The sequence below is a fragment of the Notamacropus eugenii genome, chromosome 4 (assembly GCF_028372415.1).
Source record: "Notamacropus eugenii isolate mMacEug1 chromosome 4, mMacEug1.pri_v2, whole genome shotgun sequence".
NCBI lineage: Eukaryota > Metazoa > Chordata > Mammalia > Diprotodontia > Macropodidae > Notamacropus > Notamacropus eugenii.
In genome coordinates this window covers 334,777,637-335,065,994 of record NC_092875.1, presented here as the reverse complement: position 1 = coordinate 335,065,994, position 288,358 = coordinate 334,777,637, and the positions used below count along the sequence as shown (strand labels likewise).

The 288,358-nt window shown below is 35.5% G+C and overlaps 2 pseudogenes; both read left to right on the top strand.

The window, feature by feature from the left end:
• The first annotated feature begins 239,501 nt into the window (after window positions 1-239,501).
• LOC140502556 (THUMP domain-containing protein 1 pseudogene) lies at window positions 239,502-240,648 on the top strand (annotated as a pseudogene).
• A 30,996-nt stretch (window positions 240,649-271,644) lies between these two features.
• On the top strand, window positions 271,645-272,140 carry LOC140498474 (cytidine deaminase pseudogene; annotated as a pseudogene).
• The last annotated feature ends 16,218 nt before the right edge of the window (window positions 272,141-288,358 follow it).

Genomic DNA, 288,358 nt, shown 5'->3' with positions numbered 1-288,358 from the left:
AGGCCTACCTTCAATCCAGCTAGGTGATATTGGGTAATAAGACTTCTGCTGTCCTGGGGTCAAGCAGTCTTCTGCACTGTCCCCACCTCAGCAATTCCCTTCTCAGCACGGTTCATTGTGTTCTTGGCTGAGTTGATGCTTCATGCTGACCAGCTGGTTTGCTTACTAAGTTAGTATCCCTTATAGCCACTACTCAAATGAACAATCCAGCTACTTTATATGGTTTAGGGCAGCTTCTGTGTATTTCATGGGTGAGGAGTCTTGTGGTAACAACGGTCCTGGGGAGGAAGTAAATTCCCTTCCACTGGTATTACTGCATTGGGTGGAATGCCAGTTCTGGAAAAGAGTTAACAGATCACCCCTTGCTTCTGTCTACCTGCAAAATAGCTGATAGAAAATAATTGCTACTATGGTTTGTAAGAAAACTGGTTCATCTTAACAGGTATTGCAATCTACTAATGACATTTAAAGAGCTTCACAGAAAAATTAGACCAGATAATCAATCTTGAAAGCAATAAGCCTTTTCCCTTGGCAAGGTCTCATGACTGTGATGGCAATCAAAACTTTTGCTGTTTTTGTTTTAATACAATCAAGTGCCTCTGACTGAATCTTGCCTTTATCAGTCAAGAGTCTTTACAAGGAATAAAGTACAGAAACAAGAGTTTCTTTAACTAGAAACAGTGTATGTATTTGTATTGTTAATAATTTTAATATGATTAAAAATATTTCCCACCCATTGATGCACCTATCCATTGTGGGAAACTTGATTAAGGGGAATAGTTTTGTAGGAGGGTCCGAAGTACCTTTTGTTTTTTTTCTATTGAGGCTCTGAGTTAAAGGGTTGTCATTCCCTGGGACTCTAAAAAAGGTACAAATACTCTGAGTTGAGGTTTTATTTTGGGACTTAGTTTTTGGTAAGAAGGTTTGAGTGCCAGATAAGGACTCTGGGAAGCAGCTAAGGAGCACCCTCTACCCCTGTCTTTGAGAACCCAGATGTTGTGCTTCCCTCTCTGGTAATGATGGTCAAGACAGCTGTACCTGTATGTTGAATTATGGTCACGCAGAGGAAGACATGCCTGTTGATTCCTTTAGGGTTCAGGGTGTTGACTCCCCTTAACTAAGTGAATGATAATGATATATGTACTTGGTTAAAGGATTGATACATGTGCTTGATTAAAGTGATTGTTAACCCCTCGAAAGTTGTTTTCCTTTTATCAATGTAGATCTAAGAACCTGTGATAGCAGGTCCCCTGCTGTGTATGTTGGGGTGCTTACTGCTATAATGACTAAACTGGAGTTTACCAAAACAGTACAAAGTGGGAAGCAGGGGCAACAAGGAAAAGGCAAACTGGCCTTATTGCTTCCCTATGTTGAGGCAGTAACTGAATTCTCCAAAGCTGGGGCTACTATGAGATAAATCCTTCAGAATTAGTGAAGCCCACTGGTTCCACACACTGGGGCTAGGAAGGGTAAGGAAGGGACCCATTCATGGATGTTGTCAGAAACTTTCAGGCACAATGATCTTCAGTCCAGAGCCAGAAGTGGGAGTTCATAAGTGCTCCTCTCCAGACTTGAACATATATCTACTCTAAATTATGGCTGGGATCCATTTTGGTCCATGCTTCTTGACAGGTTAGACATTTCCAGGGCCAGAAAAGTTCAGATATTTTACACTGAGTGATGTGGTCTTTCTTAAAGAAATATGATTTCTTTCCTACCTCTGAGGTCACATGAAGAAAGAAATCAATTAACTGGAAAACTGAAAGGTTGCAAATTGGAGTTTCTGAGTTAGGGGAAGCATGGGATCCAAGAGAAGGGGCAGAACATATGAGAGGAGAGGTAGGTAAGGCAGGATGATGTGTGTGGCTAGGATATTTTAGATAGTTTACTGTACTGAGAAATACTAGACTGTCCTAACTAAGATAAACGTAGGGAGTTTAATAATATCTTCATCTTTTGTGATATCACCTCTGAACTCTTTGGATGTGACAGATTCTCTCTTGTTGCCCATATTGTGCAAAAGTCTCATGGATGTACCTTGAGATAAAGAGGAGAGTAGGTCAATAGACAAAATGAAATTTATTTTTAAGCTCATGTTAGGCAGTGAAACTTTCTCAGTTGTGGGGAAATGAGTTCCCAGATGAGGGAAAGAACAAGGCAAAGGAGTGAAAGGCAGGAGATTCTGGAAATCTACATTGTAAGAAATCACTTTGACAAATATGTGGAAGATAGATTGTAGTGTGATAGAGCTAAAAAGGACAAGATTTTACAGCTGAGTGGGAGAAGTCATGTTTGATACTGTTGAGAAGTTAAGAGGAAACATTTGAGTTGAGTATTGAAGTAAGTCAGCGATTCTAAGAAGTGAAGATGTGGAAAAAGAATATTATAGGTTTATAGGACATTGACCTCTTCTCTTTTCTGTCTATACTATATCACTTAGTGATCTCATTAGCTACCATAGTTGCAGATAGCATCTCTATGTAGATGACACCCCAATCTATTTACAGAACTCTATTCTTTCTCCTGAGTATCACTCATCACCAACTATCTATTGGGCATTTGGAATGAGATGTCCCATAGACTTCCATAATACAATATGTCTAAAATAGAACTCATTATTCTCCCCAAGTCTATTCCTCTTTCAAATTTACCTGCTATTACCAAGTGAATATTAAACCCTGAAAACCAAGTTCTCAACCTTGCTGTCCTTTGTAATTCCTCACTTTCCATCATTTTCCAAAATATCATTTTCAGCTTTTCCATAATTTTTGTATACATCTCCTTCTCTTGTGACATAGCCATTGCATACTAGTTCAGAGCCTTTTCTCTCACGTGAATTAATATAATAGATTATAAATTGATCGCCCTGTCTTTAGCATTTTCTCATCACAATCTGTCTTCCATGTGGTTGTCAAGGCAATTGTCCTACAGCACAAATTTCCAGAATTTACTCACGGAAATTGGGAGATTATTTGATTGTCTCTAGTCTTCTAGGACATCTTCTGTTCTCAGTAATACCTCAAAGATTGCATTTATATTGCTCCAGTCACATCTTTCATTTATTTAAATGGTGACATTTATCATTCTTTCAGTACCCTGGAAGATGATTCCTCTTGTAGGTTGTGTTTGTTCATGTAGGTTATGTGTTCACACAGGTCTGTCTAAAGGAAGCTCATACGGAAGCATGAAGATGCAAGTCTAGATGGCCCTTCACTCATTCCTCTCTAAGAGAGGCGATGATTCCTACCTGATGAGGGGCAGGAGATTGGGGCCACAAGGTTGACCAATATGCTTTTCCTAGAGAGAAAGAATACAGGTTTAGAATTCTATCTATTCCATCCCTAAATATTTTTAGTCTAGGGGAAACAATTTCTATGTTCAAATCCCCTCCTTATCACTATCCCAATAATTAGCAAGGATTGATCCTAGTTATATAGAAATACTTTTACTCCCTTCTCATCAAAGGCCAATGTGACAAAGACTAACACATAGTAAAAAACAAACTCATTTATCCAAACAAATATCAAATAGCAATCAGAAAACTTCCATAGATTAGAATGTACTAGGCAATACAAGAAGTGAATGAACTGTCCTCTTGGGAGTGAGATATCTTAGCCCAATCCAGAGAGAAGAGACAGTTTCAAGTCATAACCAAGGTGAAATTTCCTGAAGTCTAATGTGGTAAGCTGGGGATAAGGGAATGATTGAAGTACCAGTTCCACTACATGTTGCCATCCTCTCTCTGTCTCTATCTCTGTCTCTGTCTCTCTCTCTCTTTCTCTCTGTCTCTGTCTCTCTGTCTCTCTCTGTCTCTGTCTCTGTCTCTCTCTGTCTCTCTGTCTCTCTCTCTGTCTCTCTCTCTGTCTCTCTCTGTCTCTCTCTGTCTCTCTCTGTCTCTCTCTGTGTGTCTCTCTCTCTCTCTGTCTCTGTCTCTCTCTCTGTCTCTCTGTCTCTCTCTGTCTCTCTCTCTGTCTCTCTCTCTCGCTTTTTCCTTGAAGAAAACTTGAAAGCACAAAAGCACATGTGGTCTTGCTCGAATTTGAAAGTCAGAATACTAAGGACCTCTCTTCTCTTACACTCATGTTAAGCTTCCCATTACATAGGCATCACTGAATAATCTTTCGAATTCTTATCCAAATGGGCTTATATTCCAGGTTATACTCTTGTTCAGAAAAATTGAATTTAATTAGAGCATGTAAGCATTCCTCTCTTATCTCCTTGCCTATCTGGTATTTCCTAACTCCTTAACAATTTCTGTTTTACCATGTCCCATCTGAAAATAATTCTGTAAAATGACAGTAGGGATAAAAAAGGAATTAAATATACTTTATATTTTTTGCTAACACTATAAACTGTCTCATACAATATAGCTATTAATCTCTTGTCCTTTTTCTCTCATATTCCCTATAACCATAATTCTAATATGTGTCCACCTTATTATTTTGTATAAAGTGATCTGTAAGGTCTTGGACAAATAACATTTTTGGGTGTCTACCTCCATGTCTCTCTGTCTGTCTGACTCTGTCTCTATCTCTGTCTCTGCATCTGTCTCTGTCTCTCTCCTCATTCATTCATTCGTTCACTTATCTAGTTATAATTTTGTTTGCTACTATTTTATTATTTAGAAAACTGGATATGTGACTGCATTGGTATAGGAAATTATCAGTGAGGCAACACCTGATTACCAATGTAGGAAATCACCTAATCCGAAACTTATAGAGATACTTGAGGCACTTTGAGTGAATGTGAGTTGCCCAGGATCCCACAGCTAATATAAGTCAGAATCAGGACTTGAATCCTGAACTTTGTGATTCTGAGGCTATTCTTTATCCAGTACTTCAATTTCTTTATTTTTAAATGAACAATGAAAATAGGTAATAAATTCTCTAATTCAAAATCATCTCCAAATAGATATTTATTTCTTGATTTTATTACAATCTGTACTTCATACCTCTGTTAGACTAATCTTTCCTACATAAAAATCTAATCAAGCCTGTCTCTGTTAAAAGATCTTTACTAGCTCCTCTTGTCATCCAAGTAAAATCTAAATGGTTTAATATTAAAGGCTCACTATAATCCATTATTAACCTGAATTTTAAATATTATCTCAATTTATTCCTCAATATTCCATGCAGGACCTAAATAGTCCCAAGAACATGAATTGCAGTTTCCTGCCTTCTACCATTTCTTCTAGTCTTTGCTTCTTGAATTTTCTTTATTCCGTTTTTCAACTCTTGAATTTCTGCCCATCCTTTAAATCCCACATCATTTGCTATGTTCTATGCAAAAAATTTCCATATTTTCCCTTAAGAAGCTACTTTTTCTTTCTTTCTATGAATTTACAAAGTGCTAGGGCACTTCTCTAAAATGCTTGGTACATCTAATTCTCCATGTTCTATTTGGTACAAATATATATGTATATATACTTAGAAACCAAATAGGGGGATATGGACTGAGAAAGCTAGCTGAATTTAGAAGTTTGATGATGAAACAAGAATAATCATTCATAAATCAGTGTTAAAATAGAGAAAGATCTATAGTAGGGTACATTTAGAATCTGCCGTTGGCATTGTTTCCTTCTAAATGTTTAGCAATTATTTTACAAATGGAAAGATGTTATGATTATTCAATATATTGATAACACAAAACTGAGAGCTATTACTTAAAATGTTAGCTGATTGAGTTATTAAAAAATAACCAAATAAAAGGATGGGTAGAATCTAATTTAACCAACTCAACAAGGATAAATCTAAAGACCTGAACCTGGATCAATAAACAAACAGACAGATAAAATGAATAAATGAGTGAATAAATAAATACAACTCCCTAAGTAGAGGATTGAAGAAACATGACTAGAAAACAATCCATATAAAAAAATAAAAGAATTAGGGGTTTTATTGAAAAACAAGCTCAAACTAAATCAGCTCTCTGACAAAGCAGCCAGAAAAGCCATATTGTTTTAGGATTTCTCAATACAAAAAAAAAAATCTACTGAAAGAGCAAAATTGTAGTTCTGTTATATTTGGACTTGGCCTCACCACACATGTGTAATTCTGTTGTTTCCTGCAATCAGTGTGAGCTCCTAGAGAACAGGGACTATCCATTTGTCTCTGTTTGCATTCCGAAAACATAATTCAGTGTTTGTTCATTATGAACATATAATAAATACCTCAGACACTTTCCTAAATGTGCAAAGACAAAGATGAAATTATTTCTTTCCTTATTATTTATATATTGTTTCTTCCACTTTCTAATCTATATTCTTTTAAAATGTGAAGTCTTCAGAAAACCTTATGTGGTCATATTGGTTGCTGCTCTACTGAGACACAGATTATGTATATATGCTATCTAATATTTGACTGAAAAGTTGAAAATTCAACCAGCTGTCTAGTGTTCAGTCCATTTGAAATCAAGAATCTGTTTGTATAGAAAAATTCAAATGTTTGTGAATTTTTTCTATGCTTTTTTGTTTTGTTGTTTTTGCCTCTCATCCTTATGTTTTGACATCATATAGACACAGATAGACTTAAAAGATTTGTCTGAAAAGTTTACACTTATTCTTGGCAGAACAATTTAATAAATTCATGTGTCTGAGAAGGACAACTGAATTAGGGATACTTTATTCTATTTTAATAGTGAAGTTCCAGGTAGAGACTTCATCCTGAAAAGGCGGATCCATGATATTGCATTATACTGTATAATCTGCAATAAAGAGCCAGTTTCATTTGCTCCTTCCCCCTTCTACACACTAAGGCTTGTGCATTTAAAATAGGTCACTTTTTTCTGTGATACTTGAACTTTACATATGGAATAACATGAGGGAATAGAGAGTAACAGCCATTGTCTTACACATATCTCCTAGTCTTTTTGGAAGAAAAATTTGAACATGTATCAGTGAATATATTTAAGCAACTATTGAGTTCAAAGCAGTTTTTCCTATAAAAAGAAAAATCACCATTTGATAAAAACTCCAATGTATTAATGAATCATTTTTATTCTTAAACTGCAATTTTATAAAAACTATTTTAATATAATAACTCCACATTAGCTTAAAAGAGAAATATACATATGCACTATTGTGTATGTTTCTGTGTATGTGGTGTATATAATTACACTGAAAAACTATAGGTATAACCATATGTATTATATATGTATATATATATTCTCTATTTTTTTTAAATAGCAAAAGTGATTTGTTATACTCTGAATGCCCAAGTAATGCCTTAGAAGAACCTGAAAATGATAAATAAAATGCTGGCAGCATCCTTCAAAGAGAAATAATATATTGTGTTCATTGGATTTAGAGCTAGAAAGGACCTTAAAGATCATCTTTTCCAGGAGTTCTTATGTTTGTTTGTTTGTTTCTTGTGTGTGCATGTGTGTGTGCGTGTGTGCGTGTGTGTGTGTGTGTGTGTGTGTGTGTGTGTGTCCTCCTTGGAATCATGTTTTTAAATGCCTAAAATAAAATTTGTATCCTTATAAAGGAAATCAATTATATTGAAATACAGCTGTCAAAATGATAATAAAGCAAGGATCAAATTTTAAGAACCCTTGATGTAGACCAATTTCTTTTCATATCCCTCTGCCTCCCACCTTCATTCTACAGATGAAGAGTATGAGATGTAGAATGGCTGTGATTTGTTCAGTTTCTCACAAGTAATCATTTCTTTCATTGCAATATTATCCCATTTCATTCATATATCAAAATTCCCTGATAGATGGTCACCTTCTCAACTTCTAGTTCCTTGCTACTGAAAAGAAGCTGTTTAGTAAACTTTTAAAGGATCAGATTAAGTTCATCTTTGCCTTGGATTCTGCCCATCAGCAACAGATCCACTCTTTTTAGTAGGTGATTGGAACCAGGAATATTTTAGGTAACTCTCTATAACCGTTGTTTTAAAGAGGATAACTAGTCAATCAGTTTTGAGTGAAATTTATACTCAGAATGCTAATAAACACTTTAGACTATGAATACATGCCAGGGCTGACATTGGATTCAAAGAGAAGTATGATAGGAGATAAATGTATTATTCAGTCACAAATAACTCTCTTGGGTGAAAATGACCACCTTCATACAACATTACATTATTTAAAAAGAAAATCTTTTTTTGTCTACTATTCTGGACTGAAACTCAAAATATATTCTTGTAAACAAAGGAAGAACATCAGTAACTTTTAATTTCCAATAGTCCAGACATCTTATGTCTATACAGTTAGCCTGGAAATTTCAGTCTTTATCCAGCCCTAGAAGATCCCACAGATAATAACTTCTAACTTTTCTAAAAGTAACTGAAATCTAATTTCTCTTTCCTTTCTTTTATTAAAGGCACAGAGGTTATTTAAGCATGAAGATGAAAAGGAATAACAATATATTGCTTTCTAAGTAAAATTTTCCTTCAGTTCTTTAAACTTATAAAATGTTTTTCTCCTGTATCATTTTCAAATATACAGAGTCCTGAGATCTATCTACCTACCTCTCTCTCTCTCTCTCTCTCTCTCTCTCTCTCTCTCTCTCTCTCTCTCTCTCTCTCTCCCTCCCTACCTATCTATCTATCTATCTCTGTATAGAGATAGATAGATATAGTTATATATCCAATTCTAATGTTTCTACATAAATTTTTCAATTTATTTGTGACTTTGCATTTTCAAACTATTTGAAATAATTCTTAAAATCATGTAAATGCAATTGCTCAAGAGAATGATTTCTCTATCCTTCACAAATTAGACAGGTGATTTGGAAAGAAAAAAGAAAAGCAATCTTTGGTTCTACAAATTATTAGATGTTTATTGAGGCCAAGGACATAATTTCTTGCATTCCCATTTTGGTCCAATAGGGAATTATGTGTAATATATAATATAAATGTCAATATAAAATATAATTCATTTCAAGAAATATCCTTTGGAAGCTATTGATAAAATTAACAGCATTACTTAAAGAATATGAATTTTATGAAGCTTATTCACAAGTATAAATAGTCACTCCTTCTAAACATTCTTCACAGATGGAAATAATAAAGGGGAAAAAGTCTCAAAGGCCTTGAATATTATAGTATCTAGTTTGGACTTCGTTCCAGATGTAATGGGGAATCATGTTCTGTTCAACACTTTTATAAATGATTTGGATGAAAAAATAAATTACATACTTATCAAGTTGTCAAAGGACATGAAGCTAGATGGAATGTATAATTTGTTGATCGATGATCAAAATTTTTATACAAATGAAGACATTATATTTATTTCTGTTTAATTTAATCCTATATAGATAATTAAGCACATGTTCCTAACTATATTATTCAGTGTTTCAGCTATACTTCCCAGTATTATGACATCTGCAAATTTGATCAATATGCCATTTATGTCTTCTTCTAAGACATTGCTAAAAATGTTAATATGAAAGGGCCAAAGATAGGTCTTCAGTCACTTTATTAGATATCCACCAGTTGGCTAACATTTTAACAACTGCTTTTTGTCTGGTTAACCAACTAATTATTTCAATTAAATGCATAATCAGCTAGCCTTCACTTCTCCGTCTTGTCATCAAAAACAAGTCATTGAAAACTGCTTGACTGAAATCCAGATATATAACATAGCTGAAATAATCCCCTTATCTATCAATTTCCTAACCCTGTAAGAAAAAAGGCAATAAGGACGTGAACGTACAATGCTGCCTGTAAATTTCTAAATGATCATAGGCTCTTTTAAAATAATAATTTCTATACTTTTTCCAAGAAAAATTAATCTTCCTGACCTACATTTTGCAGACTAAAATCTCTTCCACCCTCTACTAGCCCCCACAAACTAAAACATTTAACCTTTTTCAGTTTTGTGGACTTTCTCCTGTTTGCCACGAGTTTTCTTACTTTGTTTTTATTTTTAAAATGTTTATGTGTTCTGTTTTTCACACCGCTGTGATTTCATAATAATCACGTCTCCAAAACTTCTCTTTTAATAAAGAAAAAAAAAGCTTCACTCATATTTTTAATGCCATTTCCACTTACTTTTGTACCACTTCTGGGACGGGAGTATTATATTCCAAGTATGGTAGCCCCGCTACCATTGATGGTCAAAAGTTTTGAGATGATTGTCAAATTAAACTTTTTTTGCAGACTACAGCAATACTTCCATATTCTGCTGTTTAATGAATGAACTAGTCTCTAAATTGGCCAAATCTGGAAAGCAAAGACTCTTGCCTTGGCTTGGAGGAACTTATTAAATGTATTTCCTCTACTTTTTAAATTATCTGTAGCACATGTTGACATATAAGTTATAATAATCTTCATGGTAGTTATTTTGTTTATGGCTTTTGTGGATACTGCATGCTAGAATGATTATGTCTCATGAAATATTTCCAGTTGCCATTAGGCATATGATGAAACCAACTCTAACAACTCTTTTGTGAATTTCTCTAAGGAAAATGTGTGTATTTTCATTTGTTTTAAGTAAAGAATATTTATCTTCATGTTCCATATATAACATGGCGATTATATATTTGTATATATGTGTGTATACATGCATATGCACGTGTACATATATATACATATCTTTACTTATGTGTATATATGTCTATGTGCATATACACATATGTACACATATATTCAATATGGGTACATTTCAGTTCCTTGAATAGGGCATTATTTAACATTTAAAGCATTATTAATTAAATAAATATTTATAGATTGTCTAAAGATAGTGAAAATTTTGGACCCACTGATGCCATGTTCATCCATTCCTCTAGTATTACTATAGAAAAAGCCTCAGCTCCTTTGAAAGTTGATCTTAAAATGTCATATTCATTACACCATGCTCTTGCTCAAGAACTTATGGTAGATTCTTATCAGTTTTAAATCAAGCCCAAGCTGCATATTGTCATTCAACGCTCTCTGTATTTAGAACCCAGTATACCTTATTTTAACTTCAGAGATTTCAAGCTAGAAGGAAACGCAGAAGGTGTCAGATTCTACAACTTTGACCGAAGAGTAAACTAAAGCACAGAGAATTTAACTTGCCCGAAGTAACATAAGGATTAAGTGGAAAAGCAGAGATTTCAACTAAAGTCCTCTGATTTCAAAGCCATTATTCTTTTCCAGATCTTCCTCTTCCAATTTTATCTTCTATTACTCCCTAACATGTAATTTTGTTCCAAGAAAATCACATTTTTTTGAGTAATGCTCCTTCCTATCTCTCAATAGTTCCTTTCGTAGTTCTCCACCTAGAAATTTCCCTGCCCTCTGTCTCTAAGCCTATCCATACTTCTCCATTGCTTAAAGGTCTTAACTTAAATCCCCTTCTTCCTGAAGCTGTGATTCACAACTGACAATTCTGATGCACACTTATCTCCCTCCTTGTTGAGAGACAATATAAACTTATAACTTATAGACATATGACAACACCTAACTATATTTTGTGCAGCTGTATTCTAATATCATGTCTTTTTTACAAGTGTTGTACCCTAACTAGACTAAAAGTTCCCAGAGAGCAGAGATCTTATCTTTTCTATTTCTTTCACAAAAGCAAAAGATTACAGAGCACATAGTAGGTACTTGATATATTTTCACTGAACTGAGTTGAACTAAATTTAGCCAACTCAGTGTGGCAGGCAACTGACACCTCGTTACAACGCACAAAGGATATGCACTTTCCTGAACTTTTATGTCTAATTTGTTCCTCCTCCAAACCCCTTGACAAAGACAAAACCTTTTAATCTGTTTGCAAAATATCCCCTCCTTTCTCTCTTCTTACCTCTGCTTTTGTGTGATATACTGTCCTTGCCTATTACCCCTTTATAGCTGTTTTGTTAAAGTTCATACTGCAAAGACCTGTAAAAGAAATTTATGGCCCTGGGGATTTCAGCAAATTCTAAATAACCATAACATGAACATGAAGCATTAATTAAAGACACTAGAGTCTAAGTTATAACAGAAATTCTGACGTTTAAAGCCCTGGTACCATGTAAATTTAGAATGGTATGACAATCAGTGAGTAATTTGATGGTCAGGAGGTTATAATGGATACCTTAATACCTTTGTCATGAAAAACTGTCTGTCCTTGCTCTAACCCCTACACAAGGGCTCAGAGGCCTCCTTTGTAAAACATAACTGTGCCTAAACATTTTTGCAATAACTCACATGTAAACTGGTCTTCTCTTTATATGCACTAGAGACCAAACAAAACCTCCAAATTTGCAAATAAAACATTTAGTATTCAATATAAAATTCAGCCTATCGTGACATATCTCATAGTGTCACCAAAGATTTCATTTCATTTCATTATTCTTTTAAAGGGAAAGGATCATGACACTTATCCATGGTAATCCAGAGACACTGTTCTGTAGACAGTTTGCTGTTTATTGTCTAGTGACTAAGTCTAAGTAAGCTTCCTCACCTATGCATATAGACCTTCTGCTGATGTGACTTTGAGTTTACCTGAAATGAACTAATGAAAAGAGACAGGTAAAGAAGGTCAAAATCCAGAACATAATAAGTGTTATATAAGGACTTATCTGGTGCATTCACTTCATTTAAGCTTACCGAATTGTCCTAGCTGCTGCAGACAAAAGTTAAATACAATATGAGTGTTGCTCTCAAATAGCTTGCAATATAATGCAAGGTCAAAGATCAGTTTGATAAGTTCAAAAGGGAGTCCCAGACAAAGTATTGGGAAAAAAGAAGATAATTGTACGTAAATACATGTATTGTCTTCATGCTCATATCCATGCTAATACACATATATGTAGAAAATTATTAGTAGAACATGCAATTAATAATAATCATGTAGCATATGTGTGTATTAGACAAATTTGTAATGTACAGTGATAAGAAAATATTCTCTTTGACCCATTCTTTACTTTTTTGCTGTCTTGTTTAAATTAAAAAGTATTGATAATTTTTTCCTGCATCCATCATTATTCTCTAAGCTATCATTCCCATCCCCTCACTCTCACCTGAAATAAATATGTATAGATTATCAAAACAAAGTAACACACTGGTCATGACTAAGAATGCATCTCTTATTCTGCACCTCAGGTTCATTATCTCAGGGTCAAAAGATGGGACTTACATTTGATTAATTGACTTCTAAAGTCTTTATTGTTCATTATTTTGTTAAAGTTCCAGGTCCTTTCAAAGTTATTTTTCTTTAAATTATTGTTGTAATTACAAAAATTGTTTTATGGTCCTGCTCATTTCAATCTTCATAACTTTTTGAGTCTTCTCATGTTTATTTTCATTATATTCATCATTTATAACGGTGCAATAGTATTCTATTATGTTAATATACCACAATAGTTAAGGCAGGTGCCAGTTGATGGGCACATATTCATTTCTAGTTCTTTGCTACTACAAAGTGGTGCTAAATATTCTTGCATATCTGCTTTTCTTCTCCGTCGGATATACTTAACATATACACCCAATAGCAGCACTTGAGCAAAGCGTATGACAGTTTAATGTCTTCAAGAGTAGATTACATAGCCAAAAACAGTATATCAATGTCTTTTCTCCTAACGTCTGCAATAATTGTTATTTTCTTCTGTGATCATCTTAGTAAATTCTGTAAGTGTAAGAAGGTATGGAAGAGAAAAGTAGGTGTAATATAATTGTGGAGAAGGAAACTCAAAGGGTGATTTTATTTGTTTAAATTTGCGTTGTTTGGCTAATGATTTAGAGCATTTTACATATTTTTAATAGTTTGTGTTTATTCATTTGAGAGTTAATTTTTAATAGTCCTGGACCATTTATCTATTGGGGAATGTCCTTGTGTATACATACACACATACAAGTGCACATACATACATATGCACTCACACACACACACCCATGCATATATATGTAATATGTTATTTACTTGTCTTAGATATTAGATGATTATTAGATAACATTTCCTAATGAGTTGTTTTCCTTTTTATGAATAGGTTATTTATTTATTTTATTTGAAAGAACTCTTTAATTCTACTCAATGAAAAGTTTTTACTTTACCTTTTAAAATAAACTCTATTCAGCATTTAGGTAGTTTTTATCTGCATTCCATAGTATGAAGAAATCTCCATCATTTCTCTTTTATTTTGTATGAGATAGCCACATATTTAATGCATCTATTTAGAGTTTATTATATTATATGGCACAAGCGCAAGATATATGTTTAAAACTAATTTCTGCTTGATTGACTTAGGTTTGTGGTTTTGGGTTTTGGTTCTTGTTTTTGCTTTTGGTCAAACAGGTATTACTTACCTCAGTTTTTGTGTTGGGGCTTATGATACAAAATATTGCCATGCTTACTGGGAGGAATTTGCTTAACTAATTTATTGCATTATTTCATCTTCTTAAAAATTTAGCCAGTATCAAATTGTTTTAGTGAAAATCACCTCACACATACATTTGAGGACTTCCAGAAATTTATGCAATCCATACTTTTAAAAAAAAATCATTCTGTTGGTATTTTTAGTAGAATCTGAAATCCTCGTGATATTTGATATCCAGCTACTTAATTGAAGTTATTGCTTAAAATTTATTTTTGTCATATATCTAGATAGTATTTTAAACTATTATTTCAGCAGTAAAAGTAGTAATTGTCTTTTCTTTCTGCCTGTGTTTATTCTCAATATTTTTCTTTCCATATTACTAAAGTTACAAAATTATAAACTAATACTGGATAATAATGGTGACAAAGAAAACCTTTATTTTACTTGTGATCATATTAGAAAGAACTTTTGTGTTTCTCATTTACACATAAAGATTGGAACCTAGATTCTAATGGGTGATGCTCAGTGGATAAGGATTAGAAGTCAACAATTGTGATGAGAAAGACTTGAGTTCAAATCCTCCCTTAGAGACTTACTTTCTATCTACCATCAATAAAACATCCTTTTTCAATCTGTTTCCTCTTGTGCAAAAGGAAGATAATAATCCTCATTTTAAAGGGTTGTTGTGTAAAGCAAATGATTTAATATATGTAATGTCTTTGTAAAACTTAAAGGATTGTTTAATTTCCATATGTATTTTTTCAACAATTTTTTCCTTGCAAAATTCCTAGAGCTAGAATTTCTAGCTCTAGAAATTTACAAATTTCTAAATTACTATGGTGACAAATGGATACCCATGTTATACTTATGAGAAAGGCCTCTATTTTCTTTTTTTAAAATATTGTATATATATATATATGTATGTACATATATGTATATGTATACACACATACATATGTGTGTGTATTACATCCTTTTTCCTAGATTGACTTTTGAAATTCTATCTCTCCTCCACCCACCTCTCTCTCTCCCTCTCTTTCTCCTCTCCAAAGGATGATTATGGCCAAAAGCTCCCCAGTTAACTTTGGATTTACTGACTAGATTTCTTTCTTTTTTCCTTTCCTTTTCTCTTTCTCTCTCCTTCTTTCCTTCTTTTCTTCTTCCTTCCTTCCTTCCTTCCTCTCTCTCTCTCCCCCTTCCTCTCTCCTTTTCTCTCTCCATTTCTTTTCCTTTCTTCCTTCCTTCCTTCCTTCCTTCCTTCCTTCCTTCCTTCCTTCCTTCCTTTCTTCTTAGAGTGAATATCAATGTAACTGTTTCACTTTGGAACAGCAACCCTGACGCTCTTCCCCTCCCAACTTGCAAGGGACCATCTCTTGTCTCACTTCCAAAATAGTCCCATTCAAGTGAATGGGCATTACCTCACTTTAAGTGAGTACCTGAACAGGCCTTAGCCTAAAAGGGCTAAAAGCGTTTCCCATCACATCCTGGCCCAATTCCAGTTATCCTGATGAATATCTGGTCACTAGATCCAGATGACTCTGGAGGACAAAGTGAGGCTGGTGACCTTTCACAACCCTCCCTAACTTAAATCAAAGTCAACTGCAAGCCATGTCATCATTTCTCTGATATCATGTTCCTCTTTGAAAACAGAGGACAAGAACAGCAAGTGAAATTATATTAATTACATATATGAAATCAAACAAAATATATTTCCATATTAACTATATTGTAAAAAAAAAGACAAAAAGATAAGCAAATGATACTTCAGGGTTAGAGTTCATCAGTCTTCTCTCTGGAGGCAGATGGACTTTTATTGTCCTGACTGAGTCCTTTGAAATTTTCTTGGATCATTTAATTCGTTAGTGTAGCAAAGTTGTTCATTGTTGGTTATCATTACAACATTGCTGTTAGTGTGTACAATAGTCTCCTTGGTCTCACTTCATTTTACTTCAGTTCATACTAGTTTTGTCTTTGTTTCCCTGAAGCTACTTCCCCACAATTATTTTCTTCATGAAAGCATACAGTGTATTTTAAATAGATCTAGTTAAATAGTGTTAAAGTAAACATAATTTACTTAAATGGAAACTCAGACTTGAATGTGGCAGCATTCTAATAAATGAGCAGTTCCTATATTTTAAAATACATTTTAATAAGAAATTTTTTATATAATTCATTGTTGATGAATAATGAGAATTACAAAAAATAAAGGTTAGAAGATTAGGATTTCAGCTCTATCTTTGATAAGAAGAACAACTGAATACCTTTTCATTGAATCAGTTTCACATGTAAACTGCACTAGATTGTTCTGTGCAACTACAATTTGTGTAGAGTACAAGGATATTATTATTTTTTATTTATTTTTATTTTTTACATTTTTCATTTTTAACCCAGTCCATATCACATAAAACAATTCCAACTTTTGCTCAGGTGATACTTCTTTTAAACCATTTACAATACAGATCACAAAAGAATTTTTTTTTAACATTAACTAACTGAGACACACATTATAATTATGTATGCTAACTTCACAAGCCCTTGACCTAATTTTCTCCACATTATCACTAAGAATTAAAGGACCCTAACTTATTGTTGTTTGTCTAAAGTCCTAAGCCTAATAGCTTAATTTTAGACTTAATCTCGGTTGTTCCCCTACCAACAATCTATAATTTAATATATCTGATATTAAGCTTACAAACCTTTTGACTATAGGAAACTGCCACTAAGAGAAGGGACATTGCAGGGAAACAATACGTCAATGTCATGTCAATTCCAGGTAGGAGTAGATTGTCAACTTGCATTCAGTCAAGCTTAAAGTCTGCCAGGTGTCAGTGGGGAAACTGAGTCAGGAGAATCCTACCTCAGCCCAGGCTGAACAGCTGCTCTCCCACCTTTCCTATGAGATCACCTTTTGTAGTTCATACCAGCATCTCACAGGCTCAGACTGCCTTTCTTGCTATCCATATCTGGAGTTACACTCCTAAGAACAGTGAGTTAATAGTCCTGTAGAATCTTAAAACAGCAAGTTCCAATAACCAGGTTCCAGATATGACTATAATTTCACATTGGCTAAGGAACATTTTTTAAAGCAAGTATTAAGTGACTTACATGCCTATCTACACATGTTCTAGTTCCTGATTAAATAACAATCATAAAATCAAATTTACCATTAAAACCTTAACTTTTCCATCAGTGCCAATTTTACCCAAAGTTACCTGCCTCTAGGAAATTTAGACTAAAATTCATTTCCCCAAACTAAAGATGTCTCTGATTTAGTCTCAGTAATTAATTCAGTCAATTGTTTTAATACTAATTGCTTTTACATTACTTTGTAGCATGTCAAATTTTTCTCCCGTCCTCTTACCCCCTAATACCCTTCCCTCAATAACTCTTCCTTCTATCACACCCCACCCTTCCCTTCTCTCTTTTCTTGTAGGGCAAGATAAATTTATATACCCCATTACCTGTGTTTCTTATTTCTGGGTTATGTGCAATAATAATTCTCCATATTCATTTCTAATACTTTGAATTCCAACTTCTCTCCCTCCCTCCCTCCTGACTCATCCCCACTGAAAAGGGAAGCAATTCAATACAGACTAAATATGTGCTGTTTTGCAAAAGACTTCCATAATAATCATGTTGTGTAATATTAACTAAAATGCCCTCTATCTAATTCTATCTCTCCTTATTTTTTTATTCCCTCATTTGACCTTTTCCCTTCCCAAAAGTGTTTATTTCTAGTTACTCCCTTCTCTCATTTTCCCTCCCTTATATCATTCCCCTCACCCCACTTGCTGCCTCCTCCCCTACTTTTCTGTAGTATAAGATAGATTTCCATACCAAATTTAGAGAGCATGTGATTCCCTCCTTAAACCATATGTGGAGAGAATAGCTTCACTTTTCCCCTCTCCCCTTATCCCTTTTCTTCTCCATTGAACAAGATTTTTCTTATCTCTTTTATGAGTTATAGCCTGCCCCATTCTATTTCTCCCTTTCTCCTCCCAGTATTTTCCTGCCTCACCCCTTAATTTTCATTTTATTTTATTTTTTTGGTGGATATCATCTCTTCTGATTCGACACAGCCTGTGCTCTGTGTATGTGTGGTGTGTGTGTGTGTGTGTGTGTGTATGTGTGTGTGCGTACAATCCCTCCACCTACCAAATACTGAGAAAAATCTCAAGAGTTATAAATATTTTCTTTCCATGTAGGAATGCAAACAGTTCAGCTTTAGAAAGTCTTTTATGATTTTATGATTTCTCTTGATTCTTGTGTTTGAAAGTCAGATTTTCTCTTCAGTTCTGGTCTTTTCATCATGAATGCTTGAAAGTCCTCTATATAGGGGGAGGAGCAAAGATGGCAGAGTAGAAAGATAAACATAAGCTAGCTCCAAACCCACAGCCCATAAAATGCCTGTAAAGAAGAACTCCCAACAAAATCTGGAGCAGCAGAGCCACAGAACAATGGAGTGGAGGAGATATCTGTTCCAGAGAGCCCTGAAAAACTGACACAAAAGGTCCATTGCACCCTGGACCCTGAGCAAAGCCCAGCCCTGCCTTGGCTGTGAGGCACCAGGGTGAGCAGATCCAAACAGGCTTCAGGGACAGAATCTCCAGCAGACGTGCAGGTCCCTCCACCCACAGGCTCCAGAGGTCACTGACAGGGGCTTTTTGGCTCACAGACAGTGGAGCGGTGGGGGGGGGGGAAGGGGAGAAGGGGTCCTCATGACTCAGGCCCGCTCTGGTGGCAGCAGCAGAGGCAGCAGTGGATGGGGGCTCCCAAAACAGGCAGGAGCTCAGATCCATTGTTGAAGGTCTCTCCATAAACCCCCTGAGGGAACCGAGCCCAGTGTGGTGGCCCTGCCCCTACCCGAGCAGCTGAACTTGATCTCACACTGAATAGCAGCCCCACCCCCATGCAAAGCCCTGAGGCTGGGAAGCAGCATTTGAATCTTGGCCCCTAAGAACTAGCTGGGTAGATTTGGAGGGAAAGGGGGTGTGGAAAGGAAACTCAGAAGTCAAACAACTGGCTGGGAAAATGCCCAGAAAAGGGAAAAAAAATAAGACCATAGAAGGTTACTTTCTTGGTGAACAAGTGTCTCCTCCCTTCTTTTCAGATGAGGAAGAACAATGCTTACCATCAGGGAAAGACATAGAAATCAAGGTTTCTGTATCCCAGACATCCAAAATAAATATTCAATGGGCTCAGGCCAAGGAAGAGCTAAAAAAAGGATTTTGAAAATCAAGTTAGAGAATTGGAGGAAAAACTGGGAAGAGAAATGAGAGAGATGCAAGAAAAGAATGAAAAGCAGATTAACACCTTCCTAAAGGAGACCCAAAAAAATGCTGAAGAAAATAATACCTTGAAAAATAGGCTAACTCAATTGGCAAAAGAGGTCCAAAAAGCCAGTGACGAGAAGAATGCTTTCAAAAGCAGAATTAGCCAAATGAAAAAGGAGGTTCAAAAGCTCACTGAAGAAAATAGTTCTTTCAAAATGAGAATGGAACAGATGGAGGTTAATGACTTTATGAGAAACCAAGAAATCAGAAAACAAAACCAAAAGAATGAAAAAATGGAAGATAATGTGAAATATTTCATTGGAAAAACAACTGACCTGGAGAATAGATTCAGGAGAGACAATTTAAAAATTATGGGCCTACCTGAAAGCCATGATCAAGAAGGAACCTGGGCATCATCTTTCATGAAATTGTCAAGGAAAACTGCCCTGATATTCTAGAGCCAGAGGGCAAAATAAGTATTCAAGGAATGCACCGATCACTGCCTGAAAGAGATCCAAAAAGAGAAACTCCTAGGAACATTGTGGCCAAATTCCAGAGTTCCCAGATCAAGGAGAAAATATTGCAAGCAGCTAGAAAGAAACATCAAGTATTGTGGAAATACAATCAGGATAACACAAGATCTAGCAGCTTCTACATTAAGAGATCAAAGGGCGTGGAATAGGATATTCCAGAAGTCAAAGGAACTAGGACTAAAACCAAGAATCACCTACCAAGAAAAACTGAGTATAATACTTCAGGGGAAGAAATGGTCTTTCAATGAAATAGAGGACTTTCAAGCATTCTTGATGAAAAGACCAGAGCTGAAAAGAAAATTTGACTTCCAAACACAAAAATGAAGAGAAGCATGGAAAGGTAAACAGCAAAGAGAAGTCATAAGGGACTTTACTAAAGTTGAACTGTTTACATTCCTATATGGAAAGACAATATTTGTAACTCTTGAAACATTTCAGTATCTGGGTACTGGGTGGGATTACACATGCACATACATGCACACACACACGCACACACACATACAGACAGAGTGCACAGAGTGAATTGAAGAGGATGGGATCATATCTTAAAAAAATGAAATCAAGCAGTGAGAGAGAAATATATTGGGAGGAGAAAGGGAGAAATGGAATGCGGCAAATTATCTCTCATAAAAGAGGTAGGCAAAAGACTTTTTAGTGGAGGGAAAAAGAGGGGAGGTGAGAGAAAAACATGAAGTTTACTCTCATCACATTCCACTAAAGGAAGGAATAAAATGCACACTCATTTTGGTATGAAAACCTATCTTACAATACAGGAAAGTAGGGGAGAAGGGGATAAGCAGGGTGGGGGGGAGATGGAAGGGAGGGCAATGGGAGGAGGGAGCAATTTGAAGTCAACACTCTTGGGGAGGGACAGGATCAAAAGAGAGAATAGAAGCAATGGGGGGCAGGATAGGTTGGAGGAAAATATTGTTAGTCTTTCACAAGACAACTATCGTGGAAGACATTTGCAAAACTACACGGATATGGCCATTGTTTGCCTTCCCAAAAGGAATAGGTGGGGAGGGAAGGATGGAGAAGTTGGAACTCAAAAATTTTAGGAACTACTGTCGAGTACTGTTCTTGCTACTAGGAAATAAGAAATACAGGTAATAGGGTATAGAAACTTATCTGGCCCTACCAGACAAAAGACAAGATGGGGTCAAGGGAAGGGAGGGATGATAGAAGAGAGGGCAGATTGGTGATAGGGGCAATTAGAATGCTCGGTGTTTTGGGGTGGGGGAGGGGAAAATGGGGAGAAAATTTGGAACCCAAAGTTTTGTGAAAATGAATGTTAAAAGTTAAATAAATAAATTTAAAAAAAAAAAACAAGAAAGTCCTCTATATAATTCAATGACCATTTATTCCTTTGAAGTATTATTATATTCAGTTTTTCTGAGTAGGTGATTTTTGGTTTTAATCCCAGTTCTTTTGACTTCTGGAATATCCTATTTCAAGCTTTTTGATCCCTTAATGTTGAAGCTGCCAGATCCTGTGTCATCCTGACTGTATTTACACAATACTAGAATTGTTTCTTTCTAGCTGCTAGCAGTGTTTTCTCCTTGACCTGGGAGCTCTGAAATTTGGCCACAGTATTCCTAGGAGTTTCTCTCTTTGGGTCTCCTTCAGGAGGTGATTGGTGGATTCTTTCAATATTTATTTTCCCCTTAGGTTCTAGAATATCAGGACAGTTTTCCTTGATACTTTCATGGAAGATAACGTTTAGACTCTTTTTTGATCATGGCTTTCAAGTAGTTTCATAAATTTTAAATTGTCTGTCTTGGATTTTTCAGGTCAGTTGTTTTTCCAGTGAGATGTTTCACATTATCTTCTATTTTTTCAAACTTTTGATTTTGTTTTTTAACTGCTTGTTCTATCTCACAGTCATGCATTTCCCTGAACTCATTCCCCTGAGTTCTCTCTTTCAAAGAATTATTTTGTTCAGTGAGCTTTTGAACCTTCCCCTCCATTTGGCTAATTCTGCTTTTTAAAGCCTCCTTCTCTTCATTGGCTTTTTGGACCTCTTTTTCAAATTGAGTTAGCCTCTTTTTAAAGGTGTTATTTTCCTCAGCATTTTTTTGATTCTCCTTTAGCAAGCTGCTAACTAGCTTTTCAAGCTCTTCCATGGCCTCAGCCCAGTTTAAGTTCCCTTTGGAGGCACTGGAGGCAAGGGCCTTGACTTTCTGTGACAGTATGCCCTGTTCTTCCTCATCAGAAAGGAAGGGGGAGGAGAAACCTGTTCACTAAAAAAGTAACCTTCTATGGTCTTATTTTTTGTCTCTTTTTTGGGCGTTTTTCCAGCCAGTTACTTGACTTCTGAATCCTTTGTCAAGAGATTCCACTCAGCTGCTCAGTTCCCAAGGAGTTTTGGGCGAGGGTGGGGTCATCACTGAGGGCTGAGGTTTAGATCAACTCCTCCCTACCACCAGAGTTTTAAGCTGAGCTGCCTGGACAATGCTTCCTGACCACCATAGCTGCCTGCAGTCTGCTGCTGCCTTTTGCCATGTCCCTCTTCAAAGGTATTTTCTTTCTGACAGTTGTCTCCCTTCTGTGAATACTCCCCACCTCTGTCATTCCAATCACCTCCTACTTTGCTATATGGTAAGATAGATTTCTGTACCCAATTATGTGTCTATGTTATTCCCTCTTTGGGACAATTCTGATACAAGTAAGGTTCATGTGTTCCCTGCCATGTCTCCCATCTTCCTCTCCACTGTAATAACTTTCTGTTCCTCTATTATGTGAGATAATTTACCCAATTCTCCCTCTCCCTTTCACTTTCTCCCAGTACATCCCTCTTTCTTACCACTTAATTTTATTTTAAAGGTATCATTTCATCATATTCAACTCATACTTGTGCCTTCTGTCCAAATATACTCCCTCAAACTGCCCTAATAATGAGAAAGTTCTTATGAGTTACAAGGATCATTTACTCATGTTGGAATGCAAATAGTTTAATCTTGTTAAGTCCCTTATGATTTCCCTTTTCTGTTTATCTTTTTGTGACTCTTGTATTTACAAGTCAAATTTCTATTCAGCTCTGAACTTTTCTTCAGAAATATTTGAAAGTCATCTCTATCATTGACTATGCATTTCCCTCTGAAGCATTATACTCAGTTTTAATAGGTAGGTGATTGTTGGTTGTAATTCTAGCTTCTTTGCTCCCCAGACTATCATATTCCATGCCCTCTGATCCTTTAATGTAGAAACTACTAAATCTTATATTATCCTGACTGTGGCTCCATCAAACTTGAAACGTTTCTTTGTCTGTTTGCAATAGCTTCTCCTTAACTTAGGAGCTCTGCAATTTGGCCATAATGTTCTGAGAGTTTTCATTTTGGGATCTCTTTTAGGAGGTAGTCAGTAGATTCTTTCAATTTCTGTTTTATCCTCTGGTTCTAGTATATCAGCACAGTTTTCCCAGATAATTTCTTGAAAGATGTCTAGGCTCCTCTTTTTTATCATGATTTTCAGGAAGTCCAATAATTTTAGAATTATCTCTCCTGCATCTCTTTTCTAGGTCAGTTTTTATTTTTTATTTTCATATTAATCATGTGATAAAAAACAAATACAACCAATGGGAGGAACCATACAAAAGAAGAAACAAAAACAAGCAAAAAAAGAGCAAATAGTATGCTTTAATTTACATTCAGACTCCATAATTCTTTCTCTGGATATAGATAGCATTTTTTATCATGAATCTTTTGAAGTTGTCTTAGAACCTTGCATTGCTGAGAAGAGTTAAGTCTATCAAAGTTAGTCATTGCATAATGTGGCTGTAACTGTGTACAATGGTCTCCTGGTTCTGTTCCTTCATTCAGCATCTGAAGTCTGCCTGCTTATCATTTTTTATACCAAAATAGTATTCCACTCTATTCATATGCCATTTGTTGTTTAGCCATTCTCCAAGTGATGGGCATCCCCTCAATTTCCAATTTTGGGGCACCACAAAAAGAGCTGCTGTAATGATGTTTGTATTTGTATGATCTCTTTGGAATACAGTCCTTAGAATTGGTATTTCTGGGTCAAAGGGCATGCATATTTTTCTAGTCCTTTGGGCATTGTTCCAAATTGCTCTCCATAATGGTTGGATCAGTTCACAACTCCACCAACAATGCATTAGTGTTCTAATTTTCCCACATCTTCTCCAGCATTTTTACTTTTCTTGTGTCATGTTAGGCAATCTGACGGGTGTGATGTAGTATCTAAGAGTTGTTTTGATTTGCATTTCTCCAATCAATAATTATGTAGAGCACTTTTTTCTATGACTAGATAGTTTGAATTTCTTCTTCTGAAAACTGCCTATTTATAACCTTTTATTATTTATCAATTGGGAGATTACTTGTATTCTTATGAACTTGACTCAGTTCTCTATATATTTTAGAAATGAGGCCTTTTCCAGAGACACCAGTTGTAAAAATTCTTTACCAGTTTTCTGCTTCCCTCCTAATCTTAATTACATTGACTTTGTACAAAAACTTTTCAAAAAAATTTAATCAAAATTATACATTTTACATTTTATGATGTCCTCTATTTCTTAGTTGGTCATAAATTTGTCTGCTGTCCATAAATCTGACAGGCAAACTATACTTGCTCTCCCAGATTACTCATGGTATCAGCCAATATATTTAAATTCTGAACCAATTTTGACTTTATTTTGCTATACGGTGTAAAATAGTGGTCTATGCCCAGTTTCTGCCACACTCTTTTCCAGTTTTCCCAGCAGTTTTTTGTCAAATAATAACTTCTTATCTCAGAAGCCAGAGTCTTTGTGTTTATCAAACAGTGCAATACTATAGTCATTGACTGCTGTGTCTTGTGTACCTTACATATTCCACTGATCTACCACTCTATTTCTTAGTCAGTTCCAAGTAGTTTTGATGATTGCTGCTTTATAATACAATTTAAGATCTGTTATGGCTAAGCCACATTACCTAGTATTTCTTTTCATTAATTCCTTTGATATTCTGAACCTTTTGTTCTTCCAAATGAATTTTGTTATTATTTCTCCTAGCTCTATAAAATATTTATTGGTAGTTTGATTGGTATGGCACTTAATAAGTAAATTAATTTAGGTAAAATTGTCATTTTTATTATATTTTCTCACCCTACTCTTGAGCAACTGATGTTTTTCCATTGATTTAGATCAGACTTTATTTGTGTGAAAAGTGTGTAAGTGTTTTGTATTTGTGTTCATGTAGTTCATGTAGAACCTAGGTTCCTAGGATTCTGGCAGTGTAATGGCAACAAAGTAGGATCTTTGGCTGTTTTTGTTTTAGTATAATCAAGTGCCTCTGATTGAATAATGTGATCAAAGAACTTCCCCACCCATTAATAGACCTGGGGAGATTTTTAAGCAAGTCCACAGCTTTTGTTAATCAGGCACTGGTTCTCAAGGGTTGTGATGCCTTCTTGCTCTAAAGAGTGTATTAAGACTGTGAGGTCTGGTTTTACTTTGGGGCTTAGTTTTTGGAAAAAACTTTGTCAAGCCAATAAACAGCCCTCTAATCTCTTCCCCTGCTCCATGCTTTGAAAACCCAGATGCTGGTCTTTCCCTCTCTGGTAACTATGTATGTATGTAATGGTCAAATACAGAATAACTCCTGCTATTCAATATGGTACTAGAAATATTAGTTTTAGCAATAATAAAAGAAAAAGATGTTGAAGGAAACAAAGATATCACTCTTTGCAGATGACATGATGATACAGTTAGAGAATCCTAGAGAATCAAATAAAAAACTACTTGAAATAATAAATAACTTTAGCAAAGCTGTAAGATATAAAATAAACTCACACAAATCCTCAGTATTCCTACATATTACTAAGAAAGTGCAACATCAAGAGATACAGAAATCCTATAAAGATCTGTCCTTAATCTATGATATATGTACTGTGTTCATCAGACAGTTGGAATCATGTCTGTTGATTTTGATTTCTCTGCATTTTCTTTGAAGGTCAGGGTGATGACTTTTCTCCCTGATCTAAGTGAATGATATATGTGCCTGATTAAAGTGATTGGTGATGCTTCAAATTTGCCTTTCCTTTTAGAAAAGCAGATCTAAAAACCTGTGATAGCAGGCCATCTTGTGTCTGTTGGGGTGCTTGCTTTTACAGGTAGGTAGACTCTCAAATATTTTATAATGTTTATAGCAATTTTAAATAGGATTTCTCTGTCTCTTGATGTTGGGCTTTCTTAGTAATATATAGGAATTCTGAGGATTTGTCTGTGTTTATTTTATATCATGCAAGTTTCCTAAAGTTATTTATTATTTCAAGTAGTCTTTTATTTGATTCTCTAGGATTCTCTAAGTATATCATCATATCATCTGCAAAGAGTGATATCTTTGTTTCTTTCAATTTCTTTTTCTTCTCATTGCTAAAGCTAACATTTCTAGTACCATATTGAATAACAGGAGTGATAATGGACATCTTTGTTTCACCCCTGATCTTATTGGAAATGCTTCTAGCTTATTCCCATTATATAAAATACTTGCTAATGGTTCTAGGTAGATGCTACTTCTAATTTTAAGGAAGATTCCATTTATTCCTATACTCTCTAGTGTTTTTAATAAGAATAAGTGCTGCATTTTGTCAAAAACTTTTTCTGCATCTATTGAGATAATCATATGGTTTCTGTTGGTTTTGTTGTTGATATGATCAATTATGCTCATTGTTTTCCTAATATTGAACCAGCCCTGCATTGCTAGTATAAATTCTACTTGATCAAAGTGTGTTATTCTCATGATAATTTGCTGTAAGCCTTTTGCTAATATTTTATATAAAATTTTTGCATCTATATTCATTATGGAAATTGTTCTATAATTTTCTTTATCTGTTTTGCCTCTTCTTTGTTTAGGTATATGTACCATATTTGTATCATAAAAAGAATTTTGTAAACCTCCATTTTGTCTATTTTCCCAAATAATCTATGTCACATTGGAATTAACTATTCTTTAAATGTTTGATAGAATTTACTTGTAAATCTGTCTGGCCCTGGAGAGTTTTTCCTAGGGAGTTCATTAATGGCTTGTTCAATTTCTGTTTCTGAGATGGAGTTGTTTAGGTATTCAACTTCCCTTCTATTAACCTGGGCAATTTTTTTTTAATAATCATCCATGTCATTTAGATTGTCAAATTTATGGGCATAAAGTTGGGCAAAGTAATTTCTAATTATTGTTTTAATTTCCTCCTCATTGGAGGTGAGTTCACACCTTTCACTTTTGATATTAGTAATTTGGTTTTCTTCTTCCTTTTTTTAATCAAATTGACCAAAAGTTTATCAATTTTATTGTTTTTTTCATAAAACCAACTCTTTGTTTTATTTATTAGTCCAATAGTTTTCTTAATTTTAATTTTGTTAACCTCTCCTTTGCTTTTCAGTATTTCTAATTTGGTATTTACTTGGGGGTTTTCAATTTTTTCTTTTGTGAGCTTTTTCAATTGCATGCCCAATTTATTGATCTCCTCTTTCTCTATTTTATTCATGTAGACGTTGAAAGATATAAAGCGTCCCCTAACAACTATTTCTGCAGTATCCCATAAGGTTTGGTAGGTTGTCTCATTATTGCCATTCTCTTGAATGAAGTCGTTGATTGTTTTTATGATTTGTTGCTTAACACACTCCTTCTCAAGATCAGATTATTTAGTTTCTAATTAATTTTTGGTCTATCTTTCCATTGGTCTTTTATTACATATAATTTTTATTGCATTATGATCTGAGAAGGATGCATTGACTATCTCTGCCTTTCTGCACTGTATTGTGAGGTTTTTATGTCCTAGTACATGATCAGTTTTTGTATATGTGCCATGTACCATTGAGAAAAATGTATATTGCTTTTTATTCCCATTCAATTTTCTCCAGAGATCTATCATAACCATTAGGGTTTGTGCTTCCTTTTCCATCTGTTCAATTTTCCTTTTTAAAGATTTGTTCTCTTCAGTGAATTTTTTTTCACACTTTTAAAATCATTGACCATTTTTTCTTCTATTTCCTTCTTCAGCTCTTCCCAGAGAGCTCTTTGTCCATGCAAACAGTTCATAGTCCCTTCTGAAGTTTTAGATGGGAGTACAGTCTCAATACGAACATTTTTGGTATTCGTGTTTTGGTCCTTGTCCCCATAGAAAGATTGTATGGTCTTTTCCTTCCTCCTTTGCTTCTTACTCATGATGGTGAGGCTTTGTGTGTTGTGGCCTCTAGTCTTTCAGCTGGAAGCTAAAGAACCTAGTGCTGAGCTGGCTGATGTGAGAAAGAAAAGGCTGAGAAATTCTGTTTATGTTTCCTTGGATTGGCCCTGGAAGTAACTTGTTAAGAGTGGGGGACTGGTGGTCTAGTCACTGGAGATCTCCTCAGCTGAGACAGAGCAAAGGCAAGCTCAGTGCTTGGCGATCCTGGGTTGCTCGAGTGTCGTCCCATTTCCTCTGCAGTGCTAAGGCACCTGGGTTCTGGTGTTTCTTGTGAGACTCCACCCCCCTGGGGCTCTAGTCCTCTGCCACAGTAAGAGGAATACTCATTAGTGATTTTCCTACCCTCAGGTGCTATGAAACTGTTTGCCCCTTCTGCTAATCCCACTGATCCAGGATTTTTCTGGGGAAATATTTTATGGTTCTTTCAAGGTCAACAAGGTGAGGGGGAGAGAGCATTTACCAATCACTCTGCCATTTTGGCTCCCAGAAGTTCAAGTAGGTGACTTACAGACATTTAATCTACAGGTTGAAAGTCTCAGGTGTAGCTGCTGCAGAGATTCCTGGGGTTTGGTCCATGGCTGTCACTTGCTCAGCTCCACTTGACTCTCACCCTGAGCTGCTATCCCTCTGTGCTGCTGTTTCCTCAGACCACCCTGGGGCTTTCCTGCTGGACGCTGCTCTGTGCGCTGTATGCTCCTCTACCCCTGTGGAACAGATCCTTACCATTGACCTTCCAGTCTTTCTTGGGCTGTGAATCTGCCATAGTTTGTCTCTTGGATTCTGCACCTCCAAAATTTGATCAGATTCTTTTTTTAGAGGTATCTGAGGGAGTTTTTCTAAGAGCTTAGGTGAGTCCTTGCTCTCATTCCAAGCCTTCCATTTTTTAAAAGTAGAAGGTGCAAGGTACTTAGTAATTTTGATTCCACTTACATGATATTTAAATTGTTTCTTTCTGGCTGCTTGCAGTATTTTCTCCTTAACCTGATAATTCTGGAATTTGACTGTCATTCCTTGGCACTTTTTATCTCCCCTTGAACTGTGATGAATGTCACTGTTTTACTTATGTGCTAGTACTTATTCTTACCCTAGGACTGCCACCAAGGTCTGAACCTGGATTTGAATATGTGCAAAACCACAGAGTGCTACCCCTAATTCCAACAAAGAGACGCCTATAGTCTTCTTACAGCTGTTTGACCCTGTTACTATGTGTGGGCTGAGAGCTATGGAAGCAGTAACTGCAGCTGTTGATTCATTCACTCCCAAGGCCTGGTTTTGGTTTGCTGGGACCTGGTATGCACTGGTATTGTCTGTCCCAGACTGTGCCCCACTCTCACCTTGGTGCATCAGATCTTCACTGCCAAACTTCTAACTTGTCTTAGGCTAAAAATATTATTTCATCCCATTCTTTTGTGGGGTTTTCAACTCCAGGATTTGTTTTAGGGCATTATTTAAAGGTCTTTGGATTGGTTTAGTGGAGAGTCTAGGTGAGACCCTGCCTTTTTCCCACCCCTCTCCATGACTTCATTTTTAAAGTTTTCCCCTTATTTCTTATAGCATAACAGTATTCCATCAAGATCATGCCTTTGATCATTCAGCTGTTCCCTAATTTCCCATCAGTTATCCCATCAATTTCCAATTCTTTGCCAACACAGAATGAACTACTACAAAATTATATGTGTACCTCCTTTTCTTTTTGATTTGATCTCTAAGGTATAGACCTAGTAGCAGTATTGCTGGTTGAAGGATATGCCTAATTTTATACACTTTGGGGAATAGTTTCATATTGTGTTATATAATGGTTCATGACTGCATAACAGTTTACTAATGCAACTATTTTCTCTCATCTCTTCCAGAATTGGTTATTTTTAATAGGTGTGAAGAGGTAATTCAAAGTTGTTGTAATTTGCATTTTTCTAATCAATAGTGATTTAGAGCAATTTTTATATGACTAAAGATAACTTTCATTTCTTCTGAAAACTCCCTGTCCATATTCTTTGGTATTTATTAGTCGGAGAGTGACTTTTTTATTCATAAATATTTCTCCGTTTCCTGTATATTTGAGAAATGAGGTCTTTATCAGAGAAATGCACTCTAGAAAATTTCCACATTACTTTATCATCTATGATACTTTTAACCAAACTATAGTTTCCTTTTTCTTTTGTAAAATTGTCTTTTATAGTTTTAATGGATCACTGTCATTTCCCCCAATTTTTCTATGCCACTGTAATCTCTTTTTGTGTTTTTATTGTTTTACTTTTTTCAAATTACATGTAAAATAATATTGACATTATTATTATTATTATTATTGTTTTAATTTTGAGTTTCAAATTCTTTATCTCTGTCCCACCACTACCTTCCTAAGACAGTGAGCAATTTTATATAGGTTATACATATGTAGTTGTTCAAAGCATATTTTTAATTTAGTCATGTAGTGGAAAGAAAAGACCAAAGAACCCCACAAAAATAAAGTGAAAAAAAAATGGTATGCTGTTCTCTGCATTCATAATCCATCATTTCTTTCTCTCGAACTAGATAACATTTTTCATCAGAGGTCCTTTGGAATTATCATGTGTCTTTGTATTTCTGAGAACAACTGTCATTCACAGTTGATCACTGTAAAATATTCCTGTTATTGTGTACAATATTCTCCCAGTTCTTCTCACTTCACTTTGCATCAGTTCATTTAAGTCTTTTTAGATTTTTCTGAAAGCATTGTACTTATCATTTCTTATAATATTCTTCTACTATTCCATCACGATCATATATCACAACTTGGTTAACTATTCCTTAACTGATTGACATTCCCTCAATTTCTAATTATTTGCTACCACAAAAAGATCTACTATAAATAGTTTTGTACAAATAGGTCCTTTTTTCACTTTAAAAAGAAATATCTTGTATATAAACCTAGTAGTGCTATTGCTGGATCAAAGGTATGCACAGTTTTATAGCCCCTGGGGCATAGTTCAGAATTCCTCTCCACAGTGGTTGTGTTAGTCCATAACTCCACCAACAGTGCATTACAGGCCCAATTTTCCCACCCCATCCCCCAACATTTATCATTTTACTTTTCCGCCACATTAACCAGTCTTTTGGGTATGAGGCGGTACCTCAGAGTTGATTTATTTTCCATTTATCTAATGAATGTTGACTTAGAACATTTTTTTCATATGACTATAGATTACTTCATCTGAAACCTCCTTATTTACTTTTTTATGAGTCTTTTCACTCTGTTCAGCTCTGATATTTTCATCAGGAATGTTAGAAAGTCCTATAAGATGCGTAGTCACTATTTTCCTTTTGTGTGCTCTTTTCTTCACTTGGGGAGGGCTCTTATTTCTCTGAAATTGCAAGGACTAGCCCTTTCCCTGCTCTCCTGTAACCACAAACTCTAGTGCTCTTTCTGGCTTGGAATTGTGACCAGAGCCCCTACCTTGTTGTGACTGACTAAAAGGACTCCTATGTGGTCTATTTCTGTGACCCAGAATTGCATTTGAGCAATAGAGTTGCCAATCAGTACCAGCTACACCCTTGACTGTGCGACCAGTTATCTGACCCCTTTAATATCTCTGATCTGAGAGTGTTTACTTTTGTTGCTGTGACCATTGCTGTTGATTCTAAGCTCTAATACTAATGCTGTTGCCATGTGCTAACCTAACCTAGACTCCTGCGTCACAGACATCTCTTACCAAACTCCTAATTTATTTAAGCTGGAAAAAAGTCTCACTCTAACCTTTTCTTGTTTTGGTTGCTTCAAAATTTGATTTGAGAAGTTATTTTAAAATTGTTTGGAGAGGAATATTAGAAGAGTTAAGTATGGATAATGGCTGAACTACTTTTGAATGCTTGGTTTGGCCCCTAATGTTTCTTGATACACACAATTGAAATATTAGCTACAATTTTATTAAGAGAATACTTATTCCTATGGTCTCTAGTGATTTTTAAAATATAAATACGTGTTATATTTTGTCTAAAACTTTTTCTGCATCTATTGCATATATGATGATATCACATAATAATATCATATATATTATTATTTTCATTGTTAATATGAATTATCTTTATAGTTTCTAAATGTTGAACTAATGTTACTTTTATAGATCTGATACAGTCATTGTGAATTATCTTTTGAATACATTGCTATAACCTCTTTCCTAATATTTTATTCAATATTTTATATCAAAGTTCATTTGAGAAATTTATATCTATTTTCTTTCTCTGTGTTGTTGTTTTTTTCTTTCCTGGTAGTAGACCACATTTGTTTCATAGAAGTGGTTATATACATGCCTTAATTTTCTATTTTTTTCATACAATTTTTTGAAGTTCATTTATTTGTTTGTTTAATTTTCTCAGAGGAGTTTTAAAAATCCTCTACTTTTTCTGTTAATTCACCTATTCTATTTGTTTTCTACTTTTTTAGCAATATTGGGCAATATAGTTTCTAAAAATTACCTCTATTTCCTTTCCATTTGTTATATCCACTTGTTTTGCATTTTTATAATTTTCTTCTCCTCTTCGCTAATATTATATTAGCTAAAGCTCTATGGATTTCATTGATATTTAACACAACTAGTTTTATTTGTGAATTCTGTTTTCTTTGAATTTTTTTGATTTCCACAATTTCTATTTTTATTTTGTTTTATTAGCTTTTTTCTAGCTATTTTAAGCCATTTGACTTAATTTATTTCTTATTTCTTTATGTTATAGATGAATGTGTTTAGATAAAATAAAAATTTCTCTTAGACTAAGTTTTTCTTCATCCCAGAAAAGTTTGGTATATTGTTCTACTACTATATTTTTCTTTAATAAAATTTGTTATTTTTATTGACTCTTACAGTCCTTAAAGATTATTATATTTAGTCTCCATCCTAGTCTGAATATTTCCTTTAAATTTTGATAATTGTAATTTTATATTGAAGTACACTCTCTAAACTCTGTTTAAGATTCATATTTTCTTGATTTTTAATGATTTTATGTTTTGTCCTTTTTGTGGTTACCATTCAGGAATCACAAGAGGCCTAGCATACTTAAGTTTTCTAAAATTCTATTTAGGTCCTCGTTTTCATTCTTATTTACTTTTTTCCTAAATGTTTCTAAATCTGAACAGGACTCACTGAATTCCCCAACAATAATTATTCTGCCTTTTTTTCTTATTATTGAATTAGTTTTTCCTTTAAGACTTCCCTTGATCATCTTATCATGGCCTTCTCTTCAATCACCTCAACTTCTCTAGAAACTTTGATTTCACCGTTATTGTTCCTATACAATAGGGAAAGATTTCTTTTTTGAGGGGCTTGCTACTGCTAATTTTGCTGAAATGTGGAATTCCTCAAAGCTTCCCATAGTCTCTTAACCACACATTCCCTGTATATACCCTTTACTCCATCACCTTTCCAGTCTTCTTTGATGTGTTGTCTTACTCCATTGTAATATAAGCTCATTGAAAGGCTGTCTTTTCTGTTTATGTTCGGAAATTTAGTGCTTAGCATAGGATCTGGCAGATATTAAGCACTTAATTATCATATTTCTCTCTGTTTTTCTGTCTTTAAGCACTTTGATGCTATGACCTTCAGTATATAGATTATGGATCTCTCTTTCTCTTTCTCTCTCTATCATCTATCCATCTATCTATCTATCTATCTATCTATCTATCTATCTATCTATCTATCTATCTATCTATCTATCTCTATCTATCTATCTATCTATCTATCTATCTATCTATCTATCTATCTATCTATCTATCTATCTATCTGTTTTTCTGTCTGTCTGTCTATCTGTCTGTCTGTCTGTCTATCTATCTAGTTTCATTATCTATGGTGCCTAGAAGCATAATGTAGTTTCCCTATTAGCATTTTTGTAACTATATGTTTTTACTGTTGCTTTATCTCAGATCATGATCACTACTCCTACTTAAAAAAAATCACTTGAGGCATAGTAAATTCTACATCATCAACTAGTTTTAACTCAATTGTTATGTTTTTTATGTTTCATATGTGCTACTTATAAACTTGTTTTTGGATTTTGCTTTCTAGTCCATTCTTTTATACATGAGTCCTTTTCATTCATAGTCACATTTATGATTTCAGGTATGTGTTTCCCTCAATCATATATCATTATAGTTCTTTTCACTCCAACCTGGGAAAGTCATGGAAGGCTTCACAGAACGTTAGCATACTTTTAAAGACTTGAAGGAAAATAGCAATATTAACAGACAGGAATGGACAGGAGGCAATTTTTTTTTTCTAGCAATGGAGGATAGTTCAGCTCATTCTTTCCCATGAAGTTTTGTTTTTTTCTGATCACTGCACTCTTCATTGATTATTTCTGCTCTGACATTCTACAATTCTATCACAACATTCTCTAGGCATTAATCAAATATGGACTTCCACTGTTACTTTACATTTTTTTATCTGTATACCTTATGTCTTCAAGTAGATAATGGAATCTTTTAAGTCATGATCTAGGCATGCTTTTTACATGCATATCCCACTTCCACCATTTACTACCTGGGTGATCCTAGACAAGATATTCAAACTTATTTAGGGCTCAGTTTCCCACCTTATAACATAGAAATAACCATATTTACAGCACTTGCTTCATCAGGCTGCTTTGAAGAAAACACTTTGCAAAACCTAATGTGCCATATAAATGCTATAATAATAATATTAATAACATTGCTGCTATTTTGGAAACTACTAATATTGAGAGCTGGGTCACTATTACATAGTTCTTGAGTCATCATTGTGTCTTGGTTGTACTAGGCATTAAATAAACATCTGAGGATAGAATGAATGATTGGACATATGTACCATTTGTGAACTGACTTTATCTTTCATTTGAATATATTAAAACACACATTTACATGCACATTAATCTTGTGTTTTTGTTGATCATTAGTTTGAACATAAATTTAGGGTAAAAGAGTGGTTGAACCTTTCCTTTTTCTCTTCATAGTGTAAGTTTTCTTTAACTCCACATACAATTCAGTGTCAGGCTCTCCTTTTTCTTTTTTTTTCCTACCGTGTGCTCTTGTTTAATATCATACCAGTTGTGTAATTTCAGTTTCCACACTGAATAAGACGTTCCCTCCAGTGGATACCTCACCTTGACAAATAGCCAAATAGTAATTATTATTCCTTTCAGAGGGTGAGCTATGGAACCATTTCTGCAATATCCTAGACTTAAGTGTCTAGAAATTTATACTATGCGTCAGAGTTGTTATCTGAGATAGTATTCAAGCCTTCTCCTCCGTGTGTGTGTACAATATGATTAAATTAATTCTTTTATGAATTCAGTGGGACATTCAGAAAGATACTTGATAAATTTTTGAAACTTGGTATCTCCATTTTCTTTTCTGTTGGCTTGGCCACACAGAAAGAGGGAATAAATTTTGTAATACTCTAATTTTTCTAAGTGTGTGAACACCATACAAATGTGAAATGGAGTCTTAATCCATCATATATGGTCACTATGAAACTGGCATTTAAAGGGTAGAATGTTTCTAGCCCAGGACAAATAGGTATCATTTGTAAAACATGCAGCACCCAGTTGTGGACTCCCCTGGCCATCAAACTACATTTTTAAGCAACAATATAAACCATTCCCCAAACTGAAAGGTCTTTTCAAATATTTACTGCCTACCTATGGAATTTTTATTCTGCTGTATGGTCTGGCTGCTTCCATCAATCATTCTGGGAGCTTCTAAACTGAGTGTGGTAGGTGACCTCCAAGGCAAATCTTAGTGCTAGAGGGTGAGTTGAAATGGGTTTAATAAATAGTACTTTTGCCTCTATAACTATCCTGGCTTTTGTATACAATTGAAAGGCCCCAACCCAGTAGGACTGATCTTGATTCACACAGAAAAAGCCAACATACTTATCTACCTAGAAATTCTTATAGTCACTTTTAGAAGGCAGAGCCTTGACTTATGGGTTAGTTTTTAGATACGTCTGTGAAAAGGGTAAATTATGTTTCTCTTGTTTTTGGTGGGACATGGGGGTTTATTCCTTATAGAAGGTACTTCTCACTTATCTTTCTCTGTGACCCTTCCACTACTTGGAGCAGAATAGACAGGTAGACTGAGGATATCTTTCTAGTACTGTTCTTGAAGGCAGAAGAATAACTCTTACCCAGACCCCCACTTCCAATATCACATTTTCTTGCACTGAGAGATGTATCAATAAATGTTGAATGATTAATTAATTAAAATGGTGTTCAAGTTCATATTATTAGTTCTATTGCTGCCCAATGTATTCAACATGCTGATTTGTATACTGACTCATAAGCAACTATGCATCCTCTCCAGGGAACATTGACACAAGACTGGACCATCTAAGAACTTCATTCAGACTAGTCTGCAAGTGGGTTAATAATGAAAGTGTTTGGCTTACATAACATCAAATATGTGTGAATGTATTTTGACTCTATTTAGTAATTGTCTTGAACTTGTGTAGTTGTCAGCTTTATGCCCACAGTTCTAATCCCTGCGTGTGTGACCACGTAACCCTACTAGGCCAAGAATCCATAGAGGAAATGCTTTTGAGATATGAAAGCATTTAAGGGCAAATCCTTTATTATGAGAACTAAAAGTGATAGGGTAGAGAAAGTTCTAGAGTACTTGTGGAGCCCATCGATTCCCCTGAATACAATTTCAATGATAAATAACATCCTATACTTCACTGATCTTTGGCAAAAACTAAGCAATCATTCAACAAGAATTTATTGAGCACTATGTATCAGGCATGTTGATAAACATAGTTGATACAAAGACAGAACTGAAATAGCACTTGCCCTTGAAGAGCTATCAGTATAATGGGGAAAATAGTGTGCACATATGCATGTGTATCTGAGATAATGTAATAGTAATTTGAATTTGAAAATCATTCCTATTCATTAATAGGCCCATTAAGTCACATGGAACCTCTGATGGGAGTAGTTTGCTGAATGGGTGAAGCTGGAAGAGGCAGAGCTGGAGCAGAGCTGAGAGGAAGTTCGTCTTGAGAGCAGTCAGAGCTAGGAAGGAAGCTGGCTTCTGGGTGGCGTGAGTGCTTTTGTGATTGTTCATGATTTTGTTCAAGAGAGCCTGCTTGTGATGAATGTAATGGAACTGGTTTGTGGGAAACCTAGCAGAAAGAAGGCTTGGGGATGGTGTTGGGCTCTGCATTGTTACTGTATATAGATTTTTGTTGCTGTGATGGATTTGTATCTGAATAAATATTTTGTTTCTACCTCCCATGTGGAGAGTCTGTGGTATTTTGCGATTCTGAATTGTGCAGTGATATTCATGGCTGCCATGGGCTCTGTGAATATTGCATTGGTGCTACTGATACACATACATACATATACATATATACACATATATAGTATGTGTACATATGTGTATTTATATGTGTATATACATATATATGCATGTATGTATGTGTGTATATGTATGTGTATTCTTTCCTTAAATGCCCTCCTCCTTCCTCCAAATTTTATTCACAGCCAAACCTCAATATCTATTCACTCACTGGTTAATTTGCATGTGTTTTTAACACATAGTTTGAGGTAGACAGAATCCCTTTCCATATAATAAGCCTTAAATGTTGGTAGAATAAGAGGAAAGGGGCGGGAGAAGAGCCAATACAGCAGAGTAGAAGCAGGAATCTACCTGGTTTCTCCACTCAGATCCCTCAAAGTATCTGTAAAAATGACTCTGAACAAATTCTAGAGCACTAGAAGCCACAAAATGACAGAATTGAACAGCTTTTCAGTCTAAGACAATCTGGAATGCTGACAGGTGGGGTCTATTGCACCTGGCTTGGAGTGGAGCACAGACCAGTGTGGGCCCTGCCAGCACAGGGGGACTGGAGAAGGCTGTAGGGCACTGAAACACGCAGTTTCCAGATTTCTCAAACCATAAACACCAAAGACAACTTCAGAGGTCAGTAGAAAAGCTCTCTTACCTGGGTGAGAGAGGAACTTGGTCTGGCTACAGCACCAGACCCAGCCCTAGGGTGGTAACAGTCACTACTGTGGTAGCAGCTGCTTCTGGACCTCTTGGCCTACAGATGGTGGAGAATCAAGTGGCTGATAGGGGTCACGTTCCTGGGTAGTGGACTTGGGGCAAGGGGGAATGAATGAATATGTGGTGGAACTGATGGTAGCTGTGGAAGGAGAATCCTACTCACAGATTCAGGGCACAAAAGAGTGCTTTTGGTTTCTTACAGACCAGAGTGCAGGTCAGGAGAGAAGTAAAGCCCTTTCCTTTGATCATACCACTTTCAAGGAGCTGAGAAATTACAGGTCCCTGAAGATCTCTCTGAAAGCAGTTGCACAAAGCCCCTGAAACTTGGGGCAGTGCACCCTCCACTTAATAAGGAGCTCAGAGGTCAAGTAATTGGCTGTGAAAATGAAAAAAAAATGGGAAAAAATAAGACTATACGAGGTTACTTTCTTGGTGAAATGTGTTTTCTTATGATGGGGAAGATCAAAGCATACAACCTGAGGTAGACAGTAAGGTCCAGGCTCCTACATCCAAAGCCTCCAGGAAAAATATGAAATGGTGTTAGGCCATGGAAAAGCTAAAACAAGATTTTGAAAATCAAAGGAGAGAAGGAGAGCAAAAATTGGGAAGAAAAATGAGAGTAATGAAAGAAAATCATGAAAAATAAGTCAACTGCTTGCTAAAGGAGACACCCAAAAATGTTGAAGAAAATAACACCTTGACAATTAGACTATACCAAATAGCAAAAGAGGTACAAAAAGTCAATGAAGAAAAGAGTACCTTAAGAAGCAGAATTGGCCAAATGGAAAAGAATGTCTACAACCTCACTGAAGAAAATAATTTCTTCAAAATTAGAGTGGAGCAAATGGAAGCTAATGACTTCATGAGAAACCAAGAAATCATAAAACAAAACCAAAAGAATGAACAAACAGAACAGAACGTGAAATATCTCATTGGAAAAAACAATTGACCTAGAAAATAGATCCAAGAAAAGCGATTAGACATCATCTTTCAAGAAATTATCAAGAAAAACTGCCCTTATATTCTAGAAACAGAGGGTAAAGTAGAAATAGAAAGAATTCACCTTCTAAAAGATATACCAAAAGGAAAACTCCTAGGAATATTGTAGTCAAATTGCAGAGTCCCCAGGTGAAGGAGAAAATATTGCAAATAACCAGAAAGAAACAATTCAAGTATTGTGGAAATACAATCAGAATAACACAGGATTTTGCAGCTTCTACACTAAGGGATCACAGTGCTTGGAGTATGATTCCACAGGTCAGTAGAGATAAGATTAAAACCAAGAATCACATACCCAGCAAAACTAAGTACAATATTTCAGGGGAAAAATAGAATTTCAATAAAATAGATAATTTCCAAGTATTCTTGTTGAAAATACCAGAACTGAATGGAAAATTTGACTTTCAAATACAAGAATCAAGAGAAACATGAAAGGATAAACAGGTAAGAGAAGCCATAAGGGACTCATTAAAGATGAACTGTTTATATTCCTACATGGAAAAATGATATTTGTAACTCATGAGACCTTTTTCAGTATGAAGGTTGAGGGAATATATCTCTATCTACATCTATATGCACACACATATATACATATATACATACATATACACATGCAGATGTGCATATACATATACCCATTTATGTATGTGTGTATATATATACATACACATATGTGTGTGTGTGTGTATATAAATAATATGTGTAGGTATATGTATAGGTTCATTTATGTGTGCATATGTATGTATGTATAGACAAAGGGAACAGGATGAACTGAATATCAAGGGATGACATATAGAAAATAAACTTAAGTGTTGAGAGTAATGTACTGGGAGAAAGAGTAAGGGAGAGTTAGAATGTAGTAAAGCATCTCACATAAAAGAGGCAAGAAAGAGCTTTTACAATGGAGGGGAATAGCAGGGAAGTGAGAAGGAATAAGTGAATGTTACTCATTGTATTTGGCTTAAGGAGGGAATAACACATCCAGCTAGGTATAGAAATGTATCTTACCCTACAGGAAGGCAGGGATTAAGGGGATAAGAGAGGGAGGTAATAGAAGTCATAGAAGATTGAAGAAAGGGATAACCAGAAGCAAATGTTGTTGTGGGGGGACAATTCAAGAGAGGGAATAGAATAAATGGAGGGCAGGACGGAATAGAGGGAAATCTGGTTAGTCTTTCACAACATGACTGTTATGGAAGTATTTTGCATGGCTACACATGTATGACCTATATCAAATCTCTCACTTTCTCAATGAGGGTGGGTAGGGAGAGAGGAAGGGAGAGAATGTGGAACTCAAAGCTTTAAAAATGAATAAGGTATACAGGAAATAACATATAGAAATCTTTACCCTACAAGAAAATAAAGGAGAGGCAGGTGGGAGATGGGGATTAGCGATAGAAGGGAGGGTAGATAGGGAAAAGGGGTGGTTGAGATTCACACTGTCCTGGAGTGAGGGGAGGAGAGAGACAGGAAGAAATTTTGGAGTTCAAAATGTGGTGCAAGTGAATGTTGACAACTGAAAATAAATAAATTATATGTAAAAAAAGAAAGAAAAAAAGTCCAAAACTTATGACAATGCCCTCTCTACCCTGGAAGCAGATCCAAATTTTAACATGAAGTTAGATATCAATAAATAGGCTAGAAAAAAGAAAAAAACAACAACAACAAAAAAAGAACTTGACCATAGAAAGTTAGTATAGTGACAGGGAAGGTCAAAACACAAACTAAGAAGAAGACAACAAAGCAAAAGAACTACATCCAAAACCTTAAAGACAAATGTGAATTGGTCTCAGGCCTGAAAAAAATTTGTAGAAGAGTTTAAAATGAATTTTCAAAATCAAATAAGAGAGATGGAACATTGGAAAAAGAAAATGAGTGTAATAAAAGAAAATCATGAAAAAAAGTTAATGGCTTGGTAATGAATAAAAAAATTACTGAGGAAAATAAAATAAAACAAAAATACCTTAAAAAACAGAATAGGCCAAGTGAAAAAGTATGTACAAAAATTCACTGAAGAAAAGAATTCATTAAAAAGCAGAACTGACCAATTGGAAAAACAGATACAAATGCTCACTGATGAAAATAATTCCTTAAAAACTAAAATTGAGCAAGGGAAAGCTGATAACTCCATGTGATATAAAAAAAGAAAAATGAAAATAAATTGAAGAAAATGTGAAATATTATTCTAAAAGCAACTGAATTGGAAATTAAAAGAAAGATAGTTTAAAAATTAGTGGACCACCTGGAAGCCATAATAAAAAAAAGACAATGCTTTAACTTTAGTGTGTGATCATCCTTCAATGCTGAAGAAGATCATGCCATCAAAGAAATAATGACACGACTTGCACTTGACTTTGAGTGAAGGAGGGCTGTGCAGGTCACCAACCTCACTTCTCTTCCAAAGCCATCAGAATCCAGTGACCTGATATTCATCAGGATGACTGGAGATGACCCAAGATGAGGCAATTGGGGTTAAGTGACTTGCCCAAGGTCACACAGCTAGTGAGTGTCACGTGCCTGAGGTGAGATTTGAACTCAGGTCCTCATGTCTCCTGCACTAGTGCTCTATTCACTGAACCACCTACCTGCCCCATGTTTTAACTTTAAACATTTTAAGCAAGAAATAATATACATGCTCAGTTAGGTATAGATATTTCTCTTACTCTTCAGGGAAATGTGGGAGAGTGAGACAATTTGGAAATCAAAATTTTTAAAAATTATTATTCAAGTTATTTTTGTATGTAATTTAGGGAAAATAAAAGAAAATGAATAAGCTGGAGAAGTAAATGGCAAAATGGTGTCTTTGCCACATAAAAGGCAAATAGAGTCACAATTAAATCAATGGAACAAGAGGAAGCAGTATTCTGGTACATGTTTAACAACTGATTCGCTGAAAAAAATACACACATAGCTCACTGTTAAGCTTGATTTGAATTTTTAAAATTTTCTTACTTTCTCACTTTCTAAAGTCTAGGTAATCAACAAAACAATAGATCATAGCTTATTTCTAAAACTTCCTCATTTCTTTCCTTTTTATAATTTATTTATTTTTCAGTTCTCAACATTCGCATCCACAAGAATTTGAATTCAAAGTTTTCTCCCCATCTTTCCCCACCCCATACCCCAGAACAGCATGCACCCCATCCACCCCTTCTTCCAGTCTGTCCTTCCTTCTGTTATCCAACTTTCTTCCATCCCCCTTCCCCTCTGTTTTCCTGTGAGGCAAAATAGATTTCTATAGTCCATTGCCTATACATCTTAATTTCCAGTTGTATGGTACAAAACATTTCAACATTCATTCTTAAAATTTTGAGTTCCATATCCTCTCCCTCCCTCCCTATCCACCATCATTGAGAAAACCAGCAATTCCATATAAGTCATACATTTTCAACAATGAAAAGTATTTCCATAACAGTTATGTTTCAAAAAATTAACATTTCCCTCTGTCCTATCCTGCTCTCCATTTATTCCATTTTCTCCTTTTACCTGTCCTCCCACAATAGTATTTGCTTCTGATTATCCCTTTCTCCAATTTTCTGTGCCTTCTATTATCTTACCCCTTCTGTCTTCGTCTCCCTTGACTTCCTGTAGGATGAAATAGATTTCCATATACAATAGAGTGTGTATTATTCCTTCCTTAAGTCAAATCCCATGAGAGTAAGGCTCAATTATTTCCTTTCATCTAACCCCTCCATTTTAAAAGCTTTTTCTTCCTTCTTTTATGTGAGATGATTTGCTACATTTTATCTCTCCCTTTGTCTTACTCCTTGTACATTCTATTCTATAGTAAATTTTATTATTTTAGGTATTCTCCCTTGATCTGGGAACTCTGGAATGTGGCTGCAATATTTTTAGTTTTCCCTTTGGCATTTCTTTCAGGACGTGATTGGTGAAGTCTTTCCATTTCTATTTTCCCCTCTGATTCTAGAATATCAGGGCAGTTTTTGAATGTGGTTTTCAGGTAGACCAATAATTTTTAAACTATCACTCCTGGATCTATTCTCCAGGTCAGTTGTTTTTCCAATGAGATATTTCACATTGTCTTCTATTTTTTCATTCTTTTGGTTTTGTTTTTATAATTTCTTTGTTTCTCATAAAGAAATTGACTTTATGAGCAAGTCAGTAGCTACCATTTGCTCCATTCTCATCTTTAAAGAACTAATTTCTTCAGTGAGCTTTGGAATCTCTTTTTCCATTTGGCAAATCCTGCTTTTTAAAGCATTTTTCTCTTCATTGGATTGCTTTTGCCTTTTGGGTTAGTCTATTTTTAAAGGTGCTATTTTCTTCAGCATTTTGTTTGGGGTCTCCTTTAGCAACCTGTTGACTTGCTTTTCATGATTTTCTTAAATCTCTCTCATTTTTATTTCCAATTTTTCCTCCACCTTTCTTACTGGATTTTCAAAATCCTTTTCGAGCTCTTCCATGCCCTGAGATGCACATTTTTTTATGAAGGTTTTGGATGTAGAAGCCTTGACTATGATGTCCTCCTCAAATAGTATGCTTTGTTCTTCCTCATCAGAAAAGATGGAAGAAGACACCTTTTCACCAAGAAAGTAACTTTCTATAGTCTTATTTTTGCCATTTTAGGGGCATTTCCTAGAAAATTACTTGATTTTTGAGTCCTTTGTCAAGTGAAGGCTTTCTTCTAGAAACCTGTAAATTCTCAGTTCCTCCCAGGTGACCCAATCACGGAGAGGAGTTTACTGCTATCCTGGCCTGCCCTCTGGGATGGGAGCAAACCCAAGCACTCTTTTATGCCCTGGAACTGTGAGTAGGGTTTCCTCTTCAAAGCCACCACCAGCTTTACCACAGTAGAGCTCCTTTTCACCCCAGGACTGCCACTCAGAACTAAGATGCAGATCAGCGGCTCAGTTCCCCCAGAGTCTTTAGGCAGAGGGCTCCAAAAGTGGAAGCTGCTGCTGTAGTGTCTGCTACTGCCCTGGGGCCAGGGGTGAGGCCTGACTGAGCTCACTTCTCACCCAGTTGAAAGAGATTTCTCACTGACATTTGAAGCGATCTTTGGAGTTTGTGGGTTGAGAAATCTGAAAACTGCAGTTACTACCTGTGATTCTGTACCCTGAGGCCTGCTCTGGTCCTGTCCCTGCTGTGCTTCAGTGGCCAAGGCTGAGTTGTACTCCTCTCAGAGTCTGGTGTGATAGACCTTTCCTGTTGGCCTTCCAGGCAGTCTTGGGCTGGAAATCTGTTTCACTCTGTCAATTTGTGGCTTCTGCTGCTCTGAAACTTGTTTAGAGTCATTTTCTACAGGTATTTTATGGTCTATGAGAGGAGAGCTAGAGCAGGTACTCCTTCTACTCCATCCTCTATTTTCTAATTTCTAAGGTAAAAATGCTCAAGTTGAAAATTTAACCATTGACTCTTATGTAAGAGTCATTTCATAAATGGTTCTAACACACCTCTTCTTATCTCCATTTTTCAACTAAAGAAATTGAGTCTGCAAATTGTTAAATGATTTACTCATAGCCACACAAGTAATGAGCATGAGCCTGTAGACTTGAACTTTAGTTTTCTGATTCAAATCCAGTACTTGTACACTGCCAATGGTAGTTGCATTCTGTGCACAAATAAGTGTGCCTGAGAAAGCCAGATGGTGACTAGAAGTCCTTTAATATAGAGCACAAAAGAAAATGATCCTTTGATTAGCTTCCATAGCTTATTCCTACACACACTACTACTGTTTCTGGCTGTCTTTTAAACTTAACATTGCTTGTTATAAACAAACTAATCTCTCATTACTTATTTGGAAGGTCTGTAGATTGCTGTAATTTCTCACTCAAACCTACTTAGTAACTAATGTTCAAGTTCAGTCTTCATCATCTATTTATGAATGTTGCTTTGCTGGGTTGATTTCAGCAACCTATACTACCTCCAATATCAAACACATAGAAAAATCATGTGGTAATTCTATTATTCCACTCAACTAGAGTTTCCTGCACTGCCCTCAACCTATTTTCTCTCTGCTAATTCCCATTCTATCTATCCTTGAAGACCTAGTACACTTCTTCTGTTTAAGCCCTTCTTAAATATCTCAACTGAAAGTGTTTTCAACCTCCCTGGAGTATGCTGACACTGTTTGAGCTATTCATTTTAGCATTAATTATATAAAACTGAAATTAGAAGGCAATGTGACATGTTTTTTTAACAGAATACACCTTAAAAGTTGCAGACAATGGCATTTATTTTACCAGTTCCAAACCATCAGAGGAAGGGTGAGAGAAGGAGCCATAGCATGTGGTTGATTGGAATTCACAGTTTTGTTCCAATTTTGACTTTGTTTGATGGTGTGTCTTGGTCACTCTGAATATAGATATCACAGTGTAACAAGGCTGAAAAATGCTGCAATGTGAATTGAAGATGTAATGATTAATTTATGACTTGGCAATTCTGCTGTAATACTAAAATCTCTATGTAACCGTATTAGACCTTAAAAATCAAGCCCTAAATGACTGAAGCTAGAGACAATAATGTGGTTACTTGTTTGTCCATTTGGGAATGTCCCTGTGTATGAGAGTTAAAATTGTTGGCCTAAATTCCATTGTTGGGAATATACCTTGAAAGTTTTGTCCCTTGAAGAAGGGAAGAATTTCTTTTTTTCCTCCCTCCCTCCCTTCCTCCCTTCCTTCCTCCCTCCCTCCCTCCCTCCCTCCCTCCCTTCCTTCCTTCCTTCCTTCCTTCCTTCCTTCCTTCCTTCCTTCCTTCCTTCCTTCCTTTATGTCTTCCTTCCTTTCATCCTCCTCCTCCTCCATTTTCTTCTTTACCTCCTCCTCCTCCTTCCTCTCCTTCTCCTCCTTCTTTCTTCTTCTTCTTCTTCTTCTTCTTCTTCTTCTTCTTCTTCTTCTTCTTCTTCTTCTTCTTCTTCTTCTTCTCCTCTCTTCTCTCTCAGACAAAATCATTCACAACAACTTCTAATGGATAACTTCAGAATTATTCAAGATTTGGAATTATTGGTCAGCAATTAGATGGGACTGACAAAAATCAATAATGTTGCTACTGCCATGAGGTTCTCAACTTTGAAGATAATTGCCAAAGACATTTTTTTTCTTTCTTTCAGGAAATATTTTGGGCAATGATAGGCAATACATGTATTATGCACACATGCACACACACATGCACACATATTTATATATATATATATATTCAGTATGCATGTATGACATATATGGATCTGTAGAGTTTTTCCAACTCAATGACAACATATACCATATCTTACTTATGCCTTATTCCTTGCAGTATATTGAAAACATAGTAAGCCAGTAGATATTTTTGCCAATAGCAAATGATCATTGGATTAAAGATTTAGAGCAAGAAGGCAATGTGATACTGTATTTCCAACTACTTCATTATACAAGTGAAAAAAAAAAAAAAAAACTTGAGGTCCAGGAATGACTTCCCAAGGTCACATAGGTAGTAAATGACAGGAAGTCTTGAACTCAGGTCCCTTGATTATAGAACCTGTGTTCTTTCCACCTCCTACATCTATTAAGTTTAATATGCTTCTATTACATTTTTGTTCTGTTAATATTTAATTACTTAATGAATTTATTACTTTACTTTATGACTTGTGGAATAGTGGATGTTGTCTGCCCAATGGGTAGAGATGTAGAGTAATTAGTAAGTGCAAAATAGGAAAGTACTTTAGCCATCAGAACTTAATATGAATTAAATAGGCCAGTCACGCTGCAAGAGTGGGTTCTATTTGCAGGAAATTTTGGAAGCAGACATTTAGACTTTTTTTATCTTTATTTAACATTGTTTTAATTTTTGAGTTCCAATATTTTCCGTCCCTCTAGCCCCTTCCTTATGCATTGAGAAGGCAAGCAATATAATATCACTATATATATATATATATATATATATATATATATATATATATATATATATATATATATGTGAAATCATGCAAAATATATTTCCATATTAGTCATGTTGCAAAAACAAGCAGAAAATAAAAGGAAAAAATAAACTTTAATTTGCACTCAATTCATCGATCCTGAGATTGGATTCTGGGAGCCAAGATGCAGGGTAAGAAGTAAATCACAGTAATTCTCTCATATTCACCTCCAAAGAATCATAAAATAGCACCCCCAACACAAATCCTAGAACAGCAGAAAAAGCAAAAAGATGGGGTGAAACAATCTTTTAGCCCAAGAAACTTGGAAGGTCAATGATAAAGATCCATCTAGCTTGGGTAAAAGGGGAGTGCATTCCAAAGCAAGAAGTGCCCCAGTAAGTCAATAGCAAGATTCACCTCAGAAAAGCTGAGCCATAGTATGATGAAGCACACAAATGCCAACACCAAGATCTTCCAACATGAAGGTGCTTCAAAATAGATTTGGGCAAACAGTCATCCTCCAGGGGTCAAACCTCTACCTACTTCAGTGAAGACATACAGCACTGGGTCTCAGCACATACCAGATACCACTACTAGGACACCAGTTGAATACCAGGTAAGCTTCCAGACCCCCACAACCTCCAACAGCAACATCTTTCCCTGCCACACCTCCTCAGCACAGCACCAAACATAAGGGCCTCCCATGGGCCTCAGGGCAACTTTAGGACAACACCAGGGAAACAGCCAGGGCCTGCAGCTATTGGCACAAGAAACCTGAGACAGTATCCTTTCCACCCCAGGTGTACAACTCAACTTTAAAAGAAAGGAAAAAGATTTAAAAGAAGATGAGCAAAAACATTAATTCGTCAGGTCTCTATCTATATGTTGATAGCATTTTTCATCATAAGCTCTTGGATAGCCATACAGATTGAAGGAAGTAAAACTTTAACATTTGATCATTGTTACAATATTATTGTTACTGTATACAATGATCTACTGATTCTGTTCAATCTACTTTGCACTAGTGCATGTCAGAATTCCCCGATTTTCCTGAAACTATTCCACTCATTATTTATCACAACAAATAGTATTTCAAAACAGTCAAATATTATAACTTGCTTAGTCATTCCCCAGCAAAGGGGCACGAATGCTTTCCCTCCACAAAAAGAGCTAATACATACATATTTATAGTTATACACACAAATATACATACATACATACATGGATACATGCATGCATATACATACACATACATATGCACATATAGACCTCTTCTTCTTTCACCTCTTTGGGGTACAGTCCTAGTAGTGGTTTTGCTGAGTCAAAGGATATGCATGGTTTTATAGCTCTTTCAGTGTAGTTCCAAATTATTCTCTAGAATGGGTTGATTAGTTCACAACTCCACTAAAAGTATGTGTCCCTATTTTTCCACATCCCCTCTAGCATTTGTCATTTTCCTTTTCTGTCATGTTATCCAACCTGATAAGTGTGAGATGGTTCTTCAGAATTGTTTTAATTTACATTAATCAATCATGATTTAGAGAATTTTTTTCTTCTGAAAGCTACGTGTTCAGATCTTTGACCATTTATCAATTGGGGAATAGCTCTTATTTTTTAAAATAAATTTAACTCAGTCCCCAATATATTTTGAAAAATGAGGCTTTTATCAGAGAAACTTGCTTTAGCACTCCCCCCCATCCCCCCCACACCTGTTTTCTGCTTTCCTTATAATTTTGGCTCCATTGGTTTTGTTACTTTCATGTCATCAGAATGATCTGATATGCTTTTTATATTCATTTGTATTTCTTGTTTGGTCATAAACTACTGCCTTATCCATAGATCTGAAAGATAAAGTTTCCAGGCACTCCTAATTTTCTTATGATATTACCTTTTATGTCTAAATCAAGTACTCATTTTGGCCTTATATTTGTATATGTATGAGTTATTGGTCTATGCCTTGCTTCTATAAAACTGCTTTCTAGTTTTCCTAGCAAATTTCTGTCAGATATTGAGTTCTTGGCCCATAAGCTTGGAACTTTTGCTTTATCAAACACTAGATTACTGTGGTCATTTACCACTGCATGTTGTGTAGCTAATCTATCCCATTGCTCCACCATTCAATTTCTTAGCCAATACCAGATTGTTTTTATGATTACTACTTTCTAATATAGTTTGAAATCTGGTACTTCCTTCACATTTTTTCCATTGATTTCCTTGATATTCTTGACCTTTTATCCTTCAAACTGAATTTTAGTATTTTTTTTCTCTATAAAATAATTCTTTAGTAGTTTGATTGGTGTTCCACTGAATAAACAAATTTATTTAGTAGAATTGTCATTTTATTATATTGCTCATGAGCAATCCAAGAACAATCAATATTTCTTCAGTTGTTTAAATCTGTTTTTATTTGTGTGGAATATTTTGCAATTGTGTTCATAGAGACACTGAGTTTGCCTTAATAGGAAGCTTTCCAAATATACTATATTATTTTCAGTCCTTTTAAATGGAATTCCTCTTTCTATCTCTTCCTTGTGTGTTTTGTTGATAATAAAGAGAAATACTGATGATTTATATTGCAATTTTGCTGAAGCTGTTTCAACTACCTTTTAAGTTGATTCTAGGATTCTCTAAATTTATCATCATATCATCTGCAAAGAGTGATAGTTTTGTTTCCTCATTTCTATTCTTATTGCTTTAATTTATTTTTATTGTCTTATTGCTATAGATAGCACTTCTAGTAAAATATTTCACACTAGTGGTCATAATACACATTATCATCTCATTGAACCCTTGATCTTACTTGGAAGTCTTCTAGTTCATTCTCACTATATATAACGCTTGCTCTTGGTTTTATAAAGATATTACTTATCATTTTAAGAAAAGCTCCATTTATTTCTGTGTTTTCTAGTGTTTTTAAAAGGAATGAATGTTACAATTTGTCAAAAACTTTTTTTGCATCTAATTACGTAATCTTATGATATTGTTCTATTTGCTATGTATATAGGAAACTGCTCTTTTGATACAGATATTCCTCTTGCACTGAAGTCTTGGACCCCTGATATTGGGCACCATTGATACCTTATCTAAGAAAAAATGAATATCAGTGAAAAGACCTCCACATCATGAATGTAGAAAACCTGTGGGTGAAGTGCAATAAATATAAAGATATCAATAATATCTGTGAGAAAAAATATTATTGTTCTCCTAGAGAACTAGTTGATCTCTTGAATGTTGGTGCTTAACATATGTTAGATCTCTGTAGCTAAACAGGGCCTTAGAGGTCTTCTGGTCTAATCCTTCACCACATGTAAGTATCCCTTTTACAATATCTCTGAAAAGTGATTATTCAGCTCTTGCTTGAAGACTTCCAGTAATATGGAACTCATTACTTTATTTTGCAGTTCATTCTGTTGGACAACTGTAAATGTTAGATAGTTCTTTCATATTTTAGGGACACAATTTTATTTCTACACATTTAGCCTAGTTTGTAGGTGAAGGTGTTAAGGTGGAAGAAACCTTAGGCAACACTTGAAATCAAGTTTCTCATTAACATATTAAGAAATTGAGGACCAGAAAAGTTAAATGAGGTACAAAGGACTTCAGAAGTCATCAAATCCACTTATCTCTTTCTTACATATTGGCACAATGGTCTTCTGATCACATTGGTACTAAAAGTATTGTTAAAATGTAGCATTTATGATTTTTACCTTTATGTTTGCTAATAGTAATACAAATATGGGACCACAGGTATTGAACTGGAATTTAAAGACTCTCTAATCCAACCACCTCATTTTAGAGATGAGAAAACTAAGGCTCAAATAGGTTAAATTAGTTGCCTAAAGTCACATAGGTACTAAGTATCTAAGGTTTACCTGACTCCAGGTCCAGTGTTCTTGGTACTTTTCCTTTTTTACCTCTTCCTAAGTGGGTACTCTTTAAAGTATGACATCTTTCCTAGAAATTATCTACCTAATATTTGGTTTGATTTCCCCTTATCCAAATTTAAACTAGGAATAAGCTTTTGTATTTCACTAATATTATATATATATATATATATATATATATATATATATATATATGTAAATGTCAATTGATTCCTGTTAGTCCAAGCTACATTTAGCATTCATACAACATTTCTCAAGGAGAAAAGATGAGACATTATAATATAGGCTACATTGGGCCTTTGTCAATATTCCCAGTATCAGATAATGCATTTCTTTCTGATTCTTCCCCCCCGCCCCGCCTTCTTTATTCCTGTCCTTCAAGGAAAATTGTCCTTTTATTTATTTTTTGCTCTACCCAAGAGTGGCAGCTGATTTTGAAGTGTCAGACCATTATTTGTTTTTTTGGATGTTACCATTTATTGCAGAGAGGATAAAATCAATGTGACATTTCCAGAACAATGATAGATGACAATAGTGAGTGGTCTTTAAAAGCCGAAGACTAATTTTTAAAAATGTCACCAGTGTACTATTTCAGACTTTGTCAAAGATAAAGCAGTAAAAGTTATAGACATGAAAACTAATAATATTTCACCATGTAACTTGCAGTTCAAGATACCCCACCATATGCTATTGCAGGCCTATCTAAATACTGAAATATGACTGGCTAGAATAGCCAGAGATAGGACATTATTAAACACCATTGATTTTGGCTATTCAGAGACAAAAACGTAAATGTCACTTTTATTGTCCAAGTGAATGTTTCTTATAGATGAGTGAAATCCAAGTGATAATAGTTTTCTCAAGTGCTAATACGTAGGACTGATTTTGTCTTTTTTTTTTAAAATAAGGTAATATATTTAAAATCTCTGTTATCAATGTCAGTAGAAATGATTAATGGTCTGGATAATGCAAAACTGAATAATCTAGAATAAGTATTTTTGTGCTTCTAATGATTTTTATGCCATACATGTTATTTTTAAATATTTACTTTTTATGTTTTATTGAACTTAAATATACATTCTGAATATGTTTTGACTTGGAATATGAAGGGGAGGTGTCCCAGGACTGTATAACAGTACATCACAAAATTCACTGCGGATTAAGCATTGTTTGGTAATTAGCCACTATTAATACTCTGATGCATGAATTTGGAATAAAAATCTGGGAGTCAGAGTGTGGGAGTGTTGTGGGAAGTTGTGATTCGACCAAATAATAGGAAATTCAACCACACATGATATATTAGGAGGATATAAAATGTGGGCTATTCTATTTGACATTGATTTAGCTATGCTTGGATAATAATATAAGTCCTATTGTCAGATCTGTTTCAAATATGGATTCTTTGGGCAGAACCCTTACAATTCACATGAAGGCTGAAAAATTGGCATCATACAAAAAAAGAAAAAAAAAACATTTATTAAACACCTACCTTGTGCTAGGCATTGTGCCTTTACATTAGGCATTTGATTGGCACAATAACCTTGGGAAATAGAAGCTATTATTATCCCAGTTTTACAGCTGAGGAAACTGAGGCTGACAGAGTTAAGAGACTTGATTAATATCATACAGCTAGCAAGTTTTAGAGGCAGGATTTGACCTCAGGTCTTCCTGACTTCAAGCCTAATACTCTATCCACTGATTCACGTAGCTGCCTTGAAAAGGTGATCAAGTTTGGAAAAAAAAAAAATATGTGTAAGTATCTTAGCAGAAATTTTCTGAATTAATTTATTATTTAATAACTTAGAAATCTTTGGAATGGCAAATACATATGGATAAAAAATGATAAGTTATGAGCCTTTGCCCATTTCATTTTTTGCTGCCCAGTTGACATTTTCCTGACATATTGTTGATAGCTGGTTAAGATGAGTTTATTTCAACAGCAGTAATGGTTTTTTCAGAATCTGAAGTATTTTTCTCTCTCCTATTTCTTTTACCTGCTATACAAAAGCTATCAAGATTTATCCAACTTAATTTTATTAAAAATTTCTGATGACCTTTTCTAAATTCCCACAATAATGTCTTATTTTGATATTGAAGTGATTGTGGATTCCCAATGGCAACACCAAAGAATTGCAGTCTCTAGCTGGCTCTTCCACACTCAGAAGGCTTTGACTGGGGAAGGCAGATGGTGTCCACTTTAAGTGAACTAACCTGACTGAGGACAAAGAGACTCCACCAGAAGACTGGTTCTTCAGAGATGAATTCTTTAGTTATGATAACCCATGAAACAAGGTAAAACACAAAAGGGTTCTCAGTCCATCACAACTCCCTTCTGCTCTGCAGTGATAAATATAAACTTGTGGGAAAATGGGATACAGAGTGCTAAGTATCACATGATTCTTAAAGTGTTTGTTGGTGTTAGTTTAGCTGCTGGTACTTTCAATGTGAGATCCTTGTCTACTAATTTATTACTAGGGAAACTGAATTGTATCAATCATGACATCCTCTATATAGAAACAAGGAGATATAAAGGAAGTCACAGCTCAGACGAAGGGGTTCTTTTTGGAGAGATAAATAATGGAACTTGCAGAATTAGTTTTGTCATATGTCCAAAGCAAAAAACAAAACAAAACAAAGAAAACATTATCATGGGTATATTTGGTCATTTCATATTGCAGTGCCCATGATGAATATTTGGAAAAAACACATCCTCTTGAGTAGAGAAGGAAGGGACAGGGACAATTTTATCAAGTCCTATAGCAGATACTCCAAAGAAAATAAACAGATACTTAAAAACTCCCAATACAAATGCTGGCATAAATGTAAAAGGACAAAATATGTTTGAAAGTATATTTTTAAAAGCAACAAATGAGATCAAAACTTATAAATGAAGGCAGTTTTACACTTATATGTAATGAACCAATTATAGAATCTAAGGCTTAAAAGGGATATAATCAACCACATAGTCTCATGAATACATGAAAGGAATCACCACTATAACAATCAAACAAGGGATTATTCAACACATTGAATATCTCAAAGGAGGGAAAAGCCACAATGTCCTGAAGAAGTCCATTCTTTTTTGTTTAATAGTTCTAGTGATAAAGATTTTTTCCCTCTGACATTATGCCTATATTTTCTTGTTTGTTTGTTTTGTAACCTTTACCCATTTCTCATGGTTTTGCCCTTTGGGAACAAACAGAATAAGTCTAATCCTTCCACATGACAGAGCTTCCATTATTCGAGGAAATTAATAATATTTCTCTGGATTATTTCTGTTTCCTTTCTAAACATGCCCAGTTCCTTTAAATGATCCTAATGTACATATGTAAAACCTTTCACTGACCTGGTTGCCCACTTCTGGACACTTCATTTTATCAGTTTGCCTCAATTTGTGTTGTCCAGGATGCAATACAATGATCTACATGAGTTTTGATGAGGGCTTGCTAAAATGGAATTTCACTTCCACATTCCTCAAAGCTATGGACTTCTAATGTAACCCAGAATGACATTATGCAGCTAGGTGGTACAGTGGATACAGCACCAGTGCAAGAGTCAGGAGGACCTGAGTTCAAATCTGACCTTGACACTCACTAGCTGTGTGACCTTGGGCAAGTCACTTAACCTCAATTGCCTCATCCTGGGTCATCTCCAGTCATCCTGATGAATATCTTGTCACTGGATTGAGATGGCTCTGGAGGAGAAGTGAGGCTGGTGACCTGCACAGCCCTCTCTCACAAAGTCAAGGGCAAGTCATGTCATTATTTCTCTGATAGCGTGGTCTTCTTCAGCCACAGAAGATGAGCACACACACAAAATAACATTAGCTCTTTTGGCTGCCACATCATAGTACTTACTTATATTGTAAATTTATAGCATATTGTAAGCCTGTAGTCCACTGAAGAAAGCTCTAGATCATATAACCATGCCCCTATATTTTACTTGAAAAGTTATCTTTTTAATATTTAAATCTAAGACTAGAATAAAATTTACATTAGAAGATCTCTCCCCAAAATTTCAGGTCCTGAATTTACACCACCAAACAAGGCAAAACTTAAAAAATAGTGCAAATTGTCAAGAGAGTTAAATAGGGAAATTGTATCTTTATTACACTTAAATTCACAAAAATATAACAAGTTAATTTATAAAGAAAAAGCTAATAAAAATAAAAACCACAAATGTTAATAAAACTATAAGAAATTCCAAAATTACTCATCAGAACTGGATAAATCTAACAGAAAGACTTCATAAAATAGTGTGAACCACAGAAAATTCTGATGGGAAAATTTTTGTGGGAATATTGAAGAATACTTATATTCATTTTGAATTACCTTCACAGAAATGAACCATGAATTAGATGCAGTGATTCAGTTAGCTAAATTAACCTCTCTCTGTTCAGCTAAATTCAACCTTTCTCTGTTCCTTGTACATACCATTCCATCTCTTGTCTCTTTCCCTTTACATTGGCTGTTTGCATTGACCACTGTTTTATTTATAATTTAAAAAAAACAAATCATATACTAGACAGAGTGATCCCTTTATACGAGGCTTCTCTCTGTTCCTCATATACAACCCTCCATCTTTTGCTTTTGTGCTTTTTCACTGTCTATCTACCATGTTTGGAGAATACTCCTTTATCAAATCTTATAAGCCTTCTTTTTCTCCAAGTCACAACTCAGACACCATCTTTTACATTAAAACCTTCCTTGACTGTCCTCAGCTGCTAGTGGTTTCTCTCCCTAATTACCTTGTCTTTACTTAGGATGGATTTCTATTAATTCTTTTTGTGGTTTGTCCTTCGTTTTTGTAGTAGATATCATGGAATGAAGTCTTGACTTGTGCATGAATTGGATTTAAGTGAGACAGAGTTGAATGAAGGCATCAGTCTCATCTCTTTTCCAGATTCATTTAAGTCAGTGGCAGAACAAAAGCCAGGATGACTGACTATGTCCCAGGGTGCAGTGGATGACCTTGGAATCTTGGATGTCTGACCAAGCTTTAAGCTTTCCATATCACTTGCTTTAGCTGCCTTTGTGGTTATTATAATAAATTGTTCTCATCTACCCATTCTACTGGGGGAAGTCTCCATGTACTTAGAATAGACGTTACCCTAACCCTAACCCATCAGTGGGTTAAATGCCTGTTGATTACCTTCAGCCTTATTTAGCCCATCTGCCAAGACAGTTTTATATCTCTTCTGAATATACTTTAATACATACTTCTTATGTGTTCCTTTAGAATATAAGCTCCCTAGGAATCATGAGCATTTATAATTGTGTTTCTATTGCCTAGTACAGTGCCTGGAACATAGCAGATATTGGATAAATCTTTATTTATTGATTGATTGTAAGGAATGAGATTTGAAACTTTGCTCTGATACTTGTGACTTTGAGACTGATCTTCACCCAATATCCCATAGAGATATGAAAATGACATTGGGTTCTCAAAGACTTTGCTAACCAACTTAGGTTTATCCAAGTCAGAAAGATCACTTGAGTTTGGACCCAGTATATGAAGAACAGCTCAATTGAATTTTGAGAGGACCATCACTAAGAGGTGGGCCCCAGATGATTGTTTATTTATGTTTTAGACCATAACAACTCTTGAGAACTATGTATTGAGATGTAAATTTTAAATTTCAAGGTATATTATAGACTGTGCAATCCAAACTCCTAATTTATCAGATGAGGAAAGCAAGTTTCAGAGGTGTTAAATGACTTTCACATGGTCACCCAACCACTAAGGATGGAAGGTGAAATTTGAACATATCTTCCTGACTTCAACTCTAGTACTTAATGTCATGATGGTTGGCATCAGTGAAGAGACAATGCTAGAAATGTGAATCTTGAAAGAAGCACAATTTCATTAGAAGAAAAATGTCACTTTGCATTTTGGGTGATATTCCACTAAGAACAAATTTTTCTTTCCAGAGCAATTAAAATCCTAAAATTAATCCTCTAGCTAACTCAGATTGTCCTGTTTAGTTAATAGAAGTGAAAATATTTTTTCGTCTGAATTACTAATGCATATGTACTGTTTATCTTTCTTTATTAGTAGGTAAGTAATTGAGAACAGATATTTCTTTTTTTCTATATACATATACACACATAAATATTTGTGTATATATTTGTGCATATCTAAATACATATGTACACACACATTTGTACACACACATATATATACACACATATATATGCTTAATAAACACTTGTTGATTAATTAAATGATTTTAAGCAGGTATTTATTACATCATTTGTCTTTATCTTTTGAGGGCAGCTACATTGTGCCATCACAATGGATAGAGTGCCAGACTTAAAGTCAGGAGGACTCATCTTTGTGATGAGTCAAATCTGGCCTCAGATACTTACTAGCTGTGTGAACTTGGGCAACTCAGTTAACCCTGTTTTCTTCAGTTATTTTATTTTTTTTTCATTTGTAAAATGAGCTAGAGAAGGAAATGGAAAACAACTTTAGTATCTTTGGCAAGAAAACCCCAAATGGGATCATGAAGACTTGAACATGACTAAAATGACTAAACCTAATCAATATGAATATAATCTTTCACTTTAGCACCATTTGTAGCTCTGTGTGAAAAAAAAAAAGAAATTTAAATATATGGAACTCTTCAGTATTTACAAAAATCACAGGTAAGCAAGAAATTCATTAAGAAACAGGTGAACAGACTTTTGGGAGCCAAGATGGTGGAGTAAGCAGCTGATCAGTGTCCCTCTATGGTTCTCATCCTTGAACACCCATAAAACAGCTCCCCAGAACAGATCCTGGAATAGCAGAACTAGCAGGAAAATGAGGTGGACCAATATTTTGATTCAGGAGACCTAGAGGATCAGGAAATAAGTTCCATATTCCTCAGGCAAAAGGGGAATACAGTCCAGAACAAGAAATATCCTAGAAAGCTGTTGGCAAGCTTCCCCTCAAAAAATCACAAGGAGATCCTGAGCCCTGGAATGGTAGAGCAGGAAATGCCAACACCAGGACAACCCCCTACCCACCATGTGCCTTAGCACAGATAGGGGAACTGGTAGATTCCAACTCAGAGAACCATTACATGTGTCAGCATTTAGGGTTAAGATTAAGGTTAATTGGTCATGAAACTAAAAAAGCTAGAAAAAGGACAAATTTAAAATTCCCAATTAAATACCAAATTAGAAATTCTGACAATCAAAGGAGAGGTTAGTAAAATTGAAATTAAGAAAAATGTTGAATTAATAAATAAAATTAAGAGCTAGTTTTATAAAGAAACAAATAAAATTGATAAAATTTTGGTTAATTTATTAAAAAAAGAAGGAAATAAAATAACCAGTATCAAAACTGAAAACAAATTCACTACCAATTAAGAGGAAATTTTAAAAAAATAATTAAAAGTTATTTTGCCCAACTGTATACCGATAAACCTCACAATCTAAGTGAAATGGATGCATATTTACAAAAATATAATATGCCCAGATTAACAGAAGAAGCAATAAAATACTTAAATTATCCCATTTCAGAAACAAAAAAGAAAGTCATCAATGAACTCCCTAAGAATAAATTTCCAGGGCTACATGGATCTGCAAGTGAATTCCACCAAACATTTATAAAACAGTTAATACCAATACTATATAAAGTATTTGGAAAAATAGGTGGAGTCCTATAACATTCTTTTTATAATACAAATATGGTGCTGATACTGAAATGAGGAAACTGCCAAAATAGAAAAAATAAATTATAGATCAATTTTCCTTATGAATACAGATGAAAAATTTTAAATAAAATTTTAGCCAAGAGATTACAGAAACTCATTTGAGGATAATACACTATGAGCAGGTAGATTTTATACAAGGAATGCAGGGCTGATTCAATTAGTAAAACTATCAGCATAATTGATCATATCAATAATAAAATTAACAGAAATCATATGATTATTTTAATAGATGCAGGAAAAGCTTTAGACAAACCACACCAGCCATGCCCATTAAAAACACTGGAAAGCATAATATTAAATTGAATTTTTATTAGTATTATGAGTAGCATCTATCTAAAACCATCAGTGAACATTATATGTAATGGGAATAAACTAGAAGCATTTCCAATAAGATTGGGGATGAAATGAGGATGTCCATTATCATCACTGTTATTCAGTATTTAACTAGAGATATTAGCTTTAGCTATGAGATGAAAAAGATATTAAAGGAATTAGAATAGGTAATGAGGAAACAAAACTATCACTCTTTGCAGATGATATGATGGTATACTTAGAGAATCAAGTAAAAAACTACTTGAAATAACTACAAACTTTACCAAAGTTACATGATGTAAAATTATTCCACGTAAGTCATTAGCATTTCTATGTATTACTAACAAAGGCAAACATCAAGAGATAGAAAGAGATGTTCCATTTCAAGTAACCATAAACAATATAAAATATATGTGAGTCTATTAGCTAAGATTAACCCAGGACACATATGAACACAATTACAAAACACTTCACACAAATAAAGTCAGATCTAAATAATCAGAAAAAAAATATCAGTTGCTCAAGTACCTATATTAATTTACTTATTTAGTGAAATGGCTATTGGATTACCAAAAATTATTTTATAGAATTGGAAAAAATAACAGGAAAATTCATGTGGAAAGAGTAAAGGTTCAGAATATCATCAGAATTAACGAAAAGAAATGCCAAGGGAAGGTGGCTTAGCCATACCAGAGCCAAAACTGTATTACAAAGCAGCAATCATCAAAACTACTTGGTATTGGCTAAGAAATAGAGTGATGGACCAGTGGAATAGATTAGGTACACAAGACACAGTAGGCAATGACTGTAGTAATGTACAGTTTGATAAAAACAAAAACTCCAGTTTCTAGGATAAGAACTTGCTATTTGACAGAAACTGTTGGGAAAGTTGGAAAATAGTATGGCAGAAACTAGGCATAGACCAATAACTTATACTGTATGCCATTTATAAGATCAAAATTTGTGCACAGTTTAGACCTAAAGAGCAAATCTATAAGCAAATGAGAACAAGGAACAGTTTACCTGTCATATCTATGGAGAATGAAAGAATTCATAACCAAACAAGAGATAGAGAACATTATGAAATGCAAAATATATAATTTTGATGGCATTAAATTAAAAAGGGTTTTTTTGTGTGGTTTTGCTTTTTTTGTTTTTTGTTTTTTTTGTTTTTCACAAAGACAATGCAGCCAAGAATAGAAAAGAAGCAGAATGCTGGGGGAAAAACTTTATAGCCAGTGTCTCTGATAAAGATATCATTTCTAAAATCTGTTGGGAACTGTATCAAATTTATAAGGATAAAAATCATTCTCCTATCAATAAATGGTCAAAGGATATGAATGAGCACTTTTTGGATGAATAAATTAAAACTCTCTGTAGTCATATGAAAGAAATATTCTAAATCACTAAAGAGAAATGCAAATTTAAACAAGTCTAAAGTACCATGTCACACTATTAGATTAGGTAATGTGACAAAACAAGAAAATGACAAATATTGGAGAAGATGTGGGAAAATTGGAACACTAATGCACTGTTGGTGGAATTGTGAACTGATCCAACCACTCTGCAGAACATTTTGGAGCTATGTCCCAAGGGCTATAAACTGTGTATACCCTTTGAACCAGCAATACCACTTCTATATCTCTATTGCAAAGAGATCAGAAGAATGGGAAAAGGAGCCACATGTACAAAAATATTTCTAACAACTTTTTTTGTGTGGTGGCCAAGAGCTGGAAATTGAGGGAATGCCTATCAATTGGGGAGTGGCTGAACAAGTTTTGGTATATAAATGCAAAGGAATGCTATTGTTACAAAGTAAATGGTGAGCAGGCAGACTTCAGAAAATCCTGGAAAGACTGGTATGAACTGATGGTGAGTGAAGTGAGCAGAATGAGGAGAACACTGTACACATTAACAGCAACATTGCTGATGACTGACTTTGTTATACTTAGCTTTTCTGGGCAATGCAATGATCTAAGACAGCTCCAAAAGACTCATGACGACAAATGTTATCTACATCCAGGGAAAGGACGACGGAGTCTGAATGCAGATTGAAACCTATTATTTTCTCTTTGTTGTTGTTGTTTTTTGTCTTTTCTTTCTCATGGTTTTCCCCATTTGTTCTGATTCTTCTTTCAGAACATGTCTAATGTATAAATATGCTTAATAGGATCATACATGTATAGACTAAAACAGATTGCATTCTGTCTTGGGAAGGGGGGAGTAGAAAGAGGGGAGAAATTTAGAACTCAATCTTATAAAAGAAAATGTTGAAAACTAAAAATAAATTTAAAAAAATAAGTACAGCAACAAGAAAAAGAAGAAGGAAAAGAAACAGGTGAACAAGCAGAACAAGAAAGCTGAGGCTTAAAGAACATAGTTTGTTACTTTCTTGAAAATTGTTTCTACATTAACCTGGAATGACCTCTGCCTTCGTCTTGATATTTGTAAGTAGTATTATTTCATGGCCCATAGCACCAGGATTTCCTTTGCATCTACTCCAGCCTTCATTGATCTTTCCTTTTACTGTTCTCTGAAAACATGATTGATGTACTTATTATTTTTACATCTGTATATTAATTTTCTTTTTATTTATGTATTCTGCTTATTTGTCTTTTTTTTGTCCATCAATTTATTGTTCACATTTTGAGTCTTCACTTTTTTATGTCACAGGATCAACATACATGTAGAAATTGAGAGTGACATGTGAGGTAATGTCATCCTAAATACTATTATATTATACATGAGGAAGCTAAGGCACAGAGAGGTTCTGTACATTGCCCAGGGTCATCTAAGTAGTAAGTAGCAGAGTTGGGACATAAATTCAGGTCCTATTACTAGTTGCTCACTATTCCAAATTCTGAGCCCTTTCCACTATACCATACTGCCTCCTAAGTTGTGCCCACTAAACTTATTTGTAAGTGATTACAGTCTTCTGTTATGTTCAGAAATATAGCAGGGTTTTATTCAAGAATTTTTATTAAATTGCACTGAACTAAAAATCAGCAGAACATGGAACCTTCATTAACCAGCTTTGTGACAGTCATTCAGCATCCACCTAGATGACTAGAGTGTGAGAGACTTCTCCAGTCCTGATCCTGAGGGCGTGTGTAACACATCAGTAGTTTCAGCCCAGTTCCCAGCAGACAAGTGTACAGATCACAAATGGCATTCACTTGCCCTTCTATTTGTCAGTCTGAGTCAAGGATCCAAGGATGGAGTAGGCCCCAAAGGCGAAACTATCTTCTAGACTTCAGTGGCAACAGGGGCCAGGGTCGAAGCAGATTAATGGAAGTGTTGTAGGGCTAGAGCAATTGTCCTCTGGAGAAAGAGAAATTCATTTCCTGTACTTGTCAATCATGTGCATGAGAACTCTATCTGTTTCTTTTAAAAGGGGAACATCGACCTGTATAATTTTCTGATACTTTGGTTTCTGAACGAGTAGTTTTTTGAGGGTTTTATTGTGTGTACTTGTCTTCCAATAAAGCAGATATCACCTTAGGAGAAAACACAGAATTTTATGTTCAAATATTTTGATGCCTTCTGAAGAAATGTCTACATATTTCTGATCAAGAAAATGCAGGGCCTGGAAGATTGGAAAAATAGTTCATATTGAACTGTTGGACTGCTACACTAATGTGGTCATTTTAGCAGGCTCCACCATGTAAATAAATTGCTTCCAGGATCTCTGAGACTCCACTTCAAGTTGCACAATGATTCCTAATTGAATTGAGTTTCTTGGAGTTTGAAGGAAACAAAACAAGTTCAACATTTAAAAAAAAAAACAACAAAGTGGTGAGGAGTTAGGGGTAGGAGGGAAGGGAAAATGTTATAGGATTGTCTGACAAGATACTAGGCTACTTCTGAGAAAACCTGTAAGATTGTGCCACCATTGAGACCAAATTATAGGAACACTTTATTCCACAGGATGCCAATAACCAGGTAATTTACTCTGTGGATGTGCTGTAATTGCCGTGTAATTAAAATAATTGCATTTCAGGGGCAGAATATGCACTTCTGCTATGTTGTGATTTCAGCGAATAGTCAACCTGTGCAATTTGGCTTTCAAATGTTGGAAACTCAAGATTAGCGAAGATTTTCCTTTCCTCTCCATTCATGGCCTCCTTTCTCACCACCTAAGCGATTTTGTTTTGAAAACTCATTTGACCTGAAAAATGAATTTGCTTTTATGGTGATGTAATCTTCGTAATAACTAATATACTAAGCTTATATATACATGTATATAATATATATATATATATATATATATACGTATATGTATCTATATTTGGAAAGGAAATGTTTTTAATAGTATTTTCTCAACTCTTTACTTTTTGAAAGATGAATAAAGAATTAATATTATCATGCCAATTTATCACATTCAAGGATAATATCAAGAACTTCAGCCAGATTATAGTGGCTAATGTTTTCTTTCTTTTTTTTTTTTTTTTATTTCAGGAAGATTTTCATTCAGCCACCTACACAGGTTCACTTCATTCTTTATTGTGTCCAACAATAGAATTTAGGAGGATGCTTGACTGAAATGGAGAAACCTGCAGTGTCATTATATGTTGTGATATACTGATCATCATGAGCCTGGGAAGCTAACTGCTCTATGTGGATGATGATGCCGAAACACAGAATCTTGCAGTTGTGAGGGATGTTTGAGATTGCCAGGTCCAACAAAGAGCTGACTGGGAATTCCACATGCAACATATCTTAACAATGGTCATGAGATAATTGGATATCCACTACTCATAAAGAAACCCATTCCATTCTTGGAAAGCTATAATTGCTAGGGAGTCTACCTCTCCATCTAAATTTGAGAGTGACTGCTGATTGCATCCATTGTTCTTGATTCTGTCTTCTGGGGCTATTCAAAGTATGGCAGTTCTTCAGATACTTGCAGATAGCTATCCTCTCCCCATCAAATAAAAAATCATCCAGGCTACTGCATTTCTGATTTCTTTAAATGATCTTCATGAGGCATAGCCTCTAATTCTCTAAAGATAACTGGTCACTCTCTTAAGTAAATTTTCCAGTTGGCCAACATCTTTCTTAATACATGCTGATGACAACTGGCCAAATCAAAATAGAACAAAGTGAAAAAACCCTTAAGACCAGGACCTAGCCATGCATTATCATATATTTTTCCTTCTTTCTTTCTTTTTCTTCCTTTCCTCCTTTCCTTCTTTCTTTCTTTCTCTCTTCCTTCCTTCTTTCCTTCCTTCCTTCCTTCCTTCCTTCCTTCCTTCCTTCCTTCCTTCCTTCCTTCCTTCCTTTCCTTCTTTCTTTCTTTCTTTCTTTCTTTCTTTCTTTCTTTTCTTTCTTTCTTTCTTTCTTTCTCTCTTTCTTCCTTCCTTCCTTCCTTCCTTCCTTCCTTCCTTCCTTCCTTCCTTCCTTCCTTCCTTCCTTCCTTCCTTCCTTCTTTCTTTCTTCTTTCTTCTTTCTTTCTTTCTTTCTTTCTTTCTTTCTTTCTTTCTTTCTTTCTTTCTTTCTTCTTTCTTTCTTCTTTCTTTCCTTCTTTCTTTCCTTCTTTCCTTCTTTCTTTCCTTCTTTCTTTCTTTCTTTCTTTCTTTCCTTCTTTCTTTCTTTCTTTCTTTCTTTCTTTCTTTCTTTCTTTCTTTCTTTCTTTCTTTCTTTCTTTCTTTCTTATGCTATTCCTGTTTTCTTTCTCATTTTTGGTAGAGCAACATTACCTGAGCATTTTTGAATGTTATTAATGGTGGCTCATATTAAACTTGCAGTCCATTCAAACCTTCAGAAATTTCCCCCTCAAATTGATTTCTAGTGATGCTTTCCCTATACCATAATAAAAGTGTGAATTATTTTTAAAATCAAATGTAAGATTTTATAATTATTCTCATTAAATGCCAGTTTTTATTAGAAGGAGGTTTGGTCTGTTATTCTGTCCTGCAAAGATCTTTTTTGTCTCCTGGTTCTGCTACATGGGCTAGAAAACACTTTGAATTTTGGGTCATCTATACATCTGATAAGCTTGTCATCTATTTCATGATCTAAGTCACTGATGAAAAATTTTAGTACCACAAGGTTTAAGGCATAATGCCTGAGAGACATCAATTCATTAATAACTATGCTTTGAGTCCTGTCATTTAATTGCTAGAATTCACATCTGTAAAAGAGTACCATCATCTAGTCTATACTTCTACATCTTGTCCACAATGATGGCATGAGAAATTTTGTCAAATTATTTTATAAAATCCAGGTATATTATAAATAAAACTTTCTCTTGGTTGACCATTATAATAAATCTATCAAAAAGAAAGTATTACTCTAGTGTTTTTCAGTGATCACTGTTTCTCTTTCTAAATATTGACAAACCACATCTATCATAATTCATTCTAGAATTTTTGTCAGGAATAGAAGTCAACCTCAATGGTTTGTACAGAACACTCATCTTTACCTTTAAAATTGTTTGCTTATTTCCTATTCTGTAGCATCAGTTCTGCTCCCTATAATTCCTCAAAGGTCACTAACAGTGATTTGTTCTTCATATCCAACATATCTCCCATTAACCTTGAATTCATTTGTTCTAGGCCTAGTGCATTGAACTTCTTAAAAGCAATTGGTTCTCTCAGATATTTTCCTTACTTATCACTGATATCAATTCCTTTTTAAAAATTTTTGTTGTTGTTCTATCTTTACTCATTGGAAGATCATTTCCTTGGCAAGGGAAAGTGAAGCAAAATGAGAGGAGTAGTTCTGCTTTTTCTCTGTCTGCCTTCTCACTAATTATTACCAATTTATCTGACTCAAGCAGTGATTCTAACCTCTTTCCAATCTTCTTGCCCTAATATCACTAAAAATGAGTCATTTTTTTATCCTTCACATTATTTGATCTATATATTAGTTTTCATTATAACTGCTTCACTTTTTTTGTATTCATCCTTGGTTATCAATCCTTGCTTCCAGCTTCTATGTAGAACCACTCCGTCAGGGACAGATTCTGTTTCTCACTCATTCAGGCTGGGAGGGATAAGCAGCACCCTTATTGAGAACTCCTTGAGACAGAGCTTTTGCTGATATTCTTAGTGCAGGAAGGGAGGAGACCTTTGCACTGAACTACAGAATATTTAGACACAAACTCAGGAAAATCTTTGAATGTGGGGAATGGAATTAAGAAGAGAAATACACAAGAGGCAGTGGAAACCATCTCCTCTCCCCTACTAGAAAGCCCAGCTGAGATGTCAGATGGGAGAATAAGGAGAACATAGTAGAGCAGTAGGAGCAGCACATGAGTTTCCTTTCCAAGCCCCACAAAGAGAAGGGCAGAAGAAATGGATGGTTATCAGAGTTAGAGATTGTTCTTCATAATAGTTTAGCTTTATGGCTGCAGTGCTGTTAAGATTGAAGATGACTCGCTGGGGAATGCAGAAGGGCTAAAATGCCTCTATCCATTTCCCCTGTCTACTTCACTTTCATGTTCATTAACATATATTATGATGGTTTTTTTGTACTGTGCTAAGTTATTATACTGGCTTTTTCTGTCTATGAAACTTTGGCTCACAAAGATGTATGTTTACATGTATTCCTTTAACTGGAGTATGAGTGCATTCAGTGTCTTTTATAGGTTTAACTCACTAGCTTTAACTAAGCTGGGTTACATATAACTCATAGGCATTTAAATGAACTATTATTAAGTTTTATGAATGATTGTTTAACACTTGCAACAAGGAGAACTCTAAACCTGATCTCAAGTGCTCACTTTTCATTTTTCCTAGAAGAATGAGGTCATTGTAACTTCAAGTGTGGCTAACAATGTGAGTATGGGTAATTGAAGGTAAAACTATACCTATTTACCTAAAATTAAGCAGGAATGGTAGTGTTCAAGAGAAAGGTTCTTCTTTTCAGTTTCGTTCTCCAAACTGACTTCTGGACCCTTGCTACATAATAGCAACATCTAGTAGTTAGGTGTTATTATTTTGTTAATTTTTAAATCTAAGTTGGTCAATAAGTTCTTTGTATGTTCATATACATTCATGCACATACACACATGTATATGTATGCATGCACACATAAATATCTACATGTGTATACACACATGCACTCATGTGTATATGTGCATATATGTATATGTGTGTATATACAGCTTTAGAATAATTTGTATTTGTGTTTTCAGACTTTAATTGTTGATACCTTCCCAGGGATTCTTGGTTTTAGGCTTCTTAACACCGCTCTAAGTGGTTGATTTATAATGAATTAATCATCTCAGTGATGAGTAGCATTCTCAACATTTGGTCCAACATCAAAGTCAGGCTAATTCCATATCATCTGATTCTTTACCTGATCACCCTTTCCTCAGATATCTAACCTATATATTATCATCATTTGGCTAAATTACTGATCATTACTCTGACCTATAACACTTCTTTTCTACACACTGCTTAGATGCTACCCTATTGAAGTTAAAGACATGTATAATGATCCTTCTTTGCTTTCCTGCTTGTATACAGAGGTATGGAATCCATATTACTCCCCAGCTACCAAACTAAACTATTCCATATGCCTCTGTATCTACCCTTCAAAGTCAAAAAAAGCATATCTAACTATTTATATCTTTGCATTCCTGGTTCATTTTGGATTACACTCATCTCCTAGGAGGCAACACTCATCATATGGGTGTTCCCAGTTCTTTTTCAGTTATTTTTCAGTCATGTCCAATTCTTCGTGAGCCTATTTAGGGTTTTCTTGGCAAACATTTCATTCTCCAGATCATTTTGCAGATGAGGAAACTGAGGCAAAGAAGCTTAAATGATTTTCACAGGATCACATAGCTACTAAGTGTCAGGCCAGATTTGAGCTCACAATGATGAGTCTTCCTGACTCCAAGCCCTGCACTCTATCAATTGTGTCATCTAAATGTCCCTGTTTTTAATATTAGTAAGTTGGGAAACATGAGGAAACATTTCTCAATTTTAGGCATTAGTAATTTGGGAAAGAATTGGTACATCCCAGATAACAGCACCGTGTTTCACCCTATAATACAGTAACAATTTCATCAATGTCTGTCTGTCTTGCTTGATGAAACTAGAAACAGAATTTCTTTAACCAAAACCCAATTCTCAGAGCTCCTCCTGCAGCTCTTTTCCCTCTGTACCTCTGTTTGATTTATACACCAAACACTCTATAATCAGTAAGTTATTTCATGTGGCCCCTCAAATGGCTTTCAGTTGTGACTTATGTGGACTGAATGTGAGCCTAGAGTTCAAAGCTTTTAAATATCACCTCTCCGTCTTACTTAGACATAACAGTATCACAAAGGTCTGAGAAATAAAGAGATCCTGACAATAGATTACATGTTTATTACCCACTGACACTGAATGTTTATTTTCCAAAGGCTTTATTGAATTGTATATGAGATGATACATCAGTTTTATGTTTTGCATGTTTTATCAGCATCAGACTGCTCATCGATGTATCAGTATTAGCTTAATTATAACATGACTCAACATAAATGAAAAGTAAACTAAAAATGAAAGTGCCAGGAGAATGATATAAAATATATATCTAATTGAAAAAAATTCTTCTCTTTACAAAAAATATTTTGTGCTGTAGGTGGGACAGTGGGAATAGATCATCAGCAGGGAATCTGTAGGGGGTCTACAAGGAAGTCAGAATATTGTTTGAGAACTCGAATAGTCTTATCAAATATTAGGAAAATTGCTTAGTCTTTAAGTTTGGCTTCTTTAGGAAATGCCTTGACACCAGACATTTATAACTCATTTCTAATGTCTTAAATTGGCTTAATGTGTCATGTCTGTTCACCACATGCTATAGCAAGTGAAAGAAAGTGTCCTATGGGAGACCTCCTAGCTTTTAGGAGACCTATTTCCTTTTCTGCACAAAATGCATGTCTTTCTATCTTGTGCTTTCATAATTATCTTTTATGCTCTCTATTTTATACTAGTCTACAAGGACTAGTCAATTTGAAACTATGCTTAGCTATTCTGGGATAAGAAAAGCAACAGTTTTCAACTCATACTCTATGGCTATGTATATATAAGGTTATCTGATCATACCATTTTCATTTTCAGTCTTTTCTGCTCTCTAGAACTGAGTATCTTATTAGATTGACAGTGTCAAATTGCAGGGATGGGATTTAGGGGACAGGATGCCCATTATTGATCTGGAATTTTGTATTTAAAAAAGAAAATAATAACTGGCTGACTTAATCAATTCATACAAATGGTTAAACAATGAACAAAAAAGAAAGGTAAACTCCTATTTTTACCGTGGGAAGGTGTATAATTCCATTCTACTACAGTTGATTTATTATTAAAGAGTCTAAATGAGCATGAGTATAAAAGTACAACAAATAAGCATATCATCATACACTATGCATATTATACCTTCGCATCTAAATATGTAGGTATGTGTAGACATGCATATATGAGCACATATACATGTATAGATGCACACATATTTATGAGTTTGGTAGTTTTCAGGAAGAAATCTGTCCATTTGTTGGTTGATACACACTAGTTTATGGGATTGCTACAGTACAGAGACTTATTAGAGCCATCTAAAATCTATAGAAGAATCAAAGCACTTTAAAAAGAAAATACATATTGACACAAATGGCAATGGAGGTCTTTATTGAGCTAAGAAAAATAGCAATAGGGATGGAATGCTCTTGGTATTCTAGATAGCTCCCAGATGAGGAACTCCTCTATCAATGAAGGTCAACACTTTCTCTGTAGTTTATTGTCTTATAGAGTTACCAAGGGAACTTCAAGTGACAAGCCTAGGGTTTGACAGCCAGTATATGTCAGAGGCAGAAGAAAAACAAAGAAAACAGCAAATTCACCAGGTAGACTTGTGAGATGCAAGTTTTAGAAATTTTAATAAGTTTGAAAGAGGAGCAGCTGTGGCTGAGTAGATAGAGCTCCAATCTTGGGGTCAGGAAGATTATGTCTGAGTCTTCCTGCTGACACAGTCAAAACCAGATGAACTTGGACATGTCATTTAATTCTTCAATTCCATAATGGAAGTTCACTGAAATGGCACGTTGAAAGAAAAAAGTCAGACAAACAAATAAGAAAACAAAAACACTGAACGGCCAAGAAAGACAGTAGAACTAAATCCAAGAAAATAGAAACAATCAGTTCTGGTTATTTTAAAAGAGCTAAGAGCACTAATGATTTGGAAGAAACCTAATTATTTCCAACACTCAAGCAAGACCTTTTGGACATTTAGAGAAAAGTACAACCATGTGGACATATGGGCAGCTAGGTGGTACAATGGGTAGAGATCTGTGCCTAAAGTCAGGAAGACTCATCTTTTTGAGTTCAAATCTGGTCTCTAACACATTTACTAGTTATGTCGTCCTGGGCAAGTCACTTAATCCTGTTTGCCTCAGTTTTTTTATTTGTAAAATAAGTTGGAGAAGCAAATTGCAAACCACTCCAGTAACTTTGTCAAGAAAATCCCAAATGAGGTCACAAACAGTCAGATGCAAGTGAAATGACTGAGTAATAACAAACATCAGATACAAATATACAATTTACTCGAAATTCATAAAATGCATCTGCAAGTGATGCAGAAGAAAATTGATAGTGTTTAAATAATCTGGACCACCAGAATTCACTTTGATTTGACATATTCATATAATTAATAGGAGGAAGGCAACAGTGAGAAAAATGATTATTAATAAACAGTGATTTGAGGAGATCCAGAGTTTTCCCCTTTTTCCTTGAAGGCCTAATTTCAAGAAAGCCTCTGATGGACAGAATTGGTGAAAGTAAATATGATTAATATTCTCTTCAGTCTAGGTATTCCTACCCCACACAACCTTTGAAAGAATTTAATCTAAGGAGAAACTCTAGTCAAGTGTTCTCTACTTAGGCTTAGTTGGTGGATATAAATCCTTTGTTTAAATTGCTCAAGGCTGGGGACAATTTGGAAATAAATAACATACTCAAAGTCACATCCCCTAGCTCCTCATTAGAATAGGTTCCCCTCTCAGTATAATGTTCGTTTTCTCTCATTACTTGTTAACCAATCAAAATTGATTGCCACACTGAATGGGTTCCATGAGGGGTCTTTGGTATTCCAGAGTGTCACTGACCCTTTTATTAATAATATGTTAACATTATTAATAAAATGATATATTGCCCAGAAACCAGGTCTCTTGAACTTTTAAAATGTCACAGTAGTTACTTTTATCATAATTTTTCAAGCTAAGTGGATAATTTCCTTAATTCTCCATTTCAGTTATATGTGCAATCACTTAAAGCACTTTAAAGATATTTTTTGTAAATGACCACTTCATGATCATACTTGAATCACTGAAACTTACATTAGTTTAAACATGACAACATAGTAGACAAAGAATGCACATTGTCCAGAGTGTGATATGCAGTTGACGCACTGAGTTAGTGCATCAGTAAGCAGATCTTGGACAAGATCTAAACCCAGGATGACACAGGAGCAGTTCTTGTGTTTGTCCTTCATTCTCAAACAGGATCATAATATCAGAGAATGATTACATGACTTGCAGTTGACTTGGATTTGAGTGAGGTAGGGCTGTGTAAGGTCACCACCCTCGTATTCTCCTCCACAGCCGTCTGGGTCCAGTGGCCTGATATTCATCAGGACGACTGGAGATGGCCACAGATGCAATGGAAGAACAAAAAACATTGGAGAAATTGTAAAGCAATTTCATTGATCCCAAAGTTTCTTTGCTTGCAAAGCCCCTTTCTTTGATACCAATAGCCTCCTGGTGAAATCTGACTGGATGTTGTAGAAGGCTGTATTGTGAAACTATTCTCAATTGGAGATGACTCAAAGGGAAATGAAAAAGTGCATGTTAAATTAAAGTAGGGTGCATCATGCTATCACTTATTACTTCTATACATTAAGTGACATTAGAGAAAGTGTGGCAGGTCAGTCATAAAGCAAACAAGAGATAATACAGACAGGTATATTGTTGTACTTGGGTAAAGGATACACTAAAAGAACCAGGGAAGGCCTCAAGTATGTTATGCAGATCTTTTGGAGGGCATATTTAAAAGACAGAAACAGGAATTCTAGAGAAAGAAAAGGAATAGAAGAATTTGGATAAAAAGTGAAAAGTGCAATCCTAACATAGAGATATCTTTCATTCTAAATATCCAATGTCTGTTATAAATATTTTTTCACATATATTCAAATTCAAATGTTTGACTATATTCTTTTTTCTATTTTCAACTAGATGCTTTTTTTGCTGTTCAGTAGGTATAAATGTATTATATTAAGTTTTGAAATATCACAAACCTATTTCTGTTTAAAGAACAGTAAAAATATTAAGAAATTAGGCAAAAGTGTTTTTTTCAGTTGCTGATTACATCTGCATATAAACATGTTTTATCTGAATTTTCCTTGAAAAAACAGTTTAATAGAATGTCAGAAATAAAACTTTAGGCAATATGGTAGAGTGGTAAGATCTTTCCACTGGCAATCAGAAACTTATGTTCTAATCTTAACTTTGCTATGAACTTGAGATGAGTCCTTGATCAAGTCACTTAACTTAGGTGTGTATAATGTTATCTTTAAAATGATTGCATTAGATGATTTCTATGGCCCCCTAGCTAGAAATTCTGAATTAATGCAATAAAAATTGGAGGACAAGTCTGATTAAATTTTTGCATCTTGGAATCGTGTATCTTACTCTTATGTCTAATCAGAACATAGAGGTGATCTTAGACTTTGCGTGCTAGCAGGGCACAAAATCCAATAAATGTTCTCCATCTAGAAAAACTCAAAGTTCAGGTCCAGTAATGGACTCTATGTCTATCATCGAGGAGAAAAACTCTAAGTTTGAGGAGTGTCTTCAGTAGAAGTTTGGTTCTCTCAGGTGAAAAAAAAAATCAGCTACAGAAGAGTACTAAAATAATCTACTGAGGTCTGAGGGGATTATAATTTTCATCGATAAGAAAATCCACATACCTTAAAGTCACAGATCTTTGAAGATGGCACTGTGTTTTAAAAACTGCAACCACTGTTTTTAAGACTCCTCTCCCCCCCACCAAAAAAATACAACAGCTTTAGTCAATCTTGAATTTCTAATTTAAAAAAAAGAGCTACTTACATCTTCAAGAGATCTTGTGCACATTATCTCATTTGATTATCACATTAGCCCTCTGAGGTAAGTGTTTCAGATATGTAGATATAGGTAGACATCTCTCTGTCTATCTCTCTATCTCTCTTTCTATCTGTTTATTACCCTGCTTTTCTAGATAAGAAAAATGAGGCTCAGAGAGGTTAAATAAATTTCCCATCACACAACTAATAAGGCAGAATTTGAACCTGTGTTAATAATTCCAGTTCTAATATCCATTCACAATATCACACTGTGTCTTCTGGTGGTCACATATTAAAAATAAGTCAGCAAATCATTATGTTGCTCATAAAAATCATCTCAGTACATGTTAATATTAATCATGTGACCAGAGATATGACTGTTATTTTTAGAATCATAGCAAGTTTGGAGAAAGATGGTTGCTGTGAACTTGGGGTTTTGCTATTAAGGCAAACACTGCTTCTTGTGATGAGACTTACTATCAGTGCCATCTGAGATGCAGGGCCAGATGCTAGCTTTTCCCCACTGACTCTTTTCTTTCCACTTTCCTTCATGTCTATGCCACTAAGTTCCACACATTCCTGCTGAACTAAGAAGCACAGTTACCCAACAGTCGTTTTAATGATTGATCTGGGCTACCATATGGTTGATTTGACTCTGTTGCAGCCAGATGAATTTAATGGGCTGCCCATGGCAAACTGGCTGCCATGGTCTGCTTATCTTGGCATATCTAGAAGGCCCTAGGTAGCATTTAGAACTTCCTGTTATGGCTGCTCTTAGTTTTCTGTTACTGGACAGACCCAGACACGTATTAGAAGTAAATAAATGCATAAATACTTACAAATACTCCCCACTGAGTTCTAGCCGCCTTTTGATGCTACTTATCTGTTCATATCTAACTCCAACCAGATGCAGGATGATTAAGACCACCAAAAATAAATTATCTATCAAGCAAATGTCTCCTCCTATCCTTTATAGCAGGGTATTGGCTGCAACTTAAGTATTCAATCATCTCTAGTGTTCTAGGGTGACATTTGAAGGGAAACTAGAAACTATGAAAGCCCCCAAAGTTTAGCAGGATGGAGAAAAATTGTTGAAAGACCTTCATAAACAGCAACAGCTGATGGATTAGGGAGCTCTTATCCAGGAAAAAAGGTCAAATGAAAAGAAAAGTCTTTGATACCACAGGGTCTATCAGGGTCTATCTACTACAAGCTTACCTGTGAATTCCCTTGGGCCCTTTTTGCACATACTAGAATATTGCAGGATCTTATGTTATTTTTACTCCTTTTTTGGTTATTATTTCAAATAAGAGAGTATGTAATCTCTCTGACCAACCTAAGTGCATGGCAGCCTGAAGCCAAAATGTTTTATTCATGAATGATGTCTTTTTTTTATAAACACATAAAAATGTAAAACAATAAAAGTGATATATACCTAATAATGAGTGAACCAATAAACCCACCAGGCAACTTCGCTCTGCAAGTGGAAAAATTGACTTTATATAACAAATTGCAGAATTATTAATCCTATTTGAAACCCTTTTTATATCAGACCATTTACTTTAATTCTTACTACTTTGAAAATTATCATACATTATGCATTTTTCTTTGTACTTTTTGTTGGGATGGGGGTAGGAAGAGGGATCAGAGTGCACTCTTGAACTTTGGAGGCCTCCAAGCAGTTTGAGTGGAAAGCTCCAACCAGCTGGCAAAGGGAGCAAAGGGGGAGGCCCACAGCTGTGTTAGGAACTCCTGACATTTTGATTGACAGACACTGCCAGTTCTCCTCTGGAAAGATGCTCTTTCTCCAGGCAGGACAGAAGAGAAGTCTCATATTAGAAGCTAACAGGTGCTTGGCTCCAGGGGCCTTTAGTAAGTTTATCATCACACCTGCTGAAGGATATTCATCAAGAATTAAATAAATAAAAAGGGATTCTCTAAAATATCAAAGACTAGAATGTTTCAGAAGAGAACTATGATTTAGATGTCATGATTCACATCAGTTAATTTTTTGGGAAGCAATGAGGGGGACACTGCTGCCTCCAAATGAGTGGATAGACCAGTTGTCCAAATGCCAGAAAACAACAAAAAAAGAAAAACAAACCAAAATATTAAAAGCCATACTAGTGATCTCATAAAACCAAAGGACATGTCCACACACATTGGAGATCTATTGGCAATGTAGATGTGGATTTTTCTGCACATTTAGTAAGTATAATTCTTTAAAAAAAAAATGTAACACATTAGAAGTTCCTTGTGAGAAATACTGGCTTAGGAAAGAAAACTTTGACTCCTCAGAACTGAAGAAGTAGAATCATAAAATCTTCCTTGAAAGGGTCTTGGAGATTCATAATGTTTCATTGGATCTGGAAATTGGATGGGACATTAGAGATTATTTCATTTTGCAGATAAGGAGAGAGGTCCAGAGAGTTTTAAATTACTTTCTCAAGGTTACACAGGTAGCAGAAAGAGAATTCAATCATCCAGTCCAACCCCCTCAATACAGGGTTACAATTTAGGGAGGGGAGTCAGCCTGGAGAAAAGAAGACTTATGGGAAACATGACAGTTGTCTTCTATCACTTGGAAAAGAGAAATAGATTTATTCTCGTTGCCCCTGGAGGGCACAAAAAGGGACAATGGATGGGACTAAAAGAGTAGCAGATTTTGGAATTACATAAGGAAAAATTTCTAATATTAGAGCTACCCAGAAGTGGAATGGAATTCCTTTGCTGGTACTGGGTTCCCCAAAATTAGATATCTCCAAATAAAATTTGGATTATCATTCCTTGGATAGTTGTAGATAGATTCCACTGAACTTTGAGTTACTATAAACTCCAAAATTAATCTTTGCATATAAATGAGTGACTAAATATCCCTTTTTTCTCCTTGTGATGGCATCATATAGGTATATACTATTGATGGAGATCCACCAATTTTAAATCACCCTTCCTTGTTAGATACACTATACTCTATCTGTTTTCAAAATCACTAATCTCTTCTGGTTCTTCTGACTGATCCTTCTTAGTCTCATTTTTTTTGGATCTTCAAGTCACATCCACTAAACAGGGATGTGCCACAAAACTCTGTAACTTCCTATGATTTCAATTATCCATGAAGAATACTCTATGAAGACAAGATGGGAGAATAATGACAGGGACTTGCTTGAGCTCTCCCACAAATCCCACCAAATACCTGTAAAAATGACTTGAAACAAATTCTAGAGTAGCAAAACCCACAAAAGGAACACACAAAAACAACAACAAAACAAATAATTTTTCCAGCCCAAGATAACCTGAAAGGTTGATGGGAAAAGTGTGTTGTACCAGGCTGAGAGAGGAGGGCAGTCCAGTTTTAGTTGTGCCAATATAAATGAGGGCCAAGCAAAACCAAAGCAGGCCTCAGGAGACTGAATCACTGGAATCTGTGGTGGTTTCTACAAACACCAAAGACAACTTAGAAGGTTAGTAGGAAAGGTCTTAAGTACCTGGGTGATAGAAGAACTCAGTCCAGCCTTGGCCCTAGCTAAACCCTGGGGCAGTAGTGGTGGCAGTGAGAGCAGCTGCTTCCAGAGCTCTCAGCCCACAGATGGTAAGGGGATTGATTAACAGATCAGAAGGAGATTACAGAGCTCTCTTTGCTGGCACTGAGACAAGATTAAGTTGCTTTGCCCCATACTTGGATCTGTATCTCAATCTTGGGTGGTAGTCTTGGGGTGAGGAGGAACACTGGCAGAGTGGAGCTTAGGGCAGCAGGGGAGAGGGAACTCTCCTCATAGTTTCAGAGAAGAAAAGAGTGCTTGTAGTCACAGACTAACACAAGGACCAGGAGAGGAGTAAATACCTCTCCTTAGATCATGCCACTTTGGAAGAACTGAAAATTTACAGGTGCCTAGGAGTGTCTCTGAAAGCAGCTGCACAAAACCCCTGAAGCTTGAGTCAGTATACCCTCCATACTGTTAGCAGAGCCCTACCTTAACAAAGAATTCAAAAAGGCAAATAATTGGCCAGAAAAAATGAACAAACAGTGGGGAGAGGAAAACATAGATTATAGAAACTTACTTTAGCAATAAGAAAGATCAAAACACATAACTCAGAAGATAACAAAGTCAAAGCTTATATATCTAAAATCTTCAGGAAAAATATGAATTGGTCTCAGGTCATGGAAGACTTAAAAAAAGATTTTGAAAGTCAAATAAGAGAAGCAGAGGAGAAATTGGGAAGAGAAATGAGAGTGATACAAGAAATTCATGAAAAACAAATTAACAGTTTGCTAAGGGAGACCCCAAAAATACTGAAAAAAATAACATCTTAAAAAACAGACTAGACCAAATGGCAAAAGAGGTCCAAAAAGCCAATAAGAAGAAAAATGCTTTAAAAAATAGAATTGACCAAATGGAAAAGGAGGTACAAAAACTCACTGAAGAAAATAAGTCCTTCACAATTAGAATGGAACAAATGTATTTCTCTGTGAGAAATCAAGACATCATTAGACAAACCCAAAGGAATGGAAAAAAAAATAGAAGACAATGTGAAATATCTCATTGGAAAAACAAATGACCTGAAACATAGATCCAGAAGGGGTAATTTCCAACTTTTGGACTACCTGAAAGCCATGATAAAACAAAGAGAGCCTAGACATCATCTGTCAAGAAATTATTAAGGAAAACTGCCCTAATAGTCTAGAACCAGAAGGGAAAATAGAAATTGAAGGAATCCACTGATCACCACATGAAAAAGAATGCAAAAGCAAAACTATCAGGAACATTATAGCCAAGTCACAGAGTTCCTAGGTCAAGGAGAAAATACTGTAAGCAGGAGAAAGAAAGAATTCAAATATTGTGGAAACATAAACAGGATAAGACAAGATTTAGCATCTTGTACATTCTAAGTCCTTGTATCAGAGGGCTTGGAATATGATATTCCAGATGTCAAAGGAGCTAGGATTAAAACCAAGAATAAAAGAGGCAGAGCCAAGATGGTGGAGTGAGAGCAATGACTCACCTAAGCTCTTGGACAAACTCCTTTGGATACCTCTGAAAGGAGAATCTGAACAAATTTTGGAGGTGCGGAATCCAATGGGAGACAGACTGTGACCGATTCGGAGCCCAGGTTAGACTGAAAGGTCCACAGAAAGGATCTGTTCCATGGGGGTGAGCCCCCAGCGCACAGCGCAGCTTGTTCAGCCCAGCAGAGCAGAAGGGGCCTGGGAAACCCAAGCAGGCAGAACAGGCAGAGCAGTACCCAAGGGCTGGAGACAAGCTTAGCTGAGCCAGTGAGAGCCATTGAGCCAGATATCAGCACAGCAGCTCCTGAACCTTTCAGCCCACAGATTAAATATTGGTAAGTCACTTACTTGAACTTCTGGGAGCCAGGATGGCAGAGTAATCAGTAAATGCTCTCTCCTGTCCCCTTGATGACTGTGAAAGAACCATAAAATATTTCCCCAGGAAAATCCTGGATCAGCAGGAACAGCAGAAGGGGCCAATAGTCTCATAACACCTGAGGGTAGGAAAATAGCTAAGGGGGATTCCTCCTACTGTGGTGGAGGCAAACAGGAAGGACAGAGGACCCAGGGCAGAGAAAACTTGCATTAGGACCCAGGCAAGCCTCAGCACCAGGAGAGGACCCCCAGGGGGGATGGGAACATGCATTAGCATCTAGGCATGGCACAGCACTACAGGGGAAAGGGGAAGACAATAGGGCATCTGGGATCACCATCCCCTGAGCTTGCCTTCACCTCAGTTCAGCTGAGGAGATCTCCTGTGACCAAACCACTCCTCCCACACACTTAACAAGCTAACCCCAGGGTTGAACAAGGAAACAAAAACCAAAAACCTACTTTTAGCTTTCTCACACATCAACTCAACAAAAAGTTCTGTAGCGTCTGACTGAAAGAACCAGAAGCCACAACACTCAGTCAACATCATGAACAAGAAAAAGCAGGTGAAGGGTGAAAAAACCATAGAATCTTTCTATGGGGATAAGGACCAAAACAAAAACACCAAAGAGGTCAAAGCTGAAATTGTACTTCCATCTGAAACTTCAGAAGGGACTATGAATTGCTCCCAAGCACAAGCAGCTCTCCTGGAACAGCTGAAGAAGGAAATAGAAGAAAAACTGGCCAATGATTTTAAAATTATAAAAAAAGAATTCACTGATAAGAACATCTCTTTGAAAAAGAAAATTGAACAAATGGAAAAGAAAGTCCAAAAATTAACTGGAGAAAATAGCTCCTTAAAAGGAAAAATTGGACAGATGAAAAAGGAGATGCAAAAGTTAACTGAAGAAAACAATTTGATAAAGATTAGAATTGGGCCAGTAGAAATTAATGACTCTATGAGACAGCAAGAATCAGTCAAACAAAATATAAAGAATGAAAAGATAAAAGAAAAGGTAAAATATCTAGTTGGAAGAAAAATTGACCTGGAAAATAGATCCAGGAGAGAAAATTTAAGAATTATTGGCCTGCTAGAAACCCATGAGGGAGAAAAGAGCCTGGACAATATCTTCCAGGAAATCATCAAGGAAAACTGCCCAGAAGTGCTAGATTCAGAGGGCAAAATAGTCATCGAAAGAATCCACCGTTCTCCTTCCGAAAGGGATCCCAAACTCAAAACGCCAAGAAATATCGTTGCCAAATTCCAGAGTTATCAAGAGAAGGAGAAAATATTACAAAAGCAGCCAGAAAGAAATAATTCAAATATCAAGGAGATACAGTTGAGATCGCACTGGACCTTGCAGCTTCTACATTAGAAGATCGAAAGAATTGGAACCCAATATTCCATAAGGCAAAGGAGTTGGGACTACAACCAAGGATCAACTACCCAGCAAAGTTCAGCATAATATTTCAGGCAAGGAGAAAGTCATTCAATGAAGTAAGGGATTTCCAGAGCTTCCTGAACAAAACGCCAGAACTCAATACATGATTTGATTTCCAAATGCACGTCTCAAGAGAATCATAAAAAGGTAAACAAGGGGGAAAAAAAAAACAGAAACAAAAACTTGTTACTCAGTTAGGGCAAACTGTCTGCCTCCCTATAAGGGAAGATGATATCTGTTAATCTTGAGAACTATGCAACTATTATGAAATATAAAAGGGATATACATAGGGGGAATGGGTATAAAGTAAATGATGTCATGTCAAAAATATGATTTAAGTATGAGAAGGGATTGTAATAGAAAGTGCAAAAAGGAGGAAGCAGAAAATGGCAAATTACATCACAGGAAGAAGTACAAAATTATAGTAGAGGGAAAGAGGGGAGGGAGATGAGCATTGTTTGAGAGGGACTCTCATCTGATTTGTTTAAAGTAGGGAACAATAAACTTAAGTAAATAATCCTAACTAGCTCTATGGGAAGTAGTAGGGAAAGGGGGAAGAAAGGGGAGGGAGGCTAAAAGGGAGGGAAGAAGCAATAAGAGTAAAGGGGAGTAAAAGAGAGCGGGGCTAAAAGAAGGAGGGGAAGGCTGCAGGAGGAGTTGGTGAAAAGTGAATACTATTGAGGAGGGGAAGGGAGATGGGAGAGTTAAAAGCACAAATGGTGGGAAAGAGGTTGGAGGGAAATACACAGATTGTAATCATAACTGTGAATGTGAATGAAATGAATTCTCCCATAAAACGGAAACGGATAGCAGAATGGATTAAAAGTCATAATCCAAAAATATGCTGCTTACAAGAAATACATTTGAAATGGGGGGATACACATAGGATAAACGGCAAAGGTTGGAGCAGAATATATTGTGCTTCAGCTGATGTAAGAAAGGCAGGAGTACCAATCCTAATCTCAGACAAAGCAAAAGCAGAAATAGATCTAATCAAAAGAGATAAGGATGGAAACTATATCCTGCTAAAAGGCACCACAGACAATGAAGCAATATCATTACTAAACATGTATGATCCAAGTGGTATAACATCCAGAATCTTAGAGGAGAGGTTGGGTGAGTTGAAGGAAGAAACTGACAGCAAAATTATATTAGTGGGGGACCTCAACCTCCCCCTCTCTGAACTCGGTAAACCTAACCTCAAAATAAACAAGAAAGAGGTTAAGGAGGTAAATAAAATTCTAGATAAGGTAGATATGATAGATCTTTGGAGAAAATTGAATGGGAATAGAAAGGAATATACCTTTTTCTCAGTGGTACATGTAACATTTACAAAAATTGGCCATGTACTAGGACATAAAAATCTCACAGTCCAGTGCAGAAAGGCAGAGATAATCAATGCATCCTTCTTAGATCATAATGCAATAAAAATTACATGTAATAAAAGGCCATGGAAAGATAAATCAAAAATCAACTGGGAACTAAAAAATCTCATACTAAAGAAGGAATAAGTTAAAGAAGAAATCATAGGAACAATCAACAACTTCATTCAAGAGAATGACAATAATGAGACAGCATACCAAATCTTATGGAATACTGCAAAAGCAGTTCTTAGGGGAACTTTTGTATCTTTGAATGCCTATATAAAGAAAATAGAGAAAGAGGAGATCAATGACTTGGACATGCAGCTGAAAAAGCTAGAAAAAGAACAAATTGAAAATCCCCAAATAAATACTAAATAAGAAATACTGAAAACCAAAGGAGAGATTAATAAAATTGAAATTAAGAAAACCATTGAATTAATAAATAAAACCAATAGTTAGTTTTATGAAAAAAATAATAAAATTGATAAACCTTTGGTCAATTTGATTAAAAAAAGGAAAGAAGAAAATAAAATTACTAATACTAAAAATGAAAGGGGTGAACTCACCTCCAATAAGGAGAGAATTAAAACAATAATTAGAAATTACTTTGCCCAACTTCATGCCCACAAATTCGATAATCTAAACGAGATGGATGAATATTTTAAAAAATACAAATTGTCCAGATTAACAGCAGAGGAAGTTGAATACTTAAACAACCCCACCTCAGAAAAAGAAATTGAACAAGCCATCAATGAACTCCCTAGGAAAAAATCTCAAGGGCTAGATGGATTCACAAGTGAATTCTATCAAACATTTAAAGAACAGTTAATTCCAATACTATATAGACTATTTTTGAAAATTGGGGAAGGAGGAGTCCTCCCAAATTCTTTCTATGATACAAATATGGTTTTGATACCAAACCAGGAAGAGACCTGCAAACCAAAACAGAGAAAGAAAATTATAGACCAATTTCTCTAATGAATATAGATGCAAAAATTTTAAATAAGATTTTAGCAAAATGAGTACACCATCTTATCACGAAATTAATACATTATGATCAGGTAGGATTCATACCAGGAATGCAGGGCTGGTTCAATATTAGGAAAACTATTAGCATTATCGATCACATCAACAACAAAGCTAACAAAAAACACATGATTATCTCAATAGATGCAGAAAAAGCTTTTGACAAAATACAACACCCATTCCTACTAAAAACACTGGAGAACATAGGAATAAAGAGAACTTTCCATTAAATAATAAGCAGTATCTACCTAAAACCTTCAGCAAGCATTATGTGCAATGGGGATAAGCTAGATGCATTTCCAATAAGATCAGGAGTGAAATAAGGATGTTCATTATCACCACTATTATTCAATATGGTACTAGAAATGTTAGCTGTAGCAATTAGACAAGATAAAGAAATTGAAGGAATAAGAATAGGCAAAGAAAAACTAAGTTATCACTCTTTGCAGATGATATGATGATATACTTAAAGAATCCCAGAGATTCAAGTAAAAAACTACTTGAAATAATAAACAACTTTGACAAAGTTACAGGTTACAAAATAAACCCACACAAATCTTCTGCATTCCTATATATTAGCAACAAAGTCCAACAGCAAGAGATAGAAAGAGAAATCCCATTTAAAGCTAGGGTAGACACTGTAAAGTACTTAGGAGTTTACCTGCCAAAGCAAACCCAGGGATTATATGAACACAATTACAACACACTTTTTGCACAAATAAAGTCAGATTTAAGTAAGTGGAAAAACATCAGTTGTTCATGGGTAGGCCGAGCTAATATAATAAAAATGACAATTCTACCTAAATTAATTTACTTATTTAGTGCCATACCAATTAAACTATCAGATAATTATTTTCTAGAGCTAGATAAAATAATATCAAAATTCATTTGGAAGAACAAAAGGTCCAGAATATCAAAGGGACTAATGAAAAGAAATGCTTGGGAAGGTGGCCTAGCGCTACCAGACCTCAAATTGTACCATAAAGCATCAATTATCAAAATCACTTGCCACTGGCTAAGAAACAGAGGGGTAGACAAATGGAATAGACTTGGCACTCAAGACACAGTAGGCAAGGAATATAGCAACCTCCTGTTTGATAAACCTAAGTCTCAGCTTCTGGAATAAGAACTCACTGTTCAACAAAAATTACTGGGAAAACTGGATAACAGTGTGGCGGAAATTAGGCATAGACCCATGCCTGATACCGTACACAAGAATAAAGTCCAAATGGGTACATGATTTAGGTATAAAGATTGATACCATGAATAAACTGGAGAAGCAAGGAATAGTGTATTTATCTGATTTATGGAGAAGGGAAGAACTTTTTACTAAAGAAGAGAAAGAAAGCATTATGAAATGCAAGATGGATAATTTTGATTACATTAAACTGTTATGTTTTTGCACAACCAAACCCAATGAAACCAAAATTTGGAGGGCTGTAGTAAACTGGGAAAGAATTTTTACAGCTAAGCTTGGGGATAAAGGCCTCATTTCTAAAATATATATAGAGAACTGACTCAAATGTATAACTATACAAGTCATTCCCCAATTGATAAATGGTCAAAGGATATGAGCAGGCAATTTTCAGAGGAAGAAATTAGAAGTATCTATAACCATATGAAAAAATGCTCTAAATCACTATTGATTAGAGAAATGCAAATCAAAACAACTCTGAGGTACCACATCACACCTATAAGATTGGTAAATATAGCAGAACAAGAAAATGATAAATGCTGGAGAGGATGTGGGGGAGTTGGAACACTAATTCATTGTTGGTGGAGTTGTGAGCTCATCCAATCATTCTGGAGAGCGGTTTGGAACTATGCCCAAAGGGCGACAAAAATATCCATACCCTTTAACCCAGCAATATCACTACTAGGACTGTATCCCCAAGAGATCATAAAAATGGGAAAGGGTCCCACATGTACAAAAATATTTATAGCAGCACTCTTTATAGTTGCCAAAAACTGGAAGTCAAGGGGATGCCCATCAATTGGGGAATGGCTGAATAAATTATGGTACATGAATATAATGGAGTACTATTGTACCATAAGAAATGATGAACAAGAAGACTTCAGAGAGTCTTGGAAGGACTTATATGATCTGATGCTGAGCAAAAGGAGCAGAACCAGGAGAACTTTGTGCACAGCAACAACCACAGTGTGGAAGAGTTTTTTCTGGTAGACTTGGAAGTTTGTAATAATGCAAGAACTTATTAAAACAAACAAACAAACAAACAATGGTCATTTTCTAAGGCAAAATGCCTTCCACACTCAGCGAAAGAAATATGGAAGTCATTCGCAGAATGTAGCAGATCTTGTTTGTGTGTGTGGGTGTTCTTGTGAATTATGTTTTGATTTGTTATATGACTTGTTCCATTTATTTTTGTTTGACTACATAGCACAACTACAGTGAAAACATACTCAGTTGGAAAGTATATGTAGAACCTATACAGAATTGTATGCTCTCATGGGGAGGAAGGGGGGTAATGAGGGGTGGGCGTGGGGGGGATAAAATCATAATTTTGTGGTAGTGATTGTAGAACATTAAAAAAAAGTAATAAAATTAAATTAAAGTAAAACAAAACAAAACAAACAACAAAAAAACAACAATAGCCTGCCCAGCAAATACAGGAAACAAAATAGAATGTGAAAAATCTTGTAAGAAAAACAAAACTAATCTGGAGAACATATCAAGAAGAGAAAACATAAGAATAACTGGACTAACTGAAATCTATAACAAAATAAAAAAAAAATCTTGATACCATAATACAGGAGCAATTAAAGAAAATTGTCCAGCATTAGAACAAATGGGGAAAGTAGACATAGAAAAAAATCCACTGATTACCACCTGAAAGAGATCCTATGAAGAAAACTCTCAGGAATATCATAGTCAAATTCCAAAATGCTCTGCTCAAGGATAAAATATTTAAGCAACAAGAAAAAAAGAAACAACACTTTAAATATGATGGTGCCACAATTAGAATCACACAAGACCTGGCAGTGGTGATACTAAAAGATCATACATCTTAGAACACTATATATCAAAGTACTGGGGTCCTGGCCAAAAATATCATACACAGCAAAGCTAAGCATAATCCTGAATGAAAAACAATAGTGGATATTTAATGAATTGTTAGACTTTCAAGATTTTGTTTAAAAAAAAAAACTGTGCTTATAAGATTTGATATACAAGAGCCAAGAGAAATATAAGATACACACCAAAGACTAATTACAAGGGACTCAGTAATGATAGATTGTTTATCTTTTATGTATGTAAAATGTAAAACCTACGTCAAAACCTATGTCTAAGATTGTTATTAGCAATTAGAAATTTTGTAAAAAAGATTGGACAAGACCTGAGCATGATATGATTTTAAAAAGTAATACCACTTAGGAAGAACTAAAAAGAATACTTATACAAATGAGGTGTGAAAAGAAGAACTGACATGGAAGAATTAGATGGAGGATGAGTGTTGGTAGTTCTGGAAACCTATTTTCATCAGAAAAAGGTTCAACAGGGAACAATGCATATATATCTAATAGAGTATAAATGTCTTCTAAATTTTGAAAGAAATAAAATGGTAAGGGGATGGGGACGGAGGACAGGATAATGGAGGAATCTCTGGAGGGGATGATGAGAAAATAGCTTAAAAGTAACTTTGGAAAGGTATTCAGATTAATGAGAATGTGAGGATGAGGGATGGATTCTTGGTGGGAGTAGATTAAGTAATAGGAAGGTGAAGTAGTGGACTGAAGTACAGTAGAGGAGTCTGAAGGGATAGGAAGTAAGAGACATGCACAAACTTATAATAAATATCAGGACTAGAATTTGTTAGGGGAAAAGAAGCAATAAAAAAAGCAATCATTATCTTGGACAAAATTAAGGCTAAAATAGATAATCAAAATAAAAAATAGGGCAACTGCACTATGTGTCAGCCATATTTATCAACACTGTTTTGAACTTTTTAAAATGACTAGACAACATAATGTGGGAATATGGCTATCATGTAGAAATGATGAATTGATAGACCTGGAAAGATATGGAACAATTTGGACTTATGAAGTAAAGTTTTATCCATTCTCAGAGAAACAGTAGATAAGTAAATATAGTATGATCTTACATAAGATCTCTTACATCTTGCATATGAATATGTATGTCTATCTATGACTATGATTATCAATATTTAAGTATATGTATGTGTAAGTGTATGTATATATGTATGTATATTTTATATCTTTTTGTGTATATGTCTATGTATCTATGTATATGTATATATGCATATGGGTGTATGTATTGTATATATTTATCTATATCTATCAATCAATCTATCTATCCCCCAAAGTAATCAACAGACATGGCTTTCTCTGCCTGAGTTTAATTTAACGGACAGTAACAGCTGTCTGAACATAATTACCAGAGAAGGAAGCACAACATCTGAGGCTCCTTAGCAGCTTCCAGGAGTCCTCATCTGGCACTCATACCTTCTTGGAAAAACTAAACCCTAAAGTAAAACATCAATTCAGAGTATTTATACCTTTTTCAGAGCTAGAAAGCATCACAACCCTTTGACATAGTGCCTCAACAGAAAACAGCAAAAGGTACTTGAGACCCTCCTACAAAACAACACCCCTAATCACAATGGGCAGGCGCATCAATGGGTGGGAAAGATCTTCAATCACGTTAACATAATTAACAATACAAATGCATACAATATTTCTACTTAAAACAACTCTTTTATCTGTACTTTACTACTTGTAAAGACTTTTGATTGATAAAGGCAAGATTCAATGAGGCACTTGATTATACTAAAACAAAAACAGCAAAAGATAGTAATTTTACTTGCCTTTACACCTCCTCCCATTCATCTGTTGATTTCACTTTTGAAACATCTCTTGAGTAAGCCCTTTCTGTACTATAACATGGATACCACTATGGTGCAGACATATCACCGCATACATAGAATTTTGCAATAGTTCATTGGTAGGTATAGTTGTGTCAAGCCTCTTCCCACTCCAATACATTCTTCATTCAGCCACCAAAGTAATTTTCCTAAACTACAGGCCATGTCACCTCCACCTACTCAATAAACTACAAAGATTCCCTAATGCCTGTATGATCAAATATAAAATAAGGTTTGGCTTTCAATGTCCTTCATAGCATAGACCATTTTTGCATTTCCTTTCTTTTTACACCTTACTTCCTTCCCCGTAAAGCTCAATTCAGTGACACTGACCTTCCTGCTGTTCCAAAAATTAGGCACTCCATCTCTAATCTCAGAACTTTTCTCTAGCTGCTCACCGAAACCCATACCTGCAATATTCTCCCTCCTGTCTCTTAGATTTTCAGTTACCAGTGACATCTGAGGGTGACTGGGGTGAGAGTTACCAATGGGACTCTGTGTGTGTGTGTGTGTGTGTGTGTGTGTGTGTGTGTGTGTGTGTGTGTGTGTGTGTGTGTAGGTATGGTGGGGAAAATTTTCCAACTTCCATTAAAAAACAAACAAGTGAAAAAAGTATTTTGCCATGGAATATTATTTATGTTGAAATGTGGGCTTGGTAGTTCAGAATACGGTTTGTATGAAAGATGCTATGCCAAATAAAGCCCCATTGTATATACCATTTGGGAAGGGACAGATTTACTAGCTGTGCTTTAAAACATCCGTTTCCAAATAGCCAGGGGAAACACACAAAAACACTCCTTTTAATGATCACTTTGAAAGGATTTTTATTTAAACTTTTCTAGACAGACAGTCATTCTTGGGGAAGACTCATTTTCATGAACTGTTGAAGGTTTCAGGGTCTGAACTGTGCTCCGAGTATCTTTTCCTTCCTGACATCTAACACTCTGATTTAATCCCAGGCTAGCCATAAGCAGGAGTTGTCTAGTCTGTCTTTGAAAACTATAACCTTGTCACACACGCAGACACACAGACAAACACACACACACACACACACACACACACACACACACACACACACACACACACACACACACACACACACACACACACACACACACTGGTCCAAAGCCTTGTGTCAAGAGCCAAAGTGATTAACGTAGATTTTCTTCTGAAAAGAGTGGACAGCTGATGAATCCTTCTGTCTATTAATCTTGCACCCCATACTCATCTTCTCTTGGGCAACAACTATTTTTCAGTCTTTGGGGCATTAAGCAAAGTAATGAATAATTCCATTATATTCTTGCGGAAAGGATGCCTTGCTTTGAGTGACACATTCAGTTTCTAGAGGGGCTAGGGTGGAGAGAAGTAGGTAATGAGCTTTTCAGCCTGAAGGAGAAGGAGAAAGTACTTCTTCATGGCTAAAAAAACAACATGCTTTATGGTCCCCAAAGTTCCTAAGGGGATTGTTATTAAACCTTAGGAATTATTTCCAATCTACATTGTATGTGTGTTGGGGAGGGTGCAAAGTGGGAGGGAGGGCATTTAATGTTGCCTGTTGGAAAAGTTCATAGCATTTCCAAGCTTTAGAAGTCTCAGTCACTAAACTAAATCAGAGTAGTCGTAAAAGTTTGAATTCTCCCCCACAAACCTTTACATTGCATGCTTTAAAGGGTACTGCAGTATTGTAACATGGAGAATTTAAGACACTTTATATGGTTCAACAATGAGCTTAGATGCAGCCCTTTATATGGGGTAGGGGACATGAATTAATAACTATAATTTAATCTACTCAAAACAGAATGTGGAAAGAGAAAGCATAGCTAATGCTGCAGGAGAATTCATGGCTTTTACTCTGTTTGTTTTGTTAGATTTGTTTGTTTCTTTAAAGCTATACTTCACTTTTCCCTGAGGGTTCATCTCTAATGGAAAGGAAATACTCATAGAAACCCCATGAAAGGAGAGCTGAAGAGCAGAGATTTGTCATTTTGTTGGGCTCATTTTAGAATAAAATTCCTTACAACTAATCATTCTTTTTACTATTTGGAAAAGTCAATTCAATCTTTGAAAATATATTTTGCTATCCAAAGTCTCTTCCCATGTGAGAAGCCTGAGATGGATTAGACTTGATTTTCTAGTGGGATAGGTTTGTCATTTTCATCAGTACTTCTTCACTCTAAAACCCAGACATAATCACTGCCAAAAGTTTCTCTTCTTTCATTGCCTTACTTCTTCCCTACTAGTGCCAAACTCATGCCTGTCTTTGCACGTTTCTTCAAACTGTTCCCTCTGATTGAGACTCTTAACTCTCATTGCTATCTTATTATCCACATCCTCATAAATCTTTTTTCCTTTTCAGAAACTTATCTGACTACTCCAGCCCACACAGAGGCCTTTCTCTCATCTCTGACAGTACTTAGAATCTTAAAAATCTGATTTAGCACCTAATTCCTTTTGTTTTTTCACAATTTAATATGTTTTCATACCTTATTTTAATTTTTTTTTAAAACATTTATTGCAATGCTTAGCCCAGTGTAAGGTGCAAAAGAAAATATGCTCCATAAATACTTGCTAATTAACAAGCTTACTGAAGTGCTGGGAATTAGAACCAGACTGAACCGCTGAAGGCTTATAGTCTAAATATTTCTGTATTCTGTCCAGAGTAGTTTTTACCAGCTGCCTCTGTCAATATGGTCCATAAAAATAGTCCATGAAAAGGATTTCTCTGTTTTATAATTAGGCATGTGGTCCAAACCAGATTTAATTCCAGGAGAGCCAAACCTGTAAGCAGAGAAGGGCTCCTTTTTATCTCCTTTTTTTGACTCATTTATTGCCCGGAGGAAAAATCATTTGAAGCTTAGTTATAAACTCAAGTCTAGATTTTTTTTTTAAATGGGATTTAAAAATTGACTCATTGTACCATATAAAATAGGAATGTAACAGGTGTTTTTATTTTTTCAAAATTACATGCAAAATTTTAATACTTTTTTAAAAAAATATTTTGTTCCAAATTCTTTCCTTCTCTTCCTCCTTCTCCTACCCCATGTGAGAAAGCATGCAATTTGTTATAGATTATACATAGGCAATCATGCAAAATATTTCCATATTAGCTATGTTGAAAAAGAAAAACAGACCAAAAAAATCCAAGAATAATACAGTAAAAAAATATATTTTAAATTATATTCAGATGCTATCAGTTCTTTATCTGGAGGTTCACAGCATTTTTTTCATGGCAAGTCCCTCAGAATTGTATTGAATCATTTTATTGCTGAGAATAGCTATTCACAATTGATTATCAGACAATATTACTCTCACTCTTTTACTTACAATGTTCTCTTGGTTCTTTCATTTCACTTTCTATCAATTCATGTAAGTCTTTCTGAAGACATCTTACTTGCCATTTCTAATAACAATAGTATTCCTTCAATATCACATACCACAACTTGTTTAGTCATTCAATAATTGATAGGTCTTTCTTCAACTTCTAATTCTTTGTCACCACAAGAAAAGTTACTATAAATATTTTTGCACATATAGATCTTTTTCCTTTTCCTTTGATGTCTTTGGGTTACTGAAGTAGTGGTATTCTTGGGTCAAACATCATTTTATAACACTTTGGGCGTAGGTCCAAATTGGTGTTCAGAATGGTTGAATCAATTCACAATGTCACCAAAAGTATGTGTCCCTATTTTTACACATCCTCTCAATCATTTATCATTTTACTTTTCTGTCATTTTAGCCAACCTGATAGGTGTTCAGTGGTACCTCAGTTGTTTTAATTTGCATGTATTTAATAGATAATGACAGAGCATTTTTTTCATATAACAATAGATAGCTTTGATTTCTTCTTCATATCTCTCACTATTTATCAATTGGGGAGCTACTCATATTCTTGTAGATTAGATTCACTTATCTATATATCTGAGAAATGAGGCCTTTATTAGGGAAAATTGCTATAAATTTTTTTTCACTGAAGTTTCTTGCTTTTCTTCAAATCTTGGCAGCAATAGTATTATTTATGCACAAACTTTTAATGTAATCAAAACTATCCATTTTATATCCCTTATCCTTTCTATTTTGAGTTTAGTAATAAATTCTTCCCTTACACATAATTCTGACAGGTAAAATTTCACATTCTTCTCTAAATTGCTTATATTACCTTTCATATTTACAGTATATACCCATTTTGATGCTAACATGATTTAAGCTATGAGATGTTGACCTATACCCTGTTCTTTTCCAACTGCCTTTCAGTTTTCACAGCAATTTTTGTCAAATGATGATTTCTGTCCCAAAATCTTAGATCCATGTATTTGTCAAACATGACATTACTATAGTAATTTTCTCTTGTTTATTGTCTACCTAATCTAGTCCACTGACCCACTACTTTATTTTTTTTAGCAAGTTTCAGATTGCTTTGATGATTACCTTGTAATATTATTTTGTAATATATTTTGAGAAATGGTACAGCTAGGCTACTTTTATTTTTTTCCCCATTGATTCTCTTGATATTTTGGTCTTCCAGGTTAATTTTTCTTTTGTTTTTGTCCTATACAACACTTTTTTGGGGGGATTTTATTATCATAAAGCCAGATATGTACAATAATTAGTGAAAATTGTCATATTTTTCTATGTTGCTTTGGCCTACCTGTGAGCAATTAATATTTTTCCAATTGTATAGAACTGATCTTATTTGTGTGGAAAGAGTTTTTTAATCATGTTCATCTAGTTTCTGGATTTGTCTTGGCAGGAAGACTCCCAAGTATTTTATATTGTCTGTACTTTTTAAATCAAATATCTGTTTCTGTTTCTTCCCGTTAAACTCTGGTGGTCATATACAAAAATGTTGATGGGTTTATTTTATATTTTCTTACTTTGTTGAAGGGCAGTTTGGTGTGACAGTGGATAGAGCACCAGGCTTGGAATCAGGAAGATTCTTCTTCTTGAGTTCAAATATGGACTCAAATAGTTACTACCTATGTGTTCCCAGACTGGTCACTTAATACTTTACCTCAGCTTTTTCATGTATAAATGATCTGGAAAAATAAAGGGCAAAGCACTCCACCTTCTATTTTCCCATGGTCTTCTATTGAATGTAATTTTTTATTACTTTATGGTCTAAAAAGGATGCATTTAATGTCTACTTTTTTTTTTTTTGCAAGGTTGCAAGGTTGGTATGCCCAAATACATAGTGAATTTTTGTATAGGTCCCATATACTATTGGGAAAAATGTATATTCCCTCCATTTCTATTAAGTTTTCTCCAGAGATTTATCATATCTAAATTTTCTAAATTTATATTAATCTCCTTTGTTTCTGACTTTTTTGTTTCATGGTTTGATTTATTTACTTCTGAGGGGAGAAAATTGAGATCACTTACTAGTATAGTTTTATTCATTATTTCCTCCTGTGATTCATCTAACTTTTCATTTAAAAATTTGTGTGCTGTACCATTTAGTGCATATATGTTTAGTATTGATATTACTTCATTTTCTATGGTGCTTTTTAGAAAAATATAATTTCTCTGTTTATCCCTTTTAATTAGGTCTATTTTTGCTTTTGTGTTAACTGAGATCATAATTGGTAACCCTATTTATTTTCTACATCAGCTGAAAAAAGATGGATTCTGCTCCAGCCCCTTATGTTTACTTTGTGTGTATTTATCCATTTCAAGTGTGTTTCTTGTAAACAATAAATTGTTGAATTTTAGATATTAATCCATCCTGCTATCTACTTCTCTTTTATGGGTGAGTTCATCCCATTCACATCCAGAGTTATGATCATAACTGAATATTTCCCTCCATCCTAGTTTCCCTATTTAATCTCTCTCTATCTCTCTGTCTGTCTCTTTCTCTCTCTCTGTTCCTCCCCTCCTCCCCTTCTCTCTTCCTCTCCCTCTTTCTCTCTATCTCTCCTCTCTCTTTTTACTTTCTCCATCCTCAAAAGTCTGGTGTTCTTTGCACTGCCACTTTTCTTAATCTAGCCTTTCTTCTATTACCATCCCCTTCTCTAATCCCCTTCCCTTCCTGTTTCTTTGTTGGGTAAGATGGATTTCCACACTCACATGAGTGTGGATGTTATTTCTTCTTTGAGCCCAATTTTTATGAAAGTAGGGCTCAAATATTGTTCACCCTCACATTTCCGCCTCTGGCTAAAAGCTCTTCCTTTCACCCCTCTTTCATGTAAGATTCTTTCTCGCCCTTTTGTATTCTCCCAGTGCATCTCTTCTTCACACCCACTAATTTTATTTTTAAGATATCATCCCATTATAGTTAACTCACATCCCTCCCTTCTGTCTATTTATGCTTCTTCAAACTACCCTAATAATGATGAAATTCTTAGAAGAATTATTTTCCCATTTAGACATGTAAACAGTTCAACTTTACTGAATTCCTTTTTATTTCTATTTCAAGTTTACCTTTTTATGCTTCTGATTAATCCTGTATTTGAAAATTAAATTGTATATTTGGCTCTGGTCTTCTCATCAGGAATACTTGAGAGTCTTTTATTTCATTAAATTCCAATTTTGCCCCAAAAGAGTCATACCCAGTTTTTGCTGGAAAGGTTATTATTGATTGTAATCCTAGTTCCCTTGACCTCCAGCATACAATATTCCAAGTGCTCTGCTCCTTTAATGTAGAAGCTGCTAATTCTTATGTGAGCATTTCTTTGGCTTCGTGATATTTGAATCATTTCTTTCTGGTTCCTTGCAAAATTTTCTTTTTGACCTGGAAGCTTTAGAATTTGGTTATAATATTCCTGGGAGTTTTCATTTGGGGAACTCTTTCAGGAACTGAAAGGCTGATTCTTTAAATTTCTATTGTATCTTTTTTTGTTCTAGGACATCAGAGCAATTGCCCTTGGCAATTTCTTGAAATATAAGGCATAGGTTTTATTTTGTTGATCATAGCTTTCAGGTAGTCCAACAATTATTTAATTATCTCTCCTCAATCTATTTTCCCATTATGTTTTTCCCCACTGATATATTTCACATTTCTACTTATGTTTTCATTCTTTTGACTTTTTTTTAAATGTTTCTTGATGTCTCATTGAATCAGTAGCTTCTGCTTGCCCAATTCTAATTATTAAGAATATTTTTTACTAAATTTTATCATCTTTTCTAACACTTTGAAAAATTTTACTTTTTAAAGAGCTTTTTTCTGCAGTGAATTTTTAAACTTCTTTTTCTATTTAGAAAATCCTGCTTTTGGGGGGAGGAGCCAAGATGGCAGAATAGAAAGACACACATATGCTAGCTCCAAACCCACAGCCCATAAAATATCTGTAAAGAAGAACTCCAAACAAATTCTGGAGCAGCAGAAGCCACAGAACAACAGAGCAGACAAGATTTCTGTTCCAGAGACCTGAAAACCTCACACAGAAGGTCTGTCGTGCACCAGACACAGAGCAGAGCCCAGCCCAGCCTTGGCCATGCAGCACCAACAGAAGCAGATCCAAGCATGCTTCAGGGACAGAATTTCTAGCAGCCATGCAGGTCCCTCCACTCACAGGTGACAAGGGTGGGTGAAAGGGTCTCTTTGGCTGGTTGAGAGGGCAGTGGGGTGTCCCCGTAACTCAGACCCCCTCAGAAGGCAGAAGCGGGGGCAGTGATGGACAGGGGCTCCCCAAGTAGGCAGGAGCTTGGATCCATTGTTGAAGGTCTCTGCATAAACCCCCTGAGGGAACTGAGCCCCTTGAGGTGGCCCTACCCCCACCCAAGCACCTGAACTTAACTCACACTGAATAGCAGTCCTGCTCCAGCCCAAAGCCTTGAGGCTGGGAAGCAGCATTTGAATCTCAGACCCCAAGTTCTGGCTGGGCGGATCTGGAGGTGAGGTGGGGGTGGACAGGACACTCAGAAGTCAAATCACTGGCTGGGAAAATGCCCAGAAAAGGGAAAAAAATAAGACTATAGAAAGTTACTTTCTGGGTGAATAGATAATTCCTCCCTTTCAGATGAGGAAGATCAATGCTTACCATCAGGGAAAGACACAGAAGTCAAGGATTCTGTATCCTACACATCCAAAATAAATATACCATGAGCTCAGGAAATGAAAGAGCTCAAAAAGGATTTTGAAAATCAAGTTAGAGAGGTGGAAGAAAAACTGGGAAGAGAAATGAGAGAGATGCAAAAAAAGCATGAAAAGCAGGTCAACACCTTGCTAAAGGAGACCCAAAAAAATGCTGAAGAAAATAACACCTTGAAAAATAGGCTAACTCAATTGGCAAAAGAGGTTCAAAAAGACAATGAGGAGAAGAATGCTTTAAAAAGCAGAATTAACCAAATGGAAAAGGAGATTCAAAAGCTCACTGAAGAAAATAGTTCTTTCAAAATTAGAATGGAACAGATGGAGGCTAATGACTTCATGAGAAACCAAGAAATCACAAAACAAAACCAAAAGAAGGAAAAAATGGAAGAGAATGTGAAATATCTCATTGGAAAAACAACTCACCTGGAAAATAGATCCAGGAGAGACAATTTAAAAATTGTGGGACTACTTGAAAGCCATGATCAAAAAAAGGGCCTAGACATCATCTTTCATGACATTATCAAGGAAAACTGCCCTGAGATTTTAGAACCAGAGGGCAAAATAAGTATTCGAGGAATCCACCAATCACCGCCTGAAAGAGATCCAAAAAGAGAAACTCCTAGGAACATTGTGGCCAAATTCCAGAGTTCCCTGGTCAAGGAGAAAATATTTCAAGCAGCTAGAAAGAAACAATTCAAGTATTGTGGAAATACAATCAGGATAACACAAGATCTAGCAGCTTCTACATTAAAGGATCGAAGGAAGTGGAATAGGATATTCCAGAAGTCAAAGGAACTAGGACTAAAACCAAGAATCACCTACCCAGCAAAACTGAGTATAATACTTCAGGGGAAAAAATGGTCTTTCAATGAAATCAAGGACTTTCAAGCATTCTTGATGAAAAGACCAGAGCTAAAAAGAAAATTTGACTTTCAAACACAAGAATGAAGAGAAGCATGAAAAGGTAAACAGCAAAGAAAAGTCATAAGGGACTTACTAAAGGTGAACTGTTTACATTCCTACATGGAAAGACAATATTTGTAACTCTTGAAACTTTTCAGTATCTGGGTAGTGAGTGGGATTACACACACACACACACACACACACACACACACACACACAAACACAAACACACACACACAGAGCACAGAATGAATTGAACAGCATGGGATCGTATCTTAAAAAAAATGAAATTAAGCAGTGAGAGAGAAATCTATCGGGAAGAGAAAGGGAGAAATGGAATGGGGAAAATTGTCTCTCATAAAAGAGGCAAGCAAAAGACTTTTTAGTGGAGGGAAAAAGAAGGGAGATGAGAGAAAAACATGAAGTTTACTCTCATCACATTCCACTAAAGGAAGGAATAAAATGCACACTCATTTTGGTATGAAAACCTATCTTACAATACAGGAAAGTGGTGGAGAAGGGGATAAGCAGGGTGGGGGGGAAGATGGAAGGGAGGGCATGGGGAGGAGGGAGCAATTTGAAGTCAACACTCTTGGGGAGGTTCAGGATCAAAAGAGAGAATAGAAGCAATGGTGGGCAGGATAGGATGGAGGGAAATATAGTTAGTCTTATACAACACGACTATTATGGAAGTCATTTGCAAAACTACACAGATATGGCCTATATTGAATTGCTTGCCTTCCAAAGGGAATGGGTGAGGAGGGAGGGATGAAGAGAAGTTGGAACTCAAAGTTTTAGGAACAACTGTTGAGTACTGTTCTTGCTACTAGGAAATAAGAAATACAGGTGAAGGGGTATAGAAAGTTATCTGTCTCTACAGGACAAAACAGAAGATGGGGACAAGGGAAGGGAGGGATGATAGAAGAGAGGGCAGATTGGTGATAGGGGCAATTAGAATGCTCTGTGTTTTGGGATGGTGGGAGGGGACAAATGGGGAGAAAATTTGGAACCCAAAATTTTGTGAAAATGAATGTTAAAAGTTAAATAAATTAATTTTAAAAAAGAGAGAAAATCCTGCTTTTTAAGGAGTTCTCTTCAGTGGATTTTTGTAATTCTTTTCCCATTTGGTCAGCTTTGTTTTTAAAGATATTGTTTACAAAATTATTGTGGAGTCTCTTTTATGAAGCATTTGACTTTCTTTTTATAATTTTATTGCATTATTCAAATTTATTTTCCCATTTTTTCCTCTGTCTCTTTTATTTGATTTTTAAGACTTTTTGATATTTTGCTGGAATTCTTTTTGGGACATTTTTTTCCTCTGAATCTTTGCATGTAGTTGTATTGACATCATTGTCTCCGTCTGAGTTTGTATTATCCTCCCCCTTATCACCATAGCAACATTCTATTGTAAGGTTCTTTTTGTTGTTGTTTTCTTATTTTTCCTGTCTATTTCTTAACTTTAAGCTTTATGTTAAAAGTTGGTAATGGTCCTCGGGTGGAGCACATGCTGTCCCAAATTGGGATATTTCTGCTGCTGTTTTCAAATCTAATTCTTAGGTCTGTACATTTTTGAAGCTTTCAAGGTAATATGTTCAATGAAGAGGTGTGGTCACAGCTCTTCTGTCCTGTGGTCTTGTCTGTACTCAGGAAAGAACCTTGCTCTTCTGTAGCCACAAATGATAGTGGACCTCTTTACTCTGAAGATATGACCTGGAACATCACATCAGCAATACAGCAGAGTCTTGAAATCCAATTCCAGCCAAAGGTTCCCTGTATTCCTTTCCTTATCAGTTGTTCAACCCTCTTACTATTTGTTGAAAATTTGAGAGCTCTCAACCCTACTACTACTATGACTACTACTCTGGCAGTCATTTCTATGGCCTGCTGCTCATGGTGTCATGGCATGGTGGGCATTGCACTCCATTCTGATCACTATCCTAGTGTGTCAGACTTTCCTGCCTACCTCAGAAATTATCTTGAGCTGGAAAATTGTTTCACCTTAACTTTTTGTTGACTCTGCCACTCCTGAATTTGATTTGAGGCATTAATTTAAAATTTGGAGGAGAATGTTATGAGAGTTCAGATGAGTTCCTGCCTATCACACACCATCTTGGCTCCGCACTAGTGGTCTTTCTATTGAATCACTCTCGGAAAAGTCCAAATCCCTCAATTTGTAGGACACACAAAAATCTATAAACTCTGGTGACCACCTGCCTTTCTACTCTTAGCACCAAATTTTGTCACATTATCCAGAACCGAGCACTCTCATTTTGTCTTTTATTAAATACATTCTTTGATTTGAATTGATAGGCAAAATAGTTGTAATTAACATAATTGTATATACAAAACTAAGACCTAAAATATTAAGCAACTTTCCCAGTGCTATACAGTTTCTTTTTTTCTTTATAAAATATATTAAGTTCTCTACTTTTTCATCTAATTTTTATTCTTAGTTATAGATTCTCTCCCTCACCACCCATTGAGAAGGCAAGCAATGTGATCTTTATGAAGTTATATAACACATTTCTTCACATTACCCATGTTCTGGGAAAAAAAAATAAAAGAAAAATAAAGAGAAAAAATGATTTAATCTATATTCATGAAGTTTCTTGAGAAATTAATCTATGCATCCTAAATCTAAAGGTTGTCCTCTTTTTATTGAGTGAGGTTGCCTTCCATCCATTTAGACAGTACAAAGCAGAGATCCCCCTTGCTTTAAGGGAAAGACATGACTAATGGAATGATAACTACAAAGGACAACTGCCAATTTTCACCATTACTTTTAATCTTTTAAAAACATTTCAGGTTGATCCAAGTCAATCTCTTTACTTTTCCTAAAACAGGCCCTGTGAATTCCTTTTTTGTTTTTTAAATTTGGGCTTCCTGCCACCAAGTGTATATAGTAGGGATATTGTCCCTACTCCCCCATCAGTTGATCAGGTGATAAAAATTCATTAAAACACTAGCTCAAGGAAAACAATTCTACTGCAGCAAAATAATGATACATCAATTCACTTTGAAGACACGTGTAAATAGTATCCTTTCTTCCCCACCTTTAGAAAATCTATGCTGTTGGAGCATAGATTTAGAGCTAGAAGGGACCCCAGAAATATTTTAATCCAACAACTTTCTTTAACAAATGAGGAAACTGAGGCTCAGAGAAAGGTAATGACTTTCCTGATATCAAATAGGTCATTATTAGTAAAGCTGGACATTGAGCACGGGCCTTCTGATTCTATATTTTTTCCATCAAAACTGACAACCTGATTAGATACTCTGGTAGAAATATAACAACTTCAATCTTGAAGATCAGGGTTCAAGTTCTGCTTTAGACCCAAGACTAGTCACTTTACCATTAAATAGCTCCAGGCAATTGCAAAACTTTAAGTTGCTATGAAAAATTATAGGAATCAGACACAAAGACAATCCAAGTGTTAAATCTTAATTGCAGTGGAAGCAGTTTGTCAGGATATACACAACCTTTTTACATCAGTACATATATGAAGTCTCTGCTTTAATCCTTCAACACTGAGACAGCACATTTCATTTTTCTTTGTTGCAATGCCACAGATTCATTATCTATGTTGTATTATACTTTCATTCATTTTGTCAAACATTTCCCAGTTATATTTTAATCTGCATTTGAGAATTTTTCAGGCTTTGAGACTCTTTTGCCCTATACCAATAAAATAACAGATCTAAAGTAAAAAGAAACCAAAAATAAATAAATAAATAAATAAATAGAACAAAAACAGCCAGATTTTTCAAAAGTAATGTGTTCACATAAAGTAATGCCCTTAGCATTTAAAAAAGAATTACTGAAATTGGGAGCCGGCATCCTTTATAACAGTAATGCATCCAGTTCTTTAGGGAAAAGGTGGCAAAGGGAGCTGAATAATATTAACAATGTGTATTGACCATGGCTAAGGAGAAAGTGTTCTTAGGATTTCATTTCTCTGGGGTGTTTAGAATTGATATAGTATCATTCATTGGAAGAAATTTCTGGGGATTGTATTTCCCAGAAGGTTATGAAGAGGTATGATGGGGGCCAGCTCAAATAACCCTAACTGCTAAATTTTCTGTATTAGCATTTATATTTCAAAAATTGTCTCTACAAATATGATGAGTGCTCCATGCCAAAGAACCTTGGGATAGGGGTTACACTCACAAGATCTAACTCTCCAGAGAGGCCCAAGTAATTGCCCTGGACACCATGTGGTAGAATAACACTAAACTCTAAGTTTTTAAATGACGCAGCCAAGAGTTCCAAATATTTTTGCCTCTCACTTCTATGAAGTGCATCAGTGGAGATCAGATTAGAATCCCTCCAGAGCCTTATAAAGAGTTGTATCACTTTGGTTTGGGAACAGAGAATATCTATTACTTTCATTTCTCTTGATATTTATAGTCTTCTAAATTTTTTGTGTTTTTTTAATATTACATTGTTGATTCTAGTAAAATGGAAAAAATTATTGTAGGGGAATCAAGGTATGATTTGTATAAAAAAATTTCCCAACAGCCCCATTGACTTTGAGGAAAGTAGGAAAAGGGTTCAGTTTGAAGTTTCAAGGGCCTAATTGTTATAATAATTTAAATTTATATCACTCTTTAAAATGTACAATTATTCCTCATAACAATTTTTTTTTATGTAGGAAATGAGAATGTAATTATTTCCCATTTTATAGGTAAGGCAACTGAGGCTTAAATGAATTAGTCTATCCTTGATCACAGAGCAAATACATATAAGTGCTAAAAGATAAACTTTGATGTTTGAGTTTCAGATTCAGTTCTTCTATTTTGCCATGCTAAAAAAGAAAAAGAAAGAAAGAAAAAGAAAAAAAAAACCTCCAGGGCAATTGGCTAATTCTCTCCTTGGAAAGGGCAGTCTGAGCAAATTAACTGCCGATTGTTACCAGAAGCACAGGTAAGAAATAGTGCTTTCCTGTGTCTACTGACTTTATGGATCAAAGACAGGGATAAAAAAAGAATGCTAGCTCAGAATGTAGCCTAAAACTCTCTTACACTTCACTGGAATAAGTAACAAATAATGAATATCATAAGGTCGTGAACTCTTTTCCTGGTTTTCTTTTAATGTTTTTGTCCTCTCACTACCATGCTAAGCATGTAGGGAAATGATGGCATCTCTCTGTTTCTGAGCATTGAAGAAATTCTCTCCCACCCAGAGCAGAGGTGAGCATCAGAGGCAAACATAAAGAATATCCATGTTATGCAAATGCTTAATTATAATCATAATGTAGTCAAAAGCAATAAGCCCTAAAAGGAAAGGGGGAAAAAGCACCCACTCCCTTTCAAACTCAGAGAGACATTTATGTGTTCTTGATTTAATTGGCTAGGGCCTCATTGCTTCAAAAGTTTTGTTGCAGTTTTTTAAAGGAAAGCAAAGCAAAGAAAAAAGGCAAAAGCAGCAGCTCAAGGAAGATTTAGCATAACTTCACACATCAAGCAGGTGTTTTTAAGATCAATTTACAGCAGGGACCAAGGTACCCACCCTATCTGGATGACTTCCAATCCGTTTCCAATTAAAACTTACCTGATCATAAATAAGAGATAAAAGCTTGCTAACCGGCCCAGTAAATAATAGATCTTAAAATAATGTGCTCTGAGGCTGTGTTTAGAGACGGCAAATGAATTCCCTTTAGGTCAGGAAAAGTTAGAAGAAGGTTTGAGGTCACGATCCCCAGGAAACAAATAAAGCATTGTCTTTTTCATTGCTGGCTCTTTGATATTTTACAACTGCAACTACCCAATCACCAAGAAGCTCACTTACTGCTTACAAGGTGGGATGCTCCAGACATAGCCCTAAGGGGGCTATTTTTTCAGTTCCTGTGAAAGGTGCAATAAACACAGACATAGAAGAGGGAGAGAGAGAGAGAGAGAGAGAGAGAGAGAGAGAGAGAGAGAGAGAGAGAGAGAGAGAGAGAGAGGTTTAAAGAAGGCAAGGTGGCAAAGCATGGCCTCATTGGGTAGTGATACTTGTGCTGTGACTAGATGCGAAAGTGGATAGAGCACTGGAATTGGAATTAGGATGACTCATCTTCATGAGTTCAAATCTGATCATAGATATTTACAACCTGTATGACCCTGAATACATCACTTAACCCTGTTTGCCTCAGTTTCCTCATCTGTAAAATTAGCTGGAGAATAACACACTACTCCAGTACCTTTGCCAATAAAACTCCAAATATTATCATAAAAAGTTGGACATGACTGAAACAACCCAACAGCAAGTACCTGTACAGTAGGGGTCATCTCTGTTCTTCACCTGGATATTTATGATATCTCTGTGATGGAAATGGTTAGGAGAGGGGCAAATACAGGGATGTAAACAGGGGAAATGTCAAAGTGAATCTGGCTAGCTCTTCAGTGGTGGTCAGTACCATTTTCACAGGCATGTGGGATAGAATGCAGGAAGCCTATTATCATACCTCTTCCTTCTGGCCCACGAATTTATGGAAAAGTACTAAATCATGGTACATTACACTCATCCCTGGAATCCATAGATATTTAAGATTACCATTTCAAATTACTGCAAAGCTCAACAAGACAGAGCATAACAATAATAGCTATTATTCATATATTTCTCTTCACAACAAGTTTAGTACAGGGCTCAGGAAATATTTGGTGATTAACTGAATGACTTGTACCTGTACTTTTCATGTGACATTTATTTGATTTTCTTAATTTTATCATTTGATACTACATATATGCATGCATACTAACATATGTATGTTTAAAAATGCATGTATGCATGTGTATATATTACATTACATTATATTGTATTATATATTGTATAGTGTTAACTATCTTTTCAATGGGGGCTGTTTTTCTCTCATATGACTTTACATTTCCCTGATCTCCTAGCAGTAACTTAAACAGTGTTAAGCTCATACTGGAGATTCAGTAAGCATTCCTTTCTGGTTTGTTTGATGAATCAAAAGGGATTTCATATAATGAGTCGGTGAGCTTTCCATATAAATCCATGGGGTATTTGAAAGAGCTTCTATTAAGAAGCATCTAGTCACTATTCTCACATTAACTGTCTGTGAGACCTTGATTAAACAATTTTTCATTTCTTGACTTCAGTTTCTTCTTCTGCAAAATGAGGTGTTTTGGACTAGATGATCCTCTGCAACTATGTCATTTTGAGATTTTTATGAAGGAATGTAAATGATCCATCATCACTTGTTTCTTCATGAGTTCATGACCTTTGGTAATGTGTCTTTCTATGGGTTGTAGTATGCCTGATGATGCCACATTAACCATCTGATTTAGTTAGGTCAGTTAAATCATCCTGCAAACTAGTTTTGCCAAGGGAATCTTATCATTTGGTTGCCAATTAATCTCTCTCTCTCTCTATCTACACACATATATGTATGTATGCACACATTCACGTACATACATATAATATGTGCATATGCATGCATATGTATGTGTATCTTTTTGTATATATTTTCACACAGTGCAAATACAATACACACATTTCCCTCTAGATGTTATAGCAGCATGCAGATGCAGTAAAAGGAACAAAATCCTTTTCCTGAATGATCCCATCATCTGAAGGACAATTCTTGTCAATATGTCCTAATTAAGAAGGCTTGAGACCATCTGATTCAACTCTATTTGATTACTTAATTAATTGATAAATGCCTGGAGGAACTGGGGATATTTAGCGTGGAGAAGAGAAGATTTAGGAGAACTTCTAATTTCAAATATTTGGCAGGTTCTCATATAGTGGGAGCTGGTTGTTGTCCTTTGCTCTAGAAGAGGAACAAAATTGCATCACTATGCTAGATTAAAGTTACAGTGTGTCCAGCTGTGGCTGATCAGACCAATAAAACTTAGGATGCTCTAGCACAGGTCAGAGAGAAATAGTCCATGTGAACATTTGGTGTGGATTCTCTAAATTTGCACATCTTGTGTTTATTTTAGGCTACTTCAATTTGGCTTTATTCATAGAACACAATGTCTTCTGTGATAAGGGCATGCCGTGTTGAGTGGTCTTGTGCCAATGTCTCCCATGTCACCCAATCAATTCAACTATTAAGAGAGAGCTTGAGGGTGTTCTTTTATCACTTTTTTCTGGTCACCATATGAGTGGCTGCCCTGTGTGAGTTCTTCATAAAATGGTCTTTTAGGCATACATACATACATTTGGCATTCAACAATGTACCTAATCCATCAGAGTTGCACTCTCTGTAATAGAGTTTGAGAAAGGGCCACAGTGTTTGGTATTTTATCCTGCCAGGGGATTTTCAGAATCTTCCTAAGACAATTCAAATGGAAGTTAATCAGTTTCCTGGCATGGCAATGGTATAAAGTCCAGGTTTTACAGACATACAACAATGAGGTCAGCACAATGGCTCTGTTGACCTTCAGTTTAGTAGTCAGTCTAATATCACTTCTCTCCCACACTTTCCTTCAGAGCCTCCCAAATACTGAGCTAGCTCTGACAATGCATTTGTCAATATCATTATCAACGTGAACATCCCTGGGAAGTATACCAGCAATGTGTACTCACAGCATACAAAACTTCACCATTTGCTGTAACCAAGGGTTCCATTTATGGGTGATGCGGAGCTGGCTGATGAAGCACCTGTGTTTTCCTGGTGTTAACTACTAGGCCAAAATTAGCAAAAAACAGCATAGAATTGATTCATACTTTGTTGACTCTCAGCTTGAGAGGCTGTATGGAGTGCACAATAATCTACAAACAGACATCATTCATCACCAACACTCCCTCCTTAGCTTGTAAACATTTCAAGTTGAAGACCTTTGATAACATGGTTGAAAACATCATGATCTGTTGTTGTCACTGTGGACATCATCTTTATTGTAACTGTAATCATCATCATGGCTAACATTTGCTTAGTAATTAAAATGTGAAATGCCCCACCTCCTTCATCTCATATAAGGTTCATAATAGCCCTGTGAAGTGGGTGCTATTATCATCCCCATTTTAAAATTGAGGAATCTGGTACTGAGAGAAGATAAGTGACTTGTACAGAGTTACACAGCTACTGAGTATCTGATGAAGGATTAGAACTCAGATCTTCCTGAATCCTGGAGATCTAGCCAACATGCCTCCTTGCTTGATCCTGCTAAAAATAAAATACAAAATATAAACAAAATTAAATAAAATATAATTTCTGATGAGGATGGGCACTGGTTTCTGGAAGTATCAGTATACTTAGCTGCTAGTGTTTAGTGGCATCTGCTTCTTATACAAAGGAAAGAACATCATGCAAAGGTCTTGATATCATCTGTCCTTATTTCTTTAATCTTCTAGTTCCTCTCCAGTCTTTGTATTTCTAGTCTGCAGAACCCTGGGTGAAAAAGAATCTTCATAAGTGAAAGTGCTATTGGCCTATAGGACTCTTTTGGCCCCCTGCTTTAAAGTGTGTGTGTGTGTGTGTGTGTGTGTGTGTGTGTGTGTGTGTGTGCGCGTGTGTGTGTATTTGTATGTGGGAATATAAATCAGAGAAAAGCACAAGGTCATCAGATGACAGTGAAAACAATACAGTATCTGGGGGAAGGGAGAAATTAAAGAGAAAACTGGTCTGCACACCTCAGATAAACAGACTTCCTCAGGTTTCTTCATTCCCCATTGCCTTGACTGACAGGTATCACATCAGTTCATATAAGAAGAAAGATAAGCAACCATCGAACAAAGTAAAGCAGCTGTTTTTGGAGGGTTTAGCACTGGGTTGTGCGCTTTCTAACTTGTCCAAATGCATTACAGATCCATACCCGTAACTTGCCTCACTATGTGAACTATGCAAGGCCAAGAAAGGGAATAAGGAAAGAAAGAGAGAAATTGTAATCTTTTCAGGAAACCAAAACTCTCCATTTGGAAACAGAGGCAGAAACTTACGTTTCTTTTCTTTTTTTTTTTTTTTTGCAAGTAAAAAGACATGAAGAATGTGGCAATTCAAATAAATCATAGATTTAGAGTGGAAAGGAGTCTTAAAGACCATTGAGTCCAGTCTTTTTATTTTACAGGTGGATTTACTGACTGCCAGAAAGGTCAAGTAACATGTTCAGGGTCACACAGCTTTTAAGTTTCTACAATAGCATTCAAATTCAGGTATTCCTGACTCAATTTCAATGTAATATCCATTGTGTCTCCTAGTCACCTGGAAGTGAGAAATCTATGTGCAATGACTGTGATTCAGAGGATAATGCAGCCACAAAATGGAGTACTAACAACTATGCAATCACAATGAGCCACACAGTGAACCAGTGGGTTGATAGGATACAAATTTCTTCTGGAAATCATCGAGTTCAAGGTTGTGTCTCATGGTGGGATTCAAACTTTTATCACTGAGGATACTCAATATGTTTTTCTGATGCTCAGCTTTTGTATCTGAGGCTTCAAAATACTTTTTATCAAAATACATCGTAGGCACACAATGTTTACAATTCTCAAAGTCTGTATTTTTAAATAGCTATGTCTCAGCAATACTATCTGCCTTCACAATTTCATAAAGAACCAGACGCTACCGTGTGACTCCGTCAGACTCTGCCGCTTTATATGTGGGCTAGAAAGCCAAACTGATTTGCCCAAGCCAGGTAGTAGAAGAGTTGAAATTAGAACTCATCAGCAAACAAAAAAAAATTTTCATAAATCCAGCTGAGGTGGAAAATTAAGATTATCTGATAAGTTCAAAACAAAAAAAAATTAATCCGATAATGAGATATTCTAGCAGAAAGTTTTAAGTTTGTTCAGTTAGATCTCTTATCTTGAAGTCACTGAATTTCAAATATACGTTGGCTTTGTCCAGAATACTTTTCAAGTTCTTTATAGAATTTCTCTATTTTTTTTGACCCTTTACAGAAGACATTGGTACATAGTTTACATTTATCTTCATTGTAATCTTCATTCTTATACTTCTCATAAGCACTCCAAATCAAGATGATCACGTTCCATAAAATGTCCTCACTGGGTGGAGACTGACGTGAAGGGACCACAAGTGACTTACAATGAGGCTACATAAATGATTTGTAGATAACAGAATTAACTCAATACCGAGTCTCCTGATTTCAAGTTCAGGGCTCATTCACAATATCCTTGATGTCTAAGCAGAACTAGGAAGTATGGAAAATATATCTTCAGTTGATGCTTCCCTCCCTTATTTCCTAGTTATTTTACCCGGCTGTAGAGCTCCATTTCCCTCCTCCCTCCTCATTTCTTGGCTCTTTTACACAGTTGTAACGTTTTCCAATGACTCCCTCCTCTTTCTGTTCTTGTTAAGCAGTTTGTCGGCACACTGCATGGAATTAAAATCAGGAAGATCTGAGTTTAAATCTCTTTATTTAGCTGTTTCGTCCTCAGCAAGGCATTTAACTGTTGTCTACCTTTGTTTCCTCACCTATAAAATGTAAACAGTAGTAGGACATACCTCCCAGGGTTGTTATGAGGTTAAAATGACATTTTATATAAAGCACCTTGAAAACAGTAAAGTATTTTATTATTGTTGTTACTACTACTGTACTACTCTACAACAACAACTACTACGATTACTACTTTTACTACTACTACTATTCGCAGCTACTCAGGTCTACTCATTTTCTCTTTTCTTTTCTATACTGTACACTGAAACCTGTAATTAGAAATAGATGTGTCATCAGAAATATGCAAGTCACTGTGGTAAAAGTTAATAGAAGTTGTAATATCAGTCTTTTCTCATCAGTTATCTAGGCCCAGAAGGCAAATTTCTAATTCACTATAAAAGAAAACGTTTGATCCCATTGAAAAAAACATTCAGCCATTTGCTATGAGGGTAGCAATTATTAGTGTTGAGAGGAAATAGGGGAAAGGATCGTTTCCTAAGCTCCTTAAATCATAACAAGGCATTTATTCTACTTACCCTTGCCTAGATAACTTGACAGTATAGATATAAGGAATATCTCCTTACCTCTATTGCAGTATGGTTGGACTATTACTTTTTATAAGCCCTGACAACTTGGGCCCTGATATTTTCTCATTTACAAATAGAAAGGACACATTCAATTGGTTCATTTTTTTGTTTTATTTTCCTTGCTTGTTTGAAATGGAAAAAGAATTGCTACTGTAGGACAAAAGGAGAAGAAAAATAGATGGAAAAAAGTCAAGAGAAGGATACACATGTGCAGACACATGTAACAACCTACTGTTTGTATGCTAAGAGATGATCCTTCCCTGAATGAGAGTGGGATCTGCATATATTTAATACCATTGAAATCATAGGCAATTGACATATATACATATATATATATATTCATACATACATATATACACATTTGTTTGTGTATATATGTAAGCATATAGGCAAAATTATTTAATATCATCAGACTATGAGGAATTTTCTCATGTCAGTTTCCTGGCATTTTTGTACTGGTACCATGATGACTTTATACTTTGAGGAAATAAGGAAAGCTACAATAAGCAGAAAAAGGGACAACAGATTTCACTCATAGAATTACAGTTTATCAGATCACAGATTGAGCAAAAAGTAATCTCTTTTGCCATCTAGTACAACTCTCCTTATTTTGCAAATGAGGAAATTGAGGCCCAAAGATATGAAAGGCTTCTCTCAACATGAACTACAGTACCTGGGTATTAATGGTATAATTCATAAATAAGAACTACATATTCTAAATGGCAAAGAACATTGTTTAGGATTAAGGTATGGTAGGCTTCTCCATTGTGATTTAACAGTGGAAAAAATATTTGATTTGGAATAAGATGTTCTGGGTTTGAATTCTAGTTTTGCTACTTACTATCTATACCATCACTTTGTCTTTTAGAATCTACTTAAATCTTCTCATCTGTAAGATAAACCTTTGTATGAGAAGATCTCTAAGGTCCTCTCTAACTCTAAATCTGATGATCAAAAAGCAAGATAATAGTGCCTCATAGTGAAGTTTATCCAGACTTTTGCTAAATAGAACAGGAAGTTCATTATAGGAATAAAATTTTTGGCTAAGCATTAATGCTCCATTAGAAGACTCAAGATAACATTACCAGGTATACTCCATGTTTTTGTAGATTTTTCTTTTATCTCTTTTCCTTGTTAAGCTTTTGTTGTTGTTGAATCAGAAAGCATCCAGTTGAGGAGAAGCATGCGTTGTACACATCCAGAGAAGGAAAGGAAACAACAATGCAGAGGTTAAGTTGCTGAAAAGGAAGAGAGGCAATGGAAATAGTCTGAATTTTGAGTCAAAAGATTTAATATTACTGAACTTCAGTTTCCTCATCAAAATGAAACAGTTGGACCAGAAAACATTTATGTTTTTTCAACTCTAAATCTATGATCCTATGGAAAAAGACCAAAGCTTATATGGTAAATAGGGAAATATAAAGCAATGTGATAAACTTCCTAGCTCAGAAACACTTTCCTTTATGTTGTCTCTTCATTATTTGACACCATTAAATTCAATTATTTTTTTTCTCCACAATATAGCCAATAAGGTATAATTCCTAAAAGAAACTGCTTTTACCACTGCTTTTCAGACTTGAGTTGATCATTTTTCCTACTGGCTAGGTTTGGAATTTTGGGGAAGGCCCAATGGTTTGCTATTCATAAATCTCAAATTATCTTTGTCAGTGAACTGAGTTAATATGTCTCTTCAACATTCAAGGTTCCCAGTAAAAAATTCAGAGTTCCATCAACCAAAAGGATGTTCACACAGAATGACAAGAAATAGATGATTCCTAAATTTCTCTCCAAATGTCTATCATTCTATAGACCAAGTTTCAGTGTTGTCTTCAGAGGGCAAATTCTATCTAGGTTCGTTCTTAGGAATCAAGAAGATAGCTAAGGGTCATTTCAGGGAAAATAAAATCTGTTTTGCCTTCTTGAACAAACTTCCTTTCTTTTGTTGGTATTGCCAAAGTTATATTCTCTCACTTCAAAGTCATGTAATATCATTTGCTATATTGGGGGTATCAGTGGTAGATCAAGCAGTCTGAGGTAGGAGGGCACTTGGGAATGGCATAAAAAGAATGATGAGTGTAACGGTTGAATTGTTATTGTGTTAACTATTTGGGCATGACATTTATCATCAAGAACATCTGAAATGTTCCTATCTCACCCTGCCAGATCTGCTGTAGAATGAAGCTCTCCTCTTTGTTCTATGCCAGCACTGTGATTGATGCCCAGTGCCAATCACTGCAGGAGACTGCTTGATGCTTGCTGTTGTCAACTTGGACTCCAGAGAGTGTTTAACAGAATAGCAGAAGGCAGCAGGCCACCAGGGAGTGAAACTGCAGGGAATATGATCTACTGGTGATTTTCCTTGAAGAAACAGCACAGACCTCCTTTAGACATCAAGCAATCAATCCCAGATCAAAACAAAAATAAACTCCACAGCCTTAGTGACAGAAACACCTTCAAACAAGGAGACCATGACCTTTTCCAAGTCAGAAAGAATAGAGAAGACTTTTAGAGAGCAGAGGGTCCTGAATATAAGACTCAGAGAAAGGGTAGACCACATATCTGACACTTGGTAAATCTGTGCCTTTAATTTAGTTTACAAAAGTTCCTTTTGTGGCATGGCAATATGATGGGGATGCAGGACTTATTTTGAGGTTGCTACTTATAGTACCTTTATACCATCCTTTATACCAAAACCATCCTTATGAGTTCAGATGAAAATTAAAATGAGAGTGGCAATATAGCACAAAGTGAAGATCTCTGAATTTGGAATTGGAGGGCCAGGGTTCAAGTCCTGACTTTGTGACTTACTATTATATGACTTTTGTCAAAAAAAAATTTCCCCTCTCTGGGGCTCAGCTTTATCAGATAGAAAATGAAAATTAGATTAAATTGAGTTTAAAGTCTGGAAGACCATGAACACTTAAATTATATATATATATATATATATATATATATATATATACACACACACACACACACATATATGTATGTATATATACATATATACACACACATATGTGTATGTGTATTTGTATGTATGTATTGTGTTTGTATGTGTGTATGTATATGTGTATGCATACATACATGTATATCTCTCCTGTTTAAGAAGGCTATGAATTAATAAGTATAAAGTCTTTTTATTCCACCATTAATGAGTAGGATGCAAAATGAAGAAAATGTTAACATTAACTTTAATTGACATTAAATTCTAAGTAATACCAGATCCTCAAGCTGAGGTAGAGAGAATATGCCATCTGAAAAGTTTACAGAAAGAAGAACAGGAAGAATAGAATATTCAGGAAGTGGGGGGAAAGAAGACATATTTTATTGATATTCTTTTTTTCTACCTATAGCTTAGATTGCATATTTCTACCTTTTTCCAACTCCAATGACTTGGGGTAATTAATATTCATATAAATGTATCCTACTTTAATTCTCTCTACTTGTCACATTTCATTTCCAGCTCATTGTCCTGACTCTCACAATTCTGCAATAAATGAAGGACTAAAGAGCTTTACCAAATTAGGGATTGACATTAAATAGGGTATTGAGATCTTTTTCATCTTGGAGACACTTCTTACTCGTTGTTCAGAAGGCTTTACTTAAAACTTGAACTAGAATCTAGGACAACTTGGAACCAGACACTGGCAAATTAGGTAGCATTTGAGGTGGGTCCTAAGAGTTGCAACAGTACAAGAGCAATATTTTTAAATATTGTTAAGAGGGACAATTATTGAGTGCTAGAATTATGAAGCAGATTCAAAACCTTCAGGAGGAACTCAAAATGTTCAGTCTGTCCTAAGTTTTGGGTTACAGGAAGTGGGTGTAGAAAGGTCACAGGGCATTCAACTGGAAAACCTTTCCTTGCACTCACAAATGCCTTGTCCTGATTCTGGACCAATTCTGCATGGATGAGATTGACAATTTTTTCCCTCAGTGCCTGAGTTTTGCAAGAGCACAGAGTCTATATATTCTGCCTTGGAAGTTTAGAGAATTTTTTTGGGAAATAAACACTAAAGAAAACAGAATGCATCACTCTTAATCAGCTGATGGTACAAAAATTGCTGATGGCAAGCATAGCTAATAGAGACACATTAAATGGAGGCAATGAGTCTGGCAGCTAAGGAAATAATTTCTCTTGGTGGGCCAGCTTGATTTTGTTAGTTGGTGGGAGAATATGGAAAATTATCCTATCCTCATCATATGTATGAGCTGTCAATATTTATGTTATCAGAAAAAAACTATATGAAATCTCTGTCTATCCATGCTCTTTCTCTCTCTCTCTCTCTCTCTCTCTCTCTCTCTCTCTCTCTCTCTCTCTCTCTCTCTCTCTCTTCCTCTCTCTCTCTCTCTCTCTCTCTCTCTCTCTCTCTCTTCCTCTCTCTCTCTCTCTCTCTCTCTCCTTCTCTGTCTCTCTGCCTCTCTCTCTCCCTCCCCCTCTCTCCATATCTTCGTCTCTCTGTCTAACTTCATTTACCTGCCAGTATCTTTGCGACTGCATTATGTCTGTCTTTGTTCCTGTCTCTGCCTGTCTGTCTGTCTGTCTTATAGAATTATTTGTTTGATATAGATTGCCACCCATATCCTGAGCCAGAAATCGCTTCCCATCCTACACTATCAAGTTTCATAATACAAGTCTTCAATGGCAGCCAATCTGGAGAGTTGCATATATCTGCCCCTAGACATTAGCATTATGGAGCTAAAGGAACTGCATCTAAATTCATGAGCCGATAAAAAGTAATCTGGCTAAAGTCTTTTTTTATACCAGAATATACAATGATAATCACACCCCCTTGAATTACAAATGTTCCATAACCGTTCAAACTGGTACTGAGTTACTGACATTATTTGAAGTAATGACATAATAAAACACATTTTAAAAGACAAACCCATAATTTACTTACTTCTCGCTTAAAAATGCTTCAGAAATCTTTTGAGATCATAATTGATGTAATGCCATGATTTCATACACCATCAAAGACTTGAATAGGTTTTAATAAACCAGGAAAATTAAAGTCACTTTACCTTACTAGTTGGCACTAGACTTTCTCCTCTACCTTCCTCCAATCCTTTCTTTTTATTCTAAACTTAGGGCTAAAATTAATTAAAACTTATGGTGACTTGCAGCTTTTTTAATTAAGCAATTTTTTCTAGAGGAAATAAAATGGAGGATAAATAAATTTTCAAAACTTTTGAAAATTTTAAGGGAAATTTAAATACACCTTCACATATCCAGTTGATCCCAAATGGTTGACTAAGGATATGAAGTCAAGAATTAGATGAGCCAAGGATCCTAACTCTCTTTCTTTCTCTCTCTCTCTCTCTCTCTCTCTCTCTCTCTCTCTCTCTCTCTCTCTTTCTCTCTCTCTCTCTCTCTCTCTCCCTCACACACATACACACACATGTATGTGTATATATGTATATATACATATATAGATGTATGTATATTTGTGTGTATGTGTATACACACAAACATCTCTAAATGTTTGTATGTGTGAATGGTGGAGATTGTTATTGTTATTCAAAATCAAGATCCCCAAGGACTCTTTAGAACATTTCTAACTACTTTATTCTTAGAATGAATAAACACAAAAAGCCATAGCTATATGGGTGGGGGGAGGGGGAGTTTGATATAAACAATAACTCTTATTTTTGTAGTTAATGTTAAACTGTATTGGATCTAAGCAGTCATGCAGCAGTTAACTGTAAGAAATTTGATTGAAAATTTCATTTGAAATTTTCAAACTGAGTGCTATGGGGTAAGACTTAGGGCTTTCAGGTAAAGTTTACCTCCCTCCTCCCCATCTCACCCTAAAAATATGATCAAGTAGGTTTAGTGTGAATACCTAATCAACTCTCACTCTAATGCAGCTAAGAATCCCAGAGATCAATATCAGTATCCACCAACAGTAGAGATTACAAGCATATACCACCATAACTAGAATTTTCCATGTTTTCAAATGAACGTGATACACCAGGGAAGACAGACTAAACTTCATTAAGAATCTGAACTGATGCATTGATCCAGAGCAAAAGGCGTAACAACCTGGAAACCATAAAATGGAATCTGAATTAAAGAATATTAGAATGAAGACTCTAAATTTTTCTTCAAATATAATATCAGAGTAATCTGTGAAAATTGATACATGGAGACATTAGAACAAATGTTAGGAGAAGACAAGCTTATAGTTCAGCCATGGCTTCTTTACACAGAAGTGCCCATTGAAATTTAAGAATTAAGCGAAAGGTGATAAAATTGCAATAGTTGGTGTTGTAGATGCTGAGCAAAGACATGGATTCTCATATTCTTGTTGGATCTGCCAATTGCTCTGATGATTCTGGAAAACAGCTTGATAATTATGTGGAAGGAGTGAATAAAATGTCCAGATTCTTTGCCCCAGAGACCTAACACACTGTGGGAAGTTTTAAACATCAAGAAGGTCAAGAATAGAAAGAAAGATCCAATATGCATCAAAATATTCATAGAAATACTTTTTGTGATAACAAAGAACTCAAAACAAAGTTGCTCTGTGTTGTTTGGGGAGATATGCAAGCAAATAAGGGCATGTGAATGTAATGGAATATTGTTTGTTTTAAAATGAAAAATATGAAGATGTATGTAAATGTAATATATGTTGTTGTTCAGTCGTAATCAACTCTTTATGACACTATTTGGATTTTTGTTGACCGAGATACTGGAGGGATTTCCTTCTCCGGGTCATTTTACAAATCAGTTAAATGACTTATTCAAGGTCACACAGCTAGTAAGCAACTGAAACCATATTTTAACTCAGGAGAATGAGTTTCTGACTCCAGACTCAGCATTCTATCTACAGTGACACCTAGCCACCCTATATGTAATATATGTGATTATATGTAAGTATGTGTATATGTATGTGTGTATACACTATGTGTATATGCATATATGACAATACTTATTAAGGCAACATATGTGTATTTAGACATGAGAATATATATGTTTATGTGTATATATACACACAATACATATATACACATGACGCATACATATGCACATGCATGTGCATACACACAATATACAGACCTCATTTGTGTTTGCCCCACTACTTTCTCCTTACTCTGGACTCAGATGAAGTAATAACTCTTCTCCTTTGTGAAGTCAGTCCTTTATACACTCTTTATGCCACCTTCTCATCTGTACATTACCCTCACAGTCACTACCACTCTCTTTTTTCCTGATCTATTGCCTCCTTCACTGCTGCCTGGAAATAATACCAATGCCTCTCTCCTCCTAAAAACAACAGCAAACCCACGAATATATTCCCTTGAGCCTACCATCCCTACAAGCTATCACTATATTTCTCATCCTTTTAGTGACTAAATTCCTTGAGAAAGCCATCAACATTTATACTCTAGACTTTCTCTCCTTGTGCTCTTTTCTAAGCACCCTGACATGGTTTCTGATCTTATTGAATTGAAACCACTCTCCTCAAGTTTCTAGTGATTTCCAATTTCCCAAATCTGGTAGCCTTTTTCTCAGACCTAATAACTTTTCAAACTCTCTGCAGCATTTGTAACTGTTTGCTCTTAAAACTCAGAAACAATTGTTTTTGGTCATCAGATAAACACGATCCCAACAATAAAGGCTCATTATATTTTTACACAACAGCACAAAATGCTGATTCAAGAGTGACCTCATAACACTCCAGAGACAAGGTTTTTGAAGTTGAATGAGGCATCCCTATGAAATAGAAAATACCAGGAATTTATGCTGAGGTGTTCAGGTAAGCAGTGAAAAGTGGAAAGGAGAAAGGAAACCATTTTGAAGACCTTAGGATCTTTAGTTCATAAGATTTCTAGGTAGAAGGGACCTCAGAGATTATTTCTCTCAATTTCTCCTTATTTCATCCATAAAGATTAAGTGACTTGCCCAAAGACATATAGGTAGTGCATGACAGAAAAATGATTTGACCCCAGATCACCTGACTCTAAAGTCAGTGTTCTTTCTACTGTATTAATCTGCCTCCTACTGCCCTATGAACCAATGGATTTGAGACTCACCACAAGATCTACTCTAAAGAAGCTACTTACTATAAAGGTAGCAGGGACAGTACTTATACACGTAGCTTCAACAAACACCTTCTGATCTATTTGGGAGGAGGAGAACAGAATCTATACCATATGTTGAAATACCCTTCCAGCATGAGCAGATGATATATAGGATAGAACATTCATTCAGTCCTCACAGCTAAGTTGCCAAATACATCTCTGTCTCTGAATCAGCCTCTTAATACTATAAGCAACCTCAATCAGGCATTTCAAAAGTTTTCCCCAGACCAAGAATATAAACTGAACTTCCAACCTCCAAAACTGTCTGACCCATTGACAATACATTCAAATTGCAAGCAAACACTTAATGAATGTAGGCTTTCAGCTCCACATTGTAGCCTTCCAGAGACTCAGCATTTGCCGAAATGAAAGGATTCTTCTCTTAATTTCAATCATCATAAGACTTTGAACAGAACATGGCACCTTAGACATCAGAGCTTTTTAAATGCGACATTGGCAGGCACACAATGCTCAGCTCTGTAGTACTTGAATAATTGAGGCTTTGAAACATCAAAATGATGACACCTTCAAACACTCAAGTAGCCTTATTTGAAAGATTCTTCACACAAAAGAAGACCAACTCTGCCATTTAAGATCAATGCCTTTCTTGGAATCAATGGTTCCCCAGTTTAAATTGAAATACACTTGTTGTTTGCTGTCTATTGAGTAGCAGTATCCCAGGTGCAGGAAGAATTTGATTAAATACATTTCTTTGTGATAAAATGATACCCAACAAACCAAGGGATGGTACTGGAAAAAAATTATCATGTAGAAACATAAAATTTTCCAAAGATACAACTGCGTTTGGAATCTTCACTTAATTGAAAGAGCAGGACCAGGATAGAAGGAGAATCAGTCAAGTTGATTTTTATCTGCGGGATTTTACTTCTAAACACATTCATATATGCAATAATATGCATATACACATTTGTAAAGGCAAGTGGCATTATCTGCAGGGTATCCTAAAAGTCAATGCAATTTTAAGCTATTAATGCATTAATCTACATTGAAGCATTATTAATATTTAATCATTAATACCTTAAAAGTGTGCTGACTTTAGTTTAGTTGTGGTATTTTTTTGGTTTTTCTTGTCATTTTTTTTTAGTCATGTCTGACTCTTTGTGATCTCTTCTGGAGTTTTCTTGCGGGAGATACTAGAGTGTTTTGCCATTTCCTTCTTCAATTCAGTTTACAGATGAGGAAATTGAGGCAACCAGGGTTAAGTGACTTGTCAGAAAATGTCCGAGGCTAGTGAAAACATTTCTGACTCTATCCACTCTCTATCCACTCTATTCACTGCACCACCATCCTATGTACATACATACACACACATATAGGTATACACACACATACACACAGAGAGAGAGAGAGAGAGAGAGATCAACTTGAAATGTTTTCACCTTATTTAAGATTATCCTTGCATTAAACTGAAAAATGTGCTTCTGGGAGATCATAAGCCTCTTTCCTTATATAATTACTGTACATGACTCCTTAATTTTTAGCTCCCATATGTACTTCAAATTTCAGACCAAGAACATTCTTCTTCAGTGAAACCTAGCAACACTTTAGCCCATACTGATAGCTTGCCACATATAGGCTCAAGGATATTTTTATTTCACCTTAGTCACTGACTCACTGTGTGACTTTATCAAAGTCACTTATCCTTTATGAATTCAAAAATCTCCTTCTATAGAATGAAGGGGAGGGAATCAATGTTTCTGATCATTAATAATGTTAAAATGCTATGAGCTCATGCCATATTATTCTTGAATAATTTTATATATTTAAATTTTACTATTCCAACTAAATTATCAGTCTTAGAGGGCTAGAACTATTGTGTTTTTGTTTTGTATTGTTTTATTTTTCAGGTATAACATGATGGTCAAATACAATGCTGAATACACAGTATGTAGTGCATACTGAAACAAACCAATAAAACCAAACAGCTGATTAGTAATGCAGAGGTCTATAAAATGTCATGTTAGTATTGCCATTATGTTAGCACAATGCAGTATAATCCATCCAACCATTTACCCAACCATCTACTCAATCTCAGAGTCAGCATATTCACTAAAGACAAAAATCAAATCTATTTTTAAAAATATATTTTTTGTATCTTAAATATTCATCTTTATTTTGATATACATTTTTCCCCTGCTCTCCCTCTCTAAGATGTCAACCAATCTAATATAGACTATACATGTATGAACTTATTAAACTTATTTCCACATCAGTCATGTCATAAAAGAATGAGAACAAAAGGTAAAACCACAAGAAAGAAATAAAGCTAAAAAAAGGCAAAATATTATGATTTGATTGGCAGTCAGACTCCATAGTTCTTTTTCAGGATGTGGACAGCACGTTCCATCATGAGTCTTTTGGAATTTTCTTAGATCATTGCATTGTTGCAAAGAACCAAGTCTATCAAAGTTGATCACAATGTTGTTGCTGTGTAAAATGTTTTCTATTTCTGTTCCCTTCCCTTAGCAAGAGTTCCTGTAAGTCTTTCTAGGTTTTCCTGAAATCAACCTCCTCATTTTTTATAGCGCAAGATTATTCCATTATATTCATATACCATAACATCTTCAACCATCCCCCAATTGATGCACATCCCTTCATTTTCCAATTCTTTGCATTGTACAAAGAGTTACTATAAATATTTTTGTGCATATGAGAACTTTTCCCATTTTCATAATTTCTCTGGGATACAGACCTAGTAGTGGTGTTGCTATATCAAAGGATATGCACACATTTATAGCCCTTTGGGCATAGCTCCAAATTGTTCTCCAGAATGGTTGGATCAGTTCATATCAGTGATGCATTAATGTTCCAACTTGAGCATATCTTCTCCAACATTTATCATTTCCCTTTTCTGTCACATTAACCATCTGATAGGTGTGAAATGGTACTTCAGAATTGTTTGGATTTTCATTTTTGTAATAAATAGTGATGTAGAGCATTTTTTCATATGACTATACATAGCTTTAATTTCTTCCTCTGAAAACTGCCCATTCATATCCATTAATAACTTATCAATTGGGGGATAATTTGTATTTGTATAGATTTGACTCACTTCTCTATGTTTTAGAAATGAGACCTTTATCAGAAACATTGTCTGTAAAAATTCTTTCCCAGCTTTCTTCTTCCCTTTCTATCTTTTTCCATTGGTTTTGTCTGTGCAAATTTTTTTTTTAATTTAGTGTAATCAAAATTATCCATTTTGCATTTCATAAAGTTTTCTATCTCTTATTTGATCATATATTCCTTCTCCACAGATCTGACAGGTAAACTATTACTTTTTTAATTTAATTTACTTATGGTATCATATTTATGTATAAATCATGTACCCATTTTTGCCTTACCTGGAACATGGTGAAAGATGTTCATCTGTGCCTAGTTACTACCATACAATTTTTATAGCAGGTTTTGTCAGTTCTTATACTGGAAGCAAGAGCCTTTCAATTTATCAAAGAATAGATTGCTATAGTCATTGACTACTGTTACTTGTGTGCCTAACCTATTCTACTGATCTACCCATCTATTTCTTATCAGTACCAAATAATTTTGATGATTTCCACTTTTTAACATAGTTTTAGATCTGGCATGGTTATGTGTCAGTAAGCACTGCAATATACACAGGGGGACCTGCTATTACATGTTCTTAGATCTGCATTCATAAAAGGAAAGGTATCTTTTGAAGGGTTAACAATCACTTTAATTAAGCACATGTATCAATCCTTTAGTCAAGCACATATATCATTCACCTATTTCAGGAGAGTCAACACTCTGAATCCTAAAGTAATCAACAGACATGACTTCCTCTGTCTGCCCATAATTCAACAGACACTTTCTGGCCATAATTATCATAGAGGGAAGCATGACATCTGGGTTCTCAAAGCTGGGGCTCCTTTGTGGCTTCCCAAAATCCTTCTCTGGCATTCAAATCTTCTTACCAAAACTATGCTCTAAAGTAAAACCTTGCCCTTAGAGCCTTTATGCACTTTTTAGAGCCAGAGGGCATCGCATCCCTGGAGAAACATTGCCTCATTAACAAAAGCTTCTTACAAATCTTCTCAATCATATTCAAAGACATTATACTTCTTTTTATACTAAAACAAAAACAGCAAAAGATCCTACTTTACTTGCCATAGCAGGCTAGAACATCTTCTTGCATTTTTTTCATTAATTTCCTTTATGTTCTTGACCATTTGTTCTTCCATGTGAATTTTGCTTTTATTTTTTCTAGCCCTATGAAATAATTTTTTGGTAGTTTGATTAGTATGAAACTGAATAAGTAAATTAATTTGGGTAGAATTGTCACCATTATTGCATTAACTCAACATTCCCATGAGCAATTGGTATTTTTCCAACTATTTGGATTTGATTTTATTTGTGTAAAAGTGTTTTGTAATGGTGTTCATATAGTTCCTGGGTTTGTCTTGGCTGGTGGACTCCCAAATTTTTCATTTTGTCTACACTAGTATCAAATGGAATTTCACTTTGTATCTCTTGCAGTTGGGCTTTGTTATTAATGCAGAGAAATTCTAATGATTTGCATTGGTTTATTTTATGTACTAGAACTTTGCTAAACTTGTTAATTTCAAGTATTTATTTGATTCTCTAGGATTCTCTAAGCCATGATAAAGAGTCATAGTTTTGTTTCCTCATTGTGTATGCTAATCCTTTGATTACTTTTCTTCTCTTACTGCTAAAGTAACTTTTCCAGAACAATATTAAATGATAGAGGTAGTAATGGAAATTCTTGTTTCATCCCTGAGCTTATTGGAAAAGTTTCTAGCTTATTCCCATTATATATAATACTTGCTGAAGATATTAGGAAATGTGAGGTATTATTAAATAAAAATGTGACTCATCATTGTAATAAAAACTCCATTTGTTCCATGCTTTCCCATATTTTCAATAGGAAAGGCTGCTGTATTTTGTCAAAAACTTTTTCTGCATCTATTGAGATAATCATATGATTTCTATTAGTTTTGTTATTGATATGGTCAATTATATTGATATTTTTCCTAATATTAAACAATCACTAGATTTCTGGTATAAATGTGACCCGGTCATAGGGTATTATCCTGGAGACAAATTGCTGTAATCTCTTCATTATATTTTATTTAAATTTTTTGCATCAATATAAAGTAAGGAAATTGGTCTATAATTCTCTTTCTCTGTTTTAACTCTTCCTGATTTAGGTAACAGTACTATATTTGTGTCATAAAACAAGAATTTTATAGGATTCTTTCCACACTTATTTTTCCAAATAGCTTAGAAATACTGGAGTTAATTGTTCTTTAAAAGTTTGGTTGAATTCACTTATAATTCTATCTGGCCATAGAGATTTTATTTTTCCTTAGGAAGGTCACTGATGGCTTGTTCAATTGCTTTTTAAGGAAAGGGTTTAAGTATTTCATTTCCTCTTCTGTTATTTTGGGCAATTATATATTTTTAAAAAATTTATCCATTTCCCTTAGATTGTCAGATTCATTGGCAAACAGTTGGTCAAAATAACTCCTAATTATTTTATTAATTTCCTCTTCATTTCATGGTGAATTTACCCTTTTCATTTTTGATACTAGCAATTTGGTTTTCTTATTTCTGTTTTGTATAAATCAAGTTAGCCTGTTTTGTTTTTTAGAAAACCACTACTGAGTTTTACTTGTTGGTTTAAAAGTTTTCTTTTTTTTAAAATTTATTTAACTTTAAACATTCATTTTCACAAAATTTGGGGTTCCAAATTTTCTCCCCTTTTGTCCCCTCCCCCACCCCAAAACTCCAAGCGTTCTAATTGCCCCTGTGTGCCAATCTGCCCTCTCTTCTATCATCCCTCTCTGCCCTTGTCTCCATCCTATACCCCTTTACCTTTATTTCTTATTTCCTAGTGGCAAGAACAGTACTCTACAGTTGTTCCTAAAATTTTGAGTTCCAACTTCTCTTCCTCCCTCCCTGCCCACCCCTTCCCTTTGGATGGCAAGCAATTCAATATAGGCCAAATCTGTGTAGTTTTGCAAATGACTTCCATAATAGTAGTGTTGTGTAAGAACTAATTATATTTCCCTCCATCCTATCCTGTCCCCCATTACTTCTGTTCTCTCTTTTGATCCTGTCCCTCCCCGTGAGTGTTGACCTCAAATTGCCCCCTCCTCCCCATGCTCTCCCTTCCATCTTCCCCCCCACCCTGCTTATCCCCTTCTCCACCACTTTCCTGTATTGTAAGATAGGTTTTCATACCAAAATAAGTGTGCATTTTATTCCTTCCTTTAGTGGAATGTGATGAGAGTAAACTTCATGTTTTTCTCTCACCTCCCCTCTTTATCCCTCCACTAATGAGTCTTTTGCTTGCCTCTTCTATGAGAGATAATTTGCCCCATTCCATTTCTCCCTTTCTTCTCCCAATATATTTCTCTCTCACTGCTTGATTTCATTTTTTTAAGATATGATCCCATCCTCTTCAATTCACTCTGTGCACTCTGTCTCTATGTGTGTGTGCGTGTGTGTGTGCATGTGTGTGCATGTGTAATCCCACCCAGTACCCAGATACTGAATAGTTTCAAGAGTTACAAATATTGTCTTTCCATGTAGGAATGTAAACAGTTCAACTTTAGTAAAGTCCCTTATGACTTCTCTTTGCTATTTACTTTTTCATACTTCTCTTCATTCTTGTGTTTGAAAGTCAAATTTTCTTTTCAGCTCTGGTCTTTTCATCAAGAATGCTTGAAAGTCCTCTATTCCATTGAAAGACCAATTTTTCCCCTGAAGAATTATACTCAGTTTTGCTGGGTAGGTGATTCTTGGTTTTAATCCTAGTTCCTTTGACTTCTGGAATATCCTATTCCACACCCTTCTATCCCTTAATGTAGAAGCTGCTAGATCTTGTGTTATCCTGGTTGTATTTCCACAATACTTGAATTGTTTCTTTCTAGCTGCTTGCAATATTTTCTCCTTGACCTGGGAACTCTGGAATGTGGCCACAATGTTCCTAGGAGTTTCTCTTTTTGGATCTCTTTCAGGCGGTGATCGGTGCATTCCTTGAATACTTATTTTGCCCTCTGGTTCTAGAATCTCAGGGCAGTTTCCCTTGATCATTTCATGAAAGATGATGTGTAGGCTCTTTTTTTGATCCTGGCTTTCAGGTAGGCCCATAATTTTTAAATTGTCTCTCCTGGATCTATTCTCCAGGTCCAGTTGTTTTTCCAATGAGATATTTCACATTCTCTTCCATTTTTTCATTCTTTTGGTTTTGTTTTGTGATTTCTTGGTTTCTCATAAAGTCATTAGCCTCCATCTGTTCCATTCTAATTTTGAAAGAACTATTTTCTTCAGTGAGCTTTTGAATCTCCTTTTCCATTTGGCTAATTCTGCTTTCAAAAGCATTCTTCTCCTCATTGGCTTTTTGAACCTCTTTTGCCAATTGAGTTAGCCTATTTTTCAAGGTGTTATTTTCTTCAGCATTTTTTGGGTCTCCTTTAGCAGGGTGTTTACTTGTTTTTTATGCTTTGCTTGCATGTCACTCATTTCTCTTCCCAGTTTTTCCTTCACCTCTCTAACTTGATTTTCAAAATCCTTTTTGAGATCTTCCGTGGCCTGAGCCCATTGAGTGGGCTGGGATACAGAAGCCTTGATTTCTGTGTCTTTCCCTGATGGTAAGCATTGTTCTTCCTCATCAGAAAGGAAGGGAGGAAATGCCTATTCACCAAGAAAGTAACCTTCTATAGTCTTATTTTTTTCCCCTTTTCTAGGCATTTTCCCAGCCAGTGACTTGACTTCTGAGTATCCTCTCCACCCCCACCTCGCCTCCAGATCTGCCCAGCCAGCACTTGGGGTCTGAGATTCGAATGCTGATTGCCAGCCTCAGGGCTTTGGGCAGGGGCAGGTCTGCTGTTCAGTGTGAGATTAAGTTCAGGTGCTCAAGTCAAGGCAGGGCCACCTCACGGGCTCAGTTCCCTCAGGGAGTTTATGCAGATACCTTCAACAATGGATCCAGGCTCCTGCCTGCTTGGGGAGCCCTGGTCTTCTCCCACCTCCACTGCTGCCTCCCGAGGGGGCCTGAGTTATGGGGGCACCCCACTCCCCTCTTGACCTGCCAAAGAGACCCTCTCACCGACCCTTGTCACTTGTGGGTGGAGGACCCCGCGTGGCTGCTGGAGATTCCATCCCTGAAGCCTGGTCAGATCTGCTCCTTTCAGCGCTGCGCCACCAAGGCAGGGTTGGGCTCTGCTCTGGTCCGGGGCATGAGGGACCTTTTGCGAGAAGTTTTCAGGCTCTCTGGAGCAGAAATCTCATCTGCTCCGTTCTGTGGCTTCTGCTGCTCAAGAATTCGCCCATGGTTCTTTTTGTTACAGGTATTTTATGGGCAGTGGGTTCAGAGGTAGCATATGTGCGTCTTTCTACTCCGCCATCTTGGCTCTGCCCTAAAAGTTTTCTTAATTTGAATTTTATTAATCTCTAATTTGCTTTTCAAACTTTTGGTTTAACATTTAATTAGGTATTTTTAAATTCTTTTTCTAGCCTTTTTAGTTGCATGCCCAACTCATTGATCTGTTTATTTTATTCATGTAACCATTTAGAGATATAAAACTTCTCCTACAAACTGCTTTGACTGCATCCCATAAGTTTTGGTAGGTTGTTTCATAATTATCATTCTTTTTGTTGAAATTATTGATTGTTTCTATGATTTGTTGTGTAACCCACTCCTTCTTCAGATTACTGATTTTGTAACCTTGTGCTGAAAATTTCCAGTTGTGAGAGGAGAGATTTAATGAACATAATTCTGAAGGAATAAGCATCATAATCCAATATCATTCCTTTTTGTTATCCTAGGCAAGACTTTCTGCTTTTTTCATAATTTGTATTAATATTTTATTTAAAAGATTTCTATCACTATTCAACAGGGAAATTAGCCTATAATTTTCTGTTCTGTTTTTCCCTTATTTACATTTGAATATCAACATATTAGTGTAATAGAAGTCATTTATTACGTTCTTTTTTCTTATTTTTACAAGCATTTAGTTATAGCTTGTTCACTTACTGTTTCAGAAATTAGTTTACTTGTATATTTTTATTTATTTTTAATTAATTCAGTAATTGTAATTTTTTTTAACATTTTCTTTCATAAGATTTTAAGTTCTACATTTTCTACCCCTCTCTCCCCTCTGCCCTCACCAAGACAGCATACAGTCTAATATGTGCTACACATATATATTCATATTAAACACATTTTCACATTACTCATGTGGTAAAGAGGAATTTGAACAAATAGGAGACACCATTAGAGAGAGAGAGACAGTGAGAGACAGAGAGAGAGAGAGAGACAGAGACAGAGACAGAGACAGAGAGGGAGAGAGACAGAGAGACAGAGACAGAGAGAGAGATAGACAGAGAAAATTGAATGCTGTGATATGAAAGTCTCCAGAATTCTTTCTCTGATGTGATACAGATAATAGTTTTCATCTGAGTCTTTTGGAGTTGTCTTAAATACTTACATTGGTAAGAAGAGCTAAATGTATAACATTAGTCCTCACAGAATTTCATTTAGCATCAGTTCACGTAAATCTTTCCAGGTTTTTCTGAAGTTCACCTCATCATTTATTATGGAACAATGGTATTCCATTACATTCATATACCACAACTTATTCAGCCATTCCCCATTGAAGAGCATTCCCTCAATTTCCAATTCTTGCTCATGACAAAAATCGCTGCCAAAAATATTTGGTTATGTGTGGGTCCTTTTCCCAATTTTAGCATCTCTTTTGGATACAGACCTATAAATGGCACTGCTGGGTCAAAGGGTATGCACAATTTTCTAGCCTTTAGGGCATAGTTCCAAATTGCTCTCCAGAATGGTTATATCAGTTCACATCTCCACAAACCATACATTATTGTTCCACCTTTTCTACATCTTCACCAACATTTATCATTTTCCTTTTTTTTCCTTCATGTTAACTAATCTGTTAGATGTGATGTGTTACTTCAAAGTTGTTTGGATTTGCATTTCTCTAATTGATAGCCACTTAGACAATTTTTTTTTATGACTAGATAGCTTTAATTTCTTCATCTGAAAACTGCTTGTTCATATCCTTTGACTATTTATCAATTGGAGAATAACTTGTACTCTTATAAAATTGACTTGGTTCTCTATATATTTTAGAAATGAGGCCTTTTAACAACACCGGTTGTTAAAAAAAAAAAAAAAAAAAAGAAAATGTTTCCCAGCTTTCTGCTTCCCTTCTAATCTTGGTTGCATTGGATTTGCTCATGCAAAAGATTTTGGAAGTAATCAAAATTATCCAGTATAAATTTTATAACATTCTCTATCATTTATTTGGCAAAAAAAATTTTCTATTCTCCATAAATTTAACAAATAAAATATTCCTTGCTTTCTTAATTTGCTTATAGTGTCAGCTCTTATATCAAAATTGTGCACTCATTTTGACTTTATCTTGATATAGGTGTAGGATGTTCATCTTTGCTTATTTTTCCATTTTCCAATTTTTTGCAGCAGTTTTTGTTAAATAGTGGATTCTTATTCCAGGAGTTGAAGTCTTTAGATTTATCAAAGAGTAGATTACTTTAGTCATTGACTATTGTGTCTTATGTACCCAACCCATTCTAATTATCTACCCCACTATTTCTTGGCCAATACCAAATAGTTTTGATGATTACTGCTTTATAATAACAGTTTAACATCTGGTACAACTAGGCCATCTTCCCTTGCATTTCTTTTCATTAATTCCCTTGATGTTATGGATCTTTTTTTCTTCCAGATGAATTTTGTTATTGCTTTTTTTCTAGCTTTATAAAATAATTTATTGGTAGTTTGATTGGTATGGCATTGATAAGTAAATTAATTTAAATAGAATTGTCATTTTTATTAATTAGCTCAACCTATCCATGTGCAACTGATATTTTTTCCAATTATTTAGATCTGATTTTATTGGTGTGAAAAGTGTTTTGTAATTGTGTTCAGATAGTTCCTGAGTTTGTGTTGGAAGGTAGACTCCCAAATAGTTTATAATGCCTACAGTAACTTTATATGCAATTTCTCCTTTTATCTCTTGTCATTGGGCTTTAGTATTAACGTATAGAAATGCTGATGATTTACGAAAGTTTATTTTATACAAACAACATATCTAAAGTTTTAATATAATGCTTGTTTATGATTTTAGATAAATATGAATGGTTATTTTAAGGAAGACTCCATTTATTCCTATGTTCTCCAGTGTTTTAATATGATTTTTATTAGTTTTGTTATTGATTTGGCAAATTACGTGGATGGTTTTTCTAATATTGACCAAGTTCTGATTTCCTGGTACAAATCCTACCTGTCCATAGCATATTATCCTGGAGAGACATTGCTGTAATCTCTTTGCTAATATTTTATTTACATTTTTTCCATCCATATTCATTAGGGTAATTGGTTTATAATTTTTTGTCTGTGTTTCGGTTCTTCATGGTTTTGGTATCAGCACTATATTTTTATCATAAAAATAATTTGATAGGAACCCCAGTGTCTATTTTCCCAAATTATTTATAAAGTATTGGAATTAATTATTATTTTAGTGTTTAATAGAACTCACTTGTAAATCAATCTGGCCCTGGAGATTTTTTTTTTTCTTAGGACATTCATTGATGGCTTGTTCAATTTCTTTTTTTCTGAAATGGGGTTAAGTATTTCATATTCTCTTCTGGTTATCTGGGCAATGTATATTTTTGTTAATATCCATTCATTTTCACTTAGATTTATGGGCATATGTAAAAGGAAGGACCCTCCCCTCCCCCTCCCCCCACATACATAGGAGGGCCTGCTATACAGGTTCTTAGATTTGCATTTCTAAAAGGAAAGCAACTTTTGAGTGGTGGACAATCATGTTAATCAAGCATATACAAATCATTCATTTAACTTCACAGAAATTACGGAGAAATAAAGATCAACAGACAGTGTTTCCAGCTGCCTGACCATAAGCAACATATACATCACAATATGTAGCATTAGCAATACATAGATCAACAGACAGATCCAACTCTCTGACCATACATACATAGTAACCAGAGAGAGAAGCATCAATATCTGGGTTTTCAAAGCCTTGGGGCTGCTTAGTGCCTTCCAGAGTCTCATCTAGCACACAAACCTTCTTCCAAAAACTAAGTCTCAAAGTAAAACCCTACCTCAAAGTATTTATACATTTTTTTAGAGCCAGAGGGCATCACAACCCTTGAGAACCAGTACATTAGAAATTAGCAAAGGTGTGAGCCTCCCCTAATCAAGTTTTCCTTAATGGGCTGGCCCCATTAATGGCTGGGGTAGATCTTTAACTCTCTGATTACCATTACAGAATATAGTTGGGCAAAATAGTTCTTAATTATTATTTTCATCTCTTCTTCATTGATGGTGAATTCACACTTTTCATTTTTGGTTATGGTAATTTGATTTTCTTCTTTCTTTTTTGTTGATCAAATTAAAGAAACAGTTATGTATTCTATTTTTTTCCATGTAACCACCTCTTAGTTTTATTTAATTGTTTAACAGTTTTCTTAATTTCAACGTTATTCTCTCTTTCAGTTTTCAGAACTTCTAATTTGATATTTAATTGGGTACTTTTAATTTGTTGATTTTCAACTTTTTTAGTTGCATGCTGAGTTCATTGATCTCCTCTTTCTATATTTTATTCAGGTAAGCATTTAGAGATATAAAATTTCCCCTCAGAATTACTTTGTCTGCATCCCATAAGTTTTGGTATATTGTTTCATTGTTGTCATTCTCTTAGATGGAATTGTTGGTTGTTTCTATCATTTGTTGTTTGGACCACTCATTCTTTTGATGAAATTATTCAGTTTCCACTTAATTTTTAGTCTATCTTTCCATGTCTTTTATTACATCTAATTTTTATTTCATCATCTTCTTTAAAGGAAAGAGACTCCAAAATGAAAACACCAAGGAGCATTGGGAGGTGATTGATGGATTCTTTCAATGTGTGTTATATGCTCTCGTTCTAGAACCTCTGAGCAGTTCTCCTTGATGAGCTCTTGAAGGATGCTGTTCAGGTTCTGTTTTTTGTCATGGCTTTGAGATAGACCAATAATCCTTAAATTATCTCACCTGGATCTGTGTTCCAAGTAAGTTTTTTTTTTTCAATGAGGTATTTCACATTTTCTGTTTTTTCATTTTTTTGATTTTGTTTGACTGTTTCTTGATGTCTCATAGAGTCATTAGCTTCTAATTGCCCAATTCTAATTTATACCAAATTATTTCCTTCAGTTAATTTTTTTACATCCTTTTCCATTTGTCTAATTCTGCTTTTTAGGAGTTGTTCTTCTCTTCAGTCAGTTTCTTTTTTTGGCCTCTCTTTCCATTCATCCAATCTTACTTTTTAAGTAGGTGTTTTCTTCAGTGGAATTTTTTTTCCCATTAGACCAATTGTATACTCTAAGGAATTATTTTCTACAATCAATTTTTGTGCTGCCTTTTCCAGGCTGTTGATTCTCACTTGCATACCTCTCATTTCTTTTACCAATTTTTTTTCTCTCTTATTTGACTTTTAAAATCCTTCTTGACCTCTTCCAAGAAGGCTTTTAGGACTTGAGACCAGTTCATATTTCCCTTTGAAGTTTTGGATGTGAGTATATTGACAATGTTGTCCTTTTCTGAATTTGTGTTTTAATTTTCCATGTCCCCATGTAAAACATCTATGGTCATTGTCCATTTCTGCTTTTTGTTCATGATACTTGTCTATGTTTTCACTTTTAAAGTTGATCTTTCCTCTAGAGTGAAGGGGGCACTGTCACAAGCTTCTTGTGCTGGTAATCAGGGGCCTGTTCACCGCCTTTGTGTTCTGGAGTCTCAAATACTGGCAGCTAAAGGCTGTTTGGTTCTGGTAGCTTATCTGGTGATGAGCTGTGTTCCTAGTGGTGGTGACTGGTGTGTGCTAAGGCCATTTTTTTTTCTTCATTTCCCCATAGCTACACTGAAGCTTGTGCGGTTGGGGAGGGGGGTCAAATTACTGGAGGTCATCTACTCAACTGGGGCTTCACTGAAGTATGTGGAGATCTATCTGCTGGAGGACACTTATTCAGGAGCTGTGCTGAGGCATGTGGGGGTCTGGCAGCTAAAAGATTACTGCCCTTCTAGAGCTAAAGTGATGTCAAGTTGCAGCTGGAGGATGTGTGCCCAGTGGCACACATGACAATTCTCTGATCTGGGGTCAGCCAATTCTCTTGGCTTTGCTAAGGTATGCATGGGGGTGGGGGTCCTGGTGTTGGTGCCTACCTGCTGTACTAACCAGTGTCTCAGGATCTCTTGCTTGTTTGCTGAAGTGGGGCTTGCTGCTGGTTTGCTGGCATGCCTCCAGTCCTGGACTGTGCTCTCCTTCCATCAGAGTGAGAGGAACTTTTTCTGCTGATCCCCCAAGCCTCCAGGACTAATAGAATGCTCCACACTGTTGTCTGCTATCTGTACTATTCCAAGTTTATTCCTGGACTGATATTTTCTGGATTTCTAGAAGTCAATAAGGGAGAATGAGAGCAACTTACTGCTTACTCTGCCATCTTGGCTGCCAGAACTACTGTTTTTTTTTTTTTTTTCCTAAAAGAACTATAGAAAGAAAAAGGCTGTAAATTTTAGGCTAAAAGAGCATGGTAACACCTAATCTCCTAAGGATGTGGGGAGGGAATGTTAGTCAAATATTTTAGCTGATTCCAACATTGACAGCAGGAAACAGCATCCTATTAAATATCCTATTAGTATCCTATTAAAGGGTATCTAGAAGTGATGACTACACATCAGCTAAGCATTGTTCAGCAAATCAAAGCAATGTCTCACAGATACCTTGCACCTAGAAGAGAAAATCTGAAGAATATTTCACATTCCTGGTTCAGAGCAGACATCCAGAAACAAAACAACTAGCTAGACTACATCAAGCTGAGATCCTGTGGGGCTGAGCACTGGAGACTAGCATATACATTAAGTACGATGTAGTCTAGGCAAAAATTGGCATGGTTAAAATGCATACATACACACACACACACACACACACATATATATATATATATATATATATATATATATATATATATATGTGTGTGTGTGTGTGTGTGTGTATACACACACACTTCCATTTCTGTGCCCTAGACAATATGTGTTCTTCGCATGTGTGCCACTACAGATATGTTTCCTATGTGTATTTTGTTTTTTGATTGCTGTTATGTACTTTTGTGAGAGATTGTGCCAGAGGATTCTAAGTGAAATGTTTTATGACTCCTATTCTTAATGTGCTATTTCACTAAATGTCTTTTCTTTTTCTCAAATATGACTTCTGACTGACTATCAAAGATGAAGTGACAGAAACTAATGTGCTAAGAGTATAGGTGATGAATACCCACAGAATACCCTGTACAAATATACTGGGGAGAAATAATCTAATAATCATTTTATTCCCTGAAAAATGTTGTTGGAAAAGAAACGTGAAAGAAAAATAAACCAGTCTGAGTCTATTAGGACAAGAGGTCAAAGCTAACATGAGAAGATTCAGTCTTTAAAAAGGAATACTAAAACATCCAGAAATGACAAACAAAATACAGAGGTTCAAAGTCAAACAAAAAAAAAATTCCAAGTAGTCATAAATAATTCAAGTACCAAATAAGCACAGATTGGATTGCACAAGACTATGTTGCAACTAATAAAAAGGAGAGAAAATATTGTAATACTAAATGCTAAGCATCCAAGGAAAAATGTGTGCAACTGGGTGCCATGTGGCCAAACTGAATGTAGTCCTATAGGAGTAAAATAAAACTTAAAGTAGAAGAAAACACTTCCCTAATAAATAGATAGGCATTTCACACAGTATTGGAAATGAAAACAGAAAACAAGAGAAATCTAGAAATATGGAAGTGAGGAAGGAGAGTTTTCCAAGCATGGGATAATTGACCAAAAGAATATATGTAAAGACATATATCCATAGAGACAGAGGAAGAGAGAAAGAGAGAGAGAGAGAGAGAGAGAGAGAGAGAGAGAGAGAGAGAGAGAGAGACAGAGACAGAGACAGAGACAGACAGAGACAGAGAGAAAGACAGAGAGAAAGAGACAGAGAGACAGAGAGAGACAGAGAGACAGAGAGAGACAGAGAGACAGAGAGAGACAGAGAGCAATTTGTATTATTATTATTGCACTTACTAAAGTTTGGCTGTGATATTTCTTGACATATTAGGTAAAGCATGAAAGTGGGGGTCAGAAGCATCTTTGTTTAAAATTGAACTCTTGCACTACCAGTTTTAAAACTTTTAGCAAGACATTTAACCAGACTAATCCTAAAGCAATACTCTAAGATTAAACCATTAATTATTAAATGTGTTCAGTTCTGTAGTGGTGGAAAAAGTTCTTACACTGATTAAATAAAAGCTTGTTAACTACTGATTTAATAATAATTATGGTTGAAAAGTACCTTTTAACTATATAAAACATTGAAGCAACACAGAAATGAAAGTTATTGTTGTTGTTGCTGTTATATTGATTTTAAAGCTCAATAACCTAGCTAATGAGGAGAAGTCAATTTTCAGGAAATTTCCTAATGGAACAAATTCTCTCTTTACATGTTAACATAGCAGTTGGTAGTTTAATCCTCTACATGATCTTTTCCTTAGGTGTATCACCTTTTGCCTGAAATATCTCCTTCAAATACTTGCCTGGTTGCCATCTTCCTCACTGGTAATTTTCTGTATTAACTCATTCAATAGCAATAAATATGTATTAAGCCTTTACCTGGATGACAGAATTTAGATTTGGAATAGCTGGTCTAATCCCCTCAGGAAACTGAGGCCCAGAAAGCTAAAAGAATTGACTTATGCAAAGTTATTCTCCAGTTACAACCTTTTTAGTCCTGCCATGGGCCATTCTGACCTTGTCACAGTGCATTCTCTAGATTAACCTGAATCCTGGAGCTCCACTCTCCTTCTTATTTATTGTCTCTCCCCATTGCTGTTTTAGAACAGTCTCAGTCACCATAATTCATCTCTTTCCTCTAGCCATCTTCTTCATGGCCATTCAAAACATCTTCCCATTGCTCTTCTCCAACACACACTAAAAATGCAAAAATAAATACACACATACATCCTACCACTCCTTTTCAGTTCTGGGACCAAACTCATCAGAAACAACTCAGATAGATTTTATTAGTTTTGACCTGAGAAGATGATTGTATTACTTATTCCTCACAATGGTGCTCTGTGTGTGTCAGTGCTCAAAAGTAACATACATGACCTAGACTGAAACCAATATACTTCCCCCCTGCACCAAAATGAATATATAGAAGTCAACAATGGAGGAATACAAGCTGTATACGTACTCATAGACCCTTAGTCTCTTCCCTAGTACTCATATCTCCTCCATCCCTCATCAATCACTCTATAAAATAAATTATGGAGAATTTGGAATAGATTCTGATAGAGAGACAATTAAGGACCAGGGATCCATGTTAGAATGGATAATTTGAAATTTTAGTTGACCAACTTGGCATCATGATGTCATCTTCTTGGATGATAGAGGAATGTGAATTAAGTAATTAGAAGATGGAGTTGATGAAGGACTGAAAATAAGCAGGAGGTAAACATAGGAAGACACCCTGAGAGGCCTCTTGCAAAAAAGCAGACTTTGGTCTGGGAAGTACTGGGGAATCCAAGAGGTGAAAATGTGACAGGTGAGCATACTAGTGATGGTGGACTGGCAATCAAAGAAGATGGGGAATGGAGTGCTCTGGACAAATAGGCAGCTGGCAACAGCCAGAACAGCACATGTTTCATTAGTCCAAGAGAAATGCAGAAACAATCCTACTAATCTCAGCAAACAATAGGCACCATCACTAGGATCCCAGCTCAGCAACTGGCATGCGGTCAGACCCTTAGGGCTTCCAGTAGCACCAGTGGCCCCACCCCACCCCATTCCTTCAGTGCAGCACCAGATATGAGAGTCCCCTTGGTGCCTCAGGGCACTAGGTAAACAGCTAGCACCTGCAGCCTGCAGCATGAGAAGTCTGAGACAGTGACCCTTATACCCCAGGTCAAAGCTCAAATTTGAAGAAAAGGGAAAAGGCCAAAAAAGATGAGCAAAAGGTCAAACAAACAAAAAAACAATCTGACCATAAATAGTTATCATGTTGACAGGGAATATTAAGAAACAAATTCAGAAGAGGACAATAATGACAAAACACTTATGGGCAAAACCCCAAAGTAAAAAGGAAAGTGGTCTCTAGCAGAAAAAAAAACTGCTATTTCTTGCATGATTCTAATTGTGACTCTACGATATTTAATTATTTTTCTTGTTTCTCATAACATTTTATCCTAAAGTAGGCAGTTTCTGAATTTGAGGATGATATTACTATAAGTTTTCTTCACATGGTCTGTTTTAGGTGGCATGAAGTGGATTTTTTTTCTATTTCCACTTTCCCCTCTTGTTCTAATGCTTAAGGAAAATTTTCTTTAATTATTTTTATATTTATTGTATTAATATTCATTTTTATGGTAGCTTCCAGGTAGTCCACTTATTATTATGTTTCCTTTTCTTGATTTGTTCTCCGTATCAGTTTTTCTTATGAAATGTGTCACATTGTCCTTTATTTGTTCGTTCTTTATATTTGTTTGATTATTTCTTGATTGCTTTTAACTTCCCTGGCTTTCCCTTGCCCAATTCTAATTTTAAATAAGTCATTTTCATCCTAAAGATTCTGGATCTCCTTTTCTACTTGATTGACATTTTTTCGTAATCTTGTTTTTTCTTGAATTGTTCTTTTTAAATTTTTTTCCCTCAATCTCTCATTTGATTTTTGAAGTCTTTTTAAAGTTCTATTAATTATTTTGGGGCAGATGCCAATTTGATGTCATTGTTTGGGGTAGGAGAGGCTTTCCTGACTTCAGCATCCTCCTCTGAAGATGTACCCTGCTCTCTATTTTGATGGAAATTCTGCCGTTTTCCTTTGTATTGGACTTTTTGGTGGATTCTTTTTCTTTTCCCTGCTCACTCAATTTTTAAAATGAATTTATTTATTGGTTTTCAATTTTCTACAATCACTTCCATATATCTTATATTTTTCTCCCTCCCACCTCCCTTTCCCCCCTCCTTATCCCCTACCTCCCTGAGACAGCAAGCAACCTTATATAGGTTCTACACATACATTCTTATTAAATATATTTTCATCTTAGCTACGTTACATAGAAGAATTAAAATGAATGGGAGGGACTATGAAAACAAAACATAACACAAGAGAAAATAGTCTGCTTCATTCTATGATCCAGTTCCACAGTTCTATGTCTGGATGTGAAAAGCAATTTGCCTCAAGAGTCTATTGGGAATGTACTAGGTCTCTGCATTGTTATGAAGGACTAAGTATATCAGAAAAATTCCTCTCACACTGTGGTTATTGATGTGTACAAAGTTCTTCTGGTTCTGCTCCTTTCACTCAGCATCTGTTCATATAAGTGCTTCCAGCCTCTCTAAAGTCTTCGTCTTTCTTATTTCTTATAGCAGAATAGTATTCCATTACATTCATATATCACAACTTGTTCAGCCATTCCCCAATTGATGGGCATCCTCTCAATTTCCAGTTCTTAACCACCACAAAGAAAGTTGCTATAAATATTTTTGTATAAATGGGAACCTTTCCCATTTTTATGATCTCTTTGGGACATAGTCTTAGAAGCTATATTGCTGGGTCAAAGGATATGTACATTTTTGTAGCCCTTTGGACATAGTTCCAAATTGTTCTCCAGAATGGTTGGATCAGCTCGCAGGTCCACCAGCAATGAATAAATGCTCCAACTCTCCCACATCTCCTCGAACATTTATCATCTTCCTGTTTTGTCGTGTTAGCTAATCTGACAGTTGTTATGTGATACCTCGGAGTTGTTTTGATTTGCATGTCTAGTCAATGGTGATTTAGAAAATTTTTTCATAAGACTAGAGATAGCTTTAATTTCTTCCTCTGAAAACTGCTTTTTCATACCCTTTGGCCATTTTCCAATTGAAGAATGACTTGTATTCTTGTACATTAGGCTCAGTTCTCTATGTATTTAAGAAAGAAGGCCTTTATCAGAGACACTAGTTGCAAAAATTCTTTTCCAGTTTTCTGCTTCCATCCTTATCTTGGATGCATTTGATTTGTTTGTGCAAAAACTTTTCAACTTAATGTAATTATTCATTTTGCACGTCATAATGTTCTCTCTCTCTTGTTTAGTCAAAAATTTCTCCATTCTCTATAAATATGACAAATACACTATTACTTGCTCCCCTAATTTGTTTATAGTATCAGTCTTTATACCCTCGATCATGTATGCATTTGGACTTCATTCTTGTGTACAGTGTCAGGCATTGGTCCATACCCAGTTTCATCCACACTCTAATTTAGTTTTCCTAGCAATTTTTGTCAGACAGTGAGTTCTTATCCCAGAAGCTGGAGTCCTTGGGTTTATCAAACAGAAGATTGCTATATTCATTGACTACTGTGTCTTGAGTACCTACCATATTCCATTGATCTACCAGTCTATTTCTTAGCTAGTACCAAGCAGTTTTAATGAATGCTGTTTTATAATAAAATTGCAGGTCTGCTAGGGCCAGGCCACCTTCCCTACCATACCTTTTCATTAGTTTCCTTGATATTCTGGACCTTTTGCTCTTTCAGATAAATTTTGATATTATTTTTTCTAGCTCTAGAAAATAATTGTCTGTTAGTTTGATTGGTATGGCACTTAATAAGTAAATTAATTTAGATGGAATTGTCACTTTTATTATATTAGCTCAGCCTACCCATAAGCAACTGATATTTTCCCAATTACTTAGATCTAACTTCATTTATGTGAAAAATGTTTTGTAGTTGTTTTCATATAATCTCTGGGTTGGTTTTGGCAGGTAAACTCCCAGATATTTTATAGTGTCTACTATAGCTTTAAATGAGGTTTTTCTTTCTATCTTTTGCAGTTGGGCATTGCTTGTAATTTATAGAAATACAAATGATTTATCTGGGTTTATTTTTAACCTGCAACTTTGCCAAAGTTGTTTGCTATATCAAGTAGTTTTTTTTACTTGATTCTCTGGAATTTTCTAAATATGTCATCCTATCAGCTGCAAAGAGTGACAATTTAGTTTCTTCTTTGCCTATTCTAATTCCTTCAATTGCTTTTTCTCTCTTATTGCTAAAGCTGACATTTCTAGTACCACATTGAATGATAGTGGTGATAATGGACATCATTGTTTCACTCCTGATATTATTGGAAATGAATCTACCTTAGCTCTATTGCATATAATGCTTGCTGATGGTTTCAGGTAGATAGTATTTATTATTTTATGGAAAGTTCCATTTATTCCTATGCCCCCCAGTGTTTCCTAGAGGAATGGGTGTTTTATTTTATCAAAAGCTTTTTCTGTCACTATTAAGATTATTGTGTGGTTTCTGTTGCTTTTATTCTTTATATCTTCAATAAGGCTAATAGTTTTCCTAATATTGAACCAGCCCTGCATTCGTGGTATAAATCCTACCTGATCATAATACATTATTCTTGTGATAAGTTGCTGTATTCTTTTTGCTAATATCTTGTTTAATTTTTTGCATTGCAAGAAAACTGGGAAAGTATTTTTGCAACTAGTTTCTGTAATAATGGTCTCATTTCTAAAAAATATAGGGAACTGAATCACATTTACAAGAATACAAGTGAGTACCCAATTGATAAATGGTCAAATGATATGAACAGGCAGAGGAAGAAATTAAAACTATCTATAGTCCTATGAAAAAATGCTCTAAATCACCATTGATTAGACAGATGCAAATAAAAACAACTCAGAGTTATCACATCACAGTTATCTGATTGGCTAATGTGACAAAACAGGAAGATGATAAATGTTCGAGAAGATGTGGGAGAGTTGGAACACTAATTCATTGTTGGTGGAGCTGTGAGCTGATCCAGCCATTCTGGAGAGCTATTTGGAAATATGTCCAAAGTGCTACAAAAGTGTGCCTACCCTTTGACCCAGCAATATCGCTTCTCGAACTATATTTCAAAGAGATCATAAAAATGGGAAAGTGTCCCACAGATATAAAAATATTCATAGCAACTCTCTTTTTGGTGGGCAAAAACTGGAAATCAAGGGGATGCCCATGAGGATGTAATGGAATACTGTTATGTATAAGAAGCGATTAACAGGAAGACTTCAGAGAGACCTGGAAGCACTTATATGAACAGATGCTGAATGAAAGGAGCAGAACCAGGAGAACTTTTTACACAGCAACAACCACAATATGCAGGGAATTTTTCTGGTATACTTAGTCCTTCACAGCAATGCAGGGACCTAAAATATTCCCAAAGGACTCTTATCACAAAAAATTCCTGATGGATGCCTGTTACATCCAGAGAAAGTATAAAATTGGATCACAGAATGAAGCAGACCATTTTCTCTTGTGCTATGTTTTCTTTTGTGTGGTTTTGTTTCATGTTTTCTCCCACTCATTTTAATATACACTATGATCAGGTAGGATTTATATCAGGAATGCAGAGTTGGTTCAAAATCAGGGAAGCTATCAACACAATTGATTATGCCAATAACAATACCAGTAAAAATCATATAATTCTCTCAATAGATGCTGAAAAAGTTTTTGGCAAAATGCAGCGCCAATTCCTATCAAAAATATTAAAGAGAATAGTAATAAAGGGATAATTCTTTAAAGTGACAAGCAGTATCTATTTAAATCTATCAGCAAGCATTAGCTGCAATAGGGATAACCTAGAAATCTTGCCAGTAAGATCAAGGGTGAAGTAAGGATGCCTGTTATCACCATTATTCAATATAGTACTAAAAATATATGATAGCAACAAAAGAAACAAAAGAAATAAAAGAAAACAGAATAGACAGTGAGGAAACAAAACTATTATTCTTTGCAGATTATATGATAATATACTTAGAAAATTCTAGAGAATCAACCAAAAAACCACTTGAAATAACTCTAGCAAAGTTGCAGGATACAAAAAAAGTCCACACAGCATTTCTATACATTAGTGATAAAGTCCATCAGCAAGAGATAGAAAGAAAAATCCCATTTAAAGTAACTGAGGCAATATAAAATATTTGGGAACTACATGAACACAACTATAAAACACTTTTCACATGAATAAAGTCATATCTAAATAACTGCTCATGGATAGGTCAAACCAATATAAACAAATACTCTTCTGCATAAACTAATTTACTTATTTAATGCTATAACAATCAAACTAAGAAAGATTATTTGACAGAGCTAGAAGAAGCAAATTCATTTGGCAGGAGAAATGGTCAAGAAAAATGAAGGAATTAATGAAAAAAATTACAAAGGAAGGTGACTTACCAATATCAGATCTCAAGTTATATTATAACACAGCAGTCATCAAAACTATTTGGCACTGGCTAAGAAATAGAATGTTGGATCAGCGGAATAGATTAGGTACATAAGACACAGTAGTCAAAGACCATAATAACCTAGTTTTTGATAAAATCAAAACTGAAGTTTTGGGGACAAGAACTCAGTATATGAGTAAACCTGCTAGGAAAACTAGAAAACAATAGGGCAGAAACTAGTCATAGATCAACATCTCACATCATATGCCAAGATATGGTCAAAATGAGTACATAATTTAGATGTAAAAGGTGACACCATATACAAATTAGAATAGAAAATCTGTCAGATCTATGGACATGGGAAGAATTCATGATCAGACAAGAAAGAGAGGATTATAAAATGTACAATGAATAATACGGTTCTTCTCAGCAACACAATGATTCAAGACAAGTACAAAAGACTCAGGAAGAAAAATGCTATCCACATTCAGATGAAGAACTGATGTACTCTGAATGCAGATTTAAGCATATTTTTTAAAAATACTTTATTCTTTTTGCGTGTTTTTTTTCCTTTTGATCAGTTTCTTTTTTCACAGCTGTGACTAACATGGAAATATGTTTTATGTGATGGCACATGCAAGCTTATATAAAATTGCCTACTATTTTTGGAAGAGGGGAGTGGAAGGAGAAAAAATTGGAAATCAAAATTTTGTAAAAATGATTGCTGAAAATGTCCATCTCTGTAACTGGAAAAATAGGGGGCAATGCCAAGATGGTACAGTAAAAGCAAGAACTTCCTTGAGCTCTACCCCAAATACCTGTAAAAACTGACTAAAGATTTCTTAAACAGCAGAATGCACAAAATGACCAAGTGAATCAAATTTCCTTCCAAAGTCCACTCAGAAGGCAGACATGAAAGATCTGTTGCACAAGTCTGAGAGAAGAGCGCAGTCCAATGTGGGCTGTGCCAGCACAGACAGGGCTGGGGCAGGCTTTGGGACTGAATCAGAGGCAGCAGTAGAGGGTTCCAGACTTCTCAACCCACAAACGCCAAAGACATCTTTGAAGGTTACCTGATCTTAGTCCCAGGGCAGCAGCATCATAGGTGGCAGCAGTGGAAGCTGCTTCTGGAGCTCTTGGCCCATGCATAGTGGGGGGATTGAGCATTTTTTTTCTTTAATTTCCTTGATAATTTTTACCTTTACTTCCTGCAGATGAATTTATTGCTTTTATTCCTGCAAATAAATTTTGTTGTAATTGCCAACCTTTTTTTTTTTCTATTATCTAAAATTGTTGAAAAGAAAACCATCTCCTCAAATTTGCTTTTCTTTGTAGGAACGTTTCAAATTCTTCTTTTTTTTGAGTAGTAGTTTGTTTTGTTTTTTTTTTTAATGGTTAGGCCACAGTGTTTCACTTTGTGTTCCATCTTGAACTGAAGAAATTATTTTTCCTACTACACTTTCTGATATAATGGATTTGTACTATTTGAATTGTCTTTCCTAATACCTGAAAGATTTTCAGTCATTTGTGGAATTATTGTTATTATTTTTGTCCTTGTATTCATCAAATTTTATATATATATATATATACACACATATCTTAGAGATTACAGCATAGCTCTTCACTCTACCTAGAGGTGATTTTATAAAGTCTCTTTATTGACCTTCTTTACTTTGTTTTCTCTGTTCAGAATTTCTAGCTGTTTCTCTTATAATGACATTATTTTATTTAATATGGCATACAGATTTTTTTTAATTTTTGCTTTCTGAATAACAGTTGTCAATATGCTTCCAGTGTTACAGATTAATATATTTTAGTGGTAGGGAGATCATTTTAATTTTTTTTTTTTTGTTTTATACAGTTACTAAAATTTGAATATATAACAAGAAAAGAAAAAAAAACTTTATAAACTTAAATCTAAAATAAGAAAAGAAAAAATATGTCATATGCACAGCAGAACATAGGAGAGAATTCAAAATATATAGCAATAAATTAATATTTCAAGAAAGCCTATATATTAAATACTGTGTGTTAAGTTGAAAGCTGTCCATCTTTTCTTTGCTTCCTTGTAGATTTTCTTTTGTTACCTCTTGTACACTTTTTACTTTGTTCTTTTCCCCCTTTCCTTCCAATTACCCATCACCCCAATGCTACAATTGAGCATGGATATATTTGTATAGAGGTAGTAATATATACGTACTCATATACATATACATACATGCCTGTATACATACATATATAAACATATATTTTCCCAAAGATATCCTACTCCTAATCTTGTTTTTATGTCTGTGCATATCTCTTTTTTCCTATCTCTCCTTCTTTTCTGCTTTACTACTACATGCTACCTTGATCTCCTATTATTATGTGACCTACCTCCACTCCATCATTCCCTCCCTTATCCTCCCACTTCCTTATATCTAAACACCCTTCTATACACCCCTTTTAACCTATTCCCTCAGTCTCCCCTCTAAAAATTCCTCCTTTATCTTCTCCCCTTCCCTAAACTCTTAGAGTTTTATTTCTGTTTTTTGATTTAGAAGACATTTATTCTCTTCTAGATAAATGTGTATTTTCCCCTCTTAAACTCATTCTAAATGAAAGCAGTTTTTCAGTTTCCCCATCTAATTCCTCTGTATTTGCTTTTCCTCTTGTACCTCATTTGTATAGGATGATTACTCTTTAAGCCATTCTTGAATAGTTTTACTTTTTAGACTCATATCATACTCAGGTCTACCTCAATCTTCCTTATAAGCAAGGTAATTACCAGTAACTATATTAAACATAGGTTTTACATTTCCAGACATAAAAGGCAAACATTCTATTCTTATTTAGTCCCTTGTAATTGATCATTGTTATGTACCTCATATTTCTCTTGGCTCCTATGTCAAATCTTCTATTGAGTCCAGGATTTTTTTTTTTAACAGAGTCCTGAAAGTCTGACAGTTAATCGAATGCCCATTCTTTTTCCATTCAAAATTATACTTAGCTTTTCTGGATATGATGTTTTTGGCCACAGATTCAGTTCATCTGCTCTTTGATATGAGGTGTTCCAAAACCTGGGATCTTTTAGTGTTACCAACACTAGGTCTTATGTGATCGAATTGTGGTACCATCACATGTAAATATTTTTTCCTGTTTGCTCATAATATTTTGTCTTTGATTTGGGGGTTTCAGAATTTAACTATAATACTCCTGTGAGTTTTTACATTACTGTGGGATCTCTTTCAGGGGGTTATTGCTGCATATTTTTCTATTTGTGCTTTCCTCTCCTGTTCTAATGCTTCAGGACAATTTCTTTAATTATTTCTTGTATTATTGTATCAAGGTTCTTTTTTATCAGAACTTTGAAGTAATCCAATTATTCGTATGTTTTCTCTTCTTGTTCTGTTCTCTAGAGTCATTGTTTTTCTTGTGAGATGTTTCACATTCTCTTCCATTTATTCATTCTTTAGATTTTGATCTTTTAAAAATTTCTTCATCTCATAACTCCACTGATTTCTTGCCCAATTTTGATTTTCAAGGAATCATTTTCTTCCTCGAGATACTGGGTCTTCTTTTCTAATTGGTTGACTCTTTTTGTCATTACCTTTTTTTTCTTACATTATTCTTATTTTTCTTTTTAACTTTTCCTCCATCTCTCTCATTTGATCTTTAAAGTCTTTTTTTAAAGTTCTTCAATGAATTCTTTGTGGGCAGGTGACCATTCCTGTTGATATTCCTGATGACTATCTGGCCACTGGACCCAAATGGCTCTGGAGGAGAAAGTGAGACTAGTCACCTTGCACAGTCTTCCATCACTCAAATCAAAGTCAATTGCAAGTCATTTCATTATTTCTCTGATGTTATGGTCCTCTTCAAAAAATGAAGGACAAACATAACCTTACTTTTGTTAATAATTTAGTTTTCAGAGGACTTCTAGTCTTGGAGTATGGGGGGTGGTGCCTCTGGACTCTGATCCTCTTCTGCTTCCCCTCTGACCTTACATTCAAATCAGGTATCCTATCCCACTGCTTCTGCACTCACCCAGAATTTGCTGGTTCCTTCTCACCCCTGTCACTCTCTGCAGTACAGCTGAGTCGGGTGTTCCTTGTCAGCAGAGGTTCTGTAGATCTTCCCTAGGTCAGCAGAAGAACTCCTCTCACTGGCCCTGGTGTAAAAATTCCTGTGGTTGAGGGCCTCCCAACCCAGCTAACCCCAGGGCTTGTTGCTTGTTGTTACAGTTAACCCTAGGCTAGAGGTGTTTACTTTTCACAGGGAAGAAATGTAGCCCTGGGATTTTTCTTTTCATGGCTTTATGTTTGCCCAGAGGCACTATTTTATCTCTCTAGTGGAGGAAAATCTTGAGAGGTAGGAATTTTCTGACCTCCTCCACCATCTTCTCAGTATCCTCTCTCCATGGAGATCATCTTTTTTAACATTGTCACTTTTTTGCTTCTCTGATTCCAAATTGTCCTTTACTTTTATGTATTTGTATCTGCATTCCCATTCAGTTTTTCTCTTTTTTTGTCTGTCAGGACAATAGTAGCTTTTAATAAATAGTCCATGAACAAGACATTCCATTTCTCTACTGCAGTCATTTTCTCTGGCTGTCCTCCATGCCTGGAATGTTCTCCTTCATCTTCTCTGACCTCTGACCTTCCTGGTTTCTTTTAAATCCAACTCAAATCTCATTCTCTACAGGAAACTTTCACTAATCCCTCTTAATTGCAGTGCTTTCTTCTTTTGATTATTTCCTATTTTCTTTGCATATAGCTTGCTTTTTATATGTTTGTTTACACGTTGTCTCCCCTATTGGATTATAAGCTTCTCAAGAGCAGGGGCTGTCTTTTTCTTCTTTTTGTATTTTTAGCATTTACCATAGTAACTGGCACAAGGCACTTGAAATATTGAATGAATAAATGAATAATACCACCAGTATTTTGGTCAATTAGTCTCAAAACCATGAATTACTATTTGATTCTTTCCTTCCCTCCATTGTCTTTCCCCCATGCAAAAATCTGTAATGACTTGCCTATTATTTCTTTGAAATGCTGTAGTCAGTCAATTCATATTGTTCATTCATAGTTCAGGCTCCTATTCCTTCAACAACACCAGGAATACTATAGTAGGTACTTATTTTTTCTTCTAGTTTTCAAATTCTTACTCATCTTCACTTCTAACCTGTGATCTAACTAAATTTTTCTTCTGTCATTGCAGATACGTGCTTGTTCTGCATTTTGTAGACCTAAAAAATCTCTTGGAACACTGAGAGGGTATGTGATTTGCCAGAGGTACACATATAAAGTGTGGTTCAGAGGTAGCCCTTAAAATCACATTTCCTGATTCTGAGAGTAGCTGTGTATGAACTCATTGAAAGTAGTTTTCTATAACTCTTGTTGCTTCTCTGGTGCCAGATCAGTCTTACTAAAATCTTGCTATGACTATAAACTCCTGTTATAAAACAAAAAAAAAAGGAAAAAAAAAGGAAAACTTCAGTAGTCCCCATTTACTATTGAATTGAGCCTGAAATTTAAGGTATTTTGCAATCTGTCTGCAAATTACCTTTGAAGACTTATCTCCAGCTATAAAACACACTTAACCCTCTTTTATCATCAATTTGTATTGTCCACCATCAACTAAATGCATATTCTGTTTTCTTCCCTTGAGTCTTTGCCATCTACTTAGAATTTTCTCACTACTCACCTATCAAAATCATGTTCATCCATGTGGAAGGTTTCTAAAGTCATGTCATGTGACACATCATTTCCATATTACTTTGGTGTGTGTGTGTGTGTGTGTGTGTGTATGTGTGTGTGTCTCTGTGTGTGATCTTTTTATTGAAACATCCTCAAGGGCAGAGCCAGTTCTTTTTTTTTTTTTTTTTCCTTTTTATATCATCAATGCTTAGCCTAGTATCTTACATGTCTCATTCCTTACTATGTGTTTTAAACTATGTGAATTAAACTAAGCCTTCATTTTTTTCACTGAATTTAATTAAACATTGTTTACCTCTTCTACTATATTATGCACTGTTTAAATGTAAAGTCTTGCATAACTTTTTATTATCAAGGATAACACAGGGCATCATAACTTACATGAGAATAAAAAACAAATGATGGAATGAATATCATAGAATCATAAATTGAAAAGTGGAACCTTAGAGACCATTGAGTCTAACTCCCTTGTATGTTAGAGAGAAGTTCATACTATCTTTTTCAAACAAAAATGAGAGATTTACATTACTTCATGAGTTCTCAACATCTCTTCAATGGGCATGGATTTTTATAATTCACAGTTGGATGTTTCTCCAAATGAAGTTTCAGCTACCCCCCACTGTCAGACATTCATTTCATTATCTTAAGATTCTCATCACTGATAGAATGAAAATTCTCTTGTCTGGATAACACTTTAAATTGTTATGAGACATTTGTATAATAATGGGAATAAAAGATAAAAAGGGAGTTTTTAATGGAGGATAGCCAGGAAGTCAATGACTGTACTGAAACAGGGATGGGGTTACTAAGAGTGAAAAGATTCAGATTGGGGATACTAGAAAATGGGAGAGTATATTATATCTCAACTTGGAAATATACATAGGAAGTTAATAGGATACGTATGAGGGCTAAGTAAGGTAGGACAATATCCTCTTCTTAAGAGTCAGGGTTTAAATTAGTATCTAAGTAGGGAGAAATAAGACAAACAAAAAAGACTAAACTAGGTTGGTACCACATTTTGTATGCCAAAATTCAAGCAGCTGAGTTGGGAAATGCATTTCAAACTTCAGAAATTCAAATCAATAGAAGAACAAGGTGCTCAAGGAAGGTCAGGGATATGACTTAGTGTTTAACTCAAGTTGTGGCTCTGAAGATGAGTCCTTTCCTGAAAGTTGAAGTATATGTGTGTTCTCAGGCTGAGTCATCTTGGCTCTCACAACCCAGTAGATTATGGGAGCAACGGCAGAATTGAGAAAAACTTATTTCTAAATTTTGTTTAGAAACAGTCCTGGTGGCCTACTATTATATAGTGTATTTGTGCTTTTAATCATGGGGACAAAGTCACTTTGATTATGCCGACTATAATTAAATTGTGTTTGAAACAGTAAGTTACATCCTTTAGAATACACACTTTTACCTTGGGTACATAAACCCCTAGGTCTTTGGATACATTTCAGTGACTTTTTGGATTTATAAAAGAAAAACACATTTTATTTTTATTAATTTCTAACTAAAATTTAGTATTTCTCTAAATTATTTAAAATATTTTTCCAAGAATGGTTTAGAAGCTTTACCAGACTACCAAATAGATCCATGACACATAAAAATTTAAAGATCACTTCATCCAAATTTAACTTTGGGAATCAATTTACAAATTTCTTTGTATTAGTTTTTCCCCTTATTTTCCACACCCAACTACATTTACTCCAACCCAACTAGCTCTTTTGGTATTCCTCTTATATAAATTCCAACTTCAGCTCACAAGTCTTTGCACAAGCTGTGTTTCCCATTCTTTGATTATCTCTTCCTATCATTGTTCTTGGGACTACTACCTAGTCCTTTCAAGTCTTTGGATATGAAGCACTTCCTTAAATAGGTATTTCCTGGTTTCCTTTGTGATTTTGCCCTTCTGCCTATCTCATCAAAATCCCTGTGTATTTACTTTGTATATATGTTATATGCAAGGATCTCTGAATATGTTGTAACACCATAGAATAATGTGAGCTTTGTACACTTCTTTGGTGATGAAGACTAATGCCTTGACCTTTCCTTTTGTATTTGTGATTCTCTGCAGGATTTTCTTTTAGATTTCTCAAAAAATTCAGGCTTCTTTGAAAAGGTGTCTTTTGGTAATATTGACCTGACATAATAATACACTTGCCAATAATCTCCTTTTATGTACCTACTTACTCTCTCCATAGATGCATATGTATATGTGTATATATATATATATATGAATGTACTTATATGTATATATGGGTACATGTATATATGTATATGTGGGTGTATATATATATATATATATATATATATATAGTCCTATGTATGCATGTACATACACACATACATATGTATGTTTATATGCATGTATTTCTATATCTATCTGTCAATCTAGTGATTTCTCCTGAAACACAGGAATGTTTGGGGCAAAGTTTCTGGCAGTTTTTTCAGGAAGGAAGAGCTAATCCAACAATGCTTCCCCATTGCTCTTTACTCTGGCCCCACTCTTTTCGGAACTGAACTTGGACAACATTCTTGTTGATTCCTCAGTGATCATCAAGGATCTCTTTTCTTTGCTTAAATGTCCTACCTCAAGGATATTGTTGTGAAACAGATGGGATACCCAGTGGAGTTGCTGTGAGTGACATAAGTTGTAATTGCAGTGCTATGGTACTATTGCATACCTGCTACCATGACTAAATGTGTCTTTCTTGGGGGCTGGGAATCAGGACTTGACTGATGGGACTATTCCCAAATATGCATCTGATTATTTTTTATAAGCCAAATAATGACACTAATCAATTGCTAATTTATTTATTTTCCATGAAATTTATTCACTGAGTAGCTGGTTTGGGAATGATCAGGGTCATGGAACAGTCTCCCTCACAAATTCGCCAAATGTCTGGTAGGTGACTGTTACCCATTATTGTTCCTCATATGCATTAGTTTGAATTGGGAGTAATAATAGCTTGATGTAATAGTGTTTTTTAAAATTCAGAAAGGTCTATGGACAAAAGACATGAACATCATGGGAGATAGGGTTCCAAAAATGGTATCACTGCATGACTCTCTTTAATGAACGTTCTTTTACCTGACATTCACATGATAACTTTCAAATATTTCCTTTAATCTGTTGGTTTTTTATTTATTTATGGGCAAGCATTAGGGAAAGTTGTTCTTGGAAAGCCTCCAATTTATAAGTGATAGACTTATTTTTTCAGTGTAATATTTCATGGCTGAGATGATTAAACATAGATGTTGCTTTGTCGTGTACCTCAAATATTGCCTTCCCCTTTTTTTTTCTTTAATAGATATCAATGGTTTATTTTAGTCACCTGAGTAATGTCAAGGTTAGTCCAAAAATACTGGTATGTTAGGCAAATTGTTCAAAACAGTTCTAATACCTGGGATTGCAGCATTAAAACATTCCTAAGGATACTATGCCACTGAAATAATATATGTATAAGTTGATAACATAATTTTAAAACAATATGGCAAAGAAATAAACAGAATAGAACAGAAAGAGGGGAAAAGAGAAGGAAAAGAAAGAAGGAAAAGGGTAGGGGAAAGTGGAAAAAAAAAGTGTGCTATGTTTTTTGACTTATTATCCATAGTCTCATTTTCCCATTTGGTCCATAATATAATATTTATTGTCATCATGGCCACCATTGTCACCATCATAATTTTTTTTTTTTTGGAACTATGGAGGCAGAATTTTTTTTATTTAATCGATTTCTTCATTTATTTATTTATTTTTTGTTTTCAACATTCACTTTTATAAGATTTTGAGTTCTAAATCTCCCCCCTATCTTTATCCCCCCTACCCAAGATGGCATGTAGTCTGTTATAGGTTATACATGTGTAATCATATTAAACTTATTTCCCCATCAGTCAGGTTGTGAAAAAAGAATCAGAAAAATGAAAAAAAAAAGAACATGAGAAAGAAAACATGAAAAGACAACAAGAAAAAAGAGAAAATAGTATGTTTCAATCTGCATTCAGATTCCATAGCTTTTTCTCTGTATGTAGATAGCATTTTCCATCATGAGTCTTTTGGTATTGTCTTAGATCACTGCATTGCTCAGAAGAACTAAGTCTAACAAAGTCAGTCATCACACAATGTTGTTGTTGTGTACAATGCTCTGCAGGTTCTGCACATTTCACTTAGCATCAGTTCATGAAAGTTTTTATAGGTTTTTCTGAAGTCCATTGCTAACCATTTCTTATGGAACAATTGTATTCCTTTATATTCATATTCTACAACTTGTTCAGTCATTCCTCAATTGATGGACATATCCTCAATTTCAAGTTCTTGGCCACCACAAAATAGGAGCTATAAATATTTTTATACTTCTGGGTTCTGATCTTCCCTTCTTTATGATCTCTTTGGGATATAGACCTAGTAGTGTTATTGCTATATCATAGGATATGCACAGTTTTATAGTCCTTTGGATATAGTTCCAAGTTATTCTCCAGAATGGGTGGATCAGTTCACAACTCCATCCACAATGTATTAGTGTTCCAATTTTCCCACATCACCTCTAACATTTATCATTTTCTTGTTCTGTCATGTTAGCCAATCTGATAGGTGTGATGTGGTACCTCAGAGTTGCTTTGATTTGCATTTCTCCAATCAATAGTTCAGAGTATTTTTTCATAGGACTACAGATAATTTTAATTTTTTTAACCACAAACTGACTATTCATATCTTTTGACCAATTATCAATTAGAGAATGACTTGAATTCTTATAAATTTGATTCAGTTCTCTATTATATTTTAGAAATGAGGTCTTTATTGGAGACATCACTATTAAAAATGTTTTCCAGCTTTCTGCTTCCCTTCTAATCTTAGTTGCATTGGGTTTGTTTGTACAAAATCTTTTCAATTTAATGCAATCAAAATTATCCACTTTGCATTTTTTCATATTCTCTCTCTCTCATTTATTCATTAATTCTTCCCTTCTCTGTAAATCTGACTATTCTTTGTTATCCTAATTTTGCTATGGTATCATTTTGCATGTAAATCACATACTCATTTTGACATCATGTTGGTATAGAGTATAAGATGTTGATCTATGACTAGATTCTGCCATACTGTTTTCCTGTTTTCCCATCAATTTTGGTTAAATAGTGAGTTGTTATCACTGAAGCTGAAGTTTTGGGGTTAATCAGATAGATTGCTATAGTCATTGACTATATGTCTTATTGACTATATATGTCTTGACTCTATTTCTGTGCCACTACCAAGTAGTTTTAAAAATTGCTGCCTTACAGTTTTCAAATGAAATCAAAGCTATCTATAGTCATATGAAAAAATGCTCTAAATCACTATTGATAAGAGAGATGCAAATCAAAACAACTCTGAGATATCACATCACACCTATCAGATTGGCTAATGTGACAAAACAGGATAATGATAAATGCTGGAGAAGATGTGGGAGAGTTGGAACATTAATTCGTTGTTGGTAAAGTTGTGAGCTAATCCAACCATTCTGAAGAGCAATTTGGAACTATGCCCAAAGGGCTACAAAAATGTACATACCATTTGATCTAACAATACAGTTTCTAGGACTGTATCCCGAAAAGATCATAAAAATGGGAAAGGGTCCCACATGTATAAAAATATTTATGGTAGCACTCTTTGTGGTGGCTAGAAACTGAAAATCAAGGGAATGTCCATCAATTGGGGAATGACTGAATAAGTTGTGGTATATGAAAGTAATGGAGTACTATTATGCTGTAAAAAATGATGAACATGAAGACTTCAGAGAGGCCTGGAAAGACTTACGTGAACTGAAACTGAGAAAAAGGAGCAGAGCCAAGAAAACTTTATACACAGCAACAACAACAGTGAGTGAGGATTTTTTTCTGGTAAACTTAGAACTTCATTTGCAATGCAACGACTTAAAAAATTCCCAAAGATCTCTTAAAGCTAAATACTTTCCAAATCCAGAGAAAGAACTTTGGAATTTGATTGCAGAATATAGCAGATAATTTTCTTTTGTACTACATTTTGGTTTGTTTTATGATTTCTCCCATTCATTTTAATTCTTCTATGCAACATGACTAAGGAGAAAATGTATTTAATGGAAGTGTATATATGTAAAACCTATATAAAGTTTTATGAGGTCTCAGGGAGGGAGGGGGGGAAAGAGGGAAAGGAGGATGAGGGAGGGGAAAAAATTCTAAGTTATATGGAAGTCGTTGTTGAACGCTGGAAACAAATAAAATAATAACAATTAAAAAAAGAATTGCTGCCTTATAATATAGTCTTAGATATGATATGACTTGGCTACCTAATCTTGCATTTGTTTTCATAAATTACTTGGATATTCTGGACTTTTGTTCTGTAAAATGAATTTTGTTATTATTTTTTCTAGTTTGTTGAAATAATGTCTGGTAGTTTTATTGGTAAGTTAATGAATAAGTAAATTAATTTAGGTAGAATTGTCATTTTTATTATATTAGCTTGGCCTACTCATGAGCAGCTGATATTTTTTTTCAATTATTTAGATCTGACTTTATTTGTGTGAAAAGTGTTCTGTAACTGTGTTCATATAGCTCTTTGGTTTGTGTTGGAAGGTAAACTCAAATATTTTATGTTATATATAGTTACTTTAAATGGAATTTGTCTTTCAATCTCTTTCTGCAAGCCTTTGTTAGTGACTTCAAGAAATGTTATGTGGATATGTTTTATGTCTTGCAACTTTGCTAAATTTTTAAATTATTTCATGGAGTTTTTTAGTTGATTCTCTAAGTATAGCATCAAAACATCTGCAAAAATGATAGTTTTCTTTCCTCACTGCTTATTCTAATTCCTTCAATTTCTTTTTCTTCTCTTATAGCTAAGACTAACATTCCCATTACATTATTGAATGACAGTGGCGATAATTGACATCCTTATTTCATCCCTGATCTTATTGGAAATGCTTCTAGCTTATCTCCATTACATACAATGCTTGCTCATTGTTTCAGATAGATGCTACTTATTTTAAGGAACGCTCCATTTATTCGTATGTTTTCCATATTTTAAAAATAGAAATTGGTATTGTATTATGTTAAAAACCTTTTTTCTGCATCTATTAAGGAATCATTTGATTTCTCCTTATTTTGTATTTGATATGGTCAATTTTGCTGAAAGTTTTCTTAAGACTGAACCAAATCTACATTCCTGACATAAATACCACCTGGTTATAATATATTATACTCATGATAATTTGCTATAATTTCTTTGCTAACATTTTATTTAAAATGTTTTCATGTATATAAATAATGGAAATTGATCTGTAATTTTCTTTTGTGTTTTGGCTTTTCCACAGTTTAGGTATCAGTATCATATTTAGAGCATAAAAAGAATTTGGTAGGACTCCTTCTTTGACTATTTTCTCAAATAGTTTACATAGTGTGGAATTAATTGTTCTTTAAGTGTTTGATATAACCCATTTATAGATCCATCAAGTCCTGGAGATATTTTCTTAGGGAGTTCATTTATAACTTGTTCAATATCTTTTCCTGAAATGTGCTATTTAAACATTTTATTTCCTGTTCTGCTAATATGAGCAATATTTATATATATATATATATATAATATATATATGTATGTGTGTATATATATATGTATATGTATGTGTGTATATATATATATATATATATATATATATATATATATATATATATATATATATATATATATTTGTGTTGTATCATCCATTTCCCTTAGATTGTCAAATTTGTTGGCATACAGTTGAGCCAAATATTTCCTAATTATTATTTTAATTTCCTCTTCTTTAGTGGTGAATTCACCCTTTTCAGTTTTGATATTGGTAATTTGATTTTATTTTTTTAAATCAAATCAAACAAAGGTTTATCTATTTTACTTTTTTATGGAACCACCTTTTAGATTTATTTAATAGTTCAATAGTTTTCTTGATTTTATTCATCTCTTTTGATTTTTCAGAATTTTTAACTTTGTATTTCATTGGAAATGTTTAATTTGTTCTTTTTCTAGCTTTTTTGGTTATGTGCTCAATTCATTCATCTCTCATTCTCTATTTGTTTTAGAGATATGAAACTTTATCTAAGAACAGCTTTTGCTGCGTCCCATAAGTTTGGTATCTTGTCTCATTATTGCCATTCCCGTGGATGAAGTTGTTGATTGTTTCCATGATTTGATGTTTGACCCACTCATTTTTTAGGATTAGATTATTTAGTTTCCAATTATTTTTAGTCCATTTAGTCTATATTTCCATGGTTCTTTATTACATATAAATTTGATTTCTTCATGACCTGAAAAGGATACATTTAATATTTCTTTCCACATTGAGCTGTGATGTTTTGTGACCTAAAAATGGCCACTTTTTGTAGGTGTCATATATAGCTGAGAAAAAACGATGTATTTCTTTCTATTCATGATGAAGCATGAGGAGGTCCACTGCTTGAGGACACATGTCTATCAGGGGCTCTGCTGAAGTATGGTGAGGTCCACTGCTCAAGGACACCTGTCCAGGGTATTCCAATGCACATGGTGGTTTTCCCAGTTGGAGTTTGCCAGTTCCCCTTTCTGGTCACTCTGCTATTCTAAGATATATTATAGGGGCACAGTTTTATGGGTGTTCATGGATGAGAATTGGAAAGGGACAGCAATCTGCTTCTTACTCTGCCATCTTGGCTATCAGGAGGCAGACATTTTAGCTTCCTTCCTCTTATTCACAAATCTGCAAAAGAGGGGAGGAAACAATAACCTCTACTTCTCAGTTATTCTACATATTAAGCTATTTAACCTATGGGTAAACTTTATTCTTTAAAAAATTCATTTAAAAATATTAAACTGTGAACTTCATCTGTAAAATAAGAGGTAGAAAATAAAGGATATTGCAGAGCAAGAAAAGGACAAATGTTGTTCTAATTTCCCCAAAAGGGCAACAGAATGAACTATGCAAAATGCCATGCATTGCAAAAGTCTTAGTGCCATATTAAACTGTTAAGCTTAAATGAAAGGTTGAATGTGCCAAAGAACTTGAATATCATTCCTGAAAAATAATCTGGTATGTGTTATTAAAAAGGTTAGTGAAAGGAAGCAGTGATCAAAAAGAGTCATAATGGATTTATCAAGATAAGGTTATACCTCACTTATTTTGCTTCTGTTTTTGAAAACATTGATTACTAATTTGGTAAATTAGAAGAATAACATAGACATGGATTTTTAATACAGTTTAATTAAAATTTTAGCAAGGCATTTGATAAAGTCTCTGATGCTATTTGTTAGTAAAAACAGTTTAGAAATGTGTTCAAAAGTAAATGAGTGGTCAGACTAAAAATGGCTCCTCCTACCAAGTTGACGTTGATTCCTCATTGTCAAAGTGGCAGGAAGTGTTTCATGGCTCCCCGTTATTCAACTTCTTTATCAGTGATTTGTATTAAAGTATAGATGGCATGACTCTACATTTGCAGATGAGTCAGACATTACATGAATGGCCAATATATTGGATGACAGAATCAAGATCCAAAACATTCATTGAAGTAAAGCTATTGGTTTAATCTAACAAACTGACATTTAATAGCAGTAAATATTAAGATTTACCCTAGGATTAAAAGAAAATATACTGTGCAAGTAGTTGATGCATGATAGATGCTTACATAGTAGTATGTTTGAAAAATGTCTGGGTTGGCAAACATGGTGGTGGCACTGGATGGACCTGGGTGACAAGAGCGGCTTGACCTCTACAGCTTGCTCCTGGGACCTCCAGACAAGGAATCTTTTGTGTGATATAGAGGGGACATCCCTGGTCTTTCTGCCTCAGGGAAGAACCCTGAAGAAGAGGACAACTATGGGGAAGACAGTAAATGAAGATTTAAAGAATATTAAGAAGGAAAAGCAAAGAAAAATTCACTCAAAATTCCTTTGCAGTTTGTTTGATTGAGCAAGAAGTGCAGAGTGCACATAGCCTAGCCCAAGAAATGCAGAGCGTAGCCCAACATGGCAACAACAGGACCCTGAACAGACTTCAGGGAGTCAGCAAAAGCAGCAATTCCCAGATTGCCCAACCCACAAACAGCTTCAAAGGTCAGTGGGAGGGCTCCTTTACCCAGGAGAGGGGAATTTGTTCTGGAGTGGCAGCCCTGGGAGACCTTCACCTAAAGTCCCTGGGAAAAATGAGCAGCTGACCTGAATCTCAGCCTAGAGTTCAGCCCTGACAAAGAATTCAGAAGTCAAGTAACTGGTTAGGAAAATGCCCCCAAAAGGAAAAAGAATGAGATAATAGAAAGTTACTTTCTTAGTGAGCCGATATTTCCTTCCATCCTTTCTGATTGGGAGGAACAATTCAAGTCTTCAGAGGAAGGCTTCAAGGCTTCTGTATGAAAAACATCCAAAATAAATGTGCAATGGTCTCAGGCCATGGAAGAGCACAAAAAGGATTTTGAAAATCAAGTAAGAGCAGTGAAGGAAAAACTGGGAAGACAAATGAGAGTGATGCAAGAAAACCATGACAAGCAAGTCAACAGCTTGCTAAAGGAGACCCACAAAAGAGCTGAAGAATTAACACTTTCAAAAATAGACTAACTCAAATGGCAAAAGAGACCCAAAAAGCCAATGAGAAGAAGAATGTTTTAAAGAACAGAATTAGCCAAATGGAAAAGCAGGTTCAAAAGCTCATTAAAAAAATTCTTTATAAGTTAGAGCAAAGCAGATGGAAGCTAATGACTTTATGAGAAACCAAGAAATTGCAAAACAAAGAATCACCTACCCAGCAAAACTGAATATAATATTGCAGGGGAAGAAAATGATTATTCAATGAAATAGAGGATTTTCAAGCATTCTTAATGAAAAAGTAGACCTGAAAAGAAAATTTGACTTTGAAACACAAGAAAGAAGAGAAGCATGAAAAGGTCAACAGGAAAGAGATATCATAAAGGACTTTCTAAAGTTGAACTGTTTGCATTCCTACATGGAAAGACAATATTTGTAACTCTTGAGATTTTTCTCAATATTTGAGTAGTTGGATGGATTATACACACATATGGATATATATATATATATATATATATATATATATATATATATATATATGTATGTATATATATATGGAGAGAGAGAGAGAGCACAAGGTGAGTTGATTAAGAAAGGATATATCTAAAAAAATTAAAACTTAATGGGTAAGAGGGGAATATGTTGGGAGGAGAAAGGGAGAAATGGAGTGGGGCAAATTATCTCTCATAAAAGAGGCAAGAATTAGCTTATTCAATGGAGAAGAAAAGGGAGGAGGTGAGAGGGAAAAAGTGAAGGTTACTCTCTTCACATTTTGCTTGAGGAGGGAATAACATGCTCACTCAATTTGGTATAAAAATCTATATTACACTACAGGAAAGTAGGGGAGAAGGGCACAAGTGGGGTGTGGGGGATGATAGAAGGGAGGGCAAATAGGAGGAGGGAGTAACTAGAAGTAAACACCTTTGGGGGGACAAGGTCAAAGGAGAGAATAGAATAAATGGGGGGCAGGATAGGATGGAGGGAAATATAGTTAGTCTTACACAACATGACTATTATGGAAATCTTTTTCAAAACTGCACATATATAGCCTATATTGAATTGCTTGCCTTCTCAGTGGGGATGGGTGGGGAGGGAGGAAGGAAGAGAAGTTGAAGTTCAAAGTATTAGGAGCAAATCTTAAGAAATGTTTTTGCATACAACTGGGAAATTAGAAATACAGGTAATGGGAGTATAGAAATCTATCTTGCCCTACAAGAAAAGAGAGAAGACTGGGATAAGGGAAAGGAGGGGTGTAATAGAAGGAAAGGCATATGGAAGAAAAAGGATAATCAGAAAGCAAGAAGTTATGGAGAGGTGGAGGGGAGAGATGAGGAGAAAATCTGGAACTCAAAATTTTGTGGAAATGAATGTGGAAAAATTAATAAATAAACATTTAAAATTTAAAAAACAGAAAAATGTCTCGGTTTTTTAGTATGCAGCAAGCATAGAAGTGTGATATGAAAACCAAAATGACAAATATGAACTTGGACTGTATTAAGACCTGAATATTTTTGAGGACTAAGAAACTCCACTATATTCTGCCCTTGTCAGACCTTAATTGTAGGATAATGTTCTGGTCTGGACTAACTATTTAATAAGGACATCCAGAAAAGAGACAACAGAGAAGTGAAAGTCCTCAAACCCATGTAATATATGCCTCATTTGAAAGAATTGAAAATATTTGGTCTGGAGAAGAAAATATTCAGGGAGTCTATTACAACTGTTTCTATGGACTTAAAAGACTTTTGTGTGGGATAGGGATTGGTTGTGTTTGGTTACAGAGATCAGAAGTAGAAACAGTGGATTGAAGGTAAAGAAAGAGAAACTTAAGGCTCATGTAGAGAGAGAGAGAGAGAGAGAGAGAGAGAGAGAGAGAGAGAGAGAGAGAGAGAGAGAGAGAGAAATGTAGCAAGTAAAGATATATCAAAGGAGAAAGGGGTGCCTGAGGGCATAGCACAATTCTTGGATGTGTTGTAGTAAAGACTCTTTTCCTATAATGATGTATTGAAATCAATGGTCATGGAACTCATGTCCAACTTTGAAATTCTGTTACTTTGTGATTAGATGACCTCTAAGATCCTTTCCAACTCTGAAATTCCATGAATCCATGTGATATTTCACTTATATGTATAAGCCAAGAACTCCATAGGAGAGATGCATAGAGTACTGCATTTGGAATCAAAAAGTTCTGGGTTCAAATACCGACTCAGACATTAACTGTCCACATAACCCTTGGCAAGTCACTTAACCTGTTTCTCAGTGTCATCACCTGTAAAATTTGGGAGTTGGACTCAATTGCCTCTGAACTACTTTGCAGCTTTATATTTATGATCCTATGCTTCTTAGATTTCAGAAGGGTAGAGAAAAATTATAGGTAAACTTTATTTTGCCTATTTCCTGTCCCCTTCTGTCTTTGCCACTTTAATACCCTGTTCACTATCCTCTTTTACTTCAAATAATCTATTTCCTTGGTTTCCTTCTTATCTTGTAGGACAGCAAGTTCAGAAATGTGTTTGCTAAGGTATATGAATTTAACGTCTCCAGAAATTTTAAAAGAGGAGAAACAATGACGATCACGACAGTCTGTTTCTAATAATGGGTATCAGGTACTGTGGAACCTCAGTGGGGGACATTTTGGAGAGCTCCTCCACAGGATGTACTAAATCTCTGACAGAATCAGTTGAGAATAATAAGTAGTTGCCATTCTGGGGGTAATAAATCTTCATATAGTTCTAGGTCATTTGGGGCATCTTTTAGCTGTAATCTAATTTGAGAAGACATGATAATACTATGTCCTGAATTCTAAAATTGTTGGAAAAAGAAGGAACAACAAAATAATTCTAAGCATAGGTTAGTACTGTTAAGTACACTGACCTTTTAGGGAGAGCTCTCTTTCCATAAAGTATGATAGCCACTAGCCAATTCAACCAAATTGGTCCATTAACTTGGAAATTTAGCAGGGAAAATATAATAACTGAAACAAGCCGATGAATCAAGTCATTCAAACACTGTATGACCACAATCCATAATTTCCAAGGTTGCCCAGATGAGATCAGAGTATCTCATGAATGTGACAATTGAGGCAATGGGAGAAGCTTTAAAACCCAGAGGTGGAAAAAAATCAAATAGAGGACCTAGAGCTTCAAGGAACTAAGGCCCTCTGCATGCTGATTTTAATTTCAAAATGACACACAACAACTTCCACTGGATTTTCATGTTTCCAGAATTAAACGAGATTTATGAAAAAGGAACTAGAGGTGCTCATTTTCAGCACATTTGATATTATTGATTAGCTGATAGTCAGTCCCAAGGCATTATTTCATTGTGCAAAATAAGCATAAAAATACTATAAGCAATTAATTGCATGCTTTTCGTATCATGCTTTGAGATGGCCTATCAGCCTTTTATTAATATTAATGAGGAGAATTAGCACCAAAGATCAGGAAGCCACGATAGTGCCGAGAACCTGCAAGGACCCTACGGCTCTCATGCTTTATTATTTTTTAATCAAAGTGGCTGACTTGAAGGCACAAAATTAAAGAACTGAATCCTTTATGATTCCACAATGATTCAAATTAAAATGATCTATACTTGTATAATTCCCATGAACCATTTTGTGCTTGTTAAAAACAGTTAAAAATTGCATAAATTCATGATTTAAAGGCTGCAGTTTTCTCTTCTTAATGAACAGGCCACATTATGTATTTCTCCCAACTCACAAATATGAACGTAATAAAGGGGGAGAGAGAGAGAGAGATTATAACAAAGAGAAAATGTTCATTGTTCATGTTTCTGGATAATAAATTGATATTGATATTAGTATACATCAACTATACCAGTGTCTTATGACACATACATTTACAGTCATCTTTCAGAAAGTCTCCATGTTATTTTGATAAGATGGATATATTGGTTCATTCAAACAAATGCTATACTTATATGAGATAGGGAATGCAACTGTAGGATATTTGTCCTTTATGATTTATGGATCTAAATAATGGAATTTATAATCATGCAAAGATTTCAGTAATCAGACTAGAAAGAGCACTAATTCAGAAACCATCCCACCTGGCTTAAAACCTGCCTCAGATGCTTTGAAACTATTCAGTCTAAATGGTACCTAGATCACCTTACTTGCACTTGGGCGAAACACAAAACAAAACAAAAGCTTGAATCACAATTTCAAATTCTAGAAAATATTTGGAATAGGACACTTCTATATTTTTCTTGGCACTAGGCTTGCATACTCATGTGCATATGCATGCATATCTATATGTTTATGCATGTATATATAAGCACACATGTGTGCCTATATGCACATACATATATGTATATATTTTAAACTTTACTGTTTAAAACAATTATGGTGAAGATTTCTCGAAGTCAGTGAAAATTCTACATTATAGAGCAATTATAAAGACATGAAATCTGATTTTCAGTTCACATGACACTACAAATGACTTATTAGTGGCTGTCAAGTAGCCAGTTTTAGCTGATTTCAGAAATTTTTAAGGAATTCTATAGTTTTATGTAATGGATGGAGGCAATCTTTAAAAAATGAGAGTTGATAGTATTGAGAAATGAAAAGTATTAAGGGTGGTGTTGAAAAACCCTATGGGTTCAAAATTTCTGTTGCCTCTGTAGATACAAGCCCTAGAAATTGAAATTGATTCTCCTGCTTGGATACCCAAATAACGCAGTACATTTCTTCACATGCGGGTGACTACAAAGAAGTAGGTTTCTACAGTGCTCGTTACTGTAAACTGAAATAGTGGTGTGGATTCTATTCCACAATCAGGTGGCGTAGAAATTCTAAATGTCCTTCACTGACAATTTCTGGTTAGTTAAGCTTCTGGCCAAGCACCAAAAACTCCCTGTACTCTTGTAGAATACTTCTGGGACAATTTTTAATTGGTTATCCTTTCATGACTTTTCCCTCTTGATCATTCTATATTTCTTTATACGTTGCAAGACTTATTTTGCTTCTTGTTTTTCTTTTATTCCTTCCCCTAAAACAAAAACAAAAGACAACAACAAAACAATGTGAATACAGAATTATCATTTACAAGTAATTATATATAGCACCTTGCAAGTCACAAAGCACTTTAACTCATAGATATCTCATTTTGGCTGTTGAGGAAAGAACAGATTTTTCTTTTATAAATGATGAAACTGAGACTCTGAAAGGATCTTCTTTCACTTTAAAGTCAATCAAGATATTAAACCTAGTTTCATTAATGTAAGCATAGATTTTTGTCATTACACCATGGTTATATAGATAAATATAAAAATATATCTACGTAGATATCATTATTTATCTATCATCTATCTATCTCTACTAGACAAAAACTGAGATGAGGTAGAGGAAAAAGAATTTATGGGGCATCTACTATGTGCCAGGTACTTTGCTAAGTGCTTTTTACAAATATTATCTCAAAGGGCGTCTAGGTGGTGCACTTGCTATGGAGTCAGGAGGATCTGAGTTGAAATCCAGCCTCAGATGGTTAATACTTACTAGCTGCGTGACCCTAGGCAAATCAATTAACCTTAATTACCTTGCCAAATACAAGCATATGTACAGACACGCACAGATTTCATATATATATATATATAAAACTGGATCTTCAGAATTACTATGTGAGGTATGTGCTACCAATATTCCCATTTTATAGGCTAATGAAACTGAGAAAGAGGTCAAATGACTTACCTAGGCTCACGCAGCTAATGAGTAGTTGATGCTGGATCTGAGCTCAGGTCTTCCTGACTTCAAGTCCAGCACTCTATACACTATACTAACTACTGCCATTAATCTTTAGACCTCTAAGACTTCTTTTAAATACCTTCTCCTTCTCAAAGGCTAAATAATTCTGTTAATTTTCATCCAAAGTACAAAATCATCCAACTTCCTTTTATGCAAGTTATCTTTATAAGACAGCATGGCATTCATTCCACATTTAATCCATGCTGAGCCAAATAATTAGATAGACAGGGTTATACTTCAATATGGGTGAAGTATGCTATGGAATGGATGGTTAAAAATGAATGGAGTCAGAGGACTTGTGTTATGTTTCCAGTTTTATGACAAGTTACATGAAAAAGTTATTTTAGAAACGTTTTCTATTTGATTTTTCTCCTCCATACAGACAACAATAAACGTAACAGCATTTGTTCCTCTTGTCTTTTATAAGCACACATAATTTTACAAAGTTGGTCACAACATTATGCTTGCATACTTAGGCCTAGTCTGGGAATTTCAGTACCTCAATCCTCCAAATTTAGCTACAAGTCGTGCTAATGGAAGTGCTGACGTTAATCTAAGCAAATCTGATGTGCAATATTATAATAAGATGTTACTCCTAAGGTTTGAAATCAACCAAATATTGTTCAAAAGCAAAAAAATTACTACATAGATATCCATAAGTCTTCACTTGCACTGAGTGAGTCTGACTGCTCAAGTCCATTTTCCAAGTTGCTATGGCAGTCCATAAATACAGCAGGTCCCTCTCAGACTAGCCATCTACCAAATGCATTTGAGGGATGACAATACAAATAAACTTCAGGAAAAACACTTAGGTCTCAGCTTAATTTTTCAAACTGTATTTTGCATTTTGATGAGGTAGGGGAAAAAAGAAGCACATTTTGAATGGAGGGCAAAGCAGGGAGAGCAATGGTATTGTGAATGCCACATTTTTCATCTTAAGCAGCATGATTTACTTTCATCATTTCTGCAGTAACAAATACTGTAACTGAAATTCATGCTTGGAATGCCTTAAAGGAATGCAGTCAAGTTGGAACTAGTAATAATAATAATAATAATAATAATAATAATAATAATAATAATAATAATAATAATGATGATGATGATGGCCATGTAAGCTAATTTGGTCTAGCAGAGGGGTAGAAGCGAGTGGCAGTATGTAAGCTACTTGTAGAATAAACACATCTCTTTCTGGATTTCTAGACCTCATATTAAATTCCATGTAAAAGACCACAGCAAGTCTTGCTGAAAATGGTTTGAGGAATTTGGCTAAATGAATGATGGTGATGTGTTCTTGCAACCAATAGATATCTTGCTTTCCTGTCTCTCTTTCTGAGAAAGCTCTTGAATTGTCCTTGGTGAGAAAAAAAAAAAGTTGAAAAAAATGCCTTAAATGAAAGTTGACAAATAAATATTTAGGAGGAAGAAATAGACAGAGGTTGAGTGGGAGGATAGGAGGAGAAGAAGAGACTTTAAGAGCCCAAAGAAGAGAGGCAAGGTAAAAACTATAATGGTAAAATGTTAAAAAAGCCAAGAGAACAGTGTTGTTCTTTGTTAACATCAAGAAATTACTAAATCTGTACCTTACAGTTCTCTTTTTGCTGGAAAATCATACTGGGTCAACCTCACTCTAAAAATCATGACAGAATTCAGCTTCAGGCATTCAGAAGGTGGGAAACACCCACAAAAAATCAGAAGTAGAAAAAATTATTCCACAGCAATGCTATCCTCATAAAAAACAAGGGGAAGGCTTCTACCAGAGTTAACTGCTATGGAGTGGCTAATTCAGACATTCTTTACCATTTTTTTCCTGTCATGGATCCTTTCAGTAGTCTACTGAAGCCTACGGAGCTATTCTCAGATCAATCTTTTCAAACATATAAATTTAAATCCATTTAATTACAAAACAAACTGGTTTAACTGAAATGCAGTTATCAAAATATTTTTAAGTTCACATTCTCCACTGTAAGAACCAAATTGATTAGATAGCCTTTCAATGTCTTGTTCAAATTTTAATCCCATGACAATATTCATTTCTTCATTCTTTGTTGATGCAGTGTCCCTTTTCAGTTCTTATTCTTTTCAATATTACTGTACTAACTTATATCTCACAAAACTGAAAAAATGGAAATTCAAAAAATTAAGTGCTAGACTAAGGTTATACAGATTATATAAGATAATGTACTTTATGAAATTTGAGGGACCAGAAAAGTGTGACATTATTATTATCATTAATGTTATTATTATGCGGTAAATTGGTGACAGAGATGGAACAGAGAACACGTCTGCTGACTGATAGGTTGGTTTCTATAGAGTGTTATCAATGGAGATCAGAGTGCACAGGATTAAGAAAGGAATTTTTAGATAAAAGTGAGGATAATGATTCAAAGTTGTATGTTTCTGCAATTAGGCAAAACAAAGAGTAGTCATTAGAAAAAGTACAAGAACTAAATGTGGTGACAGGGCTAAACAAAGGTAGCCCCTTTATGTGGATTTAAAGATGGGCACATTTGAAGGAGGAAAGAAAAAAGTCTGTGAAGAGAGAAAATGAAGCTATTAAAGAGTAAGGAGAAAAAGGACCAATTAATGTCCCAAAGAAGATCAGAGGAGATGTGAAACATACTACTAGGTGAGAGTGGAGGGATAGCTTAGATAAGTGGAACTTACAGCAATCTAACCATCAAGTCTCAAGGAGAGATAATTAGTCGTTGGGAAAGGGACCTATTCAGTGCAAAGTCAACCTATTTTAGTGACAACAAGTTACGTAGGGATCAAAAGTACCCGTGGTCTAAATCCCTAATGTTGTAATTCAATACATATTTCCATTCAGCAAACATTAATTGTACTATATGTAGAACAGTATACTAAATGGAATCGAAGCAAGTGATCTCCTGCAATGAAATTGGAGGGTACTATGGAATTATCCTCTGAATTGTCCTGACCTGAGAGCCAGGAGACTTTATTTATATGCTGTGTTCATTAAATCAGTCAGTTATATCTGATTATGTGATGCCATGTGACATTCATCCAGGGTGTTTTCTTGGCAAAGATACTGAAATGGTTCTCCAGCATTTTTACAGGTGAGGAACTGAGGCACATAGGGGTTAAGGAACTGGCCCGGAATCACACAGACAATAAGTTTCTGAGGTCAGATTTGAACTCAGATCTTCCTGTCTCCAAGCTCGGGTTCTATCCACTGTACCACTGAGCTGGCTTTTATATATAATCTTGGGCAAATCACATAACTTCTCACTCCTAGTTTTCCATTGACAAAATCAGTCTCTAATTTACATATATATGTATATATATATATATGTATATATATATATACATACATACATATATATGTACGTATGTATGTATGTACAAAAATTCCTTGCCAATACTTAGTATCATATGATTGGAACATCTTTCAACTTTAAAATACTATTGATTTTATTAGATTTCTTCCAACTTCAAATCTTTGTGATACTTTAATATAATCCTTCAGCATTTTTCATGTCCTGATGGACTTTTTCTTTTTCAAATTTTTTTAACCTTCCTTACGGAGTGCTGTGAATTGTCTTTTCCATCATCTTCACTGTTTTTCTTTGAAATTTTTATTTCTTCATATCTTTGCCCTGTGGAGCAATAGAGGCTTCTTAGCTGAAATATATTTGTATTTCTTTTTGTTGTATAGTTATTTTGATCTCCATCATTGTGGGGAAAAGGTTGATGAGCTCACATAATCATGGAATTTTTTGAAGGCTTTGAAATTCGTTATTTTCCCCTAAATATTGACAACTTATTAACATAGATTTATTTTGAGGGCAGTACCATTTTTCTAATTACATAGATTCACAAATAAGAAGCCATCCTTGACCCTTCACACTTCCTCATCCTCCATGTCTAATAAATTGTCCAATCTTGCTACTTCCTCTTATTCATTACCTTTTGCATTTGACTCAGCCTTTCTTTCTATCTATTACCAAGAAATTTGATTCTCATTGATAGATGATTGTGTAAAATTCAGTCTCTCTCTTCTCCTATCTATCCCCTATTCAACTTCCAAATAACTATTGCTAATGCACAGATCTCACCATGTCTTGTTCAAGAAAAAAACAAAACAAAACAAAACCCCAAAACAACTGGCAGTTCCCTTTTGCCCACAAGAAACAAATTTAATCACCTCTGTTAGTTATTTAAAGCCCTTCACAATCTGAATTCAGTCTGCCTTTCTGCGATTGTTATACATTATTCCTCTTCACAAGTAGTGTATTCTCATTGGACCAGCCTAATTATATTTCCTTGTATTCCATTTTCCTTTTCTATATCTTTACATTCCATTTTCCTTTTCTATATCTTTACACTCTACACTATATTCCTAGAATTTATGTCCTCTTCATTTTTCCCTTAAAGAAACTCTATCTTCTTTCAAGATTAAGCCTAAGTCACTTCCTACTAGAACCACATCCTTCACATTCCTTTCCAGTTACTACTAGTCCCCAGTAACACCAAGTTGAAACTATTTTGTAAGTTTTATATACTCTTTGCAGGTTTGTTTTCTTTCTACGCAGTAAGATCCCCATATCTTTTATATACCGCAATCAGATTTTTCAATTTGGCAATGACTTTATCAATTTTTCTGTGGTCTACTAAGGCTTCCAAACTCATTCCTGTCACTGGTGTTGAATAGAAAGAAATATGAGTACATGCTGTATAGGAGCAGAAAGTTATGGCACAACACCTTTTTATTTCCTTCCCTGCATTAGAGAATTTATATTTTTAAAATTGCATGTGGGCTCAAAGCACTTCACAAAATGTCTGTATAACACTAGCTAGCCACCATAAACAATGTCAACTCATTGGAGGGTTTAACTCTGAGGAGGTAAAGATTAGCGTTATTGTTTCAACATCTTAAAATGACAGCTTTTTTGCTGGGAATACTGTAGTGAATTACTCCCATTTTGTTTTTAATTTTGTTGGGAGCTAAGGAAATATTACCAATAATGTGTAAGGTTTATTTTGGGGAGAAAAATCATTTAATTGATAGATAAAAAGGGTGTAGAAAGGGTAATTTCATTTTCCATCAGAAGGAGTAAGGTTTTATTGTTGGGAATTAAATTAACAGCACATGAAATTAGCTTTTCCTAAATTCTTATATTTTTTCACCCAAAAAAGACCAATACCCCCCAAACCAAGGTATAATTATATAGCTCCCATCAATGAGCACAGCATTTAAACACACACACTCACACACTCACACACAGGAAGTACACAAATAATAAAATTCTCTAGTCCCATATGATTACTGGGATTACTGTTTGGGATTTTGTCATTTCCTGCTTGAGAGGTACTAAAAAAAAATGTTATACCTGTGATTGCAACTTAACTTCCAGATATGATGATCCCCCTTTCAGCTACAGCTGATTCTTACGCCCTTCCCAAATTCTTAGTTTATTCATGCTACCCTGTGGTTGTGATTTATCTCTGAAGTTAATACATTTGTATTCAAATAATTTTTGTGTGTGTCTGTTTGGTTAGGCAAATTTCAATCCCAATATCAATGTGTATACATTTCCATGTTGTCACTGCTATCAACACAGCTTCGTGGAGATGTAAAATATGTAGGCAATGAAGAATGAAATGCACAGGGTGGAAAATACACAGATAGGATATGTGCATGTCCTACCTATGTGTGCATATCAATGCATACAATATACATTTCTATGTGCATATGTAGCAGTGTATATATGTGTATACATATATGTATACATAAACACATGTTCATATATGTATATATAAATATATATGCAAACATATACGATAGAATTTGTGATCAGAAAACAGACAGGTGAACATTGTGGAATTCTCTTTGCATGTATATGCATATACTGATATACACTTGCCTACATATATGAATGCATATACATATATACATACACACAAGATATACAAACAGATTAGATAGGTATAGATACAGATACGGATACAGATATAGATATAGATATGAAAAGTGGATAGAGGTTCTAGTTTTGATTTTAATGTGGGCCAATTGTTTAAACCTGGATTAGTCATTTAAAATGCAGTTCTTCATATCACTGCTCAAAGAGTTAAAAAGCAGCTATAGGTTTGGTTTGGTTGAAGAGATTTCTTTTTCCCTTTTTCAATAACTTCATTTTTTAAAAAATTTAGATATAAACACCAGAACACAAATAAAGAATAGAGAAGAAACAAAATCATATCATAAATTTAAATATTGGAAGTAAAATACAAAGTCAAAAAGAAAAAAAAAAGCATGTCATGTGCATGTATATATGTATGCCTGTATACATACATGCAAATATATCCTCATAATCATTTTATGAAGCCAATAAATGCTAATTTATGATGAAAGGGAACAGCAATCAATCATACATGTTAAATTGGTTATAAATCCAATAATATTCAAAGTCAGCTGAATACATATTAGATAGAGTAGTAGACTTAAAACCAGGAAAACCTGAGTTTGAATCCTGTCTTTGAAATTTGCTAGCTTTGTAATCCTGAGAAAGTCATTTAACTTCTCAGTCTAGATTTTCTCATCTGTAAAATGGGGAGAATAGTAATGCCTACTTCAAAAAGTTATTGTGAGTGTCAAATGAGATAACTCACATAAAATGTTTTGAAAGTCTATTAAAGTGCTGTTAAAATGTTTATTGTTAGAAATAAAGGAAACATTGTTTTGAGTGATATATTACAAAATGAGAGTCTTAAGAACTGCTATTGGGATAGTTGGCTTTCAGTTCATTTGTTGGATAAAACAATATCTTGGACTCATGAAGCATGGGTGTTTTTGACAAAAGCAAAATTTTGCTTAGCTACAATACCAAATAATGGCTATAATTTTAATTGAAACATGGTGACTTTCACATATGCAAAATAAACCTTCTTTAGAAGAAACAATTCAAATATAGAAGATTTTCTTTATTATTTTCCTTTTTTGTGAAAGAAAAAATTTTGGTGTTTTATTCATTGAAATGAATTCATTTAACTCTAGATGATTAAAAAACAAGTTAGAGGATTGTGTGGATGGTTAAAATTGTTTAAAATGAAACATTTTAATCAATTGTTATGTTTTATTGTATGTGAAGTTGCTTGAGGAGGACAGTTTTGTTTAAGAAAATATTTTCATTCTTTATTGTTAATTGTTGAACTCTCAAGGCTCTTTTGTGGTCTGTAGTGATATAATGGAGACTGTTACTTCTTAGTTTATGAAAGAGGGAATCTTTGTTGTATAGTTCTAGCTATCAGAGTTTACTTTTGTATGTATTTAGTAGAGGGTCATTCTTCTCTCACCTACAATATGTTACCTAATTTCTACCGATTCCTTGCAAAATCTTCATTGATCAATAAGTCTGAATTCTTTAAGGATAACATTGTTGTCATTTCTAATGGCAACGACTGTCTTACATTCCTATCACAAATACTTCGATTTCTGCAAATTTGTTCAACACTTCGTTGTGGATATGGTTTTCAATGATTTCACATGGATATTGCCCATAGTTGTTTTTGGGGTCCCACATGTCTATCTTTAAAAATATATACATATACATATTTATATATATATAAATATATACATATATACATTATATATGTGTATATATGTATATGTGTGTATAAGTTTTGAGCATTCACTTCCACAAGATTTTGAGTTTCAAATTTTTCTCCTTATCTCTCCCCTCCACCCACCCCAAGACATCATACATTCTGATTATGCCTTCTCCCAATCTTCCCTCCCTTCTATCACACTCCTTCCTTCTCTCATCTCCTTCTCCTCTCTTTTCTTGTAGGGAAAGGTAGACTTCTATATCCAATTGCCCATATGTCTTATTTCCCAGTTGCATGTAAAAACAATTTTTAACATTTGTTTTTAAAACTTTGAGTTCTAATTTCTCTCCCTTCCTCCCTCCGCACCCATCCCCACTGAGAAGGCACACAATTCAATATAAGTTATACATGTCATACAAAACATATGAAAGACTAAGTATATTTCCCTTCATTTTATCATGCCCCCCATTTATTCTATTCTTTCTTATGACCCTGTCCTTCCTCAAAAGTATTTATTTCTAATTATCGCCTCCTCCCATTTTCCTTCCCTTCTATCATCCCCCTGGCTCCTACTTGCCCCCTTCCACCTTCCTTTCCTGTAATGTAAGATTGGTTTTCATACCAAATTGATTATGCATGTTATTTCTTGCTTAAGTCAAATGCAATGAGAGTAAGATGCACTCTTTCCTTCTTAACTCCTCACTCTTCCTCTCCATTGAAAAATATTTTTCTTGCCATTTTTCTATGAGAGATGATTTATTCCATTCTATTTCTCCTTTTTTGCTTTTCACAATATGTTCCTCGCTTACTCCTTAATTTTGTTTTATGTGATAACATCCCTTCATATTCAACTCACCCTGTGCCCTCTGTCTATATGTATGTAATCCCTATAACTACCCTAATACTGAGAAAAGTCTTAAGAGCTACAATTATTATCTTTGCATGTAGGAATATAAACATTTCAACTTTAGTAAGACCCTTATGTTGTCTCTTTCCTGTTTAACTTTCCATGCTTTTCTCGATTTTTGAGTTTAAAAGTCAAATTTGTTATTTAGCTCTGGTCTTTTCAACAAGGGTTCTTGGAGAGAAGATGGTTTCAGTCAAGAAAACTTTTAAACTTTCCCTGAAGTCACACTAAATAAGTAACCACTACCATGGTGCACTGTGCTCCTGGATTCACAAACACAACCTTAGGAGTTTTAGGCAATATATAATTTTTGATTTAGAATCCCTGATGTTGAAGATTGAAACCTAATTATAATTTACTTTTGTGAGGTGACACAGAGTACATGTATATATCACATACATGTATGTTGCAAAAAGTTACTTCTGGATGCTGAGATCAGGAAGGTTTCATGGTCCAAAATAAGGCAGAGTTCTGTGAGTAGCCTGTAATATCACTGGGATGGGTTAGAATGTTTTATTGATACTCATAGCCAAGCTCAGTAAAAGAGAATACATCAATTCAGTAGGCACATTCTCATGTAATTTTCCTTGCTACATGAGGCAACATACTAAGTAGTGGCTCAAACTAACAGTAGATTGAGTGTTTGTTCGTTGATGTCCATCATACTCAAAGAGCTCAAAAATGACATCATGTTGTTGAGGTCAAGTTATGTTGTATTTCACTGTAGCTGATCTTACCAATATGAGCACTGAAGGCTCTTTCACAGGTTGCATAAAGGTAATCCATGTGAATATTTGGGATAGAGATGTGTTTAAATTTGTAAATGTAACATTTTTTTTGAGCTATTGCAGTTCTGCTTTGCTTATACAGCACAGTGCCTTTTTTGAAGAGGGCATGCCATGCTGGATGGTCCTTTGTCATTTTGATACCAAAATTCTTCAGATAGATGTTGAGAGTACTCTTTTTTTTCCTTCATGTATTAATTTTTTTCAGTTTTCAGCATTCACTTCCACAGGAATTTGAATTCCAAATTTTTTTTCCATTTCTCCACCCCACCCCAGGACAGCATCCATCCTTTACTCTAGTCTGTCCTCCCTTCTGTCTCGCCTCTTCTTTCATCCCCCATCCATCTATTTTACTCTAGGGCAAAAAAAAAAATATTTCTATACCCCATTGCCCATTCATCTTATTTCCCAGGTGCATGCAAAAATATTTTTTATCATTCATTTTTTAAAGCTTTGAGTTCCATATTCTTTCCCTTCTTCTCTCTCTCTCTCTCTCTCTCTCTCTCTCTCTCTCTCTCTCTCTCTCTCTCTCTCTCTCTCTCCCCCTACTGTATTTCCATTTAAAAATTTACAACTTAAAACATTTAAACGATTTCTGTTTCTTTGTAACTGTGGAGCATCTCATTCATTTAATTTATAAGGCTACGATGTATGAATAGAACAAAATTTTTGTCCTTCAGTTTCATATGGGTACATCTGTAGCTACCGTAATGCATGCAATTTAAATAAATTTTATTATGTTTACAAAAAATAGTTATGTTGAGAAAGACTAGCTACATTACTTTCTATTCTGTCCGGCCATCCATTTATTCCTTATCTCGCTTGAACTACACCACCACAAGAGTGTTTGACTCTGATTATTCCTTCACCCAATTTGTTGTCTCTTCTATTATTGTCCTTCCCCTTTCTCCTTCTCCTCTTCCTTCCTGCAGGTTAAAATAGATTTCTATACCTGACTGAGTGTGTGTTATTGTCTCTTTAAGCCAAATCCTATGAGAGTAAGGCTCACTCATTCTCTTTCATCTTTCCCCTCTTCCCCTCCATTATAAAACTTCTTTCTTGTTTTCTTGCCTCTTTCATGTGAGATCATTTGCTACATTCTACCTCTCCCTTTCTTTAGCTCCTAATACATTTCACTCAAAACTAAATTTTATTTTTAGGTGTTTTTAGATATTCTCCTTTGATATTCAGCTCACCCTGTGCCCTCTGTCTATGTATGTGTATGTGAATATGTATGTGTGTATATGCATATATGTGTATATACACATACACACATATACCCTTATAAATGCCTACACATATATAGTATGCACATACATACATATCCATGCACACACACATACATATATATATATATATATATATATACATAGATATACATATATACACATATACATACACTCACATATATATTTCCCATATTGATGCTAATACTAAAAAGTGTCTCATGAGTTACAAATATCATCTTTCCATGTAGGAATGTAAACAGTTGAAGTTTATTGAGATCCTTATGGTTTCTCTTTCTTGTTTACCTTTTCATGTTTCTCTTTACATTTGTGTTTGAAAGTCAAATTTTCAATTCAGCTCTGGTCTGTTCAACAAGAATTATTGGAAGTCTTCCATTTCTTTGAAATTTCGTTTTTTACCTGAAGTATCGTACTCAGTTTTTCTGGGTGTGTTATTCTTGGTTTTAATCCTAGCTCCTTTAATCTCTGGAATATCCTATTCCAAGCCCTTCAGTCCCTTAATGTAGAAACTGCTAAATCCTGTGTTGTCCTGATTTTATTTCCACAATACTTGAATTGCTTTTTTCTGGGTAAATGTAATATTTTCTTCTTGACATGGGAAATTTGGAACTTAGCTACGACATTCCTAGTAGTTTTCCTTTGGGGGTGTCTTTCAGGATGTCAATTGTGAATTCTTTCCATTTCTATTTTACCCTCTGCTTCTAGAATATTAGGAAAGTTTTTCTTGATAATTTCTTGAAAGATGATGTTCAGGCTCTTTTTTTGATCATGGTTTTCAAGTAGACCATTACTTTTTAATTATCTTTCCTGGACCTATTTTCCAGGTCAGTTGTTTTTCCATTGTCTTTTCCTTTTCACATTGTTTTCTATTTTTTCATTCTTTCAGTTTTGTTTTGTTTGTTGACTTACTTTCTGATGAAATCATTAGCTTCTATCTGCTCCATTCCAATTTTTAAAGAAGTATTTTCTTCAGTGAGCTTTTGGACCTCCTTTTCTATCTGGTCATTTATGCTTTTTAAGGCATTCTTTTGCTCATTGACTTTTTTAAACCTGTAAGGTGTTATTTTCTTCAGCATTTTTGGGGGAATTTCATTTAGCAAGTACTCGATTTATTTTTCATGATTATCTTGCATTGCCGTCATTTATGTTCACAATTTTTCATCTACCTCTCTTACTTGATTTTCAAAACCCTTTTTGAGCTCTTCCAAGACCTGAAATCATTTCATAATTTTTTTTGTAGGTTTTGGATGTAGGAACCTTGACCTTGCCTTCTTCTTCTAGTTTAATATTTTGGTCTTCCTCTGGTTGTGTACTTTGATCTTCTTCATCTGAAAGGATGGAAGAAAATACCGTTTCACCAAGAAAGTAACTTTCTATACTCTTATTCCACCACATTTTGGGGCATTTCCTGCCAATTATCTGAATTTTTAGCCCTTTGTCAAGTAGAGGTTATAGTACCCGAGGCTTCAGAAATTTTATATAGTTGTTCGCCAAGGTATCTCCAGGGACTAATATGTTTTCAGTTCCTTTAAAGAGGCATAGTCAAGGGAGAGGTGTTTACTCCTCTCCTGACCTGTGCTCTGGTCTGTTAGTAACCACAAGAACTCTTTCTGCCCTGTAACTGAAAGTAGGATTCCCTCTCCATAGCTACCAACAGCTCCCCTGTGCCAGTGCTCCTCCTCAACTCAGGGCCACCAATCACAACTGAGACCCAGCTCACCCACTCTATTCCCCCACCATCTGTAGGCTGAGAGGTCCATAAGTGGCCCATTGCAGCAATGGCTGCAGCAGCCCAGGGTGGGGGCTGTGGATAGCCCATGCTCCCTTCTCACCTGGGTGAGAGAGATTTCTCACTGACTTTTGAAGCTATCTTTGGCATTTGTAGGTAGAGAAATCTGGAAACTGCAGCAGCTGCCTGTGATTCAGCATGCTGAAGCCTGCTCCAGTCTAGTCTATACAGGCACAGGATACACTGAGCTGAACTCTGTTCTAAGCCTGGTGCAATAGAACCTTCCTGTTGACCTTCCAGGTTGTCTTGGGCTGCAAATCTGTTTCACTCTGTCATTTTGTGGCTTCTGCTGCTCTAGAATTTATTGAGTCATTTGTGCAGGTTTTGACAGGATTTGGAGGGAGAGTTCGAGCAGGTCCATGCTTCTGCTTCATCCCAGAGAGTATTCCTATATGACTTCTTCTGACCTCCATGTGAACACGTGCCTTTTCTAGATTCTCCATAAAATAATGTTGTAGGTAAACATACGTTTGGTATTTAAATAATGTGGTGAGTCTATCAAAGTTGCACTCTCTGCAATAAAAACTTTTTTCTCTTTTTTCTTTTTTTTTTTGAAATTATTATTATTTTTTTAATGTTCTGCACTCACTACGATAAAACTTAGACTTTTACCACCCCCCCTACCTACCCCCTACCACCCCCCTCCCTCCCCAAGACAACATACAATTCTATATAGGATCTACATTTGCTTTCCTATTGAATATGTTTTCACTGTAGTCAAGCTGTGTAGATGAACTAAAATAAATAGAAGAAATCATATAACAAATCAAAACATAATGCACACACACACACACACACACACACACACACACACAAACATGATCTGCTATATTCTGTGAATAAATTCCATAGTTCTTTCTCTGAATGTGGAAGGCATTTTGCCTTAGAAAACGATTGGGAAACATTTTTTTTAAGTTTTTCCATTATTATATAGTTCCAAGTCTACCAGAAAAAAACTCTCGCACACTGTGGTCATTGCTGTGCACAAAGTTCTCCTGGTTCTGCTCCTTTTGCTCAGCATCAGATCATATAAGTCCTTCCAAGCCTCTCTGAAGTCTTCTTGTTCATCATTTCTTATGGCGCAATAGTACTCCATTACATTCATATACCATAATTTATTCAGCCATTCCCCAATTGTTGGGCATCCCCTTGATTTCCAGTTTTTGGCAACTACAAAGAGTGCTGCTATAAATATTTTTGTACATGTGGGACCCTTTCCCATTTTTATGATCTCTTGGGGATACAGTCCTAGTAGTGATATTGCTGGGTCAGAGGGTATGGACATTTTGTAGCCCTTTGGGCATAGTTCCAAACCACTCTCCAGAATGGTTGGATGAGCTCACAACTCCATCAACAATGAATTAGTGTTCCAACTCTCCCACATCCTCTCCAACATTTATCATTTTCCTGTTCTGTTATGTTTGCCAATCTTATAGGTGTGATGTGGTACTTCAGAGTTGTTTTGATTTACATCTCTGTAATTAAAAGTGATTTAGAGCATTTTTTCATATGATTATAGATAAATATTTTTTAATTTAAATTTATTTATTTAACCTTAAACATTCATTTTCACAAAATTTTGGGTTCCAAATTTTCTCCCCATTTCTCCCCTCCCCCCACTCCAAAACACTGAGCATTCTAATTGCCCCTATCACCAATCTGCCCTCTCTTCTAACATCCCTCCCTTCCCTTGTCCCCATCGTCTCTTTTGTCCTGTAGGGCCTGATAACTTTCTGTACCCCATCACCTGTATTTCTTATTTCCTAGTAGCAAGAACAAGACTCAACAGTTGTTCCTGTATCTTTGAGTTCCAACTTCTCTTCATCCGTCCCTCCTCACCCATTCCCTTTGGGAAGGCAAATAATTCAATATAGGCCATATCTGTGTAGTTTTGCAAATGACTTCCATAATATTCATGTTGTGCAAGACTAACTATATTTCCCTCCATCCTATCCTGCCCCCCATTGCTTCTATTCTCTCTTTTGATCCTGTCCCTCCCCAAGAGTGTTGACTTCAGATTGCTCCCTTCTCCCACTACCCTCCTTTCCATCATCCCCCCACCCTGCTTATCTCCTTCTCCCCCACTTTCCTGTATTGTAAGATAGGTTTTCATACCAGAATGAGTGTGCATTTTGTTCCTTCCTTTAGTTGAATGTGAGAGTAAGCTCTCATTACAATGCATGGTGTTTTGGAGTGGGAGGAGGGGAGAAATGGGGAGAAAATTTGGAACCCAAATGTTTTCTCACACTTCCCTTCTTTTTCCCTCCACTAGAAAGGCTTTTGCTTGCCTCTTTTATGAGAGATAATTTGCCCCATTCCATTTCTTCCTTTCTCCTCCCAATATATTTCTTTTACCACTTAATTTCATTTTTTTAAGATATGATCCCATCCTATTCAATTCACTCTGTGCTGTGTGTGTGTGTGTGTGTGTGTGTGATCCCACCAAATACCCAGATACTGAAAAGTTTCACAAGTTGCAAATATTATCTTTCCATATAGGAATGTAAACAGTTCAACTTTAGTAAGTCCCTTATGACTTCTCTTTGCTGTTTACCTTTACATGCTTCTCTTGATTCTGGTGTTTGAAAGTTAAATTGTCTTTTCAGCTCTGATCTTTTCATCAAGAATGCTTGAAAGTCCTCTATTTCATTGAAAGACCATTTTTCCCCTGACGTATTATACACAGTTTTCCTGGGTAGGTGATTCTTGGTTTTAGTCCTAGTTCCTTTGACTTCTGGAATATCATATTCCATGCCCTTTGATCCCTTAATGTAGAAGCTGTTAGGTCTTGTGTTATCCTGATTGTATTTCCACAATACTTGAATTGTTTCTTTCTAGGTGCTTGGAACATTTTGTCTTTGACCAGGGAACTCTGGAATTTGGCCACAATGTTCCTAGGAGTTTCTCTTTTTGGATTTCTTTCAGGAGGTGATCAATGGATTCTTCGAATATTTATTTTGCCCTCTGGTTCTAGAATATTATGGCAGTTTTCCTTGATAATTTCCTGAAAGATGATGTCTAGGCTCTTTTTTTGATCATGGCTTTCAGGTAGGCCCATAATTTTTAAATTGTCTCTCCTGGATCTATTCTCCAGGTCAGTTGTTTTTCCAATGAGATATTTCACATTCTCTTCCAGTTTTTCATTCTTTTCGTTTTGTTTTGTGATTTCTTGGTTTCTCATAAAGTCATTAGCCTCCATCTGTTCCATTCTAATTTTGAAAGAACTATTTTCTTCAGTTAGCTTTTGAATCTCCTTTTCCATTTGGTTAATTCTGCTTTTTAAGGCATTCTTCTCCTCATTGTCTTTTTGAACCTCTTTTGCCAATTAAGTTAGCTTATTTTTCAAGGTGTTATTTTCATCAGCATTGTTTTGGATCTCCTTTAGCAAGATGTTGACCTGATTTTCATGCTTTTCTTGCATCTCTCTCATTTTTCTTCCCAGTTTTTCGTCCACCTCTTTAACTTGATTTTCAAAATCCTTTTTGAGGTCTTCCATGGCCTGACCCCATTGAGTATTTATTTTGGATGTTTGGGATACAGAATCCTTGACTTTTATGTCTTTCCCTGATGGTAAGCATTGTTCTACCTCATCTGAAAGGATGGGAGGAGATATCTGTTCACCAAGAAAGTAGCATTCTATGGTCTTATTTTTTTTTCCCTTTTTTGGGCATTTTCCCAACCAGTTACTTGACTTTTGGGTCCTTTGTCAAGAGTAGGATATACTCTGGGAATCTGTGAGATCTCAGTTCCTCCAAGGTGGCACAATCAAGCTTGTACTGGTCTGGACATGGAGAGGGATTTTAATGTCCAGAATCTTAGCAGTTACCTCTCCACAGCCACCTGGCCTCCTTTTCCACCAAGTCAGCACTGGGGGCTGATTTTCAGATAAGCTGAATCGACATGGCAGCCATTCAGTGTGAGACAAAGACCAGCTTGCCCAGTGCCTCCACCCAGGGCTGACATAAGACTCAGCTCTTCAGTGCCCTCAGGGGTTTTTATGCTCCAACAATGAGCGGTCTGTATGGGCTGCTGTGCACCCTCTGTGGCTGCTGCCTGCTGCTGGAGCTATGGGAAGGCCCTTCTCCCTTCCTTGTCAGCTGATAAAACCCTGTCACTGACCTTTGGTGCCTATGGGTTGAGAGATCTGAGGACCCACTGCTGCGACTGGAGATGCTGCCCCTGAGGTGTCCTCCTCCCACAGTCATGTAGCACCATGCCACGTGGCCAAGGCTGGGCTGGGCTCCACTCCGCATCCAATGCAACCATGGACCTTTTAGGTCACCATAAGCATGAAATCTCCTCCACTCTGTTGTTCTCCACTTCTGCTGCTCCATAATTTGTTGAGAGTCCCTCTCTACAGGTATTTTGTGGGCTGTGTGGGGAGACCCTGCATAAGTGTGTCTTTCTAGTCTGTCTTGGCTCTGCCCCCTCTTTAATTTCTTCCTCTGAGAATTTCCTGTTCATGTCCTTTGACTGTTTATCAATAGGTGAATGACTTGTATTGTTGTACATTTGACTCAGTTCTTTATATATTCTAGAAATGAGGCCTTTATCCCCGAGATTAGCTGTAAAAATTCATTCCCAATTTACTACATCCCTCCGAATGTTGGTTGCGTTCGGTTGGGTTGTGCAAAAACTTTTCAGTTTAACGTATTCACAATTATCTATCTTGCATATCATAATACTTTCTAGCTCTTCTTTAGTAAAAAAAATTCTTCCTTTCTCCATTAATCTGATAAATACACTATTTCTTTCTACTCCAGTTTGTCCATGGTATCAATCTTTCCACCTAGCTCATGCATCCATTTTGACTTTATTCATGTGTATGGTGTCAGTAATTGTTCCATGCTCAGTTTCTACCACACTGTTATCCAGTTTTCCCAACAATTTTTGTCGAACAGTGAGTTCTTATCCCAGAAGCTGGCATCCTTGGGTTTATCAAACAGGAGGTTGCTATATTCCTTGCCTACTGTGTCTTGAGTGACATCTATTCCACTTGTCTACCCTTCTGTTTCTTAGCCAGTACCAAGTCGTTTTGATAATTGCTGCTTTATAATACTATTTAAGATCTGGTAGCACTAGGCCACCTTCCCTAGCATTTCTTTTCATTAGTCCCTTTGATATTTTGGAATTTTTGTTCTTCCAAATGAATTTTGATATTATTTTATCCAGCTTCAGAAAATAATTATCTGATAGTTTAATTGGTATGGCACTAAATAAGTAAATTAATTTAGGTAGAATTGTCATTTTTATTATTTAAGCTTGGCTTACCCATGAGCAACTGATATTTTTCCACTTACTTAAATCTGACTTTATTTGTGCAAAAAGTGGTTTGTAATTGTGTTCATACAGTCCCTGGGTTTGTTCTGGCAGGTAAACTCCCAAGTATTTTATGGTGTCTATCCTAGCTTTAAATGGGATTTCTCTTTCTATCTCTTGCTGTTGGATTTTGTTGCTAATACATAGGAATGCAGAAGATTTGTGTGGGTTTATTTTGCAACCTGCTACTTTGCCAAAGTTGTTTATTATTTTACATAGTGTTTTACTTGAATCTCTAGGATTCTCTAAGTATATCATCATATCATCTGTAAAGAGTGATAACTTAGTTTGTTCTTTGGCTATTCTTATTCCTTCAATTTCTTCATCTTGTCTGATTGCTATAGCTAACATTTCTAGTACCATATTAAATAATAGTGGTGATAATGGACATCCTTGTTTCACCCCTGATCTTACTGGAAATGCATCTAGCTTATCTGCATTGTATATAATGCTTGCTGAAGGTTTTAGGTAGATACTGCTTATTATTTTATGGAAAGTTCCTATGTTCTCCAGTGTTTTTAATAGGAATGGATGTTGTATTTTGTCAAAAGCTTTTTCTGTCACTATTAAGATCATTATGTGGTTTCTGTTGCTTTTATTGTTTATATCTTCAATAAGGCTAATAGTTTTCCTAATATTGAACCAGCCCTGCATTCCTGGTATGAATTCTACCTGATCATAATGTATTAATCTCGTGATAAGATGCTGTACTCATTTTGCTAAAATCTTATTTAAAATTTTTGCATCTATATCCATTAGAGAAATTGCTCTATAATTTTCTTTCTCCGTTTTGTCTCTTCCTGGTTTAGGTATCAAAACCATATTTGCATCATAGAAAGAATATGGGAGGACTCCTTCCTCCCCAGTTTTTAAAAATAGTCTGTATAGTATTGGAATTAACTGTTCTTTAAATGTTTGATTTAATTAACTTATAATGCAATAAGAATTTGTATGTTTGGCAGTTTAGCTTGAGAAAGGATCTCAGTATCTGGTACCTTATCTTGCCAGGTGACCTACAGAATCTTCCTAAGACAGTTCAAATGGAATTAGTTCAATTTTCTGGCATGGTACATGGTGCTGTTATTCTGTTACAGCTATACAACAAAGAGGTCAGCACAATGACTCTGGAGACCTTTAGTTTGGTGGGCAGCTAAATAATTTTTCTGTCCCACATTTTCATTCAGAGCCTTCCAAATACCAATCTAGTCTGGCAAAGTATGTGTGTGGAAAGATCACTGCCACAGTAAGTGAACAAAACCATAGCATTCAATATTTCTCCTTTTGTTTTAACCAAGGGTCCCGTACATGGATGGTGCAATGCTAGCACCATTTTCTTGGTATTCTTTTTTTTTTAATTTAAATTTATTTATTTAAGTTTTCAACATTCATTTGCACAAAATTTGGGTTCCAAATTTTCTCCCCATTTCTCCCCTCCCCCCACCCCAAAACGCCAAGCATTCTAATTGCCCCTATCACCAATCTACCCTCCCTTCTAACATCCTTCCCTTCCCTTATCCCCATCTTCTCTTTTGTCCTGTAGGGCAAGATTGCGTTCTTAAACCAAAATTAGGAGAAGTGAAAGATAATTGATCCATACTTTTTTGCCTCTTGGCCTGAAAGGCTACATTGATTGCATAATTATCTGCAAATAAACAGTTGCACACCAACTCTCCCTCAGTTTTAGTCTTAGCTTGTAGTCTTTTCTTGTTAAATATTTTACAGATGATGTTGATACTGTTTTCATTCCCATTGAAGGTGCCAGACAGAATTGCTGAAAATGTCATGCTCACAATCATGGAGGTAATCACACAGCCCTGCTTCACTCCATTAGGAAAGCACTAGAGAACTGTATCTTAATGAACTTGTGCAAATATACATATGAAATTGATTCACAATACTAATGAACTTCTCTCACCAAGAAAATTTGACCATGACCTTCTACAAGTCCTCTTGATTAACAATATCAAAAGCCTTTGTTGTATCGACAGACCTATGTTTACAATCCTCTGTTCTGTTTCTGGCATTTCTGCTAAAGTTTTCAGACAGGAAACAACGCCATGTTGAACATTCATTTACCCTTTCTGAAGTCACATTGCCTTTCTGATAAATGACCCTCTTCCAGCTGAAGGTTCAGCTGATTAAGGAGGCTTCAGGCAAGAATCTTGCCAGCAATGGCAACCTTGAAATTATGACAGGACAAACTGATTACTCTTCTTTAATAGAGATGGACAATGGATATTTCCTTGATCTCCTGGAAGATAGTCTATTCTTGCAATATCACCTGAAAGATTTCAATCAGTTTTGTATGAACAGTGGATCTCTTGCCTCATAAATCTCTGTTAGAATAGAATGAGGACCAGGTGCTTTGCTCCACAAGAGGAACCTAATAATATTCAAAACCTCTTCTGTAATTGGAAGTTCAGCTAGAAAGGGATTGACTTTGCCCTTGATTGTCTTTAGCACTAATTGATGACAGTCTGTTGAGAACACTATGGAAATGTTCAACCCATCTCTCCAAGGTCATGCCCTCATCACTAATCAATAGGATTCCATCAGCACTGAATAGTTGAGATTCACCAAAGGTCTCTGGCCCATATATTTATACGCATACAATATATTCATACATATATATACAATATATATGCATATATATACATATATATATGTACTTCAGATCACTGTAGAAGAAATTTGAACTGTTACTCTCAGTGTAAAACTGAATCTGATCTGCCTTCTTACTAAGACATGAATCCCGCATCTCTCTAAGCTTCACTCACACTTTACTTTTGATGGAGTTAACAACTTTTTAGAAACAGAGGATATATTCTGCTGATAAACTCTGCATAGCTGTCATTTTTCATTTAGCAGCTTCTGAATTTTCACCTCACTTTTGTGAAATCATTCTTGATGTTTGTGAATGTTCTGACCCAGATGAGTAAATGTGGTGTTGTATACAAAATCTTTAAAAATTTCCTACTCATTTCCTGCTCCATTTTATTTTGCCAATTTATTGGCTCAGCTTTCTCTCAAAGTCATCAAAAAGCTTTTCACACATGGAAAAGTACTCTAATTTGTTGAAGTTGAATCTTCTAATCTTGTCTTGTGGCTACTAATTTTGTTCAAGGTACATATTTAGCTTGGAAAGGATAAATCCATGACTGGTTCAGCCCTCTGTATCATATGTTACCTTTGTTATTCTCAAATCTTGTCTGCCTCTTCTCCTTAAAAAGTCTGTTAAAAGTCAGTGTTTCTGTGAGAGTATATCCATTAATCCATTTAGGTAAATGGAGAAGTATTGATGATAAGGTCATGAGATGCACAAGTCTTCAATAGTAAGTGGCCATTGTTTTTGCTGTTTCTAGATCCATTTCACACTCTGCCTGTTCTGGATTTAAAGTCACCCAGAACTACAAACTTGTCCTCTTTCAGCACCTTGATGATGGAGATCTCCAGGTCTTCGTAAAATGTTTCTTTGATCTCATCAGAATTCATAATTATGGGAGCAAACACACTGATTATGGTGGTATGGCACTTAGGTGGAAGTGGCAATCCATTGTCTTTGACTTGTCTTTCACTACTTTTGGAAGTATTCAAGCTTGTTGACTAGACTTGATTTGATTATGAAACTTACTTCAGCTTCATAGCATTCCTCATCACTGTGGTCACTCTAGAAAAACATGTATCTAGCTCTGACTTTGGTAAGGTCATTCATTTGCCAGTCTTGTTTTAAAGGGCTGCTATTTGGAAACAATACCTGCTGAGTTCTCTTTCAAAAACAGTTTTTCATCTTTTAGGTCTGCTGGATTTCTTGTTGTCTCCATGTGTGCACACATTCCATGTACCATTGGGTGAGTGGAATTTGCTTATTTTTTGTTTTTTGTTTTTGTTTTTCTTTTTTTAACTGAAGGCTAGGGTCCCTCCTTGCTCTGGTAAGCAGGCCTGGGTTTGATGAAGGAGATAATTAATTTTTTTTCCCAATTTATTTATCTAATTTTAGTTTTCAACATTCATTTTCACAAAATTTTGGGTTTCAAATTTTCTCTCCATCTCTCCCCTCTCCCCACCCCAAAACACCGTTCATTCTGATTACCCCTTCATCCAATCTACTTTTCTTTCTATCACACCCCTACCTTGACTTATTCCCATCTTCTCTCTTTTCTTGCAGGACAAGATAGATTTTTTTTAGCCCATTACCTGTATTTTGTATTTCCCAGTTCTTGATTTTAGTCCTAGTTCCTTTGACTTCTAGAATATCGTATGCTATAGTGACAGTATAGCTTACTGAGAGGAGCAAGTCTTATGCTTGACCAGCAGGCTGCTTGTCTTCCTGTGGAGTTTGTGAGCAAAAGAATGAGGCGGGAGAGTGGGTCATGAAGCAACTCCGATTTATTCAAGCAAGCACTCTGATTATATAGTCTTTGCCAGTTAGCCCAGTGAACCTGGTAACACACACAAACAAACCCGAAGCTATGGTAATGAACACAAGCTGGAACTATAGTGACAAAAACAAACCAGGGGTGGGGCCATCCCTTCCAGCGCCATCTTGTTCACCCTTCCCTGCACCAGACTCAGTTTACCTGATGTCCGTCAGTGTGGCATCCCAGATCGCGTGGCTGTCAGTGCCCCTTACAATCGTATTCCAAGCCCTTCAATCCCTTAATGTAGAAGCTGCCAGATCCTGTGTTATCCTGATTGTATTTCCATAATATTTGAATTGTTTCTTTCTGGTTGCTTGCACTATTTCCTCCTTGACCTGGGAACTCTGAAATTTGGCTGCAATATTCCTAAGAGTTTTTCTTTTTTTGCATCTCTTTTAGGAGGTGATCAGTAAATTCTTTCAATATTTATTTTACCCTCTGGTTCCAGAATATCAGGGCAGTTTTCCTTGATAATTTCATGAAAGATGATGTCCAAGCTTTTTTTGACTGTAGTTTTCAGATAGAAAAATAATTTTTAAATGATCTCTCCTGAATCTATTTTCCAGGTCAGTTGTTTTTACAGTGAGGTATTTCATATTGTCTTCTATTTTTTCATTCCTTTGATTTTGCTTTGTAATTTCTTGGTTTGTCATAAATTCATTATATTCTATCTGCTCCATTCTAATTTTTAAAGAATTATTTTCTTCAGTGAGCTTTTGAACCTCCTTTTCCATTTGGCTAATTCTCCTCTTTAAAGCATTCTTCTCTTCATTGGCTTTTGGGGCCTTTTTTGCCATTTGAGTTAGTCTATTGTTAAAGGTGTTAATTCCTTCAGCATTTTTTGGGGTGTCCTTTAGCAAACTGTTGACTTGTTTTTCATGATTTTCTTGCATTGCTCTCATTTCTATTCCTAATTATTCCTCCACCTCTCTTACTTGATTTTCAAAGTCCTTTTTGAGGTCTTCCATGATCTGAGATCATTGAATATTTATTTTGGAGGTTTTTCATGCAGAAGTCTTGAATTTTAGGTCTTCCCTTGAAGGTACCTCCTCCTCTGAAAGAATGGAAGAAAATACCTCACCCGGAAAGTAATCTTTTATTGTATAATTCTTTTTTCCTTTTTTGGACATTTTTCCCAAAGAACTTTTGAGTTCTTTGTCAAAGGAAGGGTAACTCTGGGGACCTGTAAGTTATCAATTCCTTCAAAATGACACAATCAAAGGAGAGGAGTTTATTCCTCTCCTGACCTGAGCCCTGGTCTATGGGCAAGATTCCCTCTTCAGAGCCTCCACCAGCTCCACCATGCCAGTAAGCACTCTTCCTCATCCCAGGGCGCCCACTTAGGTTTGAGATTCAGATCAGCTCCTCAATTCCCCCAGGGGCTTTAGGCCAGGGTTCCAGCAATGGAACTTAGGATAGTTGAACTAAAGATTTCTCTGTTATTCAGATTGTAAGGGGAGATTATATCAATTGTTTTGTAATAAACATCTGGTGATATCACCCATGTTAATCTTCTTGATATCCTTGAGTCAATAACTCATTGACCTTTCTTCATGAGTCTTTCCCTTCATCTAACTGGAGGGATCTCCATCTAATAAGATGAATCGTGGTGGCAATTGTGTCTCAGCTTAGAGAAGAAATCATTGAATGAAATTAAAAGTTATTGAGAAATATGGAAATCAAATTATTTCAAACAGTACCTAAACTTCAAAAGTACTAAAAGATTTAAGGAATATCTGGCCCATAAGATTAGCAGTGGCCTTGTACAAAGATCAACCAAGTACATGCCTATTTGTGTGATATTTTTAGAGGACTGTGCAAAAAGTCACTGCTAGACAAAATTTTGCCTAATACTGATCTGCTATAGGTTTTAATATCTTGCCATTAAACATGGACTTATTTGTGTTAACCATTTTCTTCTCCAATGATCTTTTTTCAAATATTTGCAGACAATTCCTTAGTACTTTAGCAGATGCTACTTTATTAGGAGTTCTGTAACAATATGAACACAGGCTATCTTGAAAGTTTTGGTATTAGTGTATCAAGGTGAGACTGGCAGTATGGGGAGGTTTCTAGAATTAACTAACCCCTTAATAGTGTTATTATCATGATTCAATTCTTCATATTAGGGATGAATTTTCTGAGATATCTTCATTCTTTAACTGTCACAACTACCACTCACCTCAAGTGTTTTAGGGCTATTTACTTATAAAACCTAAAACTTGATACCCAAATTTCCAAGTAAGTCAAGTGATAGGAAGGTTAGAGTATAAATCTTTTCTCTAGCATATGTTAGTTAGGTCTTTGGACAAATCTCTTAATCTCTTGGAGCCTTAGTTTTCTTATTGTTGGAATTAGTATAATAATATTAAACTAACTATCCCACAAGATCATTGTTTAGAAAATATTAAATAAAATGATATAAATAAAAGACATTTTACTGTAAAAATTAATAAAATAATGTTTTAATTTATCACTTATTACATCCTTTTCATCATTTTTGTTGGGACTCAGAGAGAAAGAGCTTGATGCCTAGTAACCACTCTGCTATTATTTTAGATATGTTCTGTGAAATAGTAAGCAGGTAAATACAATGTTTTTTGTTTTTTGTTTTTTTTTGTAATTGAATGAGAGTATGTAAGTTCATTTATAGACTCACTAAACCATCTTTTGGACAACTCTGGTAGCAGATAAAATAATAGGCATGACATCATTCTTACTTTGCTTTCTCATATTTTAATTTACTCTACTCGAACTATGCATTTTGATAGCTTATCATTCACTAGAGTTTGGAGATTATGAGTATTGGGGATGAAGATGGTGGTGATTACAAAAGCTTTCTGCTGTCAGAAAAATAAATAGTCCATATAACTCATGGTCTCACAATTTCTGAGATTCTTCTTGTTGGGGCTGCTTACATCTCTTTACCAACACTTTTACCAAATCCACATGATCAAGGCTTTGGAAAGCACATAAAGTTCAACAATACTATTGAGTCATATTCTATTTTATTTTTTTATTCTATTTCTGGTGAGGAGTGTTTTTTGGAATGTAACGGTTGCATTCTTTTCCATGAGTCTTCAGGATAGGAATATCTTCTAACTTTAAGACATAAAATCACATCATATACTGGAAAAGCAATGACATCACAATTTAGGCCTAAGTTTTGGGTCCAACCTTTGTTTCCATTTCTGTGACCTTCACTTCAGCAATTCATAAAATAGCACTAATACTAGGGAACTTGAAAAATCTACCTGTCAGAGTTGTGGTAAAAAAAGCAAAGGAAGGTACCTTGAAGGGATATTTAAATTTTACAAGTGAGGAAAGTGCAGGTGGGAAAAGCCCCTGACTAGGCTGTCTGATTCCTCCTCTAATCTAACTTTTTTCTCATCCCATAGTATTCTCTATCCCAGGGGTGGAGAACCTGTGGCCTTGAGGCCACATGTAGTTGTCAAATGCAGCCCTTTTACTGAATCCAAACTTCACACAACAAATTCCCTTAATAAAAGGATTTGTTTTGTAAAAGTTAGACTCAGTCAAAAGGCTGCACCCAAGGACTACATGTCCTTCTAGTCAAAAGGGTACATGTGGCATCAAGGCTGCAGGTTCTCCTTCCCTGCTAATCTTTGCTTTCCACTGTGGAACAGATTCTAGATGATACTTTACTCTGTGAGCTATCAGCTACATATGTAACATACAACTGTCAATTAAGAAAGATTCCTTGGAATTAGTGGTAAATTCAGCAATGGGAACTGAAGCCCACAAGACCTGTTTTAGCTATTTAGTTGAGTCTACATATACAATGGGATTAATTCAAAACCTTTCCCTGATCAGATAAAGCTCCACCATTAACAAAAACACTGAGTCACATACACTGTTTTACTCCTAAAAGAAAAGAATAAGGAGGAAAAGTTTTGTGAGCTAGGTGACTATGGTCCAGCATACGGTTGTGAGTGCTCTGTATACCATCCCAATGTTAAACAGGCTTAGATCGTGTCACCTATCAACCCTCCTAGGACTTTCTTCTTTTCCTGACAGCAAGTCTAACTCTCCCCTAAGGTTTTTCTAATGAGATGCTATAGCATTTCCTGTCTTCCTCCCCCCTTTCCTTAAGTAAAAGGGCTCCATAGCAAAGGGTGTGGGTTGAATCACAAGATCCTTACTTTTCCTAGCAAATGCCCCTATCAACTTGCAAATCACTATGTTAAAGCAGCTGAACTATTAATGTATGAATGTACAGATACTCCTCCTCCTCAGACTTTCACAGTACTGGAGAAGACGACAAAGGGAAAGATGAGGGACAACTTTGCAAACCTTCCATAAAGTCTACTTACATATAAAGCAGAAATCACCATGCAGAGTTATTAAGAAACATAGAAAACACATCATCTGGAAAACACTATGCTTGCATTGTTGAATCTCTTTACATTTTAATGTGCAAATATGTTCCTTCCTTTTTTGTTGAAAGGATCAAACCATTTGGCATTTTGTCGGAGACATAAATGCATTAGAAGGATACAGCATAATTTTTTAAAATGTATAAAGGGAACAAAGAGTAGGATTAATTTTCTTCTTCTCTTTTTAATTCGAGGGCCACCACTAGGGCATTTAATATGGGTTAAACCAGATTCAAAAAGCTTTCATTAGACATTTACCATAAATGACTAAGAGCTTAATCAGCACATACTGCTCCAATATATTCAATACAGGAATTGGACTGTTCATTGCATTATAATTTACAGAGTTTTTGTTTTTGATTACATAAGGGAAATGTATTTTTTATGCCTTAAAAACATTCTTTTGTGATGTCAAAAATGTACTACATTATTGTTCAGAAAATGGTGTTTCAATTTGGTGGGGACATCTAAAATCATTGAAGTGGAAAAAATAACTAGTAGATTCTTCAAAGTCTTGCCATTTGATTATTTTTTTCCCCTCCAAAGTTCTTTTCTTTTGGTTAGATGATGAATATACTTTGCTCTGCTCAACAGCATCTTCCAATTCCTCCTAAGAGTTTAAAATCTATATTTTAGTGCACATTTGCAAATGTGGTTTAAACAGGATTAAAATGAGAAGTTTCCATTCCAAACAGGCAGTGGGAAGCCACAATGATGGCAAAAATGAAGTTTTCAAAATTTTTATTTTATTTTTTCTTTACATTTGGTGGTACAAAAGTAATTCAAACTCCACTTAAAAAATACCTGGAGTAACTATGTGCGTAAATTGCTCCATGAAAGATGATTAGAGGAAATTAAACCACTAAAGACGCAAAGCAGCTCCTTTTCTAGAGAAGTTTATCAACATGTTAAGGAAAGATAATTCTCTAAAAAGCTATAGCTGTTTGCCTTCAGAGAAACTATATTTCGCTGAGGCTCCTCAATCTACAATCCATTTCTCTTTCAATCAAAAGCACTGTGGTCCCCTCCTCCCAAGAAATAATTTTCTCCCCGTCTCTGCCCCCCACTGCCATTGCCAAACACATATATTTGATATCTTTAAAAGAGATAAGAGAGTATCTTCCTCTTATCCTGGAAATATTGAGAGCTTTTATCAGCAGAATAGAAAAGGGTCCACTGTGGCATTTGGGAATTTTGTTTGTTATCTTTCACCACGTCAGCAAAAATGGGGGACAGTACATTCTCTATGATACTATCCTTCATTTTTACAATGAGAATTTGTAATAAAGATGAAGTTATCACTGTGTGAAAGCAGACACCCCCCCAAATTCATAACTTTTCTATTTCTCTCCTTTTACAGAGAAAAACATGTAAATGCTGATGTTTATCTTTTGGAACTCTGTCCTGCTGTTCTTTGGCAGATGCTATTTGGGAAAGTGACTGAAATGGAAAAAAATAAATTAATCAGTTGTCTCAGATGCATGTTGGGACCAAATAATGCTCCTGTGTCCTCAGGGGTTGGATGACCCTAGGGAGAGTAGTTTGGCATAGTTAAACAAGAGATGGCAGGAGAAGCCTGAACTTTGGAAGGAAATGTGGTCTAGGAGAGAATAAGGGAATGGAATTTTACGTATTTTAAGTTTCATATACAAAACCATATACAATAGTTCACTTTTTAGACTTTTTTCCTATATTCTTCATCATGTTTTCTGTGTACATGCACACATATAGTTTATTATTTCTCTTGTTTGTGTATTGAAATCCTTGTGCTTAGTATTTAAGTTCATAATAAAAACAATTAAAGTGGGTTTAAGTCTGGCGAACAGTAGGCACTTCTATTTTTATTAAATTGAATCCTGGGACTAATTCTACAGCTTCCTTACTATATTTTGCTTATGCAAGATCAGAAGAGATAATATTAATAAACTGCTTAGCACAGAGCCTGGCACATAGAAGGTGCTTATAAATATTTATTTCCCTTCTTTCCTTCCATCCCCAGTTAATAAGCTTCACAGAACTCAGTTTTCTTTTCTGTCAAATGGGGTGGGAGGACTACCTTACCATAAAGCACAAAACAATTTTGAGGAATAATGGAAAAATGTATGCTAAAATGCTTTGAAAATTTTATGATATAGGAATAAAAGATTATTATTGCTGTCTCTGTACATTAAGAATAAAAATTTAAGCCTACTAACAACTAATTGAGAGTTGATATGTTCAGGGATAGTCAGTTTATATTATCACAATGGCCATCAAACTTGTTTGTTTTGAGACTGGGTCTACCTATCTCTTCTAGATTGGAAGTACAGCAGCCACTCACATGCCCAGCACAGTTGTTTATGACACAGAATGTTGAATCTACTTTGTTTCCATTCTGGGTTCATTCCAGCCCACCTTAGGCAGCCTGGTGATTCCTTCCCACACTCCCACCAATTCTCCAGATTGGTAATAAACTTGGAGCAGACAATGGATCATATTTAGGCTTGTTGTAGCTCTGAACATTCATATTCAAGGCATTTATTAGCCTCAGACTTGCAGTATAAGAGGTCATCAATTTGGATTGAATTGACTAATTTTATTGGTTTAGTTCAAATTAGCAAGATTATATCTACAATATGGTCAAATTCCTGTGAATATAAGCATGAAAATTAAATATCTCTTGCCTTCAAGGAGCTTAAATTTTAAAGGGGAGAGGGATACAAGAATTCCTATGAGTAGGAAAAAGGGGAGTTGTCCAGTGAGAGTAAAATAGATACATAATGAAACGAACAACTTGTCTACATCTTGAAAAGACATTTCTTCTCACTTCTATGATCAAACTCTGAGAATCAACTATATTTGATGCTACCACATAATAATAATGAATGGATTAACCAATTAATTTCTTCAAATGTATCAAGTGCTCACTATATGCAGAGTATTGTATCAAATCTGGATATAGAAATGTAAAAGCCAAGATGAGTTCCTGCTTTATATTTTAATCTGGAAACAATAGGGAATAGTTACCAAAGGGAAATATTTAAGTTTGGAAGTTTATAGAAACAGAGGGGTGTAAGCTGATTCACACTTTCCCAGATCAATGTCAGACTTGATTTTATTATTGGTCAAGAAGTAGAAAGGACATGGAGAGATTGAGAGTGGGGAGCAATAAAAGAGTTCAGCAGCAAGGCTTCCAGCTGAAGATGGCCAGGGAATGTAGTCAAGTCAAGAAGGATTTATTAAGCCTTTAATAAGCACCAGGCTTTGTGTTAAATATAGCATACACAAATATAAGCAAAGAAAAAAAAAAGAATTCTTTCCCCTAAATAGCTTGCAGTGTAGTGGTGAGAGAAAATGTATAAAAAGGGACTGAAAATCTAAGAGGGAAGGGGGGATATATACAAATAGTAGAGGCAAAAACAAGAAGTAGTCTGTGGAATCATGAAATGAATGAAGTTTCAAGTGAGCATGGCTGGTGTGGGCACTTGTTCAAAATAGTGGTTCTGGGGAGAACTCACCAATCAGACAAAGGCGCTATCGGGAGAGAAGGATCTCCCAAGGTGAGAGGCCTTTCTAGACTTGGAAGAGTTCTAGTCTAGAGAGTCCAGAGTGGAGCTGGCAGAGAATTGAATTAATGAATGCATAGCACCAGGCTTAAATGTGGTAGGAAGCAATAAGCAGGACAGCTCAGCATTGAGCTAAGGCATTAATAAAAAAAAAAATGCAAAAGTGAGCCAAGCACAGAACCCTAAGGCACCTGTCCATAGGCTGACTACAGATCATTAATATCTATTCTGTAGGGCTATTCTTTCAACCAGTTTGGAAATAGCGTAGACTAGTTTTAGCTCTTATCTTTTTCATATATTCTACAAAATTACATGTGAAATTTTGTTGAGTGCTCTCCTAAGATACAGGTAAACAATATTCCAGCAGTTTTCTGATCTATCAGCCTAGTAATCTCGACCAAGAAATAAAAAGAAACGAGTTAATTCTATCATAATAAATCCTTGATGAAGCCTTGGCACTTTGTGATAATTGCTTCCTTTTCTAGATGTACACTAACCATCCTTTTAACAATAGGTTCTAGAATGTTGTCAGGAATAATACACAAATCCAATGACCTATAGTTTGAAGCCTCCATTTTTTACTTTTTTTGTGAAAACTGAGAATACAGATTCTATCTCAGATTCTGTCACACTTCTTCCATTCTTTATTATTTTTCAAAGATCATTTATGACAGCTCCATAAAACCATCTGACCACTGGCCTCTCAGTACCCTTCAATAGTTCAGCTTGCTTCCCTACAATATATTTATCTTCAGTATAAAATCACTACTAACAAATTTTCAGGCTAAAATTCAAACTTGTTGGTTCAGAAATAAATAAAATGTGGTGGGTAAATCTTATTTTTTTTCTAATTTTCTTATTGTCATCATCTCTTCCAACTGAGTAGTAATCTTGCCCCTTCTTTGATTTTCTTCTTTTCCACAACACAGCTAAAAGAACCACACATACACATATACAAACACATCGTATCTTTAGCATTTCTCACCAAATTCAGGCTCTTCATATCTTATGCAGCGATGACATTATTCTTCTAGTCAGTAGATTTTTTTTTTGTTTTTATCCTCTATTAACTGTTCTTTCTTCTATATTTTCTCGAGTTCTTGGAGTAGATTTCAAGATCAGTTTGTGAAGGATGCGAGGCCCCAGATGCATGACAGGGGATTACCACCCAAGGGTGGGATGTGAGTATCAGAGAAGGCTTTCCAGGCTTCCTTTTTTATACACAAAATGCATTATCTCTGATGCTCATCCGGGAACATTTTACTTTTCTAATTCTCAGGGTTCTAGTATAGTGATTGGCTAGATGGAATCACAAGGGGAAGAGTGAAAGCTTTATTTCCTTATTTCTATTTAGAATGGATGCATCTGCTATCAGCAGTCTTTGGAACTATTGCTAAAAAGCAACAACAAGAAAAAAATAACAACAACAAATCAAATCAAGATGACTTAAATTTGGTTAAGATTAGCATCATCACAATTTTGGAAACAAGCATCTTCATAGTAGTTCAGAGATAGATGGCAAAATAGTGAAATAGCAATAGATTGCATAGGCAAGAAGGACAATGCTTGGTCAAAATCTCCTGAGATTTTCTTTTTTTATACTTTTCTTCATATCTTTTATTTGTGAATAATCTTTTCTTATGAATATATCCCTCCAGACTGAATTAACAAGGGAAACATAAATTGTACAAAAAAGGGGGGGAACCACAAACAAAACCAATTTTTAAACTATCTGAGAGTACATACCGAACTGACATCCATTGTATCTCACCTTTGCAAAGAGAGAAATGCATTTTCTCAACCCTTCTCTTGGACCAAAATTGGTCATCATAATTATGACATCCCACTTCATTTTTAATTGATCTTTCTATTTACATTGCTTTAGTAATTGTTTATATTTTTTACTTATTCTGATTAATTCACTCTGCCTCAGTTCATATAAATATTTCCATTTTAGTTCATTATTTTTTGGGTGGGAGCAGTAACTTGGTATTACATTCATGGAGCACAATTTATTTAATCATTCCTCTATTGAGAGGCACCTATATTATTTTCCTTTTCTTTAATACTGGGGAAAATATGGATACAAATCTATTGGTATATAAGGGACATTTCATTTTGTTTTTGACTTCCTAAGATATCTTTACCATCCAAATACTTTTCTTTCATTGACAAGTCAAACAACATTAAGACATGATCTTTAGGAGAGGTCAATAAAAGTGATTATTCAAAAAGAGTTAAGGACTTTGCCCATAAATTCATATGAATGTTGACCTCTGAATTCAGTGTGAGAATTTACTTTGACCTCCAAACCTTCAATCCCTCAGTACTTTTTCAGACCATCAAATTTGCAGTGGTTTTCATCTCCATCCTTCCCTATCTTGACTCCATGGTGAACCAATTTAACTTTACCCTATTCTGTTTTTCTAAATCCTTTGCCCCTTTATTCTATCACTGTTCTTTCTCTGCCAAGACTTTGTTTTGTGTTATTCCCACCATCTGTTACTTTTACTCTTATTCAAAATAAAGATGGAAAAAAGCATAAAACAGTGCTGATTGGATCCACCCCAGTTTTATGTTACATAATCTCAGTTAGTGACAAGGTAATCCTGTTACACCTCTCTAAATTGACTCTTGATTCCACTCCCTAATGCAGTTCTTTTCAACCTGTTTACATCTTCTTAAATTACCCATAGGTCTACATCCCCCACCCTGAGAATCTTGACTCAAATTTCATGGAAAAAAATGTTGAGAATATTTCTCAAAAGCACCCTCTCTCCTCCTTTCCATATCACATCTTCAGATGAATTCAGTCATATCCTCCTTCACCCCTGTCTTACATGAAAGGTGGCCTCTCTTACCAAAGCAAACCCCTTTACATATGCACAAGACCTCATTCTATCCCATATTTTCTAGCAGATTGACCCATCTATCATTCACTCTCTTCTTTTTCAGTCATCATCCAGGCTATTGACTATTTAACTACTGCCTATAAACATGCAGTGAATAAGCCTCTTTAAGAAGTAGCCTGGGATGGTCATTGACTCACCCTAAGTGAGTTCCCGAATAGACCTTGGACTAAAGGGGCTAATGTTTCCTATTGCATACTGGGTTATCTCCAGTCATCCTGATGAATATCTGGTCACTGGATTCAGATGGCTCTGGAGGAGAAGTGAGGCTGGCGGCCTGCACAGCCCTCCCTCACTGAAAGTCAAGTGCAAGTCATGCCATTATTTCTCTGATGGCATGGTCTTCTTCAGCAGTGAAGGATGAACACAACACAAACATTATCATGTCTCTTTTATCCTTAGAAATTCCTCACTTAATCTGTCTATTCCTTCTCTACATTTTCTCCTTTCATTTGTGGCTGGGCAGCTAAGTGGTGCAGTGGATAGAGCACCAATATAGGACTCAGGAGGACTTGAGTTCAAATTCACCTCAGACACTTGACACTCACTAGCTGTGTGACCTTGGGCAAGTAAGTTAACCCCACTTGCCTCATCCTGGGTCATCTCCAGTCATCTTGATGAATATCCGGTCACTGGATTTAGATGGTTCTGGAGGAAAAGTGAGGCTGGTGACCTGCACAACCCTCCCTCACTCAAAACAAAGTCAAGTTCAAGTCATGTCATTATTTCTCTGATGGCATGGTCTTCTTCAGAAATGAAGCATGAACACACCCACCCATTTGTGGCTAATCTTTAGAAGTTTATCTCCAAAAAATGTCTTCACTTTCTTTCCTCTTATTCTTCTCTTAAGTTTCTACAGTCTGCTTCCTACCTCATCATTCAAACTATTCTCTCCTGAGTTGCCAAAAGATCTCATAATTGTAGGCTTTAATGGCTTTTGCTAGTTGTCATTCTTTTTGACTTCTCTGCTGCCTTTGAAGCTGCTGATCACTACCATCTCCTTGTTATGATCTTCTCTCCAAGTTTTTGTTATACTCTTCTCTCCTAGTTCTCCTCACTAACTGATCACTCCTTTTCAATATATTTTAATGGATCTTCACCCAGGCTGTGCTCAGTAATCATACATATCTACAAAGTAGTGGTGAGCTGGTAAATATGTAATAACTGGTTTTTCATAAAAGTATACATTACACAATTTTAAATTTAATCTGCTTTATTAACATTTTCTCCATCACTTTCTTAAGTCAAGAAAATGAACAAAACAATGTGTCAATGATGATTTATAGCATTTGACAATTTTCATGGAGGAAGTGCTCATACCAAAAATTTAACAATCAGTTCTCATAAGCTGCTATGAACCGATTCCCATATACCCCTTCCACAAAATATCTCTCTTGGGCTTTTCTTTTTTTTTTTTCTGTATACAGATATTCTATGTTGCTTGGTGATCTCATGTGCTCCCATGGTTTCAAATACTATCTCAGTGTAGGGAATTCTCAAAACTAGTTATCCAGTAGATCTGCTGACTTCCATATTTGCATCTCCAACTGCCTATTGAACATACTGAAATAGATATCTCGTACCATATTAAACGTCATTTCCAAACTGAATTCATTATCTTTCCCTATAAATTATTCCCTATTTCAAATTTCAATGCTACTGTCAAATTTCAATGCTATTGCCAAATTTCAATGCTATTATTGTAGTCATCTAGGCTCAGAACCTGGGTGTCATTCCTGACTCCTAATACTATATTATCTCCCATATACAATCTGCTGCTAAATCCTGCCAATATACTTTCATAACATCTCTTCTGCATACCCATTCATTTCTTTTTACACTGCTACCACTCTGATACAGACTTTCATAACTTCATCCTTAGACTCTTTTTAAGCTTTTATTTAGCATTTAATATTCTCAGTTACATGTAAAAACAATTTTAACATTGGTTTTGAAAACTCTGAGTTCCAAACGATCTAGTCTCCTCCCTCCCCTCCCCACCCCAGTTGTGAGCCAAGCAATTCCATATAGGTTATAAATGTGTAGTCATGCAAAACATATTGACAATAGCTATGTTGTGAAAGAAAACAAACGGAAAAAAAACTTAAAAATAAAGTAAATGAAATGAAGTTTAAAAAGCATGCTTCAATCTGTAAATAAAATATGTTTTAATCTGAATTCAGAACATCAGGTCTTTGTCTGGGAATGGAAAGTATTTTTTATTCTAAGTCTTTCAGAGTTGTCTTGGATCACTGCATTGCTGAGAATTGTTAAGTCATTCATGGCTGATCCTCTTACAATAGTGCTGCTACTTTGTAACCAGTACTTTGCATCAATGCATGCATCCCCTCAACTTCTAATTCTTAACCCCAAGGAAAGAGCTGCTATAAATATTTTTGTACATATAGATCCTTTTCCTTTTTATTTTTATCTATTTTGGGATACAGACCTAGTAGTAGTATTGCTAGGTCAAAGGATATACATAGCTCTATGGCCCTCTGGGCATAGTGTCAAATTGCTCTACAGAATAGTTGAATCAATTCACAAATCCACTAAGAATGCATTAAAGTCTCATTTTTCCCAAGTACCTTCCAGCACTTGTCATTTACCTTTTCTTTCTTAGTAGTCAATCTAATAGGTATGAGATCATACTTCAGATTTTTTAAGATTATATTTCTCCAATCAATAATGAGCTATTTTTTTTGATATGGCTATAGATAGTTTTGATTACTTAATCTGAAAACTGATCAAATCTTTTGATTATTTATCAATTGGGGAATGACTCTTATTTTTATAAATTTGACTCAGTTCTCTATATGTTTGAGAAATGAAGGCTTTATCAGAGAAACTTGCTTCAAAATTTTTTCAGCTTCTATTACTAAACAAATTTCCCTCCATCCTACAACCCTCCATTTATTCTGTTCTCTCTCTCATTACACCTTCTCCCTTCTCAAAAGTATTTTGTTTTTGACTACCTTTCCTCCAATCTGCCCTCCCTTTTATCACTCCCCTCCTTTCCCTTTCTCTTATCTCCTTTCCCTTCTATTTTCCTGTAAAGTAAGATAGATTTCTATACCCAACTGAATGTGTTTTTTGCTCTTTGAACCAATTCTGATGAGAGTTAAGTTTCACTCACTCCCCTTCAACTCTCCTCTTTTCTCCTCTACTTCAAAAGCTTTTTCTGGTGTCTTTTATGTGAGATAATTTATCCCATCCTACCTCTCCTTTCTTTTCCTCCCAGTACATTTCTCTATTTTTTTGGTTTTTTTGTTTATTTTTTTTTCCTTTATTTATTTATTTAACTTTTAACATTCATTTTCACAAAATTTTAGGTTCCAAATTTTCTCCGCTTATGTCCCCTCCCCCCACCCCAAAACACCGAGCCTTCTAATTGCCCCTGTGTGCCAATCTGCCCTCTCTTCTATCATCCCTCTCTGCCCTTGTTTCCATCCTATACCCCTTTACCTTTATTTCTTATTTCCTAGTGGCAAGAACAGTACTCGACAGTTGTTCCTAAAACTTTGAGATCCAAATTCTCTTCATCTCTCCCTCCCCACCCCTTCCCTTTAGAAGGCAAGCAATTCAATATAGGCCAAATCTGTGTACTTTTGCAAATGACTTCCATAATAGTAGTGTTGTGTAAGAACTGATTATATTTCCCTCCATCCTATCCTGTCTCCCATTACTTCTGTTCTCTCTTTTGATCCTGTCCCTCTCCATGAGTGTTGACCTCAAATTGCACCCTCCTCCCCATGCCCTCCCTTCCATCATCCCCCCCCACCCTGCTTATCCCCTTATCCCCCACTTTCCTGTATTGTAAGATAGGTTTTCATACAAAAATGAGTGGGCATTTTATTCCTTCCTTTAGTGGAATGTGATGAGAGTAAACTTCATGTTTTTCTCTCACCTCCCCTCTTTTTCCCTCCACTAAGAAGTCTTTTGCTTACCTCTTTTATGAGAGATAATTTGCCCCATTCCATTTCTCCCTTTCTCCTCCCAATATATTTCTCTCTCACTGCTTGATTTCATTTTTTTAAGATATGATGCCATCCTCTTCAATTCACTCTGTGCACTCTGTCTCTATGTGTATGTACATGTGAATATGCATGTGTGTGTGTGTAATCCCACCCAGTACCCAGATACTGATAAGTTTCAAGAGTTACTAATATTGTCTTTCCATGTAGGAATGTAAACAGTTCAACTTTAGTAAGTCCCTTATGACTTTTCTTTGCTGTTTACCTTTTCATGCTTCTCTTCATTCTTGTGTTTGAAAGTCAAATTTTCTTTTCAGCTCTGGTCTTTTCATCAAGAATGTTTGAAAGTCCTCTATTTCATTGAAAGACCATTTTTTTTCGCTGAAGTATTATACTCAGTTTTGCTGGGTAGGTGATTCTTGATTTTAGTCCTAGTTCCTTTGACTTCTGGAATATCATATTCCATGCCTTGGGATCCCTTAATGTAGAAGCTGCTAGGTCTTGTGTTATCCTGATTGTATTTCCACAATACTTGAATTGTTTCTTTCTAGCTGCTTGCAATATTTTCTCCTTGACCTGGGAACTCTAGAATTTGGCCACAAAGTTCCTAGGAGTTTCTCTTTTTGGATCTCTTTCAGGCCATGATCTGTGGATTCCTTGAATACTTATTTTGCCCTCTGGTTCTAGAATCTCAGGGCAGTTTTCCTTGATCATTTCATGAAAGATGATGTCTAGGCTCTTTTTTTTTCATCATGGCTTTCAGGTAGTCCCATAATTTTTAAATTGTCTCTCCTGGATCTATCCTCCAGGTCAGTTGTTTTTCCAATGAGATATTTCACATTCTCTTCCATTTTTTCATTCTTTTGGTTTTGTTTTGTGATTTCTTGGTTTCTCATAAAGTCATTAGCCTCCATCTGTTCCATTCTAATTTTGAAAGAACTATTTCCTTCAGTGAGCTTTTGAATCTCCTTTTCCATTTGGCTAATTCTGCTTTTGAAAGCATTCTTCTCCTCATTGGCTTTTTGAACCTCTTTTGCCAATTGACTTAGCCTATTTTTCAAGGTGTTATTTTCTTCAACATTTTTTGGGTCTCCTTTAGCAGGGTGTTTACTTGTTTTTGATACTTTGCTTGCATGTCACTCATTTCTCTTCCCAGTTTTTCCTTCACCTCTCTAACTTGATTTTAAAAATCATTTTTGAGCTCTTCCGTGGCCTGACCCCATTGAGTGGGCTGGGATACAGAAGCCTTGACTTCTGTGTCTTTCCCTGATGGTAAACATTGTTCTTCCTCATCAGAAAGGAAGGGAGGAAATGCCTGTTCCCCAACAAAGTAACCTTCTATAGTTTTATTTTTTTTTCCCTTTTCTAGGCATTTTCCCGGCCAGTGACTTGACTTCTGAGTGTCCTCTCTACCCCCACCTTGCCTCCAGATCCTCCCAGCCAGCACTTGGGGTCTGAGATTCAAATGCTTCTTGCCAGCCTCAGGGCTTTGGGAGGGGGCAGGGCTGCTATTCAGTGTGAGATTAATTTCAGGTGCTCAGGTGGGGGCAGGGCCGCCTCAAGGGGCTCAGTTACCTCTGGGGGTTTATGCAGAGACCTTCAACAATGGATCCAGGCTCCTGCCTGCTTGGGGAGCACCGGTCTGCTCCTGCCTCTGCTGCTGCCTCCCGAGAAGGCCTGAGTTATGGGGGCACCCCACACTCCTCTCGACCCGCCAAAAAGACCCTCTCGCCAACCCTTGTCACCTGTGGGTGGGGGACCCGCGGGGCTGCTGGAGATTCCGTCCCTGAAACCTGCTCTGATCTGCTCCTTTCCACGCCATGCCGCCAAGGTAGGGTTGGGCTCAGCTCTGGGTCTGGGGCACGAGGGACCTTTTGCGAGAGGTTTTTAGGCTCTCTGGAGCAGAAATCTCCAGACATTGTTCTGTGGCTTCTGCTGCTCTAGAATTCGCTGGTGGTTCTTTTTTTTTACAGATATTTTATGGGCAGTGTGTTTGGAGGTAGCGTATGTGAGTCTTTCTACTCCGCCATCTTGGCTCCGCCCCCTACATGTCTCCCTTACCCCTTAATTTTACTTTTTAGATATCATTCCTTCATATTTAACTTGCACCTGTACCTTTCATCCATATATTCTCCTTTTAAGTACATTAATAATGCGACAGGTCTTATGAGTTACAAATATTTTTTTCTGATATAGAAATATAAATAGTTAAACTTATTAAGTCCCTTATAATTTCCTGGTCCTGTTAACATTTTATGCTTCTCTTGAGTCTTGACTCATTTTTTTTCATGATTTTCTTGCATTACTCTTATGTCTTTTCCCAAATTTTCTTCTACTTCTCTTACTTGATTTTTAGAATCCTTTTTTTGAGCTCTTCCATGGCCTGAGACAAAGTCATATTTTTCTTAGAGGTTTTGGTTGTAGGAGCTTTGATTTTGTTGTCTTCTGAGTGTGTGTTTTGATCTTCTTTGCCAATTTAGCAACTTTCAATAGTCAGAGATTTTTTGTTTTTTTCCATTGTTTGTTCACTTTCACAGATTATTAGTTGACATTTAAGTCTTTGTTAAACTGGGGCTCTGCTTTCAGGGTAGAAGGCACCCTGTGCCAAGCTTCAAGAGTTTTTCAGTAGCCATTTTAAGCCATTTCTTGGGACCTGTAAGTTTTCAGTCCTTCCAAAGTGGTATGATCTAAGGAAAGGAGTTTACTATTCTCCTGGTCTGTACACTGGTCTTTGAGGGACCACAAGCATTATTTTCTGCCCTGAAACTGAGGAGAGTCACCCCTCCATAGTGGCAGCAAGCTCTTCTATGCTAGTGGTCCTGCTCACCCTAAGACTGCCACCAAGAACCCAGATTTGAGCATAGGCAAAGCAACAGAGTCCAGCCTTAGTGCTAGCAATCTCCTTTTGGTCAGTTGTTTGACTCCCTTATTACCTGTGGACTGAGAGTTCCAAAAGCAGCTGTTGCCCCTACCAAGCTGATTCAGTCATTCCCAAGACCAGCTCCTTAGTAGCTGGTACTGGGGCTGTGCTGACACAGTCTCTGCAAGACTGTGTTTCACTTTCACCCAGGTGCAACAGATCTTTCCTGCCAACCTCCTAAGTTGTCTTTAGAGTCTGTGGGCTGAGAGGTCTAGGTCTGGAAACATCCAGTGCTGTGAGTGATTTAGATGCCTGCTCTTGCTTTCCTGGGATGAGGTCAGTGCTGGCACAAACTGCTCTGAACTGTTCTCCCTTCTCAGCTTGGTGCAACAGACGTTTTCTGTCAACTTTCTAAGCTATCTTTATCTGGAAATTTGTTTTCCTCTGTCTTTTGTGGGTTTTCTTGTTTTAGCATTTATTTAGAGTCATTTTAAAGGTATTGAAGAGGTTTGGGGTACAGCTCAAGTGAGTCCTGCCTTTACTCTGCCTTCTTGGCTCCACTTCCCATGCTTAGATTATTGTAATAGTCTGCTCCAATCTTCTACCTCCTTTAGTCCATCCTCCACTCATTGGTAAAATTGTTCTTCCTAATGTATAGGCCTGACTATACCCACTCTATAAGCCCTATTCTATCATTTGTTTTCATTCTCTCCCTATTTATTGATTCATTCCCAATTACCTATAAATGTACACATATGTACCCCATTCTGAAAAACAAAAACACCTTATTTAATTCTTCCATCCTCACTAAAGGTCATCTTATATCTTTTCTTGTCATTGAAGCTAAACTCAAAAAAGTTTCCCTTCACTTACACTCTTCTTGCTATCTTATTAACCACTTATAATTTAGCTTCTTTTTTTAAAAATTATTTTATTTGTTCTCAGTTTTCTATAGTCACTGCCACATATCTTAGATGTTTTCTCCCTCCTTCCCATCTCCCTCCCCAATATGGCATGCAATCTTATATAGTTTCTACACATATATTTTTATTAAATACATTTTCACCTTAGTCATGTTGCATGGAAGAATTAAAATGAATAAGAGAAAACATAAAACAAAACAAACATAACACAAGAGAAAATGATCTGCTTCATTATGCAATCCAATTCCACAGTTCATTCTCTGGATGTGGAAGGCATTTTGCCTCAAGAGTCCATTGGGAATTTTTTTGGTCCTTGCATTGCCGTGAAGGACTAAGTATATCAAAAAAATTCCTCACATACTGGTAGTTGTTGATCTGTGCAAAGTTCTCCTGGTTCTGCTCCTTTTACTCAGAATAACTTCATATAACTCTCTCCAGGCCTCTCTGAAGTCTTCCTGTTCATCATTTCCCATAGCAAAATAGTATTCCTTTACATTAATATACCACAACTTGTTCAGCCATTACCCAATTGATGGGCATCTCCTTGATTTCCAGTTCCTGGCCACCACAAAGAGATGTATTATAAATATTTTCATACATGTGGTACCCTTTCCCATTTTTATGATCTCTATGGGATACCATCATAGGAGCGATGTTGCTGGGTCAAAGGATGTCCACGGTTTTGTATCCCTTTGGGCATAGTTCCAAATTGCTCTCAAAGAATTGTTGGATCAGCTCACAGCTCCAGCAACAATGAATTAGTGTTTCAACTCTTCCACATCTTCTCCAATATTTATCATCTTCCTGTTTTTTCATGTCAGCCAATCTGATAGGTGTGATATGGTATCTCAGAGTTGTTTTGATTTGCATCTCTCTAATCAGTACTGATTTAAAGAATTTTTTCATATGCGTATAGGTAGCTTTAATTTCTTTCTCTGAAAACTGCCTTTTCATGTCCTTTCATCATTTATCAATTGGGGAATGACTTGTATTCTTACAAATTTGACTCAGTTCTCTATATATTTTAGAAATGAGGCCTTTATCGCAGATATTGATTGCAAAAATTCTTTCCCAGTTTTCTGCTTTCCTCCTAATCTTGGTTGCATTGGATTTGTTTGTGCAAACACTTTTCAATATAATAAAATCAAAATTACCCATTTTGCAATTCATAATGTTCTCTATCTTGTTTGGTCAAAAATTTCTCCATTCTCCATAAATCCGACAAATACACTAGTCTCTGCTCATGCATCCATTTTGACTTTATTCATGTGTATGGTGTCCAGCATTGTTCCATTCTCAGTTTCTACCACACTGTTATCCAGTTGTCCCAGCAATTTTTGTCAAACAGTGAGTTCTTATCCCAGAAGCTGACGTCTTCAGTTTATCAAACAGTAGATTGCTATATTCATTGACTACTATGTCTTTGGCACCTAACATATGCCACTGGTCTACCCCTCTATTTTATAGCCACCCTCAAGTGATTTTGATGATTGCTACTTTATAACACAATTTGAAATCTGATAGAGCTAGTCCACCTTCCCTAGCATTTCTTTTCATTGGTTCCCTTCATATTCTGAACATTTTATTCTTTCAGATGAATTTTTATATTATTTTTTTCTAGCTCTAGAAAATAATTATCTGGTAGTCTGACTGATATGGCATTGAATAAGTAAATTAATTTAGGTAGAATTGTCATTTCTATTATCTTAGTGCAGCCTACCTACAAGCCACTAATGTTTTCCCACTTACTGAGTTCTGACTTTATTTCTGGAAAAAAGCATTTTGTTATTATGTTTATATAGTCCCTGGGTTTGTTTTGGCAGGTAGACTCCTAGATATCTTATAGTGTCTACTATAGCTTTAAATGGGATTTCTCTTTCTACCTCTTGCTATTAGGCTTTGGTAGTAATATACAGAAATGCAAATGATTTATTTGGGTTCATTTTTTTAAACTTGATTTTCTGGGATTCATCATATGATCTGCAAAGAGTGTTATCTTAGTTTATTTTTTGCCTATTCTAATTCTGTCAACTTCTCTTTCTTCTCTTATTACTAAAGCTAATATAGTACCATATTGAATAACAGTGGTGATAATTGACATCCTTGTTTCACCCCTGATAGTATTAGAAATGCATCCAGCTTATCCACATTGGATATAATGCTTGCTGCTGGTTTTAGGTAGATACTGCTTATTATTTTATGGAAAGTTCCATTTTATGCTTTCCAGTGTTTTCAATAAGGATGGGTGTTGTATTTTGTCAAAAAACTTTTTCTGTGTCTATTGAGATAACCATGTGGTTTCTGCTAGTTTGGTTGTTGATATGATCAATAACGTTCATAGTGTTGCTAACATTGAAACAGCCCTGCATTCCTGATATAAATCCTACCTGATCATAATATAGTATTGTCTTGATAAATTGCTGTATTCTTATTGCTAATATTTTATTTAAACTTTTTGCATCCATATTACAGAAATTAGTCCATAATTTTCTTTCTCTCTTTTGGCTCTTCCAGGTTCAGGTATCAGAACCATTTTTGTATCATAAAAAGAATTTGGTAGGATTCCACCAATTTTCACAAACAGTCTACATAGCATTGGAAATTATTGTTCTTTAAACATTTGTTAGAATTCATTTGTATATCCATCTGGACCTGGAGATTTTTTCCTAAGGAGTTCATTGATGTTTTGTTTAATTTCTTTTTCTGAGATGGGGCTATTTACATATTCAACTTCTTTTTTTGTTAATCTGGGCAATTTATTACTTTTTTTAATATTCATCCTTCTCATTTAGATTGTAAAAATTTGGGGCCTACAGTTGTATAAAGTAATTATTGTTTTCATTTCCTCCCCATTGGAGGTGGATTGACCCTTTTCGTTTTTGATATTGCTAATTTGGTTTTCCTCTTTCCTTTTTGTAAATCAAATTGACCAAAGGTTTATCAGTTTTATTGGTTTTTCTACATAAAAGCCACTGTTAATTGTATTTATTTCAATAATTTTTTAATTTCAATTTTATTAATCTCTCCTTTGACTTTCAGTTTTTCTAATTTTGTATTTACTTAGGGATTTTCAATTTCTTCTTTTTCTAGCTTTATCAGCTACATGGACAATTCACTGGTCTCCTCTTTCTCGATCTTATTCAGGTAGGCATTCAATGATATTAAACTTCCCCTAGCAACTGCTTCTGCAGTATCTCATATGTTTTGGTAGGTTGTCTCATCACTATCATTCTCTTGAATGATGTTCTTGATTGTTTCTGTGATTTGTTGTTTAACCCACTCATTCTTTAGGATTAGATCATTTGGTTTTCAATTAATTTTTGGTTTATCTTTCCATGGTCTTTGATTACATATAATTTTTACTGCACTATGATCTGAGAAGGATACATTCAATATCTCTGCCTTTCTGCATTGGGTGGTAAGTTTTTTATACCCTAGTACATGGTCAATTTTTGTATATATACCATGTATCACTGAGAAAAAGGTATATTCCTTTCTATTCCCATTCACTTTTCTCCAGATCTATCATGTCTACCTTATTCAGAGTTTTATTCACCTGCCAAACTTCCTTCTTTTTTATTCTGAGCTTAAATTTATCAGGTTCAGAAAGGAAGAGGTTGAGGACCCCCTGGTATAGCTCTGGTGTCTGTTTCTTCCTGTAACTCTCTTAGCTTCTCCTCTAAGAATCTGGATGCTATGCCTCTTGGAGAATATATGCTTTGTAATGATATTGCTTTGTTGTCTATGGTGCCTTTTAGCAGGGTATAATTTCCTTCCTTATCTCTTTGGATTAGATCTATTGCTACTTTTGCTTTGTCTGAGATTAGAATTTCTACCCGTGCTTTCTATTATATCAGCTGAAACACAATATATTCTGCTCAAACCTTTTACCTTCACCCTGTGAATACCCCCCTATTTCAAATGTGTTTCTTGTAAACACCATATTGTTGGAGTATGGTTTTTAATCAATGATGATATTCACCTGTGTTTTATGGGAAAGCTCATCTCATTCACTTTCACAGTTCTGATTATTATCTGTGTTATTCCTTCCATCCTCTTTCCTTCCCCCATTTATGCTTTTAGTTCTCCCTTCTCCCTTCCTCTCCACAATGGAACTTTAAGTTAGATTTCTACACTAAACTGTGTTCATTGTTCCCTCCTTGAACCAAATCAGATGAGAGTAAATATAAAACAATTCTCATCTCCCTCCTTATTTTCACTTTACTGTAATATGTTTTGTGCTCTTCCTGTTTTGTAATTTACCTTTTTCTGCCTCTTTCTTTTTACAGTTCCCTTTATAATCCCTTTGCACTCTTAAGTCACATTTTTATCATCATGTCATTTACTTTATAACCACTCCCTCTATCTATGTATATCCCTTTTAAATCTCATAATAAGTATACAGTTTTAAAGATTAACAAGAATCATCTTCTTTTATAGGTATGTAAACAGTCTGCACATGTTGAGTAACAAATTTTCCCCCCGTTATCTTCTTATGCCTGTCTTAAGACTTGTGCCTGAAGGTCAATTTCTTTACTGAGTTCTGGTCTTTCCATCAGAAAGGTCTAGAAATCCTTATTTCATTTAATATTCATCTCCTTGTCTGAAATATTATGCTCAATTTTGCTGGGGAATTGATTCTTGGTTGTTGTCCCAGCTTATTTGCCTTATGGAATTTCACATTCTAGTCCTTCTGATCTTTTAATGTAGAACTTGCAAGCACCTTTGTGATCCTAAGTGAAGTTCCTCCATATTTGAATTGTTTCTTTCTGACTGCCTGCAGTATTTTCTGTTTCACTTGATAGTTCTGTAATTTTACAACAATATTCCTTGCTTCTTACAGTTTGGGATCCCTTTTAGGAGGTGAATGGTGGATTCTTTTGGTGATTATTTTGCCTTCTGGACCAGGGACTTCTGGGCTGTTTTCCTTCATGATTTCTTGGAAGATATTGTCCAAGGTCTTTTTTTCATCATGGATTTCTGGTAGATCAAAAATTCTCAGATTTTCACTCCTGGATATATTTTCCAGATCAATTGTTTTTCCAATGCAATATTTTACATTTTCTTCTAAATTTTTATTCTTTAGATTCTGTCTGACTGATTCTTTATGTCTCATGTAATCATTAGCTTCTACTTGTACAGTTCTAAATTTTTAATGAATTGTTTTCTTCAGTTATCTTTTGTATGTCCTTTTCCATTTGAACAATTGTTCCTTTTAAAGTTATTTTTCTCCAGTTAGGTTTTGTACTTCCTGTTCCATTTGTTCAGTTTTCCTTAAAAACGAGATGTTCTCTTCAATGAATTTTTTTTCATATTTTTAAAATCATTGACTAGTTCTTCTTCTACTTTTCTAATTTGACTTTTAAAATCTGTCTTGATTGGGTGGAGTCAAGAGGGCAGGGTGGAATGACAGACCTGTAGAAATTCCCCACATAGTGCATAAAATATCTGTAAAAAATGGCTCTAAACCAACTCTGGAGTAGCAGAAGCTACAAAATGATATGTGAGAGATATTTCCAACCCAGGACAGCCTGGAAGGCCAAGAGGAAAGATCTAGCACACCAGGCATGAAGCAGCACATCTCAGCATGGGCACCATGGCATGACAGGAATAGGACGCTGAACAGGCTGTAGCCACTGGCAGTAGCAGTTTTCAGATCACCCAACTCATAAACATCAGAGACAACTTAAAAGGTCAGTGAGAAAGCTTCTTCCCCCAGGAGAAGGGAATGTGGTCTGGACCACCAGCAGCACATACTGAAGCAGCATCCATTTTTGGAGCCATCTGCCTAACGCACCTGGGGGAATTGAGAGGCTTATCTGAATCTCAGCCCTGAGAATGGTCCTGGGTTGAAAAGGAGCATTGGCATGGTGGATGTGGAGGCAGTTGTGGAGAGGAAATTCCACTCCCAGATTCTGTGCAGAAATGTATTTGGTTGCTCCCAGACTAGTGAGCAGTCCAGGAGAGGAGTAAAATCCTCTCCCTTGATTGTGTACCTTGGAGGAACTGAGAAATTACAGGTCTTAAGAGTATACTCTCCTCTTGTCAAAGGACTCAAAAGTCAAATAACTTGGTGGAAAAATGCTCCAAAAACGTGAAAAAAATAAGACTATAGAAAGGGACCTTCTTGGTGAACAGGTATTTTCTACCATGCTTTTGGATGAAGAAGAACAATGAATACTGTCAGAGGTAATTTCTGCATCAAAAACCTCCAAAATAAATATGAAATTGTCTCGGGAAATGGAAGAGCTCAACAAAAATTTTGAAAATCAAGTAAGAAAGGTGGGGGAAAAATTGGGGAGAGACATGAGAGCAATGCAAGAAAATCATGAAAAGCAAGTGAACAGTTTGGTAAAGGAGACCCCCCCAAATGCTGAAGAAAACAGCACTTTTAAAAATAGTTTAACTCATTTGGCAAATGATGTTCATAAAAGCCAATGAAAAGAAGAATGCATTAAAAAAGCATCATTAGCCCAATGGAAAAAGAGGTTCAAAAGCTCACTGAAAAAAGTAGTACTTTAAAAATTAGAATAGAGCAGATAGAAGCTAATGAGTTTATGAGAAACCAAGAAATTACAAAACAAAACCAAAAGTAGGAAAAAATACTAGATAATGTGAAATATCTCATTGGAAAAATAACTGACCTGGAAAATAGATCCAAGAGAGACAATTTAAAAATTCTGGGACTACCTGAAAACCATGATCAAAATAAGAGCTTAGACATCATCTTTCATGAAATTATCAAGGAAAACTACCCTGATACTCTAGAAACAGAGAGCAAAATAAATATTGAAAGAATCCAACAATCACCTCCTGAAAGAGATCTGAAAAGAAAAACTCCTAAGAATATTGTAGCCAAATTCCAGAGTTCCAAGTTCAAGGATAAAATATTTCAAGCATTTAGAAAGAAGTAATTTGAGTTTTGTGGAAATACAATCAGGATAATACAAGATCTAGAATCTTCTATATTAAGGAACAGATAGGCTTGGAATATAATATTCCGGAAGTCAAAGGCACTAGGATTAAAAGCAAGAATGACCTATCCAGCAAAACTGAGTGTAATACTTCAGGGGAAAATATGGCCACTCAATGAAATAGAGAATTTTCAAGCATTCTTGATGAAAAGACTTTAACTAAATAGAAAAATTGCCTGTCAAACACAAGAATAAAAGAGGCATGAAAAGGTAAACAGGAAAGAAAAAACATATGGGAGTTTCTAAAGCTGAACTGTTTATATTCCTATGTTGAAAGATAATATATTCAACTCTTGAAACTTTTCTCAGTGTTTGGGTAGTTGGAGGAATTATACACACACATATGTGTTTATATAGATAGATAGATAGATCTATATCTATATATATGTGTGTGTGTATAATTCCTCCAACTATTCAAATATATATGCTATATATAAATATATATAGATATATCTATATCTATATCTATCTATCTATCTATCATCTATCTATCTATCTATCTATCTATATATCTATATATATATATATATATATATATATATATATATATGGAAAGAGAGAGACAGAGAGAGACACAGAGAGAGAGAGAGACAGAGAGACAGAGAGACAGAGAGAGAGAACAGGGTGAGTTTAATAGGAAGGGATGACATCTAAAAAAATAAAATTAAGGGGTGAGAGAGGAATATATTGGGAAAAGAAAGGCAGAAATTGAATGGGGTAAATTATTTCTCATAAAGGAAGCAAGAAAAAACTTTTTTCAATGGAGGAGGAAAGGGAGGAGGTAAGAGGGAAAAAGTGAAGCTTACTCTCTTCACATTTGGCTTAAGGAGGGAATAACACGCTCACTCAATTTGGTATAAAAATCTATATTACACTACAATTAAGTAGGGGATAAGGGGACCAGTGGGATGTGGGAGATGATGGAAGGGAAGGAAATTGGGAAGGAAGTAATAATTACAAGTATACACTTTTGGGGAGGGACAAGGTCAAAAGAGGGAACAGAATAAATGGGGGACAGGATAGGATAGACAGGATAATTAGTCTTACTTTGAATGATTATTATGGAAATCTTTTGGAAAACTACACATAGATAGCCTATGTTGAATCACTTGCCTTCTCAATGGAATTGAGTGGGGAGGGAGGAATGGGAAAAAAGTTGGAACTCAGAGTTTTAGGAATGAATGTTGGGAATTGTTTTTGCATACAACTGGGATATAAGAAATACAGGTAATGGGGTATAGAAATCTATCTTGCCCACAAGGAAAGAGAGAAGATGGGGATAAGGGAAGGGAGGGGTGTGATAGAAGAGACGGCATATTGAGGGAAGGAGTAATCAGAATGCAAGGCATTATGGGACAGGGTTAGGGGAGAGATGGAGAGAATATTTGGAACTCAAAATTTTGTGGAAATGAATGTTAAAAACTGAAAATAAATAAATAAATAAAGATGCAAAAATATAAGAAAAATAAAATCCTTCTTGAGCTCTTCCAAGAATTTTCTTTGGACCTGAGATTAGTTCATATTCCCTTCTGAAGTTTCAGAAGGGAGTGCAGTCTCAATGCTGACCTCTTTGGTATTTGTATTGTGGTCCTTGTTCCCATAGAAAGATTCTGTAATCTTCTCTTTTCTGGATTGCTTCTTGCTCATAATGATCACCTTTTTCCTTGCTTTTAAATTGGATCTTTGCTTCTAGGGCACAGGAAGCTTTGTCTCATAGTACTTGTGCTTAGAATCTGAAGGTTCTTTCAACTAGAAACTAAAATACTGCAGCTTACCTGGTGCTGAGTTGACTGAAGGCTAGGTGAATTCTTTCTGGGTTTCCCAGGAGTTACCCTGAAGCTCGCTGCGTTAAGTGTGGGTGAGGGGTGGTCTGGCCACAGGAGGCCTCCTCTGCTGAGCTAGAGCATAGGCTAGTTCAGTGGTTGGTTAACTCCATCTGTACTATTGTCTTTCTGATTCCCCTGGGGTGCTGGTATTGGCGATTGAGATCTCCACCCCCTTGGGACTCAAGATCTCCTCTCTGTTCACTGAGGTGGGGCTATTTGGGACAGCTCCAGTCTTGCGCTGGTCTCCTTCAGTCACAGCAGGAAAGATGCTCCTTTATGATTTTCCTAGCCTCCTGGGCTAAGAGATTGTTAACCCCTTTGGCTGATCTCACTTTTCCAAGATTTTTCCTGGGGAAATATTCTTAGGGTTTTTCAAGGTCACTGGAGGGGGCGGGGGAGCATTTAAGTTCAAGTAGGTGATTTACAGACATTTAATTGGTGGGCTGATAATCTCAAGAGTGGCTGCTTCAGTTACCTGGGGTTCTGTGGTTTTCTCTCACTTCCACTGGACATTCCATCCTGAGATGATATATTTGAGAATCAGCACTGCTGCTGCTTCAGACCACCCAGGGCTTACTGCTCAGCTTTGCTATAGTGCTGTGCTGGGACATCCCGTGTGCTGTGTACTCCTCCAGCCCTGTGCAACAGATCCTTTTTATCGATCTTCCAGTCTGTCCTGTCACTCTAAAATTTGTTCATATTCTCTTTTGAGAGGTATCTGAAGGAGTTTGTCTTAGTGGCTAGTTGAGTATGAGCTCTCACTACCCTGTCATGGCTCCACCCCCCATAATCTGGCTTCCAACCATATTCTCTGAAAACTCTCTCTTTAAAATTGTTGGTGATCTATTAATTGCCAAATCTGATGGCCTTTTCTCAATCCCTCAGGGTTTTCCCTTGGGCATTCTTCTCTTCTCCTTCTATACCAGTTTACTTGATGATCTCATCAGATCCCCTTAATTTACCTACTATATTTATAGTAACGATTCTCAAATCTACCTATTCTGTCTCACACTGCTGACCACCAATCTTATATTTCCAACTGCCTTTCAGATATTTCAAATAGGATGTCCAGTAAACATCTCTACCTCAACAGGTTCATAACAGAACTCATTAGCTTTCCTCCTGAATCCTCTTCTTTTCCTACCACTTCTATTGCTGTAGAGGGTGATAGCAGTCCCTCAGGCTTGAAATCAAGAACTCATCCTGGACTCCTTCCTCATTATCTCCCCATAGCCAATCTGTTGCTAATTCCCATAGACTTTGCCTTTTTCCAACATCTCTTCACACATTCCCTTCTCTTCTCTGATACCCTAGTACAGATCCTCATTTCTTTATACCTAGGCTATTGTAATAACCTACTGGTAGATCTATCTGCCTCTAGTCTCCCCTTCACACTCTAGTTCAATCTCCATTCAGCCACTGAAATGATTTTCCTAAAACTTAGGCCTGATCATGTCGCACACACCCCTTCTCTACTCAATAAACTCCACTGCTACCTATTGCCTCCAAGATCAAATACAAAATACTCTGATATTCAAAACTTTTTGTCACCTAACCCCTTTCTACATTTCCAGTCTTCTTACACCTTTCTTCCCACCACATGTTCTTGTTCCAGTGGCACTAGTTTTTTTGATGTTACATAAACACTCTGTCTCTCAGCCTGACTATTTTCTCTTGCTGCCCCACATATCTGGAATGTTTTCTTTCCCCAACTCTATACACTGACTTTTGTGGTATTCTTTAAAGCCTCCGACTAAAAGCCAATCTTCACAGGTAGTCTTTCTTATCACTTATTATTCTAATGCCTTCTCTATATTAATAATATTTTTTTATTTATCCCATGTGTAGCTTATTTTTATATATGTGTTTGTATTTTGTCTGTCCCGTTAGATTGCAAGCTCTTTGAGCACAGGGACTATTTGCCTTGTTTTTGTATCCCCAACACTCATTATGGTGACTGACATATAGTTGGTGTTTGATAAAGGTTTATTGATTGAGTAGTATTACACATCCCCTTTCAATAAACTCCAGAAACTCCCTATCACCTCTATGATAAAATCTGAAATCCTTTCTATGACATTTAAGGCCTTTCATAACTCATAAATCTTTTAACTTTTCAATATTCTTATACTTTATTCCCATCCACCTACTATTCTATCTGATGACACTAACTGCTACTCTAACTTGAGCACCAACTTGCTCAAACAGTTTCTCTGTCTCTCAGCTCCCTGCATTTTCACTGCCTGCTCCCTATATCTGGAACTCTTTCCATCTTCCTATCTACCTTCTATTTTCCCTACTTTACCCCTACTTTCCCAAGTCTCAGACAAATCCAAAGTTTTCCAAGTTTTCTCATTTCCCCTTAGTGCTAATGCCCTTCTTCAGTTCACTCCATTTGATCCTATACACACATGATTTATACATAGTCCTTTGGATATTACCTCCTCCATTAGAATATGGGATCCTTGAGAGCAAGTAGTACTTTTTTGTCTATCATTGTAATTACAATGGTCAACAGTTTTTGGTAAATAATAGCTACTTATAAATGCTTGTGGATTGACTTCCACTCCAATATGAGAACTCATGAGTCATTTACTGAAGATTTTTTTCTTTAGTCAGCCAAAGGACTTAAGTAGTTCAAAATAAAATCATTTATTTAAATCAATCAACCATTAAGCATTTATTAAGGATCTACTATGTGCCAGGCACTGTACTAAGAATTAGGTATACAAATACAATAATTGAAATAATCCTTTCTTTTGTTTAGAAGAAGCTTATGTTCTAAGGAGAAGACAAAAAGGACTTAAGGATGGATTAAAAAAAAAAACATTCATATCACGTAGTTATTATATCTCAAGCAATGTGGTAACCAATGGAGATAAAAGTGCAAGCAACATAGTCCCTCCCTTCAAGGAGCTTATATTCTTACTGGGAAAATATAAACATTAAGTAGATGTAGCTAGGAAATGGTATGGTGACCTCATCCTGGACGAGATAAAGTGATAGCTCCCTTATCAAACTTTAGATAGTTACTATCTGATGTTGAATACAATATTTTCTCTCTGATAAGACTACTACTAATTCCATTTACAAGTTTTGCTCTTGTATGAATTCTCTGTTATGAATTCTCTGTACACTCATCCAGAAGGACTTTTCACATTCATTAGCATCATAAAATCTCTCTTATATGCATTATGTGATGTCAAGCAAGCTATAAAGTCAAAACAAAGAAATTCTCACATTCATTATATTCATGTTTTCTTTTCTATATAAGCATAAAGAAAAGAATTACCAATAAATACAAGGTAGTTAAATACAATGTTGTTTGGGAGGGAGGGAAGGCACTAGCAATTGGGGGAAATTAAGAAATTCTTCTAGTAGGAAGATGGTGTTTCAGTTGTGGTCCTGGAGGAAGTTATTCATTTTGTGAGGTAAAGGTGAGCTAGTTGAAGCATTTCTGCAAGACATTCTCATTTTGTGAGCTATGTCTTGCTCTACAAATCTCACCACATAATTTCTGCTTATCTTAGTCTTAGACTGAAGATAGATCTTGTTATCTGAATATATGGACTACCCAAAGATGTTTGATACTGGAAGAAGAAGCATGTCTATGTTCTTTGGAAAGCTTATCAAAGTCACTCTTCTCTGTATAGGTTAGAGGCTTCTCAATATCACTACTCAAATCACCAATATGGATAGCACTACTGTCCAAGTCACTATTCATTTCAAGCAGAAAATAAATGGTTTGGGCTGAAATGTAAAAGGCACAGAGCAGATGCTGAGAGGATTGATCCAAAGTGTTATTTTCTTCAAGATCAGCCAAATCATCTCCACTTTAGTAGGCTAGGTTCTACTGGCTTGAAACTCTCTCTGATAAGGGTAAGTGGATAAACCTTTAGTCATAGCCACCACAGCAGAATGCCAAAAGTAAGGCAGAATGCATCTTGATGAAGATAATAATCTTTCCTTAACCACCTTCATGTCTGGGCAGAAATTCAAATGTTCTTTTACAATGTTGTGCTGCTCTTAGATACCACCAAAATCCTTTTTTACTTAGCTGTAAATAAATTTGACCAAGAAAAAAAAAAACATGGTGAGAGGATAGGGTCAGTATTCTCTACCTACTGGAACTAAATTCATTCTTGTCTATATGTTCCACATTGACTAACAAAAAAGTATAAATATTTTGTTGCTGCATTTTGGCCTCCCAATAATTTCAGTATATCTACACATATATACATTTTCTACCAAGTGCTATGCATTTGTTTATGTTCACTGAGGAAGGAAGGAACTTGCACTTATAAAAATACAAGAGTCCTTGTACACAGAATGAATAGAATGTGAAAACTAGACCTTATGTATTGCAATTATTAAAGTTTCCTGGCTATCAGTGCAACCCTTCTCTATGGCTGTAATTTTCCCATATCATCAGTTTTGTTGATCCCTGATTGCATGAAGAGTACTTGAGCAAAATCCATATTGGGAATGTAAAGGTAACCTGAGTCAGTTCTTGAACCAAATTTTACCACTGCCTTCTTCACTTATGCTCTAAAACATGATATGATACCACAGTCAATTACTTAAGAGTTTGTTCACACATCAATTTAGGAAATGTCTGATTCTTAGAGAAAAGAGACTCCCCCACACTGAAATCCTCATTTCTTTTTTATTAAGGGACATCTAATGACTCAGAGATTTTTCACTAGGTATTTGAGGTATCTGTTGCAATATTCAAAGGAATTTATTGTGAGAGGAAGGGGAATCATTTTAGCAACATTAAAGCTATTCTGCCAGAAATGGGTTTCAAGATTCAAGTATACTGGAAGAAAGCTTCCTTCAGCTCTATTTAATCCAAACTCCAAGTCAGGTTATTTGGAATTACTGTTTCATCTTGGTCATCATATGATTTCCTTAAATATCTGTTTATTCATCTACAAAATGGGGATAAATATATATGCATCAACTGACTTACAAGATTGCTGTCAGGAAAGTACTTTGTAACTCTAAAATGTTATATGACAAGATGTGTGACATAGTGAGTAGACAGCTTTACTTTGAGTAACGAAGCTCTGGATTCAAGTTCTGTATCTAATGAAGACTCTCTGTGAGCCTGAAAAAGTCACAATTTCTCAGGACCTCAAACATCTAAGATTATAAATTAGAGAACAGTTGCCATCTGCATTGGTAGAGGAATTTCCTCAAAGGAGTTCCCAATACCAACAAAGCCATGGGCCCAGGGGATGAAAGATGTTCTTTTCCCCATTAACTGAGTTAATACCCCCCAAAATCAACATGACCTTAAGATGATATAGTAAATATTATTGACAATATTGCTATTAATAATAATTAACATTTACGTAGCACTTTAAGGTTGAGAAACTTTTACATGTTATCTCACTTTAATATCATAACAACCTTCTACTGTAGGTGCTATTTTCATTTCCATTTTACAAATGAACAAAATGAGGCTACTAGAGCTTAAGTCACTCAAGTAGGATAACAAATTTAACAAATGCTGGACCATTTATTTTTTTTATCAAACACTGTTCTTTCTGACTCTAAGACCAGTGCTCTAGGAATATCTGGAAGTTGGGTAATGGGCTAGATAGGAGAAGAACTTTCTACTGGGGGTTGATTTTCTTATCCAAGAGAGAATATCTTTCTTATCTATACTTTCTAGACAGATGCAAACCTGAAAAACCAAGAAGATGCAAAGTCAAGAAAGAGCCCCAGCTTGGCAGCTACTCTCATTTTAATGGATGTCTTTTCTAACCCACCTCCATCCAAACAACTGGCATGTGGCACATTTGGAAGATGGATCAGCAGCCTTGCCTCAACAGCTGTGAGAATCTGGCATGAAGCCTCTCTAGCCAGCTAGTCTGAAGACAGATATTGTTATTTGGGAGGAATAGATCTCCCACAGATGTCTGAAGAAGGAGTGACTATGGCCTTTGGCAAGCTCATCCGAATCATCTTGCTCTGTAAAGGCTAAGGACTAACCAGCATGCTATCCCAAATCCCATCAGCTTGCATAGGACAGCTGTAAGCCTCTCTCCTTCTCAACCAGAAAATAAATGGTTTGGACTGAAATATAATAGTCATAAAGCAGATGGTTTCATCTACCTCCATGCAAAGAAGACCTTACACACCTGTCTTTAAACCCTTAAGTTTCCAAATGACAACCTTCTTCAGTTAAAGCCAAGTTTAATTTTTTTCAGCCAGCATAATGGCCTCATTTTACCACCTCCTGCGTCTGAAACTTGCAGCTAAGGTGTGATTTCATTTGAAAAAGACTTAGAGATATGTTCAGACATCTGGGCTGCTCTCCATGAAGGATTCAATTCAATTCACTTCCACTCGACAAATATTTATTAATTGCCTTTTGCTTCAAAGCATTGTCCTTAATACTGCAGATGCATATATAACAAAAGATCCAAATGTTTTCATCAAGAAACGGAAAGATAGTGGAGAGATAAGACATACGAGTAAGTAAACGTTCTGAAAGAAAGTAGTAGAATGACAAGGAAGAGATCAGGATAAAGTGTTTTATGAAATTTGAGGATGGATAAATCCTTTGCAGGCTTTGAGGAGGAGATGACACCAGAATTCAATTTGATTCAATGTATTAAATCAATTTATTTCCATTCAATTCATTTTCATGTGATTTAATTCAGATAATATTAATACAACATATATATATACATATATATATATAAAATATGTATGTATGATGTATGTATGTATATATTATACTGTGCTCAATTGCTCAATCCTGGAAGTAAAAAGCCAAAAATAAGATAATCTCTGCTCCAAGATATCTTATCTTTCCCTAGTGAATGGGGGTAGGTACAACAAGTATACAGATAAGTAAACAAAGGACAATTTGAAAATGGAGAGAGCACTAACAATTAGATCCATTTGGTGTCATCATGGGGGAAAAAAGATTCCTATGGGTAGTGGCACCTGAACTTGATTTGCAAGGAAATTAGAGATGCCTGGGGAGCTTGGGGAGGAGAGAAGATAGTACATTCTGAGCATGGCACATCTGTACAAAGTCAGAAAGCAGAAAGATGAATTATTGAATTCAGTGAAAATGTAGTAATATTTGACTTGAACATAGAATGTGTGAGGAGAAGTAGTATGAAAAGCCTCGGAAACAAAGACAGAATCCAGATTATGGAAGCTGTTAAATGTTTGGTTACTTTGTATTGTATCCTAGTGAGAATAGGGAACCACTGAAAGATTTTTAGTGGTAGAATGGCATAGAGTCCTGCACCCTAGGAATATTAACTTGGCCATTCTACGGAGGATAAGGTTGAGAAAAGACAGACTGAATTCAAGGATACTACTTAAAAGACTAGGGCAATAATTCAGGAAAGAGAGGATAATGTTCAGAATCAAGATGGAATGAATGTTGTGGATGCAAAATCAGCAAGAGTTAGCAATTGATTGGATGTAAGGAATAAAGAAAAAAAGAAACCAAGGATTTCTCTAAGAATGTGAACCTGTTATTGGAAGAATTATAATGCTATTAAGAGAAGTAAGGACATTGGGAAGAGTGTATTTAAGGAGGAAAATCTATCTTAAGCAGTTAAATATGAAATGCCAAAAATCAATCAACCAATCAAAAATATTAAGTGCTTACTTTGTACCACATGCTACACTAAATTTTTGAGATACAAAAAGAGAAATGAAAAGGACAGTCCCTGTCCTCAAGGAACTCAAGATCCAATGATGACACCTAGTAGAAGCTGTCTTACTGGTAGCTGTGGTATAGGACTGGAACTAAGGAAATACTTTCACTGGGGAAATAGATAACATCTAGCTAGTTTGCTAGCAAGATGATGGGATACAAATCTAATCAGGCAGAGAGAGACATATAGATAATAGACAGAGATATGCAAAATTTGGGGACTCATCTATATAGAAGATGGTCATTGAACCTGTAGGAGTCTAGGATGATGAAAAGAATATCTCTCACAAAACTTTGGTTAGAAACCTCTCCTTTGGATCATAAAGGAAGCCAGATGGTTGGAGGTAGTGAGGAAGGAATCAGTTCTGAAAGGAGGATGTGAAAAATAAAATCACCAACAGAGAATAGGAAGAGAATGAGTATATCCAGTAAATAGATTTGCCTGAAGTATAAAAAATATGAAAGGAAATAAGATAAATTAATTCTGTAAAGTGAAAGTAGAGCCTGGTTGATGGAGAGAATAAATGTTAGACTTAGTAGTTTAAACCTTATTCACTAGATAATGGTAAGTCATTAAATGTATTTGAGTAAAGAACACTAAGGCAAATCAAAGAACACAGATAAGGTTTGGGCAGAAAGATACTATAACCAGGAAAATGTAGTGCTAAGAAAGTCAGGGGATAAGAGTCTATAAAAATGGAATGGGTACTCTACAGTATGGAATCCAACAGAGAGGTCAAGGAGAGCAAAAACTTAGAAAAGACCATTGAATTTGATGAATAGGGATCCAGTAGTGACATTGGGAAGATTAGTTTCAAGTGAATTGGGAAGGAAAGAAGATTGCAAAAAGTTAAAGAATGATTGGATGGTAAGGAAATGGAAGCAGTAAATGTATACTACTCTTTCTAGAAATTTGACAGTGACAGAGGAGAAGGAGATAGAGAGTGAGATGGTAAGAAGAATCTCATATCTGGAAAATTGAAAACATTTACTGGTTGAATGATGGAACTCAAAAAATAGTCATTGATTGTCCAATGTTAATTGAAAGAGATCTCTAGAGGAGTACCCTCTGACTTCAGTTCTGTGATGTTTAAAAGTTTTGTAAATGACTTGGAAAATAAGCATAGATAATATCCTTATGGAATGTCATGTTATGCCCAAAGAAGACCATGCCTTCAGAGAAGCAGTAACATGACTTGCACTTGACTTTGTTTTTTGAGTGAGGGAAGGCTGTGCAGGTCACCAGCCTTACTTCTCCAGAGTCATCTGAATCCAGTGACCAGATATTCATCAAGATGACTGTAGATGACCTAGGATGAGGTAACTAGGGTTAAGTGACTTGCCCAGGTCACCCAGCTAGTGAGTGTCAAGTGTCTGAGGTGAGATTTAAATTCAGGTCCTCCTGACTCCTACACTGGTGCTTTATCCACTGCACCTCCCTTATGGAATGTGAAGATTACACAAAGGTGGGAAGGATGGTTGACACAGAATAAGAATTTCAAAAGTTCTTGATAGAATAGACCACTGAGCACAAACTAATAAATTAAAATTTAATAGGGAAAATGTCAATTCCTACAAAAGCTCAGAAATCATCTTCACAACTGCAAAATGGAAAGTATGGCTTAACAGTAGTTTGATGAAAACATCTAAGGTTTTAGTAGATAGTTAATTCAATAGAGGCAATTGTATGATGTACCAGCAAAAAATTGGGAAAAAGTGAGTTTAATCTTGAGTTATTTTGAGATTTAGGGTTTTCTAGTATTAAAAAGTTCTAGTCCTCATATCATTCTTTATCATTCTTTTGAATCCTTTGATTTAGGTTTAAGGAAAGATTGTACTTATGGGGAAATAAGAAATATCTGTTCTACATAATAGTAAATATATTTAATTTTCCTAGTAGGAAATCAAATAGTTGGAATTATTAAGAAGGGATCATAGTGTGAAGATAAATCAGAGGCCTGGAATCAGCCACCTGGATTTTCATTGGTTGAACTGTGCCACCATGGAAAAATTAATGGGCCCTCTGTACTCCCAGCTATAAAATGAGGGGTAATAATATCCACCTATTTCTTGAATACATTGTAAGGATGCACTTTGGTAATAAATGTTAAATTGTTAAAATATATTTTGAATATCATATAAGGTAAAGAAAAGGTAAGAACTATCTTTTGTTTTATCAGTGTATTGTCAATGTAGAGCATGGTGCCTTACACATTCTGTGGTTTAATCAGGGCTAACAGAATTGAATAGAATTAAATTGAAAATACCAGTAGTCAAATGGCTGAATAAATTCCATTAAGGAAATGCTTAACCTGACATCTATAATCTTTTAATGTCTATAAGCAAAACTTATAAATTCAATATAATTGGCTTCCTTTATAATCCTATATATTTTAGCTTATGCATTTAAAAATATGGTTTGAACATGGTTCCATAGGCTTCACCAGATGACAAAATTTTAAAAAATAGTTCAGAACCCCCACAATAATTTCTTAAAAACAAAATGCAAAACTGAATACCCTGTACTACTCAAAATTATAATCTCTTCTCTTTTTTTGTTATTGTTGCTGAGTCATTTTCAGCTGTATCTGACTCTTCATGACCCAATTTGAGGTTTTTTTGGCAAAGATACTGGGAGTGGTGTGCTATTTCCTTCTCTAAATCACTTTATAGATGAGAAAACTATGGTAAGTACTGTTAAGTGACTTTTCCAGGGTGACACAGCTATTAATTGACTAAGGCTAGATTTGAGCTTATGAAGATGAATCTTCCTGACTCTAGTACCTGACACTGTCCATGGTGTCACCTAGCTGCCAAGTTTTACTTTTAAGGAAGGGTTTTTTAACATTTTATTTCTTTTTGCCTCAACTCAGTAATGTCATGTTGTATGTCAACTGGATAAAAACAAAAGTTTGTAACAATACTTTCTGTCCCCTACTTCTGTGAGTGACTTGTGAGGGAGGTCTAAATCAGTCACTCACGTGCACTACATCTCTGCTGTGAAAACAAAAAAAAATACTAACTTGTCTTTATCGCCATTTTTTTAAACTTAACTTTTAAAATTTAGATGGTCCTCTACTCAGGTTTCAGCTCTCTGAGCATTTTGACAAATGTGAAATTTCAGTCAAATGGATTTGTATAGGGGGAAGGTAAGTGACCTAAAGAGTGTCTTTACTGCCCCACTGACCTATGAAATGCTAAAGCGATGAATTTGCACATTCTTCTAAATAAATTACAGAAGAAAGAAGCACAATCTTTCATTCCTTCTAACTCTACCCAGGATTAACTGATTGATTTTTGCTGAAGTTGACTTGTCATTCTTTATGAATTGTTCTCTAAGATATGTTTTTCTATAGGGATTTTTTTTAAGTTTGCTGTGTAAAAAAAACCAATATCTTTCACTACATCTTTGTACCAAACATCCAGTTGAAAAGTGAAAAAAAATTAGTCCATCATCCAGATGTTGGGGCTACATGATGCTGAACATCTGGATATTTGGGACCATCTGGAGGCTTACCACAACTTCTCTTCTGGATACTGGGTGTTATATAAATACAGGCTTAGGGCTTAGTTTGTATTTGGTCCTCTTAGCTGTTTGTATCTGAGGCCTTAAGGTTTTTTTTATGCTTTGGAACATCATACAATGATCTAGGATGCAGCAGGGACCTTTTATTTCATTTTTAAATATGTGAGAGTGAGCTTGTGCTTGCGTGGTCTGGGTTTATGTTGTTTGCTATCGATTATACATTGCAAGGGCAAAGACACTTTCTTTCCTATGACATTTGTAAATATGCTTCGAAGCTCCAGAGTACTAGACCTGGACAAGAAATATTATAAACAAAATAAATAAACGAAAACCTGTCTTCCACCATGTGGGTCCTTCTCCTTACTGAAGTGGGATAATTCTGGAGGGTTAAGTTTTTATCTGGGAGTTCAAAGAGGACCAACGATGCTCATTTTATCAGAATTACTTTCTCTGGAAGTCTGATGATTACTGAGAGGAGGAAAGTACCTGATTCTAGAACAAAGCATACCATTGTACTAGACAAAGAGGATATTTAACTTTCACCATATCCCTCCATCCCACATTTGGAAACTTCAGTAGCTCCCAAATACTTAAAAGATGAATTCCAATTCATCACTGCCAGTGTGAATTTCCAGTGCTCTTTTTTCTTTAAACCAAGTCAGTATACTTATCATCAGATACTGTATTCTTTTCTTAGGTCAAATCTCTGCTCATTAAGGGCTCCAACCCATAAAGTCTTCACCCAGTTTCTGCCTAGCCAAATCCTATGTGTTCAGCAGTGTCCACGTTAAATCTCAAAGTCTCAAAGTTTTGCCTAATATTACAGTCCACATTGATTTATCCTTTCTTTACATTCCTTTATCATACATAATCTACATAATACATCTTTGGAATTAACCTATACACCCCTTATATTATTATTTAATTTTATTTCTTTATGTGTTATCATTCCATTTTTTATTGTAAGCTCTTAGAGGAAGCACAATTCTTGTACACAAATAGAAGTGAAATTAGTAAGCATACTAATGAAGTTAAATGATAATCTTGCCAAAATTTTGTAGGATACCATTTATTACCTAAAAATGTCCTGGTATTTTTTTTTCCAGATGAAAGAAACATTAATCTACAATGTCAAGAAAATCACTTTGGTTTTTTTAGCTACATCATTCTCATCTCTAAATGAGGGATCTAACTAGATGTTCATTTTCAACTTTAAGGCCCTATGATAAGCCTATGAAGCCCCATAAAATAGAAAAAATCCTATAAAGTGAGACAGACTTCTACGTAAGTATTATTGGAGTCACAAAACATTATGAATTTTATTTTGTAAAGTTTTGTAAAATTTAGTTTGTAAAATTTTGTAAGCATCTACATTGAAAAAAGAAAGATAAAAATCTTCATATTGATAAGATTTATATATGTACATATACTGTAACTATATATGCAGTTTGTCAAATTAATGAGTCCAATAAATATGAACATAATGGATAAGCACAGTATAGATGCAAAAAGTTGGATGTCAACGACAGTGGGAAGAGAAGTTTCACATTGGACAAATTATACATTGCCTCAATTGATCCCGAATTATCATCTCCTTAATACCAAAAAACATTCTGAAATTCTATATGGCCTTAAATTTTAAGATGTCATAATCTCAAAAGTATATATGACAAATAAAACAATAGTGAAAAATAATAGTGACAGACTAAGTGAATAAAAGAAAAAAGGAAAGCTTTCAATGTTTTGGACATATCCATCATGGAGGAATTACAGACAAACTTGAACCTTTTGGCAAAAGGTGCAACTAGAAAATGCATAAATATTAATGAATGCCAGATGTAATATATTGATTAAGTGATTATCCTTTACCAAACACTATGCTATGTGCTAAGGATACAAATTCAATAAAACAGAATAGTCCCTGCCATCAAGGAGTTTACATTCTTAGGAAAAAAGACAACATATATAGGGGAAATATAATAATTTCCACGGTGGTTCCCCAGAATAGAGTCTGAATGTATGGAAGAAAGGAGATCATGAGAAATGTGAAAATACAGACCAGAGTACATGTAGTATGGTTTGAAAATGATTATGAAGAAAAAGATATCAAAAGACTGTAACGGAAGATATGGTCATGAGAATAGGTTTCAAAGCTGTAGAAGAAACTGGGTCTCTCAGGTTAAAAAAAGAAACCAAAAAGCCCAGAAGATTTGTGGTGTCAGTTATTAATTAAAGAAATTGAACAAGAATTCACAGAATCATGCCAATTCTGAAAGAGACTGCAGACTACATCTTGTTTAATGCATGCCGACATGAGGTTGACTTAGGTTACCTATTGTGTGATAGGTAGCTTTCAGATCAATGAATCCCATTGATCTATTTACCACAAAGTTTTGTCTAAACACAGTCGTTCATTTTTTACTCAGGTGTAGGACTGATTCAGCATTTCTACTAAATTTCATTTAGTAGATTTGTCCTCCACTAAAGTCCTTTTCTGGTAACTCTGTAAGCCTGAAAGAGGTACTAAATGTAACAAACTATGACAGTAGAATATGAGACCTCATAGGCCCCATGCGGCTAGAAAGATTTCAACAAAACGTCTATTGGTGGGCTGTATATCTTTTGATCAAAGACCAACCTGACTAAGTTCAAATAGAGTCATCACCTATGTGGCTGCTGAATGATGGATAGATGGTAGCAGTTAGTCACTTCTTCAAAAAATTTTCACGACTTCAAATATTTATGATTATTAAATTCACAATAAAAAGAAAATTCTGGAAAAAAAATTAGTAAATCTTTTTAACAGAGATCCTGAGGCATAAATATGAAATGAAATTTCCTAAGATAAAAGTAATTTTTTGTTCTAGGACATTCTCTATTGTACAATGGCGCTTCCCTTCTTTGCAGTTTTGCTATGTTCTGTTTTATTTTTCTGATCTTCAGAATAAGGTCATATTTAACCTTCCACAGTCAAATTGCTTTTCTTCCCTCAGCTGCAACAGTATCCTTTTTCTGCTCATATGAATGGCCTCCTTTTTTCTAAGCTCTGTAAAATGAGTTATTTGATCTGAGAGTCCATAATGAATTTTTCTTGGTCTTAATTAGATCATTAAACTATGGGTTCAGATCATAACATGTCATATTAATGATATCTATTTAATCAAAATGTCCATTTGTTTTCATTATACTAAGTTTGGAAAGCAATTCCAAAGTGCTTTCCAGTGTGTTAATTGGTCTTTTAGGTTTGTCTGTGTGTGGAAGTAGAGAAAGTGCAGCAACTACACTACTAAACGAAGATTTTGTTCTGAGAACTGACCTGATTTTCTCTTTGACTATACATAACTGATTGATCCATCAAGGCCCAGCTCTGGTGCTTCCTCTGTGAAGCCTTCAATCACCATTTCAGTGTACAGTCCTGCACTGATCTACCCCATCTCTGAATTCCTATTATGTATCAAGACAGTGATAATTTACTGGGCTATCAAAGTACCATGTGTTAGGGTGATGTTTTAAACAATGAAGGTACAAAGATTGAAATGGTAGACTCTTCTCTCAAAAAGTTTATCATCTAATGGGTGGAATAGATATGTACAGTGTTGTATTGATAAACATATTTTTAAATTGTATACACAACACACTTATAAGTTTGTATCTGCATTACCAACATTTTTCAATAATTTTCTTGACTAGACAATAAAAAATGATAAATCAAGCCACAATTTATAGTTTTTGCCAATTTCAGAGGTATAAATGTCAATTCTGAAATTTTGACAATTATCTCTTATGAGTCAGTATCAGATAAGAAATAATTAAAAAGGTCAAGTCATGGAATTAAAAATAGTTTAGAAAAGGTTTCCTGAGGAAAGTGAAATTTCAATTAGGTCTTAAAGGGAAGACAGGGGAGTCAGTAGTTAGAAGAGAGGAGATAGAGCATTGCAGGCATGGAGGAAAGTCAAAGAAAATTCCCAGAGCTTAGAGATGGACTATCTTTTTTATGGAATGACCTGGAGGCCAGTGTCAATAGATAGAAAATTATTTTCTGAGAGTAAATTATAGGAAGGGGCTACATTATGACAGCCTTTGAATAACAAACAGAGCATTTTGTGTTTGTTCCTGGAGGCAATAGGAAGCAACTGGAATTTATTGAATAGGACAGTGACATGATCAGTTTTAGGAAAATTACAGCAGCTGAAAAGAAAATGGATTGGTGTGAGGAGAGACTTAAGGCAGGTAGACTCACATGCAGGATATTGCAAAAGGAATGAGGTGATGAGATCCTGAACCAAGGTGGTAGCAGTATCAAAGGAGAGCTTAAAGGACTGGGAAAATAATGTTGAACTCTACAGCAAAAGGGAGAAAATACTATGCAAAATATGTGGGGTAGAAGAGCATTTTCAGTAATGAGTGTCAGGAGAGGATTTATCGCAGGATTTGGAATAGAAAGTGGATCAAAGAACAGAATTTGAGAAATAGAGACTGAAGCAGTGAGGTTAAAAGTGAACTTGAGTATCCCAATAGGATGACCACAGGAAGATAACCGAAACTGAAGGGGACAGAAAATTGTTTAGATTAACCAGGCTACAGAATATATGAAGGGGAGGGTAGGAGAAAAAGACGGAAAAGTAAGGTGTTGCCCAATTTTGGCAAACCTTGAATGCCTGGATTAATTTATTCTATTTTATGTATCCAATAAAGAGTGACCAAATATTTTTGAGTGAAGGGATGACATAGTATGGATTACTAGCATTGTGAAAGAGGGCACGAAAGATAATAGGAAAGAAGAAAAAAACAGATGATTAATATAGTAATATAGGAAAGAAACGATGAAAATTTAGCTAAGAGATTCAAAGGGATGAGATACTGTGGAGGTCACAATCAGTAGCATACAGTTTAGCTCTGGGTGACTTTCTGATTATTTCACATTTCACATTCCAAAGAGCTCCCAAGTGCCTCAATTAAATTAAATCAAGTTCACATTTTTAAGGACTTGCTATGTGTCAGGCACTGTATTAGGCACTGAAGATATAATTAAAAAAAAAACAAAAAACAACAAAAAAAAATGAATGGCAGTCTTTGCCCTGAAGGAGCTAGCAGTCTAATGGAGGAGGACAACATGGGAACAGTACCTGGAAACAGGAGGACTACCAGGGCATTTGAGTTACTAGGGGCATCTTTTAGAGTTCAAAACAATCTGAGCTGCAGATGGAAAGTGGGGAGTGTGCTGAAAATTCCAAGTCCTTCCTTTCATAAAGGAAAACTTTGGGAGGAGGTTGATGATCCACCTCCCAGCTTTCCACTGAGACAGGAGAGGAGACAGAGAGTTGGGCAAGTGTTGGATATCAAAAGTTGAATTAAATAACATAATGATGAGATTATAGATGATCAGTTTGTGCTTGTAAGGGCATCTTGTTATGGAGCTGAAACCAAATCTAAGGTTAGGGTTTTCTTCTCTTTTTGTATCCATCACAGTCCCTACAGCTTAGCACAATTAAGGGCACATTAGAATATCAGTAAATACAAGATGGTGGAGTGAAAGCTCTCTCACAAATTCCTTCAGATACCTCTAAAAGGGTGAGAGTGACAGAATGCACTAGGAGACAGAGTATGGCAGATTACCAGCCCAAGAGAATACAGAAGATCAGTGAGAAGGATCTGGGACACCAGGGTGGGATAGTATAGAGCACCTGGGCCTACACTCAATCATAGCAGAGTGGGAACTGGCCCTGGTCAACTGAATCACCAGCAGAGTGGCAATTCCCAAACCTCTTAGCTCAGGACGGGATTCTGGTAGAGCTGAGTGAGGAGGCCCTCAGCAGGTGCAGCAGCTACTTTTGGAGGTATCAGCCCATAGACTAAATGTTTGAAAGTCATCTACTTGAATTTCCAACAGCCAAGATGGCAGAGTAAATCATAAGTGGTCTCATTCCCCCTTATTGATCTTGAAACACCCAGAGAGCATTACTCCAAGAAAAATCTCAGAATAGTGGAGCCAACAGAAGGGATACGACAGTCTTCTAGTTCTGGAGGCTATGGAGATCAGCAGGAAAGGTCCCTCTTACTATGGTGGAAGGGGATCTGGGTAACCCCAGAGGTGTCCAGCAAGCCCCATCTCAGAATTATTTGTCTCCTGGAAAGTCATGATGAAAGAAGAACCTGGACAGTATCTTCCAAGGAATCATCAAGGAAAATTGCCCCAAATTCCTAGAACCAGAGCATAAAATAATCACTGAAAGAATTAACTGATCACCTCTTGAAAGAGATGCCAAATTAAAAACTCAAAGAAATATTGTAGCCAAATTCCAGAATTATCAGATTAGGAAAAAATATTGCAAACAGCCAGAAGGAAGAAATTCAAATATCATGGAACTACAGTCAGGATCACATAGGACCTTGCAGCTTCTACATTAAAAGATGGAGGACTGGAATGTGATATTCTATAAGGGAAAGGAGTTTGTAATAAAATCAAGGATCAACTACCCAGAAAAACGGAGCATAATCTTTCAGGCAAGGAGACGGACATTCAGTGAAAAAAAGAGACTTTCAGACTTTCCTGATGAAAAAGACCAGAGCTCAATGGAAAATTTATTCTTCGAATATAAGACTTAAGAGAAGTATGGAAAAGAAAACAGGGGGAAAAATTTTTATTCAATAAGGGCAAACTGTTTAAATCCCTGTAGTGGAGGATGATACTTGTTAATCTTGAGAATGGTATATTTATTACAACATTTAAAAGGGATATACATAGACAGAGGTTGTGGGCATAAATTAATAGATATGATGATAAAAAATCTAATTAAGAAGTGCAAAGGGATTATAATGGGAGAAGAGAAAAGGAAGAAACAGAAAAGGATAAATTATATTACACAAAGAGGCACAAAATCATTACAGCAGAGGGAAAGTAGGGAGGGAGATGAGCATTTTTTTGAGCTTTGCTCTTATCATATTTGGTTCAAGTGGGAATAACATACTCTTTTAAGTATAGAAATATAACTTGACCTACAGGCAGTAGGAGGGGAAAGGGAGAAGAAAAGGTGGGGAGGGGCTGGTTAGAAAGAGGCAAGAAGTAGTAAGGGAAAAGAGATGGGGGCTGATAGAAGGGAGGGAAGATTTGAGGAAGACAAGGGAAAAGGTAGATATAAAAGCATAAACAGGGTAGGGGGAATAGGATGGAGAGAAAGACACAGATAATAATCATAATTATGAATGAGAATGAAATGACCTCTGCCATAAATCACAGATGAATAGCAGAATGGATTAAAAACCATAATCCTACAATATTTAGTTTACAAGGAACACCTTTGAAACAGGAGTATACACATAGAGTAAAAGTGAAAGGCTGTAGTAGAATATATTATACTTCAGCTGAAGTAAAAAAAAAAATCAAGGGTAGCAATACTAATTCAGACAAAGCAAAAGCAAATCTAATCAAAAAAGATGAGGAAGGAAATCATATCCTGCTAAAAGGCACCATAGACAAGGAAATAATTTCAATACTTAACATATATACACCAAGTGCTATAGCATCCAAATTCTTGAAGGAGAGTTAAGGGAATTACAGGAAGACATAGAGAGCAAAACTATACTAGTGGTGGATTTCTAATTCACCCTCTCCGAACTTGGTAAATCTAACCTCAAAATAAACAAGAAAGAAGATAAGGAGTTGGATAGAATTTTAGAAAACATAGATATGATAGATCTCTGGAGATACTTGAATGGAGATAGAAAGGAATAACTGCAAAAGCAGTTCTTGGGGGCAATTTTATATAATTGAATGCTGATATGAATAAAATAGGGAAAGAGGAGATCAATGAATAGGGTATATAGTTGAAAAAACTTGAAAAAGAACAAATTGAAAATTCCCAATTAAATAACAAATTAGAAATATTGAAAACCAAAGGAGAGATTAATAAAAATTGAAACTAAGAAAACTATCGAACTAATAAATAAAACTAAGAGCTGGTTTTATGAAAAAAGTAAAATTGATAAACCATTGGTTAATTTGATTATTAAAAAGCAAAGAAGAAAATCAAATTATCAGTATCAAAGATGAATAGGGTAAATTCACCACCAATGAAGTGGAAATTAAAACAATAATTAGGAATTATTTTGCCCAATTGTATGCCCATACATTTGACAATTTAAATGAAATGGATGAATAGTTCCAAAAAATATAAATTGCCCTGATTAACAGAATAGGAAGTAAAGTACCTAATAACTCCATCTCAGAAAAGGAAATTGAACAAGTCATCAATGACTCCCTAGGAAGAAATCTTCAGGACCAGATCGATTTGAAGCAAATTCTATCAAACAATTAAAGAACAATCAATCCCAATACTATCTAGACTATTTGGGAAGATAAGCAAAGAAGGAGCTCTACCAAATTATTTTTAAGATATAGATATGGTGCTGATACCTAAACCAAGAGGAGCCAAAGCAGAGAAAGAAAATTATAGACCAATTTCCCTAATGAATATAGATGCAAAATTGTAAAATAAGATAACAGCAAAAAACTACAGCAACTTATCTCAAGAATAATACATTTTGATGAGGTAGGAGTAATATCAGGGATGTAGGGCTGGTTCAATATTAGGAAAACTATCATCATAACTGACCACATCAACAACAAAATTAACAGAAACTATGTGATTACCTCAATAGATGAAGAAAAAGCTTTTGACAAAATACAACATGCATTTCTATTGAAAATACTGGAGAGTTTAGGAATAAATAGAGTCTTCCTTAAAATGGTAAGTAGCATCTACCTAAAACTATCAACAAGCATTATATGTAATGAGGATAAGCTAGATGCATTTCCAATAAGACCAGGGGTGAAATGAGGATGTCTATTATCACCACTCTTATTCAACATGGTACAAGAAATGTTATCTTTAGGAATAAGAGAAGAAAAAAATTGTATTGGCAAAGAAGAAACTAAGTTATCACTCTTTGCAGATGGTATGATGATATATTTAGAGAATCCTAGAGAATCAAACACTACTTGAAACAATATACAACTTTAGCAAAGTTCAGAATATAAAATAAAGTCACAGAAATCATCTGCATTTCAATAAATTACTAACAAAGCTCAACAGCAACAGATAGAGAAATTCCATTTAAAGTTACTGTAGACAAGATAAAATATTTGGGAGTGTGCCTGCCAGTACAAACCCAGAAACCGTATGAACACAACTACGAAATATTTTTCATACAAATAAAGGCGGATCTAAATAATTGGAAAAAAAAAAAAACAAAACTTCAGTTGCTCATGGGTAGAATGGGCTAAAGGCACAGGGCTCTGTGAAAACTGGCAACCAAAGCTATGAAAGGGAGAGCCAGAGACTTACAAAGATATTTGCAGGGAATATCAATAGAACCAGGGAAAGAAATGGCAGAGGTGTGTAGGAGAGACTGGGCCTTGCTAACAAGCTTTCGAATTATATGTAAAAACAGAGACAAATTCCTGGAGGAAGAGGGGGCTCAGATATAAAGAGAATTGCCTGGTTTGCATGAGAGGTTTTTTTTTGTTTTTTGTTTTTTTTTTTTATGTGGCAGCATTCAATCACTCCTTGAAAAGAGCAAGGTGGAAAGTCTCAGGTGGTTGTTCTTGGTTTGGGTCACAGGATGAGAAGAAAAGTTAACAACAGGAAAGTGAATGGAGCCCTTGCACAGGTTGGGCTTGAATGGGGCCAGAACACAGTCCAGGACAATGGGTGGGAGGAGAACAAAACAAATGAGGAGGCTGAGGTTGGGCCAGTACTAAGAAGGAAGCAGGAGAATCAGGGCGCCCCGCCCCCCCATAGTGTCTGGGGAGGTAATGAAGGATTTTATTTAGCAGGAGATCACAGATATTATGAAGTGGAGGGGAGGAGGGGAGAATCACTGGTACCTTGGATGGTAAACATCAGCGAAAAAGATAAATTTCCTTGAGAGAGAAGAATGAATAGGCAGTGGATTCAAAGTCAGAATAGATTGACAAGAAAAGAATTGTTTACTACTCTATTGAGAGCAGGGGTAGATTTTGGAAGAATAGATGGCATTCCAACTAATTATCTATATAAAATGTGTAAAGGGAAGAAGTTTGATTTTAGACTGAGCAGGGAGATGAGAACTGCCCCTGCAGATCCTTCTGAAAGGTCCCAGTTCAGATTAAAGAAAGTATACTCTAGCCAAATGGTGATCCCAAAATAGAAAACAGAAAACAGCAGTGAATGAGGCTCTGATAGTGGGTTCATGGACTCTAGAAGTTTGGCTGACCCTATATCTATCCTGCTTCTGATTATTGTCTCCTTGTTTCTTTTAGCTTTTGACCTTGTTTGTCAGATTTGTTTTCTGCAGGCTTAATATCCTCCACCTGCAGATGCCTGATTGCTTAAGCTGGATGTTACCCTTTATCCATCAGTGTGATTGTGTACCCTTTGACCTGGCTTTGACCAAGCTCCGATGTCAACTAAAGAACTGACCCCTTGAATGGAACCTCTTGGGGCAGAGACAGCTCTATGACCAATCTCAGCAGGAAATAGCTATGGAAGGAGAGAACTTTTGTCCCTTACCTCAAGATTCAGAGCCCCATTCTTTTGAGGGGGGAGTGATGGAGTGCTTATACTCAAGTCCCACTGTAAGATACTGTTTTGTATCCTTATTTTGTGTGATCCCTGCTATATGTAAAGTTCTCTTGATTCCAGTTGCCCCACTGATTTACGCAATGAAAATGAAAGATCATGGAGCTCCATGTTATAGTAATTTAAATGAGAAGATATTTCATATTCATTAATAGGCTCCTGTAACCTGCCTGGGTCACATGGAAACCTGAGTCACATGAGTCTAAGTCCCATGGAACCTGTGGTGGAAGGAGTTTGCTGAATGGGTAGAATAATAAGGGTGGAACAGAAAGAGGTAGAGCTAGAGCAGAACTGAAAAGAAAATGGTCAGAGAGCAAGCAGTCAGAGCTGGAAAGGATGCAGGCAGGTAGGCTGCTGGCTAGCCTAAGTGAAAGAGCTTATTTATGATTTTGTTTAAGAAGGCCTGATTGTGACTTGTTAAATGGAGCTGGTTTGTAGGAAGCCTACCAGGGGGAAGTCTTGGGGATGGTGTTGTTCTCTGTATTGTGTATAGATTTCTTTGTTGGCATTGATGGATTTGGCTTTCTGGTGTCTGAATAAATGTTTGGTTCTGTTTTCCATGTGGAGAGTCTGTTGTATTTTGCAATTCAGAATTGTACTGGGATATTCATGGCCTCCATAGATGCTATTAATGTCACATTGACACTACAATTGGATATTAAATTCCAACAAAATTCAACAAATATTTTACTGAGTATATGCTGGTTTTATAGCCCTGTCCTAGCCAGTATGGAGTTTAAGAAAAGGGGACACAGTTCTTGCCCTCCATGACCGTACAGTTGGATACTAAACAAAGGGGGAATGTTATAAAGTAGCATAGGAGAGTAAGTGCTATTCCAGATGTAATAAAGATGGTAATACCTTTCTACTCAGGAAGGTAAAAGGATATTTATTATAAGGAGTATCAAGGAAATCTTTGAGGATGAGATCTAATTGAAATATCTATTGATTATTACTTACTTATTTTTCCCCAAAACCTCTCCCCCCCAGGTAGGCTTTCTAGAGAATGATGATTGAGATTTTACCTGAAAGAGAAATTCTCATATCTGTGGTAATGAAAAGATATTTTTAGGTTTCACGGCAGAGCTGACTACTAGAAGAAAAGGGAAGAAGGGATTCAAACTTCAGTTGCTATGATTTATCACAGGTCTCAATTCTACTATGATTTATATAATGTAAAATTGTATAATAAGTGTCTTAACAAATAATTTTGTCCAAATAAAGATGTACCAAATTCAGTGTATATGCAAGAAAATAAGCAAGAATTGAATGGTGAAGGAGAAAGTTCATAGGGTTCAAATTCCTGAAGCATTCTGTAAGTGGAATTAGCAGTGAATTTGGAATAAGAAGATTTAGTTTGAATCTTGGCTAAGATTCCCATTTAATTTGGTTGTCACTTAAACTGCTAAGCTTTATTTTTTTCCTCAGTAAATTTAGTGTTTCTAAGGTCATTTCTAAGCAAATAGGAGCCTCTGGTCCTAAATAAATACTCAGCTTTTACTTTGGAGTATGAAGACTTGGATTACAAAACATCAACTTCACCTTTTATTTTTACAGAATATATGAAGAAATGGAAAATAGCAAAGATAGAAAGATTGTCTAGACAGTCAATAGAGGCAAAAACATGGCTTCTACTGGCTGTCATAAACCTTTGATTGTGTCTATAAATAATCATTGATACAAAAATGATCAAGATAGAGATGAATGACAAATGCTTCAGAGGATCAGCTGTTACAGCATGAGGAACGCTCTAGCATGATAGAAGTTCAGGATTACTAGACTAGCCATTTGTCTCTATGAGCTTCAAATTTCTCATCTTTAAAATGGGAATAAGGCCTTTTCTATCACACTGGCTTTTAACTGCTACTGCTACTACCACTGACACAGATGAATTATTGAGCAATTTCTCAAATTTACAATTTTTGATATTTGATTAAAATGCAATGACCAAGAGGATCATCCCACATTGTCACTCTTTCTCTTTCTAGAAGTATTAGATAAATTATTACGTATGTATAAGTCACACTCATTGTCATGGTCAAGAGCAGAGATGTCTGAGCTCTCCTACTGCAGCAACTATACTGAACAACTACACTAGAAAGAATACTACCCATATTAACCTGTAGAACAAGATCTGATGGTGGGGAGATTAATTGGAAAGAACTAAGAGTGTGGATTCTTCTCCCTTGGCTTTTCTTTGCCTTTCCCCTTACATGGATTGTCCATTTGGGCAGACAGGATGGGATTAGTGATGTAGATATTCATCCCAATCAGATATATTAGGAGTCACCAACTTTAAAACTTCCATTGAAATAGAAGACTGGTAGATACTATCATTTGCACACCTGCTGGGCAATCTAGACCCCTTGGCACTGTCATCTAACTTGTTGAAAAACTCTATGGGACCTGGACCCTTTTCATCTGATGGCCTTTTCTCTCTAAGGATTTCTAGAATTTTGTATCCTTCTACAACTGAACTCTTTATGTGTGTCTTTTTCAAAACGAATGAGAAGTCTTTGAGAGTAGGAACTATCCAATTCCCCTTCATTTTTGTTTTTAGTAATAAGTGTAGTTCTTGAGACATAGTAAGCACCTACTAAGTGATTTTAATTTCATACATTCAACCAATATTAGAAGAAAAATCAAAGGCTGTGAAAATTTTTATAAGCAGTGTTTCTGATAAATATCATATATATCCATATATACACACACATATACTCACATATATACATATATATACATACACACATACATATGCATATGTGTGTGTATCACTGAGTACAATTTATAAAAAATATGTCATTCCCCAATTGACAAATAGTCCAAAGGTATGGAAAGGCCATTTGCAGATGAATAAATTAAAGCTATCTCTAGTCACATGAAAAAATGCTCCAACTTACTATTTATTAGAGAAACGCTAATTAAAACAACTCCAAGATACCACCTTCCACCCATGAGATTGGCTAATATGACAGAAATGGAAAATGATGAATGTCAGAGAAGATGTGGAAAAATTGGAATACTAATGCATTGTTGGCAGAGTTGTGAAATGATCTAACCATTCTGGAGAGCAACTTAGAACTATGACCAAAGAGCAACCAAACCGTGTATACCCTTTAATCTAACAATACCATTACTATGTCTGAATTCAAAATAGATTATGAAAAAAACCGAAATGTACAAACATATTTATGTCTTCTTTGTGGTGGCCAAGAATTGTTAATTGAGGGGATGACCATCAGCTAGGGAATGACTGAACATGTTGAGACATATGAATATTGCAATTTTTCTATAAGAAATTATCAGAATAACCTAGAAAGAAGTGAGCAGAATCAAGAGAACACTGTACACAGCAACAGCAACTTTGTGCAATGATTAACTATGCTAGACTTAGCTCTTCTCAGCAGCGCAAGGATCTGAGATAATTTTGAGAGACTCATAATGAAAAATAGTAACCACATCAGAGAAAGAACTGTGGATTCCAAATGCAGACCAAAGCATGCTATATCATGTTATGTTTTTTCTTTCTAATGTTTTTCCCCCTTTTTTTGATTCTTCTTTTGCAAAATGATTAATGTGGAAATGGGTTAACTATGATTGTACATGTATAAACTCTATCAGAATTGTGCCACCTTGGAGAGGGGGAAGGAGGAGAGATGGAGAAAAATTTGGAACACAAAATTGTATAAAAATGAATGTTGAAAAGTATCTTAACATGTAATTAGAAAAATTAAATACTATTTAGGGCAAAAATATGGTAATATTTTGGTCTGATAGCTTTGTTTTATGACTTGCCTTTACATACAGAAACTTACTCTAATTTGGTTGCTTTGATCTTTTCAAACTATTTTTTACATAACAAGCTATCAGCTATTTTCTGATGACAAAGAATTAAAGATTGAGGGGATGCCCACCAATTGGGGAATGGCTGTGGCATAGGATTGTGAAGGTATTGTATTTTGCTATAAGAAATGACAAGCAGAATAGTCTCAGAAAAAAAAATCTTACCTTAAATGAACTGATGCAAAATAAAAATGTGCATAAACCAGAGAATATTGTACAAAATAACAACCATATTGTACAGTGATCAACTATGAATGACTTAGCTATTCTCAGCAATACAATGCTACAAGACAAGTCTGAAGAACCTGTGATGAAGAATGCTATCTCTCCCCTGAGGAAGAGTTGATAGTGTTTATGTGCAGATCACAGTAAACTATTTTTTAAATATTCTTTACTTTTCTTGTGGTTGTTTTTTTTGTGGGGGGGTTTCTTTATTTTATTTATCACTGATTAATATGGAAATATGTTTTGCATGACTGCACATGTATAACCAATATCAAATTTCTTCTCAGTGAGGGAAGAGGGGAGAAGAGAATTTGGAACTCAAAAGCTTAAAAAATGAATGTTAAAATAATTTTATATCTAATTGGGGAAATAAAATACTGAATAAGTATTTTTTAAAATAACAAGTTTTCTCCCTCCTTCTCTATGAAATTATGAATGGCAGGTATAAAAGTAATAGAATTTTGACTTTGTGGACATGATGATGAGAAAGAAGAAAAAGAGGCATAGGAAGATGAGAATGGTGTTACTACTTGTGTTAAGCCACCAATAAAAAAATCCTACCAGTGACTCAATAAGCCAGTAGCCAATAAGTGGTATATGATTTGATGTAAACTATTTGATAGGGGAACATAACATTGTATTGAATATTTAAGGTAATTTTTCATGATACTCTGCCAACCCTAGAATCTGGCACTCTTTAAACTCAAGTTAATATACCAGACAGACCGGGATATAAAATAGACCTCAGATTATTTTTAATCCTTATCAAATAAGAGACAAGGTAGCAAAGTCAGAATTCATGTCTTGAGCTAAAATGCACAGAAAACAGACAAAATTTTATAGCTATCTATTACAAGAATTGAAAGGGATTATTTATCACATATTAAAAAAACAATAGCAATTCAATTATTGAGTTTCTAATGAGTTACTAACGTTTCCCATTCTCTTTCACTTCACGGTATCTGATAATACAAAGTAAATTATGTTTATTTCTTGGTCTTTCTGTCCCCATCTTCTGCATACGGACAAACTTCTCTCTGACTCAACGAGTTACTAGTTATTTAAGACACATTTAAAAACTGAGAACTAATGTTCTGTTTATGAAATTTTCCTCTTACAAAGGGAGAAAGATATTTGGTTAGAAGAAAGGGCTATAAAGTTGGATTGTGGAAAGACAAGAGTAGTGATTTGGGACAAATTTCCCAGGTCAATCCATGACTCACCAAACTTATTTAAACTTTATCTCTTTCCAGATTGGAAAGATGAGTTTCTAATTAGCTTTTTCCATCAGTCAAGGCTCCATCTCTCTAAACAATCTTTGTGTAATGATCATAGTGCTCCTTTGAACAACTTCAGGGAAATGTCTAAGCCAAATATTAAACAGGTGCTTATGAAATTGTGCTTGACCACCTGTTCTCCTGATCCTTGGCTGACTCATTTAACAAAGACCAGTGTACTTCAATTACTACAGGTGATACCAAATATAACCAATCTATAACGAACACTGGGCATATTTCCTTCAATTTTACAAACTGCTTCTCTGATAGCCACTTTCATGTCATCTTCTATCTAAGGGAAAGAACTATTCCAACTCTGGTATTAAAAACATCAATATTAGACTCAAAAGTTCTAGATTCCATCTCTGGATTCAACATCTAAATAGCTGTCGGAACCTTTGAAGAGACACTTAAAAAAAAAAAAACCTGAGAATCAATTTCTTTATTTGTAAAAGGAAGAAATCGATCTATCTGATCTTTAAGGTACTTCCCCCCTCTAAACTCTGTGATCCCATAATCATTATAATTTAGATATCTGACGTTCCTATTATTTGAAACTCTTCTGTTTATAATTGCTTAGTAATTTTAAATCAGAATAGAATCCATGACAATAGCTCTTTCTGCACAACACACATTATTGTGATTGTATAAATTGATGTAAAAAATTATTCTGCACTGATTCACTATAAAAGCAAACAAATGGATTGGATAAGGGGAAAGATTACATGGGTGACTGGTTATTTCCACAATTGAATCAATTTAGAGGAGTCCAGAGTTCTACCTCTTCCAAAAGCACATTCAGTTCACTGAGTTATTTTTCTATAGCTCTATTGCAAATCCTACATGCCTACTTGCATATTTGTGGTATCACAGCCCTCAAGGATACTTTTTCACTTTTGAAACTTTCAGAGATTAGCCTATATTTTCTAACAACAATGGAATCATTATATGATGAGAACTAAGAACCTGAAAAAGGCGCCTTTGAAAAAGTCTGTGAAAAGCATCTCAGTGAGGAAGAAAAAATAATAAACATCATCCTTTTATGACTCATGGAGGGAGGCATGCATTGGAACAGTAGATTACTTAATAGAAGTTTAGGGCCTCTAAAGAACCACAGCATCATATTTAGTTTCTTTCTTTCCTTCCTTCTTTCTTTCTCCCTGTTTTTCCTTCTTTTTCTTTTTCCTATTTTTTTCTCTTTTGGGGGGAAGTAGGAGAAAAAATATAAAGGTTTGTTAATTGAATAAAGTAGAATAATTGAAAAGGAAACGTTTACCGATGATTGAAATAGACAGATAAATGATTACCTATAACAAGACATAGACAGAACATGTGGTTTGAAAATGCTGCTCCAAGCTTTCCTCCTTTTCCACCCTGCCTAGTCTATCTCTAAAGAACCGCCCCCCATGCCTTTCTTCAATATGGTCAATAATATCACAGCACCCCCACAGGACTGGATAAAAGGAAGAGGGAAGCTCCAGTACTTGCAGGCTAAGAGGACCCAGCTTGGAGTGGTGGCTGTGGCCTGAGGCAGCTTGACCTCAAGCTTAGCATTCTTATTACCTGCAATATGAATGAGCACAAGTTCTTGGGGGAGATCTACAGGCTTCTTGAGGAGTATAGGGCTGACCTTTACAGGCCTGTGTAGTTTGTAGACAAAGTTAAGCAACCACCTGAAGGTGAGGTGGAAGAGGAAGATGATTCAGAAGCTGCCTCAAAGTCAATGAGATTCAGGCCACTACAGAACTGAGATTAAGATGATGCCAGTCATTGAAGAGTAGAGCAAATAACATGGTCTTCATTAGAATGCTTGGCAAAAAACGTGAAAAACTTGTACATCATATCCTAAAGGATATGTATGCAACCAAGAAAAAAAAATGCTGTTTATTCAGAGCAGATTGCCCATATCAGGTACACACAAAATTTCTTATAACATATGAAAAAATATGCTGAAAACTTTTTGGAACCTTGCCTTAAAGTGCTAAATAAAGGGACATTCTAGATTATTTAAAAGCATGAAATAATAGTCACGAGTGGAGAAAAAGTTATTAAAGAACTAGGAGGCATAGGGGGCTGCCTTAATTTTGAAAATAAAGTCGATCTTAGTAACCTTCATTATAGCCTATCTCTTGCTTGAGTGTTGTCAGAGATTATATGTGGTTCAGAAAATACAACCTTCAGGAAGTAGTCAAGAATAACAAAAAGGAGTCTCAACCAAACCCTGTCCAGGAAGCATAAATAAGAAATGCAAACAAGGTAAAACTGGAATTTTGAAACAGACAAGGAGAGTCTCAAGTCAAATGAAAGTGACTCTACAGAAGAAAAAATAGTCCCCAAGTGATAGTAGATAGTAGCAAAGAGGAGGGGCTGCTTTCTTAGACCTAGGCAGAAAATGAGAAAGGAACCAAATTTGAAAATGGAAGCCAAGTTTTGGAAAGTTCTAAATCAAATGAAAGTGATCTGCTCTTGAAGAAAAATTTATCAGTTGAGGCAGGAAATAGTAAAAGAAGAGGCATATTCCAAAGATGGGCACAAAAGATATCCAAATTGAGAATATTAATTGTATAATAAAATTTGCTCCAGGGCAAGTTTAATCTAAAGTTTTTCAAAGTTATGTAAATATTAGAATACAAGGCCATATTTCATCAGCACCTCCATTGGTTAAATCACTAGTAGATGGAAGAGTATGGTCATTTCCCAGATTAATTGGTTAAATTTCTTATTTACTCCCCAAAATCTTCATCTCTAGGCTGGGAATAGCTTGACGACAACATCCTGAAAAGAATAGGATTTAAATTTTTATACCACTGTTTAAAGATAGGAAATTTAAACAATTTAGAACTTTTCATATATGAACAATTTAGTTTAATTTAGTTGTTAGATTCTTAGAATTTCTGCTTCTTTAAGATTTGTGTGAAATAACTTGAAAGAAAAATTTATGCACAATATTAGCAGTATGGCTTCAGGAAACGGAGGGGACAGCTTTTTATATAAAGTTTCAGGAAGGTAGGTAGGAAGAAGGTACAGAAGTGTAGAAGCACAAGACTCAGGATCCCTTGGAATTTAATGAAAAACATCTAAGCATATAAAAAGAGTTACATCCATCTTGAATATATTTTTTTTATTTTTTCTTACCATAAAATTGTGTCTCCTTTAAATTATAATTTTGAGAGCTCCTATAGAAAGAAAATTTTGTTTTATTTTCAAGTCTTAGATCCTCCTCATATTTATATCTTTCGTTTTGTTATTATCTGAAAATGACATTTTCCATAAACAGCTCTTCCCCAAACCATCATTAGCATTGCACCAAGCTTTGTGATATACTGAATTAGTTCATTTAAAGGTTGGTTTTCTGTTTCATAAACTGTTTTCTCACACTGACATTTCAATTTTAAATGTCAAAATTCCATGGTGCAAAGTTGATTGGTTCTTTGACCAAATTGATAAGCTCAGATTATTTTGCCATGTAGAGAACAGAGTAAACTTCAGTTGTGATGCTTTATCACAGGTCTCAATTCTAGTATGATTTATATAATGTAAAATTTTATAATAAATGTCCCAAAAAATAATTTTGTGCAAATAAAGATGTACCAAATTCAGTGTATATGCAAGAAAATAAGCAGGAATTGAATGGTGAATGGGTAAAAAATGGTCTTTCAATGAAATAGAGGACTTTCAAGCATTCTTGATGAAAAGACCAGAAGTGAAAAGAAAATTGACTTTCAAACACAAGAATCAAGAGAAGAATGAAAAGATAAACAGCAAAGAGACATCATAAGGGACCTATTAAAGTTGAACTGTTTACATTCCTACATGGAAAGACAAAATTTGTAACTCTTGAAACTTTTTTCAGTCTCTGAGTAGTTGGTGGGATTACACACGCACACATACACACACACACACACACACACACACACATAGAGAGAGAGAAAAAGAGAGAGAGAGAGAGAGCACAAGGTGAATTGAATAGGATGGGATCATATCTTAAAAAATGAAATTAAGGGGTGAGAGTAAAATATATTGGGAGGAGAAAGGGAGAAATGGAATGGGGCAAATTATCTGTCATAAAAGAGGCAAGTAAAAGACTTTTCAGTGGAGGGAAAAAGAGGGGAGGTGAGAGAAAAAAACATGAAGCTTACTCTCATCACGTTTGACTAAAGGAAGTAATAAAATGCACACTCATTTTGGTATGAAAACCTATCTTACAATACAGGAAGGTGGGGGAGATGACAAGCAGAGTGGGGAGATGATGGAAGGGAGGGCAATGGGAGGAGGGAGCAATTTGAGGAGGGACAGGATCCAAAGAGAGAACAGAAGCAATGGGGGACAGGATAGGATGGAGGGAAATATAGTTAGTCTTACACAACACAACTATTATGGAAGTCAGTTGCAAAACTACACAGATATTGAATTGCTTCCTTCCCAAAGGGAATGGGTAGGGAGGGAGAGATGAAGAGAAGTTGGAACCCAAAGTTTTGGGAACAACTGTGGAGTACTGTTCTTGCTACTAGGAAATAAGAAATACAGGTAATGAGGTATAGAAAGTTATCTGGCTCTACAGGACAAAAGACAATACAGGTAATGAGGTACAGAAAGTTATCTGGCTCTACAGGACAAAAGACAAGATGGGGATAAGGGAAGGGAAGGATGTTAGATGGGAGGGCAGATTGGTGATAGGGGTAATTAGAATGCTCAGTGTTTTGGGGTGGGGGACTGGAGAAATGGGGAGAAAATTTGGAACCCAAAATTTTGTTCAAATGAATATTAAAAACTTAAATAAATTAATTTAAATACAAAAAAAAAGAATCCCTGTAGTTAGACATCTAATAACTGGCGATATTAGAGAAAAGTACAGACACACAAGTGTGTATATCTATATACAGATATACACACATACATTGCATACATAGAAATATCATTTAAATATATGTGTGAAGATAAAAAAAAAATTAGCCTGTTAGTGGGAAAGAAGGACTACTTATTGTACCAGGAAAGGAAAGTAAAATAAACAAAAGAAGGAAGGAAAGAAGGAAGGCAGGAAGGCAGGAAGGCAGGAAGGCAGGAAGGCAGGAAGGCAGGAAGGAAGGAAGGAAGGAAGGAAGGAAGGAAGGAAGGAAGGAAGGAAGGAAGGAAGGAAGGAAGGAAGGAAGAAAGGAAGGAAGGAAGGAAGGAAGAAAGGGAGGAAGGGAGGAGGGGAGGAAGGGAGAGAGGATGAATGGAAAAAAGAAAAGAAGGGAGGAAAAAGGTAAAGAAAAAAGAGTTCAACAATAAAAATGCACAGAAGAGAAGGAAGATAAGAGGCAGTCACACATAACAGGACTCCTTAGAAATTAATAAGTTGAATTTAAAACATACTTATAAGAAACAAGCTATACATAATATAGATTAACAGTTTCATACGTGATATTTGTTTTATGTTCTTTGTAGATGGAAATATTCACACCTGTATTTGTCAGATTGAATTTTTTTTTAAAAATCAAAATTTTTAAATTGATGGTAATTTTATAATGAACTGAATTTTTACTTTTACATGTGCCAATTAGCAACCAGAAGAACATTTTGCATAATACCCAGGATAGTATATATCCTGAAGGTAGGTAGCAAATAGGGATGTCTCTATTCCCTATTCCTTTTCAACTCTCAGTTTCCATAGGCTGATTCAGAGCCACCATTACATTCCACCTAGGCCATTGATTCATTTAATTGGATGGATCACTCATTCATTTATTTGGGAAACACAGGGCATTAATTTAGAACATATTTTATGGCTGTTGATATCCTTGGCACTGAGGAATGATAACAAAGTAATTTAACATGGCTTCTTTGACCTTTGTAGTATGATTTTTGTAGATAGTTGAAGCCAGGACAAGTGTATCAGTTATTAATAGCATAGCAAAATATATGATAAAATACTCAAAAGAATATTATAAAATGGAGGAAAAATCAATGAAACTATTAGTGGAATGAAACAGAAATTTGAAATAAAATAAGAATTATGTATAGAATTTGAGTAGGTGGAGGAAAAGGGCTTTATTTATTTATTTATTTAAATACACAAGATCTTTGAGATAATCTATTCTACCTATTTCATTTTACAAAGAAGAAACTAAAGCTCAAGGAAACGAGATGACTTCTCCGAGGCAAATATTTAAAGACTTTGGGCCATGATAGAGCCAGGCCAGACTAGAGCCTAGATTAGGTGTGTGGTAAGAGGGTGGAGAGGCACAAAATGAGAATTGAGGGGAATGATATGATCAGGAGCTTTCATGAACAGAATTATTTGTGTGTAAGGAATGAAGGTGTGCTTTGTCTGGAATAAGTATGTGGAAGTAAACATTGGAGCAACTAGTCTTCCTAAAGGTTGAAATTCAAGAATAAAGGAAAATAATGTGGGGATGTGGGGTGGCAAGTGATTGAGTAGGAATTTGCCTGTGTTTATATTTATCAATATTTTTGCCTGTGTAACAGAAATTATGCCCACTATGGAGAGATCCTGGGACATTCTGAAGCAGCATTTTTTTTTTTGAGGCCTAAGATTATCTGAGTAACATATCCATAGCTTCTTTTGTTCAGTCATTTTTCAGTCATGTCTGACTTTGTGAACTCATTTGGGATTTTCTTGGCAGAGATCCTGGAGTGGTTTGACATTTTCTTCTCCAATTCATTTTACATGTGATGGAATTGAGACAAACAAAGTTAAGTAACTTGCCTAGGACCACACAGCTGGTAAGCATCTGTGGCCAGATTTGAACTAAGGAAAATGAGTCTTCCTGACTCCAGGCTTGACACTCTAGCCACTATGTCACAGAACTACCCCCATGTCTGTAGCATCTACTTTAAAATTCTTTAAACTAAGTGTTCAAGCACTATTGTGCCTAGTTGCTTAAAAATTTAAAACGACTTTTAATGACTTTTAAATTTAACTCTCTAGAATAATGTCCTGGTCATCCTATCTTAGAATTTACTGTGTCCTAAAGGGCACTCTTCACTCTTCGTAGAATGGTCCTAGAACCTTTTTCCTTTTTACCCATGTTCTTTTCTTCTTTTTATTTTGTTTTGTTTTTATTTTTCTTTGCCATAGATGCTCATCCCCTGCTCTGAGTAAACAAACTATATAATTCTTTTTCTGAGCTATCTCAAAAAATAAATATGACTCTTTCCCCTTTCCAACTCTTAGTAGCATTCATCAAGACTGTGAGTGTAAGTACTCAATGTTTTACTGCCTACTGTCTTTACAATATTCTAAAACTATGCCATGTATTTATAAATTGTCTCATCATCTAGATTAGAAGCTTGTTAGGATGTTTCCCCTTTCACTTACATCTGCCAGAGAGCTAAGTTTAATGCCAGGTATATAATAGAAATGCCTAAAAAAAAGAAACAAACAAAACAAAAAACAAGACAAAACTCAACAAAACAAAATAATTATACCCACTGAATTGAATGAAATACAGTGCCAGAAAATGGAAGTGTCAAAAAGTTATCCAAGAAATGCTTATTTAAAGAATATTGCAGTAATTTCCAGGGAAAAAAGATGCAATATCAGAGCTTTGAAGAGGTCTTTTACATTAGATTTCAGCATCAAAAAGGTCTGTTCTTTGCCACAGACCCAAAAGATTAGTCCTTACCTCTATGGGAAGGAGGCCTTGATGGTCCCCGTGAGGTAGCCAGGCACTTACTTTGAGCATTTGTCATTTTGCTAGGCAAAGATCAACTTTGGCTTTCTAAATTGTTTGGAAAGTTCTTTCCTGATCCCATGGAAGTGCTGAGTTGCCTGACATGACACACAGGGAGGCTCTGGATCAGAAATGACAACCTGACATCTGCTGCCTGTCTCTACCTTAAATGTGAGCCACCAAAGGCTGACTTTCTCAATGAAGCAGATCTGGTGGGTGATTAGCTGGCAAGACGAAATCTTTTCTATTTGCTACAGATCTGGCATCTCCACTGGTTGCTTTATGATTTTATCCTGAATATCACAGAAATGCCTTGAGGTTCGGGCCACAGAGGTGTTCATGTATAACTGATCCAGTGATGCAGACATTAGCCAGCTGCACTTGAAGTGGGAGAAGGGAGGAGGGGGAGCTACAAGGACCTACTCTCCAACACTGATTCCATGTCTCCAAAATGGAACATAGCCCAACACCTTTTGAGTCCTCCTGGATTTGGAGATAAGAGAATAGACAAGGAGGGTAAATGGAGGGAAAAGAAGGAAACAAAAAGTAATAAAGGCAAGATTATTGTATTGCAATATACCTTCTTTCAAAAGACAGTCTGTGTACTGAAGACGGGAAGAAAAGTGAAAGGACTTTGGGGAATATTGCTGATGTAAATGTAAGATATGAATGTGTGTGTTTTTATGCATGTGTGTGGGGGGAGAGGTAAAAAAGCTATTGAAAAGAATGAAGGAAAAAAATGAATAAATGTTGCTCCTTTTTTACCTATTTCAACTTTCAGTACCACCTATTGTGTTTTAATGAATTCATTTGGTGTCTGGTCTAAGGAGCTTTATTTAGTATTGATATTTCAGACAATTCTTTGAGATGCTTTGAGGTCCAGATTTTGAGAAGTTTCTACTCTTTCATGATTTCACCACTGGGAAAAAATGGACAACATAACTTTTTTCACTATCATTATGACTTGTGCCCATGTAAAATGAAATAACGAAGACTAAGTTAGATATAACCACAGATGGTTATATATAATGGTAACTGGTCTACTAATATTACCAATCAAGGCAAGGACTTTGTTTCAAAATCAAGTGAACAATCAATGATTGTGAATACCGTGAAGGAAATGTCTAAGAGCAGCTCATGTTTGGAGGCCCTAAATCATATGGTCTACAATGAGGAGGTAGTGCTCCATGCTGATTCTGTCCTTTGCATGCATTTGGCATTTACAGAATCAATTTAAATTTAGTGCTTATATGAAGTAATTGAACAGTCTTGTGACAAAATATTGAATTTATGGGTGTCTGGAATTCCTTCTTTAGCAATGTATTACTTTCAGTGTCCTTCTCTAAATAAGCCAATAGTCCTGGGAAAAGAGAACATATACACCAATATGAATGAAATATTTGTTGAATCAGAATTGTAACACTGGAAAAGAACTGAGAGTTCATCCACACCAACTCTATCATTTTACAAATAGTGGAACTAAGACACTGAGAGGGAAAATCAATTGTCATGGTAAGATGTTGACAAAATTAACACTATACCCATGATGTTATGATTCTTGGAGCAATGTTATCCACATAAGGCATTGTCTACTGTTTTATTCTAATTTTTCCTATGTGGAGGCAAGGATGGAAACAGAATGAGAACTTTAGTCTCCAGGAAGGAAAGGATAATTTTGAAATATGTTAGGGATAAGGACTCATATTGGCCTAATGAATTCCCTGACAAGGGAATGTCCTCTCTCAGTGTAGGCTGCTTGTAACTTGCAATACTACATAGATTCTTAGAACAATGAGACAATAATTGACTTGTTCATGAGTATATAGCCAGTCTATGCCAAAAAAAAAAAAATAGGATTGAACCCATGTCTTCTTTGTTGAGAGGGAGCTATTTATTCACTGGAGCATGGGGGCCAAAGATATACATTGACTTTACAATTTTGCCAAAGGCCAGCCTAGACCTGCTCACCCTGTGCCAGTTGAAAGGCAATTGAAAGCATGAATCCCAAGGAAGAGTCTGCAAAGCTGAGTCTGTAAGTTGGTTATATTTTTGGTGCCTCCAGAATTCCTCCATGGTAAACACCATTCTAACAGACCATTTCCAATGTAGTTATTGACTAAACTGTTGCAAAATCACCTCCATTGCATCTAGCATCTGCCTTCTGGCCCATGTTCATTATGAAATGTTTATTATAATAAAAATGGTTTTTTTCTGTTTGCTTTTTATCTGCCCCATCTGTCTTTCCCATTTTTGCCACAGCAATTAAAACTGGACACTAAGTGATCTAAAAATGCTTAAGAAACATCATAGCTCAAAGAGAATGAACTGCTTTCACAATGAATATTACTATTTTTTCTTAATCCTTATGTACAGATATCTGTGAAACACTTTGAACAGAGGTCTATAATTTTAAGGTTTACACTTAGAAATTCATGGCTTTCTTTTATTAGCCCTAAAATCTCATTTCCCCCATCAAGCTAGATTCCTCTGACTTCCTATTTCTTTTATCCTTCCAGTTACATAGATTAAGAAGCTCTGAGTCATCTTTGTCTCCCCACTTTCTTTAATTTCTTCACTCTTTTCCACTTCAGTGAGTCACCAAGTCCTGATGACTTTTTCTTAGTAATATCTTTTGAATCATTTCAACTCTAATTCTGTGGTCCTATGCTCCCTTGTAGTTGTTTATTTTTAATAATTCCTCTTATTTTTAGACCACAATCATTTCTCAACATACTTATTTCATAAGCACCACCCTGCCTTATAACAAAGAAAAAACAGTATAAGAATAAATGAAGGCTTCCTTAAAATAATAAGTAGCATCTACCTAAAACCATCAGTAAGCATTATACATAATGGGGATAAGCTAGAGGCATTTCCAATATGATTGGGAGTGAAACAAGGATGTCTATTATCACCACTGTTTTTCAATATGGTGCCAGAAATGTTAACTTTAGCAATAAGGAAAGAGAAAGAAATGAAGGGAGTTAGAATAGGTAAAGAAGAAACTAACTTATCACTCTTTGCAGATGACATGATGATATACTTAGAGAAAGAGAATCCTAGCAAATGAAATAAAAAAAAAAACTACTTGAAATAATAAACAACTTTAGCAAAGTTCTAGGACACAAAATAAACCCATATAAATCATCTGCATTTCTATATGTTACTAACAAAACGCAACAACACGAAAGAGAAATCTCATTTAAAGTTACCATTGACACTATAAAATTCTTGGGAGTTTACCTGCCAAAACAAACCCAGGGACTATATGAACAAAATTACAAAACACTTCTTCACAAATAAAGTCAGGTACAATAATTGCAAAAACATCAATTGCTTGTGCGTATGCTGAGCTAATACAATAAATATGACAATTCTACTAAATTACTTTACTTATTCAGTGCCATACTAATCAAACTATCAAAAAACAACTTTCTAGAGCTAAAAAAAATATAATATCAAAATGCATCTGGAAGAACAAAAGGCCAGATTATCAAGGGAATTAATGAAAAAATTGGTAAAGAAGGTGTTATAGCCATACCAAATGTTAAATTGTATTGTAAAGCAGCAATCATCAAAACCACTTGGTACTGGCTAAGAACTAGAGGGATAGACCAGTGGAATAGGTTAGGTACTCAAGACATAGTAGTCAGTGAATATGGCAATCTATTGTTTGATAAACCCAGGGACCTCAGCTTCTAGAATAAGAACTCAATGTTTGACAAAAACTGCTGGGAAAACTGGAAAATAGTGTGGCAGGAACTGGGCACAGATCAACATCTGACACTGTACACCAGTATAAAGTTCAAATGGGGTCATGATCTAGGTGTAAAGGCTGATACCATAAACAAATTAGGGGAGCAAAAAATATTTGTGAGATTTATGGAGAATGGAGGAATTTATGACCAAATGAGATAGAGAACATTATGAAATGCATAAAGAATAATTTTAATTACATTAAATTGAAAAGTTTTTGCACAAACAAGCCCAGTGCAGCCAAGATTAGGAGGGAAGCAGAAAACTGGGAAAAAAATTTTGTAACTAGGGGCTGTGATAAAGATCTCATTTCTAAACTATATAGAGAACTCAGTCAAACGTAAAAGAATACAAGTCATTCCCCGGTTGACAAATGGTCAAAGGATATGGACAGACACTTTTCAGAGGAAGAAATTAAAGCTATCTATAGTCATATGAAAAAAATACTCTAAATCACTACTGATTAGGTAAATGCAAATCAAATCAACTCTGAGGTACCACATCACACTTATCAGATTGGCTAACATGACAAAACAGGAAGATGATAAATGGAGATGTGTGAAAGTTGGAACACTAATCCCTTGTTGTTGGAGCTGTGAGTTGATCCAACTATTCTGAAGAACAATTTAGAACTATGCCCAAAGAGCTACAAAAATGTGCATACCCTTTCACCCAGCAATCCTTCTTCTAGGGTTGTATCCCAAAGAGGTCATAAGAACAAGAACAGGACCCACATGTACAAAAATATTAATAGCAGTTCCTTTTGTGGTGGCCAAAAATTGGAAATCAAAGGAATGCCCTTCAATTAGGGAATGGCTGAACAAGTTGAGGTATATGAATGTAATGCAATACTATTGTGCTATAAGAAATGACTAACAGGTGGACTTCAAAAACCTGGAAAGACTTATATGAGCTGATGTTGAGTGAAGTGAGCAGAATGAGGAGGACATTGTACACAGTAAGAGTTACAGTGTGTGAGGACTTTTTTTGATAGACTTACCCCTTCACAACAATGCATGGACATAAAACCTTTTCCAAAGGACTCATGGTACAAAATGCCATCAACATCTAGAGAAAGAATTATGGAGTCAGAATGCAAAATGAAGCAATTTTCTCTTTGGTTATGTTTGGTTTTGTTTATTTTCCTCATGTTTTCTCCCATTTGTCTGAATTCCTATATGCAACATGACTAATGTGAAAATATGTTTAATAAGAATATATATGGGGGCAGAGCCAAGATGTAGAATAGACAGACAATAGAAAGAAACACAATGCAGGCTCTCCACACACAGCCATAAAATACCTGTAGAGAGGGACTCTCAAGAAATTTTGGAGCAGCTGAAGTGGAGAACAACAGGGTGGAGGAGATTTCCAGTCTAGAGTGACCTGAAAGGCCCACAGGAAACATCTGCTGCACCAGACACAGAGCAGAGCCTAGTCCAGCCTAGCCTTGGCTGTGGCGCAGGGCTCTTGAACAGCCCTCAGGGGTGTAATCTCCAGTCGAGGAATCCCCAGTCCCAACAGCAGGTTTACAGATCCCTCAACCCACAGGCACTGAAGGTAAGTGACGGGCTTTTTTCAGCTGGCCAAGGAGGGAGAAGGGACTTCCCATAGCTCCAGCCTTAGGCAGCAGCTCCTACTGCAGCCCCTACTGTAGCCACATCCATTGTTGGAGTGTAAAAACCCTGGGGACATTGAGGAGCTGATTCTTACCTCCACCCTGTGGGGACCTTTGTCTCATACTGAATGGGCCCTGACCATCCAGCTTATCTGAAAATCAGACCCCAGCACTGACTTGGTGGAACTGGAGGCCAAGTGCCTGTGGAGAGGTAACTGCTAAGATTCTGGGCACAAAAATCCCTTTCTGCTCCCAGACCAGTACATGCTTGATTGTGCCACCTTGGAGGAACTGAGATCCTACAGTTTCCCAGAGTATACCCTACTCTTGACAAAGGACCCCAAAGTCAAGTAACTGCTTGGGAAAATGCCCAAAAAAGGGAAAAAAAATAGGACTACAGAAGGTTACTTTCTTGGTGAACAGATATCTTCTCCCATCCTCTCAGATGAGGAAGAATAATGCTTACCATCAAGGAAAGACATGAAAGTCAAGGCTTCTGTATCCCAAATATCCAAAATAAATGTTCAATGGAAGAGCTCATGGAAGAGCTCAAAAAGGATTTTGAAAATAAAGTAAGAGAGGTGGAGGAAAAATTGGGAAGAGAAATGAGAGAGAAGCAAGAAAAGCATGAAAAAGCAGGTCAATACATTGCTAAAGGAGACCCAAAAAAATGCTGAAGAAAATAACAAGGCTAACTCAATTGGCAAAAGAGGTTCAAAAAGCCAATGAGGAGAAGAATGCTTTAAAAACCAGTATTAGCCAAATGGAAAAGGAGGTTCAAAAGCTCATTGAAGAAAACAGTTCTTTAAAAATTAAAATGGAACAGATGGAGGCTAATGACTTTATGAGAAATCAAGAAATCACAATACAAAAATAAAAGTAGGAAAAAATATAAGATAATGTGAAATATCTCATTGGAAAAACAACTGACCTGGAAAATAGGTCCAGGAGAGACAATTTAAAAATTATGGGCCTACCTGAAAGCCGTGATCAAAAAAAAGAGCCTAGACATCATCTTTCATGAAATGATGAAGGAAAACTGCCCTGAGATTCTAGATCCAGAAGGCAAAATACATATTTAAGGAATCTACAGATCACCTCCTAAAAGATATCCAAAAAGAGAAACTCCTAGGAACATTGTGGCCAAATTCCAGAGTTCCTAGGTCAAAGAGAAAATATTGCAAGCACCTAGAAAGAAACAATTCAAGTATTGTGGAAATACAATCAGGATAACACAAGATCTAGCAGCTTCTACGTTAAGGGATCAAAGGACTTGGAATATGATATTCCAGAAGTCAAAGGAACTAGGACTAAAACCAAGAATCACCTACCCAGCAAAACTGAGTATAATACTTCAGGGGAAAAATGGTCTTTCAATGAAATAAAGGACTTTCAAGCATTCTTGATGAAAAGACCAGAAGTGAAAAGAAAATTTGACTTTCAAACACAAGAATGAAGAGAAGCATGAAAAGGTGAACAGCAAAGAGAAGTCATAAGGGACTTATTAAAGTTGAACTGTTTACATTCCTACATGGAAAGACAGTATTTGTAATTCTTGAAACTTTTTTCAGTATCTGGGTAGTTGGTGGGAATACATACACACACACACACACACACACACAGAGACAGAGCACAGAGTAAATTGAATAGGATGGGATCATATCTTAAAAAAATGAAATTATGTGGTGAGAAATATATTGGGAGGAGAAAGGGAGAAATGGAATGGGGCAAATTATCTCTCATAAAAGAGGCAAGCAAAAGACTTTTTAGTGGAGGGAAAAAGAGGGGAGGTGAGAGAAAAACATGAAGCTTACTCTCATCAATTCAATTAAAGGAAGGAATGAAATGCACACTCATTTTGGTATGAAAACCTATTTTACAATACAGGAAAGTGGGGGAGAAGGGAATAAGCAGGGTGGGGGATGATGGAAGGGAGGGCAATGGGAAGAGGGAGCAATTAGAAGTCAACACTTTTAGGGAGGGACAAGATCCAAAGAGAGAACAGAAGCAATGGGGGGCAGGATAGGATGGAGGGAAATACAGTTAGTCTTACACAACATGAATATTATGGAATTTATTTGCAAAACTACACAGATATGGCCTATATTGAATTGCTTGCTTTCCCAAAGGGATTGGGTGGGGAGGGAGGGATGAAGAGAAGTTGGAACTCAAAATTTTAGGAAGAACTGTCAAGTACTGTTCTTGCTACTAAGAAATAAGAAATACAGGTAATGAGGTGTAGAAAGTTATCTGGCTCTACAGGACAAAAGAGAAGATGGGGATAAGGGAAGGGAGGGATGTTAGAAGGGATGTCAGATGGTAGTAGGGATAATTAGAATGCTAGGCGTTTTGAGGTGGGGGGAGGGGAGAAATGGAGACAAATATTTAGAACCCAAAATTTTGTAGAAATGATTGTTGAAAACTTAAACAAATAAATTTAAATGCAAATATATATATCTATATATAGATAGATATAGATATATCTAGATGTAGATATAGACATATCTACATCTATATATATAGATATATATATGTGCAGAGCCCATATAAGATTGCATGCTGTCTTGTGGAAAGAGCAGGCAGGGAGGAAATTTAAAACTTATGTAAGTGATTGTTGATTTGAAAACAAATAAATAAATTTTATAAAAAAGGAAACAAAATAAAAGAGTTAAAAAATATCATTCATCACACTGTCTGTATCTATGTCACTCACTATACTATGTATGATGTCCTTATGCACTCTGCTAAAGATATTCCTCAACTTTTTTCTATTTAAAAACATTTATTTTTTTCTGAATTTAAGAAATAAAATAATATAGTCCATGGAAAGAAAAAAAGATTATAAATGAAACTACAAATCTATTGTATACTACTTGTTATTCCATTTAAAGATATAGCAAAGTTTTCATGTAGTTTTTATTTTTTATTTTCTCTCCACCCCACCCTCGACATGGCTACCATTAGACACAAATATGTATACGTGTGTATATATGTATATGTATGTTTACTTGTTGTATTCAAGTAGAATGTTTCTCTACATACTCTATTTATCAGTTCCTTTTCTGAATGAAGATGGTGCCTTTTCTATATGTCTTTTGTATTTAATTTGTGTATTCATAATAGTCAAAATTACTTTGTCACTCAAAAGTGTTCTTAAAACAATATTGTTGTTACTGTATGCAATGTTATATTGGTCCTGCTCATTTCACTTTTCATTTTTTTATTTGTACATTTAATCTGAGTTCTACTACTTTTAATGTTATTTTCATTTATGCTGTAATAATCACTCTTTTTTGGTTTATGCTTTCTTCCCTTTTTTTCAGTTGGTAGCAGTCATCCTGTATGTCCTAACATTCCAGGAATTATTCATTTCCTAGTGTACAGTAATATTTTATTACATTCATATGTCACAACTTATTTGATAATTGCTGAATCAAAATGTGTGAACTTTGTAAATTACCTACTTTTTATCTTTTCAGACACCCACATACACACCCATTTTTAGTCCTTATGAAATCCTAATTAGATGGAATTTTAGAGAAGCATTAAAGGATTATCTTTCATAGTGATGCCCAGATGAAATTATGTAACAGACATTTATACTGGATTCAGTCAGTACAATTTCATCACTTCACCAGGCTTTGGTTTGGCTCAGCAATATTTGAATAGGGGTGAAAGTAATGGATGGGTGAAGGCATCCAGACTGAGGCATGATAGGATAAGGAAAAGGAGACCAAAAATTTGAGGAAAGAGGGTAGTGTAGATAAAGGACAAAGAATAAAGTTTGGGATTGCAAATCTGAGAGATGGAGAATAAAAACAGATTGTGGTAAATTAAGGGAAAGTCAAAGTTCATGAACATGGAAGTGTAATGCTTGTGGATGATGTCAAGAACAAGAATATGGACATGTTTGTGTATAGCTGCAATAGACTGATGAGATAGCTCATGGAAAATAGGAAAATCAATGACCAAAGAGGCTATGGAGTTTGAGGAAGTATGATTTATTACTATATTATTAACATGCTGAAATCTTCTACCAATGAAAGCAAGTATTGGTAAGGAAATGAAGATAGTGAACCAAGCACTAGACTACTATAATATGCTGTAACCCATGTTCAGGATTGCAGAAGATGGGTTAATATTTATGAGTTGCAATCTGCATCATTGGCCAAGAGTGATCATATTAGTAAGCTCACAGATATATTAAAATATAATATTTCCAACAAATTTCTTATTTATACATGTATTACTTCTCCAGCTAAGGTAAGCTCCTTAAGGAATAGAACATATCAAATACAATCCTAGAATTTATTAGAATCCAAAGGGACATTAGAACAACACTAGTTCAACCCTATATCCAATCAACACATGAAATTCCTCTACCATCTCCCTGGGACATAGTTTTCTAGCCTTTGTTTTAATACCTCTGGTTAGAGGGAAACCATCATTTTACAAGACAGGCAATCCTATTTTTGAATAATTATAACTGTCAAGAACTCTTCTCTTATGTTAAATAGAAAATTTGCCTGCCTTTCACTTCCACCCATTCATCTCAGTTATAACCCCTGTGGAACATACACACACAAACACACACACACACACTAAATAAATTAAAAATAAAGAAATAATAGAGAATCAGATACCTTTTCTATATGGTTGGCCTTTAAATATTTGATCATTACTATCATGTTCTTTTGGTATTTTCCTCTTTAAGCTCATTATTTTTACTTGATCCTCATGTCATCCCTTCTAGCACACCTATCACTTTCCTGTAAACAAACTAGAATTTGTCAATGTATACCTTAAAATAAGGTGCCCAGAATTAATACAATGATATATTGTATTCTCACTATCCCTCAAGTATAATACTTTGCCCTTGTTAAGTATTCAACAAACATTTATTTGTTTATTGCTTGATTGATTATGTGCAGACTCAGTTGGACATTTGGCAAGTATAGACAATGGTCTACAGGATTTCCTCATGCTTCTTTTTCCAGCCCTCTCTTAGAAAATAGATAACAGAAAGTAAGCTCTCTTGAATTTTCTGGAAGGTTTTACTTTCTTATTCCTTCCTCCCAACCCCTTTATCTAGAGAAATTTTTTATTGTAGAGGATTGAAAAAATCATAAGCAAGCCTGTGTCTGACATCCTCGATGCTGCAGCATGGTTGGGGATTACTGAAATGGAATAGCCAGGCAGCCAAATCCAAAAAGGACAAACAGGTTTCTAGAGGTTCTGATCAGAAATGCAGCAAAGGATCACTGAATTAAGTCGTTTTGCTCTTGGGAAATTTTCCTGCTATTATTTCATTTTTTTTTTCTTTCCTAAGGATCTTTCTAAAAATCATCTCAATATTGGGTCAGATTATGCATATTAAAGAATCTCTCAAACCCATGATAATTTAAACCACAAGCAGTGCATTAGAAATGCCCCCCTTAAAACCTTTACTCTATGCATATGTGATTCATCATTTCATAAAAAACCAAGTCAGGAAAGGCTTTGTTTAGAATCAAAGCCACACTGATGTCAGGATAGCCAATATTTAACAGCTTTATATTTCATTCAGTCACTGAACTGGAAGTTATGGGTAAGAACAGAGCAATATAGGCCAAAGCTGGGCCTTCAGATATCTGAACCAGTCTCAGTGGAGGACCCTGAGGTTCACAGGACAGCTTCTGGGAAAAAGTGCATGCACTATATAATGTAGACTGACATACAACTATATGTAGATATATCTACACACATACATATATTTGCACATGTACATGTTCCTACATACATGTGCATATGTTATAGTATATAGTCCAAATATGCTTGTATATATTTACACAATATTGTATATTGTAGCATAATATTACACATGTATATATAAATATAAATCAATATATGCCCATATACAATGGTATGTGTGTGTGCATATTTGTGTAAGACATTTTTAATGATAGATTATAAACTATTGGAAGGTAATGACTTATTTTTATTCCTCTTATCACCCTAAGAGTGATCAAAACAATGGTGTTATGGAGTAAACATTCCCAAAATTGATGTTTGAAGGAATGACTCTGAAGATAGACAAAATAATTTCTCTTATTAGGAAAGCTTGTCCTCAATACAATCGTTTAACAATGCTACTCTAATGGGCAGGTCCTACTCTAACTCTAGTTTGTGGGAAAATGTATAAGTATACTGTATATTAAAGGATGTTTCCCAGAAGAAAAAAAAAATAGTGCACTACAATAACTGTGGTTCTTCATTAAAGAATTAATAACCAGAGGTAGAAATAAAAGTTGTAAGATAATGGAGATTCTAGCACACAGAAATTTGTTAAATTCCAATTAAAATTGTTTCAAATGCTCCAGAAAACAAATCGTCTTAGAGCAGAGGGAGAGCTAGGCAGAGGTGAGAGTTAATTTTTAAAAGGTGAGCAAGGGGTTCAGAATTGTAGTCAGGTCTTTGCATGTGAAATGTGAAGAGGGGAATGGGAGGGGGGACTTGTCAGCTTTCCTGAAATGTGCTCTTTATAACTCATGGGACTTGTCATTCAGTAGCTTCAATCAGTCTTGTCCTGAGCTCAGGTTCCCCAAGGTAGAGAGAGATGGGACTATTATTTGTGTGTGTGTGTGTGTGTGTGTGTATCATTTGACTGATTCTTCTCAGGATCCAAGTCTCTCTAAGAATACTAAATTAAGCTTCCCCTCATGGCCAAAGTTAATATTTTAAGTTTGATTTTAGGATCTGCCTTAATCTTTGTCCACTACATGATCTCTAAATCATCTTGCTTTTACAGAAAAATATTTTAACAGGAAAGAAAGCATTTCAATTTATAATTGCCTAAGAAATACTTAAAATGCAAATATTTCTTTTGAGTGCAGCATGAATGAGTTTTGGTGGTGTAGTGGAAAGATTTTAATCTGGAGCTGAGGATAGGAGCTGAGAGATGAAATCCTTTCTATGACTCATGTGACCTTGGAATTGGGGTAGGGTGAACTGGATGAGCTTTAAAATTCCCTTAGGTTCTAAATTCTATGATCCTACAAACATATATCAATCTGTGATGTCAGTTCTGCCCCTATTTTGATAAGAATCAAAGCAGCTGGAATTATTCATGAGTGAAAAGGAGGCACAAAAAGAGTAAAGGAAAAGGAGGCTGTGGATCCTTGACACCAAAATCTGATCACTTCACAATTTTGCCAGAGCATTGAAGCACATGTATTTATTTTAAAGGATATGTAAAGTTTTCTTTGTTTTACACTATGCCAGAATTCACAGGAACATAGATCTGGAGCTTGAAGAGATCTAAGTTCTAGTACTCAGTCACTCAATGAATGTTTATTAAGTGACTACCATATGTCAATCAATCACTGGGATAAGCACTGAGAGTGAAAAGAAAGGCAAAAACAAACACTCATACAACACATTCTTTGCTCTTAAGGAGTTCAGAATCTGATGGGGAAGACAACATGCAAAAAAATACATGTAAACAAGACAGATAAAAGATAAGATGGGAGTAATTCAAAAAGAAGTCATTAGCACTGGTGGGGATTAGATGGACTTCTTGCAGGTGGGCAATATGGAATCACTGGTAGGATGGATTAGAACCAGATTATTAAGGATATAATTTTTTTTTTTAATTGTCCACATGTCATCCTTTTCCCTGAAATTTCTTGAAAGGGTAGTAGCATGGTCAGAACTGTGCTTTGGGAACATCACTTTGGCCAGCTGTTTGGAGAATGGAAGGAAAATTATCTAAAACTGTTCGTAATTTAGGAGAGAACAATTACAAACAAGTGGTGGGTTTTAGGATCCAGACTGCAATGGATGCAGAAATGAATAGGAAGGGGTTAAGGAAGTAAAAGTTATGAACGTAAATTTCTTTCTGGGATCTAAACTATAGATCAGAAGAGAGATAGAGATGAAGATATTGAAGAATCCAAGGGAAGCTTTATTGTTTGTTTGTTCTCTTAAAATTTTAGAGAAACTTGGGAAGATTTTAAGAGAATGAGAAAGGAAGTAGAGGAAAGGTTCTAGAGGAGGTAAGATCAAGGATGTAAACACAGAGATTAGCATTTGCAAAGAAAAAGTACATCATTTCCTTCTAGGGCAAAGTAAGAAAGACTAGGAGGGGTTTATAATGCAGGTATTTAAGGTGTAGAATTGGTATGAAGAGGGAACTCATAAGAAATGACCTCTATTTGCTCATTATATCATTGGTCAAAATGTTCTGTTGAAATGGAGGTGATAGAAAGTAGAGGTTAGCAGCCGAAACAAAGAAGGAAAAGTGTGGAATGGCCAAGTATCAGTAAGGGTCCAGGTATGATTCAGAAAAAAATTGCAGTGTATTCATTCAGCAGACGTGTTTAGTATGACATATGCCAGTACCATTCAGTGGCATGAGAAGGTTGAGAGTAACATAGGGGTGGGGCTTGGAAAAAATTACCTGAAGATGGTGAAGGATTTGGGGGTAAGATGACAACATAAGTTTGAACTGGTTACTCATAGGACCAACATTTAAAGATTAAATTGAAGTTAAGATATCAGTAATCGGGAAAGCAGAGATGGATGTTGTGAACTCTTACGTGTGCCCTGAATTTCTCTTCATCAATATTCCTTCACTCTCAGCAATGCCAATTCCTAGCCTTGTGTTATAGCAGAAGTTAATTTTTCTCTTTCTACTAGAGAGTAGAAGCATTAGTCCTGGCTTGGAAGTAGGTGGCTCAGTGGCCAGATGCCTGATGTATCAGCAATAATATTTGAGCACTATGCCTCTGGCCGCTTTTTCTCCTTTAATACAGCCTACATATGGCTGCCAATTAAATTCTCCGCCCCCCCCCCCCCCCCCAACTCCGGCTTTCATCGAGAAACAACTGCTTCAGCAACAAAGGCCCCCTAATAACAGTAAATTCAAACTCTTTATCAGTGATTCCTTAATTGCCAAATTTAATAGCCTTTTCACCAACATCCTCCTTACTGTTTTCTATGCAACATTTGACACTAGAGATAATCTATCCAGGTTCCCCTTCATGGTAGTGCTTTCCCTCAGCATTTACACACATTTTACTTTGAATATATCTTGCATGTACATAAGTGGTCAGCATGTTGTCTCACTCATTAAAATATGAATTCTTCGGGGTAGGGACTGTTGTTGTTTGCCTTCTTATGTATACCCCTGGCACATAGCAAGTGCTTAATGTACTGTTGATGTATTTCCCTGGATACTATCTTTTCCAAGCTTTCCTGACACTGTCTTTTCCTGGTTCTCCTCCTATGCGCCTGAACAGTTATTCTCATTCATTCTTGTTGGTTCTTTACCCATGTCATGCCTAGAAAATGAGTGTCCCCCAAAACTCTGCATTGGCCTCTCCTTTTTTTTTTTTTTGCTGTATTTTAGGAGGTGATCTAATTAGCTTCAGCGAGTTCAATTTGTATCTCTTTGTCAGTGATTGCCAGATATAAGTACTTAACCCTAGGCCCTCTTCTGAGCTACAGTCCTCAAACACTAAGTGCCATTTAAGCAACTTGAGCTGGATGTCCTGTAGGCATCTCAAATTTGGCATGTCAAAAGAGAAATCACCACTCTCCTCCTCAACTCACTCCTCCGCTGAACTTCCCTATTATTGATGAAGGTGTCACCATTCTTCCAGTCGTTCAGATTTACAACCTTGATCTTACTCACCCATTGTACCTAATCAGTTCCAAATCTCATCATTTTTATTATCACATACCTTTTATATGTTCCCTTCTTTTCACTCACCCAGCTACCACTCAAGTTCAGGACCTCATTCCCTTTACCCTGCAGTGCTCCCTGTTTCAAGTTTCTCTCCACTCTATTCCATTCTACACTCAATCTCCAAAGTAACTTTCCCAAATCAGAGATCTCACCATGTCACACCCCTTTTTACCCCCCCCCCTTACCCCATCAATAAGCCCTAGTGAATCTTGATTACCTCCAGGAATAAATATAAAATGCTCTGTGGGATGTTTTACATATATATATATATATATATATATATATATATATATATATATATATATATATATATATATATATATATATATATATATATATATATATGTTTATAAAATAGACTCTTCCAACCTTACTAATTTTTTTTCATATTGGATTCTCCTCTACACACTGTACAATCCAGATTTATTGGATTTTTTGCTGTTCCTTGTTCAAGATACTCCATTACCATCACCACATCTGTGCACTGGATGTCCCCTACTCATGGAATATTCTCCATTCTCACCTCTGCTTCCTTGTTTCTTTGATTTCTTCATATTTCTTCATATCCAGCCTTCTGCAGGAAGACTTTCTCAGTCACTTTCTCTCTCCCTAGATCCTTAACTGCTACTACCTTCTCTGAAATTACTTTACAACTACACCATATGTGGTGTATATCTTGTATATATCAGGTTATTTACATATTGCCTTTCCCATTGTAATTTGAACTCCTTGAGGGTTTTAACCTTTCTTTGTATTTCTAGCACTTATCTTGGTGTTTGACAATAGTAAGCAGTTAATAACTGCTTATTAGTTGACTGATCCCAACATTTGTTCCTTACCATTGTATGGCCTCAGCCGTAATGATTTTAGTTCATATAATTTTCAATGCAAATAAATCTCTTGGTTTGTAATTTAAATTTACAAAATATTAATTAAATTCTTTCTCTATTCAATACAATGTGACTTACTGTGGGAAAGATATGCTGATAACTAAGACATCATCTTCATTTTTTAGTTTTTTTATTCTTTTCCCTCTCCAAATAACCACAACACTTAAAGTGTATGCCATCAAATTTGAATGATAGAGCTTGAAGACATATTAACATTCCAGTCCAATTGGATCTAATGGAAGCATGACTGGGTTTGGAGTTAAGAGACCAAGTCTTGGTTCCTCCAGATTCTACCCTTTTGGGTATGTCACTGAATTTTCTTTATTGCAACTTTTTTATCTTTGGATGAATTAGATAACTTTTCCAGTGTAGCTCATTAGTTGAGATTAAACCCCAAACCTAAAAAAAAATAGTAAAAATATTAGCATTTGGTAGAGGAGAGAGAACCATAAAAATGGTGTGGCTCTTCTTTAGTCTCTGTAAAGTTTCCATTATATAGAATTTAAGCAAGAGCATGGGAATAAGAAGCTGGATGGCCAGTAGACAGACAGGCAGTTTCCAGAAAAGGACAGTTTCCAGGTAAAGTTGTTGAAATATATATCATCATGTAAATATACAACACAAACTTTTTGGGTGGACCCAAGACTTGGTGAGTAGACACAAACCAAGCACTCCTACTTTTTTGGAGAATCTCCCAGCTCATCATGAACTATGGTTTCTGGCTACATTATTTCTAGCCCCATAAAGTAAGGTTCACACAATATCAATAATTTATAAAGTATTTTCTCCATGAGCTCTGACATTCCAAGATTCTATGATCTTCCTAAGAGGGTAATGAACTCTCATTTTTATGGATAAAATAACCTTGAGTTTCAAGAGGTGACTTGTCATTATAATTACAATTAATTGGTTACAAAATTAGTACTAGAATTTGATCCTGTACTCTTCTATTTCTTACAGCACTAACTCATTACATTGCTCTCCACAATTTCTTAAGTGCCTCTTTTTTCTTTTGTATTACTCATAGTAGTACATAGCAGTAGTTGGGGTACAATAATTTATTTATTAGTCATTATTTTGATTTCCTGTTGACAACTACAGTAAGATAGCTAGACAGATGTAGATAAAACCAAAATGAATAAGCCCAGCTTCCAAATGCCTGTTGTGCTTTGTCAACCCTGCCTACGTCTCACTCTTATCTAAGGTCAACTGAGGATAGACTTGTAAAACTAGTGACATTTCTTTGCACCACTTTCTGTATCCCCTGTCTGTCTGTCCTTTCCCTGAGTGAGCCAGAGATTTTGGAGATTTCATAAGAAGAATTAGATGTCATTCAATATTGGAAACCAACAAATAGGTCTTACTTTGTTGCATTTTAACTTGTGTGAGGAGATAATTCTTGGCTTAACTTGAGGCATGAAAATGTAGAGAGAGTTAGGAGAGGGAGCCAAAGGTAGGGACAACAAAGAAAAGGCACTAGGACAGTATTCACTTCTCAAACTAGGTCTATTCTGTAAACCTGATGCATCATCAAACTAAGCTCTTATCTGTCTTTGCTAGACTAGGAAAAAAAAAACTACTGTCAATCTAGTCATTCTATATGATCTAAGGACTAGATTTTTTCAGAGAAGGGCTGTGGTAGTAGTAGTATTTAATTGACTTCCCACCTCTAATGCTATTAGACATGAAGTGTCAGAGATAAAGGAAAGATGGAAATATCTAGTTCAGAAGATTCCAAGCATAAAACAATTACAAAAAAGTAGAAAAAATAGATTGTAATAAGGAAGGCTAGGCCTATGATAGCCCTTTGCCTCTCTGCGATTCAAATGCTCATTATTCTCAATTCTATCCAAATAAATTTTGTTATCAGTTAATTACATCTTAGGTCTAACTTAATGTGTTAGGTTTCCTTGGGTTAATTTGAGTTTTTAGTGATCATGGGATTTAGAATTAGAATAAACTTTAGAAATTAACTATTCTGAACTTTATAGATGTTTCTATTCTGAATTTTATAGATGAGGAAACTGAGGCCTTAAGAGGGTGAGTGACATGCCCAAGGTCATATTTGTAGCACAGCTGGCCTTTGAATGTCTGATTTCAAATCCAATATTCTTTGCCTTTGATCTCTGAACTATACTTTTGGACAGGGACCCCATTTTTGATAACTTTGAAATCATACCAAGCTATATATTCAGCATCTCCTCTCTTAGTCCCCTGCAGTTTTGTTGTTGTTGTTTTTTGGGATGTGGGCAGTTGGGACTTTGAGATCTGATTTCATTACATGAATTATTCTCACTCTACAATATTTTCTTTGCAGGCAAATATTATGGCTGAAAAATTTATTCTTAAGTATGAAGAAATACAATCCCTTACATCTGCCAAACATTTTAGAAAGTTCTTTCACTTGATCTGATGATAAATTTGTGAAATGGATTGAGAAGTATGATCACCTCACATTAGCAATGAGGAAACTAAGGCTCAGAGTAAATGACTTGCCAATGGTCAGTACAAGTGGCAGAACAGGTCTTGTGACTACAACTTGAATGCTCTTTTCATCAATTCTCTTTTTCTCTAATCATTTGGTAGTTGTAGCCATGAAAGTGATTCTCACAAACTTATTGTCCCTGTAGACAAAGGAACTTTTAGTGAAGGTGGTTTGAGGACAAATTCTCCGTCTTTGTGAGCTTAGAAGCATTTCATTTCAGTCAAACGAAGCTTTCAATAATGTTATCCCTTGCATGTGTGTGCACACACACATAGACATTTACCTAATCCCATAACATTCTCACCTCACACACCAAAAATAAACTGAAATTTTGGGTAACCTCACAAAATATCTATTATTTTCACGCTCCCTTGTCATTTCCTTTTCCTTCTTTAGCTCTGCTCAGTACTTTACTTTTTTCATCCTATATTCTTTAGAACAATCAGAAAAGAGTTGAAATTTTAGATCTGGAAAGAATCTTAGGGAGTCTCTAGTCTACCCTTCCTTTTACAGATAAACAAACTGAGTTCCATACAGGTTAAATAAACTGGCCAAAGTCACATAGCTAATCAGTGAAAGAGTTGGAAATAAATATACAGTGTTCTTCGTGTTTCTAAGTAAACACATACTGAGCCAATGTTTTGACTAGCATCCTGGGATATTCTCTTGTCCTTTATTGTACAATCTCTTGTGAAATTCACTTCCAGAATTATCGTTTTCCAGATCAGTGCCTTCATTTCACCTTCCCCCACCCCCATCCCTATCATTGTCTTTCAATAAATTGAAGCCTTGACTCTGTATCTGGCTCCTGTACATTCACCCATGTAGCTACTACTCACCTTGTCTCCCATCCTCTTTCTCACTTATCACCTTAATTGCCTCACCTAACTGTACCTCCTGTCACTTGCATAACCCTTCCTTTGATGGCAGTTTCTGGCAGTCCCTTTTGCTCAAGGTGCTACAGTCTGGAAAAAATTAAAAGCATGGCAAAGCAGCCCTGAGCTGCTGTTAAGTGCTTTGGCAGTTGATCAAGATTTAGCCACCTGTCTGGAGAAAGTTCCACTCCTCAGTAATTTCTACTTCTTTGGCCCCATCCTCCCTTTCTCCAGCATCACATAGATACACAGACAATAGGCACAACCATTCAAATATTATATATTTCTTTCATTTTATTCATATATTTTCTTCAGGAAAGTTAAAGTCATTGTGGCAGCAACCCAACCTCTTTATGGATTTTATTCTTTCTGTCTTTCCCTCTGGAAAACTTCTTTCCAAACCCCTTCAGCATCAGCCTTTGCCTTTTGCCAGAACACCTGACAGTTATATGAAGGACAAACCCAAGTACAGGCAGCCTCTTGCTCCCTTCTAATGCTCTCCTACCTCACGATGTAGGCAAATGAATGCACTGCTGGAAGCTAATTGGAATGGGCCTCAGTATTATTGGAGAGAAAAGGTTAAAACTCCTAATGCCAATGTCTCTCATCCCTAATTCCAATCCTCAGATGTTTCCTCAAGAGACTGGATAGAAGAATCTTTTTTCTCAGATATGTGGAATGTGTTTTTCTAAGTCACTCTGAGTTTTTTGAGGAGAATATGCAATTAGTAACTTGGGACTTCTGTGTTCTAATTAAGGGGGAACTGTTCATTGAAGGATAGTGTTTAAGCTTACATTAAAACAAACTTGTGCTCTAGGGAAAGCAAAAACAGGCATCATGGAATATGATTTTCATTCAGTCAACTGAGCAATACTGGCATCCAGGGAAGGCATGGTAGTGCAGTGGAAAGACCACTGGGTGAGTAGTGGGCAAGTCACCTACTTAGTTTCCTAATAGATAAAGTGAGAGGGTTGGAGTAGATGACTCCTAAGATCCCTTCCAGTACTAGACCTAGGATTCTGTATGTGCCTTTTTTGTAACGTAACTGAGCTCAGGCAAAAACTACAGCTAACCCTCCTGACTAAAAGCTACTCATGAAGTGGGTGCTTAATGAAATGGCCCTAATACATCTAGAAATCATCAAGGTCACTTTAAAATGCATTGCTCTTATCAGTAAAATAAGAGGAAATAATAGCTGGGCCCTCTTGTGTTCCTCATAGGAAGGGACAAAAACAAATCTAAGAGACTCCATGAAAAAAGAAAAGAAATTTCATGGATACATAACATTAGAACTACTATATCTATAGGAAGGAAATCTGAACATCAAAATACATCTATGAAATAACAAACATTTGCTTAACAAACAGAAGTATGTCATCCATATGATAACAGACACTAAATTCAAAAGATATGTAATGAGCATCAGGGATGATCTCAAGATCCCTTATAAGGAGCAAGTCCAGTATGGGATGCACCAGCACAGATAGGAACTGAGCAGGCCTTGGGGGAATTGAATCTCTTATACCTTTAGTGGTTTCCGGACTTCATGACACCACAACACTGAGGACACATTGGAAGGTCAGTGGAAAAAACCTATGGGACCCATGTGAGAGAGTAGAGTGGTCAGGCCCCAGCCCCAGGGCAGAAGAGGGGGGAAAAGGGTGGAGGAACCTGAGGTAGCAGGTGTAGTTGGAGGTACTATTTCTGGAGCTCTAGCCCCACAGATTGTGGGTGGATCAAGCAGCTGAGAGTATATCCTTCCATCCCCACAGGAAGAAGAAAACTACCTTTATAAAGACTTCAAAAGTCTTTATAAAAATAAAGAGAGAGAAATGGAGAAATGAACTAAAATTTGAAAAAGAATCAGATTATAGAATCTTACCCTGGTGAAAGGAAGACCAAAACATGAAAATAGAAGACAACAAAGTCAAAGCTCCTCCATCCAAAGCCTCCAAGAAAAATATGAATTGGTCTTAGGCCATGAAAGAGTTCAAAACAGATTTTGAAAGTCATGTAAGAGAAGTAGAGCAAAAATAGAGAAGAGAAAGAGTGATGCAAGAAAATCATGAAAAATGAGTCAACTGCTTGCTAAAGGAGACCCAAAAAATGTTGAAAGGTATAACTTGTTAAAAAATAGAATAACCTAAATGACAAAAGAGATCCAAAAAGCCAGTGAGGAGAAGAGTGCCTTAAAAAGTAGAATTGGCCATATGGAAAAGGAGGTCCAAAAGCTCACTGAAGAAAATAATTCCTTAAAGATTAGAATGGAGCAGATGGATACTAATGATTTTATGAAAAACCAAGAAATTATAAACAAAAACAAAGGAATGAAAAAATAGCAGACAATGTAAAATATCTCATTGGAAAAACAACTGAACTAGAAAATAAATCCAGGAGAGACAATTTAAAATTATGGGACTGCATGAAATCCATGAACAAAAAAAGAGCCTAGATATCATCTTTCAAGAAATTATCAAGGAAAACTGTCCTGATATTCTAGAACTAGAGGGTAAAATAAATATTGAAAGAATGCACCAATCACTTCCTTAAGGAGATCTCCAAAGGAAAACTCCTAGGAATATTGTAGCCAAATTCCAGAGCTCTCAGGTCAAGGAGAAAATATTGCAAGCAGACAGAAAGAAACTATTCATTTATTGTGGACATACAATCAGGATAAAACAAGATCTAGCAACTTCTACATTAAGGGATCACAGGGCTTGAAATGTGATGTTCCAGAGGTCTAAGGAGCTAAGATTAAAACAAAGAATCACCTACCCAGCAAAATTGAGTGGAATACTTCAGGAGAAAAATGAGCATTCAATGAAATAGAGGACTTTCAAGTACTCTTGAGAAAAGACCAGAGCAGAATAGAAAATTTGGCTTTCAAACACAAGAATCAAGAGAGGCATGAAAAGGTAAAAAGGAAAGAGAAATACTAAGGGACCATTGAACTGTTTACATTCCTATGTGGAAAGATAATATTTGTAACTCTTGAGATTTTTCTCAGTATTAAGGTAGTTGGATGGATTATATACATATATAGAAAGGGCACAACTTGAGTTGAATAGGAAAGAATGATATCTAAAAGAATAACATTAAGGGGTTAGAAAGGAATATATTGAGAGGAGAAAGGGAAATATCAAATGAGACAAATTGTCTCTCACATAAAAGAGGCAAGATAAAGCTTTTTCAATGGAGCGGAAGAGGGGGAAGGTGAGAGGGAAAAAGTGAATCTTTATCACATTTGGCTTGAGGAGGGAATAACATGCATGCTCAATTTGCTATGAAAATCTATCTTATACTACAGAAAAGCAGGGGAAAAGGAGATAAGTGAGGTTTGAGAGTAAATGGAAGGAGGGCGTAATTAGAATTAAACAGTTTTGATGAGGGATAGGGTTAAGTGAGGGGCAGAATTGGATGGAAGGAAACATAGTCTTTCACAGCATGATTTTTATGGACATCTTTTGCATAACTACACATATATAGCATATATTGAATTACTTACCTTCTCAGTGGGGATTTGTGGGGAGGGAGGAAGGGAGAGAAGTTGGAACTCAGAGTTTTAAAAATGAATGTGAAAATTGTTTGTACACACAATTGGGGAAAAAAGATATGCAATAATGGGGAATAGAAATCTATCTTGCCCTACAAGACAATAGAGGAGATGGGGATAAGGGAAGGGAGAGGTGTGATAGAAAGGAAGGCAGATTGCGGAAGGAATAATCAGAATGCATGCTGCTTTGGGGTGGGTGGAGGGGAGAGATGGGGAGAAAATTTGAAACTCAAAATCTTGTGGAAATGAGTGTTGAAAACTAAAAATAAATAAATAAATCAGAAATAAAAAAATAAATGAGTACAGAACATGGAATGTGACGTTTAGGATAGCAGAGGAGGTAAGATTACAAATAAGAATGACCTGGTCAGCAAAACTGAGTATGATAATTTGGCCAAGTGAGGGATGGGGATGGATATTTCCTGAAATGGAAGACTTTCAGCGAGTCTTGATGAAAATACCAGAGGTGAATAGAAAATTTGATTTCCAAATACAAGATCCAAGAGAAGCACAAAAAGGTAAACATGAAAGAGAAATTATAAGTCATTCAATAAACAAGCTATTTACATTCACGTATAGGAAGATGATATTTGTAAGTCCTAAAACTTTATCATGATTAGGGCAGTCAGAAAGAGGCAGTCAATTAGGGCAGTCAATAGACAAAGGGCATGGGTGTGAGTTGACAATGATGAAAATATTTCAAAAAATAAAATTAAGAGATGAAAAAGTAGAATGTCCCAGGAGAAGGAAGAAGAGAGAAGCCAAATTGCAGAAGTTATCTCATAAAGAAGATACAAAGGGAAAGACTTTAAAGCAGAGAAGAAGATGGAGGAGTTTGCAATGTTTGAAACTTACTTTCACTGGAATTGACTAAAGAAGGGGATAATATACACACTATACTGAGTATAGACATCTATCTTGCCTGCTAGGGAAGTAGGAGAGGAGGAGGATAACAGAAAGGGAGGATGGCAGAAAGGATGGAAGTTTTGGGGGGTGTGGAAATGCAGTGGTTAGAAACAAAACAGCATTTTGAAGAAGATGGTGAAAGGAGAGCGAGAGAAGGAGAAATAGGAGAAAACAGCATGGAAGGAAACACATAGTTAGCAATCATAACTGGGAATGTGAATGTGATGAATTTACCCATAAAACAGAAGTAGATAGCAGAGAGGATTAAAAACCAGTATCTAAAAATAGTTTGCTTGCAAAACACACACTTTAAACAGAGATATACCGAAAGTAATGAGCTGGAGCAGACTGTTATTCTAAAACTGAAGTAAAACAAGCAAACAAACCAAAAAAAAGAGGTAGCAAACATGATCTTGAATAAGGCAAAAGCAGAAATAGATCTAATTAAAAGAGATAAACAGGGGAAAAAACAAAACATTTCACTAACAGGTACCACAGACAATGCTGTAATATCAATATTAAACATATGCATACCAAATATAGAATCTGAATTCTTAAAGTTGGGTAAATGAGTTACAGCAAACAAAACAGAGTAAAACACAGTAAAACAGTATTAGTAGGGGACCAAAGACTGCCCCTCTCAAAACTAGAGGAATTAAAAAAAAAAACAAAGAAGTTGAAAAGATGAATAGAATCTTGGAAAAGTTAGATATGGCAGATTTCTTGAGAAAACTGAGTGGAAAAAGAAAGAAATTTGTTTTTCTCAATAGCAAAAAGCACATGTATACAAATTATCTTTGTATTGGGACATAAAAATCTGAACAATAAAGTGCAGAAAAGCAGAAATATTAAATGCACCATTTTTAGTACATTATGCAATGAAAATTACACCCAGAAAAGTTCTGTGGAAACACATCAAAGTAATTGGAAAATAAATAATTTCATTCTAAAGTCAGTCTTTAATTCTAAAGTGAGTCAAAGAAAAAATCATAGAAACAATAATTTCATTAAAGAGAGTGACAGCAATGAGACAAAGTATCAAGATTTATGGGATGCAGTCAAAGCAGTACTCAGGGGAAATTTTGTATTTCTAAATGTTTACATTGATAAAATAAAGAGCAGATCAATGAATTGGCCATGCAACTAAAAAACAAAACTGGAAGAAGAATAGATTAAAAATCTTCAAGTAAACTCCAGTTAAGAAATCTTAAAAAACAAAAGGTGAATTAAATTCTATGTGAGCCACTGAACCAATAGATAAAACTGCAGCTGTTTTTTTTTTTTTTTGAAAAAATAAACTATTGGTTAATTTAAGTGAAAAAGAAAAAAACCAAATTGTCAATATCAAAAAGGGAAGATTCACCGACAATGAAAAAAATGAAGCACTAAGCTATAATTTTGCCTATTTATGTGCCAATAAGCATAGTAATCTAAAAGAAATGGATTAATATTTTAAAAATATGTATTCTTTCTGATTATCAAAAGAGGAAATTGAATGCTTAAATGATCCTACACAACAAGATAACAACAAGAAAAATAACTTCTATAAGACATAAATGAGCTGTCTAAGAAAAAGCACTAGGATCAGATAGATTCACAAATAATTTCTACCAGGCATTTAAAGCACGATGATTTTCAATATTATATAAACTATTTTGAAACATAGCCAAAGATGTTATACTGATAAATTCCTTTTATGATAAAAATATGGTGCTGACATACAAAATAAGAAAAGTGAAATCTAAGAAAAAAAACTGTAGATCAATTTCCCTGATAAATTTTTATGCAAAAAAAAAAATATGTTAACAAGGAGATTATAATAGTATACCACAAAAACCATACACCTTGACTAAGATTTATAGCAGTAATGTAGGACTGGCTTAATATTAGGGAAGAAAATCAGTGTAATTGGCCCATTTCAATAAGAACACAAAAAAATATATACAATGATTATTTCAATAGATGCAGAAAAATCTTTTGAAAAAATATAACATCAATTCCTATTAAAATACTAAAATTCATAGATCTTTCCTTTAAATGATAAGGAGTGACTGCTTGCCTGCTCTCTGCATGCTGCTGACCTGAGAGAAGAGCTGCTCAGGGTCAAGGAGATGGCCCAAGTGCCTGTTGGTCTGCCCCATTGCCCAAGCACCAAGGGACCTTTAGATCCAGCCCAGATTAAGCAGCTCATTTGCAAGGGCCAAGAAGTCAAGGAGTTTGCCTACTGTCCCTACAGTAACTTCCCAGTGTGGGCAGCTCTCCTGACTCTGGACAGGAAGATTTTTTTCAGGATGCAACATAGAAAATGTGGCCTACCCAGTAGGCACCTGTGCAGAATGCACTGACATTCAGAAGGCCATCTTGGAAGGACACAAACAGTTCTGGACCATTGCTATTACCAGTAATTTGAAGGATGACCTTGTTGCACCATGTGGAGGCTGCAGACAAGTGGTGAGAGAGTTTGGAAAACATCGGTATGTCTACGTGACAAAAGCAAATGGTATGTATGAAGTCAAGATGATCCATGAACTACTTCCTGCATCGTTTGGACCAGATGACCTAAAGAAGAACTAGTGACCCCTAATGATGGAATTATCCAACTGAGAGCCTTTCCAACCATGTGGGGAAAGATCCTCTCTCAGTAATGTCCAGTAGCATCATCCCCAGAGCAATATTGATATGAAACGACCTCAGTGCTGAGTAAGTCCTAAGTACTGACTACTCCTGCATCTTCTGCTCAGTTTAGGGACTTCTTTGCCATTTATATCTGAAGTGACTTGAACATACTATATAGTGTTAGCAGAAGAAACACCAACCTGGGAGTCAAGAGACCTGTGTTGTATTCCCAGCTCTGCCTCTAACTTCCTATGTGGCCTTACAGTAGTTATTTAGCCTCTCCAGGCCTCAGTTTCCTTTCCTTTCTGATTAGAATGTTGACCCAAATTAAGAATTCTTAATCTTGTTTATGTCCTGGACTCCTTGGGCAGTCTGATGAAACCTGTGGGCCCTTTCTCAAAGGAATGTTGTTAAATGCACAAAATAAAATATATAGGATTACAAAGTAAACCAATTATATTGAAATGGTAATAGCTAAATATTTAAAAAAAAAACAAGTTCACAGAGTCCAGGTTAAGAATCTTTGACCTAGGTAGTCTTCAAGGTTCTTTTCAACTCAAATATTCTGTGTGTTAAGATCCATCTTCTGTGTTATAGCTCAACTCTAATGTTCTACCTCCCTAGAAACTGCAGCCTTTGTTGAAACAAGGTGCCAATCAGGAATCCTGCTTACAGTCAAGATCCTGTCTCCTGTCTCCACTTTCTGTTGTGGATGAGGTCATGATGTAATGTAAAAGAATTATCCAGTTATTATATTAATTCTGCTTAACTAGAATCAAAATAATAATCACTCTTTGGTGGCCATCCTTTTCTGATGACTTTAGTTGGAGCTATAGGAGCCAAAATCACTTTATTCATGGCTTGAGTGCAGCTTCCTCTCTGGATGCTGTACCTCATAATAGATGAGCACCATCTCACTCACATCAAAGCCAAAACCAGAAGGTGTGGCTCCTCCCCGATTGTCACTCAACCCATAATGTAGTATAAACTCTACATCTTTTCTGAGTTGTCGAGTATTATAATTTGCACTGTCTTACACTGGTCCCATCCAAGCCCAAGCTTAGGAATAAGATGGTTCTCTATGGTCTTAGCAACAGTGCTGCTTTGTTGACCTATCACTACATCAATTTATCCTCTGGTTATCCTGACCTATCATCTTCGGATTCTGCATTGTGCCTTTCTTATATCCATCTTCTTCCTGTAAAGGACTACCTAACGTTTCCATCTGTCATTTCTTTTCCTGTATCTTTGATATAATATACTTGGAGTATTACATTCATAAAGTTAATGAAGTTATTGGAAATGTCATAGAGGAACCTCAACCAGCCTCTTCTCCAGTCCAAATCTAATTTAACCACTTGGTCACCATAATACTCCCTCTCTCTTAACAAATCCAATAGAATAAGGATGACCAACAAGTAAGACAAGTCAACAAGAATTTAAGTGCCTACTATATGCTAGGCACTGTGCTAAGGACTGGGGATACAAAGAAAGGCAAAAAACAGTTTCTTCTCTCAAGGAGCACAGTCTAATGAAGGAGACAACATAGAACTATGTGCAAATAAGATAAGATGGATAAATTGCTGGTAGTCTCTGGAAAGCACCAAGACTATGGAGGACTTGGGTAGGGACCTGTGATTTCATTGCTAGATTGAACACTCAGAAAACGGAATTCCTTTTACCAAGGCAAGTTAACCCTTTCCCTGCAACTTTATAGCATCAAAGAGTAGTTTGAGGCATTGAGGGCTTGAGGAATTTGCTTAGGATTCCACAGCCAGTATATGTCAGAGGCCCACCTTAAATTCAGATCATCCTGGCTTCAAGGCTAGATCCCTATCTACTTTGCAGCTCTCCTTCAACAAATGTAAGAGTAAATGATTATTATACATAAGAAACATAGTACATGGTCTAGAGTCCCAAACTGGTCGCCAGCTATCAGCCTGCCTTATCTCCCAATATATTATTTCACCTGTCACTTTTCTCCTGTAGATGCCATGAGGCCACCTTCATATACTTTGTTTTTTTTGTTTTTTTTTTTTTTTTTTGGTTTTGAAAGGTAAAGTTAAGTGACTCACCCAGGGTCATATGGCTAATACATGTCTGAGGCTGAATTTGAACTCAGGTCCTCCTGACTCCAGGGCTGATGCTCCATCTACTTGCTCCCACCATATGCTTTAGAGGAAAGGATGGGAGGGAGATAGAAAAATTTTGAACTTCATATTTTGTAAAACTGAAAGTCAAAAATTGTCTTTACATATAATTGAAAAAAATAAAATACTATTAAAAAAAAAGATATGACAAGTAGTATCTATCAGCAAGCATTGTCTGTAATGAGTATAAGCTATAAACCTTCCAAGTAAGATCAGGGATGAAGCAATGATGGCCATTATCACCTTTATTATTCTATTTGAGATGATATAATTGTATAATCCTGGAGAAACAACTAAAAACATATTGAAAGAAATTAAAAACTTTAGCAGCATTGAAAGACATAGAATAAATTCACATAAATTATCACATTTCCATATACTTCCCAAAAAATCCAGCAGAAAGTGATAAACTTTCCATTTAAAATGATTGCAGACAGCATAAAATGCCTGGGAGTTCACCTTCCAAGGCAAACCCAAGAACTTTTTGAACACAATCACAAAACAATTTTCACCCAAATAAATACATTAAAATAACTGGAGAAATATTAACTTCTCACGCAAAGACCTAGTCAATAAAATAAAAATTATAATTATACTTAATTTACTTATTCAGTGCCATACCAAACAGACTATCACAAATTGTTTTGCAGAACTAGAAAAAAAATAATAAAATTCATTTGTCAGAACAAAAGGGCAAGGATATCCAAGGAATTAATGGCGGAGGGGGGAGTGAAGAAAGCTGTCCCAGCAGTACAAGACTGCAAACTGTACTATCAATTGAAAGTTATCAAAACAATCTGGTACTGGCTAAGAAATAGAATGGCGTATCAGTGTAATAGATTAGGTACACGATATAAAGTGGCAAAAAAACCATAGTTAACTGCTGTTTGATAAAGCAAAGATACAAGTTATTTTCGACAAGAACTCAGCATTGCACAAAAATTGTTGGTGGAACTAGAAAGTAGTTTAGCAGAAACTAGATATAGACCAACATCTAACACCTCATACCAAGATAAGGTTGAAATGGTTTAGAAATAAAGAAAAAAAAGTAGATCAGGAGAACATTTTACCTGTCACATTTATGGATAAGGGGATAATTATGATCAAAGAAGAGATAGAGAACATTAAAGGTTGTAAAATGTATAATTCTGGTTACATCAAGTTAAAAAAAGGTTTTGCACAAGTAAAACCAATGCAGCTAAGGTGAGAAGGAAGGAAGAAAACTGGAGAAAATTATAACAAGTTTCTCTCATAAAGACTTCATGTTTCAAAAATGTAGAACAAAGTCAAATTGATAAGACTATTAGTCATTCCCCAATTAATAAATATTCAAAAAATATAAACAGGTTTATTTTAGTCAAAGCTATCTATTGTCATATAAAAATGCTCTGAACCACTATTGATTAGATAAATGTAATATAAAATAACTTGAGCTACCACCTCACTTTTATCCAATTGGCTAATATGAAAGAAAAGTAAAATGGCAAATGTTGAAGGAGATGAGAAAAAAAATAGGACACTAATGCACTTTTGGTGTGATTGTGAACTGATCCAAGTATTCTGGAGAACAATTTGGAACTATTCCCAAATGACTATAAAACTCTGCATACCTTATGAACCAGCAATTCCAGTGCTAAGTCTGCACCCTAAAGACATCAGTAAAAAATGAGAAGAACTTATATGTGCAAAAACATTTATAGCAGCTGCTTTTTTGTGATGGCAAAGAACTGGAAATTGAAGAAATGTCCATCAATTGGGGAATGACTGAACAAATTGTGATTTATGATTGTGATGAAATGCTATTTTGATATATAAGAAATTATGAACAGTATGGTTTTCAGAAAAACCTGCGAGGACTTATATGAATTGATGCAAAGTGAAGTGAGCATAGCCAGGAGAATATTGCACATAGTAACAGCAATATTGTATGATGATCAACTGTGAATGACTTCATTATTTCAGGATTTCTTTGATCCAAGACAATTACAAAAGACTTATGGAGAAGAAAAAATTGCTATCCACCTCTAAAGAAAGAACTGATGGAATCAGAATACAGATTGAAGCATCTTTTTAACTTAATTTTTCTTGAGATATTTTGTATACACATATTTTGCAGCATGGCTAATGTAGAAATATATTTTGCGTGATGGCACATTTATAACCTATATTAAATTGCTTGCCTTCTCAATGAGAGGAAAGAGGAGGGAGAAAATGAATTTTGAACTCAATTTTTTAAAAAAAGAATGTTAGCAATTGTTATTACATGTTATTGGAAAAATATAATTTTTTAAAGCATACCTGCAACACCGGTAACAGTATTAAGTAACTTCTCTACCCAACCATTCTGATCTAAGGAAGGAGTTCACAAAAAAACAAAAAACAAAAACAAAAACAAAAAGAAAACCTAATGATAATTAATAGATGCAACTTGGCAGAATAATGGATACAACAGATGTCCTGGGATCAGGAAAGACCAGAGTTCAAATTCAGCTTTAGATTCTCACTTGCTATGTGACTCTGGGCAAGTCATTTAATTTCTATCTGCCTCATTTTCTTAACTGTAAATCAGAGTGATTACAGCAGCTTTTCCCCAGGGTTGTTCTGAGGATCAATTGAGATTATATTTGTAAATCATTTAGCACAGTGTCTGGCACATAGTAGATGCTTGTTAAATACTTTTTCCTTCCTTTCTGACCTATGGAGTAGTCATTGTTTTGGTGAGAGAAATGAATTTAGATCCCTACTAACTTCCTTTCTCCAACTACATCCTCTGTATTAAGGTTTCTTGATAATCAATCAATAACTTATAATTGAGTACCTAGGTTTTATATACTTATTGAGTACTTATTGAATATTGAGTAGTATTTGTTGAGCCTCTAGATAATTATGGGAGTGATATAAGGAAAGTATTGATGTAAACTTGTATACTTTATATTTAACGTAACCTCAGGATAAAGGAGTTTGGAAACACAAGAACAACATAAATGATACCCTAAACATCAGGAAGAAAGGAATGCATTGATTCTCTGATTTAATAGTTAGCATTTAATATCCAATCATATAAACTTTGAGTGTCAATTTCTTTTTGTAGTCAGCAAGTAATTTGATAGAATGCTTATTACTTCAAATTGTAATCAGTGTTTCAGGGTTGAATCAAAGAATCACAGACTGTCAGATAAGGGAGATTTGCAAGAGCCCTTCTCATTTGACAAGTGGAGGAACAGAACCTTTCTCCCACATGAGGTTCCTTTCTTATCTCTTCTCTACTTTTCCAAACCCATCAAGTTCAAACATATCCATATTTCTCCTTGACACTGTCACTGACAAGTGTCACTGACAAGATGGGGACAATATCTTTGGAGACAGTATCTATACTGGCATACTTATCAAGCTGGACTATTCATCAAGAGAATTTGAGTTCAAATCTTGCCTCAAATAATTATCATCCATGTGACCCTGAGAAAGTAACTGAATCTGTTTTACTGTTTTCTTATATCTACAATGAAGATGGTATCTATTTCAAAGAGTTGTTTTAAGGATCAAATAAGATAGTAGAGATAATATATTTAAACCCCAAAATACAATAAAATGCTAGCTATAAATATCATATTTGCTTGTTTTTATGTGTTGTATTAGTTTTTGAAGTGATCTGGGCCTAGGCTATAAGACTCATAAACCTGACTAGTATCTAGCCCTACTTTATAATCAGTGCAGTCTTTCCTAAGCCACCAAATAGGGATTGGCATAGGAGAAACTGCCTCTGTTAAATCAGATGGGAAATTTTTCAGCAACTTAAAATGTATAGAGCTTGCTATAGCACTGAGAGGTTATGTTCCTTACCAAGGATCACATAGCCCGTATGTGTCACTTCAACCCTGGTTCCAAACCCAAATGCAAGCTTAATATCTTCAACAAAATATCATTACTAGTCCTCTGAATAGACTCTTGTGTATTCAATGACCAGCAGACCCAGCTATTAATTGATGATCTTTCTGCCTATTCTGTCTTATGTCATTGCTTTCTAACAACCCAAAGTGACATGATAGCTCTTCTTGATCTTTCCCATCCCTACAAATCATTTAAGGTGAAGCTCACATCCTAATCCTTCCATAAATTCTATCCTGACTATTCCATCCTTTAGGATTCTGTCCCTTCTTGGTTTTTTGGCAGCTTGACTGTTTGCATAATTGTGGGCATTTATCTCACATGACAGTGTTCTATTAGTATTTGTCTTATTTTCCCAATTAAACTCTCAGATTCAGATTGACAGAAAAGCTTTCTTCTATTTCTTTGTTTACTTCACAGTGCTCAGAATAGTGCTTTCCAGTTAGTGTGTGTTTGGTAAACAACTTTGTTTATTGCTTGATTAGAGGGTCTTGTCTGATGGGGATTGGTGTGTGTGTGTGTGTGTGTGTGTGTGTGTGTGTGTGTGTGAATGTCTGACTAGCTATTATGAGGACTTCAAGAACAAGTGTGATTCTATTCCAAATGATTTTCTTTTCTGATTTTTTTTCTTCCCCCTTCCACCCTGAAAAGCTGGTCTCCATTTTACTTTGCAAAGAAGGAAATTGGGTGTGCCTCGCTTACTAGGTACAACAGGCTTAAGTTAAAGCAAATGCCACTGAAGGGGCCAACCACCATTTAATCTACATACCAGTGTGTGGAAAAGACCAAGAGAAATTGCCTCTAATGATGTTTCCTTTCCTGCTTGTATTTAAAAGGGCAAAGCCATCATGGAGGTCACTGTTGACAAACCTATTTGTTTCCTCTTTCCCTGCATGTTTGTCTCAGCAATCAGGATTTGGTTTCACCCTAATTTCCCTTCCTCACCGGTGTTCCCCTCCTTACCCTTTTCCCTGTCTCCTCTTTTGCCTTTCTTTCTTTCCCTTCTCTTTGAAAACTCTAATGACTAGAATAAACTAAAATGTCAACATTTGCAATTCTGGAGCTTCATTTAAGCAATAAAAATAATAATTAAAAGGGTGAAACCTTAGAGAGATTTCTTCATTTTATATGGTTTGGGAGAGATGATACACATTCAGAAAAAAAAAAGAGCCAGTAAAAGAATTAATTAGAAAGAGTCAAGGCTCAACAAACTGTGCAAGTTAATGAAGGAGAGAAGGAAATGTCATCTTTGAGACCCAGAGCTACATTGGCTTGGTAATATAGACTCCTGCCTCACTCTCCTAACTAAACCTTTTTTAATCTCCTCTCTAAAAAATCAATGCTAATGGCATGGATTTAGTAACAAATGACAGCAGCAGAATAGGGCAGGAGTTGTTCCTGTTTAATGATAACTTAGTTCAGATGGAAAGACTTCAGGTTTCATTGTGACAGCCTACTTTCTTTGTGCCTATTCCTCTTGGGGCACAAAGGAAGAAAAGACTTTTCCATTGTCTTACTTAGATGTCTTCTACTCTGGGTTTATTTTTCAATGGAAGACACTAGGTAGCTTTTGTATAGTCACAGCTTAGCTGTTAACTTTGTAGCACCTCTGAATTTAGTGATCCTTCTTTAAAATCTGTTTTGGGGAATTGTCTTCAGAGTTGACCTTTGTTTCTTTAGAAAATTGGACTCCTATAATGGATCTCAACCTCATCTAACACTACTCTCCTTTGCCTACTACATGATTCAGTTACTTAGGTGTCCTCCCTTCTTTGGCATCTTATCCTGGCCTTTCCTGCCTCTATGCATTTGCATACTTATTGTCCTTTATGCCTTGAATGGACTCCTTTGCCTTTTATTTCAAGATTAAGTTCCTGTTGTTTCTTTTAGGATACCTTTCTTTATGTTTCTTCCACTCTCCAATCAAATATTCATTTTTCCTCCTCCAGTCTCTTACTTCTCTGATATTTACCACCCAAGAATAATTAATTTCCTCCTTGAATATTCCATATCTCCCTGATTGACTTCTATACAATTATGCATAATCTAATTTGTTTTACACACATGTATGTTATAGATGTTACAAGTTACATTATATATGATATACATATTTAATGTATATAATGTGGGTATATAAATATAAGATATATATGTACACACATACACATGTTCTTTCTCTGCTAGATTTTCATTCTCTTGAGAGACTATGTTGCTTATACCCAGTAGCTAGTAAATAATATGGACTTAATAAATATTTACCAAATTAGCTACTCTGTGGTTTATATTTTCAAAGCAAAGTGGGACCATTATTTCCTGTTATGGTAGTGCCTTGCTTCAGTCTATACAATCTGATTCCATTAGTAGCCACGTCACATGTTGCCATTTTTTGACCTTCCAGGCAAAAACCCTGCTTCCCAGGTCTTTTTTCTTTTAAACATGACCCGCTGTTCTCATTCTTCACTTTCTTAAATTTTTACAGTTGACAGTTTTAACTTATATGTAAGCCTAATCTGGGTATGCAAGACCCTAATTCTTAATTGTAGATACCAACATGAGAAATTATTGACTGAAACACGGGCCTTGTTTTGAATTGTGAGATCCATGAACTTTAAACACGTTTCTGGAAAATTAATCACATTCTCCTCTTTTCCTGGTTATTTTGAAATAAGCTTATAATTTTAAGGAAACAAGTGGTTTTTCTTTTAAAAAGCATTATTAAATGCATACAAATATTTAGAAACAGATTTTTCTTTTTTAAGTATGAAGGAACTGGATCATAGAGAATTGAAATTATTTATTCAATTGACTGAAGACAACCGTTGTTTTTAAATTATTCTTTCCATGGGCATTATCTGGATATTGGTCATTATTCCTAATATATTTCACAAGTGGAAATGATTCAAATAGGATAAAATGAGGAACTAACAAGACTGATGTGGATGCATAGGAGGCTCATTGAACAACTAGAATTTTTAAATAGGAATTATAAAATACAGGACAAGGAAAAATGATGGGACAATTTTTAAGTAACAGGACAATGTAAATATTCTATCAGGTGATATTAGAATTAAAAAGAGCTGATGATGGTGATAAATTCTATTTGAAGTCATATTAGGGACAAGGTTTATTCTTGAGTAAGATAGAAGAAAACATTAATATTCCTATTCCAAAAGGTCTAAAATTTCATTCCTCTATTACTGAATAATTGAAAATTATCTCAGATTAAATTCCCCTTCCTTGAGAGAAGAAACAAAGGTATTGGTAGGTTGGTGTTGTGTAGGAGAAGAAGCACTCCCTGGACCTGCTTTTAAGAAGACCTCCACTTAAGAGGGAAGTAGTAGAGATTGTCCAGAATAAAGGAGATATTTTTAATGACTGATGATGATACACACAACTAATTACTTAGATACTTTTTGCTTTGTATTTCTACTTCTATCTTTGGAGATGGAAAGGGAGAACATAACATGCTAATTCAATCAGTTCAAGTGACCATGCCCAAATGGACTTGGTTTTAAGGGACTGAAAGACCTGTCAGATGGTATTCCTAAGCTGCATGCTACGATCTTTATCTGAAAAATTAGAACAGAACGGGCAGAAGAGAAGAGTAAATGTCTTAATTTTCTTAAAAGGGAAGAAGATAGAGTTCACTAACCATAGACTATTAAGCAAGAACATCAGACCTGGTCCATGGTGGGGATAGTAAAAGCAGAAAGAGTTCTGGAATGTCTCATTAAAAAAATGATTTAAGAGTTCTTGGAAGCAGTGATTACTAAAAATAATCCTGGCTTCATGAAGATCAAGTCATTACCTGAATAACTTCATTCCCTGTCTTCACAGAGCAACTAGATTGACACATCAGGAAATATATTATACTTTTCTGCAAAGCATTTCATAAAATCTCTCATGCTGTTCTTATGTGCAGGATGGATAAACATGTACTACATGACATTAAAATTATGTGGATTTGGAACTAATTGAAAATATGGAACCAAAGAGTGAATATTAATAGGTCAGTGTCAACATGGATAAAAGATTCTTTGGATTTTGCCTTTGAAATGCTGTTTAACAATTTTATCAACAATGTGAATGGAAGTTAGGCACACATCACATTCTGTCTCGATGCTCTGCCTTTTCTCTGGCACTACCTCATGTCTGGAATGTAATCTCTCCTCACCTCTGTTTCTTGAAATCCCTGATATCTTTCAAGACTCAGCACAAGTGCCACCAACTATATGAAGAAATAAAACCTTCCCAAAACCTCTCTCCTAAACATTATTCATTTTCTAAACATGTACATGTGCATGTGTATATGCAAATATACTGCATATAAAATATAAATGCAAATATGTTTATATATATTTATATGCTACATATTTTATATATTATACACAACTATATAAGCAATTATAATACCCCCATCAGAATGTAAGTTCCTTGAGGGCAGGCACTCTTACACTTTTTTTCTTTGTATTCATATCATTTAATGAAATAGTTGGAACATAGTTGACACTTATTGATTATTATCCTTCTAATGAGACATTACAGAATTTCTTTCACTTATACTTTCCCATGTCACTTCCGGGGTCTGATATTCTAGTTCAGTAGTCTATAGTTGATAGGTCCTACCTTTTTCCCTTTGAGGAAAATTTGAACATTTATTATTCTCTCATGCCCATTCTGTTCTAATTTTTCAGAGAGAGAGAGAATAGAGAGAACAGAAAGAGAGACAAGAGACAGAGAGAGACAGAAAGACAGAGAGAGAGAGAAAGAGAGAGAGAGAGAGATCATAACAAGCTCTTTAGAAATCTCATCTGACAATTCTTTCAGTCCCTTAAAACAAAGTCCGTTCTGGACTGATCACTTGAACCAATTGAGATGGCATGTTATGTTCTCCCTTTCTTTGTTCAAAGATCATCCTCCTTGAAATCAGAAAAACAAAAATAAAATAAAAGAACAGTTGAATTAGTTGTGTTTGTCATCATCATTCATTATCATAATCCCCTTTGCTCTGGATAATTTCTATTCCCTCTTGAAGGAAGATCTTAACCTCAAGGTAGATCTTTTAAAAACATTTTTAAAATTTAAAATTTAATTTAAATTTTTTTAAATTAAATTTTAAAATATAAAATTTTAAAGATCCTTTTAAAAAAGCTCATGAAATCTCAACTAGTTTGAAGCATGTGAAATTTAATCATGTCCTCTTGCCTTTTCTCTCTCCCCAACACACTCCATTTTGCAGAGATAGACTGGGCATAACAGAATCAAACTGTGTTGGGAGAACAGGCAGGGTGAGATTTTTGTCAGTTGATGGCAATTTGTGACTAAAGCTTATTAAAGAGACTGATATTGCTTACACATTGCCTGAGAGGAAAGCTACTACAGTCTATTAATGAACTCTAACATCTATGGATGGAGAGTTTTAAGAGTTCCTAAATTTTAGAGTTCCTAAGTATTTACATTTTGGACCCATTTTTCAGGAAGGAAATATTTTTCTTAATAGCATGCTTCCTTGAGAAGAAAGAGAATCACTTCTGCAGCTGAGGGATTAAACTACACTATGAAGGAGGAAGCAACGAGAGATCTGGAAATTGCTACCCCTTGCTCCTGTCAATATCACATGGAGTTATTTCGACCTAAAAGTACCTTATATAAGTATATGAGAAATATTAAAATAGTCTAAGGTAAAGAGATTGCTTGCTCAGTGGCTCACAAAATATGTTTACCTTCTGGAGTGAGTCTTAACCATGGGATAATAATACCATATATCTCAGTATGATTATATCAGATTCTATGCTAGACAGTTGTCACAACAGAAGAAAAATAAATTAGGGAGCAATAGTTATCTCATTTCTTGTCTCATTTAACAACTTCACTTACAGTATTACATTATACCTCTTCTACCCCCTCCTATATCCTAGTTCTAGCAATATCAAGGGCTTTGCTAGAGGCCTCTGATGGTGCAGTAGACAGAACACTGGGCCTAGGTCTAGAAGACCTGACTTCAAATTCCACTTTTGGTACTTACTAGCTATGGAACCCTAGGCAATTCACTCAACCTCAGTTTCATCAACTATAAAATAAGGATGATGACAACAATAATCTTGCAGGTCTGCTGTGAGGATCAAATGAGATAATATGCATAAAGCGTTTTTACACAGTGCATGATACATGAGTTCTTATACAGACAATTCTTGCTTTTCATAAAATTCGCATTCTGGGATTTTGAAGTGTGCTTTCAAAAAACCCAATTATGCAAACTTTACTATATAATATGTTACTCTTTCTCTTCTCACCCCTCCACTCAGTGCTCAGAGGCCTCCCACCCAACCTACCAAAATATAAAAGCCTAAAAATGTTTTCTTTAAAAAACTTCTCCCAAGTGAAACAGAAAAAAGGACAGGCAGAAAGACTGCTTCCTCAGATTCTGGGCCTTTGACTGAGACCTGCTACAATAGAGAGAAGAGACCTTTGTCCTGTTCTACCTACCTGCCAGTGTGTCTAGCCCTCAGGTTATCTGTCTTCCTTGCATGTTACCAGTGCTTCCCTATCAACCAGCACCCTTCTTCACCCCTGACCAGCCTCAGCCACCCCATTTTCCTCATTTTGCTCCCATTTCTCTTTCCCTGGTCCTTACTATCCTTCACTTCTGTGTTGGACTCCTCTCTCCACCAAATGCTGCTTGCTTCCAGCCTGCCTACTTCTTCCCTTCTCTACTCCTGTGGGCAAGTTTGTATTATGTAAAGAAATCACTTAGAGGTTTAGTGAACTCGGGTAAAGTGAGAACTGTCTCTAACTACCTATTCTCTTCCTTCCCTGTTTGACCTCATGAACTATTCTTCATCAATAGTTCTTCCTTATCAAATGTTGTACAGGCCTTCAATCCAGACAAATAAATAAAATTATTGAATTATTATTAGCCTATTTGTCAATCTTCGTTTTCTATGTTTGTCAGTTAGTCTATAAGCATTTATTACGTACCTCCTATGTGTCAGGTGCTGTCCTAAGTGATAGAAGTAGAAAAAGAAGTAAAAGCCCTCAAAGAGCTTGTTCTCTAATGGCTGAGACAACAAGCAAACAAATGTGTACAAACAAGCTATATTCAGGATAAACAATGATCAACACAGGGAAGGCTCTAAATTAAGCAGAGCGGGGAAAAGACTTCCTATAGAAGAAAGACATTGGTTGAAAATTGAAGGAAGCCAGAGAAGCAAGGAAGGAGAAATGATGACAGAGAACATTACAGGCATTGAGAAATGCCAACGAAAATGTCCAGAGCAGAACAATGGGGTGTCTTGATACTGTCCAGTGTCACTGGATCAGAGAGTATATGGTGGGAAGTAAGTTATAAGGAGGCTAGAATTTAAAGGAAGGCTGAGGTTATGATGGGCTTTGAATGCTGAACAGTAGATTTATCAGAAAAGTTTCTGTGGATTTTGTCCATTTTAATAGGACCCTATAAGTACACCAGGGAGAAAGACAAAGCTTTTTCCACATGGAGGAATCAGACAATCATACAGGAACTCTGCATCCTTTGAGACTCAGAAAACACAGTGCTTTGCGATAAATGGGTTTACTTCATCAGAGATTCAGCAAGGGTCCCTGAATTCGTTCTGAACCTTTCTCTGCAAAGCATGCATCCCTCTCAGGTCATCTCCATTTCCCTTATCAGACTAAATCTCCAAGCTGGCTTGTATTTTCTAGATCGGACTAGTGACCCCACAACTGTACTATCTGATGGAAGGGCACTTCACAGAAAAGACAGGATCCTGCTATGCCAAAGCGTTGATGGGGACATTGTTCCCTCATTGAAAAACTAGTTTCTTTCATATCAGCAACAGAGCATGGCCCCGATGCAGCAATTTTCCACAAATAGATACCCTTTGGAAATAATGGTCATAAAACTAATTTACAAAAGTATGAGATAAATATTAAAATAGTAAAAGCTGAAGGTTTCAGACTACTGCAGGTTCTAAGAAACTTGCAGTAAATATTTACCTTGACTCTTCTGCCATGGAATTACTTTGTGAATTTTACCATGAAGAAGATGACTTTTTTCCAGTTATTCTCAGTAGCATTTCTCTCAGGGTGATCTCTGCCTTTTCTCTTTCACACTCTAATGTTATATTGGAAATGCTGTAAGCTGTGCTCACACACTGTGTTGAATTCAAAAGGGTACTTATACAGAGAAACAAAGAGAAGCATTCCCTTCTCCTATGGCTTCCATCAGACCTTACTGGGGTCCTGATAAATTGGTCCTTTATGGGAGTTTTAGTATGATAAAAGTAAAAAAAAGGGAAATAATTTTTGATTTCGTAAGATTATCCTTTTTGGCTATCAACAACTATTTGAGAATTGAAATATTTTATCATTATTTTGTTTATACTATGTCAAATAATTGCTTTTGTAGAATTTTTTTCCATCAAATTGAACATCTCCTTTGTTATTTTTCAGAAACAGAGTGATGTATGATGTCACTTTATAAGCCTGACTAAGGAACTTACTAGCTCTATAACATTGGACCAGACATTTACCCTCTGTCAGCTTCAGTTCCTTATTTGTATAATAAGGGAGCTGGAATAGATGACCCTTGAAGTTCCTTTTGTCTTTAATTGTGGGATCCTGTAAACCCATTTTCCATATCATACAAGAATCTTTAATGGTATTGGATTCATAGTATGTGTTTAGCCACTAAACAGCCCTGGTGCTTTTGTCCTTGGTGACTTAATAACTTACTTAGTGGTTCCCTTGGGTGTTTGATATTAAAATGAGCTCAATGATATTTCACCCTTGAGGTGCCTGCAGTCAAGGGTGTGGGGATAAGATGTACAGAAATAGCTGTGAAACAAGATAGAATGTGATATGTCATAGAAGATGGTAAAATGAGATATATCAAAGATTCAAGAAAAGTGATGTGATATAGTGGAAAGATCCTTGGCCTTAAATTAAAAAAGAACTATTTTTGAATCTATCCTTTCTGGATAGCTGCATGTTAATTCATTAAACTTCTATTTTCTTTTCTGTAAAATAGTGCTAATAAGAACTATACTATCTTACACCACTGGGATATTAAGAAATTACTTTATAAATGGTCATTTAGTCAAGGAAGCTCATTTCTATATAGGGAAAGTAAATGGCACTTGAGTTGGATCTCAAAAAATGAGAATTATAATGCACATGCAGGTGTGTGTGTGTGTGTGTGTGTGTGTGTGTGTGTGTGTGTAAAAGTCTATTTCCTGAATGTTTTCACGTAGAATGTACAGGATATTAAGTCTCAATTAATTGAATTGGTATATAAAGTTTGTGATGGGAATTAGTGGGGAAATAGTGCTGGAAAGGTAGATTAGAGTAAAATAGTGATGATAATATATTCCATTGACAACAGAGAGCTTCTGAAGGTTTTATGAGTATGGAGCTAAGAGTGTGGTGGATGGAATTGTGAATCATCAGTATAGATGATACATATAAATGTGTATGCTATAAATCTCATACCCTTTCTTGATTGTACAATAGTGTAGCTTATCTTGATGAGAAGTACTGCTCTTTATCATATCACTAATGATTGATATTCATTAAATCTAAATAATAGCTCTACTTGCTACTAAAATACTAGATATGTTGATTCCAGAAATGTAAAACTACAACTCTATAGAGAAGGGTCTTGGGTTTATCCAGGAGTTTTGATTTCATTTTTTTGGTATTACTACTTTACAAAATATTATAACATTCACTCTCCACCTCCCTAGGGAGCAGATCACACAAAATATCAAATCCTAAACTTTCTCTCAGAAACACTTTCTTTAATTATTAAGAACTATAAAATTCTGAAACCATAGGGTAGTAGGGGAAAAATCACATTTTACCTGCTGTCAGATTCTTCTCATGTGGCTTACAGGCCAGAATTTCTTATAGTTCTCTCCCCTTTTTTTATCCCATGGAGTCAAGATCAGCTTTAAATATATGATTGTATTAAATGAGAAATGTAAAAGGAAACTGTTTATAAACTTGGGGGAATTCTGTCAAACAAACAAAGAAAGGTAGCCTTTTAACACCTATTCTATTTCTGCTGCATAAGACAGGGGAGAATGGTATTGCTTGCATTCCCAAGGGGTAAGGGAAATTTGAGATCTTGAGTTGAACTTAA